Here is a 288,358-nt window from a genome sequence, read left to right as displayed (position 1 = left end):
TTTCAGCAACGCTACTAGCAGGTAACTAGAGAAATGTAGATGACCCAAAGGCTGTATCAGAGAAGCTAAGTCAAGGCCACCAGTTGGCAAAGCCCCATCACATTCTAGAGCTTCCATTTACCCTGAATGCCAATGTTCTTAAATACGATCACCAGGGTTCACCAGCAACAAATATGAAAGTCGAACATCGAAACAAAAATATAAGAAGACATTTCAGAAAAAAAAAGCAAGAACACTTTAAATATTACAGTTAAAATTTCAGGACATTGGGGAAACTCATATCTATGGAGCAAGAACAGAATACTATTTTTAAAAAGGAACATGGAGAGAAGGGAAAAAATCTTATAAACTAAAAATATAACAAAAAAAAAGAATGATCTAAAAAAACTTAAACTCCTGTGCTCATTTTCTCAGACAGCAACTGGGTGATACATTCCACCAAAATGAAGACACAAGCTAAAAATGAGGAGCACTTGTCAGAAAATTCATTTTTGTCCTGATTTACATCAATCTATCTAGTATTTTATGTACTACCTTATAGGAATGCTATCATACTTTACATGCTACTTTATAATTAAGTTCTCTCACAAAACAACTTATCAATATCCTATCATGGCAATCAGTACAGATTTACACATTTTCATCTTTTAATGGCTGCACCCATGGCATTCAGAACTTCCCAGGCTGGAGACTGAATCTAAGCCATAGATGCAATCTGTGCCACAGCTGCAGCAGCAATGCCATATCCTTCAACCCACTGCATTGGGCCAAGGACTCAAACCTATATCTCCACAGCAACCCAAGCCACTGCAGTAAGATTCTTAACCCACTGCACCATGGCAGGAACTTCTCCATCATTAATTTTAAGCGCTGTTGTAGTAAGGCTTAGAAACATTATTACTTATTAATCCCAATTGTATTTACATACATGAAAAAACTACAGCATATACACTATGGAAATGGATTTAGTTGGGCCTCCTGGTGGTCTTCGATGTTTAGGTACACAGGAATCATTGCAATACCTCTGCCCCATGCCTTCTATGGTCCACACATTGGAAACCACTTTACAACAATCCCATTAGCAACAGGTAGGGATAAAAATCTCTTTGTCATATGTGTCATTTATTCACTCAACAAATACTCACTGAAGACTACTGCCTAGCCAAGCATGGTGCATCTTAACGTAACAGGACCTACAGGACAGCAAGGCACCATGAACAGCTTGAAGCGATGGAAATGGGGATGGGGATGGGAGTAGAAAAATGAAAGCTAAAATAACAGCCAAGATGTTACCCATGTCAAACTTCTGTGACTTGGGCATTTTACTAAGGGCCAACCCTGCTTAGGATTGCCACATAGCCACCCAAACAGACACTTTCTAGACTTTCTTTCTTCCTCAGAGGAGACAGGCGTATGTTTGGATCAGGCCTGGTGGGAGATGTGCTGCTGCTTGTGTTAAGGACTTGGGTCAGAATGTCTGTAGCTCCCCTGCAACAGTTTTATGGGCCCTTGGTAGGATCACCAATACCACAGAAGGAATTTTTTATGCTTCCTCACATACCACTATTTTCTTCTTCGAGAAAATTTTACAAAGTCAAGTTGGGTGGAGAAGACAATGAGGGGAGAGTGGGGTAAAAGAAACTCTCCTACTGATGACTGAGATTTTAGAAAATACTGTCAGACCTGGCCGTACTCCCCAGACAAAATGCTTTGTACACAGACTTCTCAGTGAGATAAAATAACAAGAACAAAGCCAAAGTCAGAAGCAATATGGAGCAAAGAGGGAAGCATTCCTGCCTCACTCAAAAAGATTAAGCGCTAGCAATTCTGTAAATTCATCCTGAAAATGACATCTTTACTTTGATGAGAGACAAATGTCATCTTAAGTCATAAGATGTATATATGCATATGCCCCCAAGATTAAATGGTTGAAAATTTTAAAAATCTGTAGCCCCATGCCTCCTTATTAATTATGTTGCTAAGTTTGATGACAACATGCCTTAATGTTTTCAGGTGACAAAGGGGAAATTACACTGAGGTGCATCAGGAGAAGGTGATGGGTAAAGTGTTGGGCTACCCATAAGGTATAGTATATAATACAGTATATGATATAATAATTGGAACAATGTCCTGTGAGCCATAAAAAAATCCTGCCTATCCAATTCAGTTACCAGAGAAAAATACACTGATGATTAGACTGACAGGAAGGAGGCAACATTTAACGATGCTCATTTGAACTGAGATCACTCAAGGAGTAAAAATATTTGTCCAGTGCAGTCAAAGTTCCATACCCTCATTCTCTTGGCCAATCTATCAGTCAGCCAGTTGACATATATTACACCAAGCATTTTATCTAATCCTTACAAATAAACCTATAGGCTTGGCTTAGGATCCCCATTTTAAAGATGAGGAAAGGAGTTCCCATCGAGGCTCAGCAGAAACAAACCTGACTAGTACCCATGAGGACTCGGGTTCAATCCCTGGCCTTTATCAGTGGGTTAAGGATCCCATGTTGCTGTGAGCTGTGGTGTAGGTCGTAGACGTGGCTCAGATCCTGAGTTACTGTGGCTACAGCCAGCAGCTGTAGCTCTAATTTGACACCTAGCCTGGAAACTTCCATATACTGCAAGTGTGGCCCTAAGAAAGAAAAAGAAAAAATATGGTAAAGATGAGAAAAATAAAACCAGAGAAGTTGAATGGGACAACCTCAGGAAAGAGCCCTTCCATCCTACTAGCTTTTCCTTCCCTGCCCCTTGACAATAACTGGCAAAGATTTCAAAGCTTTTCAGTCATTTTTAGGCATCAAAAGAGTTTCATCTCCAGGCATTGAGAAGTCTAACCCAGTTTAAATAAAAGCTTCCATCTTTCAACCAAGTAAGAACTTCTCCCCTCCTGCACCCACAGTTTTACAGACCATGAGTGAAGAGGGTCACTCTTAAATCCAACACCTTCCTTAACTACTCATGGTCACTTTACATCCTCCACAGTCAAGAGCAGTAGGTGAAATAGTGGTAAAGGAGTAAAAGCTTCTTTTCTTTGTTGATGCTTTTCATGCTTCTAGTTAATATGCCTAATAACCTCTATAGAGTAATCATCAAATTCTGGCTCTTCTATGGGGTTCATTGTACACTTCTCCAGATCCTCCTCAGAGACCTCCAATTATACCATTCTTCAGGGAAGGGAATGCAATTTCAGGCTGACCTCTTCAACTTCACCTTAATTTCTGCCCTCTGTACACTTCATGAAAACTCTTTCTGTTAGGGCTACCTTACTCCAGCAAATCCTCCTCCAGGACAGGGTTCTTCGAAAAGAGTTCACTCCTGGCTCTCTTGTTCATGGTCAGCTTGGCCTCCAGGAAACAGTGTGAATGTCTGTTCTGTAAACCATTAAGGTATAGGTCTCTCTCTGTCTTAGCCTAAGTTCCCAAAAATTGGGCCTAAGATGTAGGTTTGCATACAGGTGGTTTACTTGGGTTTATGATCTCAGGGAGCAAGAGAGCAGGAGAAGAGGGAAGAAGAAGGAGGCAAAGCCAATACAGGTGTATGTTTCCAAGGTGGCCATCATGAAGAACAAGGATGGGGATCCTGTCAGGATGGACTGCAGACCTTTAAGAAATGTATCTCAGAGCTGCAGGGTCACAGCCACAGAGGAGAAAGTAGGACGCATTTATCTACTGTTTCTCCTCCCCCTTTGGTCAAGTGTGGCCCCATTGGTATTAACTCCCCACAATTTCAAGCTGAGTGTAGGTGAACTCAGAGTCACTGTATCAGAGGAGCCCTAGGGCAGAAAGAAAAGGCTATGCAGGGCGGGCCTGAGGCCAGGCTCTCTCTCATTGTACTTGTACAAAACAGCAGTAATGACTGAAGTAGGAGGTGAGGGGCCAAGAGAATTTTGTTGAAGTGACACCCTAAAAGTGCCCAACAGACTTTCTCTAACACCCTCTCTCCTTTCCTGGATGTTAAAAGACAAAATTATGGCTCTTGTGCAAATATAAAATGAATATTTATCAAAGATGTCCTTTAACACGTGAAATAATGAGGTAATCAGTAAGATGTTAGAATCTGTTCAAAGGGGAATTCCAAGAGCAGATACATACTTAGGCCCTTGGGAATACCAGAATGAAAGGAGTTTGCTTAACTGATATCAAACTAGCTTCTTTGGAGAAAAGGAGGGAGGAGTCAATTGTATCTCCCTCAGACAAACTGTATCTTTATGCACAGGAATAATCTGCATTACTATCAACTGGCTATAATTTACAGACTTATGAAGTAACTCAAAGAAAACGAAAGCTGCAAGCCCCAGAAGGAGAGTGTTCTAGATAATGTCTAGCTTCTATTTAAAAAGGCTCAGTTATCTTTTTTGCCTATTTCAAAATCCTTCCCCATTTTTCTTGACAAGGCCATCACAGGATACCCTAGCCTTTATTCTCCCATTTGCTCAACAAACATTCTTCTAGGAATTCACTTGTGATCCAACCCAAAGAACTAAAAGGTGAATCTCTAAGTCAGGGGTCAGCAAACTGAGACCCACAGGCCAAGTCTGACCAATAGACTTTTAAAGATAAAGTTTTACTGGAATACAGCCACACTGACCTAATGCCTATGACTACTTTCACCTACAACAGCAGAGCTGAAGAGTTGCAATGTGGACTGGGTAGCCCACAGCCTGAAATATTTACTATTTAGCTCTTCAAAGAAAAAGTTTCCTGACCTCTGTTTTAGGTCATCAAGCAAACAACAGTATTGTGAAATGTCAATTTTCCTTTCCATCAGATGACCCCTGTCTCTAACAACAGTTTTCCAGGGCTTGAGGCCAACAAAGAAGCACAGGAGAAATATGTAGCATTTTTTTTCCTTTTTTTGCTTTTTTGGGGGGAGAGGGGGAGCACCTGCCACATATGGAAGTTCCCAGGCTAGCAACTGAATCAGATCTTCAGCTGCCAGCCTACACCACAGCCACAGCAATGAGAGATCCGAGTCGCATCTGCGACCTACATCAACAGTTCACAGCAAAGCCAGATCCTTAACCCACTGAACAAGCCAGGGATCGAACCTGAATACTCATGTATACTAGTCGGGTTCATAACCTTCTGAGCTACAATGGTAACTCCCATATCTGGTATTTTCTAATCCTGTTCATACACTTCAGAGAATCCCCCTGTTCTCTACCACACCATCTAACTTTGTCCTATGGAAACTGCAGCTGGGCAATGAGGGCCAAGAGTTCAAAGACTAGTTTTATCACTTCCTAATAAAGTCTACAAAGAAATGTTTAGACCTTGTCTTATAAAGCATGGACACCTACCGTCCACTGTCTTCAATTTACAAGCCTTAATAAAATTCCAAGAGAACAGAAAATGTCTCGTCCCATCACTATCCCAAGACAAAGCTGCTGATACACCATTAGGGCTCAAACTCAAATTCAAGTCTGATCCCACTCAGAGAATGTCCTTGCCTGACTCTCCCGATAGGCGCGCTTCTTGGGGGCTCACATCACAGGAATGCCACCTACTTGCAGAGCCATTTTGCTGTTATTTTTAAAGACACTGGATGTGGCAAGAGCACTGAGGTGAGAAAAAAATGTTTTAGGCAGAATGCTTGATACCTCCTTGCTGCTTCCCCACCATGCAGATGGGGGAGGAAACATGGGTCGGCTTCCACACCAGCCTGGCAGAGGAAACAGACATCTGTCTCAGGACTGTATTTCTTACTTTCGATAGCAGCCAGGAGTGCTTTCTGATCCAAAAGAAAAAATGTGCCTCGGCTAAGGAATAGATTAAAATTCAAGCATATTGAAACTAAACTCTGATTTAAGTTTTTCTTTTTTTCTTTCTTTCTTTCTTTTCTTTTCTTTCTTTTTTTCTTTCAAGAACTGCTTAACAACGACAATGAGAAAAGAAACTTCACATTTCTAAAGCACCAGATAGGATTTTTCTAATTAAGTCTTGGAGGTAAAGCATTCAGAAGCCAATTAGTGGAGGTAAGGGGTGAACCATCAAAATGTAGCATCTTCACAATAATTCATCTGATCCCTTCCTTTCAACACACAGGAAAACCAGCATCATGCCTCCCTTTTTCTTTGGTTATAACAGGAGACTAAGAGGCTCAAGTTTTCATCTCTGATGGCATAGACAGGGACTGTCAATCTGAGTGTCAAGGCTGTTTCTTGAGCTGAAGTTTGCAGACCATAAATTGTTTTCCTTCTTTTCTATGAAGGTCTTCTCTCTGGTTGTTTTCACTTACCAAGGTCAAGTGTCACATTTCAAGCAATTGTGAGGATGTCTTGGTCCACTCTTTCTTTAGGCATTGTGCAGTAAAACAGTTGGTGGATGCCATATATAGTTTGGTGTTCATGGCATATTGGGGAAAAGCAAAGCTTTGGGACTAATATTTGGGTTCGAATACTGGCCCTGTCCTTTTCTAGCTGTGGGATCTAGCACCAGTTGAACTTTATCTTTGAACTTTAGCTTTTTCATCTGTGAGTTAGGGATAATTATCACTTCCTAATTTTCACGGTGAAATTTAAATAAGAAAGAGTAGGAAAATCTTAGCACAGAGCCTGACACATGGTAGGTATTTCAGTAAGTGTTCACTCCCTCCCACTCTATTCTGTTATACTTAGCAATTACCATGCTTCAGATAAATTTTATGAGTTTTGATATTGCTACTATTCAAAGATGCACTCCACTGTATCATTAATTTCTCCTGTCTATTTTCTACCCTATACATATCACAAATGCACTTGTGTTTCTCCTCAGTTTAACTGGTAACTTTTTGACCAAGTAGCACAAAAGGAAACTCAAACTAGCTGCCTGCAACAAAACCAATCACTAGGGTTGGGTGTGATTTAATAATTGTCCTATAGGTCTTGGTATTAAAATATTAGAGAGCACCTCAGGAGACAGCATGATATAGCTGAAGATAATTAGGAACGACTAGCATTAGAAAATAGCAGAACCTGGATTAAGAAAAGGATGCTGAGCTTTGTAAAAGTTAAGCACTCTTTTTGTGTGTAACAGACCACCAGCTGCTTTGGTGGAAGATAGTTTTAGAACAAAGCCCTTTAAAAAAAGTAAAAAATACCCTCCAAGTCTAGAAAAGATGTTGGCTTTTTATTTTGATTTAGATGGACCTTTTTTTTTTTTTTTTTTAATGAACTGCTGTTTGTTTGTTTTTAAACAGCACCAGTAGGATGTGGTTTCATAATGACTATAAAGCTCTTCAAGAGATTGAAAGTAAAAGTTACATGACAATTTAAAATTTACTTTCCTGAATCTTTCCAAACCAAATAATTTTGCAAATTACATTAGGGGTGGTATTTGCTGGAAACCAAGAATGTCCTTCTATACAATCCAAAATAAGGCACAGTCTCTGCCCAATATAAATATCACCAAAGAGGTCTGCTTTCACATGCATGAATGGTTTTATGGTATTTTTCCTAGTTATTTCTCCGGAAAGACCCTATTAACATTACCAAATAACTTCAGTCCAAGAAAGAAGTCAATCAAGATAACCTAAAATCTGGAAACCTGGCTCACAGTTTTCCAATACAATCCGCAAAGTCTTAGAGCCAAGGAGACCAGAGTAAGATGACACTTCCTAGTTCTTCCCCTCTTGGCATCTGCCTCTAACAGGCTTTCTGCCATTAATAACTGTCATTATCGAAGATTTCCCAACTGCGTCCTACCCAGTGCAATATGTGTCAAAAAGGGAAAATTATTTCCTCATCAAGTGAGCTACCTTAATCCCAAGGATAAACAGATACATTTTCCAAGTTAAGAGGTAAGAAAAGTCTGCTGGCTCAAGGTGCTAACCAGTTACTCATTCTTTCCTAAACACTCATCGTCTTCAGAACACATACTTTATGTTAATATAAATGTATACAATAATACTTAAATTTCTATAATGATTACTGCCAGTTGAAAATAAAATTCACAAGCATAAAACCACTAAAAATGTTAAGTTATAACTGTACCCCCAGCTCTCAAACAAATGCCTGGCACACAGAGAGCACTCAATAAATGTTTGTGGAGTTCATGACTATCCACAATAAATGGCAGTTAAGCCAAAAGAGGGGAAAAGATCATCCTTGGAGAGTGTGGGCAGGGAGAAAGGAAGGGAAGATATGGAAAGAAAAAGGAATAATTAGGAAGTGAAAGAGAGTTTTGGAAGTAACCATAGGAACAATGAAAAAGTAAGAAATGGACATAGTGCTGCAATGGACATGCAGGTGCATATGTCTTTTTAAAGGAAAGTTTTGTCCGGACATATACCCAAGAGTGGGATTGCTAGGGCACATGGTAGTTCTATGTATAGTTTTCTGAGGTACCTCCACACTGTTCTCCGTAATGGCTGTACCAGCTTACATTCCCACCAACAGTGCAGGAGGGTTCCCTTTGCTCCACACCCCCTCTAGCATTTGTTATTTGTGGATTTATTAATGATGGCCATTCTGACTGGTATGAGGTGGGATCTCATGGTAGTTTTGATTTGCATTTCTCTAAGAATCAGGGAGGTTGAGCATTTTTTCATGTGTTTGTTGGCCATCTGTGTATCTTCCTTGGAGAAATGTCTATTCGGGTCTTTTGCCCATTTTTCAATTGGGTTGTTGGCTTTTTTGCTGTTGAGTTGAATAAGTTGTTTGTATGTTTTAGAGATGAAGCCCTTGTCGGTTGCATCATTTGAAACTATTTTCTCCCATTCTATAAGTTGTCTTTTTGGTTTTTTGTTTTTTTTTTTTTTTTGGTTTCCTTTTCTGTGCAAAAGCTTGTTGGTTTGACTAGGTCTCATTGCTTTATTTTTGCTTTTATTTTTGTTGCTTTGGGAGACTGACCTGAGAAAACATTTGTAAGGTTGATGTCAGAGAATGTTTTGCCTCTGAACAAAATAATGCCGTTTGCAGCAACATGGATGGAACTAGAGACTCTCATACTGAATGAAGTAAGTCAGACAGAGAGAGACACATACCATATGATATCATTTATATCTAGAATCTAATATATGGCACAAATGAACCTTTCCACATAAAAGAAAATCATGGACTTGGAAAATAGACTTGTGGTTGCTGAGGGGGAGGGAGTGGGATGGACTGTGAGTTCGGGGTTAATAGATGCAGACTATTGCCTTTGGAACGCATGAGCAATGAGATCCAACTGTGTAGCACTGGGAACTATGTCTAGTCAATTATGACGGAACATGATAATGTGAGAAAAAAGAATGTATACATGTATGTGTAACTGGGTCACCATGCTGTACAGTAAAAATAATAATAATAATGTATTGGGGACATAAAAAAAAACTCATCTCCATTAAAAAAAAAAAAGTAGACATAGCCAAAGAGGCCACCAAAAAACTGAGTAGGAGGAGCCAGAGAGATAGAGAAAAACCTCAGAAAACAAGAGGTTATGGAGAAGTAAACATCAGCCTATTTTAGAATAGGTACAACATTTCCCCCTTTTTCACCAAGTCTTCTTCCTTCTGAACAGTCTTCTTAATAAACAAATGGATCCATTTTCAACATTCTGATCCTTTGTATTAACACATTTCACATATCCATAATTGAACTCCAATGGTGAAAGAACAAACAGATTAAAAGTAAGTGCAATAGAAACATGTTCTCTCATATTAAAAAAGAAAGCTGGGAGTTCCCATCGTGGCACAGCAGAAATGAATCCGACCAGGAACCATGAGTTGTGGGTTCAATCCACGGCCTCACTCAGTGGGTTAAGGATCCAGCGTTGCTGTGAGCTGTGGTGTAGGTCACAGATGCGGCTTGGATCTGGTGTTGCTGTGGCTCTGGCATAGGAGGGCAGCTACAGCTCTGGTTAGACACCTAGCCTTAGAACCTCCATATGCCATGGGTGCAGCTCTAAAAAAAAAAAAAAAAGAAAGAAAGCTAATAGATTGTAAATGATCAGACAGATGGATGACAGATAGGTAAGGATAAATATAGATAGTCGACAGAAAGAAAAAAGATACATAAATGACTTAGTTCATCCTTAACAGTGTAGATTTCATTTTGACAGGAAGTAGCCTGAATACAGCAAGAGTGGTCCAGCAAACTATGCTGCCTTGCTGTTTGTGACCAGTCTTGGAAATCACCCAGCAGCTCTTTTGTATCCTCTATTGGTTGAAACAGTCACAAGTCTTCCCAGACTCACTGGAAGAAGAAGTAGATTCAACCTCTTGATAGGAAAATAGAAGGTCACACTGGAGAAGAGCATGGGGGACAAAAGATATTGTTGTGGCCTTCTTTGGAAAATACCATGTGCTGCAATGCCTTTCTGAAGCTCCAAGTAAGGTCAAAGGTCTGGAGCCATTGTCTCTACAGACCTTAACTGCCTTTCCCTGGGAATGCTCCTTACTCCCAGCCTAAGAATTCTTCTGTTGCCCCAGACTTCCTTGCCCAGGTGGAGTTTCTGTACTCAGTCATAACCATCAACTTAATTCCTCAATCTTTCAGTCTCTTGACCACCAGAGTCCGCATAGGGGTGGGGACTTTTTTCAGATATAGGTCTTATGGAAGAGAAATACTGTCATGAACCAAAATACCTCCTAAATACAAGAGCTTAAACTCCTCCCCACTCCCACCCTTGAAAGAATTAGGCTCTCCTCTCCTTAGTGCCTCATTCAATAGCTCTTATGAGTATCCTTACAAAGTCTTAGTGCACGGGTTTCATGCCTGACTAACTTCCAGCTCCACCTCCCATCTAGTCCTTGCAAATAGGGATGGTCTCATCAACCTATGTATCCTCTAACCCTAAATAATCACTTCTGTCTGGAAAATCATAATGCTATAATGTAAAACATCAGGACTTAGAGAAAGAAAATATGAATTCCCATCTAGGTTCGTCAATGTACCATTAGGGTGACATTGGCCCATTCACTCAACCTCTCTGAGCCCCAGTTTCTCCATTATTAACAGGGGATTATGACAATGTGACCTGCCTAGTCACATAATGGTTCAGCACCCACTGAGATAATAAACTATAAAATTACAAGGCATTATTTTCTAATATTAGTTTCTAAATGAATAGAGAGCTCTACCCCTTATTGCCAAAGCTTATAAAATCTCAGTACTTTGCACTCAATATTCTCTCTGCTCCATCAAGCATACAAGACTTGATATGCTGTTGACTTTAAATTTTTAAACAATTCTAAGCTACACAGGAACTCTTAAAAATGCATTTTAATGAACCAAGCAAGAGTTTAAAACATATATAAAGTGGCTGCTCCACAGAGAATTTCAATTCAAAGCAGAAAAAAATCCTAAGTAGATAGAGAAAGGATTCCTAAGGATCATGGAAGAAATAAAACGCACAGTGGAACTCTATGAAATTACTAAAAATATATCAAGCTCCTTCCCAAGATTTCACTTGGCATTTTGGATTTAGCAATTACCTTCTTAAAAGGACTTGTCAAGAAAACATATCCTCAGCCCTCATTTAGTGTATACTACATTTTTTCAGAGAAATAAAAGTTTACCTTCCAGTCAATGAATATTTGCTACTTCAAAAGCAAAAAAATTCAATCCTCCTTCTTCTTTCAATCCTCCAATCTTATTATTTTCACAAAACCAGAAGTTAAATATCAAAAAAATGGTGACATTACTGATTTGACAAAAGCAGGAACCAAATTCTGAATGTTGCACACTAACATAGAATTAGTAATGATAGCTCTCTGGGAGAATTTGCAACTCAAAAATGTATGAGAATATATGATGAATCAAATACAATTTTTGTATTCATTATCTCTAATGCATAGAAGTATTGGTTATAAATGTAACAATATAACTGAGAAAAATAGAGATTAACAAATATGTTAGACTGTTGATGCTGAAGATGATGCAAGACATTGGAAATAAACTGGAGGCAAAGATGGATAACTTACAGGAAACACTGACCAAAGAGATACAAGATACAAAACTTAAACAAGAAGAGATGCAAAATACAATAACTGAAATCAAAAGTTCACTAGAAGCAGCTAACAGCAGAATACAGGAGACAGGAGAACAAATAAGCGAGGTGGAGGACAGATTAGTAGAAATTACGGATGTGGAACAGAAAAGAGAAAAAAGATTGAAAACAAATGAAGAGATTCTCAGAGAACTCCGGGACAATGTTAAACGCACCAATATCCATATTATAGGGGTGCCAGAAGGAGAAGAGAGAGAGAAGGGGACAGAAAACATATTCCAAGAGATAATAGCCAAAAACTTCCCGAACATGGGAAAGGAACCACTCACTCAAATCCAGGAAACACAACGAGTACCAGATAAAATAAACCCAAGGAGGAACACCCCAAGACACATATTAATCAAACTGACCAAAATTAGAGACAAAGAGAAAATCTTGAAAGCAGCTAGGGAAAAGAAACAAATAACATACAAGGGAACCCCAATAAGGTTATTGGCAGATTTTTCAGCAGAAACTCTGCAGGCCAGAAGGGAGTGGCATGATGTGCTTAATGTGATGAAAGGAAAAAACCTCCAACCAAGATTACATTACCCAGCAAGGCTTTCATTCGTATTTGAAAGTGAAATCAAAACCTTCATAAGCAAAAGCTGAGAGAATTCAGCAACACTAAATCAGCCTTACAACAAATACTAAAGGAACTTCTCTAGGCAGAAAAGAAAAGGCTGCAACAGGAAACAAAAATACCACAAATGACAAGGCTCACCAGTAAAAGTATACATACAGTAAAGATACAAAATCATCCATGCACAATTATACCACCAAAATCACAAAACATGAGAAGAGGAGGGTACAAATACAGGACACTGAAGATGAACTTGCAATTAAGAGAACAACAACTTAAAACAATCTCATATAGACTCTTATATCAAAACTTCAGAATAACTACAAACCAAAAATCTACAATTGATACACAAACAAAGAAAAATCAACTCAAATACAACACCAAAGATAGTCATCAAACCAGAAGAGGAGAGAACAAGAGAATAAGGGAAGAAAAAAGAGCAACAAAAACAAATCCAAAGCAATTAGTAAAATGGCAATAAGAACATACACATCCATAATTACCTTAAATGTTAATGGACTAAATGCCCCAACCAAAAGACATAGACTGGATGAATGGATTCAAAAACAAGATCCACATATATGCTGTCTTCAAGAGACCCACTTCACTTCTAGGGACACATGCAAATTGAAAGTGAGAGGATGGAAGAAAATATTCCATGCAAACAGGGATCAAGAGAAAGCTGGAGTAGCAATACTCAAAGCGGACAAAATAGACTTCAAAATGAAGAATAGTTTAAGGGACAAAGAAGGTCATTAATAATGATCAAAGGATCAATCCAAGAAGAAGATATAACAATTTTAAATATCTGCACACCCAACATAGGTTCACCACAATGTATAAGGCAACTGCTAACAGCCTTAAAAGGACAAATTGACAATAACACAATAAGAGTGGAGGACTTTGACATCCCACTTACGGCAATGGACAGATCATCCACACAGAAAAACCATAAGGAAACACAGGCCCTGAATGAAGCATTAAACCAGATGGACTTCATAGATATCTATAGCACATTTCATCCAAAAGCAACAGAATACACATTCTTCTCAAGTGCACATGGAACACTCTCTAAGATTTATCACATCTTGCTACAAATCCAACCTTGGTAACTTTAAGAAAATTGAAATCATATCAAGCATCTTTTCCAAACAAAATGCTATATGACTGGAAATCAACAAAAAGAAAAAAACTGCAAAAAACGCAAACACGTGGAGACTCAACAACATGCTACTAAACAACCAATGGATCACTGAAGAAATCAAAGAGGAAATTGAAAAATACCTAGAAGGAAATGACAACAAAGATACCACACTCCAAAACCTATGGGATGCAGCAAAAGCCGTTCTAAGAGGAAAGATTATAGCAATACAAGCCCACTTCAGGAAACAAGAAAAAGCTCAAATCAACAAGCTAACATTACATCTAAAGCAGCTTGAGAGAGAACAGACTAGACCTAAAGTTAGTAGAAGGAAAGAAATCATAAAGATCAGAGTAGCAATCAATGAAATAGAAACAAAGAAAACCATAGAAAAGATCAATGAAATGAAAAGCTGGTTCTTTGAAAAGATCACCAAAATTGATAAACCCTTAGCCAGACTTATCAAGAAAAAAAGAGAGAGCAGTCAAATCAATAAAATTAGAAATGAAAAAGGACAAGTAACAACGGACACCACAGAACTACAAAGGATCATAAGAGACTACTATATGCAACTATATGCCAATAAAACAAGAAGACCTAGAAGAAATGGACAAATTCCTAGAAAAGTACAATCTTCCAAAACTAAACCAAGATGAAATAGAAAAGATGAATGGACCAGTCACAAGAACTGAAATTGAAACTGTGATTAAAAAACTTCCAACAGGAGTTCCTGTTGTGGTGCAGTGGTTAACGAATCCAACTAAGAACCATGAGGTTGCAGGTTCGATCTCAGGCCTTGCTCGGTGGGTTAAGGATCTGGTGTTGCCATGAGCTGTGGTTAGGTTCCAGACGTGGCTCAGATTCTGCATTGCTGTGGTTCTGGAGTAGGCTGTTGGCTACAGCTCCATTTAGACCCCTAGCCTGGGAACCTCCATATGCCACAAGAGTAGCCCAAGAAATAGCAAAAAGCCAAAAAGCCAAAAAAAACAAAAAAAAATCTTCCAACAAAGGTCCAGGAACAGATGGCTTCACAGATAAATTCTATCAAACATTTAGAGAAGAGCTAACACCTACCCTTATGGAACTATTCCAAAAAATTTCAGAGGAAAGGATACTCCCAAACTCATTCTATGAGGCTACCATCACCCTGATACCAAAACCGGACAAAGATACCACAAAAAAAGAAAATCACAGGCCAATTTTACTGATGAACATTGATGTAATAATCCTCAACAAAATACTAGCAAACCACACCCAACAATACACTGAAAGGATTGCACATCATGATCAAGTGGGATTTATCCCAGGAATGCAAGGGTTCATCAATATCCGCAAATCCATCAGTGTGGATCCATCACGTTAACAAACTGAAGAATAAAAACCATATGATCCTCTCAATAGACACAGAAAAAGCCTTTGACAAAATCCAACACACATTTCTGACCAAAACCCTTCAGAAAGTGGGCATAGAGGGAACCTACCTCAACATGATAAAGGCCATATATGACAAACTCACAGCGAACATCATTCTCAATGGTGAAAAGCTGAAAGAATTCCCACTGAGATCAGGAACAAGACAAGGATGTCCACTCTCGCCACTACTCTTCAACACAGTTCTGGAAGTCCTAGCCATGGCAATCAGAGAATTAAAGAAATAAAAGGAATCCAAATTGGAAAGGAAGAAGTAAAACTATCACTATTTGCAGATGACATGATACTATGCCTAGAGAATCCTAAAGACTCTACCAGAAAACTGTTAGAGCTCATCCATGAATTTGGCCAAGTCACAGGATACAAAATTAATACACAGAAATAGATGGCATTTCTATACACTAACAATGAAAGATCAGAAAGAGAAATTAGGGAAGTGATACCGTTTACCATCACATCCAAAAGAATAAAATACCTAGCAGTAAACCTACCTAAAGAGACAAAAGACCTGTACTCTGAAAACTATAAGACACTGATGAAACAAATCAAAGATGACACAAATAGATGTAAAGATATACCATGCTCGTGGATTGGAAGAGTCAATATTATAAAAATGACTATACTACCTAAGGCAATCTATAGATTCAATGCAATCCCTATCAAATTACCAAGGACATTTTTCACAGAACTTCAACAAAATATTTTAAAGTTTGTTTGGAAGCACAAAAGACCCAGAATAGCCAAAGACATCCTGAAAAAGAAAAATGGAGCTGGAGGAATGAGACTCCCGGACTTCAGACTATACTACAAAGCAACAATCATCAAAACCGTATAGTACTGGCACAAAGTCAGCTATATAGATCAGTGGAACAGGATAGAAAGCCCATAGAACCCACACACCTACAGCCAACTAATATATGACAAAGGAAGCAAGAATATACAATGGAGAAAGGACAGTTTGTTCAATAAGTGGTGCTGGGAAAACTGGACAGCCACATGGAAAAGAATGAAATTAGAACACTCCCTAATACCACACACAAAAGTAAACTCCAAATGGATTAAATACCTAGATATAAGACCAGATACCATAAAATTTAGAGGAAAACATAGGCCAAACACTCTCTGACATAAATGACAGCAATATCTTCTCATACCCACCTCTTGGCGTATTGACTATAAAAACAAAAATAAAGAAATGGGACCTAATCAAACTTAAAAGTTTCTGCACAGCAAAGGAAACCTTAAACAAAATGAAAAGACAACCCACAGAATGGGAGAAAATCTTTGCAAGTGAAGCCACTGACAAGGGATTCATCTCCAAAATTTATAAACACCTTCTGCAGCTCCATACCAAAAAAAAAAACAAACAACCCCATCAAAAAATGGGCAGAAGATCTAAACAGACAATTCTCCAAAGAAGACATACAGATGGCCAAAAAGCACATGAAAAGATGTTCAGCATCACTCATGATTAGAGAAATGCAAATCAAAACCACGATGAGGTACCACCTTACACCAGCCAGAATGGCCATCATCCAAATGTCTACAAACAATAAGTGCTAGAGAGGGTGTGGAGAAAAGGGAATCCTATTACACTGTTGGTGGGATTGTAAATTGGTGCAACCACTGTGGAAAACAAGATGGAGATTCCTCAGAAAACTAAACATAGAACTACTATTTGATCCAGCAATCCCATTCCTGGGCATCTATCCAGAGAAAACCATGACTCACAAAGACACATGTACTCCGATGATCATTGCAGCACTATTTACAATAGCCAAGACATGGAAACAACTAAATGTCCATCAACACAGGACTGGATCAAGATGTGGTACATATACACAATGGAATATTACTTAGCCATTAAAAGGAATGAAATACCAGTATTTTTAGCAACATGGGTGGACCTAGAAATTATCATGCTAAGTGAAGTCAGGCATACAATGAGACACCAACATCAAATGCTTTCACTGACATGTGGAATCTGAAAAAAGGAGAGACTGAACTTCTTTGCAGAACATATGCTGACCCACAGACACTGAAAAACTTAGGGGAGTTCCCATCGTGGTGCAGTGGTTAACGAATCCGACTAGGAACCATGAGGTTGCGGGTTCGATCCCTGCCCTTGCTCAGAGGGTTAACGATCCGGCGTTGCCGTGAGCTGTGGTGTAGGTTGCAGACGCGGCTCGGATCCCACGTTGCTGTGGCTCTGGTGTAGGCCGGTGGCTACAGCTCTGATTAGACCCCTAGCCTGGGAACCTCCATATGCCGCAGGAGCGGCCCAAGAAATAGCAAAAAAAAAAAAGAAAAAGGAAAACTTAGGGTGTCCAAAGGAGACATTTTGTGGGGTGGGGGGATGTGCTTGGGTTGTATGATGGAAATCCTGTGAAAATGGATTTTTATGATCATTATACAACTACAGATGTGATAAACTCATTTGAATAATGAAAAAAATAATTTAAAAAATAAATAAATAAAAAATAAAATAAAATAAAAATAAAAATACAAAACCAATATGTATGTGCGGTTAGTTTTCATACAGGAAGGTTTTCAACTGGTCTTAATTCTATCAAGGGGCATTGTCCTGTGCTCTATGGCTGGGTCAGCCTGCATCCTCAGGGCTCTGTGGACAAAGGATCAGAGAAGTGATGTGAAATGTGTCAGACAGAAACTCAGCTTGTCTTGTCTTGGTTTCTGCCCAATAGGGTAACACAGAAGGTGAGAAGACCTGGGAGGAAGGAGTTGGAAGGGTGTCACAGGATGCCAACAGGCTGAAGGAGGAGTTATAAATGGCCTGCTGAAATAGAGATGAATTCGCATGTCTAGTGGAAGCTGAAAGAGGAAGAGTTCAGTAGAGCACCTCAAAGAGCCCGGAAAAGCAGCCATGGGGAAAAGGTCTGTTTTTATTTATTTATTTCTTCATTTATTTATTTTTAGCTTTTTAGGGCCACATGTGACACATGGAAGTTCCTGGGCTAGAGGTTGAATCGGAACTACAGCCGTCAGCCTACACCACATCCACAGCAATGCAGGATCTGAGCCATGTATGCAACCTATACCACAGCTCACGGCAATGCTGGATCCCTAACCCAGGGATCAAACCCACATCCTCATGGATACTAGTCAGGTTTGTTTTTGCTGAGACACAATGGGAATTTGAAAAGGTCTGTCTGAATCATCAGCAACTAACTAGGGATGACAGCTGTAGGCTCAGGGATAACAAAGCTGTCAGCCTAGAGAAAACCATAATATTCCCTCTCTCTCTTCCTATCTTTGACCTTGGCAAGGAACCAACAGGAGGGGAAAGCTGTGCAACAGGAAGGGCAGGGTGAGCAGGGAGGGGTAGAAGGGAAGGAGTAAAGACTGGAGGACCAAATCTGCAGCAGGTCAGAGCTGAAGGAAGGCAAACGACTGAACACTGTCACGTTCCAAGTTTTGATTAACATCTTTACCGTGACATTCTAATTACTGAATTGAGATTGCGTTTGCAACCTAAAGTGACCTTGGAGTATCTTTTCTATAAGACTGGAGGCGAAAATATAAGGTCTGCCAGAGCTGACATCATGGGGCAGAAGAAAAATCAATCCCACTGAATCAAGCTTAAAGGTATTGTTGGGTGAAAGACTGTAGGGCTGTGTTTGGTTTATGTCAAGAGTGAGCCACAGGGTCCTACTGTATAGCACAGGGAACTATATTCAATATCCTGTGATGAACCATAATGGAGAAGAATATGAGAAAGAATGTGTATGTATGTATTTGCTGTATAGTAGAAATTAACACAATATTATAAATCAACTATACTTCAATAAAACTAAAAAAATTTTAAGTAAATCTCATTAAACTCACCAGGTACATACTGTTGAAGCTGTATTTTCTACTCCTAATGACTGATTCACATTCTTTCCAATGTCTTTTCTACACTTAGGAATAGGTGAAATTCTTTCGCTTTCAGTCACTAGATCATGATTGTGGCCAAAAGAAACTGTAGAAGATGAGAACTGTTAGGGATCAAAGAACACTGGAGTCTAAAATATATAAGGTGGACCTGAAGGCCTAAGGGACATTTCATGCCTCCTTCCAAGTTTTTACTGACCATGTTGACTGAATGAGATGTGGCCACCCCAGCCACCCACTTCCAAAGCCCTCTCTTCTCTGTATCTTCCCTACCCAGATGCTCCAACTGAGTTGCCAAGAGTTGAGGATATATCACTTGCCCAGGCCTTCATATTTCATCTGCATGTATTTTTATTTTTTTGCTTTTTAGGGCCTCACCCACAGCGTAAGGAAGTTCCCAGGCTAGGGGTCGAATTAGAGCTGCAGCTGCCAATGTACACCACAGCCACAGCAACCCAGGATCTGAGCCGTGGCTGCGACCTACACCGCAGCTCATGGCAACACCAAATCCCCAACCCACTGAGCAAGGCCAGGAATTGAACCCACATCCTCATGGATACTAGTCGGGTTTGTTTCTGCTGCACCACCACAGGAATTCCTCCATGTATTTTCATAAAATTTACCTATCATAAGAATCCTGATAAATAGCCAAAAGCCAGGATGTCTAGAGAAACCAGAGATGGAAATTGGTATCAAGATTTATAGACTGTCTAATACTTCATTAGCTGGGGGCCATTTCAGGTATAAAACATCCCCTAGGTTTTAAAACAAATGTCCTCCCCCTCCCCCTACTCCCCCATATTAAAACATTAGAGTAGAAGCAGAGGAACAATCTCTGTATTCACCTAATATTTTTCAACTATTGAGCCCTGAACTTAAAATATAGAAAAAGGGTCATATATTATGTGAAAACAGCAATGGCAACCTTTGCCTTGGCACTGGGGAGGCTCCTCCTTGACCAGCTGATATTAAAGGTAACTTGTTGGTTACATTATCGCATCATCCTCTCAGGCCACACCAATCCAATCCCAGTGGCCAGATCAGAGCTTCCCTGGCAGGGAGGAGTTGGCCTCTGTACTTCAGACTAAGTATAACAGAGAGGAGAGGGGAGGAGGGCGGAGCGGAGCATTCCTGATGGATGCCTGAGAGGTCCTCCCCTCTGCTGACAAACCAAGTTCACCAAAAACCAAAGGAGATGTTAATGAGAGTATTAGAGCATGCCAAGAAAAAGAAAAAGAAAAAAAGGCTATATAGTTAATCTCTGAAAAAGTAGGAAGGACTAAGAGACCATCTGGGGGAAAAAATGAGAAGGACTGGTTGCCTGGAGAGGAAATGGATCAGGACTGGCTTGGGATAGAAACATTAAGACCTGCAAATGTCTCTCTTCCCTGGGAAGGCTCACCTGATGCTGCTTCCATCCACCACACAAATCTTCGGGTTTTTTAGAAACAGTTAAGGGTCACAGTTCAGCCTGGACCATGAAAGATTTTTAAACTACTGCAACTCAACAAGAAGTTATTAAGCATCCACTTTGTACATGGCATTGTGCAAGGCAATATGGAGGCAGCTGCGATAAAGAAAACATGAAACCTACCCTCAGAAAGCTTTTGGTTAGGGTAAGACAAGAACAGAAATAATAAACATAAATATAAGGTAGTCTTTGGTGCATGCTATAACACAGAAAGCACAAGGGAGAAAGCAATTAAAACCAGCTCAAGATAGGAGGAAACAGAATGTTGGGGAAGCCTTATAGACAAAGCCGCCTCTGGGATGCACAATGAAGGGTATAAAGGATTTCAAGAGGTTGGGGAGTGAGGGAAGCAGAATGCAAGAGCCAGTCAGACTGCCATAGGATATCTAAAATATCAGCACTTTCAACCTGCATTGGACTAACCCATCCTAAGAGGCCAAATAGACAGAATTCCTGAAGATCATGGCACTGGGGTAGAATTGGAAACACACAATGTATTGTCACTAGGGGCCTGGGGTAAGAACAGAGCAGAGCATCAGGCCCCACTCCTTCTCCAACCTTAACAAGGTTGGTTGTCATGGATGCCTAAACATTTCTTTGGCTCACATCCTTTCACTTACTCCCATTTCCGAATATTGTCTGTCAGCAATTTCCCAATAAGCTCAGTTTATCATTCCACTGCAGTATCCTTGGTATTCTGGTAATACAGTCCCAGTTCAACCAGAGCTTGGTTCTGGGACTCTGATTTCAGTAACATTTGCAATCAAATCTCACACCAGATTCTAGGGAGTTTCAAGGGCAGGAATGGATCTCAAATGCTGTGTGAGAGCTATTACCATCCTGCTCAAATTATTCATTGCCAATGGAATAATTGGATACTTAATTTCATTCTTAATCTCTCTTTATTTGTTTTAAGGTAACCATGAGTGAAGATATGATATGCAATTTGGAATTTGCTGCACAGATGTATTCAAAATGCATGGGCTACTGAAACCCCTTTTAAAAGTGATCTGAGAAGGGATGCAGGCTGATTCCTTTGCTTTGGAAGGAAATGAAGTGTTTCATAGAACCATAGGCCTAAGGTCAGAGACTGATAAAAGATCTGAAAACTACAGGTGTCCTCTATAAACACGGTCACCCAGGCCACCTGTTCCGTGGCATGGAGGGTCTATTATCAGTGATGCCTCCCTGCAGGGGTCTCCTTGGCCCTGTCAGGTTCATCGCCATTGTCCGAAATAAGCACGTTAATCGTTTAGTGAGTACATAGTTCAGACCCAATAATTTGAGGAAAATTCTCTGGAAATCGCCACCTTCAAGTCAACAACTGCAACATTTAAACGATTCCTAGTAATATAAGGACATGAAGACAGCTCCGCCTCCCTTTGCCTCAGTTTATTCCCTTCTGCAGCTGGGAGAAAAATGGTACCCACCTCAGAGCAGTGCTGTGAGGAGGTAATGAGTTAAGACCAGCAGAGCGCTTAGAAAACAATACATAGCACATAATAAGGACTCAGAAGCGTGCACACAGGATGAATGAATAAAAGGTCAGCCATCAATCTCTCTGCAGCAGCCTTAGATGCAGAATTAATACCCAGTGCACTGCAGGATGCCTGGCCTGAACACCACCTGGTGGTGAGGGCGGAGCAGAATCTGATTCCCCCCTCATTGCTGCTAACCAGAATCACACGCGAGAGAAATTGGAAGCCCTTCTAAAGAGAAAAGAAAGGCCTTCAGTAACAGCTTCAATCTCACCTCTTACCCAAAGCCACCTCTCTGAGCCGTTGCAGTCTCAACGACAGTTGAGAAGCAGTTACGAAGCTTATCAAAGGATCACTGCCCTGTCAATCTAGTCCTCGGCTTACCCGCATTTTAGGTGTGCGCATGCTCCGTGGCCTCCAAACGCAATCACGGGAGAGACACCGGAAGTGCCGAGAAGCCTTGCGAGGATTCACTCACGCTTTCCCTCATCGCTCCAGGACAGAATTAAATGTGTTGGATTTTGTTATACCCTTTCTGCTTGAAGGGACCACACATCACAAGCCTGCTCCAGGAGGGCAAACCTGATATTCAGCATGTTCTGCCTGGGGATAGGATACTTTGATTTCTTCAGGACTTCTTCCCAGAATCTGGAGATGAAGATGTGACCACTGGACTCCGCGGTGGACGCTACACAGGAAAGGAGAAGAGGACCAAGCTCTGGGAGCTTCCACCACGCAGCCAACTCCCCCAGCTCTTCTGGCAGTTAACGCATTTGAACTTCATGACAGCCAATCATTAGAGAAACTCTAGAGTCTGATGCTAACTTCTATTTCTGCATTCTTAAGTTTGGCTTTTAGCTATTATGCAGAACACGCGTGGTAAATCGTTTTAAAAACTATACAGAGACTAAGTCTGAGGGGGAGGCACCTGGGAAAGGGGTTTGTGTTGGTGCCTGCTGACTCATGGTGGGGGAGGCATGTGTTTGTCCATTTTACAGACGAAGGAACTGAATCTCAGAGAGGCTAAATGACATCAGTAGATCACCCAGACACTACGCTTGCAAGCCAGGGGGATTAAAAATGCTATCTGACTTTTAAGTTAAAAGCTCTCCCCACTCCACTCCACTGACTTCCACCCCAAGGGCATCTGTGGTTCATGCAGGAACTAAACAAAAGCAAGAACAGAAAGTGATTACTGGAGCTCCAATGCAGGGGTTGGTCAAACAGAAGAACGAAGGCCGGAAGCACCTGGCCTGTGGTTAGGTGGTGTTCTGCTGCTCATTTCTGAAGCAGAGAGAAGAATTGCTTGAATTTTTCTTGTGTCTTTTTTGCCCAGTGTGAAGATTGATGGAGGCAGGAGATAGGCTAGCTACACAGTGGCAAGAGGAAAAAGCAAAGCAAGACTTCAGAAGTGAACCTGGGGGTGTTCTCTGTGCTTCTTCCTTCCAATTGGAGGACACTGTAGTTCAGCAACAAACAGGGGGAACTCGGAAACCAGGCAAGCAAAAACCCCAATGCAGAGTCCACAAGAGTCCTGGAGAAGTCTCACACGACTCTGGCCAGCTCAGAGATGGGAGTGTAAACCCCCAAATCAGGCAGCCTTGGATGAGAAGCCCTGGCAAGGGAGCCTCTTGCTTCCCAGAGGCAGAGAGTGAGGAGAATGAGCTGGAAAACAGATAATCTGAGCAGAAAAGAGCTTACAGTTATGAGTTGTTTGTATACTCATATATCACCTTCATCTATGTATGATTTTCCTCTGCTAATTGAATTTCTTTCTGTAAACTTGCTTTTTTTTTTTTTTTTTGGCTGTATCTGGGGCCAGGGATCAAACATGTGCTATAGCAGTGACCTGAGCTATAGCAGTGACAACACCAGATCCTTAACCTACTAAGGCATCAGGGAAGTCCTATAAACTTGGATTTAGAGTGATGATAAAAAAAAAAATTTCTAATCCCTGCCTATCTGGAAATGGAAGAAAAGATAATACACCTGAACTTGAGGCTGGATAGTGGTTCTCAATGGTTCACTTGCCCTGGCATGATCCAGTAGAGATGGTACTCAATACTCTTTGCAAATGTTGGGGTTTTTTGCCTAGCGTGGGGTCCTGGACATGTGCCAAGGCCTTTCTCCCCATGAAGTGGCAGCCTGAGCTGCAGAGGAGACTAAGGCTGCAAAGCTGATGAGTTATTTGACTGCTCACAAAAAGTAGAATGCTACATAGATTCATGGAATAGACTCAAAAAGTTATGAAATGTGCCACATTCAAATTCAGAAAATTTTCTTCCTAAAGAAAAGGGAATAAGTCATTAAAGCAGTTTTTTGTTTTTTGTTTGTATTGTTTTGTTTTAAAAGAACTCATAACAAAAAGCCCAGATGAGAGGCTGGTTTCTTCTTGTAGATGCTTTTTTTATTTCTCTGTGTTATTAGGGGTTAAAGCTGTTAGGTATGAAATCTGGCCTACTTCACAAGCTGGAGGTCTTGCCTTAAGGGATCATAATTATTTTATTTTAGTTCCAACCTTCTGTGGTATCATAGCTACAGTGTAAAAAGGGAAAATGTCTAGACTTGAGATTTTTTTTGATGACATTAAAAATATACAAGGTATAACCTATAAAGTACACAAGGTATGAACTCTAAAATGTGAGGGGAAAAAGACATGTCAAAACTATGGTAAAATGTAGGGGGGGAAAAAACGAGAAAGTCTTGATCTTGTGCAGACTGGAATACCATTTTCATTCCTTTACCATTTCCTCAGAAAGTGTTTTGTTTTGTTTTGTTTTGTTTACTGTTCTTTCAGGTTATTCATACAGTCTGTTAATGTCAAAGCAGTTAATGTCAAAGCAGGGAAAAACAATGTTATATTGATAAAATTTCATCTATTCAGACCTATGATGAGTCTTTGAGCCCATGGGTCCCACTTTATGTAACAGATATATTAGGTGAAAATTTGAAGAAATTTGGGCACAATATTATAAATGGGTAAGGAAATATCACTATTTAAAGTATTTAGTTATTCAATGAATGATTAGGTGTTTATAAATTATTTTTTAAAGAGATCTTTTTTTTTTTTAAGGTCCGTACCCGCAACATATGCAAATTCCCAGGCTAGGGGTCAAGTCAGAGCTATAGCTTCAGCAACACCCAGATCTGAGCCACGTCTACAACCTACACTACAGCTCATGGCAACGTTGGATCCCTGACCCACTGAGCAAGGCCAGGTATCAAACCCACATCCTCATGGATATTAGTTGGGTTCTTAACCCACTGAGCCACAACAGGAATTCCTAAAGAGATCAATCTTATTGTAGAGGTGTTATCACTTTAGATATATATGAATTTTCACACGCTGAGATTTCCTACAGTGGGCAGGACTGTGTTTTTCATCTTATTACTTCTGACTGGGTTTTTTTTTAAGAGCCTCATACAATTTTCACTGCTAGTATAAAACATAAGTACATAAGGCCTGACCCTATAAGAGAGAAGAGGGTAAACCGAGGGCAAACCAGAGAATAGTAGGGTTAACTCACCCCTGATTTAAATTTTAGCCTAATAGAATGAAGTCAGTGTAGCTGCTGAGTCAGAAGAGAGAGGGACCACTCGCTCCCCTTTGGGAGGAAAGGCTGAAGTTCCTTAATGTCACACAGAGACACCAAGATCCACCTGCAGACCAGCCTATGCATTATTTAGAATATAGGTTCAGTTGTGAATAACAAGGATACAAAATAACAGAAGTTGCAAGAAAACAGTATACTTCTCACACATAAAAGACACATTAAGACTATATGGAGGCTCTTCATTTATCTGGGAATCAGGATGCTTCTAAACTTTCTCTGCTCCATCACTGGAAAGTAGTTGCCATCCTCATTGTCCAGCATAGAAGACCAGCAATCATTCCACTTTCCCAAGAGTGTTAAAAAAGAAAAACTGTGGGAGTTCCCACTGTGCCACATTGGGCTAAGGATCCAACTGCAGCAGCTCGGGTCACTGTAAAGGCATGCATGGGTCAATCCCTGGCCCCTTGCAGTGTGTTAAAAGACCCAGCATTGCCTCAACTGTGGCTTGGATTCAGTCCTTGGCCATGGAATTTCCATATACTGTGAGTGTGGATAATTTTAAAAAAACAGGAGGGGAGGGAGGAAGAGGTAGATTGTGGAAGGAACTTCAAGTTGTTTTCTAATTATCTAGTCTCCCTTGCCAAGTAATGGAAGCCACTTGGGCACCTGGAATAAAAATTCCTTTCCCAGTCACCATTGCAGCTAGAACCTCTCATAATTGGAAGTGAGAGAAGAGAAATATGTGGCTTTCTGGCTATGTCATTAAAGGCAGGGGTGATATACCACCTCTTACTCTCTTTCCTTCATCTTGGGCAGCAAAGTCAAAGGCCACTGGGACACATAATGGAGCCATTACACCAGCCTTGCACTGTCTATTAAGACTTTTCTACATGATCTTTCCAGCCCAGGTCATTTAGGTCTGTTAAATTCTGCTAAAACTAAGGTCTTCCTAAGACACCAACTTAAGGTAAATTTCATGAAGTGAAAAAGGTCCCTATTTTCATTTATTAGGGTCCAAGAGTTAGCCCCAAAGTCTCACCTTTGCCCTTTCATTTGCACATTGAATAAGCCTATATGGAGTATCTGCAGTGTTCCAGATGGTGTTCCAGGCCTTTGAGGCAATGCAACATGAATGTGCCTTGATTCTTCCCTCAAGGAGCTTACTATCAAATAGAGGAAGGAATTAAGGGCACAAATATGACTGTATACTCGTCGTATGACAGGCACTGCTGTAGCTGTTTTCACCTCTTTTATCATTTGCATCTCACAAAATTTCTATGGAATCCTCATTTTATGGATGTAGTCATCACAGCTCTGAAGGGTGATAGAGTTTACTCAGGGAAATACCTATAAAAAGTAATGGAATCAACATTTAAGTTTCAATTTCTGACTCATAAGCCAACCAGTGACCAAGCTGCTTCTTGGACATGCATTCAAAAAGCAAGGCTACAAGGCTCCATGTGACAAGACTAAGGACTTCAAATGCTTCAGCTGATGTGGCACTAACTCTTCTTGAGAGGTCACCCAGCCATTTTAGTTTTCTCAATGTCATTATGAGTCCTGGACCAAGAACAAGTTCATTCTTCCCCCTCTATAAGGAAGAGTAAACCAACCTAAGGTCACCAAACCTAGATCATAGGCACAAAAATGTCACTTTCTAGGTCCCATCACTATGACTACAATCTGCATTTTATCTTCTTTTCTCATTGACTTTCCCTGCCACCCCTCAAAAAAATTCACTGGAAAATTCCCTTCTTGACCATCATTTTTGTCGGCTCATCCACTTTGGACTCCAGCCCTTTTCCCTCTGGACATTTCTCTCTATATATTCCACATATATAAAATAGCTTTGGAGCCTGTATCCTTCTTCATCCAATGGGCTTATTATTCCCCATTGACCCTAAAGCATATAAATCATCCTGTACAGACATTTATAGAATTGTTGTATCATCTCTTCAATCATATCACACCTTCTGCTAAAAGTAGCCAGCTCTTACATCATTTTCAGAGGTAATTCAATGTTCAAAATCCCAAACAACCAGAAAGTCTAAGTGGGATGAAATTTTTTAAATCAGTTGAAGCCTATATATGTCCCCAAATTATAATGCCAGCTAGGTATGATCACCCAACACATGGGCAAATCCTGGCTTACCTAACCATTTTAAGGGCAGTAAGAACAAATGACAAGCCTTTCTTATATACCAGGGGCACTTGTACCAGATAATTATCTAAACTCAGCCCAGCAGAGTTCTTTGCCAGCAGTAGCTATGAAAAAAGGGGCTGTGATCCCTTCTATTATTTATGGTAAAATAATCCAACTGATGAAACTAACAGCCCCCAGATGTCACTGCCTTCACAAAACAAAGACATTTCTTGCTTAGGTCATCTTCTAATTAGGTTTTCAGTGGTCAGCCTTCATGAGGTGATTTGGGCATACAGGCTCCTATCACCTGGTTGGCTTCTCAGAGTGGATCCCCTGCATTTGTTCCAAAGCAAGGGAAGTGGGAATGTTTGGACATTGTGCTGCTATTTTATGGTCAGTTATCTTTATCACATCATGTCCCCTTGTTCCAAAGCAAGGGAAGTGGCAATGTTTGGACATTGTGCTGCTATTTTATGGTCAGTTATCTTTATCACATCATGTCCCCTTGTTCCAATTTCCAGAACCCAGACCCTATAACCCAAACCTAACTGCAAGGAAGGTTGGGAAATGTAGTTTTCCAGTGTGTTCTGAACAAGAATGGGACTGGAAAACAAAGGACCAGCCTCTGCCCCACCCCTGGGAACAAGACTTTGAAGACTGGATGTACCACCCAGGTCGGATGGTTGGCACATATTTTCTTACTCCCCTGATTGCCTGGATGCAAATATGCTCAACACATATGAGGCCCCGGCACTCTGACATAAAGAGAGGGGCATATCTTGGCCATGAATTTGCAACTGCTGGTTGCTGTGTTTTCAAATAAACTTGGGTTTCTATTGTTATCCCTACCAGCCATCCCTTATCCACCCCACTGTTGGTGGGAATGTAAATTGGTGCAATCACTATGGAAAAGAATACACAGGTTCCTCAGAAAACTAAAAATAGAATTACTATATGATCTAGAAATCCTACTCCCAGGAATATATGGGGACAACTGTAATTCAAAAAGATACATGCACCCCTACGTTCACTAAAGCTCTATTCAGAATATCCAAGACATGGAAACAACCTAAACATCCATCAACATATGAATGGCTTAAGAGGTTGTGGTACATATATACAGTGGAATACTACTCAGCTGTAAAAAAAAAAAAAAAAAAAAGAACAAAATATTGCCATTCACAGCCACATAGACACAACTAGAGATTATTATGCTAAGTGAAGTATGTCAGAAAGAGAAAGACAGGAGTTCCCGTCGTGGCGCAGTGGTTAACGAATCCGACTAGGAACCATGAGGTTGCAGGTTCGGTCCCTGCCCTTGCTCAGTGGGTTAACGATCCGGCGTTGCCGTGAGCTGTGGTGTAGGTCGCAGACGAGTCTCGGATCCCACATTGTGGTGGCTCTGGCGTAGGCCGGTGGCTACAGCTCCGATTCAACCCCTAGCCTGGGAACCTCCATATGCCGCGGGGAGCGGCCCAAGAAATAGCAACAAACAAACAACAACAACAACAACAAAAAGACAAAAGACAAAAAAAAAGAAAAAAAGAAAAAAGAAAAAGACAGATACCACATAATATCACATATGTAGAATCAAAAATATGGTACAAAGGAACCTATCTATGAAACAGACTCATAGACAGAAAGAACAGACTTGTGGTTGCCACTGGGGAAGGTGGGGGACAGAGAGGAATGGACTGAGAGTTTGGGGTTAGTAGATGCAAATATTATATAGAAGAATGGATAGACAACAAGGTCCTACTGTATGTAGCACAGGTAATTATATCCAAACTCCCGGGATAGACCATGATGGAAAAGAACATTAAAAAAAATGTGTATATAGACACACACACATGTATAACTGAGTCCCTTTGCTGTGTGGCAGAAATTGGCACAACACTGTAAACAGACTATAATTTAAAAAAAATTTTTTTTGGAGTTCCCGTCGTGGCTCAGTGGTTAACGAATCCAACTAGGAACCATGAGGTTGCGGGTTCAGTCCCTGGCCTTGCTCAGTGGATTAAGGATCCAGCATTGCCGTTAGCTGTGGTGTAGGTTGCAGACGCGGCTCGGATCCCGTATTGTGGTGGCTGTGGCATATGCAGGGGGCTACGGTTCCAATTTGACCTGTGCCCTGGGAACTTCCATATGCCGTGGGAGTAGCCCTCAAAAGGCAAAAAGACCAAAAAAAAAAAAAAAAAAAAAAAAGAGGAGTTCCCGTTGTGGCGCAGTGGTTAACGAATCCGACTAGGAACCATGAGGTTGCGGGTTCGGTCCCTGCCCTTGCTCAGTGGGTTAACGATCCGGCGTTGCCGTGAGCTGTGGTGTAGGTTACAGATGCGGCTCAGATCCCGAGTTGCTGTGGCTCTGGCGTAGGCCGGTGGCTACAGCTCCGATTCGACCCCTAGCCTGGGAACCTCCATATGCCTCGGGTGCGGCCCAAGAAATAGCAACAACAACAAAAGACAAAAAAAAAAAGCTTTTTTTTTTTTAAAGAAAGAAACCATTCACAGTTATTTGCTGTAGGCTTTTTGTTTTTGTCTTTTTGCCATTTCTTGGGCTGCTGTCACGGCATATGTAGGTTCCCAGGCTAGGGGTCGAATCGGAGCTGTAGTCTCCGGCCTACACCAGAGCCACAGCAATGCCAGAGCCACCACAATGTGGGATCCGAGATGCGTCTGTGACCTACACCACAGCTCACGGCAACGCCGGATCCTTAACCCACTAAGCAAGGCCAGGGACTGAACCCGCAACCTCATGGTTCCTAGTCAGATTCGTTAACCACTGCGCCATGATGGGAACTTCGCTGTAGGTATTCTTAACAACTGGATAAATTTCACAAACCAGACCCCTTCGTAAAGAAGAGGTCAAATAATTGAAAAAGGCACAATTATTCATTTTGGATGTTAGAAAATACCAAAGGGCTTATGCTACTGTTTGTGTTGTAGGTTAAACAACTGTTTCATAAATGGCTCTTTTTAGGAGGTTAATGGTATTATCTAAAGCCATGGGAAAAGCAAATACATTTCAGGGAATTTATAAACATTTATTTTATCTTACCAGATAAAGAGATTTCATATAAAACCTAATGCACCCACTTGGCTATACACAATTTATAGCAGATGAAGAGTTTGAAACACTTTCATGTAAACAATCATAGATTTTTTTTTTTCAAAGGTTGCTAAAAGGCTGTTTGACACTCTTTGTAAGTGGGGAGCATCTCAGAGTAAGAGCTGGTTCTGGATAACATCAGAATTCATTTCCTACTAACACAGCAGCTCCATTAAGCAGGGTTTTCATCTCTGAAGCCTTTACTTTTATGTTATGTTTACATCATTGACACCTTCTCTTAGTGAATCCCTAATATAAACAAAGACTGTAATAAGCCCTAATGTATTTTAACAAAATTTTAAGAGATGTGGCTATGGGATGAGGATAACCAAACGTAGGAGAGATTAAAGCAAAATTTTTATAACACCTCCATGTCATGTGACAATGACAACTCTATAATCAAGTCCAGGAGAGAAACATTTTACCTGTGTTTATTCATCAATTAGAATTTGATAAACTCCAAATGTCTTCTGACCAGCCAAATTCTCTAACACAGCCTTTCAACAGAAAATTAGAAATTCAGCCCTGTTTGGAAGAGAGACAGGAAAATAAATTTACTTTGCTCCGTAACATTAACAAACTCATTGAAACTGTGAGTCTCATGAACCACAACAGTAAATGCTACAAGAAAAGCAAATCTATGTAATTTACCATCTTTATGCAATAAGCATAAGAAGGTGATCCATCCATAACCAAAACATTGCCTGATCTTGTTCAGATGAAATGGGTTACTTGGAAGCGTGTTTAGTAACTGTATGACCAACCCAGATAGAAGGGGTGGTTTCTGATTAACTTTCATCTCCATGTTTTTATTCTCTGTGTGGCTTCCTGGTGTTCCATCACAGAGATGCATGAATTCCAGGGAGCAATAGTGATCCTTCTGGACTGAGGAAGGCTGATGTACTCGAGAGCTATGGCTTAGATAAGTGCTACTCAAAGTGTGGTCCATAGACTGGTGCCTCCCATGAACTCATCATTATCAATCTCCAGTAAAAATGATTGACAAGTTGAAAATAAGTGTTTACTACTTGTACAGCAAAGGACATTGCTGGAACAACCCAGGGGATGATTACTGAATTTGCCTCACAACACGTTTTACAAAAGAATAGGTTAGTGACTAAAAACAACATTTTACCATAGATGATTTGAGAAGCACTGGCCTATGGGTGTGGTTAAAATGCAGATTTTTTTTTTAATTATTAAAGTACAATTGATTGACAATGTTCCTTCAGTTCCTACTGTACAGCAAAGTGACCCAGCCACCCATACACACCCATTCTTTTTTTTTTTTTTTCCTTCTGGACCACCAATTCTGGAGATTCTCATTGAGTAGATCTGAAGTGAGATCTGTGAATCTGCATTTCTAGCATGCTTCCAGGTGATGCTGATACTACTGATCAGGACCACACTTTAAGTAGCAACTGTCTTGATCCATCAAAATGCAAAATATTCCCCACTATTTGTTGCTCATGATTAACAAACCTGGATATTTTAGTTTTGTAGCCCCAGAAGGTACCATCTTTAGATGTTTATATTTAGCATCTTTCATGCTTTTCAGAGAATGCCAGAGTTACCATTTGCCATCCTCAGAGTGTTCAAACTCTTCAAAACCTTCCCATGTTATCACCTTCTAACCCTCAAGGACTGGCACAATTGTGACATTCTCCTGAATTTTTAGAGCTTCCTCTTTTACTGTTTGAAAGCTTTGCCAATGTGTTAACAGTCTACACATTCTGGGTTTCATAACCATAGCAGGCAATGCCTTCTGGAAATAGATGTGGATTATAACCAAATTTTAAGGCACACTCATAAAAGAGGGGAAAGGCTTGATCTCTGGTACTGAAAACCAACAGTGCTTACCATCTAAGCTGCTCAAGTAAGTTTCTAACAACTCACCTGAATTTTTTTATTGCAGTTTCTAGAACACCAGCCAATCCAAGTTCTCTTCAAAATGAACAAAGCCTAGCACTTAGGAAATTAACTGCTTCTGAATGCAGTAGTCACCTTCTCTCCTATGAATATTTTGGAAGAACCCAGCAATTCCTGGGCCTCTTCAAGACTTCCATCAGCATCACTGCCATAGAAATGCAGAAGCTTTCTACAAGGCAATTCCATTGCTAAGTCAATTATCACAGGATGTGGCAGGCTTTTAGAGAGATTAAACTGCCCTTTCTACTGAAAGAAAATGATGAATTCTCAAATGGGACCCCTCTAATAACCCATTTGCTCAGCTACAGTGTACTCCTGTTGGCCAATTATCTAGTTTGATCCACATTGTTTGAATAAATGCCTTAGAATTCTGGGAAAGGATGCACAATTCAAAAAGCTGCTTGGGCATGGAAAAGGGGCCAGTGTCCTTAGAGGGAAATGTTCTCAAGAGTCTGAGAGAGTGAAACCAAATCTCTAAATCAAAGCTATTTAAAGAAAGTTCTGAGTGACTAAGTTTTAAATTCTGAGTGTATCTCAATGGCAGTGGCTCCTTTACTTGGTTTAGCTGCAACTAAATATCAGTGTATGCACTACTGTGCCTTAGTTTCCTCGTCTGTAAAATGGGGATAATAATATTACCCACCAGTTCCCTGGTGATCTAGTGGTTAAGACTCCACACTTTCCTTGAGTTCAGTTCCTGGTCTGGGAACTGAGATCCCACATCAAGCCTCTGTGCACTGAGGCCAGAATAAATGAATAAATAAATAGTATCTACCTCATAAAGTTGTGGTAAGGATTAAATATCCTTGAATTTATAAACATCAAGACTATAAAATAGTCCCTGGGACAGAGTAAGTGCTACATAAAATTTCCCAGGATCTCATAGTTACAAATCATCTTAATAAGCTGGTGCACACCCACCACACCCCACACCCACTCCTGGTAAATTTTATCTTTAGCCTAAATATGAAATTATACTTGCTAGGGTACACTGTTGAGAGTATAGGCCAACCCTGTCCAACAGAAATACAATATGAGTCACACATGTAATATTAAACATTCTTAGAGTAAAAAGGAGTGAAACTAATTTTAATATTGAAAAACATAGCTCATTATATTCAAAATATTATCATTTCAACATTTCATCAATATAAAAAGTATGAATGAGATATTTCACATTCTTTTTCCCAATGTCTTCAAAATAGGTTTATTTTTACACTTATAGCACATTCCAATTTGAATGCTAGATTTTCACTGGGAGTATTTAGTAGGTATTGAGAATTCATAAAATTCACTTTTGAAGAAGTGCTTTCAAACATACTTGAAACTTTTCCAATAATTGAAGTGAGTTTTCTCATAACTGAATTTAATATTATTCAGTTTAAAATTAAATTCAGTTAAATTATAAATTCAGTTCCTCCATCACACTAGCCACATTCCAGGTGCTCCAGAGTCAGGTGTGGCCAGTGGGTGCCATATTGGATAGCACAGGTGCAGACTTTGAAGACAGGCCTGGCACTTAATTACATGGCCCCAGGCAAGTTATATGACCTTTCTTATCCCCAGTTTCCTGACTTACAGTTTACAAATTTACAAAAGGAGAAAATATAGTATCTACCATAAATTATTCTCTTTGGTATTTGAGGTAATATATCAAAAATGCACAGCAGAGTGACTAACAGATTGTAGTAGGTCTTCAATGAATAGTGACGGTTTTTTCCTGAGTATTTAATTAAGAAACAATTGAAACATCAAAAAAAGCTTAAAAAATTATACAGTGAATCTCCATATACTCATTAACTAGATTCTACAATGGTTAACATTCAGTTCTATTTGCCTAACTGCATTTCTCTATGTATATCCACTCCTGAGTCACCTTACTTTCTCATGTATTTCAAATAAATTGCAAATATCAGTACAATTCACCCCTAAAACTCCAGCATGCATATCATTAACTAAAGTTTATTTTTCCTTTTCTTCCTTCCTTCCCTTTTTTCTTTCTTTTTTCCTTTATCTCATTATTTATTTCTAGATTATATATATATTTTGAAGTGTACAAATATTAAATGAACCATTGGATGAATATTGACAATGTATATATCTGTGTAAGCCAAATCTCTAGCAGAACATGTCCATTACCCCAGAAAGTTTCCTCACATCCCTTCCTCATTAATCCCAGACTTCACCACCCTTCTCCCTTCCACAGGCAATCATCATTCTAGTTATCTGCTATAGATTAGTTTTGTCTAATTTAGAATTTCAAATAAATGGAATCATATAATATATAGTCTTTCACTTGGCATAATGTTTCTGAGATTCATATATGTTGTTGCATGTCTATTCCTTTTTCTTTTTTTGTCTTTTTAGGGGCCGCAGCCACGGCATATGGAAGTTCCCAGGCTAGGGGTTGAATTGGAGCTGTAGCCACCAGCCTAGGCCACAGCCACAGCAGCGCCAGATCCAAGCTGCATCTGCAGCCTACACCACAGCTCACAACATTGCCAGATCCTTAACCCACTGAGCGAGGCCAGGGATTGAACCTGTTACCCCATGGTTTCTAGTTGGATTTGTTTCCACTCTGCCACAACAGGAACTCCATGGCTATTTCTTTTTCTTATTGAGTTGTAATTACGGCTATTTTTAATCAAGAGAACTCCTGACATGCTCCCCTCTACCCTTTGAAAATAGCCTATTCCATTCTTTCACAACTCAAAAAATTCTGCATCCTGTCCATCTATCATAAATCTTACTAAAGCTTCCAGCTTCTGATTTTGTTCAACTGTTTAGAATTAATGAAGTAGTTTTTCATGTGAAATTCTTTAAATACAGTTAAGAAGTTCTGAGCCTTCTCCATAGAAGGCTTCCTGAATCTTTCAACTCTTCATACAATCATGTTTTGTTTTTTTCAACTTCCTAATCACTCTCTGTGTTCATATATATTTGTTTTATTGTTTATGACTATCTCCCCCATTAAACTACAAATTCCATAGGGCAAAATCATGCATATTTTATTCACCAGTACCTAGCACAATGCCTGGCAATTAGAAAGCTCTCAACCAATATTTGTTGACTAAATAAGTGAATAAAAGCAGTAAAAAAGAAACTCACCTTTAAGCATGTTTAGTTTTGTTTATATTTTAGTATGTATAGGACAGCAGGCGGATGTTGGGAAAGGGCAAGTTTGGGAACTTGAAGAAAACACTAAATTCCAAGAGAGGAGTTCCTGTCATGGCCCAGCAGTAATTAACTCGACTAGCATCTATGACGTTGCGGGTTCCATCGCTGGCCTTGTTCAGTGGGTTAAGGATCCGGCATTGCTCTGAGCTGTGGTGTAGGCCAGCAGCTATAGCTCTGATTCAACCTCTAGCTTGGGAACTTCCATATGCTACAGGTGTGACACCCCCCCAAAAAAATTTTTTTAAATAAATAAATTCCAAGAGACACACCTCGGGGGACGCACCAGCCAAATGCACTGACTACATTCCTGGGTCAGAAGTACAACCTCGAGTCCCTTTCTCCATCGCTTTTCCAGTAAGCTGAATGGATAGCCTAGACCAAAATCTGAAATTTCCATTAAAAACTAAACTCAATTCTAATTAGCCAGGCCCCTGCTTTTGTTTTCCAGTCCTCCTTAGATCTCCAAAATTAAGCAGACACTGCCCTGTTCTCATGCCTCAAGTCCAAATCTGTGAGAAAAAAATTGTAAAACATTGATTGCTTTTGTCCTCCCTATAGTTTTCTTTCCCCTCTCCCAAGCAGAGAGCCTGGTCTTTGTGTCCAGTTCCTTGAGTTTGCAATTCATAAAAGCAGAAATTGCCTTTAGATAATTTGATGCACAGGCTTATTTTCCAGAAGCATAGGTTTCCTGAAGGAATCATCCTGTGGAAAGGAAGGGAGGAGGAATCTTAAGGTATTGAAGGAAGCAAAGATATTTGCCCTAGTCTGGAAAGGGCTTGGGGTTTGCAGACCTCTCAAAAAGTGTGATGCACACCCAGCTCTCCTGCACCTTGGCAAGAATATTTTAATTTCAACATATAGGTTGTCATATCATGATTTTCTCCATCTCTTGAAAGAACATCTAGAGCTATGTAATAATATAAAGAAAAGCACTTTTCACATTACAGCTAGATCCACATCTATACAGATTAGTAATAATTTGGATTATTTAATTTTAGAAAATGTGCCTCAGACTCTGTGTGCCAGTGCTCTGAACACTGAGCTAATTTGTAAATACCTCTGGAAGCACAAAGAAAAATAAGAAAGTGGATGCTCAGCACTACTGGGAAATGATATTTGATTGCACAAGACTCCATTGCATTTATGCGATCAGAGAAAAATTATTTGACAAGTTAATTAATTTGTCTTTTCTCTTACCTAAGCACTTCTGCTGCTCACATCTTCTCCCACACTCCAAAGTAGTGTCTGTCTCTGATGGAAGGAGCAGTTGTACAGCCTGTAAGTCTTCGTGGCATTTGGATGGCATCACATTTTTTAATTTTAAGAACAGAAGACAAGGATAGAGAAGCAATTTCCTGGAGCTTGAACTGTGTGAGTTCTGAGGGTAAGTGTTTAGGGTTACACTGTCTCCACACTGACCACTGGACCCCAAGTGACAGAGATGCTCACATGTTCTTAAAGGAGCTCATTTATGTCATTGTGGTAAGTAGGGCTCTCTCAAGTGGGAGGGCAGGGAAGGACCCCTTTTGTCTGGTGTAAGCTCAGTACTGAGAAGGAGAAGGGGGAATGAAGAGAGGGAAACAGAAGAGAGGGAAAAAAGGAATATAGATGCAAAAGAATTACATCACAATTCCTTCTGTTTTAACCTTCTTAGAATCTCTCTATTGATGGAGTTTGGGGGATGCAGATGTGGGAAGGTAGAGACACAAACATCATATTTGGCATTACTGATTCCCAGATTCAAGATTTCAAGGAATGGTAGCAATTTAGGGGATGATGGGCAATTGTAGGAATCCATAAGGAACTTACCATTTGTTTAGGGGGAAGGGTAAAATACGCCATTGAAAATAAACATTGACCAGCTGCAATTTCCATCAATTGATGAAAAGGACATTTCTAATATACATATACACAATTATGAAGAACATAAAGATGATTTCTTTAAGCCGAGTAGCTTTAAAAAACTTCTTTGTTGTATTTATGGATTAATTGGTTTGTTTACTAACTTGTTGCCAAGATCTAGTGAAATCTCCATCAGAAAAATGACCTTGTTCTTGGACCGGATTTCAGGATCCAGTGCCTGGGTGTGTTCAACCAGGCTGAGCCAGTGGAACTCGTACACGGTCCCTGCTGAAAGACACTGCAGAGCTCTGATGCTGCAGGACACAGTTTTGGGGGGCTGTGCCCCTGTATGTGGAAGTTCCCAGGCCAGGGATCAAACCTGGGCCAGAGCAGTAACCAGAACCACAGCAGTGAGCATGCACGATCTTTAACCCACTGAGCCACAAGGGAACTTCAGGATACCCTTTGTGTGTGTGTGTGTGTGTGTGAACAGGTTGGTGAGGAATTTATTACCAAGCTGATAGAAATCTAGAAATCAATGCATTAGCTTCAAAACATCCACATGATTACATCAACTAATCAAGATGGTTTGGGCTTATTTAGACATTAAGCATCAGAAAATAGTAGTATATCCATCTATGTTGAACCAGGGACTAGGGAAGGAAAGAGAAAGAAACACAGCATTGCTCTGAGAAATATGGCCAGGTGAACAGCACAAACATTTGTGCTCCAAGGACCCAGATGACAGCTGGATGACAACAGTCCCAGAGGAATGAATAAGGACTTTTTGCTCAGCCTAAAAATTAAAAGGCTCACAGAGTGTTGACAAATGGCTTATAATCCCCTCTATAAAGCAGGCCTGGTGTGGAACTATTTGGCCTCTCAACAGAGCTGTCAGAGAGTGGCTGGCTGCTAAGTTCCCTCTGCTCCTCTGAAGAGGTGCAAAGACCTAGATCATACCCCAGGTTACATGGCAAAGGCTCGTTGGTCTCCCGGGATAATCAGGCTCTCTGTGCAGCCCACAGATGTGCTCTCTTCAGGGGAAGCAGCTGATCATGGGCTGTCAAGGTCAAATTGGGTAGACTGATCACACCACTTACTGGTTTTAGACACAATCTTTTCACTTCCCTGAACCTCCATTTTCACACATTTCAGTTGAGCTGATGCCACTTACATAATTGTGTTACTATGGGAATTAAATAAAATGTTATAAATGTAGTAACCTACTCAGCAGGTCCTGCTCTTTTCTTTTCTAATGATGCTATGTTCCTACCTGAACGTGAACGTCCCATAATTGTCTCAAAATTTCCATAGGTCCATCATCTTATACAATGACAACTGCTAGCAAAAAAATAAGAAAGAGGAAGTATGTGCCTGTCATCATGGAGGATGAGTTGTCACCAAAAGGCTATGGGCATCTCTGAAGCTCTGTGACACTCTAGCCAGCCCCAGAATCCTAAACCAAACTCCAGGATTACTGCTGCAGGAAACATCCCAATGTACCAAGGAAAACATTCAGAGAATGGCTATTTGTTGGGTCCCTTTTTTCCTTCTATCACTACTTGCCAGCTCATGACAGCTGAGCTGTCCTGTCATATACACACTAGCTGCCTTCACACACGTGCAAAAAATCAAACGGAAGCTCCCACTCTATGGCATGAACCAGATTCCTTCTATTTATAAGCTGCAGCCCAACAGACAGGCTTCATTCTGTAACTTGCAGTTCTCAGCAAGCTGCACAAGAATAGAGATGTGTTCATACTTTCCAGTCACCCAGATTGCCACTTCAAAAAGAAAGTGATAGACAAATATGGTGCAACTCGTTTATAACATTTTCCCATGTTTAACTTCCAAATTTGAGAGTCTTAAGCACAGTTGCCAAAAGCAATTTTTTTTCTAAATGCAATATTTTTTCCCTTGGTCTCTTAAATGGTAACTGATTTTTTTCCCCCTACTGTTTCTTCTCAGAGGCCAAGAGTTTTTCACTCCCGGTCTGCAATACCCTGACTGGGCTATCACCCAAATGGCTTTCACACTTAAAGTGAGAAAGAATTAAGTGCTTCTGCGGTTGAAAAATGGTTCTGTCTGCCTTGGAGTCACAAAGCTCTTTACTGAACTATTGCTTGGAGACTCCAGAGCTAAGTGTACCAATGAGCCTATGATGGTGCCAAGAAAGTAACTCCAGAATAGAGAAAATCCCATCATTTCTCTATCCGGAGTACAACCAGATATATTCACTTAGTTTTTACCCCCTAGTGTTTTGGGGGAGGGAATTTTCACAGCTGTTCTATGGTTTTCCTATAAGTGAGTTCAAAAGTTGTCATCTTTGTATCATGTCTACACAGTCATAGTCTAAGCTGGTTGCTGACCACATTTTCATAAGCTAGTTAGATTTCATCTGTGTTTCTAATATGATATTGAACTTACTGAAAGGAAAAAGCAGGTACACCGATCTCCATTAATGATTATTCTTTTGAGAGGGCTAAATAAATCCTGTGCAGGACACTCGGTCCTGTCCAAAATGTCCATTGGGACATTTGGTCCATGCGAAAAAGGTCTTTGAAATTTGGTCCTGTCCAAAAATCTATGAGACAGTGGCCCATGATACATTAAATAATACAAACATTGGACTTTGTTAAAATTTTATTTACATTATTTTTGTGGTAATCTATGATGAATTTTGGATTTCACTTTCATTCTTGTTCTTCCTCATCATGAAGTTCAGCAAGGCTACTCTAAGTTGATAAGCAATTGCTCTTAGGTGTATATTCTCCTGATTACTGGCTTTACATTTGTTTTATCTGTTAACAATTGCAGTTATATGAATTTGATTTTGTCTATATTGTCATGAAGTTGGTGGCCGTATTTGAGTGTGACCACCAAGAACCTGGGTGATTAACTGTTCATCACCTTTTAACACTTCAGTAAATCTCCAAATTGAAGGACAATGCATTACCATCAGCTTTTGAAATGTGGTATGCCAGCTTTCCCATGCATTGTTCGTCCTGTGGTTCAGTACATATATATGAATATTCCTAGTTTCCAGTGGAAATCTTAGAGCTTCTGATCCTCTTCTGCCTCCTCTGTGCCTTCCATGAACACATTTTCTCAACATAATCCATTAGGTCATCTAAATTTTCTCCTGCATTCTCTACAATGTACTCAAAACTTTCACATACACCTTCCAAAGAAACAAATGGAAGTCCAAAAAGATGCAAAACTTACGGGTGTTACTTTCCATTTTCACAAACTCGTGTGTTAGACCCAAAGAAGATGTGTTTGGCCAGAGTGGAGGTGTAAAGTGGAACAAGCACATTTTTACTTGTGCGTTTGTTTGGAGCAGTCAAATCACATTCATATTTGCAATCTTGAAATTCATCATGCACAATGAAGGGTTACTGCCAAGATTTCTTCTCCATGTAAATGCAAGTCCTTTCTCATATATGTATATCTTTAAGTGTCTTCTTGCCTTTTCATTGCTAGTGCACAAACTAGTGATATGATATGACCCAATACTGTACTGTGTGCAATAAATAACTGAGTGGACCATGCTGATGCCGTCTTGAAGGTGCCATCACTGAGCAATGTGGAAATGACAGTTAAATATCAAACAACTTGTATAAATAAGAATTTTTTGTCATTATCAGCACTGAAATCATGCATAAGAAGTCATTAGCCGCCTCTGGTCACTTGATACTTCTCTGGAATTTCAATTCCACGCAATGAAGTTGGGTTTGGAAGTTGATGTCTACTTTTTTTTAATTTATTTGAAATATATTTGTTTACAATGTCATATTCTTTTGAAGTGTACAATGTTGAATATTTGATATTTTTATACATTATGCTCCATTTAAAATTATTAGAAAATATTGGTTATATTCCCTGTGCTGTATATTATATTCCTGTATCTTATTTATTTATTTTTTAATTTTTTTCCAGGTTTTTCTTTTTTCTATTATAGTTGATTTACAATGTTCTGTCAATTTCTGCTGTATAGCAAACTGACCCAGTCATACACATATACAGACATTCTTTTTCTCACATTATCATCCATCGTGTTCCATCGTAAGTGACTAGATATAGTTCTCTGTGCTATACAGCAGGATGATGTTTACTTTGGATTCTATTTACCTGCCTCTTTAATGAGTTTCTTTCTGGTAGCATTACTAAGACCTCTTCATCATGACAATCCTGGAGTTTTCTTCAAAGTACCTGCAATGTTGTTGCATTTGATTCTTCTTCTGAGTGTTGTTTTAACCTGCTTGGGGTTTTCCTTACTTTTCCTTCAACACCAATATGGTGCATTTTTCTGTTCCTTCTTGAATGACTATAATGTTATGGTGTTTTCCAAATCCTGACTAGTTGTACAATTCTTCTCTCTTCACAGCACCAGTACCTTTTACTCCTACCTCTGTTAAAGGAATAGAAATGGTAACAAAACTCATTATTATGTAGCATTGGCTTTTCTCTCTGTAAGTACATTTTTTCTGCTATATTTCACTGAGAAGTTTTAGATAAAGATGACATAATGCCAAGCAACAAAAGAAAGGTGTTTTTTTCTTCTTTTGTAGCTGTCTGACTAGTGGTCACTTGCTTACTGGTAGGAGAAAACTTACCGATATCTAACGGATTCGACACACCTGGTTTGGCCAGGCAGGATGGGCCAGTAGGCAGGTACCAGCTGTGGGATACGGGGTCCACACTGCTGGGAAAATAAGTGTGGGAGTCACTCCCACTTCTTGTGATCTACCACAAATGTGCCTGTACTATTGTACAGTGACTCAAGGAAAACACCACCTATTAACCCTGAGCAGTGGGATCATTGTAGGGGGTGAATTAGATACCCAGCATGCCCTCATGGTGGCTCTCACACCCAAGAGCTATGTGGTAGAAGGGATACACCACCCTCCTTCCAAGCAAACTGGCTGCCCTGCAAAGGGTTTACACTAACACGATCTCTGCCAGTTGTACAAAGTGGCGTGGCCAAGCCCCTCCTTACAAACCTTGCTCTTACTGAACAATCCAGCCACATCTAGCCAAATGTCCAGCAACACATTAAGGTACCATTCATGGTGAGATCCATCCTTGACTTGCTGTCCCCTGAGCTTTTATCTAATTTAGTTAGGACTCTTCCTCAATTTACATAATTAACATAAATCCAAATCTGGAAGTTTTGTACCCTGACTGGTCTTCCTAACCCCATGTGCCATTACCAGCTACCTAACAGAAGCAAGAAGGGTTATTACTGGCAATACAGCCACAAACAATTATTGGACCAATGGCATGTGATGATAATTTTAATGTATTATTCCTATAAGCCAAAGTATAAATAAATCTTGTGGAGTATTTGAACCCAGTGACATTTCCCAAGCATTGATGTTTTGACAGGACAAAATATTAAGAGCCATTTGGCATAAGCTAAATACACCCACGGAGGAGACTTTTTTTTTTTGCTTTTTTATGGCCACACTCACGGCATGTGGAGGTTCCCAGGCTAGGGGTCGAATTGGAGCTACAGCTGCTGGCCTACAGCACAGCCACAGCAACTCGGATCCGAGCCGCATCTGTGAACTACACCACAGCTCACAGCAACCCCAGGATCCTTAACCCACTAAACGAGGCCAGGGGTCAAACCCACAACCTCAGGGTTCCGAGCTGGGTATGTTTCCACTGCACCACGTTGGGAACTCCTGGACACTTTTGATTGGACCAAATTTCAAGGACCTTTTGTCTCAGTGGACATTTTGGACAGAATCAAATGTCTGCTAATTTACAAGTCTCTTTATATCTCAGAAGTATCTATTATCCTATAATCTGTTTATATCTTTTACAAAGCAAGCTGCCAAAAGGAAGAAATATTTGAATCAATTTCCTTAAACATCTCTGTTTTGCTAAGCATCACTTACTGTTATGCCCTCATAATGATAATCTTATAAATTCTAAGTTTTGTTTAAGGCCAACCTTAGAGCTATGGATGGGGCCCAGTAAATCTTTTAAGAGTTTGCTGATTTATAGGAAATTCCAGATTTCAGTTTTTGTATTTTTTTTTGAAAAAAAAAGAAAACTGTAAATATTCAAGACACCATTTCCTTTAAGCGTGTCCCCTTACATTTCTTTTAAGCAAGCCTAATGATGTTATGCAAAAGCAATTTTAAAAATTTGACAGGGATTCATGGGGCCACTAAAGAGTCAAAAAGTAGAGTTAACGTCTATATTTGAAACTGAGAAAAGGACAGCCCTGAAAATCATAGAGTAGTCAATTTAGTTTTCATACCTGGAAAATAAGAGAACAAATCATCAAAAAATCAATTTGCAAACACCCATATGATCAGAGAATACTAGGTAATAATCAACATTGCTTTGTGAAGAACAGTCTTGTCAGAACCATCTAATTTCCTTCTAAAATAGAGTGACAGGCCTGGTACATCAGAAGGATGAAATAGATTTTACAGAGCTTGAATTTTACAAAGCTCTTGATTCTGTCTTCCACGCTGTGCTCTTCAGCAGATGACTTCAAACCAGCAGAGATGTACTGCACTGGGTTACTGAGAAGCACAGCCCTCTGTGGTTCAGTTGGTAGGTGGGGGGTTGGGCAGGAGGAATTGGGTGTGATGTTTTGTACAAGAGTACGTTGCTCCTGGACTCTTCATCATGCACATCATTCCCAAACTCAGTCCAAGCACATGATCAATCAACACTTGTCCAATGAATGAATTGTGGGTAGGGTAGTAGCCACTGGGTGAATCACATGACTCTAAGAGGGGTGGGAGGTCAGAGACCAGACATTGGAGAAGGGTATTTGTTCCCTGTGAAGAGCCAACTCTCTAGGGACACCTGGGACAATTGAGGTACAGAATTTACGTGGTGTGGGACAGATTTCATTACAAATTTGATAAGTTTGATAAACAGGCAGAAATGACAGTATGCATTTTATTTTGGAGAAAAATCGAACTTCACAAACTCAAGCCTTCTAAAATGCAAAAGGAATGGTATATTAAATGCTGCTAAGTGCAAGACATGCCATATTCTTAAACCATCCTGGAGTTCCCATCATGGCTCAGCAGAAACAAATATGACTACCATCCATGAGGACAAAAGTTCAATCCTTGGCCTTGCTCAATGGGTTAAGGATCCAGAGTTGCCATGAGCTGTGGTGTAGGTCACAGACGGCTTCGATTTGGTGTTGCTGTGGCTATGGCATAAGCCAGCGCCTATAGCTCCCATTTGTCCCCTAGCCTGGGAACCTCCATATGCTGCAGGTCTAGCCCTAAAAGACAACAACAACAACAACAAAATTCCTGAGGTGAAAATTTTGAGAAAGATTAGATGATATAAGGAGCCAGCACCTAGGAGTCAGGGTTTACAAACAGGCTTGAGTACTCCCTAGTTATACAACTTTGGGTACGTCATTTAAATTTGCTCAGTCTTCCATGTCCTTGTATGTAAAACCAGCCTCCTTCATCTTATAGGGTTGAAATTGGAAATGAGATTTCAGAGGGAGTTCCCATTGTGGTGCACCAGAAACAAATCCGACTAGTATCCATAAGGATGCAGATTTGATTCCTGGCCTCGCTCAGAGGGTTATGGATCCAGCACTGCCATGAGCTGTGGTGTAGGTCGCAGATGTGGCTCAGATCTGGTGTTGCTGTAGCTGTGGCACAGGCTGGTGGCTGCAGTTCCAATTAGACCCCTAGCCTGGCAACTTCCATGTGCCTCAGGTGTCACCCTATAAAAGCAAAAAAAAAAAAAAGAAATGAGATTTCATATATGATATAGGAATATAGGTTGTATATTCACATATACAATGTATTCAGGTATTTAGGTATATAAGTACCTTCCCCAGAGTTAGGCATACTATAAGCATTTAATGAATATAAGTTCCTTACTTTCATTTACATGCAGGAAAGTCCACCATAAGAAAGTGTCTTATCCTAGATCCAGTGACATACCTACCAAATTCCTATCTTCTGCCATCAATCCAAAGTCACCAACAGCTGTCTGATATTTACTCCACATTCCTCATCCCCTGCCCTCGATTTCCATATTTCACATACCACATTCCATCTAGTGTTTGGCTTATCACACTGGAAAAAAATTCCAGTAGATATCCCTGGGGTTGCCTGCCCAATCACTATACCCCTCCCCCTTCTCTTAGAAGACCACACAGCTATGACAGAAATCACCATATTTTCTCATATCCTTGCCATCTTAGCCACAAACAATCCATCTGCACTTGGCACCTAAGTCAAATTGAGGCTAATCACTACCACTCCATGAGTGAGCTTCTGATCTGGACTGAGCCTTCAGAGTCTTTCTGTAGAATGGTTCTGAACTAGAACTCATGGAGTCTAAGATTAGTCACCCTGTCCTTTGCTAAGAATGTCCACTGGACCCACAGAGATGGTTCCCACAGGGAGGAAAAGCTAGTCTGTCCTACACATAGAAGAATTCCTGGAGAGCAGCTGATAAGAGTGATGAGACAAGACCTGGAAACATTCAAACCCTGATTCCAATTGGTCCTGGGGCCCAGGTACATCTCTGCCCTTCCGTAGCTCTGCTCTTCAAACCTTCAGATTCCCTAACCTATAAACTGTTTTTACTCATGCCTTTCCAGGTTGAGTTTCTGTCATTTGTAACCAAATTTCAAATAAAGATTGCAACCAAAATCCCTTGAAAAATATTTGATTATAGCCTCAGGGTAAAATCAAAGAAATTTTATTTTTTAGTCAAAGCTAACAAACATTATTAAAATGATTGAAGCCCATTTCCAAAAAGTCTTTCAGAAAAGTTTTATTAATTTCAACTCTCATCTGCAGTATATGAGAATGTCTGTTACCTGCCTCTAACACTGAATTCAGGAAAAAGTTTGTTTTTTGGGTTTGATAGTTGAAAAAAGGTATCTTAATTTTTTCTTTATTAATAATTTGGAGGGAGATCAAGCGAAATGTGATGCAAAGAGAACTGAATAGTGGAAAGGAATTAATGTAGGAGGAAAAACATCAGTAAGATTCAAGCTGTGGAGGGCCAATATATTTATTGCATGTAACACATTAACTTAAAACTTAGTGGTTTAAAGCAGCGAAATTGTATTATCCCACAGTTTCTGTGGGTCACAAATCTGAGCAGCTGAGCCGTAAGATGACTGCTCAGGATCTCTCATGAATCTACAAACGAGGTGTGACCTGGGCTGAGTCATCTAAGGTGTGACTGGGGTTGGAGGACCTGCTTCCAAGCTCACTCACATGGGAGTTCCCCAAAGACCTGAGATGCTCCTCACATGGGCCTGTCCATGAGGTGCTCACAATGACAGCTGGCAGAGCAATGGTCCAAGAAGGAAAGAGAGAGCAAAACAGGAGCCAGTGTCTTTCATAACCTAACATGACATCACTGCTTCACATTCTGTCAATCACACAGATGGATTCTGGTGCAATGGCAGAAAGGGGGGGCTATACACAGATGCGAGTACCAGGAGGTGGGGAATCACTGGTGGCCTTCTCAGGGCCTGGCAACTACTGCTTGGGTTCAATGTATTTTAGCTCCCTTTCCTTTCAGATCTAACCCATCTTAATTCTGAAGACTCTGTCCAAGCCTCTCTTCCCCTCATACTACACACTGTCTTTACACTATCTACTCCGTTCTCATGGATTCTGCTACAGTATGGATATGGAGGACTATCTCCTCAGCCTAGAAATTTCTCTCTTGATTCTGGATTTTATCTTCACTTTCCCTGCAAGATCGCTTCATGTGTGTGTCCAGTACTAAATGCCACTCTGCACTGCTCCCTTCAAACTCCTCCTTCTCGTACCACCATCTACCTAGTTGTCCACATCAGGGATCTGGGTCTCACACTTGACCCCTCCCTCTGTTCACCCCTTCCACATCCCTGGGGGCTACTGTGTCAGCTGGTCCTCTCCCTCTTACCTCCACTGTTTGGTCACAAAACATACCAAACCTGGCTTCCCAGGGTGGGGAGATGGAGGGAGGGTGTAAGCTGGCCCATGCAGATTTTCTCTCCTGAGACTGAACTCTGAGTGAGTATATCTGAGAGAAGAGAGATGAATAGAAGCAACACAATTTATGGTCACTCTCTAGAAAAAAATGGCCCCTTGGACTTTTGAAGACTGAAGAGGTGAATTCTGTTGTGACCTATCCTGAGAGCCTTCCAAGAAATTCCTTTGCTACTTGAGCTAGTCAAGGACACTTTCTGTTGTTTGCTAATAGAACAGAAGAACAAATGCAAAACAACCTTAATTCAGTGTGCACTAAATCTCCCAGTCCTGGCCAATTCTATTCCCATAGTCACTGTCTTGATGTCTCACCTGACTTGGTCCTATAGTTTCCTAAGTATTCCCTGCCTAAAGTCCATTTTCCTGTTCTTTTCTTTACATGTGATCCCCTCAAAATAAATACCCAACATTGTCAGTCCTCTGCTCTAAATCCTTTACAGGTCATCACTGCTCTTAGTAAAAGTCGTAAATCCTTACATGGCTCACAAAGGTCTTAGGGTCTAACTGCCTTTAGCTATTAAGCACCACGGCTTGCACAGTAACTACCAGCCACACTAAAGGGCTCCCAATATTTCCGTGGAAGTCTCCATGTTCTGTCACCTCTGGGCGTTTGCACTTGTTCCCTCTGCACTGAGTTTTCTCCCATATCCACAAACTCCTTACTTGACCAATCCTTAGGTATTCTTCAGGTTTTAGCTTAGATGTCATGTCTTCTACAAGACTCCCCTGACCCTTTAAATCTGGGTTATGTTTCCGTCCACGTGGTCTTATAGTGTCCTAAACTCCCCTGGCATCCAACTGTGCTGTTATCACTTAATAACTGACATGAAGCCCTCTTTTATCCTAAACTCTGTGAGGTCAGGAATCATCTCAGTTCTGTGCATTTCTGTACCCTCAGAGTCTAGCCCAGTTCCTTGAAACACAGAGTAGCTATGTAATAAACATTTGTGGAATAAATAAATGGACATTTAACTCTTCTCGAATTTTTTTCTCAATCATCTATCAACCTAATCATAAAAACCTAATAATTTCCCAAGTCCCTATGTGCCATAGGATTTTTATACATCAGCTTCAGCAAACTTTATGTTTTAAAGAATTTAATTTGAGCCACATGTATAATGCAAACAACAACAGCAAAAACACCAAACATCTCTCTTATAGAGTAGCAAAGAAATCAAACTTTTTAATTAGGATTCAATATTGGTAGCCATACACATCTCACAGGGTGTGCATTTGCTTGGACCTTAAGATTTGGTTTTATGAGTTCCTGTCGTGGCTCAGCAGAAATGAACCTAACTAGCATCCATGAGGATACAGGTTTGATCCCTGGCCTAGCTCAGTGGGTTAAGGATCCAGTGTTGCCATAAGCCATGGTGTAGGTCACAGACATGGCTTGGACCTGGTGTTGCTGTGGCATAGGCCGGCAGCTGCAGCTCGGGATTCTAACCCTAGCCTGGGAAACTCCACATGCCACAGGTGAGGTCCTAAAAACAAAAACAAACAAACAAATAAAACTTGGTCTTAGAAAACATTGGAATAGGAAATTTTCTTTTAAAAAAGTTTCTTCTATCTTCATTGTAAAAAGTTGTACAAAATTTTCTTTTTCAACACAGTTGCTAACCTACTGGATTATTGGCACATTTTACATGGCAACTTCTATACACATAAGTTAGTCCTGTAATAGTCCAGAGAGAAAATATCCACTGGAAATGCTGTCTTATCTAACTGTGTGAGAGGAGTTGGGTTAATCAGGGGAAGAACTAATATTTACTACTGCCTGCTGTGCCAGTCACTGGCATCGTGTACAATCCTTATCTTCAAAGACAGGGTGACGTGAGCAACGAGTCAGTGTTCAATTCTGGACATAGTGATAGCTCCCTGGACTTTTGGAGATTTCAGGAAAGATTTGTCAGGGACCACAGATGAACAGGATTATAATTTTGCAACACCCCTAAAAGATGACCCTTAAAACACTCACAGCTGCCCAATTTTCCTCAGGGAACCAATTATGCAGTGTTTAAATAGCTATGCATGCCTGCCCTGGCTCTGGTAACCCTTGTTTTTTCACAAGAAAGCAATTCAGACAGTAACTCAACTGGTCCAAGTTCTGTGATGAGATCTTAATTAAAACTCTATAGAAAGTCATCTCTTGGAAATCCCTTTTTGGCGATGGAGACAAGCAACCTTTTTAATACAGGTGTGTGCTATTAAGCGCTCAGGGTACAGAATCAAACTGTCCCGGAACTAGAGCATTAGATAAAAATGGCATTGTGGACAAAGATTAGTGGCTCCTGGGATTTCAAGCAACCTCTGTCCTTCGCCTTGCAGCTCAATCTATCCTGTGAGCTGGGCCTTCTGCTATCACGGTGCAATTTTAACATGACTGTAAACAATTTTGTTTTAACCACCATGGTTGGGCTTTTATGAGCCCATGAATCAAAACACAGAGTAGTAATCAAAGAAAATCTTCCCATGTGACCCATCTTTCAAACAAGACTATTGCACATGCTACAAAGTGGTTTTCAAACAAAGCAAAACAAGACAAAAACAAGGCCAAAACAAAACACACCATTTTATCAAGAGTAATATGAAAAAAAAAAAAAAAAGCGCTAAGCATGTTTGAAGTTTGGAAAACAGAACATGTATTAGAACATTTCCAATCAGAAAATTATTAGAAAGATATTTTTGATGCTACATGTTCTTTTGCTGATGTTTTTGTTACCATTTTGTTATTGCTTTTAACAATGCTGCTTGTCTAAAGAGCAGACTTAATATTCATATAGAAAATAGCATCAAACCAAGAAGCAAGAGGATCAAATCAAGAGCTGAACACACTGTGGCAAAACCCCGGCTCTATTTTTTCCTCTTTTTTTTTTTTTTCTATTTAAAGAAAAAGTATGGAATTTTGCTTGGGCATAATGAGAGCATTTTTCAATAACTGGGTAGAAGAAGAGACGCAGAAGATATGGAAGGGGTGTATCGGAGTGAGATGGAGCCATATAAAAGAGGGAGCCACAGGAAACCTGGCAGCCTCGTGTCAGTCACTGACATGCAGACAGTAGGAAAAGGTGATGGACATTGGCTTTGGTATCACACAGAGCAAGCTCCTACCACTCAAGTCACTTGACCTCTGTGGATCCCACTTCTAATCTCTAAAATGGGGACAACAGGAATACAGGTCCACAAATCACTTATTTCCAGTTCAAAGAATATGAGATATTTTTTTGTGATGCATTTGGGGCTAAACTGTCCTGAACTGAAATAGAGAAGCATGTTCACTTAGCATGAACATTTGTATTTTGCCCCAGATATATTTACGTACTTGATTATGGAGTGCAATTGGATGGGATGTAATAAAAAAAATATATATGAAAAATTGAAGAGGACACAAGTAAATATAAACCTATGCCACATTCATAGAATAGAATATTGTCCCCCCCCAAAAAAAAATCCATACTACCCAGTATCTATCGATTTAATGCAATCCCTATCAAAACTCCCATTGCATTTTTCATAGAAATAGAAAAAACAATGTTAAAATTTGTATCGAACCACAGAATACCCTAAAATAATAGCTAAAGCAATCATGAGAAAGAATAACAAAGCTGGAGGTATCACATACCCTGATTTCAAACTATACTACAAAGCTATAGTAATCAAAACAGTATGATACTGGCATAAAAACAGACATAAGCCAATGGAACAGAAGTGAGAACCCAGAAATAAATCCATGCCTATAAAGACAACTAAAATTTGTCAAAGGACCTAAGAATACACAATAGGGAAAGACAGTCTACTCCATAAGCGGTGCCAATACTTAATCACATGCAAAATAATGAACCTGGACCCCTATCTTACAGCACTCACAAAAACGAACTCAAAATGGATTAAAGACTTAAATGAAGACCTGAAACCATAAATTTCCTAAAAGGAAACAAAGGGACAAGTTCCTTCACATTGGTCTTGGCAATGACTTTTTGGACGTGATACCAAAAGCAGAAGCAACAAAATTAAAGATACACAAGTAGAATTACATCAAACTAAAAGGAAAAATCAACACAATGAAGAGGCAACCTACAGAATGGGAGAAAATATTTTCAAATACCATATCAGACAAGGGATTAATATCCAAAATATTCAATAAACTTGTAAAACAATAGCAAAAAAGATTTTGATTTAAAAGTGAGTAGAGGACTTAAATATTTTTCCAAAACACACATACAGACAGCCTAGATGCTCAACATCATTGGATGTTAGGGTAATGCAAACCAAAACCACAATGAGATAGATATCACCTCATACCTGTTAGAATGGACATGATCAAAAAGACAAGAGAAAGATGTAGGTGAGGATGTGGAGAAAAAGAAAAACTGTGCACCGTTGGTGGGAATGTAAATTAGTGCAGCTACTATGGAAAACAGTATGGAGATTCTTCAAAAGAATTAAAGATAGAATTACCATATGATAGATCCAATAATCCTACTTCTGGGTATATATCCAAAGGTAATGAAATCACTGTCTCAATATCTGTACTCCAATATACACTATAGCATTATTCACAATAGCCAAGACACAGAAAGATCCTAAATGTCCCCCCCCCCCATGGACATTATCCAGCTATGGAAAAAAAAGGAAATCTTGCTACATATGGCAACATGGATGGACTCCCAGGGCATGATGCTAACTGAAATAAGTTAGACAAAGATAAATTCCATATGATCTCACGTATATGTGGAATCTAAAAAAGGCCAAACTCATAGAAACAGCATAGAATGGTGGTTACCAGGGGCTTGGGGGTAAGGAAAGGGGAGTTGGAGGGAAATAGGGGAGATATTGGTGAAAGGAAACAAACTTCTAGTTATGAGATGACCAACTTCTGGGGATCTAAATATTCAGCATGGTGATTCTAGGTAACAATACTGTATCATGTACTTAAATGTTACTATGAGAGTAAATCTTAAATGTTCTCAACACACACACACACAGTCATTCCGTGAGGCCGGGGACATGTTTACTAATCTTACTGCTGTAATCACTTCACAATATTATATGTGTTAAATATAATCACATTGTACACCTTCAACTTACACCATGTTACATGTCAGTTACATCTCAATAAAGCTGAGGGAAAAAAGTGATAAACCCTTATAAGCTTGAGCAACACCAACTTGCCCTCTTTCTTCTTCTTTTGTCTTTTTAGGGCTGCATCCGTGGCATATGGAGGTTCCCAGGTTAGGCGTAGAATCAGAGCTGTAGCTGCCAGCCTACGTCAGAGCCACAGCAACACCGGTTCTGAGCCGTATCTGCAACCTACACAACTCATGGCAACACCAGATCCTTAACCCACTGAGCAAGGCCAGGAATCAAACCTGCATCCTCAGGAATGCTAGTCAGTCATTTCCGCAGAGCCACAACAGGAACTCCCCCAACTTGCCCTCTTATTTACCCCTGCAGGTCTGAGGTCAGGTTCCAAGTTTACACACATTCTATAAATCTGCACTCGTAATATGAAAAAGACACCATAATGCTGTTTGTGTTAACTCTCCCAAAGCAAATTTCTGGCAAGAGAAATATATGCAAACACAAATACTGCGGGGTGGAAATGCTGTCAGAAGCCTGAAGGTGTTCAACTGAAGTCCATTTGGTACTCCTGGCTCCATGCTGCACACAAAGGAGGATGTCTGCAAAGCCAGTATGGGCCCTGGGCAACTACCTCGGACCAAGCTGCTTGATGCGGATGCAAGCCTGCCCTTCAGGGACTGGAGCCAAATTCACTTTCAGGCAGCTTGAGAACCACCAAAATCCTCATTAAGGGTACTTAGTGACTGTCAACTCAGGAAAAACTATCTGTGAATCAAGGCCTTTGTCCTCAGAGTAAACTTCATAACCACCACCCTGGGCCCAGGAGGCTGTTCTTGTTCACATGGAAACTTTGAGGCTTGAAGATGCACATGCAGTAGGGTTGACTGGTCACCAATGTAGAAACCCTAACTCTGAATTCCCCAACTCAGACAAAAGCACATTTCATTAACATGGACTGTCTACTTAGAAGAAAAATTAAAGGGGCTATGGTAATGGGCAGGAGATTGAAGAACAAAGCTTAACAGGTGATTTCTTCCATTAATCCAAAAACTCTTGTTTTCATTCACCTGGGAAAGACGACCAGATATGGGGGTGGTGCTGTCTCAGCAGTACCAGGCTTCTGAGGTGGATGCTAAGACTTGACCCAAGAGACACTGAGGTGAAAAGTATTTAGGCTAAACTCTTTGGGGCAAAGAGACATCTGACTGAAGTTCTTCAAATAATGGTGAGTTGTCCTAAGGAAGACTGCTCTAGAGGCTTGATGCTTGGCTGTGTAGGGTCTCACTCCATCTCTCCTGGTGGTTCCTGATGGTGTCGCTTCCTGTCCATGTGCTGCTGGTCCACAAGGAGGAAGGGTGCACAATTTTCCTTGACATAATTCCCACTACTAACTCATTCTCTTGCTACTTTCCGGCCTCCTAGGAGAAAAAAAAATCATTCTTTTGGCCACACGAAATGGCTGGGGTACCACCGATGATAGCTTTTCTTAGGCAGGCTGTGGAGGCATCTAGTAAAGAAATGACAACTACCTCCTAGGTCTGGGCAGAAATGCTGGGCCACTAGAAACTATGTGGGCATTAGTTTCGACTCCAACCAAACAGAGTCCAAAAATTGACTGAATTCTCAAAACCCAAAGACCGCACGCAAACTTCTTAGAGTGTATCTGCTGCACTCAAGTCAAAGAAAGCATGATTTTATTTCTATTTATTTATTTATTTTTTTAAAGAAAGCATGACTTAAGTCTTCTGCCAAAACAACAGAAAATGTGTTAGTTCTGAACATTCTCATCAAACTACAATGTCAAGTTAATGGGGAGGCTCCTTGCCTGAGGCAGTGAGAGGCCAGGGTCAGGCGTGGGTAAGTTTACCAGCCTGTGGTGGGTCTTGGACTTGTGTGCAGTGAGTACTCACACTGCAGCAACTCAGAAGACACTTCGTGATTAATTTAAGGAGTTTTCAAGAATTGCCGTGAGGCAAGTCTCCAAGCCAGTTAATGTGTGTGAAACTGAGGGGGTGAAGAGCAGCAAGGTGTAAGCCACTGCAACCCTCCCTTCCCACTTGCCTTCCAGTCTGCCACCATGGGCAGCTGCCACAGAATTCCACCTGCGAAGTCTAGAGCTTTGGGGTTCAGCCTGATTTGTCTTCCCAGGGAGATGGGAGTTTGGAGAAAATTACTTTTCTCCTCTGATACACTGTTGCCCTTCAGTATAAATTCAGTATTATGGCATCCAGCCTGTCTAGGTCTGCTGTGTGACCAGACACAATGACTTTTGTGAAAACTCTGTGCTCATGGTTTTCCTCTGGACTAGAGGCAGCCCTGTGAGGAATTCTCCTTCCCTGTAGGCCAAATACCTAAGATCCCAGCTGAGATCTTCCTTCCCTGCAGAGGGGTAAACTAGAGCTCAGCATCCCTGCTAATTCCGTATTTGAGACCCCCGAAAATTCTGTCACTTACTGCCAAAAACTCAAATAAGACTAAACTGTTAACAGCAGCTTATAATGAAAGTTAGTACCTACCATGAGGACAGCATTGGTGTTAAAATGTTCTGACCCAGGTTTTCTGATGTGCCAGGGTGGTCAAAAATAAGCTATTTCTGTTGTCAGTTCTGAACAGAACTTTAAACTCAAAGGCAAATAAATGCCATCAGCTGAAAAAGAACAGAGATGGTTGTGAGCCACTGTTTCTGCCGATGATGTCCCAGTGGGAAACCCAAGGGTGGCAGGACTCAAGAGTTCATTGCTGAAGGCCAATCTCCAGGTTGCCCAGGAGCTGGGCAGCTACAGAAATGTACATCCAAGAAAGTCCAAAGCATTTCTTTTGGTACTGACATCTTTATGACTTTGTAATTGCTTACTTAATGTTAGGCAAAGAATTCCAGTATAAATCCCCTTACAACTGACCCAAGTATCAGTTGACAGATCCTTGGAGTTGTATGAGGCCAGCGCAAGAATGTCCAACTAAGGGTAAAAAACCTGTGGCCCTGCGGACAGCTGAGGGTATCGCTGATGGGCCAGCAGCTCAAAGTCTCACTTGTGTCTGTGCCTCTGTCCACAACACTGCCTTCTGACTGTAGGACTTCGATTTCTCCTGCTCTTGGCTGTAGGGTCCCAGGATTTTGTGGCTATGTAAAATGGCTCGAAGCTGAGTTTCTGGATATCCCATGGCTGGGGAGTTAAGAACGTGCAGCTGTTCCAGGGCTGAGGTGAGTTTCAACACACACCATTCCAGGATAAGACTGATCCTTTACAGCTCATGGACCAAGATGCCTGTAAAGAGTGGCTCTCAAGTGAGGCATCTATCTGCAAACACTCAAAGGTACGTCTGTCATTTTACATTTGACCTGCCAGTTTTGCATGGTTTTCAATCTAGGTTTCTTCCTATTTCTTCTAGTTCTATGCAAGTCCATCTTCCAGTTACACCACTCTGTTCTTTCAATGGAATTAACTTTTCTCTGGTTCAAAGAGATTCTATCTCTGACATTCTTCAGACTGTGTAAAACCATACTTGGAATAAAAACTATGGTAAACCAAGTTATAATTAAAACATCAACTACATCAAAACTATTGTGCATATCCATCCAGGCCTGAGATTTACGAGACATAAATGTCAATTCTGATAAAAACTCAGCAATGAAGGGAAAAGGTGCCCATTTATTTGAAAAAGCTAGGTTTATGTATGCATTGATCTCAATTTTTAATCCAGTACCATGCCCAGTGGTTTCAGCTCTCTAAAAGAGAGAGCTGAAGGGTATCATGAACTTGACCCATTAGGCACCAGATAATTCCAACTCCTTGAGGCAGGCACTTTCTTCTTTTATAAGTGTCAACACAGTATGTGAGTGTCAGTCTCTGCACCAAAATGACTTTTCTTTTACTTCAAATCTTAATTACTTTTAAAGAAACTATAATAAGGATAAACAGAAATCAATTAAGCCAAGAATACTTTAAAATAGTTATCTGATGTAGCAGCACTCACAGCACTCACAGTTGAAGTGCTGCTTTCAAGCCCATCAATGAACACCGCAGAACTCTTGGTACCTAAAGTCAACACCTCTTACAGCTGATCAGAGAGACTGCAGACCACTGTGGAGCTCCCAACCCCTAGCCTTCTTTCTACCCAGTGGATCCCTAAAATGTCAGGTACTGGAGTCCCAAAAGTTTAGACTTCTTTAAGCGCCTTCTTATGCTGAATCTTCACACACCAAGCAGGTAGCAGCCTGAGGGACCTCACGTCTTCAAAAACCTCAGGGTATCACACTGGAAGTGTTTCACAAACCCTAAAGGCTGGCAATGGTGCATGTGGGCTAACTCTAAAGCAGTGGTGGTCCCACAGAAGTCGGTGATGATAGAAATGTTCCATAAATGTAGTCCAGCACAGTAGCTGTTAGTCACGTGTGGCTAACTGAACATCTGGAATGTAGTTAGTATGACTGAGAAGCTGAATTTTTGAATTTAATCAAGTTAAATACCCACAAATGGCTAGTGGTCTCCATATGGAACAGAACAGTTCTACAGCATCAAGGCTTTGAGTAACATGACATTCTGGTAGACCGTATTTTTACAAACTAAAGAGGCACTTCATGAATACTCAGTAGCAACCTGCCATGGCTAACCTCTACCCACTCTCCCTTCTAGCTCTTCAAGTGAAAATAAAAACAGAACTAAAATAGCAAGAATTAAAAAGGTCCACATGACTTTTAACACCAATCTCTCTTGAATAAAACTAGTAATTTTTAATATATGAGTGGCAGAGTCAAAGATTAAAAAAATCAACTAAAGCCAGTAAAACCAAGAATTAGAAATAAGCATACTAGAAGTTATTTATGTTTAATGCTTAAAAGTCTGAATGCACAAACAATCTACCATTATAGAAGGACTTGTGGTCAATACAATGCATTAGAACTATGTACAATGCACAGTTTAGTATCAAAATCTTTCTACACTGTAGAGTTTTACGAAACTGTTAATGACATCAAACACTAAGCACTTAAGACACCATCTTTTTTTTTTTTTTTCTGCTACCACGTTAGGAACGTCAATGGACAGTCCATTTCAACTTGCAGCATCCATCCATTTCTAGTAAGAAATTAAGTAATTTTCTACTTATACAATAAAGTTTATCTACACAGTTCTCTTGATTTTGATCCATAGCAGCAAAGGCACTGTACATCAGCAGATCCACAGACTTAAAAGATTTTTAAAGCATTCAAACAAACAAACAAAAAATCATTAAAAAAAGGAGTCACACATCATAGTTTAACAGCAACAACAACAACAGAAAAGGTAACACAATGTTTCTGGCACAATGGCACAGCCTGTGTCCATTTCAGGAACATCCAACTAAGACACGGAAAGAACCAGAGGTAAAGAAAGCAAGTCCTCATCACAGGTGAGAGTCCATTCTTTCTGATTTTCAGAGAGAGGCCCTTGCAAATCCTCCTCTGCTGTCCTTGTCTTGTCAAAGACTTGACTTGCACAGTGGGACGAAGCCTCCCCTGAATCTGTACGGCTCCCAAAGAACATGCCAAAAAATAGCCCATAATTTCTTATCATGACCAAACTGCCCAAAGGTATGCATCTCCCTTTGCAAAGAAATGCAGGAAAAATATTCAGAAGGGATTAAACTCTCTCTTTGAGGCCAAATTTAATTTGTTCATCTCTCTATAATACAATAAAAAGGGATTAAAAACATATTACAAAGACACTTGTCAACAAGTCAAAAAAAAGAAAAAAGGAAAAAGTCCAATTACTTTTATCGAATATAATCTAAAGCTATAGATATATTGGTTTAAAGTTGTCCAAATAGACTCAAATGAATATGACGTGGTCTGTCACGTCCTAATTGTTCAAATTCCCGAACATCTTTAAAATAAGTAGAAAACAAAAACAAAAAAATCTAACGACACAGCAACATATTGCTTCCATATGTAATTATACATTTCACATCTCTATACAGTCATTAGTCTACATTTAGTGACATTTTTAATCAGTTATTTTAAACCTTCCTTTCCCCTCCTTTGCCAAAAAAAGGGGGGGCGGGGTATCAAATACAACGCATCTTCATTATCAATGCAGGAGCAGACAGCTTTATTTAGTCAGTCATTGTTAGAAAGCCTTCTTTAAACAAAATAAATATATTACAGATATAATACATAATTAAAGATTCCTTTCACTGTTAAGTATGGTTATTCCATGTTCTTCCAAGTAGATAGCTGAAGATTTGGTATCACAGGTTCTTAATGAGTATTCACAATTCAATAGCAGGGAGGAAGTGGGGGGAGGAGGGGGCTGAACTCCACAACTGCAGTGAGTATTGGATATCCTTGGTTTTAGATGCGGGGGAACAGAAGGATGATAGAACAAAGTGCTACAAGGAGAAGGAGTCCAGTTCGCATGAAGATTTGTCCTTAATAAATAACTTCATAAACCGTGGCCTTCTTATCTCCAGAGCCAGTGACAATGTATTTGTCATCCACAGAAATGTCACAGCTGAGCACCGATGAGGATTCTTTGGACTGGGAAAGAAACACACAAACACATTAAAGACTGGAAGAGAAACTCATGATTACCGAGAGGCAGAACTGGAGGACTCAGAGCAAAAAGAATATAACATGTTCCGCCGAACAAAGTAGGAACCCAAGCCAGGAAACGCAGTTCCTTAAGTCCCCTTTAAGGCACTCCCTTAAAACAACTGAGCCAGGAACACACCACCCTGCTGGTCCAGGAGGCTCCCACACAGGGGACATCGATGCCAGGCAGGTCCATGGTATGACAAAGGAAGGCTGGACTTCAAATCCTCGTCTCCAGCTAAGAGTAGTGTTCTTAGGACGAAAACCTGAGATAAGCCTCACTCAGATGGCCTGCATTTAGATGGAGCTGCAGAACACTGGATGTGTTAAACTTTCTGAGCCTTAGCATCCTTAAAAAAGGTCATTAGGTAAAGATAGCTCACCCAACTCCCACCTCAGAGAGCAGTCTGAGTCCAGACGAGGTAATAATGGGAAGCAGCATTGAAAATACTACATTGTTAAGAGATAGGGAAGGGAAACACATGCCTAACATAAAGCCTAGTTTTCCCTTGTGTAAAAATAGAATATAAATGTGCAAGCGGGGAGGAGTTCAATAGTTAGAAAGAAAAGTGCACCATTCTGAGAGCTCCAAATACCATGTTCAGCTACACCAACTTCAAAGCATTCATGGTTAACTTTTACTTAAACTGTGCTCAACAAACAAACAAACAAACAAACAAACAAACCCCACAGGATTTTAACCAAGACTTTGAACAGTTAACAAAAAAATAAATGTTTGACATGCAGATGCTAATCTACTACCACTGTTTCTCAAACTTTTTGATTGCAAACTATAATAAATATCTTTCCCTTAACAACTTAGAAGACAGGCGTAATATTTATACTTGCTACAAAGGATACACTCTAATATTTTATCTCCTTTTTTTTAAAGGTGCTGGTTGGGACCATCTAGAAGATTGTGATCCCCAATACAAAAACCACTATATTACATTATAAATGTCACGACGACAAGACTGCTATTTTTGTACAGCCCTTTCATTCAATATATGCAAATTTTAAAATTCAACTAAATTAACCTACTCTACGATGACTTAAAACCACATAGTCAAGAAAACTGCAAATGTGTTATGTTACTCTTAAAAAAAAACCCCACCACCTAGAAAATCACATCCTAAATCCAGGTTTAAAAAGGAAATCATCTTGGAGTTTCCGTCGTGGCACAGTGGTTAACGAATCCAACTAGGAACAATGAGGTTGTGGGTTCGATCCCTGTCCTTGCTCAGTGGGTTAACGATCTGGTGTTGCCGTGAGCTGTGGTGTAAGTCGCAGATGTGGCTCAGATCCTGCGTTGCTGTGGCTCTGGTGTGGGCCGGTGGCTACAGCTCCAATTCGACCCCTAGCCTGGGAACCTCCATATGCTGCAGGAGCGGCCCAAGAAATGGCAAAAAGCCCAAAAAAAAAAAAAAAAAAAAGGAAATCATTTTTAACTTGCCTATGAAATTCTCACAATAAGTGAGAGGACAGAGATGTGTGTGTGTGTATGTATGTGTGCAAACATGCTTACCAAGCTCAGAATTTGGTTCTCCCACAAATAATTTCACAGGCTGCACAGATTACCACTGAGTTAATAAGAATACAATTCTATAAAACTAATCGAGATGTATTAGACTTTTTAAAAGCATGCTTTTTGAGGAAAAATATCAGAAATAATAACACTAATAAGTATTCAAGCAATATGCTCAAATTTTAAACAGCCATAACGCAAAAAAATAAAAAATATAAATATAAATAAACACCCCAGAAAACACGAAACTGCTGTTCTAAATGTAAAAAGGAATTAGGGCATGAAGGGCTGGTTAATGCCATGGGCATCTTGGCTCCGAGCTTGGAGAGCTCTGGACACAATTCCCAGCTCCACAGCTTGCAGCTGGGATCCAAGCCTCCCACATCCTAGGATCATCCATGAAGTATTACCCTGCAAGAACATAGAGAGTCATGCACTGAGCACACAGTGAGAGTTACCTGGAATATACTGGCCCCGTAAGGTGTTCTCCAGGCATTCAGAAGGTTGTCCTTTCCCGTGCTTACAAACCATTTGCCTAGGAAGGTTTTGAAAACGGAGGTGTTTGTTACTTTCTCAGAGCCCTGGGGGATTTGCTTTATAGAACACCAAACCATACACAGAAAACTCATCTAATTTGCAACAAATAAGACTTTCTTTTCACTGGAATAACTCTCTCAGACTTAATGAGTCATTTATACTTAGGACAAGGATAAAGTACATAAATGCCAGAGAATTACATGGCATTGAGGAAGTAGGCATGTGTGAAGAAGTAAAATAAGTTTGAAGGGGGACACGTCAGTGAACTGAAGCACTTGACATGAAAGAAGTAAGCACAAAAGTGAATGACACATGGACATGACAGGCCTACTTACCACAATGGGCAAACTTGAGGGACAACACACAGCTCTCATGGAGATGAAGCTGGTACTTGTCGGGCTTGGTGACGTGCAGCACTTCCACATTGCTGTTCTCCATGCCCACCGCCAGCCACTCTCCGGTTGGGCAGTAGCCCAGAGAAAAGATCTAGAATTAAAACAGGTGATGATGATGGGTGGCTACAGAGGGCACACTTCCTTTAACCAGCAGGTACTGCTTCCTCTGGCGACACTACTCAAATTACAAAGGAAATCAAGATAATGTGAATTATACCAGAGGAAATTAAAGTCAAGTGGGCAATTCCAACTAATCAGATCTCTACAACCTAACTTACTAATCAATTGTGTGAAATTCAAAGAGCTACAGAGTAACAGTCATTGAAATAAAAACCAGCTAAAAGCCTATAGTAAGACTTTAAAAAAAAAAAATCCTTCAATACAATATATACTGCAGTATTTTGACAGAAAAAAAAAAAAGTTTAGTTATCACTTTTTTGGGGGGCTGCGCCAGCAGCATGCAGAAGATCCCTGGCTAGGGATCAAACTTGCACTATAGAAGGGACAACGCTGGATCCTTAACCCACTGAGCCACCAGGGGACTCCAAAATGTTTAGTTATCTAATAGAGTCAAAAGTGACTCTATAACATGGTAAACAAGTTGTGGCTCAAGTTTCTCATGTATCTCACAAAACCATGTCTTCTAAAAGGTCACGTATATGAGCCCGCACCTGGGAAGTGAAGTCATGCTGCTGCAGCTGCCGCCCTTCACGCAGGTCCCAGGACCGGACTGTGTTGTCCAACCCGCCTGTCCAGAGCTTGGTGCCATCATTAGAAATGTCAATACAGCTGGCCCCGTCCGTGTGGCCCTGGAATTGCCTGCAGATGTCAACATGGAGAAAAGTCCTTGAAAAGTTAGTTTTGAACTGAGTTTAGAATTTCGTGGCCATCAATTTACTGCAGGCTTTACTGGCAGATTTCGTTTTGGCTTATTATGTTTTCTATTGTTCAAAGTAATAACGCAGCATATATGTAGAGAGTTTAAAGTTTAATTCAGACGCTGAATCTCCTGCACATTTTATTTTTGAACACTTAGGAAGTACACTTCAAAATACTCTCACACTAAACCACGAATGACATAACTGATGGAAAAACAAATCTGTTTGAAACAAAACACATCTACATGAAAATGAACTACTCAAAGATATAATCTGAGACCTATTCAATCACTGTGCTATGAGGGAAGGAAAGAATTTCAGAGGCTGTAAGGAGTATTTTCCTGTCTGAAAGTTCCAGGGGGTGGGAGTTGGCAGAACAAACTCACACAGCAAGCAACAGTGCAAGTGTAGGTGGCTATGCGAGATGAAAGGCCAGGCTCTCAAATAAGGCAAGTGGATAAAACCTCCAAGTGACTCAGCTGCCCCAGGAGCAGTTAAAATGTACAAAAAGACACATGGGGTGGGGTGGGGATTAGAAGCAGTTCCTCACAAGAATCTTACCCACAAGGGGATAAAAAAAAAAAGGGGGATGACATTTTTTTCATTTTTTTTTTTTTGGAATCATTTCTAGAGCTCTGTCCTGCAAACTTTATTACAGACAGACAGCAGAGGTCTTTTTCCTTCCACCCTCCTCTGGGCTCGAGCACAACCTCCTCACACCCTTCAGCAGCTCACTCTCTCACTTCCTGCTCTGTGCTGGCATCTGCAGACGATGCATTTCACTGCTCTTCCTATAGATGCCAATCCTATGCAATCTCGTTTTTAAACAGACACAGTTATGCCCCTCAGTTCTGAAAGTGGGACTATAGATTATCTGGACCATTTCAGGGTGAGACGCACCCAACACAATGCCTAGGCCCAGGGGAGAAATTCAATGATTATCTGTCGAAGGAAAGAACGTGTCAGATATACACACAACACCAGGGATAGCGCCAGGAACCACAAACCTCAATGAGCGTCTATCTATAATGACGGTTTGTTGGCACACATGGCAAACACAGATGTCCAATGAGCTCGTGAGGTCATGAGCACCTTATTATGTACATTAATTATGTAAAACTGATCTCATATTTAAAAAACCTGTATCAGTGGTGTTTAGTATAATTTTAAAAAGAAAGAAAGCAACCCCTTTTGTGATAAAGTTCAAATGGTGCAGAAAACAAGACTATACAGCATCTTTAAATGGCACTATTGTTAACAATTTTAAGAAAGATAATTATGTTTCATCTTTTTAAAAAGACACACAGAGGTCTTTGGCAAAGCGCAATAAAATTGGCTGCCCTGGTGAGGGAGCCAGCTGACCCACCTCACCAGTGTCTGGTTGTGGAGGTCCCACACGGCGATGTTGCCGTCGCTGCAGCAGGAGAAGCAGACCTTGGAGTCAGGGCTGATGGCCAGGGCATAGCAGGCAGGGGCTGAAGACGTCAGCTCTGCCTTGATGCGCGGGGTGGGAGCCGCCAGGTCCCAAATGGACAGAGTACTGGCTTCCCCTCCCACTATTAGGGTGCGCCCATCAGGGAGCAATCGGCAGGAACGGATGTAGTTATCCCTGTTCTGCAGAGACAAAAACCATCAAGAGGTTACTCATGAGGAAAGGAAAACAGCATTAACATGAGAGCAGAAATCCATAAAAGTATTGTGTTCCCTCCTGGTTTTAATGAGCCATTTTCACTTATGACAATGATAAAGTGGATTAATGCTAGTAAATTACATGAAATTAAGGAAGTACTTAAACTTGATCTACAAAATTTAGTACTGAGATATTTAATCTTAATTAGCATGAAAATGCAAAGATCTAGACCCACTCCCACCACCACAAAGTCAGCCAGCTGCCTGAGTCATTTGCACACAGATCTAGCTGTCCTCAATCCAGGAGCAGCCACGCCTGGGAACCTAGACCTGGCTGGTGAAAGGTGCTGCTTCTGCTGCCAACAAAGTGCTAGGCAGTTAACGGCCTTGCAGTCCCTTCCTTTCACTTGGCCCTACTTTACCTGGCTGAAGGACATCGTGGGCTTGATTAAGCAGCGGCAACTGGAGGTAAGGCCTGATCCTGATGAGGGAGTGTTAAATGACAGGAAAAAAAAACCATTTCCTCCCAGCTCATGAGGTTATGGGAATCCTGTGTAATTGCGTTAAATTGACCTAGCACTGTGCTACTGCAAAAAATTCTACACTCCTCCAGGGAAGCAAATCAAACTGAAATTTTCTAACCCAAGGATGAATACCCATGAAATAGCTAAGGGGGGTATCCAGAGTCTATCCCATCAAGTATATTACTCTTGTCTTAAAAGGTGACATATTATGATACTTAGATGCAGTCCCCCAGAAACCTTGATGGGCTCTTACTTCTCATAAGCTCCTTTATCGATAGGAAAACAAGTGGTCGGCTTCTTCCTGTGCACTGGGCGGGGCCAAAGCCAACTGTACTGGAGTAAGAACCACACATTAAGAGCAGGATCAATCTACCTTAAGTAACTGAAAGAAGACACACCTTGTCGGCACTCTAAATCTCCAAGTCAAAGACCACAAACCACCGAAGACAACTACCCACTTGGGATCAATTCTGTATACTGCTGGTACAGCCAAGGTCCTATCTTCTGAATGAAGGTTTAGCCGTGTTCATCCATGTTCACTCACCAGACAGTCGAGCTGAGAGACGGGGCTCTTGTTGCCAGGGTGGCTGATGTCCCAGACCTTGACGCAGCCCTTCCCCCCCGTGTACACGTGCCTTGTGGGGTTGCTGATGGTCACTGCACACACCACCTCCCCGTGGTTCAAGGTGTTGATCTGGCGAGCGTGGCGGGGGATGCCAGGGCCGATGAGGGCATCTGGGGGGAAGGGCACAGGCTGCATCTGACCGTCTGCAGTAACATGGAAGGAGTACGCTCTAAGGCAGTGGAGAGGAGAAAAGACAGGAAAAGGAGAATGCAAAAAAAAATGTTACTTCACTGATCGCTGTAATGAGATGAGAAATAAAACATTTTCGATGATACTTATTTGCCAACAACTCAAATTTACTGAATATGGTACAAAGAACTCTCAGAGTCACAGAGCTAAATCTATGATCAAATATGAGGTCAACTCTTCACTAGCTGCTGTGTGACATCTGTAATTACATAGCTTCTCTGAACTTTAGTTCTTATCTTTAAAATGGAGAGAATGCTACCTACACTTCTGAGAGAATTAAGTAAGGGAGCCAACACCCAGAATAGTAACTACTTCTCCAGGGCACTCTACAAGTTTGCACTGCCTTCTACTTCAGGTGATTCAGAAGCCTGTGGTGAGATTTTTTTACCTACGGATCACTCTATTCCAATGAGGAGCTTACTAATGGAGATTAGTAAGCTAAAACTAAGAAGTTTGAAGGAGTTAAGAGTCTCCAGTCTAGATGGTGAAATGGCTTATGAGCCACCAAAAAGAACAGAAAAAATTTTTGGAAAAGTCCCATCAGACTTGACAATAATAAATTCTGGTAAATTCCCAAAGGAATTAGAATCTAAAAAAGCAACCTGTGTTACTGCCCTAGAGGCCCAGCTCTAAGTACCTATCATCAACTCTATCTCCAGTTGATTTCCAGGGGAAACCCTCCAGTTATGAAAGCATTTGGTTCTAATGCAACTTAAGTTTCAGCATATCCCTCAACAAACACCTTTATTCTTTTTTTTTTAATTTGGAATGATATTTTTTTTTATAATTTTATTTTCCCACTGTACAGCCAAGGGGTCAGGTTATCCTTACATGTATACATGACAATTACATTTTTTTCCCCCACCCTTTCTTCTGTTGCAACATGAGTATCTAGACAAAGTTCTCAATGCTATTCAGCAGGATCTCCTTGTAAATCTATTCTAAGTTGTGTCTGATAAGCCCAAGCTCCCGATCCCTCCCACTCCCTCCCATCAGGCAGCCACAAGTCTCTTCTCCAAGTCCATGATTTTCTTTTCTAAGGAGATGTTCATTTGTGCTGGATATTAGATTCCAGTTATAAGTGATATCATATGGTATTTGTCTTTGTCTTTCTGGCTCATTTCGCTCAGGATGAGATTCTCTAGTTCCATCCATGTTGCTGCAAATGGCATTATGTCATTCTTTTTTATGGCGGAGTAGTATTCCATTGTGTATATAGACCACATCTTCTGAATCCAATCCTCTGTCGATGGACATTTGGGTTGTTTCCATGTCCTGGCTATTGTGAATAGTGCTGCAATGAACATGCGGGTGCACGTGTCTCTTTTAAGGAGAGTTTTGTCCGGATAGATGCCCAAGAGTGGGATTGCGGGGTCATATGGAAGTTCTATGTATAGATTTCTAAGGTATCTCCCAACTGTTGTCCATAGTGGCTGTACCAGTTTACATTCCCACCAACAGTGCGGGAGGGTTCCCTTTCTTCCACACCCCCTCCAGCACTTGTTATTTGTGGATTTATTAATGATGGCCATTCTGACTGGTGCGAGGTGATATCTCATGGTAGTTTTGATTTGCATTTCTCTTATAATCAGTGATGTTGAGCATTTTTTCATGTGTTTGTTGGCCATCTGTATATCTTCTTTGGAGAAATGTCTATTCGGGTCTTTTGCCCATTTTTCCATGGATTGATTGGTTTTTTTGCTGTTGGGTTGTATAAGTTGTTTATATATTCTAGAGATTAAGCCCTTGTCAGTTGCATCATTTGAAACTGTTTTCTCCCATTCTGTAAGTTGTCTTTTTGTTTTCTTTTGGGTTTCCTTTGCTGTGCAAAAGCTTTTCAGTTTGATGAGGTCCCATGGGTTTATTGTTGCTCTAATTTCTATTGCTTTGGGAGACTGACCTGAGAAAATATTCATGAGGTTGATGTCAGAGAGTGTTTTGCCTATGTTTTCTTCTAGGAGTTTGATGGTGTCCTGTCGTATATTTAAGTCTTTCAGCCATTTGGAGTTTATTTTTGTGCATGGTGTGAGGATGTGTTCTAACTTCATTGCTTTGCATGCAGCTGTCCAGGTTTCCCAGCAATGCTTGCTGAATAGACTTTCTTTTTCCCATTTTATGTTCTTGCCTCCCTTGTCAAAGATTAATTGACCATAGGTGTCAGGGTATATTTCCGGATTCTCTATTCTGTTCCATTGGTCTGTCTGTTTTGATACCAGTACCACACTGTTTTGATGACTGTGGCTTTGTAGTATTTCTTGAAGTCTGGGAGAGTTATGCCTCCTGCTTGGTTTTTGTTTCTCAGGATTGCTTTGGCGATTCTGGGTCTTTTGTGGTTCCATAGAAATGTTTGGATTGTTTGTTCTAGTTCTGTGAAAAATATCATGGGTAATTTGATAGGGATTGCATTGAATCTGTAGATTGCTTCGGGTAGTATGGCCATTTTTACAATATTGATTTTTCCAATCCAGGAACATGGAATATCTTTCCATTTCTTTACATCTTCTTTGATTTCTTTGATTAAAGTTTTATAGTTCTCGGCATATAGGTCCTTTACCTCCTTGGTCAGATGTATTCCGAGGTATTTGATTTTGTGAGGTGCAATTTTAAAAGGTATCGTATTTTTGTATTCCTTTTCTAATATTTCATTGCTGGTATACAGAAATGCAACTGACTTCTGAATGTTAATCTTATATCCTGCTACTTTGCTGAATTTATTAATCAGTTCAAGTAGTTTTGGGGTTGAGTCCTTCGGGTTTTCTATGTGTAGTATCATGTCATCTGTATACAGTGACAGTTTTATCTCTTCTCTTCCTATATGGATGCCTTTTATTTCTTTTGTTTGTCTAATTGCTGTGGCTAGGGCTTCCAAAACTCTGTTGAAGAGCAGTGGTGAGAGTGGGCATCCCTGTCTTGTTCCAGATTGGAGTGAGAAGGCTTTCAGTTTTTCCCCATTGAGAAACACCTTTATTATTAAGGCACTGAGGTTGGAGAATGGATAAGTAGAGGCTGTAATGTACATTTTGGGCTCCACGAGGCAAGAGATGTTCATGGTGGGCAGGAGGAAGCAGGGCTGGTCTTGAGAACATCACAGGCCTCTTTGGAAATGATGTGATGTCATTTTCTTTGGCACAGAGCTTTAGGATATGCTGTTTACGGGAAAGAGTTTATGAGACGTACCAAGGGAAAGCATCTGTGGGTATACAAAGGACAGGAGCTTGGAACTATGGGGGAAGTTTTAGAATCAAAACAATTTATGCTTCCTTATTAGTGCAAAAATCTACAGCCTAGCCACATTCATCAAAATTCAGGCCTTTACTGAAGAAACATTAGCAAACAATATCCTAACTGTCCCTAGAAACGATGAAGCATGCACTGTGGCTGGGGAAGACGTGGGGACCAGATGGCGGAAGGCTTTCTCTTCTCTGCAGACTACATAGAGAACTGAGTTGTAGGAGGAAAGTAGTATGTCAGACTGCTGAACGGAGGGTTGCAGGAAGCTAGAAAGACAATGGTTGGTCAAATCAATAGAACATGAGACATGATGGATGTGTGGCCTGAAAGAGAGAGAGAAGCTGAGAAGGATCTCAGACTGGAACCCAGGTGACTAGGAAGGCCACAATACCTTAGTGAAGGTGACAGGGAAGCAAAACCAAAGGCGACACACATGGGGAGGTAAATGATGTAGTTTTGTTCAACTTGAGGGCAGGTGAGAGCTTAACCAGAAGTGATTCAGAAGAGAGCTCAGGTTAGAAAGATCAATGTGTGTTCATCTGCAAAAAAGTGATAGCTGAAACCTAAAGGAAGAAAAAGAATAATCCTGGGGATTATGCAATGAGTTGATCAGATGCAGAATTTAAGAAAATGCTTCCATTTAGGGAAACCTCCAGCAAGAGCAGTCAGAGACAGATAATCGGGAGAGATATTAATGTGGAAATGAAGGGAAGATGGTCTATCACATATTTCTTGGGTATTCTAGTATGCGAAGGAGTTGAGAATACAAACAGAAAGGACTGGAGATACAACAGAGAGAAAAAAATCCACATACCACCTGTTCTCCTTAAGTTACAGTCTGGGAATGGGTGAAAGTAGCAGGTGGGCTGAGGGGCTGATTCATGAGTGAGACAGTCACACATATAAAGATAAAATGTCAGATGGTCAATGCTATGAACAATGGACATGCCACATACTGTGGGAATCTGCAGAGTAAGAAAGACAGGGAAAATGGCAGTGGGGCTGCAATGTAAAGAATAGGTATTAATTACCTTGGCAAAGAAAGGAAGACAGTATGAGGAGCACAATATGGCAAACTGAAGGCCAGAGGAAGATAGAATGCTTACTGTTTATTTAGTCAGAAAATATTTATTAAATGTCCAATATGTGCCAGGTACTTGAAGGTACTCGGTAATCAGAGGTGAGTTAAGGTTAAGACAGACCAAGTCTCTATCCTCCAGAGTCTACAGCCTAGAAGGGAAAGGGGTGTAACATAAGAGATTTTAAGCAACCTCGGACAGTAGTAAATGCTATCTCTTCCTTCCCTACCCCCCACATGGTTTCAGATAAGAGACTAAAGGTGCACTGCAGGTCTGAGATAGCATACAAGCTGAGCTCTGAAGGCAGGACCCAGTCTCGCAAGTAGAGAGGGGAATGTGCCAGCAAATGCAAAGTCCTTGAAGGAGAAGCAAGCAAGTGGACCAGAGAGCACACAGTGGAGAGTGACAGGCTGAAGAGAGCAGTAGGTAGGGGCCATGTTAAAAAGGGCCTTGGAGTTTCTGGTGGCCTAGTGGTTAAGAATTCAGCATTGTCACTGCTGTGGTTTGATCCCTGGCTTAGGAATTTGTTTGCCATGGGTGAGCCCAAAAAAAGAGGAGGGGGCCTCATAGGCTGTGATGAGGACTGTGGGCTCTTATTCCAAGCAGAATGGGGTATCACTGGAGAATTTCATGCAGAGCAGTGAGTGATATGATTCTGTTAATGTTTTCAAAGGATCGTTCTGGTGACTGGAAGAAGGATGGATAGTAGGTGGCAGAATGGAAGAAGGAAAATTAGTCAAGGGGCTAGTATAGCAATCTAGGGGAGACTCTGGCAGCCAGGGCTTGAGACATAGTAAAAAGCTGGGAACGGATTCGTAGTTCTAAAGATTTCTCTGTCTGGGTAGAGGAAGAGAAAACGCTATTGGGTGGCATGTGTGGATCCTGGAGGTCACACAGTAAGGGGTAATAACAAGGTCTTCTCTGGGCTCTACAAGTTGGTAACTGAAGACGAGATGGCAGAAGTTCACTAGAGATGATGTGGTCCAAGCCCTGAGGGTGAGGTTACTGGGGGGGCTGGTCTTGTGAACACCAGTGACCCCCAGAATGATAGTAGGCTCTGAGTGGAGGAAGATCCTAAACCAAGTGTCAAGTCCCTAAATAACTGAGGAATCTCCTAACGAAGTAGAGGAGAGGATAGAGATACATGGCACAAACCTTTTCAGGGGCTGGGTTTTCACAAGAAGGTAGGATGAGTTCAGTTCGGGAAGAGACTGGAACAGAACAGGAGGTGGGGAGGATGTCAACCATAGTCTTTTTATCAGTTCTGCTACTGGCTCTGAGAACTGATGATGCGAAATAAATAAAAAGGTCAAAGGGCACCCTTTGAAGGGCTGCGGGTGAAGGGGTCCCCTGGGGTGTCAGTTTAGGCAGGGTGGAAGGGGCAGCAATGCTCGCAGAGAAAGGCTGAGATCCTGAGGGATGACTACGGTGACAAAGGCTAATTGATTTAGCAATTAAGAGGTCATGCAGACTAAATCTTCAAGAGAGAAAAAGGAAGATTATTCCAAGTTTAGAGATGGTATTATACATACTTAATGATAATCTCCTTGAAAAGACATCCTTTTCTCTCTCCTCTAGAATAACTAAATGGTTTTTAAAGAGCCTTGAGAATTTAAATAGTTAAGAAACAAGGCATACAATTTTTTTTGAGGTTTTCAATATGACATTCTTCAACTCAACTACAACCACTCTTCTAGCACCCACTATGTTCCTCGAACTCCCTTATTAAGAATCTCAAGAGCCTACTTGCATTAAGGGTATAATGTAGCACTTTGTTTACTATTAATATACATGAAACACTTAAAACTGGGGAAAAATAAAGCTCTAGTACATACTTATTATCAGATTTCAACAAACTCCTCGATGCAAAGCTAGCAAAGAGTACTGGAATGTGTAATGAAAGCCAACCTCTCTAGAAATTAGAGAAGCCCGGGCATAAAAACCTATTCTTTTTCTATCTAATTAAATGCATCAATACTCTTTATCCACCTATATATAGGTGTCATGCTGAGATACAAAAATCAGGTAAGACACTGGTTATACCCAAAAGTGTCTTATAACCTAGGAAGCATGTCTAGAAGTATGTAGGACAACAAAACAAAACTAGTGCAAGACAGGAAGCATGAAGTTCTGTGGTGGTTCGAAAAGCAAAAATAAAGCTTAGGTTTATGAGAGACATGGTACTGGAAATGGGTTTTAGAGAATGGAAGGATTTCACCAAAGAAGGCTCTATACGTGTATGCACACGTGCACGTGCAAAGGGAGAGAGAGAGAGGTTGGTTAAGAAGGCCAGCCTGAGAATTTCACAAACAAAATTTACTGAATACTGAAGTAGGATATTATTGGGGCAAAGCCATTCATAGAATAAATTTGGTAGCAAGGAGTACAAGGGATAGGAGGAATAAGAGACAATTATTCCAATAATCTAGATGAGAGGTAACAGGGGACCTGAACTAGGCAAGGAGAAGGATGACACACTAGAAGTAACAGTGGATATAAAATTCTGATGGATTTAACTAATGAGATGTGAGGAAGGAGCCAATAATTACTGTGTTTCTGAGCTCAAGGAACAAAGAACAGAGTACTTGCAGTTACTGAAAAATGGGCAAATGGGGAGGAGGATCTAGTCTGAGGAATAATTTTGTGAATATTATACATTTGTAGTGGAATATATACTCAAAATGCTGACAAACAGCTAAATTTGTAGTGGAATATATACTCAAAATGCTGACAAACAGCTAAAAAATACAGAGTAGGTAGGTATGGGGAGCCAGAGAAATATGTAATCTGAACTCTTCTCTCTCTCTCTCTCACACACACACACACACACACACACACACACACACAAACACACACAGCTGGTGAAGTTACTAGGAGCTAAGAGTAGTCTCCAAATGAGATGGTGAAGAGAAGGGATGTTTGGACCTTCTGACAGAGGTATACTTCAAATGTTTCAGACTCTGCAAATCACTCCTTAAAATATGTGTATTGGGGAGTTCCCGTTGTGGTGCAGCAGAAACGAATCTGACCAGGAACCACAAGGTTGTGGGTGTGATCCTTGGCCTCGCTCAGTGGGTTAACGATATGTATTTGTGTATGCAGTGGGAGTTCCCGTCGTGGCTCAGTGGTAACAAACCACCTGACTAGTATCCATGAGGAGACCAGTTCAATCCCTGCCCTCACTCAGTGGATTAAGGATCCGGTGTTGCCGTGAGCTATGGTGTAGGTCGCAGATGAGGCTCAGATCCTCAGTTGCCATGGCTGTGGTGTAGGCTGGTAGCTGTAGCTCGGATTTGACCCCTAGCCTGGGAACTGCCGTATGCCATGGGTGTGGCTCTAAAAAGACAAAAAGAAAAAAAAATATGTATAGTGAAATTGTTATTTTATTTGGATCACCATCTTCTGATGAAATATTTCAGAAGGTTCATGGTCTTCCCCCCCCTCCTTGCCTCTTTCCAAGAAGCCCAGTTCTGTAATGTCACACTCATCATTTTCACGCTTCACAACACCTTCCCCAAGTTTTCGGCTGGAACTAGACCTTGAATTCACAATTAAAGGTCTGGCTGTTATACTTCATGAAGAAGGATAGAAGACTGGGTTCTAGTAGCATATGAACCCACTAGCAGTTTAGCCAGCCCACAAATACTTGAGGGTTTGTTGCATGTCAGGAATTGTTCCTATTTTGAAAAATCTTGCTTTATAAAAGCAAATAAATACAACAGAGAAGAATTTCTGAATTGTGAGCAGCCTACAACCTGTAAGCCTGAGATCTTTTGTCACAGCTGAATTCACATGCCATGTCCCATAATATAATTAGTGCAATGCATTTAATCATATAGTTTTACAATATTTATAGAAGTTTCATTTAAGTAGCAGGTGAGGGAAGAAGTCCACTTTTGGTTTATGTTGAAATTAAACTATATTGTCATTCCAGTTACTTACTGAATGAAAACTTTGCTAATTCACCAGAATAAACAGGAGGATCCAGTGTGAATTATCGAATAAATGCTTTTTTACTCATTAGTTTGGAACATGCATTTAATTATAATTTTTGACAATATCTAGCACTTATTCTGTAAAAATAATTAGGACAGAGATGCATGACTGTTTTGAGTCTTTCTAAAGAAAGGCAGTTACTTTGTGTGTGTGGTGTGGGAGGCCTTTAGGTGATTTATTATGTTTTTATGTTCTAGTACCAAAAATAGTTTTTCTGTTGAAAAAATACGCACAAGACAAAATTTCACTACTCTGTATCCTGTGATCTGGAGAGATATACAACTGTTACAATCATTTCTTTTGTAAAAATCTATTAATAAGAAGTATTTCTCTCTGTACATAAATGTGTGTGGACTTATATGTCTTTGTGCCCTGTTAAAAGACACACCAATGACAGGAACAAGGAGTCTAATATACTAAATGTAATCTTCTTGGACCATCTCCGTCCCCCATTATGTTCTACTGCATAAGCAACTGAAAAACTGGTAATAGTCTGGGCAAAGCTCAAGGGGAAATGCTGCAGCAGTTGACTGGATAGGTGCCATATACCAAACATGGTACTAAACACCCAAATGCTCAACACATTATCTCATCCCCAGGCCCTCCTTGTCAGGGAGGTGGCAGCCCTGTTATCTTTTTTTTGTTTTTTGGTTTTGTTTTTTTTTTTTTTTTGTCTTTTTGCTATTTCTTGGGCCGCTTCTGCGGCATATGGAGATTCCCAGGCTAGGGGTCCAATCAGAGCTGTAGCCGCCAGCCTACGCCAGAGCCACAGCAACGCGGGACCCGAGCCGCGTCTGCAACCTACACCACAGCTCACGGCAACGCCGGATCGTTAACCCACTGAGCAAGGGCAGGGACCGAACCCGCAACCTCATGGTTCCTAGTCGGATTCGTTAACCACTGCGCCACGATGGGAACTCCTGTTTTTTGCTTTTTTTAATACGACATCTTTGGCATGTGAATGAGAAGAGGACACAGTTGTCTATTCAAAAGAGACCTAAGTATACATGTAGGCAGCCACAAGAAGGCAAAGGAAATAAATACCCCCTTTTCCCTGGAAACCTGAGGCGTGCCAGTTTTATTCCAAGTTGCTACTTTCCTAAGAGGGGCACTAGTAAGCCCCCTGGAGAGGGAATCAACTTGGATTAGGCCTGAAGTGGTTTTTTTTTTTTTTTTTGGTTTTAAGGGCAGAACCCGAGGCACATGAGGCATATGGAAGTTCCCAGGCTAGGGGCTGAATAAGAGCTACAGCTGCTGGCCTACACCATCCCACAGTGACTCGGGACCCAAGTCACATCTGCAACCCACACCATAGCTCACGACAACACTGGATCCCCAACCCACTGAGCAAGGCCAGGGATCAAACCCACATCCTCATGGTCACTAGTTGGATTCGTCTCCACTGTACCAAAACAGGAATTCCCAGCCCTGTTTTTTTTTTTTTTTTTTGTCTTTTTTGCTATTTCTTGGGCCACTCCCACGGCATATAGAGGTTCCCAGGCTAGGGGTCCAATCGGAGCTGGAGCCACCAGCCTACGCCAGAGCCACAGCAACGTGATATCCGAGCTGTGTCTGCAACCTACACCACAGCTCACGGCAACGTCGGATCCTTAACCCACCGAGCAAGGCCAGGGACCGAACCCGCAACCTCATGGTTCCTAGTCGGATTCGTCAACCACTGCGCCACGACGGGAACTCCTCCCAGCCCTGTTTTAGAGATGAGCCAACCAAAGCTCACAAAGTTAAGAAACTGCATTGAGTCATGTCTTTCCTAGTATCAGTTGAGAGTCAGGATTCAAACATGGACTGTCACACTCCAGAACTCATACACACCATGCTCTTTGGAATTCCTCATGTCATTTGCCAATTGCGTTAGCTGTGATTTCATCACTCCAGGAACAAAAATTCTCAACCACCCTCCAACCCATCAACCCTCCCCAAAGGATCTCAACAATTTTATATTGCTACATGTCAGGACTGGGGGAAGGGAGGGAGCCCAGCTCAAGGGTCTCAAGGCTCAGAACCACCTCCTGAATCAGACCAGCTGTGACTCTTCAACTGGCCCAACTTCCCAACGCAAGACTGTTGTTGCTTCTTTAGATACACCTAACACACTTTTACCTTGTGTGGCCTCTGGGCAGCAGCAGAGACAAGAAGCATGGCCTTATCTGGAAGTGTTACACTAAAGCTCTGAGTGCAGCGTCCAGTTATATAGGTGGTCACTATAGGGTACCTATAATTGGGACAATACCGCTTCCCTCAGGTAACCTCTCCATCCCCACAGGTTCATATGGAACTTATAGATATTCAGTTATTTGATTAACCCTATGACCGTGTGTTATTTAGTCACTTCTTGAAATAGACCAAACTTTCACCTTCAAATACATCATGGCTCTTGGTCAACAAGACTTGTCAAGTCAGTCAACAACTATTTGCAGAACACACACAAGTACACAGAATTTTATGGTAATTTATATTTATACCTTCAACTCTCAAGGAACTCCAAGTCTAATTTGCCTTGTCTTCCTTATTAATCAGTCAAATATTTACTGAGCAACTTGGCTATGGAGGCAGCACTGTTTCATGCAACAGGGAAGTTGAGGATAGAGTCTGTAGAGAAGTTACAGAAGGAAGAACCAAGAATAATGATGCACTGGGTGGAAAGTGATGGAAGGGTCAAGGTCAGGCATGATTAACACTGTGGGGCCAGCAATATGGGGAAAAAAGAAGACACACAGGAAACAACACGTTGACAACTGAGTGTAAAGCAGTGAATAAATAAAGAGTGGTCAGAGAAAGGTGTGAATAGCATATATCTATCTTTAGTCATTCATTCATTCGCCCACTGCACAAACATAAATTGTGAGCACCGATTGGGAAGATGAAGCCAAAGAGGGAAGAGAATTGTGCATAGGAAGTAATAAAAAGGTATACCGGATTGAAATGAAAGATGTGGAATGACATGGTGAGAGATTACAACACACAAGAGGCTGGAACAACTGATATGAGTATTTTGCCTTTATAGCTCGAGGGAACTATGAATACAGAGGCTCCAAATACTCAGCTCACAGGATAAGAACAACTAAGCAAGCCATCTATTCCAGAAACACATTCAAGTGTAAGACCACACACTTCTTTCTTTTCAGCCTTTGAAGTTTGGCATGTCTTTTCCTAACATGCTCAAATTTTGAGCATCCAGGTTTGAACATAAGAAGACATTTTTTTTTCAAGGCAACAAAAGAACTGCCTTGAAATCAGTAAGAAAGAAGACCTGACTGCTGGAATGCCTTGGCAATTTGAATTTCCATATTAGAAGCTGGAGATTTTAAATTGAAAATACAAAACCTCACCTCATTACCTCTTTCCTTATGCTAAGAGAAAATAAAAAATACTTTGCAAAATAAACAAATAAAGACATCCGCAAGCCACAGGCACTTGCCAACACTATCCAGTAGCACTCAGAGTCTAGAGGGCCTCTGTGGGCCCAGATGCAGAGTAAGTGTGAGGCACACCGGAAGGTACTCACGGTTTTCCTCCTGGAATGCCTGTCAGGTTTGGAGGTATCGCTGGCACACGCATGTGATGGTGTGGATCAAATCCAACCTAAAGGTTTTCCCAAGCAAAACAGTAAAATCAACAGTCACATTAACTCATTTCATCCTACTCAAAATCTTTTCAAATCCTAGTAGAATAGATGCAATTAGAGAAATATATATTTATTTACTGATGGAATGATAGGATATTTATGATTTTTTAAAAAATATATTTTATTGGAGTTCCTGCTGTGGTGCAACAGGATCAGCGGCATCTCTGCAGCACCAGGACGGAGGTTCAATCTCTGGCCTGGCACAGTCGATTACAAGATCCAGTGTTGCTACAGCTGTACCTGCAGCTGCAGCATAGGTCACAACTACAGCTCAGATCTGATCCCTGGCCCAGGAACTCCATATGCTGCAAGGAAGCCAAAAGCAGAAAGAAAAACATTTATTGAAGTACAGCTGATTCACAATGTTGTGTTAGGATGTTTATGATTTAATGGTGACATACTTGGGGTGGAACACACATGAAAAAAATGGTATTATTATTGAAGCTCATGATGGAAGGGAAGGGTTCACTACATTATTTCTCTACTTTTGTCGATTTAACACATTATTTATTTATTTAGCTTTTTTTTAGGGCCACACCTGCGGCATATGAAAGTTCCTAGGCTAAAGGTCAAGTTACAGCTGCAGCTGCTGGCCACAGCCACAGGGATGCAGGATCCGAGCCACATCTGCAACCTAAACCACAGCTCATGACAACAGTGGATCCTTAAACCACTGAGCAAGTCCAGGGATCGAATACACATCCTCATGGATACTAGTCAGGTTCATTACCACTGAGCCACAATGGAAATTCCCCATACTTTTTAGAAAAGAATATGAAATAAAAAAGAAATCCCCTCACCTTACAAAAGAAAATGAGTCTCACAACATAATTACACATAATTTAATTTACAAATATGTGCAGGTTCCTTTATAAGTACCTCAAATTATATAAGCTACCATAAAAAATATGGATAGCAATTCTCTGAGTTCTGAAACACTTTTATTCTGTAAAAGCTCACCAACGTACCACGGGGGATCGGCCATAGGCAGCAGCTGCAGCTGCAGCGGCAGCAGCTGCGCTCATTTGCGGGGAGATGTTGTGTAGCCCTGCGTAGGCAGCTCCAGGGCTGGTCAGCTCCCCATTCATCCCAGCGTGGGGCACAATTCCAAAAGGGGTTGGATATGGACAAGGTACTGCCATGGGGGTCCTTAGGCTTGAGGCTACAAACCAAAGCAGAAGGGAGGAGAGAAACCAAGGACACAGGAAACAAAGATCAAGTATAATGAAATCAGAAGTAAGACATTCTTACATACGTTTTTAAAAAAATAGGACCCATAATTCAAATAAGCATTATTTCATTTACTAAAAATTTTTTATTGACGTATAGCTGTTTTATAATGCTGTGGTAATTTCTGTTGCCTCAGTTACATATATAGATATAGATATATACACATACATTCCTTTTCATATTCATTTCCATTATTGCAGGATACTGAACATAGTTCCCTGTGTTACACAGTAGGTCCTTGCGGTTTACCCACCCTATATGTAGTAGTTTTGCATCTGCTAATCCCAAACTTCCAACCTCCCGCCTGCCCCTCTTGGCACCAAAGTCTCTTCTCTCTATTTGTTTGTCTGCTTTTGTTTCATTGACATGTTCACTTGCGTTGTTTTTAAATTCCACATATAAGTGGTATCACATGATATCAAATGAGATGTATTTATATTTTTATTTATTTTTGCTTTTTAAGGCCGCACCCGCAGCATATGGAAGTTCTCAGGCTAGGGGCTGAATTACCTATACCACAGCTCATGGCAACACCTGATCCTTAACCCACTGCCAGGGATTGGACCCACACCCTTATAGATACTAGCTGGGTTCATTTCCAATGAGACACACAATGGGAACTCCGAATAAGCATATTTTAATATTCTCGAAAGTCATTCAAGCCTATACCAAGGTTCATACATTCTCCTATTTTACTGAACACCGACTATATTTGCCAGACATGGTAAGTGCCAGGTGCTTGACCCCAATTAAATAACAGCCACCCAATGCTGGTCATTAGTACTCTTGATGCATCACACTCTTTAAATTACTTTAGTTTCTTTAAAAACAAGAAGCATAAATATGTAGAGAAACTTGTTTCTTACTAACCCAAGGGGTCGACTCCTGGTGGTTTTCCGGGAACAGGCCTCAATCCGGGAGTGGAATTACTGCCTGGGGTGGGTGCATCGGTTCGTGGAGTAGGGGTATTGGACTTTGACACAGGAGTAGTAGACTTTTCATTCTAACAAGAGATGTAATGGAAATACACTGGTAATTAGAACACAATTTTAACAATTATGTTAAACATTTAAAAAGGTTAAAAAAAAGGAAAGGAAAAAAAGGAATGAAAAAGATTCTTCAGCATGGGCCTTTATTTTCATCAGTTAACAAGAGCTACTAACAAAGAAACAAAAAGTTTCCCTGAGACCACAAAACCAATGTTTAGGAGGTCATAAATCGAAGCTGAATGTGGGGTAGAGCAGACCATTTCCAGGAAACTGGTCTGAGTCAGGCAGAGGGTGACAAATCATGATGTCCTGATATGATTGGCCACTTGCTAGTTGCTTTAAGACTGAGTGGTTTGAGTTGGGTTCCTGATGGATTGTTCTTGACACAAAAGGCTCCCTGATTATTAACAGGTCCCATTAAAAAATATTCAAGCCTGAATCATCAGAGATCAGCACAGAAGAACTGCCATTACAAGAGGGCCGGAAGGCCAAGAGAAAACAGAAAAAAACTTAATATAGCCCTATGTCAGACATCCTTTAAATCTCCAGACAATCTGAGGAATTTTCTTTCCTTCAGTTGTGAATTCAAAAGGTTATCTGAAAACTGAATTTGCCTTTTTTTTCTTTTAATGCTATGTTACAAGGAAATAACTGGTGAGGAAAAAGGAAGACACACCACATAAAAATGCAATTAACTACACAGCCGCAGAAGAAGAGAGTATGAGGAGATTATCTTGACTTGCAAGCAGTTTCATTTTTGCATTTGTGATTTGTGGTGTGAGACAAGGTAGACTTTTACAAATGACAGATTACTTTTTAGATAGGAAAGGAAAATTATTGCAGTCATATATATAGCTTGGTAATTCAAACAAAGCTAGCAACAAAATCACATCCAAGCCCCAAACTAAATTTACCATAAACCACAGGTGACAAAACCATCTCTGTAGCCCCAGTGTGCATTTCTTCATCTTCACTGAGACATGTTTCATTCAATTTCCCCATGTCCCTCCTCTATCATTGCAAAAAAGACTAACAAAACAAACATCCATCACCAACAAGTCTGTGCACCCATTCTGTCCTAGAAGTACTTTTGTCAATTAAACTTTAATAACATATGCATGTATTTGGAAAGAAAAGTCCTATGGAAAAATGTGGAAAGGAAATTTTAAGAATAATTAAACCTAACCACCTGGAAATAACGCTAAGAAAGATGGTAGTAAGCTGCTTACAAGGCTGAGCTCTTTTGATTTGGAGGAAGGAGTACTACTGGAGGATGCGATCGAGGCCGGGCTGACTGGAGCATCCTTCTTGAGCAAGCGCGTCTTGTCTAGGCCATTCTCTCTCGGGGAATGTGCTGGGCTCCCTCGAGGGGACGACGGATCCTACAAGAGAACGACAAGGGCGTTAAAAGCAGCATGGTGCATCCACAATATCTGAGTACTTGGTGTGGACGTTTCTAGCCAAAAGTCTTCAATAGCTTAAGAGCGAAAAATGTTCTGGATTGATTAGATCTTAAGACTCATCAAACTCCTGAAGAAAATATTCAGTACTGAAGTCCATGAAAAAACCCATATTTGTAGTATTTATTCAAAACAGAAACAAAAATCAAAACTCTACAAATCTGCAGGTCACTTGTCAATGGGACCTGCAGGCTGACCACAGACATCTGGTGTGCATTCATGGTGGTAACAAAACACACGTGCACTTCAAAGAAAATAATAGCAATAAAAAAAGGATCAGAAAAACATAAATTTTTCAGGTAAGTAAAATGTGGGTGTCTTTAGAAATTAAGGCAACACCAGAGATACTAATTGTTGGGACACTGGTCATTGTGGTAACTGAGTAAGAGCAGGAAGTTAAATGAGCCACAAACATACCTCATTGGAAACGTCAACCACCAAGTTGTCATCACTCTTCTCACCATCGCTGTCCTGCATTGACAATTGAGAAGCATTATCTCTTCCCCCAGCGCAAAAAAAAAAAAAAAAAAAAAAAAAAAAGGAAAAAAAGCAGCCAGATTTACCCTAGATAAGTCCAGACTAATCCTCACGTTATAAAAATGAGCTGCACTATAGAGTGCTAAATGCTCTACAACGTTCTTTAACCCTCACAATGATGTTATGAGGCAGGTAACTGCGATTCCATCTTACAGTTTCAAAAACTGCAGCTCATGGCTTGTTACTCCACTGTGACAAGTGCAAAATGGCACGCCCACACTACATAATCCAGCCTACAGATGGGGGGACTTGTTTGGTCAGTGTTTTTAAAAAAATGGGTAAGTAGCCACAATTTTTAAATTGGGAGGTTTCACATGAAAATTCAAATTCTCAGGTTTTTTTCTTTTTGTTTTTTCCTTTTCTTTTTTGAGACCTTGCAGGGTACCACCATAGGAAGAGGAGCAGGGTCAGCTTGCCTTCATTATCGGTGAGGCCCATCCAGCTTTCTCCCTTCACTGTGTGACCTGAAGAACCAGTCGCTGAAGGAAAGTGAGCTTCAAACCACGCTAGGGCCACATTTGGATGTCTAAATTATATTCCACAAAACTTGCTATATTCCTCAGCACACGAGGTCATCTACACATACTAACAGGTTTTCTATGAGTTTCACATTTTCCCTTAATCCTAGGCTGGTCACAGAAGCAAATACATCTATAAAAATACTATGAAACACCCAAGTCTTCCATAAGGTGCCAGACAAAAAAGTACCGTTTTCTGGCTCACATACACTCACTAGTAAGAAAGTGAAAAGGCTGCTGATTAAAAAGCCAGGTAAACTGCCTCCTCCCCAGCAAAGGTGAGTAAACCTACATAACGAGCTGCGATTTCCTTTTCTTCAGTTTTCTGCTTTTTGCTATCAGAGGAGTAGTCGGTGGAGTTTCTGTGCTTCTCAGCACCTCGGAAACTGGCCGATGGGGATACTGAAGAGCTCTGCAATTAGAAAGGGAAGTGGGATTGAGAGATGATAGGCCATTTAACAATGTCATTTTTTAAATCTTGAAACTTTATTTCCTTTTTGTTGTTTAGTACACACTCACAAAGCTATGAAGAGGACAGAGAAAGAAGGAGGTAAAAGGAAGGAGAGAACAGAGCTACTGAGAGAAAAGCAAGGAGAAAAAAGAAAGGGTGGGGAGAAAAGACTAAGAAGTAAAGACGGATCAGAGGGAGCAGAGGAACAAAAAGGGAGGCAAGGAAGAGGTTAAATGCAAAAGGCAGAGAAGGTCTGGTCTTAAGAAGAAGTTTATATTTTACCAAGAAAGGAAGCAGCTATCAGAGAAAGAGGAGGAAGAAAAGGCAGGCTCCCTCTCACCGCCAAATTTGCTGGCTGCTGGGAAGCCAGTACTTTAAGCCTCTACAGGGAAACTGAACAAATCAGAGTCCAGCTTGAGAGATAATTACTAATTCTTCAATGAAAATAAGAGGAGAGGTATTCTTTGGGGACTTCAGCACATAAATACGGTGATCGTGACACAAAGGTCATATTTACAGAATTCTGCTTGGTTGCGCAGCTAAGGGCTTGAGAGATAGAGAGTAGCAGGTAATACAACAGTAACAACAAAACCGTACTTCCAAAAATAAGCTTTATTCTCTTTCTGATTCCTGGAGTTTCCATGACCCTGTTCTTTTTTAATCTCTGGAAAGCCAGGTACCCCATTACGACAGGGGAATGGCGAAAGATGGTCCTTCCCTCTTGGGATCACAGGGGAAAGGTAATCTTATAGGCTCAGGCCACTTCTGTCATCTGTCTGCTCTTCCAAAGAGCTCTCAACTGGAGGAGTACCACACACAGAAAACCAACACCAGTGACAGAAACTGAAGCACAAAGAATGAGCCTGCCATCAAGACCAGGTGGTTACTGCACACTTTTACATGATAGGACAGCTTAAAACCATGGATGGGAGTTCCTGTCATGGCGCAGTGGTTAACAAATCCAACTAGGAACCATGAGGTTGCGGGTTCGGTCCCTGCCCTTGCTCAGTGGGTTAACGATCCGGCGTTGCCGTGAGCTGTGGTGTAGGTTGCAGACGTGGCTCGGATCCAGCGTTGCTGTGGTTCTGGCGTAGGCCGGTGGCTGCAGCTCTGATTCAACCCCTAGCCTGAGAACCTCCATATGCCGCGGGAGTGGCCCAAGAAATAGCAAAAAAAGACAAAAACAAAACAAAACAAAAAACAAAAACAAAACCATGGATTAAGAAGTAAACAAAGTACTAATGAAAACTGGAACTAACTTTAAGAAGTGGCTAGTGACTCAGTCCCAAAATGACCAAAGATAAGCTCTAAATAAAGGTGAGGTGCAAGAGAGGGAGCAGGGCTGATCTGCTGAGGGTGAACTGCAAAGGCCTGAGGAGCCAAGTTCCTCAGGAGAGCACCAGTGCAGGACTCCTAAGCCCTAAATTAACCCAGTCGGGAAAGGGCTGGTCTTGGAAGGCAGAGGAAAGAAAACTTGAAAAAAAAGTTCTAGGAAGAACAAAGAATCACCACTCAAATCTTTGCCTGACATCTAAATCAATTTAGAAGACGGTTCAGTAAAGCTCTTCCTCATTTATAACTTTATTCATCTCATATAAAATTTACTCCTTGTACTTTTTTCTTTATCTTAGTCTGTGAGCAACAATTAACATTCTTAAAGATGCACAATATTTACAAGAGCCTTCTAATTATGGGAGACAGTGTGATATCCAGAACTTTTGGCTCTATATTCTGTTTTACTTCCACTGAACCATAATGTCACATTCTCTTTTGTGACTAAACTTTTGTTAGAGGAAAACCAATAGGCTTTTTTCACCCCTGGGTCAGCACAGCTACCAAAAGATCACCCCCTAGTGGTCAGCAGTGGTGATGGCAACTCCACCACTAGCTCCAAAGGCTGGTAGGGGTGCAGGGTAGGAGTTAGTAGGAGGAAGAAAATGAGAAGGACCAGTGAGTGGGTTCCCATTGCTGGGGGCTCGAGAGCTCTAGACCCTTCCTTCCTACATCACTCCCTCTCAAGGTTTCATATGATTATTCTAAATGTATGCACCAAACCCTGTTAACTATCCCTACTCAAACCTTCACTCCTATGCTTGGTGGCAGAAGAGGTGGCAGGTATTACTCATCAAGGCTAAAGACTGAAGCAAAGCATTAGAACCCAAATGATTTTTAAACATGGATTGATTGCTTCTTGGCTTTCAAAGTCCACTGAGTTCCAATCTTTATGCCATAAAACTTCATTCAATGTTTCTGCTTTGCTTTCCTACCATGACCAAATGCAATTAGGTCGTTATGACCATTATTCCATTGACACCATGCACACAAACATCATGGGTGAACTACCACATTTAATGCCAAAACCCTGTATCTAGCTTCTCCCCTCTCCAGGCTATCCCTCCACATTTCTGGGATTCATTTCCCAAACAGGGGTTCTCACTTTTCCTTAAACTTCAGACAAGAGCTGTTTTCCAAAGTGCTTCATTCCCTGCCCCAATCCAGGGCCTGGCCTCAGCTCAGAGCTTTGAGCTTGTTGATTCCCAGTTTTCAATGCACTGGGAGCCTTCCTTCCTGGCTTTCGAGAATTTCTTTTCCTCATTATCTTATTTTTCTCATCATTCTTAAGAGCCACCTCTAGTGTCACTATTCAAAGCTCCCTCGGACAGTGTCAGGCAGAATTAATCATTTCTCTTTGTTTTGATGAGAGAAGCACTCTCAATTTATAGGTATTTGTTTAAAGGGACACTTCCCCCTCCAGGCTGTGAGTTACTGGGGGCAGGGGCACCCAGCACAGTGGGTGGCATAGAACTGTCCAGAAATTGTTATGAACATAGTGACTGAACAATCCCTCTGCACTCCCCAATCTTAATCCAAAATTCATGTGACACGTTCTTTTTCAGAGGGCTCTTGGCCCAAGAGATCCACAGGAAACCCTTCATTGGAGTAAGATCTGAGGTATGGTTCCCCTTGGATCTGGCAATATGGCAGCTCTGCCCCTTCTTGACCTGACTGCTCTCTTTCTTCTACATGCCTCCATCCTAACTTGATACTTTATAAAAAGAAGAAAAACTGAGGGTACATGTGTATGATTAACTGAGTCTTTTGATTCTGATACTCTAAACTGAACATTATTTCCACTCTGTCAAAAAGGAAAAACTGATTTTTAAATGACAACAAAATACTTGCTTAAAAATACTAAATGGTAACGCTGATTTATTGGCACACATGTACAAATAGGTTTTTTTGTTTGTTTGTTTTTTAACTGGCTGTTTCAGGCACTGGGGATATTATTTTAGTTATAAATTTTACTGTAGAACAGAGTTACATGTTGGAATTTCATGATAGAATGATTGGGTAGTTAATTATCACTAGCATTTAAAGGTTAAGCTGCACAATAGGCACTGGAGCAATCAGCAATGTTCTAATGACATAACTGCTCTAGAATCAAATTGGACTTGGCATGGACTCTCATCATGAATCTTACAAGTCCACCATTCTGCCAATGGAAGGCCATTTGGATCTTTGCTAGACATGTGAACAGGAGGAATTAAAGAAATACTGATAAAGACATGCTTTTTCAAGAAGAGCTAATTTTTATTCCCTTACTGCTATTTTATTTTATTATTATTTTCTTTTTTGGCTGCACCCACAGCATATGGAAGTTCCCAGACCAGGAAGTGAATCCAAGCCACAGTTGGGACCTATGCTGCAGCTGCAGCAATGCCAAATCCTTAACCCACTGCATCACAGTGGGAACACCCTCCTATCTTAGCTAAGTTAGATATTTTCCTAACTTATTACATAAGAAACTTACTGGAACTACATTATCACTCCTCATAAGTCCACAAACTTGGAAACACTAGCATACATCTTTATCGCTACAGTTTGATCACACAAATATACCAGCAAACTTATCGTTGCAGAGTCACAATCACAAAGCAGTGGCTGGGAGTTCCCACTGTGGCTCAGCGGAAATGAATCTGACTAGCATCCATCAGGATACAGGTTTGATCCCTGGCCTCACTTAGTGGCTTAAGGATCTGGCATTGCTGTGAGCTGTGGTGTAGGTCCCAGATGTAGCTTGGATCCTGGGTTGCTGTGGCGCAGGCCAGCAACTACAGTTCTGATTCGACTCCTAGCCTGGGAACCTCCATCTGCTGTGAGTGCGGCCGTAAAAAGACAAAACAAACAACAACAAAAACCCCCACAAAGCAGTGGCTGGTCTGGAGAAGGCAGTATAACCTTAAATGCGAATGGCTGTTAAAAATCTCTCAAAAATAAATAACCTAGAATTAAAAAAACAAAAAGTTCTGTATTTTTAGAAAGTGAACACATGTTGGGATTTTGGGGAAAAAAAAAAAAAAGCTAGATGTCTAATGAAAGAAAAAGAGGAAAACAGAGAAAAATTATTACTCTTATTATATGGAAATCCTAAGTGCTTTGGTAATAAAACGTAAACTTTGAAGTCAAGTTATTCCTAATATTAATAATCATGTTATCTCAAAATGAGAAAAATTCTAGATCCTAGTTTGAAATCTAACCTGGACTTTACTAAGGTTATTAATTAAGTCAGTTGCAAAACTGCCTCTCTAATTGTAGTTCATTCAGTACAGGAATTAGTTTGGGTAAGGAATGTTCAGGAGGAGTTTGTTTATGGTGGTGGGGGTGAGGAGGACAAAGAAGACAGGCTTAAAGCCCCGTAAAACCTTCTACTGATGCCATAACCAAAGCCCTCCAGCAATCTAAAGGGATGGCCCCACCCCTTCACTGAGACTTCTCTGCCACCTCAGGATCAAAGATGACCATGTATGAGAAAGAGTTCTATAAAGTACTCCCCCACCCCCAAAGAGGTAGTGTTGTTATAATTAGCTAATTATAATAAAAGGTAGCACAGATTTTACTAGCAGGCAAGAGCATCTCTCTGGAGTCACTGCTAGGATTAAAAGTCTTCTACTTAATAGCCCTGTAGCCTTGGGGATGTTGCTCAGTCTCAGTTTGTAGTATGTTGTCAACAGCACCCCACCCATGCCCTCAATTGAGCTGCTCTGAGGGCCAGGGAAAGAACCACATAAAGTATAACGCACAGTCCCAGGCAAACCACTGAGCACCCTAGCAACAGCAGGTAAGCACTGTGACTGTAGGCTGAAGGCCATTTACTATGAGCAAGTGTGGATGTTCTGTTTTAACTTCACATAAGAACTATTCTAGGCATTAGGGTAGCACTGCCCCTCAGTGTAGATATGCAAATGATCCATAAAGATGGGGTTCAAACAAGCTGCCATTAACTAAAACACATCTTCTTTCAACAATTAGAATAAGGTTTTGGTTCAATGTTGCAGGGCAGAACTGTAAACACTACCTCTACACTGGACTTTCTCATCTGATTTCAAGTGCACATCAAGCTAATTCTGCTTTCCACTGGCATAGGTACAGTGCTCAGATGTCCCTGCTCACTTACAAATTCCAACCAGAAAGAATATGCTAAAGAGCAAATGGACAACCATGATCAAGAACTCTAAAACTCATTCGTTATGGTTTGTTTGCTCATTAGCTATGGCCTTCAGACACCCCATCTACTTGGCATCAAAGGGTAAGTCTGTTTTCAAACAGATAAAGAGGATAATGACAGGGCAGAGGGCACCATGAAAATCAGGCCAGGGTGCCTGAAGTCCTGGAGTGTCCCCACTTTACACCTGTTGTCCAGGTCTCTTTACTCTCAAAACTAGCCCAGTTTATAACAGAAATCTATTGCTACTCTTAACGGTAGTTCTTTCAGTACAGGGATTAATGTGGGTGAGGGACTATTCAGGGGGAGTTTGTTTAGGGGTAGGAAGATGGAAAGGCAGGCCCAATAGCCCTGTAGACTCTTTATTGATGTTATAACCGAAGTCCTCAATCATCATTTCCTCTGCAAAAGACTGACGTCTAGAAGTGAACTGAGTATCGGCGACTTTCTTGAATACAGAAAGGCCAAGGTACTGCTACAGATCAGCAGGAGCTCAGCCCACTCCTTCCAAGCAGAAGGGCCTTTAGGAAGAGCCACCCAGACTCAATTACAGTCACTAGTTCCCAGAGTACTTTACAGTTACAAAACACTTTCAACAAGTTATGAAGGAAAGGTAACCCTGAGCAAACTTCTGTACCAAACTAACAGCACCATATTCTGGAGAACTTTTGATTGAGATTTTCTGTACCGTATTACACAAGATGTTTATATTCCTATTCACAGAGCTCTTTTTAACAAAACATTTTAACATTTATTATCTCATCTTATAAGGAAATAACCAGGAAAGATAGAGAAATAATCCTCAATTGGGAAAAATTAAGTATAAAAACTTTGAAATGAAAATTATTTGGTCAAAATGCACATGTCTTACATACTGGCTCATAACACATGCAAATGTATGTAAATTAGCTTAAAATTTATAGCATGCTGGTGGTGAAAAGCCTGAATATTGTAGGGCTCTGAGCCAGTCACTGGTTGTCAGTTTACTGCTCATTACAGTAAGTCTTTTTTTTTTTTTTAAATATAACCTGCTTGATTAAGGAAGTCATCAAAAACACAATATGTACATAACCCTCACAGAACTTGCTTTTTCCAAATTTACATAAATCAAAATTCACCTTCAAAAACGACTGGGACTGTCTGAAGACCTGCCCTTGTTAAAACAAGATTTAATATAATCTCCATATAAAGTAATGAGTTTCTTAATAGATGTTTCACCTTCCATAACATTTTGTGAACAACATGTTCTTTAAAATGGTCTATTGTCTTTGTCTTTCTGCTTCTCTCCTGGTAAGAAAAACTCTGTTCAAGATAAATCTCTTTGGCAGGTAATCAAAATTCTATCAAACCCAAGGAATGATTAAGAAAAGAGGCAGTATCCACAGTGGTCCTGCTATGGGTACTCGAGTCAAACAGCTGTGGGTTCCAGACCAGACTGCTGTGTGACCTTAGACAAGTCAATGAACTTCTCCAAGCTTCCATGTCTCCAGTAAACAAGGTAAGAGAGTGCTTCCTTAGAAGGTAGCTATGAGGATTAGAGGACAATGCAGGTCGTGAAGGAGTCTGTAGCATCATGAAGAGCTAGATATCTCTTTGGCTACTGTGGAAACCACCACATAATCTTAGACTCTTTCAAAAAGTATCTCCTGAATACCCACAGAGTATGAAATACCCCTTGCCCTCCAGTAAATATTCAGAATACACCAAAGCCCTACATACTATTTTCCTTCATGCAGCAGAACACACAGCATTGCAATACTTAGTCATTCAAAGCATGTTTTGTTTCCGAGGCTTCAGCGTTATGCATTACTTGGTCAGGATAAAATGCCATAATAATTTATAAGGTATCAATAAAATTGATTTTAGATTAGAACATTATCTTAATGTCCTCTTGGGGTTTCTTGACTGTTATTTCCTTTTCCTGGAATAAAGCTATTGGCTCCACCCCAGAAATTTAATTAAATACAGCTACTTTAGCTGGCATGCTAAGCTGCTAGAACAGGATGCTTTGATACCAAAGATATAGGTTTGATTTGTACACAGTCACCTTGGTTTCCCTCTCTTGACAACCACTGTCTTGTGTGGTCCAAACTGTGGGCCACATATGGAAGCAACTGGGGTCATGGGGATAAGTACATCCCATCACCACAGATGGAGAACTCAAAGTACAGGCTGAATTAATCAAGTAATCTCACTCCTGATTATTAGAGATGGCATAGTAATAACAGTCACCCAGAAAATGTAATAAAAATTGCCAAGAGCACACAAACACTGCACAGAAGTCACTTTTACATCTTTTAAATTGTCTAGTCAACCCAAAGCCATTTGGTGCCCTTTAATCCAATGAACCTCCTTAAAGTTTGCAAAACCTAACATTCATGTGCATTTGTCCTCCACCAAGAATTCCTTCCCCTCATTTATAGATTCTTTAACTCTTATATGCAGACATTATGTAAATTACACACATGCATTTGCCACCTTCTTCTGAGATTACATAGTACCTATAAAATATATCATCAATCATCTATTCCCCTAACATTTTATAGTCAATGCTACTAAGTCTTACTAACAAATATGATGTACCTGAGTCTGATTGCCCTAAAAACAAATGGGAGGCGGGGTGGCTCGCAAATTTTCCTTCCTATGTTTTCTGGAAAGGTGAATTGGCTTTAGACTCATTCTTGTACTATGCTCTGTTCTTTAATCAAAATATCAACACACTTCTAACAGATGCTTAGAAAGAAGCTGAAGTAGGGTAGAGAAAAAAGTGACTCAACTCTAAGACTTGGCAAGCTGTATCTTAATGGACCAGAATGCTCATTTTAGTAACTATTAAAATTTATTGGAAAAGAAAATCTTTTCATGTTGCTATTTTTTTCCAGTAAACCATCTTAATCTATTTGAAAGGCTAAACTTTTTTTTTTCTTCCAAAGAATGTTAACCCCACAGAGCCTAGTATATATTCAAATGTATTACATATGCAAAAACACCTTCTACAACACCAAAGGGTAACTCAGAGAAGGAAACGACAGTGCATCAATTTAAAGATAGACTCCCTAACAGTTTTAAGGCTGCTAATCGGAAACTCAAAACTTTAGGTCTTCTTTGTATCACCTCAAAAGGGCAAAAGTGTTTTCAGTGATCACTCAGCTAATCTGGTCTTAACATCCTTCATTAAATATAAAAGTGAGTCATATTTTAGGATGGAACTGAAAAACAAAAATATTATCAACATTATTAATGAAACATTTTACTTTAAGTACTAAAAAGGTCTTTAAAATCTGGTGTGTACTTTACACTTATAGCACATCTCAATTTGGGCTGGCCACACTTCTGGTGTTCAATAACCACATGTGGCTTTTGGCTACCATATTAGATGACACAGGTCTAAAACTCCTTGAAGTCACAATGGGAATCAGCACCAATTAATGTAAGCATTTAGCAGTTTATAGAAGTCCAAGCCTGATCTGACTGCTGTCTATCTTCTCCAATCCAGCTGAAAGTCTCATTCTCAGAGCACTGGATACTCCATACTCCCTTAGTGTAGGCTTCTGCCAAGAACTCCCTTCCCTAGCCTCTGAGCCACCTTCTCAGAAAGGTCTTGGTGATGTTATCCAATGAGATGCCTCCTGGAAATATCTAAATCTCATTCACTTCCTTCCTAGCATTTGTATCATGGACATTATTTTGATTATTTGCTTTTCTCTTCTACTTGACTAGAAGTTCCAAAAAGACAGGGATCATGCCTGGTTTGCCACCTCAATTAAGGCTGATAACACAAGAATACCAAACTCTGCTCATGTGTCAATATGCCCTACTTGTTCTCATATTATTTTCATTATCTTGAGAGTAGAGATTATACATTCCTAAAGGGCATACATATACTCTTGAGTTTTATTTCTTTGTATTTTCAGCACTCAATATAATAACTGACACAGTCAGAAGAAGAGCCTGGGAGGGGTGGGTAAGGGTGAATGTAAGTGCATGCAGTAGGCACATCCAAAGGAGGGAGGCAGCTTTCAAAAGTGCTAACTTGGAAAATGATGTAGTGATAAGACAAATAAATTTTAGGACTATGCTGAAAAGACAGTAAGAGGAAGGAGAGCAAAAAAAAAGCTGAAACAAAAGTCACAATAGTGCCAGGCAGAGGTATGTTCCAAGATGATGTCTTTTCCTTGTTTTGTTTCCCGACCCATCAAGGGTACAGGCTCCCTCTCTCAAAGTCAGCACCAACTTTGACCTTGGGTGAGCACTCAAGAAATATCTGTTGTTACATAAATGTATCAAGCCCACCTATTTTTCTTATTCTAAAAGAGATAAATCTTCAGCCTAAGGGAGACATTTTTCAACTGGTTCCCCTCTTCCTCCTCTCTCATCATGTACTCATCAGCTGTCTGCAGCCAGGGAGAAACAAATCTTACTCAAGTCTGACCACCGAAAAGGCAGGATCTAAATGAACCCTGCCTGACAGACTCAATACATGAAGAATGCAGGCATCAGCAGTTCTTTCTGTGGCCACTCAAAAAAACAGTGATCCCCAGGGATCTCCTTGAAATGCTCATCTCCCAAGGAGGTTGTGGTAAAGCAAAAAAAATTCTCAGTACTCCCATAAGTCACCACACACAGGTGATGAAAGAAAAAACCAAATATAGGGCAGACAGATATAATATTTTTTTAAAAAGAGCTTTACATGCGTTGATTTTTAAGTCATAGATGACTATAGAGTTTTATGTAAATGTTTAGTACGTAAAGCAACATAAAGCATTAACATTAATCAGGTTAAGAAACTGACTTTAGCATACTGAGGAATGAAAACAGATGTGACACAGATACTTAGACAATTTCAAATTGGTTCAAATAATTGATTTCAAGCAGCGGCTTACATTTGACAACTAGATCTAAAGATGCAAGGGTTGACCGTTTATGTAAAACATTGGAAGTTCGGGTTGATTCACCAAGCTTGTGCCAAGATCACGCAGGGCTAACCAGGAAGCAGCACTCCACTCAAGGAAGCCAAGATGTTAAGGGAATCATGTCTAAGCCCACCTCCAGCCCTCTCAAAGGATCAGAGGTCAGAGAGCTAAATTACAAGGGAACTATAGAAAAGGTCTCCGAGCTCTGTCTCTTGCCACCTCTGACAACTATGAGTGCTGCTCTGCTGCTCCTGCTGATCTTGCCCCCCTCCTGTTCCTACCTCTCCCCACCCCCAGCCCCACCCGGCCAGCAGAATCTCTGTCATACTGTCTTCCCTGTAGCACCACAGGCTAAGGAGGTTGTTGACCCTTATTCTAACATGTCCTTTTAGGTTAATTACTTTTGTATACTCGATGTACCCGATGACATTTAATCACTACAGCGCTACTTGGGTAAACAGAACGGAAAGGAGTCAACTGCAATTTGGCATTGAGCTAAATGGTACGGTAATAGCAGCACACTCAAGATGGGAGGGAAAATACTCTCTCACGCCACCCTGAGAAATGAGGGGAATCCCAGTCGATCGATCACTATTGTATTAAAAAGGAAGAACCCTAGGCTCAGTTTTGCTGTTTAATACTGAACATGACCTGAAGGAACCTTGCACTTTGTAACAGAAGGACAGTCCAGAAAAGTTTTTGCTCAACGAATGAATGAAGATAAAAATAACTCCAAGTGTAGCTGAGTGTGGTGTGCCTCCTCTCTGTCTGCCTCTCTTCACATGTGCTCACACAAGCACACAAAGCCCATCCCAGGATAGCCCTCTGCTAACAGCCAGCACTCCATCATCTTGCTGGTCTTTTGGTTTGTATGCATTCAGGGCACAGGAATCTATATACACAAGATTGCACAAGCCAGTATGTACAAGAAAGCATCCTGGAGCAGGGAAAGCAACCAAAGGTCACAGCTCAGGCCGCTGAGCCACTCAGAAAGTTTGCTAAAACACACGGCTATGGACTTCCTTCCACTGGGAATGTAGAGTGGGGCAGAAAGGCCATCAGCAGCCTTGACAGAGCCTGCCTGACCACTGGGGGCTGAGGGTGCCTCTACAGAAGTGCTTTCAATATCACCTAGTGGATGGAAAAAGGAGGCTTTACTCCTCTACTGGAAGAGTAACAAAAGACTTCTCAAGCAGAGCCTGGAGTTGTGACACCGTCCCAATCGTACAACTTTAGCTGAATGGCTACTCTGTGTTCACTGTTCTAGATGCCAGGCCACAAAGGGAATAAGGTACAGTTTTGCACTGCAGTGGAGTCTGGAGTGAAGCAGGTGGAATGGAATAATCACAGACTGTAGAGTGAGAGTGCTCTGGTTTCAAGTCTCAGTTCCACACACAAGAGTTGTGTGATTCCAGTGCTTTAACCCTGCCAGGCCTCAATTTTCATACCTGTAAAATGGAGATAAGGGTATCTGTTCCACAGGATTGTAATGAAGATTGCATGAGCTAACTAGAAGTGGCAAATCAACTGCCCTTTCTCTCATGTTTATTTCTGGAATCTGCTCTAGAGGGCAAAGACCAAGCGTCTGTCAGCAACCCGATCTGGGCAAGTCTCCTCTTGCCTTCCTTTGCAAGAGGCTCATAGGTAGCTTCTCAGGTCTCAGATCCTGGGGAAAAGCCACCCTACCTGTCCAGACTCAAATATTTCAGACAGCATATTCTATAGGCTGGGTACCTACCTGCCCTTGTGACTTGGTGTCTTATTTTTCCTTATATGTAGAATTCACATCAAACATACCTTCTAAGAGCATGACCTTGATTTACAGTAACAAGAGTGAAGACTACACCTGCAACTCCAGCTTCACTGGAACCTCACAAATGACTCTAAAGTGAGTGAGGTGTCAGGACTAATGGGGTGTGGGAACATAGCATGTATCCCCCTTGTTAATAAGAGAATACCATCATCTACTGACCTGAGTACCAACTAGGTGCCAGGTGCTCTGCTGGGCCCTAAGACAGTGACTTGGAATACAACAGAAAGGATGGAAAAGGACCTATCCTCAGAGAGCCCTCTTTCTAAGTAAGAAGACATAAAGCGAATTAAGTTATTATTAAGACATAAATAAGAAATCAATAATGTAAGTGTAAATGGCAATGTGCTACAAAGGAGCTAAACCAGATGTTATGACTGAGGTTAATGATGGGTGATCAGGGACAGCCTCTTCAAAGTGACAGCATTCCAGCTGACATGGGGAGCAAAAGGTGGAGCCGACCATGTGAAGAGCCAGGAGAAGACTGTTGCAGACAACCAAGGGAAGAAAACATGCACAGGCCTGCAGAGAGGGAAAGCTTACAGTGATGCTGGAGGGACAGAAGGGTTGGGTGCCTGCCGTGAAGAGAGCACATGAAGGGACAATACTAGGAGAGAGAGGGGCCGGGCTGTGCAGGGCCCAGTAGGCCCTGGTGAAGTCTGCATTTCATCCTAAGTGTCACTGAAGGGAAGTAATGTGATGGCACACACATTCTAAAGAGATCTCTGAAAAGTTATGTTAGAGAAGGGCCAGAGTCAGAGGTAAGGCTTTTAGAAGCACTTACCAGCAGAAAAGGTTACATTGCCTACTTCCACCGTTGGTAATTAAAAAAGACAACAATACGAAGTGTACAATATAAACCTAACACAAATGCTTAATTTAAAATAGCAAAATTCTAAGTTGGATCATTAAAGCTGAGCTCTCATCATTTTTGGTATCCCTGCTTTACTAGCACTGTTAGCATGGACTTAAGTGGGTCTACCAGGTAACAGAGCTCTGAAGGTTAAATAAACAGTGGTCCAGGGGGAGATGCTAGTGGCTCAGACTGGAGAGGATGCTGGAAAAGGTAAAAAGGGGATGGATTTGGGAGAGGTGTAGAGGTCTAACCCAATGTCTTACCAACTTATTAACATATATGTATGTATGTGGGGGGGGCACACCTAAGTATATGTGCATGCAGGTACAGGTATGTGTGTGTATATATAAAATTAAATATATATATATATATACACACACACACACACACATACATATATATAATTAAAATGGAATTAAGTTTGTCAGCATACTGATGTCATCTTTAGGCATCTGCAATCTGATCTAGGTTTCTAAGAGAAGAAAGGCATGAGTCTTAGGTATTTGAGGAGACCACTCCTAATCTTCAGGGCTCATGGGACTGCATGGTGCATGTAAGCAGCACCCTCCAGGCTTATCACAGAATGGGGGTGGGGTGTGTGTGTATGTGTTGGAAACCACTCATCTCAGCATCCCAAATTAAATCCCTACAAGGCAGTAGACCAGATATTTAAGATCCATGCTAAAAAAATAAATGCTGATTCTTACTCAAAGAAACCTGGAAGGAAGGAAGGTAAGATCCACTTCTGTGATCAAAAGAAAACCGGATTCTAAGAGTACCGTGACTGTTTCAGAAAGGGTGAGATTTAGCTGCCCAGAATTAATTCAGGAGAGGTAAGCGAGGCACTGCTTGGGAAGGAGGAGATAGCACTGAGGACTTTTCAGGCGTAAGAGGAGGCCAGGCTAGGTCTGGGAGAAAATGGAGAATAAGGCATGGGGCAGCAAAGAACCTCCCCCCTACTGCCAAGGTGTCCTTTCTCTGGGATGATGTTAAGAGCCAGGATGAGACAAGCAGCAGGTAACAACCACATCAAGGGCTGAGCAGTGGTTCTCAACTCTGGCTGCAAGCCCAAGTGTCAGAATCCCCTGTGGAGCTTTAAAAAAGCCCCACCTGGGCTCCGCCCCAGCAAGGAAGTGGGATGCCATCAGAGCAGAGGTGGGCCTAGGCAATTTTATTTATTTATTTTTTTTTGTCTTTTTGCTATTTCTTGTGCCGCTCCTGTGGCACACGGAGGTTCCCAGGCTAGGGGTTGAATCGGAGCTGTAGCCACCAGCCTGCGCCAGAGCCACAGCAACGCTGAATCCAAGCCGCGTCTGCAACCTACACCACAGCTCACGGCAATGCCGGATCGTTAACCCACTAAGCAAGGGCAGGGACCGAACCCGCAACCTCATGGTTCCTAGTCAGATTCGTTAACCACTGCACCACGACAGGAACTCCTAGGCAATTTTAAAAGCCCCCAGGTAATTCTAAAGTTGAGACCCATGGTATATGCAGTTAACCAAGGAACCTGTGACTCCTGTCGATTAGAGCTCCTAATCAACTAGAACTGCCTACCTATTACTGCCAAGTCACCTCCAGCCCTTTCAGAGAGCACAATTAAATACTTAGAAGCAGTGACAGCAGCCCAGACTTTATCTCCTTGTGGCTCTTCTCCCCAGGAAGAACCACATTTAACTGGTAACACAAACAAACAAAAAAACCCCATGTGTTTCAAAATCATAGTTTGGAGTTGGGAGACAGAAAAACCATGCCCACATCACTAGATGCAGCTAGATGCTCTCTGAGCGCCTGAATGTGGTGTTCCCATGCACAGCTCTACAATGCTGACAAAGTGATGTATTTTGAGTGCCATAATTAAAACAATAATCTCAATAAAGTGGGCATTATGAGATAATTGGCCATCCTCAGGTATTAAGCAAACTGTGGTAAAAGCCAAGGATACTCATCACCAAGGTCAATTACAATAGTGGCTTATCTGAATTACATTATTGCGATTGTAAACCCTGCTTGACTTAAACACACACCACACACACAGACACACAGACACACAGACACACACACACACACAATAAAAATTGATATAGCATACACCACAGGGAAATGACCTGAGAAGTTCTTATTGGTTCTTGTTGCTTGACTACTGCAATGTCGCTTGCTCATTTGAGAATTCACATAATTAACTAACTTTGCAGTATCTCCCCTTACCCCTTCCCCCTTTCCTTTAAAACAGGTAAGTTTCCTCAGCTTTGCATTTTGAGCTTATTAAGGAAACACACCTATCAGGTATTTGAAAAGTGGCTCAGAAGGGCAACATACGGTAACATATAGAAAAATGGAGTGGCTCTAGATTATAATAAAATTAGAGGGAACAAGAGAAAACCAAGTACCCATCACTCTGAGTTGTGTTTTTCCCCATCAGCAGAGTACAGAAGTCTTCACTGCCTTCTGCAGAAACTGAGTCTCTCAATTAGTCAGTTTATAGCTTGTGGGAAGATAATCCCCCCGACACATACCACTGTCAGCTTGTCTAGATTAACACTTGGGCTCAAGTAACCAGTAACCAATGGTCAATCAGAAAAAAGTCAGGAAAAGCTTTGAAGAGCGGAGGAGGGGAAAACAGAATTTCTGACCTTCCTTCAGCTAATTGGAATGTGTTTGGCAATCAAAGAGTATAAAACTTCTTTTTTAAGCTGTGATTAAACATCAAGACTTTGATGTTTTATAAAGCATTCTTCCCACTAATTAACTTCATTAGTGCAGTTAATTACTGGGGAAGAATACCATATAAAACATCAAAGTCTTGATGTTTAGTGTCACCATCAGTTCAGCTAAACAGTAATAAAGAAATCATTTCTTAAAACATATTTATGCATGCTCAGCACTTCTATTTACAAGCTCAAATTGTATGATAGGAACATTTTTCAAAATATCCAAAGAAGCTATCCACAAAGCAATCCAACTGCAGTGACAGCAACAACATACCATTTAATGTAGTGTAATTAAGTGGCCAAGAACACCACATAAAGCAAAAGAATTGAGATATTTAATCATAGTTATGAGAATGGTTATAAATCTACCATTACTGTGAGAGGAAGGAATGGGGGAAACCCAAGGCAAATAGCCACAAAAAGAACTATGTAACCTGAAGGTTAATGCTAATTATGCATTAGATAGTAGGTTCAGCTTTAGTCTGAGGGAAAAAAAAAAAAAAATCAAAGGGCCAAGCTATAAACAAGAACTGCAGACATCAGGCCCTTTCAAGCACTACTGGACAGTACTGAGTGTACTATGCCCTTTCCATCAGAACACAGGGTGCAGGGATGGGAAGAATACTGGGAGGGGAAGACTAATGGTGGGCCTTTTCTATGTGGGCTCACAGCTACGAAGAGGCTCTCCTCAACAAGGCAGGAATGTTCTCATTTTTAGGTAGCAGGGACCAGGGAAGTTCTGTTACTCAAACATGGTTCACTGTCCTTTTGAAAGAAAGCCCATGAGAAATGCAGCATCTCAGGCTCCCCAATACCTCCTGAATTAGAATCTGCACTGTAACCAACATCTGTGCTTTCGATGCTCATTAAAAGTTCTGAGAAGCACTTACTTCAGCCTTCTCACTTTTTGCTGAACTCAGGCAAGGTAACACAGGGCAGATACTAGAAGACAGTCCTCTGATTTTAATAAGAGGCACAGGAAATGATGCCTGCTATGGTAAAAAGAAACCAAACATGGATATACACAGCAACAATGCCTCATCAATAAGAGAGGATATAAAGGGGTCAAGGGAATGACAAAGGGGCTTGCTTCATTAGGTCTGACAGATCTGGCTGGCTTCAAACCTATTTGACTTAGAATAAGAACCCCCATCAAACATGTATGAAGTGAAAACTTATAAATTCGGTAAACAGGAAAGATGAAAAGGACATTAAAATGTGTAAGGACAGACAAAACCAATCCCAAACCCAGAGAAGGAAAAGCTCAGAGGTCTCCACTTAATTCTTTGAAGGGAGATGGAAACAAGGGAAACTGCGGCATTCGTGTGGCCACCATGTGTGACTGGAGAGGATGTGGCCTGCAAAGCTCTAGGGACTGTGAACTGTGCTCCTGCATAATCATGAGTGGCCAGACCATCCCCAGCCTCTGAGGATGTGAGAAGCATGGGCAGGCTTGCTGCATCACATAAGGTTGGGTCCAAAGGTAAATGAGGATTACAGAGGATGAAAAAATGGGAACAAGAATGTAGGGTACATAAAAGCCACCAAAGCAATCTCATCAGAACTGTTAACTGTATAATGAATGCATCTCTCCCACAATGAAATGTGAGCTCTAGAAGGGCAGACGTTTTTCTTTTTCACCACTACATCCCCAGAGCCTAGGTACAGTGCCTGTATTTGGCTAGCCACTGAACAGCACATTTTAAAAACATTTAACAGACAACAGTTTTGTGGCTAACTATATGTAGACTGTCACTGTGTTTAGCATCATACTCCAACTACTAACTACAATGATGATGAAACAAAACTGACCAATAAACTTAACTCTGGGGAGCTGTATTAGTTTCCTAGAACTGTCAAACACATTCCCACAAACCAGGTGGCTTAAATAACAGGAACTTGTTCTCTCACAAGTCTAGAGGCTGAAGTCTGAGATCAAGGTGTCAGCAGGGACACACTCCCTTTGAAGGGGGTTGTGGCAATCCTTGGTATTGCTTGGTTTGGGCGGCACAGCTCCAATCTCTGCTTCTGCCTGTTATGTGGCCTTTCTCCTTCCGTTTATATAGTTACCTGCCCCCACCCCAGTAATGATGGCAATGTCAGTGAAGTGTCTCAGGAACTATTTCTTCTAGATGATTTTCCCACCATATTCATGTGGGAAGAAGAGGTGCTGGCCTTTTAAATTTTTTTACTTTTAATGGCCACACCCATGGCAATATGGAAGTTCCCAGGCCAGTGACTGAATCTGAGCCACAGCTGTGACCTACACAGCAGCTGCAGCAATGACAGATCCTTTAACCCACTGACAGAGATGCTGCAGTGGGATTCTTAACCCAATACGCCACAGTGGAAACTGAGCACTGGCTTTTTTAAAGGTAGGATCTCCATACAAAAGATCCCCTACTCTCTCTCATTTCTTTCTGAGTCTTGCCTCATCTCCACCTTTGGAAGTACTAAGGAATTCAAGCTGCAGCACTTCTCCAAAGGAATGACATTTATAATGGAAAATGATGAACTTGACCCTCCAAAAGTTTCTCTGACTCAGGACCCTGAATGAGTGAGGGCAGCAACAGACAAGATGTCAAAGACCCACAAAACCACACCTTATGCAATGGATGGCCCCTTCAAACAGAGGCTACTGAGTTGAAGATTTACTAAGAATATATGTGCTTTTTCTTTAAAAAAAAAAGTTTTTTTAAATACTAATGATATGCCTAAATGATATCATAATTGTTCGGAAGTACATATCTGAAATCAATAGTCTCCATCATGAAGTTAATTTTGACTTGAAAATACTTTTGGGGTAAGTAAGAAGCAAACTCAAGACATTTTTAATTCAAGGCAAAGTAGCTAAAAAAACAGAAATCAAACTCTTACAACCTAATACTCTGCCAAGTAGTTAAGCGTGATAACTGACATTGACATATGACCTTCTGTTCAATTCAAATGAGTTATCTTTAGATATTTTGTGACAACTCTTCTTATGATTTAAGTACCTCATAACACAATCCATCTTTCATTCTGCTGTTGTTTAGGAAAGGCTTGAATAATCCCCCTACAATAGTGCTCTGGCAAACACTCTTAAAATATGTAACTCACCAGGTTCAACTCTGCTGGTACAATCACTTTCAAAGAAGATAGTTATAATACATTATCATTACAGCTATACAATCCAAGTTGAATTTTCCTTGGCTGAATTCCTAACATTTTAATGCTGAAATTGATCTGTTTTAAAAACATCATGTGAAGGGTTTTTAAATACCATACATGCCCAAGCTCTTTATTTTAAATGCTTTAGAAATGAGCTTGCATAAACAGAAAAAAAAAATCTGCTCTCTAATCTAGCATTAAGCATATTTTAAAGAACAACAGGCATGTTTCCAAACAAAGTACTGTAGTATACAAATTACCCAGCAGGGATGAGGATAACAATGCTTCTTATGTGGGTTTAGAAGCTAGAGAAGGCTGACATTTCATCAAAGTTGTCTTGGAAACAATATTCTTTGTATTATTTAAAACACAAGAGGGGCATATTTGGGTGTGGGCTATTTCTTGCAAAACAGACAGATTGTGAGGCTGCTATGGTAGAGTGATGAAGAATGGGAGTGTGTAAGCACTGCAATTATGCAAGGTGTTCTAAAGAACATGGGATCATTGCGATTCACATGCCAGATTACAACCTGGTTCTCACCTGGGCTGATTTCCCTTTACCTCTAAGACCACTGTGTAGACTGATTACAATAGCGGCCATAATTTTCACACATCCCTGTATTCATATGTGCTGATACCCTAATATTCCAATGCTAGACTCGGACATGTGCCTTTCTTTGGCCAATGGTATAGTTGCAAACTCGATGCCAAGAGAGGCTCTCTCCTGGACTGTGCTGCTGCCAAAGGACAAAGAACAAGATAGCCTGTAGGAAGGCGAGGTACAAGAGATAAGTAGAGGAGAGTCAAATTATCTGAGCTGAAGACATTCTAAACCAGGCAGCTGAGCAAATTCAGCCAAGATCAGCCCAGCATAGCCCACGCAGAAGAACTCCCCCTGCTCCTCCTGCCCCTAGCCAGCATATAGACTAATAAGTTATAACAAATTGTTTTCACTTTATAATAAAACACTAAGTTTTGGAAGGTTTATTATGTAGCAACTGCTAACTGACAGCATCATTTAAATGAGAATATGTACTATAGGAATAAATGCCTCTTTCCCCTACCCCCCCCAACCCCTCTTAAACCACTCATACTAGGGATAAATGAAAATAATGCAAATTAAAAAGAAAAATCATTCCTTTATGGTTCTCAGACTTATGACTTCTAATGAAATGAATTGACATGTATAAATGGTAAACTATCATATATTCATTACCGTTTCACCAGCATCCATTAATATTTGAAAAGCACTCTGGAGTTCCTGTCCTGGCTCAGCAGAAACAAATCTGACTAGCATCCATGAGGATGCAGGTTCGATCCCTGGCCTTGCTCGGTGGGTTAAGGATCTGGCCCTTGCCATGAGCTGTGGTATAAGCCAGCAGCTACAGCTCCCATTTGACCCCTAGCCTGGGGAGCAGCCATAAAAAGACCCTCCCCCCTCCGAAAAAAAAGAGAGAGAGAGATACAGAGAGAAAGCACTCTATAATTTTTAAGTCACTTCTACTTATATTACATTTGCTCTTCCCAAAACTTTGTCAGGATCCCACAGTGTTAGTGATGAGCAAAGAGAACTCTTAGGAGATAAGTGACTTCTTAAGGTCACACACCTACAGAGAAATAAAGCTGGTATTAGAATGCAGGGCTTTGACCCCAGACCTCAAATGCTTTTCATAATAACCTGACCCAAAATAAGGAGACTATGACAAGGTCAGTGAGATTCCTTATACTTTATCAATTCATGGAGTAACAAGCACGATATAAAAAAAAAAACCTGTATACTGATGTAACTGAAATAATTTAGAAAAAAATAGAATGGCTCACAGTCTGAATCCTAAATCACACTGATTTTCCAAGATTATATAACTTAGATGTGGTTATTTAAAAAATATCAAAATCTTTGAAAAGAAATGAATTATTATTATAATTATTATTCAAATTATGTACACAATTTTGTCAATCAAAGGAATTTTGAAGGTAAAGGGACCAGAGAAATGACATCTTCATAAAAATCAGGACAGGCACCGTGGAAGCTCTATAACTGATTCTCTCCACATGTGAGTATTAGAACAACTCTCGATTTCATGTTTATGCTCAGCTTAATTCTACATCTCTTCATTTAAATTTCCTCCTGAGATTTTTAAAAGGGGGTAAAAACCATCTTTAAGGGTTATCATTTCATGAAAAAAAGTATCATGGAAGCCCTAGAAGAATGACCATGGAGTCAGTATATTCCTGAAGGGAGAACAGAGACAGATGGAAATAATTCTTTCTAAGGACAAGGAGAGGTAGATTGGGAATAAATTAATGGGTCCATATTAAAGGCTAGCCAACTTTTTCTTTAAAGGGCTTGAAAACAATCAATACAGGCTGTGTGGGCCATATAAGGGGCCTACTACATACTCATTATTTGTTTACAACCATTCAGAATGTAAATGCCAGTCTCAGCTCATAGGATACACACACACACACACACAGAAATGGATTTGGCCTGTAGGCCAAAGCTTGCCCAACCCCTCAGGTCTGGTCTCTCCAACAGCAAGAAGATATGGTATATTCCCATACTTTTTATAATCTAAAGAAGAGCACCACAACAATCAGATCAAGTTTCTGGCATTCTGTCCTCAGGGTGCTTGCAACAGGAGCCAAGAGAAGAGAGGTGCGGGTCTACATGGTGTGATCTGCAACTCCACCTGAGGGGCATTTCACCACTCTCTCAGATGCTTTAGCATTTTGATTTTCACGATTTTAAATTCAAGGAGAAGGTCATAAGTTATCTTCTAACTTCAGTTGTCAGTCAGTTCAGTTTCGTGACTTGTGCCTAGGATCCTGGAGAAGAAATTGTTTGCTGACTGGTTTGGAGGATAAGGGACTAAAGGATGCCTGAATGTCTTCCCTCCCTGCCTCGATTTATTCAAGAGTGTAACAAATGCCTACTGTAACAGAGGCACTTGACAGGAATACCAAAATGTTCAAAGCTGAAAAGGACAAGGTCTTTGCCCTCAAAGCGTTTTGTCCATGAAAAAGTTAGAGATAAGATAAAAGTACAGAAGTTCCAAGGCTGTGCTTAGAGAGGGCATGACAGGAAATTCTTTGTGGCTAGAGGTGCTTTGGAATTTAGTATTTTAGGAATTTAAGAAAGGCAGTAAGATATATTTACTGCAGCAGGCTCTGAGATAACACTCCATAATCAAGTATTAATATTCTTAGAGTAAATTCAGTTGTTACTGGATGAGATAACAAAAAAATCTGCCCCCAAACAAACAAACAAAAAAATCCCACCACCACCCCACTTGATTTTCACAGATTTTTAGATTTCAGAGTGGTAGATAGGAAATGTGGGCCTGCTTAACCTTGTAAGAGTCTGAAAAATCATTTTATCTTTCTCTTTTAAAGTAAAATTTTAACTTAAGAAAGCACAGAATATGGTAATTCCAGATTCAAACTAAGCACTTCTGTTGCACCTGGGTGACCTTCTTTATGGCAGCAGATCTTTACAACAAGAAGTTACCTGAGATGCATGTGAGGTGACTTCAAGCTAACTAAGATTTGACTCTCAATAACACTGTCTTATGCCACCCAAAAGTCATTTAAAACCAAATTTAAAAGATACATAAAATAATCCCTAGTAAGTAGTTAATGAAACCTTGGAAAGGATGTATGTAGCATGGCTTTCTTAATAAATTTCCCATCGACTCACTAACTACCCATGGTTATGTGGTTAGAAAAGGCAGCATGCTTTTAGAAGGGCCATCTTAATATGGACATTACATCTCCAATTCCCAAAAGAACAGGCTCCAACGCCCAATAACATGAAAGCTGGAGATTACCTGACCTTCTCAGTATGTACGTCCTTTCACTCTGAGGAAAGAGTCTGCCCAACTGACCTTTGCTTCTGCTACAGCGCCCTGTACAAAGCAAGCACTTTATCTAACAAATACCTAAATATCTAATATATAAAAGCTATTTTAGTCTGTATATCTAAAACATGAAAAACAAAATATAGTGCTTATCCAATTGGCAGGTAGAGAGTTCCTTTCACCACAGTGGATGAAGTATACTCAAAGATTCTAACTCATCAATACATAATTTTCCCCAGATTAAATGTGAATTCTTAGATGCATACACAAGCTTGCACAGCTCCTGGTCCAACTACTTTGATGTTAATACTCAGAAAAAGAGCAGGTGAGGGACTTGTCTGAGGTCCTATAGATAGTAAGAAGAAAAGCTAGGATTAAATCAAAGTCTGCATGTGCTTTCCAATTCAAGTTAGTAATGAAATTCTGCTGATACCTAAGTATGTTTGCCTGAGACAATGTATACAGATTAAAGCCCACACATTATTTCTGGCCTTACTGCCATTAGGCTCACAGAGTCAGTATTATGAGGAAACAAAGGTCCCAATTATCAAAGAGGAAGGTTAATACACATAACTAGATGAAGCTCATAGTCCCTGGACCTAAGCATCCTGGATCCCTGGAAGGCTGTGCACAATTTCTCTCCTACCTCATATTTCTCATGTATTTCAGAACACAGTTCACACATTTCCTACTAATTTCTATAACGGACACAGAGACTGTATACAGTATAAATCAGTTCTCCTAACACTGCATCACTCACTACTTGCTTTGCAAACAAGTTACTGATTTGATACTCACCTTATTCACAAATAGGAATTCAAAAGAGAAGTTTTACTAAGAGCACCTGGCTCAGTTAATCTTTCAGTAATCTTCCTTCTATAATTTCTAAGTTTGCTAAATGCAGAGAACCTCCTACACTGCCCACTTCTGATTCAACAGGCAAAAGAGCACCCACAATTGCACTATATTTATACAAGTATGAAATTAATGACAAGCCCACAAAGCTCAGAAGAATGATAATTGCAAGGATGCCACATCTGTAAACTTCCGTGATAGTACAGGCTCAGTGTAAATTTGTTTCCAGAAAAGAAAATGAAAAGTTAAGTCTATCACTAGTTATATTGAAATTCAAAATACAGAAGTGTCTTACAAAAAGCCCAATGAAGATATAATTACGTAACAGGTTATCAGGACCTGTGTTTATCAACTTTAAAAGTTCCTACCATGTCATCTTGTCCCTTGATGTTATCATAGTCCAGGACCTACAGATAACTAAAATGAAGAAAAAAGGAAAGGGCATCCTAAAATGAGACAAGGCATCGAAAGCACATGGATCCAATGCTGGCCCACAACATGTGTCCAGACGCTCTAGTGGTCTAGCTATTACTATTATTTCTGCTGTGGATATTTTTCAAAAGGACAGAAAACTCATAAAGATGCCAGAGATTTAATTCTAGGTACTTCAACTGTTGCATGCATATAGTGTTTCGGATTAGCCAGAATATCATTTTGAATATGTGCTAGTAGGATTTCCTGAGAATTGACTAGAAACCAAGCACTTGCAAGGTACTTTATATACATTGTCTCATTTAATCTTGTAATAAGTCAATGAAATGGCTAACATTATTATTACTATAATTGGAAGAAACTGAGTAACTTGATAAACCATCTATCTCCAGTCTAGGAAAGAATGATTTGAACCTAGATCTATACGATTCTAAATCCACTCTCCTTGCATTATATCACTGTTTGATACATAGCTAAAACCATCATAATGTCACATGGATTCGGGATGGGAAATGCATCTTCAAACAGAGGAAATAAATTAAAATATTGAAAAAGTCTTTGATGCACATGTCTGAGGCAGCTCCCATGTTTCATTTAGAATACCTGAACACATAGGAGAGTAACCAACTAACACACTGGTGCTTTTGCAAACTAAAGTACTGCCATTAAATATTAAACAAACAAAATGCTTTACAGAGTACATTCACCATCAATTCCAGGTTCAGAAGAACCCAAGCAGTTATGTGATCTGATGAGAATCCTAAGGCTGAGAAAGAAGAGAGGGCATGTCCAAGGTCAGATAATACTGGCAGATCCCCTGAATCTAGTGCTCTTTCTACTATATCCCTAATTGGCTCCCCCCCCCCAACTTTCTATATATTTTATTTCAAAAAACAATAATAAAAAAAAACACTCAATGAGTTCGACTAGTGAACCGAAATAGTTTCAGTGGTAATAGCTTATTTACTTTATCTATTGTGTCCTTTGCTAGAAAGGCCTTGGGGAGCAAAAACAGTTAAAAAAAAAATCCCATTAATTAGAGTATCTAAAACAAACAGCAGTGGCAATTAACAGACTATCAAATACGACAACAGAATAAAATGAGCATAAAATAGTGTTCCCTTCCTGCCACACTATCAGGGCAATCTAGCTTTAAGTATCTTGCATGATGCCTGTGATCCAATCAGATCAAAGTGGCTGGTATAGGATTCTAAAATACCACCCCTCTCACCTCACTTTAGCTCTGTAATGTAAAGCTGAGAATTGTGTTTGTAAGAGAGGCAAATGGCTAAGCAGGGTGGCACTGACATTGCTTAGTGAAAATGATTAAAGCCCCCAGTCAAAAATAGCTGCTAATGACTACAGACTCTGAATTTACAGGATAGACTGATACCATGCTTTATTTTCATTTTAAATAAAAGTGGTTTGTTAAATGTATAATGAAGTAAGACACAGGAATTATGTCTCTCTTCTTTGGAGGCACATTTACAAATCAGCACGAAAATGCTTCTGTAAAGTCATGGGCCTCAATCAGGTATTTTAAAAGATAAATCACTGTCATACACAGCCCTCAACTTACTTTTCAAGTTATCTTCAACAAAAGGATATAACACTGGAATCGAACATTCATTCCTCTGTGATTCCCACCCAACTATGCTGTTTTTTTTTCTAAAGGTACCAAATTGTCCTTTTTGGAGGGGAGGGGGTAGCAACAGAAGGTGGGGATGGAGGGACTGAAGAGGAAAACTCAGAACAGTTCAAAGGGGATCTAAGTTATTAAACACAAGAGATCCCTCCTCATAAAGCTCCATAAGTCAGCTGACAGGAACAACAGCCAATACATTGAAAGCATGAGTATTTGTTTGATCATCAATTAAGGAAGATGGGCAAGCACAGATATAAAAATTGTAAAATATTATAGACACTGAAGTTACAGAAACTATCATCACTAAATGCAGTTTGGTGACCACAAACAAACGCTACCCTTAGTCCCTTAGTTCTCCATGAAATAAAAATGATGCTCAAACCATAAAACCCAAATTAGGGAATTCTGTTACTACAAGAGTATGCCTATTAACCTCTAACAAGTGGATAAGGCTGCAAGTTAAATTCTTTGTCAGATATTCATCTGCATAAATTTTAATTAATCAGATAACAGATTCTGAGCTGTAAGAGAAAGAGGATACATCTGCTGGATATGAGAAATTTAACACAAAAACACACACAGGACTGTGTGATGACATTCGAAAATGCTGTGAAATAAAAAATGGCCTCAAATTATCATTTTGAAAGTCCACGAAATATGAAGTATTAAATACACATACACCTCCTCCCCCTGTGAAGAGCTTACATCCTAGAGATAAGTGACAGGGAAGTCACACAAAAGAACATATTACAACAGCAATATTACAGATACACAAAATCAGCTTCTATATACTTTGGACTACTATGGATTTGACAGACAAGAAAGGTAAGAAGTGCATATACGATTGATGAATTGCCTTCTAAGTGGCAGGCACTTAGCTGGGTCTCCTCATACATGTCTCTAATTCTCACACATAAAACCCTATACCAAGTAAGGTCCAACCAGATGAAGTTTAAACTGACCCTAGTGTAGAGACGAAGGAAATGGGCTCTGGCTACTAACTTGGTTCTCATCAGTTCATGTGATAGATTATCTTCTGGGGGATCTGGGCAAGTCACTTAGCCAACTGTGTCCCAACTTTCCCCAATCTAACTTGGAGATAGTTACTAGTGAATTAGTAAGCCCCACCTTAGTGGGCGTTTTTTTTTTTTTTGTCTTTTTGCTATTTCTTGGGCCTCTCCCGTGGCATATGGAGGTTCCCAAGCTAGGGGTCCAATCGGAGCCATAGCTGCCGGCCTATGCCAGAGCCACAGCAACGCAGAATCCAAGCCGCGTCTGCAACCTACACCTCAGCTCATGGCAACGCCAGATCCTTAACCCACTCAGCAAGGCCAGGGATCGAACCTGCAACCTCATGGTTCCTAGTCAGATTCGTTAACCACTGAGCCACGACATGAACTCCTAATGGGCAGTTTTGACTCAACGGAAGGATGGCTGTAAGAACCTGGCCAACAGAGTATATACACCCTCCGTACTGATTATTTTTACTATTATTGTCCAAGGTCACAAAGCAAGCAGAGGCAGAGCTATCTTTAGAACCCATGACAGTGACTACAAAGTGCATGCTTCTCCCTGTACACTACTAAGCTGCCTTCATCGATTTCATCAACATCCAGAAAAACAACAATCCACCTGTCAATTCACTTCTTATCAGGAAAGGGAAGCTTGAGGTATGTGTCATACAAGAGGACTGGAGAAGGTAAAGGGTATTGAGCCTAGGGACAGCCAGAGACAGGAGCCACCAATAAGAACTGCCCAGTGTACAAAGGAGGGCATACACAGCCAGGATGGGAACCAACTGCCAACCAGGGCTCAGAGGCAAACACTACCACATGTGACAATGGCCAATCGCTACAGCTGTATTTTGAGCCTGTGGTTTTGGTGGCCACAATGAGTAAAATGCAAATTACACTATAATTTTAATTTTTTTAGAGGAAAGTTACACATGAAAAACTTTCTAGACATAAAAATAAGATAAACTCAAATATGCAAAAAGTAGGGAACTGGAAACAGTTCATTTGGAGTGGACTCCTCCCACAAAAGGAAATACTTCAATATGGACCCCCACAGAAAATAATCTGAAAAGGAAACACTTTGCAAATCGTATAATATATTCCTAAGATAAACAGTTCTGAAATCACTGCCAATCCATGTATATGGATTCCAGAAGGTAAGTAAATTGTGAAGGAAAAACCTCCAAGACTAACCCACATTATTTTGCCTTAATGCAATTGGGTTACATTCAATATTGTTTTAAGTAAGTGGATTTCTGGTTGGAGTCTAGAAATTGTGTGGTTATGGGGATATTTTTGTTGTAATGGTATTTGTTATAATCAGATTTGATTTGTACATCTCCTAAAACAAATGTTGTGACAACCATAAAAAAATTTCAGGATCTTAGGCCAAACAAAGCCAGCTCTTTAAAAATCTCATTCCTTGTAGGATGCAAAGACTGTACAATTTTCTCTGATATTTATTCTGAATATCAGTGATGTATCCTCTATGTTTCTGAAAGCCAAAGGCACATAATTTATAGCAGGGTTTCTGAAACTGTGCCCTTTTCACTGGTTGCTGGCATTTAAGCATGTTTTCACACATCTTGCAATGTTCTAAGACTACTCAAATTGATTGGAATTACATTTTTAAAACATTTTTAATTGAGTCCCTGGGCTGAGAGTGTTCTACACCCCACCTGCCCTCACTTGCACTTGTTTCTGTAGGAGAACTCTAATTGTGGCTATAGAAACTTCCTACTTAATCAGGATTTTCTGAGTTAGAGCAACATGTATTTCCTTTCCTTATCTTTTAAATAAAATAAACCTCTACAAAGAAACATAGTTGGTGTTTAGTTTTGATAACCAGAGAAATGTGAGATTCCAAATGTGAGCTAACATGCTCTCAAGTAGCATCTCAGGTAGGAGAAAGGAAAAAGACACAGAAACTTAAGAATTCTCAAGCATAGCTGACCCTACAAAAGCTTCTTGAGCCTTCAGTGGAGATGTCACTTTTCTAAAAACAAAGGTTTGGTTGGAAGTTCCCATGTGGTGTGGGTATGATGGGTTAAGGATCCAGTGTTGCTGCAGCTGTGGTGCAGGTTGCAACTGTGGTATGGGTTCGATTCCTGGCCAGGAAACTTACACATGCTATGATTGTGGCCAAAAAAACCCCAAACAAAAATCCACAACAATGGTTTGTCTCACTGGCTAAAATGCATGGGCTGTCCCAAACATGGCTCAGTGGTTCTCAGGTCCTCTCTCTCACAGAAACAGATCATCCAGGATGATGGTTCTAAATATCCAGATGAGGTAATTCTCTAGAAAACAGTCATTTGAAAAATATCTTCAAAGCCTTTACCAGGTAGGCCATGGCCCCTGTGGGGAGCTGAAATCCTATTTGCTCAGATGCCCCCACTGCTCGCCCCCAGTGGGAAGCCTGGCTTTTCCAGCACTCTCCCCAGGAGGGCAAGCACTACCCTACACACAGTGTACTATCTTGCTTTCCAGAACGCTGGCCCTTTTGCCCTTTTGTCCTTCCTATTAAGAAAACATGGGGAGTTCCCCGGTGGTCCAGTGGTTAGGACTCACCACTTTCACCACTGCTGCCCGGGGTTCAATCCCTGGCTTGGGAACTGAGATCCCACATTAAGCCACTGCACGCCACATACAAAAACAAACAAACAAACAAACTGAAAAGAAGAAAATATGGATTGTCTGAACCCTGTTGGTACTCACTGAGTAATCTCAATTTACAGTCTGGGCACTCACCCCACAATGGGAGGGGCCCCTCAGTTTTCTAAGCTCTTTAAGTCAGCTTTGTGGCAGAGCACTTCTCACTGAAGGGACACACACCAGAAAATAAGCAAAAGAAGTCAAATATTTTCCCACATGCTAAAAGTATGAAATCTTTCAGACTGACAATTTTTTAGAGAAACTGAGGCTAATCTCACTTCTGGAAACACAGCAAAAGGGTAGCAACATTCACCTCCTTGAAAGCACTCTCTATGGGGTGGGGCACAGTCCTCCACCTGCCCTGCTGGAGGCAGACTTGCAGCCCCAAACAGCCAACCTTACTGACCAGGTTAGGGAGACAAGTGGTAAAATAATGACAAACATCAGTAGGGTAGAGCCCTCTCCCAACACAATTAGAGGGATGTTGGGATTGTGAGGGTTTACAGCCCTGAAGGGAGATGTGCATTTTACAGATAATCTGACAAGAGAATAAAAGAGACTCTGCAAAAGGCAAGATAAACCTCAGGCCCAGTCCTCAGGCCACTCCTGCAGGACTTGTCAGGCTAGTCAGGCTAGTTAGCAGCTTCTACAAAAAGAAGCACACAGCATCAGCAAAACATGGGAATGTCTTCTAAAACCAAGGTATGTCTGACTCACAAGGTTCTCCCTGTTTGGTTTCCAATTTTTACTATCATGAGAGGCAAGTGGTTTCTGCTGTAAAATGTATAAAAGTTAAGCTCTCAGCTGAGGTACATGGACATAAAATTCACTTTGGATTTAAATGTTTGCTCATGGAGTTCCCTGGTGGCCTAGCAGGTTAAGGATCTGGTGATGTCATTGCTGTGGCTTGGGTTTGATCTCTGGCAACTTCCACATGCTGTGTGCATGGACAAAAAAAAAGGGTGAGCTAAAGTTAATTATCAACTATCTTGTAGCATGTACAAGATCCATTTTGCAGATTTTTTTGCAGCAAGATTTTAATCCCAGAAATAATTTCCCCCACAGGTTGGCACAATTCTAGTTTGCTGCTTTCTGCTGTCAGTTTGGTGTTTGCTTGTGGAATGTAAGTTAACTTAAATATTTAACCCCAAAAGAATAAATGGGATCAAGTTACTTTAAAAGTATCCACATTGTATACTGGGGGGGGGGGGGGGGGGAATCACTAACCACCTACTGAGTGTCAGGCACCTCTATCATTTCTCTAGATAGGAAGTAGGGAAGCAGCTTGCCCAGTCACAAAGCTGGTGAATGGCAAAGGGCAGGGTTTGAAACCAGGCTACCTGACTCCAGAGTTCACATTTCTAGCCAGCATCCCTGCACCGTCTTTCACCTGTAGGCTGGCTAGAGTTCACAGCGCGTCATGTGCACAGATTTGGACAGGTCGTAACACCCATCAGCTTCCCTACACTGAGAAATGTGGTTCAAACCAGAGTGTACAAAGAGCTGCCTTGACTCACCCTTTACAAGGATGTTATTTTAGTTTCAAGAGAAGAGCAAACATGAATACTGCTCCAGTAGTGAGTGGAAAGGAGGAGGAAGAAAAACCAAGGCAGATCTGTCTATAAAACAGGTCTCTTCCAAAATATGCTTATCTTTGTGGCCCCGGCCACAGCCTGAGGGTACAGTGGGTTGATCTACTGGTGAGTAGGTACAGTGGGTTGATCTCAGGTGAGTTCTTAAGAGAGCTTTCTCTAAAGCCTACCCACCTCCACCGACCATCTGTGCCCTGAAAACACACTCAGCAGCCTTTCAGTCAATACTCAATGAGAACGTTCACTGTGAGGCATTTTAAGGGGAGAAATACACATATGATCCTCACTGAGAAGGCTACATTGTGGTTTGTGATAGGGAAAATACATGCACAAATGAAGCCCGAGGAAGACCAAATGCAAAACGAAATCATCGAGCATAAGGACAGCAGATTCTCCAACACTCAATCATTTTCAGTCACACTATGTTGTCCAGTAACCTGCATTGATAATTCCTCATGAATAAAATGCCAGCATTATCATCTGCAGTTATGTTGTTGACATGCTTTTGCTATTTCACTAAAAATACCATTAATTTTCTGGCTTCACAACAGCTGAGCTTACTCCCCATTTGAATATACAAAAGAGTATTTTGTTTAAACCAAATTAAAAGCGTTCCAGTAAATGACTTCCATTTTGCTAGCTATACTACTTTAGCATATACTGTTTTTCTTAATCCTTCCTACCTCAACGTCATGCCTGTCATCTCACGAATCCAAAATACTTCCATTATTAAAAAAAAATTTTAAGGTGGGGAGGAGGAATCCAGAAACTATTTCCGTTATAGCATTCCTGGACAGCAAACACAGCCAGAGGGCACAAGTACTATGTGGCTTTTTTTTTTTTTAAAGGTTATAAGACATGGTGGTCTCCTTGATTCTCTTACCTCTGTCAGTGAGCCAAGGTAGATAAACAGCAAACTATTTTCCAGTTAGGTAAATGAGAACAGCTACACACACACACACACACACACACACACACACTCACTCACTTTCTCTCTCTCTCTCCACCTTCCATTTCCCATCTAGATAAGTTCTGACATCCCCCATTTAAGTCAGAATGAAAACCACTACTCCTGCCAAGCCCTCCTGGCATCTCACCACTTTATTTGTTCCCATTTGTATCTAATGCTTTTGTCAACAGTTCAACAAAAGTCAAAGCAAACAACCCACTGCAAACACTGGGGGTAATAGCAACAAGCATGAATCCTTCACAATTACCCAGCCCAGCTGCTCCAAGCTGGTCCATCCCCGGCTGCTTTCATTTACAACAATGTCAACAAAAGGCTGAAACCCAATAACAAGATGGGTCAATACGGCCACTGTATACCCTCTGGAGGAGGAAAGGCTGTGCTCCTCCTTTGCTGCTTCCGCAAACATGTAGAATAATTCAGTCAAATGGACAAGTGCTTGTCTAATCATTTGTTATGTGAATTATTCAACGACTTTCCACTACTAAACTACTAAACAGGGCTCTTCAAATATCTGTGGCACTTCCAGCTGTCCGACTGCAGAAGCACATGAAAAGAACAAAAGCAGATGGAAAGAGAAATCATGACCGAGTTAGTTCCAAGTGATAATCTTTAGTCTAAGAAAGCAAAAGTCTTTACAACTAATCCTTTTAGGGTTAACCTTGCTGGGCGCTGTCACTACAGGCCCATGCTTCACTGTAGCCCAGACTAGGGGTGGGGCTGAGCCGAAAGCCACTCAGCCATTCAGGGCAACCCATGACCACGGTGATCCACTACCTTTTTACCTTACTCAGCAGTACAAGTTTCCCCCTGCCTTTCACAAACACTGCAAACAGGCACAATATGCATTTATGATTATCAATGGAGTGTTTTAGAAGCATAGTTAGATGTATTAGATACATATTAATTACCTACAAAGCATAGTTTAAAAGCACCCATTCCTAAAGATTGTATTTTACAATGTCAATTCCCTGACCTAAATTGATGTTTATTTAACAAAAAATTATTTTGAGATATAAGAGTTCCAAATCCCCACCTCCCTTTCTTTCCCCTTAAATCTATGGCTTGTGGAAACCACATACAAACCAAACAGCTTGATAAGAGGGGCCTGACATGGGGTGTGTGGGCCCTCATTCAGCAGAGCCCTGCCCTCAGGACCAGGAGGACACATCTTGGTCCTGAGGGCCATACACATTCTTGCCTACCATGCCGAAATGATGTGCTGAGTACCAGCGCCCATACACATCCCTGCCTACCAGGCCGAAATGATGCGCTGAGTACCAGGACTCTGAAATTTCCTACCTGGAGGCCCACCTTCAGAGTCTACTTGGTCTTTTTCTGGGAGCCTCCTCGAGACAGAGGACACTGTTGGTGTGGGCATACCTAGACCAGAGGGAGCCACTGGGGTAAAATGAAGCTTGGTTATGAGAGCTGGGGCATTTACAAGAAAATATGAGAAGGCCCATGTGGTCCAGCAATGAACTCCTAAGGAGCCTGAGAGTTTTAAATTCAAACTTGGCCTTTCAGATAATCATGAAGGTGTAATCTTGAAAATACTTAGACATAGGTATGAGAGTCTCCATTTGTAATCTTTATCAGGACCCACAAAGGCTAGGGGTTGGCCCATTAAGGAAGGTAGCATGTCCAGTTTTGGGAACCCCACCTTTTGAGACCACTCCTACCACCAAATGTTCTACTGCAATGCCATATATAAGAAAATCATGTGGAGTTCCCGTCATGGCTCAGTGGTTAACAAATCCGACTAGCACCCATGATGACGCAGGTAGGATCCCTGGCCTCACTCAGTGGGTTAAGGATCCGGCATTGTGGGGAGCTGTGGTGTAGGTCATAGACGCAGCTCGGATCGGGTGTTGCTGTGGCTGTGGTATACGCTGGCAGCTACAGCTCCAATTTGACCCGTAGTCCAGGGAACCTCCATATGCTGCAAGTGTGGCCCTAAAAAGAAACACACACAAACACAAGAAAATGTGTCTTAAATACTGTTTGTTTTTATAGATCCACATATCTATAACAGTAATGAAAGTATTGATTTTATTTCTATAAGTACTTTAAAAACACAGTAAGAGTTAAAAAGTTAAAAATAAAATTTGAGGATTATTCCTGTTTGCTAGGCCAGTACGTATAGTAAGGATAAAACACCTGAATGCTGGAAACCTTTTCCATTCTTTATTATTTGTGTTCCCTTTCCTTTTCCAGCTTTCAAATATCTGGATTACAAAATTACTGCTTTTAACACACTCTGTCAAACACAGATGAAGTCAACAGCAGAGATTCAAACTCATTTCCTCTCCTCACTGTAGCCAGCTTACTCACTGCCATTTACTACTGTGGAATTTTTACTTCTTACCACATGTGTCTAAGATTTCTTAGTTTTGGGGCATAAACGGTGCTTTCAAAAAACAAATACCTGTCCAGGCCACGAAAAATACAATTTGAAAATTCCACTTCCCACTGAAGGTCCTTAATAGTAATACCTCTAACTACTGTATTTTTGAGACTGCCTTCAAGTAACAACTACAAACTTGGTAATAACTTTTAAAAAAGACTCTTGAAAGAAGAAAATTCCATCTGAATGGGAAAGAGGCTATTTTACTGGGCAGTGACAGCAAACTTTTTTTTTTTTTCAATCAGAGAAACTACCTGAAAAGCAAGTGAGTGGGTTCAAACACCCAGAAGTCTGATGATAGTATTTTAGCTCTGTGATCCAATTGTTTCACTGATTCCTGCAAAACAGTACCAGAATGAGCCTAAAAGGCACCATCAGGATTGGGAGACTACAGAATGTTGCCACTGGCATTGCTCTCAGTGTTTGCTAAAGGTTCCATGTTTGCATGTATTTGCACATCAGCACTGGCAGCTTCCTAGGAAGACTGCCTTCAGAAGCTAGTCCTCCAAACAACATAAACTAGTTCTGCACATTTTAAGAGAATTCAGGACTAACTGGAAGCTCAGAGAAATGAAAGGGAACAACCCATTAATGTATTTTATTCTACTCAGAAAACAGCATATCTCAGTTCCATACTTTATAGGAAAATGATTTGAGGGAAGGGATTGTATCTAATCTTTTCTATGCACCCCCAAAGACACAGAGTAAGGCCTATTTGCCTTCTGGCTGTCAAATCAATACCTACTGACTCGCTTTAGTTTATTTAGACTGTATTGTTCAATTTTCAACTTCATCTATTAATACCAACGGGTTACGAATTCGGAACCATTAAAACAATAATTTTTGGTTAGCTGTCTAAAAGAAAATCAGGAAAATCACTCAGCTACAGAGGTACAAATGTGCCTTTTTAATATCCAAAGGAAAACATACAAATTGACAAGTAGTCCTTCCTATTTAAATGTCCCTCAGTATTAATGAAAATCAATTAAACCTAATGGACTAGCAAGAAGCACAGACTTTTGTCTTAATACATGTATTGAAATTTCTCAGCCTACCTGTTAAACCTAACAAACTATATCCAGCATGAGATATCTCCTATACAATATTCTTTTCTTCCCAGAAAACAGGGCTGACTCGTAAGGGAGAATGGAGTCCAAGAAAAAAAGGGCAGAAGGAGATTAAAAAAAAAAAAAAAAAAAAAGGAAGAAAAGAGAATACAATTGAAACTGACAAGGGTGAGCAAAATGGTTTACAAGGGAACATCTGGCACTCACAAGAGGAGGAATGGAACACACAAAGTGAGTGGAGAGGTGCTACAGGCTGAGGGAGGGGTGCTGTTTGAAAATTTCCTGGAGCTCAGGACAAGATTTGAAGACAATCCCGTTAGGAGTTGGGGGGTAACTATCTAACCAAAATATTGTTCATGTATGCTCTTTGATTTAGTCACAGTTTGCTCTCTTCTCCCAAGGGCAAAACTGTCACTAGCTCAATTTGAAATTCTCTAAATAAGGTCAGACTAGGTTACTACCAGCTTTTATTATCAAAACAAATTCCAGCCTAAGCATCTAATTCAGAAGGCTCATTCTGACTAGTCCAATATGGTTTGGTCATAATCCCCGGAGCAGGGACTGGGGGCAAGGGTGTGGAATAACCCAGAGACCTTTCAAGTCCTGATAACTGTGGTATAAACACAAGCGATTATTTCAATTTTCTCAAAAGATGATTTTTTTCAGGGCAGCCCAGTAAGCCCAGTAATGCCCAGTTTTACTAGAAAATTTTTTATTCATTTCCCCATGCACCAGAAAGTAAGCTAGTAACGCCCCACTGAGAGTGCTGTCAGGCCAAATCCCTGCACTGCTGAACGCGCCACCGGGATAAATCCCCCCTCACTTGCCATTCCACCATCCACTTGAGGGCAAGGCCCTGGGGACCGCTCCAGTTTACCCCTCCACACACAGTGTCACAGGCACAAGCCAGAGTGGCCCAATCAGTGCCAAGAAAAGAACAAACTAAAAAAGATTAATTCACAGATGTTCATGCATTTCACATACACTGTGCCCCATGGTCCGTTGCTAGGGCAACAGGAGACCACCAGTGTGCGCTTTATTGGCTTTATGAAGTGCATCTCTGGGACTATAGTCCGAGAAATGCTGCATTATAATAGTGTGGCTTCTCTGAAGCCTTGTTTTCAGTGTTTATCCACATTTAACCTTCTGAGTATTATAAAAGGCATTGTTATGCATAACCTTCAAAGCCCTCTACCACCACCATCAAACTGCCTCAACTGTCTATCTAGAAACATTAAATTGTATCTCCTGGGGATCCATTTTGCGAAGATCCACATTAAACTGCTCAACCAATTCCACCAGGGGAAAAAAAAAAAAAAAAACAGTAAGAAAAATTAAAGATCACTGTATTAGTGCAGCTGACTATATCAACCATTTCTGAACATTAGTGATAAACCAAAATACACACATGCCCCTTATTTTCTCTGCATCGGGAGGAGCCCTGCTTTTGAATAAATATCAGGAGTCGGTTTTAACCGGACAGAACAGCAGAACCAGAGAGCTTTATCAGGCCAACGTCCCTCTCTATCCAACAGAACTTTTTGTGATGATGGCAATGCTCCATGCCTGCACTGGTATGGCAGTTGCTACAGCCACATGTGCCTACTGATCACCTGAAGTGTGGCTTGTGCCATAGAGAAAAGCTAGATTTTTTAGTTTATTTCATTTTAACAAATATACAGCTTCATGAGGCTAGTGGCTATCATAGGGACAGCGCAGGTTTACTGGCTTTCCAGACAACTATATAGGTTTTGAAAAGTTCATAAAAACATTGTCTCTTCATGCTTTTAGTTTCTACTTAATTTATAAAACTCTTAACTCCAAGTAAATGTACACTCGAGCAGTATTCAGGACTGTGGCTGTCTCTAACTGTGTGGTTCCAAACAGCCCCTGGTACTCAGCCTAATCAGCCTGGTTCTTTGTCCAACTGGCCCCTGGATGAAGAGTGACTTCCCTCCTCCCCCACCCAGGGTGGGAGGTTAAAATCACAAATGTCACAACTCTCAGAGCAGTAGCACAGATCAAGTGTTAATCTAAAGGGAAGGGGTGGGTGAAGAGGAGAATACAGGCTGGCGGGGGCGAGGGAGGATCTGGAATGAAGAGGAGAAAAATAAAGCCAGTGAATAGATCAATAGAAGCAACAGCTTACATTTAGATTCACAGGAGAAAGAACACACGGAGACAATCATTTCCTGGGAAAAGCTCAGGCCTAATGAGAATTTACTCTGCTCCTTTATGTGACAACCAGCCCTTTTGTGGCACGGGCTTCCTGACTGACAGGAACCCGGGGGCCCCTTAATAGGATTTCCATATTATTTCCAACACCTGCCCAGAAGTTATTTGTTTACATTGAAGGAGGCAAGATTCTCAAATCAGACATCTGCTTCTAGTTCAGGCATATCTTAGGAAACCATCTAGAAAGCAGCTTTGTTACCATGGTGACATTTTTATTTTCCTCCTTTAGTTGGCTCAAAACATTAGCATTTCCAATTTTATATTGTTGTTCAAAAGGCCAAATGTCGCTCAAGAAAACAAAAGTTTATAAAAAAGATAAATGAACAGAATACTCAAAAATTTTCTACAATAATTAAAATGACTGTAAGAAAGAATAAATAAAAACGAAGTGCTATTATGTTGCCTATTGGCTTTTCTCATTGGGTGGCATCATAACTTGTTTATCTCCCCTTCCTCCCTTCCCCTTAAATATGAACACTCAGCAACCTGAAAAGTATTAATTCAGAAAAGAAAGATCTAAAAATCCTTAGGGTATGATACAATTAAATATGAGCCCATTTCTATGAAAAATAATCTTCCATGCTTAGAAAAAGAATTTCTGGAATTCCCATCATGGCTCAGGGGAAATGAATCCCACTAGTATCCATAAAGATGTGGGTTCAAGCCCTGGCCTCACTCAGTGGGTTAAGGATCCGGTGTCGTCTGTGAGCATGTCTCGGATCCAGTGTTGCTGTGGCTGTGGCATAGGCCGGCAGCTGTAGCTTTGATTCAACCCCTAGCCTATGAATTTTCATATGCCCTAAAAAGGAAAAAAAAAAAAAGAATTTCTAAGGTAACCTAGTACCTTAGAAAGTTCACTTACAAGAAGAATGCATAAGCCATTTTAACTTCCACCTCACTGCCTCCAACTCAGTTCAAGGAGAGGGTGCTAAGAGACAGGAAAGTATAAGTCTTTCGTGAGCATTAGTGGTTGAAAGGGGGATGGAGTAATAAACCAGGTAAGGGAAGAAAGGCTGACTGTGCATGAGTGGATTTCATGCATGTGTATATATATATGCTGTTTTCCTGTTTCTAGTGAAGCAAAACCAGAGGCACCACTGAACCTGGGGTGGAGGAGGAAGGGACTTAGGCACCAATTACAACCATCACACATAAACACGAATTAAAGTGACAATACTAGTGCTTGATGCTTCCTAAAAAATGCTTCTTTAAAGTAGTACAATTTATCACATACAGAAATATTTGGATTAGTTCTGAATAATGGATCTAATAAAGTTAAGTATTATTTTGTTCACTTTTTAGATTCAAGGTAAAACAACTAAGTGTTCAACTTTAAGATTTAGTTTTGAATTGCCAGATCTCAGCAACATTATTTAGTCTTACAGTATTATTTTCTTAGTTTCATTCATCTACCAAGTTTATTTAAAAGAATCCCAAACTCTTATGAGAGGTACTACTTAGCCCTCAGCAAACTTCCTTTCCAGTCCTCTTTCATGAAGCCAGAATTCTGTTCAACCCTGTCCCAAGGCAGCTGTCATGGTAATTATTAGATATGACTTCTCTTCATGTCTGAAATTACAACTCTTGGTAGTGGTAGGCCCCCAGGTGTAGTCTTTAACCCAGAAGATATTTGAATTACTTCAAACCACCATAAAACTAAATATGCAATTGGATAGGGGTAAGCGTTGCAGCAGAAATGATTCAAGAAATGGAGAAGTGAGGATATTGAGCGCTCCCCTGTGTAATTTTATGATTTTTCCGGAGTGGGTTACGGTTAAGTATCACTATATAAGAATATAAAAAAGATGGTGAAAAATTATTTCATGTAATTCTTTTGGAAGAATGATCTACATCTTGAGAAACAAATTTTTTTGAAATTCAAATGCCAATTAAAACAAATCTTAAGCCCTTTAAAATTTAAGAAAAAAGTTAACTTTAGATGTGATATTTCTGCAAGAGATGAAATGCATTCTAATTAAAATTAGAGACATTAAACATCAGGATGGAAATGTTTTTCTAGTAATGAAGAGGGCTGGTTTATGGAGGAAAAGAATTAAACCACCCTTGCCAAAAATCAGCTGGGGAAGGACAACCCCACAACCCGTCTGCCTTTGTTAATTAATATTTGTTCTGCCTCAGCAATTGGTGAAGAATGGCACAGAGAACACAGCTCCCCCAGTCTCATCACTAATCCATTCATGCTCACCACCTGAGGACCAGTTGTGCCCTAAAGATATTTATTCATTTGTTAGGCAAACAAACAATTACAACATATTTTCTGGAATTAGGGCACCTGTTACATTTCACACAGTTTAACATGCCTAGAGGCAGATATCAATTAATACTGAACAAGTTACTTCATCATAAACCCACAGAACAAAAGTCCTGATTATTCTGTGATAAGGTAACACTAAATAGGAAAATACACGGTAGAAAAAAATACCTCTACAAAGAACTTTAAAAAGAGTAATAATGAAACACTCATTTTTAAATTACCATCTTATTTTTGAAAATTCAAAGTTTTAAATTAAATCCTTGAAAGGTGTATTTTAAAATACTAAACTACTCCCCTACTACTCAACACCCAAAAATATAATTACCACTGTGTTTATTTGGCCAATGGTATGGCCAACGTTATTGCCAAAACATACTCTATAGTATAAGATTTGTATTGTTAAATTCATTTCTAGGATAGGACTGAATAACATCTACATTCCAAATGCTTGGGGAAAAAAAAAAACCATCTAGAGTAATAGCTGTGAGAGCCAGGGAAGTGACTTGCCCAGGGACACAGAGCTTACCCAGAGAGGGAGAGAGGATTTCTGGTAAAATTAGGATTTCTCTAATTACAACTCCCTTGATTTGTCCTCCTACATACAGTTTCACAAAGAAGATAAAGATTCTTGCCCTCAAGGAGCTAGAAATTTAGTGGGAGAGACCTATGTTCTGTTGGAGCACAGGGCATCTAGGATACTACACATAAGAAAATAAATGTACTTAATATATTTTTAAAATCTTACTAGACTTTGATAACTCTATAGAAAAAGAATGGATATGAGTTTGTGTCTAACTGAATCACTTTGTTGTATAGCAGAAACATCACATTGTAAACCAACTAGACTTTAATAAAACCTTAAAAGAAAAAAAAATTCTACCTGAAAAGGTATTTTTAAAAGCCTTTCTTAAACAATATTTATATTATTATTATTTACATTTGGAAAGTCAAGTTGGATTTCAAATACATCACAGTCTGTGTTTGAAAGTTAAAGGATACAAACTGAATTCTATTTACTGATAATCAGTGTACATTTCTAGAAATTTTACTTCCCTGATTACTCGTAAACCTCATTAAACTGTTGATATCATCAACTTGTACATGCAAACCTAGATGTCATTCCTCTACCCATTCTTTCATAAAAAGACTTTTCCTAACATGATTCAGGAGAAAGTCTTGACATCACAAGGAAGCACACAGAGACATCTAATATATGTGCCATTTTTTAGGAAGGCTGGCCCAGGTTTATCAACCAATCAGTGGCATAGGAAAAATTTTAAAAGGAGGGAAACTGTTCGATTAATAGAGACCCTAAGAGAGATCACAACAAAATGGAATGGCTCCTACTTGGACTCCATTTCAAGCAAACCAATTGTTTGAAATAATCAAAGAAGGTTGCTTATAGGCTGGTTATCAGAAGCCATCAAATAACTTTTTTACAAAGTAATTAAAGGCATTATAGTTACCAAAAAAAAAAAAAATCCACTCTTTGGGAAAATGTATTTATTTCATGCACTGAAGTACATAAGGGTAAAAAAGCATGCTATCTACTTTGGCTTGAAAATATTTTAGCAAAGAAACAAAAGAACAGATTAAAATGTGGCTAAAAGTTGATAACTCTTATACCTTGATGTTAAGTATGAAAGATTTTTGCACAATTATTTCTACTGTATGTTTCAAGTTTTTAATAACAAAGAATGAGACAGAGTTGCCCCAGAAGCTTTCTTTTTGAGGATGGCAATGGCTATGGTGACCTCTAAACTTTTCCTCATATATGAAACAAATAAATAAATAAACCTGTCCTCACCACCTACCTTCACAAGTGACATCTAAACCACGAGCTATACATGTTCATCAGTGGGGCTGACTGGGTAACTAGGGCTTTACCTGATTTTTCGATAGGTTACAGTGGAGAAACTGGAGTGTCCAAGTCACAACCCTTAATTACATACTTTCTTTTCTCAGATTACTGATGCCTAAGGGAAAAACAGGAGATAATACAAGCCCCTTCACAGCTTAGTTTGTTGTTGATGTTTGGGGTTTGTTGGAGGGTTTTTTTTTGTTTTTTTTTGGTTTGTTTTTTTATTATACCCTCTTTATAGTATTTTATGGACTTCAACTTAAGGCTTTTTGTCTTTTTATAACGTGTCCTTCTAAAGTCTACAGGCCATTAATCCTACCAAGCTTTCTCACAAAGCATAAGATTACAAGCATTCCTTTCTTTCACAGGTGTATGGGGAAAAGGGAGTGAGTGTTAAAATCCAAACCGCCTGGGCAGAATAGTTATTCCCTCTCCTACTGGCCCATCCTTCCTCCCCAAGTGGTTTCTTCTCTGCTTTCTCCATGCCAAGGGGTGAAACATATTAAAGGCTCATCTCTTCTCAGACTGATAATGCTTTGCAATAGGAAAAAGAGGCAGAGGGGAACAAAAACCAAGTCACAAATGTCACACAAATCCTGGAACAGAACCTTAACCATTAAGTTTTTTTTTTTTTTTCTTTTTACCATACCTGCACAATATAGAGGTTCCCAGGCTAGGGGTCGAACTGGAGCTGCATCTACAGGCCTACACCACGGACACCAGATCCCAGCCGCATCTAGGACAAATGCCCCAGCTTGTGGGGACACCAGGTCCTTAATCCAATGAGAGTGAGGCCAGAGATCAAACCTGCACCCTCATGGATACTAGTTGGGTTCTTAACTCCACTGAGCCACAAGGGGAACTCCTTGACCACTAAGTCTCGATATACCAAGTGATGTGGCAAACAGAAGTAATAATTTCGTTAACTCAAGCTAAAAGCCCACTTTCACCTATAACACCCAACTAATGAGGCAAAAGTGCTTTCTTGGCCTGAATCATACACTTTGATTTGAACATAAAAACAGCCTTAGTCTAATTCTCCATTGATAAACCTTTTCTGCCAAAGAGAGTAAGTGTAGAGACAAGAAGAAAAATAATGTATGATGTTTTAGTCATCTACATAAAATAAACTCCAAAATATAGCTAGGGCAGAATAAAAAGGCACTGCCTTAGATAGAACTAATAAACAGATCACCATAATATCCCTTTAACAAAAACAAAGAATCCATATAGAAAGGGAGGGGGAGATATAGCATATATATACCCATAGAAAAGCACTGAGTTTGAAAAATAGTTATATGTACATTTTAAAAAACTGTACCATCCATACTTATACTAGCAAAAATTACAAAAACTATAAAGTTCAATATTGGCGGATTATAGGGAAACAAACTCAAAGATTGCATTTGGCATTTTAAAATGCTGCAGTGTTTCTGGAGGTTATTTTGGCAATGTACAAATCACAAAAAATTAACATCCTCTTTGATGATGCATACGGCACTTTGGGGAAGACAATGCAATGAAATAATAAAAATAAAATCACCACCACTTAAAAGGAAAAAAAATGTACTTATGCTATATTTTACAAATAACAAATGGCAAATCCTTAAGTGCCTGACTTGAGATTACTGCATTCAGGATTAAAAAAAGAATAAGCAATAAACATAAAAAGGACTTGGGAAGTAAAAAGGTATGCATGATAATACCAACTTGGGAGAGCTCACAGAGTTAATGAATCATTGCAGATAGCGAATTTTCAAGTTGGTCTTGATTTTAGCCCTGTTTTTTGCTGGAAGGTGAAGACATATGGGGTGTAATAAGATTAATTTCTCATTCTCAGATTCTTACCAGGTTTTAGGCAACTTGGCCTTCACAGCTCTGAATCATTAACCTCATGTCAAGCAATCAGAGGGAAACAGAGTGATGTAAGGAGCTAATGACTCCTGTTGAACTGGGACCTCCACCAACTAAGAAGCTACTGGCAGCATGTGGGAATGTCTGCTTGGTCCTCTCTCTGGAGCCAACCAACTTCTACCCCTCAGCCCATAACAAGGATGGGCAGTGGAAGGCTTCATCACTTTGGAAAATATTTCCTTGGAAAACTCCAGAAGTTATTGAGAAAGTCTCCATTCAGGAAGGAGAAGTAGGAACCTATTTTGGGCTTTCCACTCTATCACTAAGGATGGGGGTAGACTATCGTCAGTTTAACATTTTCAGCCCCCAAATAAAAGGCTTACTATTGGCACATGGATGGCCAAGTGACAAGCAGGTGATTTGGCTCCTTACTTCAACAGCCCCCCCTAGAACACACATACCATTCTGGTTTCTCATCACCAAATAAATTGATTCTTGGACTCCTACAGTGCTTCCTACTTTAGGTCCATATTTACATTCTCTGTCTTTGTTGAAAACTCAGATACAGTTCTGCAAATAACAGCCTTAGGAATAAACTTGGCTACTTAGGCTATAGAAAACAAGATCAATAAAGCCAATAGCATGTGGTTTAGTGGCTAGAGAAACTTCCAAGAAGAGAAAGGCCCACTTTAACAAGGGAATTTCTTTCATTTTTACTTGACACCTAAGGGTAAAACACCTTAATTACCTGGATCTTTACAGTAAGTTTAAATTTATATTTTATGAGCTATTCTGAAATGTGCCCTGTTCAATAATCTGTAACATCAAGAAAACATTTTAAAGTGTCTCTTACAATTAAAGCCATCCACAACCTTGTATAAATCAAAATTTTGCTACCATATCAAAATGTTACACTGGGACTGTATAACATTGCCCACATCCTCATTACATGCAACACTAATTACTACCAGCAGATTCAGAATTTTCTGCACATTAGAGGCTTTTAGAGGAGCTATAAAAAATTTCAGGCACCATTAATTTAAATTTGTATTGAAATTTCCTTTTGACAGATGGCCAAAAATTACTTATTATTTAGAGTACCAGAGCTGCCTGTTTGCACATTAGAAGAGGAAAGGGAAAAATTAAAAGCAAGAAGGAAATTTATGTCACGTTCATTACCTGTTAAATGTTAAGGAGCATTATCTTGCATGAATAAATTATTTCATACAAGCCTGACTCCAGCTGCAGGCAACTGGCATGCTCTGGCTGACAAAAACCATCCAGTCACACAGCAGACAATCATAAAAAGTCCCTCTTAACCAGGAACCACTTACAGGAGGATGAGGACGATCGATGAAACAAGCAACTAACTGTTTCTCTGAGCATCAGAGAACACATTTACAAAATTAGCCAACTATTTCACCTCGCAAAGCCACAGGACAGCCCTAGACCTGACACAACACGACTTCAAATTCAAGAACTCACAAAAATAGCAATTTATAGCCACCATTCCATAATAAATCAAGGCAAAATCATCCGCCTCTATTACCTTTTGTTTCTCCCCTGGCTTCCAAGCTATATAGATACTCACTCCCAGGCTCATCCTGAATGATTATAGATGATTTCAAAATATACCCTCCTCTGGCATGAGGGACTATAAAATGTAACTGACACAAAAGTGTGCACTGGAGTATAAATATTTTCACAGCCTTCTGGGAGTGGGGCATGGCGGAGGCTTTTGTTTAGTTCACTGGCCTGCCTGAAGCTATGTATTCATCATATGAAGGCAGGGAATGTTTATGTTATTGGTCTGAGAATAACTAGACAGGCTTTCCAAGGGCTGCTCTCCTCATCAATGCATTTCCTTACTACTGCCTAAGTACATATGTGTGGAGTACTTCCTAGACTCCGATTAAGAACGCTTTTTTAATTTAGGTATTGAAGTTCATATTATACAACAAAGTACACAACTCTAAATGCTTAATTAAATAATTCAATGTGTGCAGTTCCGACCGTAAATGTTGACATTTCTATGGGTGTGCAGATACCCTTTCAAATTACAAAGATTCTTGAAGAGCAAAATAGATGGATTTTATTTTCTATTATTTATTGAATTCTGGTGGGCGGGGGGGGTCTATTTCCCTTTTACTATAAAAGGATAAGGAATAAAGAGGCATTCAAAGTGAGAGCACAGGTGGTTTTCAGGGGAAGATTTTAGTCTCCACATACACAATTTCATTAAAAACTACAGGAGATGTAACTGCGATGCTCCAAAACATATCGTTGTAAAATACAAGAAAAGCAACTGACAGCATCTATGCTTTGGCCAATGCTTGGGAAATGCCCTTGCTTTCTAATCTATACAAAATACAATGGCATGCGTAAGACAATTATCCAACAATACAGTGGTATATTTCCATCATGCCTGGCTCAAAAGTTATCAAGCAATTTCATATTTTACTCATTTTCTGCCATGGTAGCCTGTTTTTCTTGTTTGTCTACTATATAAATTCAGGCACCCTTAAGAACACCCCATTATGGTATTACAAAAGCATATCCAAAGTATTAGGCCCTAAATAATTTTTCCTCTTCTGCAACTTCTCTATAAAGAGATGGAGAAGGCAGATAAGACAGATATAGAACCTAAGGAGAATAACTTGCTGTACCAGAAACCAAGATGTCACTAAAAAACCCCACAAACTTTCTGGTGAAGACAAATACTCTTAAATGTTTTGATAGTTTTCTAGGATGGAACTGCTTTCCAAAATGTATTTCCTTACAAACCAATATTTCCCATTATTTTTCATCTTATAGCCAAAGCTTGACAGAAGAAAAGCAGTTATTCTTTTTCACATGACAAAGACAGAATAAAATGAGCGATGCAAGTCAGATCTTATAATTCAACCTTGGTCTATAAATCTGATTCCGATAGAGAAATAAATGGGACTAATATTTTCAAAAATCTCACATAACTGAAAGCAATCCCAAAATGCAATTAACCATTCTTTGGTAAAACCCACCAAATCATCCTGTAAATCTCTAAGAATCCATTACTAGATATACTCAAATCATTTAGAGCCCACTTTTAAGCCACTCCTTCATCTATAATCTTGAGTCTTACCTTGATGGAATCTCTGTCTATAGGCAAAAGAGCAGCAACATGGGCAGAGCAAGTGGGGAGAGAAAGGGGAAAAAAGAAAGGTACCAGTAAGTTTACACAGAATATGTTTATCAAATTTGATCTCTGCTAAATAATAAATAGCACAGATGTCAACTTTGCTATGAAGTTAATTATTAATACTACTTGACCAGATCCACAAAGAGCCAATCTACCTTTGACACAATTTCAAAAACCAAAGCTGGATATTCATGTTATTTATATTCCTTATTGACTTTTCCACTTACACAAGTGTTTATACACATGCCTCAGCTCTGTACCATAGCACTGAGATATCTGATGACAAATATTACGGTGTTTCTAAACATCGGAGATGGAAAATTTATGTTTATGCAATAAAAATCATTTACCCAAGACTATATTTCATGGTAATGACACTGAAACAAGAGTATATATGAGGTTTTAATTTTAACCACACCCTTCTGACCCATGAACCACCCATGTACTAAGTAAACTGCCACAAAGGAATGCTGGGAGAGACTTTCATTTGCTTTTCTGACATTAACCAATAAAAATTACTAATAAACACCATACAAACATATAGTCACATCAAAATGTCTGCATCATCATTTACTTTAGTGGCAGGGAGACATCAACCTTTAAGGAGCGCAATTGACCTTTAAATCGATTATTTACATAAACAGTTGTGCTGTTCTTTTAGTCAGAAATGAGTTAATTTCATGCTTCTAAACAGAAGGTGATAGAAGTAGTTAAACCAACAGATTTCATTAATTTGAGTTGCACTTTTTCAATTACTAAGACTACTGAAATTGTTCTCTTACCTGCAAGAATTTCACTGCACTATATAGGCTGATCTGATTTATAAATAATAATTGAGTCTGTCAAATTATTAAGTGAGCCTTTATCAGCAAGTCTTTCCCCAAAATAGATTTGGTCAAAATTAGCTATTAATGCCAGTGACTATTCCAAACACAGACGACTGTGGCACTTCATTACTGATTTAGACTTGGGAACACAGGAAGGAGCAAGGGATCAGAGGCAATAACCAAGAAATGGGGACCCCGACCCCTCCCCATCCCCCTTTGGAGAGTGCATTAACTCTTGTCAACCAGTAGGGTATCATTCAGCAAAAGACTGCTCCAAAAATTAATTCACTTTCCAGCGGAAATCCTTTGTTTAGTCACTGGTAAAATGAAATCCCGACACAGAATAAACAATGACATCCAGACCTACCCTCAGCAGCAGTCAGGTAATATCAGACTGACATCCTGAGAAAATCACTCACCTCTTTGGTGATCGTTGTCGTGGTGCTTCTTCTCATCTTTAATTGGAAGGTGGGACTGGCCTCCCAGAGCACTGGAGAGGGCCAGAAGGCCGGCACTGCTACCAATGGGCGGAATGGCAGGGGGCTGAAGCCCTGAAGGATGTGGAGTCAGAGGCACTGGCAGGCCATGTCCATGTGACAAATGCTGGGCCTGGAGTTGTTGCTGCTGTGAGAAATGGGACAAAGATATTGAACTTGTTCCCTATATCCGAGAGGCCCCCAGCCCCCATTAGCAGAAGGCAAGAAAAGAGGTGCAAACAGACAGTGGAAAGCCCAACACCTATGAAGGAAAGATTTTTTTTTTTTTAAGGAGAGGGAGATGAATAATAGAAAAATACTATCTTTTTTTACTTGGATCTAGTGGTTCTGCAATGCATTGTAAATAACCTAATTTTTAAATAGTGAAATTATCTGTTACTTTTATAGTGGAAATTAGACTTTTTTTTAACAAAGTATCTGTATCTTGGTCTCCAAAACATAAGGCCTCACTATCGTACATCTCTAATCAAAACATATACATGACTGTTAAAGCAGTTATGCTGAACAAAAAAAAAAAGCCTGAAAATTGAGAAAATTAGTGTTAAACAGTTCTCCCAGAACCACTGCACAGCATGCGGGGAGAGTTAATTTGAAAGAGAAAACCTGAATTAACAACCCAGAAAAGGAAACTGGTTGCAGCCACCGTTTTAAGCCCTTTAAGTGTCCTCAGCGGTACTTGAGCAAATTACTAAAGAAAATCTAATGTAGCAAGGCTTGGGTCCTCCTGTAGGCTTGCTCAATAATGCTGAAATAATTGGGCACTCTGTGCACGTTTAGTGATGCTCGAATGAAAAGCTAGCGGCCTGCCCTTGTACTCTTCTCTAGCGGCCGCCTCTGTGTTGTGACAGGTTTATCTGAGTGGGACTGTGATGCATGCACCAGTAACTGTGCTGACAAGAGTTTAAAGTCATTTTTACCAGCACACTGGCAACACATGGAGAAAGCCCTCGAGAGGCTGGAAGGGGAGTGCTTGACCTCAGCCAAGGCTGCAGCAAGCTGGGCTACAGAAACTGCGGCGAGCAGGCCTTGCTGCCTCTTCCTAGTGGGATGGGGAGATGGGAGGTGATGGGAGGAAGCTAAGTTAAACATGCCCCTCAATAGGAATCCCGTCAACAGAGACCCTACACGAACAATGTTCTATGAGAACACATGTTTGGAAATTCTCAGACTAACTTCTATAGTGGTTACATTTTAATTAACAACCTTTAAAATCACTTTTCAGGCCTATTCTATGGTAGCTAAACATACTTTTATAATTTTCTTTCAAGCTGCACAAAAGCGCTTTCTCAAAAATGTACAGGGTAGCATATTCTACTCCCCTTCGCTGGAAAGAAGGACCTGGAAATGACTTTTTTTTCTATTTTTAAAGAAAATAATTCAGAGAGTAAAGTAAGGTTTTTCCTCCTCCCTAAATTACTTTATTTCCTTCTTCTTCCCCTCTTTTATAGTCCTGTGTCTGACTATAAAAGTCAAACTGTAGCACTACTTAGTTCTTTTCTCCAATTGTTCTACACCTACTTTCTGGTTACAGGCACTTAAAATACAGTAAAGAAATGAAGTACTAACACTTTAAAGTCACGTTTACATACATAAAATGGCAAATTGGGACAGTGATGCAGACACCCCATCAACCCATGCCCACCCTTAAGTCCTGGCAATGTACCTAACTGGAGAGTTCAAGATAATGCCTTTCTTCATTTGAGGGGCCAAAATCATGCTCATAATTTTTTATGTACTGCTATTCAGTTGCGACCAAAAAAATACGAGCATAAAATATTTTCTAAGTGTGTAGAAAATACGTCTATAAAGAAGCAAGTTGTAGGTAAATATATGGCAAATTTATTTAGAAACCTTGTCCAACTGAAAGAGCCAGAAAACTGCTCCAATGTTCTTTCTCCTCTAAATCCCCTAATACTTCATGTGCAGGGATTGGGCACGTAGCCGCTTTCTACCTCAGATCAGAGGTTCAGTCGGCAAGCATTTATTAAGAGCCTGTAAATGTCCCTCTTATCTATCACCCTTCTTCGACTCTAAGCTCTGTGAGAGCCTGCATCTGACACACCTGAGCTAACTGCAGGCACTGAGACATAAATATATCTGAGCAACTGAAAAATGTGTGTCTGTTTCATTAGCCAGTAAACAACAACAAAAGCAACAACAAACCCTCAACCAAAAGCACTGTCTTCAGTGGCCCAGATTATTTCACTTTTATTTTTCTCTTAGGGGACCAAAAATAAGCACTAACAACCTCATTTTCCCATTCAACCAGGAACCTTCCAAAGGCAGAAAACATACCCCTGGGTCTGTAGCACATGACCTTCACAGGAAAGACTTCCTGGGTTCCTCACTTGTGCTCCATTCTACTTCAGAACAGCTCTAACACGACATCATTCTCTTCTTCACTGAGCTCATCTTAGAGAGAGGAGGATCCCTGCTCCCTTCCAAGGCCCAGGACCAACCCTCCTTCACCTGCACAAGCTGCATCATCTTTCCTTCCCTTCTCCCTTCCTTGCTCCATCCATTCTCCATCTTCTCCAACTCTCTCCCCCGCCTTCAGTGTTCCCTCATGGATTTTGTTCTTCTGCTTGCAAGCCTAATTCCTGTGCCTCTAGCATTTTGTTTAAGATGAACTGCCTATCTAACATTGAAAGAACTTGAGGTAGCACTTTTTCAGGGTGGGGGGTACCCACTACATTTTAATCACTTTTTTGTGTCCTCCACTGTTCCTAACACAATGCCTTACACATACCTGGCACTTGATAAATGTTTGTTACATTTAATTAAAATAACCTTCTTTTGACCTCTTCAGTGACTAGACTGTATAACAAACACACATACACATATCCTTGTCTACGCACAGCCAAACTTCTTTAAAAACTAGTGTAAATCTGCGGTCTCCACCTCATTCTCATACACACAAACCCCTAATCCTCAACCCCCTATAATCTGGATTCCAGGCCCACCATTCTCCCAAAACTGATAACCATTCAGGTAGCAATTATTTCAAGATTCCACAGTCCTTTTCTATCTGTGGCCAGAGCTAGCATATCCTCATGAAACTCTCATTTACCTGCTTCAGGGGACTACAGTGATGGCCATGGGCTCTCTTTAGTTACCTCTCTGAAAGCTGCTGTTAGATTTTCCTCTTGGCTTTTCCTTTCCTGCTCACTATAGAGGAAGAGTCCTAAACCTTTGGCTCCTTTCTGGTGCTATAGTACCCCTGGTCTAACTTCTACTTGGAGGTCCAGTAACACATGATAATGAAAATGTTGAGCACAGACCCCCTAACTAACTTTGGCTGGCTCAAGTATCAGTCATACTGATTTGTTTTTCTTCTGTGCTCCTATATCCATCATCATCTAAACCTGTCGATTCTCAATTTCTCGTATTTCTACTGCCTCGTCAGCCCATATTTGATCATCCTAAGATTGCATTATATCTCTTCAACTCCAGTGAACCCACCCTGCATCATCACAGTATTTTTTTCTCAACTCATGGCCTCTGCTGTTTCTTGAAACAACTTTCCCATTACTTATCTAAGTTGACTCACCCATCTTGCTCAGTTCATGCTTCACCTGTTCTGCAAAGGCTTCTCTAAACATGTCATGTGTCTACCATCTCACAGGATTCCCTATGTCATTCATTGGCAGAGGCTGCCTCATAAAGGTACTGTTACTCATCTTTTTATGGATAAGGCGACCCTGACTTGCCAACAAGACTGTGACACTCCAGTGACAAGAGACCAGCTGCAGGACTCTGTGTACCCCACCACTACTTAGTCATGTGGCCATACTATTTAAAGCTTTTGGTAAATTAAATTTCTACTAAATATAAAGAGAATTCTTATATATCCTTTACCCAACTTCCAGTAATGTTGAAACACACCTTAGAGAACCCAGAGAATTTATTAAAACTCAAAAAAAACAACAAAAAATCTTACATAGCCATAGAAAACCAACATACTTTATTTGGATTTTTCCAGTTTTTCCATTAATGTTACTTTTCTGTTCCAGGATGCCACACAGCACTGAGAGGTTTTCTTTTTTCCCTTGTTATTATACCAAACTTATAAAGCCCTTGCAAAGATCTTATGAATGACAACATCCAAACTACAACTGCATTGTTGAATAGAGTATGCCTTAAACTTAGGAAAGAGAGGGAAAAAAAAAAAAAACGAGAGAGGGCTACCATAAACCCATTCTACAAGTCATCAGTTATACATATAAAATATCAAACAAAAAGCACACTCAGGGCATCCTGTAGAAAGGAGCAATTTTTACCAAGTATTTAAGATATATAACTCTTAAGATAAAAATGAGGTAAGTTACCAAAGTGTTAAGCAAGTTTCCAAAAGGTAGATGATAAAAATATAAGAGAGAGATACTCAAATACTTTGGTAGGTTTTTTGTTTTTGTTTTGGCTGACCCATGACATATGGAGTTCCCTGGCAAGGCTGGATCCTTTTAATTCACTGTGCTGAGCTAGGGATAGAACCTGTGTCCTGGCCACTACAGACACACCCTGACCCTGTTGTGCCACAACAGGAACTCCTTTGGTAGGTTTTAAAATACTTACATCAGGGAATTCCCGTCGTGGCTCAGTGGTTAATGTCCAACAATGAATCATGAGGTTGCAGGTTTGATCCCTGGCCTCGCTCAGTGGGTTAGGATCTGGTGTTGCCGTGACCTTCAGTGTAGGTCAGACGCGCTCAAAATCCTGTGTTGCTGTGGCTCTGGCATAGGCTAGAAGCTACAGCTCCGATTTGACCCCTAGCCTGGGAACCTCCGTATGCCGCGAGTGTGGCCCTAGAAAAGAAAGAAAAAAAAAATTTACATCAATAAAATAAACCACTTCCATATTCAGTGGTCATTTTTAAGTTTCTTTGTAAGTTTCCTCCTTAGAAACTATCCTAGCAAGAGACAGGTAAAATTGATAACAATTCTTGATTAGTCAATAAAACGAATGTATTAGAGACCATCTTCTTTAAATAAAAACAATTAAGTCACCAACAGCTAAACTGAACTTTACCCTTTCCTCCATTAAAAAAGGCTGTAATTTATCATATTTCAAATAACATTCAAGAAATCAAAATAAGGGGAGTTCCCATCGTGGCTCAGTGGTTAATGAACCCAACTAGGAACCATGAGGTTTCGGGTTCGATCCCCGGCCTTGCTCAGTTGGTAAAGGATCTGGCGTTGCTGTGAGCTGTGGTGTAGGTTGCAAACGCAGCTCGGATCCCGCGTTGTTGTGGCTCTGGCGTAGGCCAGTGTGTGGCTCTGATTAAACCCCTAGTAGCCTAGGAACCTCCATATGTCACAGGTGCAGCCCTAGAAAAAGACAAAAAGACGGGAAAAAAAAAAGAATTCAAAGTAAGATAGAATCTCTAGCTAGTCTTCTCATCAGTAGAGGAAAACTCAGAGCAGATTCCCTGGAAAAGGAGGAAGATTTCTCTGAATTATTACTCAAAGAGCTCTAAGTAGCATAACCTAACTGTATAACTTCCCAATACAGCAAAAGCTTGCTGATATTTCCCAAAAGCATTAATACTGTCCTCTGATCTCCGCCCCATCTGTGTTAATTACAGAGCAACTCTGACCTGCAAAGGTTTACTACTTTATCCTAAGATACATAAAACCTCTTGCTTTTTAAAGACAGAAAGAAGGAAAGGAAACTGATCTTAAGAGTATATCAGTTCAAGGAATTCCTGTCATGGCTCAGCAGTTAACAAACCTGACTGGCATCCATGAGGATGCAGGTTTGATCCCTGGCCTCACTCAGTGGGTTAAGGATCTGGCGTTGTCATGGGCTATGGTGTAGGCTGCAGACACAGCTTGGATCGCATGTTGCTATGGCTATGGTGTAGGCCAGCAGCTACAGCTCTGATCTGACCCCTAGCCCGGGAATCTCCACATGCCGCAGGTGCGGTCTTAAAAAAAAAAAAAAAAAAAAAGAGTATACCAGTTCAACATTGATTGTTACTAAAACAATTTAAGATCTATCACCGTTCTAATCGCAAATTAGCAGGTTAAAAAATATCTACCTTACAAGAAAAATAAAAAACAAGCCAAAAAATGAAAGAGGGCATAGACTGGTAGTACCAATTAAATATTAGAATAAAACATACTCTATGTAACTGAAAAAGAACTTATTGAGAAATATATAATATCTTGGAAAAATTCTTCTGACTGGGCTTCCTAGGCCACTACTATCTTTTGTGCCTTATTAAAAAAAGACGAGGAGTTCCCGTCATGGCGCAGTGGTTAACGAATCCGACTAGGAACCATGAGGTTGCGGGTTCAGTCCCTGCCCTTGCTCAGTGGGTTAATGATCCGGCGTTGCCCTGAGCTGTGGTGTAGGTTGCAGACGCGGCTCGGATCCTGCATTGCTGTGGCTCTGGCGCAGACTGGTGGCTACGGCTCCGATTAGACCCCTAGCCTGGGAATCTCCATATCCCTCGGAAGCGGCCCAAGAAATAGCAAAAAATAAATAAAAAATAAATAAGTAAATAAATAAATAAAGACTTGGTTTAAAAAAAAAAAAAGACGAAAGAAAAGGCAAAACACTCTCTTATCTCAAACCACAACACAAAATAAAAATCTTCCCAGCTCCTTTGATAGGCCATTCAAGAGAATAAACATTAAAATGGAGTGAACTTTAAACTTAGGCGAGTAAGAACTCCATTAAGATAATTAATTTAATGTTGAAAAATAGTAATTAATTCTGAAAATATATAGCAATGAGGTAGGAGATAAAGCCTCAATTCTGTTAACTGCTTTTTATTGGAGTTTCTATAATAATTATCTCCTCACAGCTTCAAGTTTAGAACAAAGGGCAGAAAAGGACCACTAGCAAATCAAGTTCACAGCAAATAGCTTCTGAAGTATCTATCAGCAAGAAGGCAATGCCAGATCTGAGCCATGTCTTTGACTTACACACACCACAGCCCATGGCAACACTGGATGTTATTAACCCACCGAGGGAGACCTGTGATCAAACCCGTATCCTCATGGATACTAGTCAGATTCGTTTCTGTTGAACCACAACTGGAACTTCCAAAAAGAAAAATTCTTTTAAATCAAATGTGCCCAACTGCTTGACCACCAGGGCCCGACTGACCCATGACCAAGCAGGAGCACAGTGAGCACAGAGGCACATTCCCACACAACTCCCTAGCAATTCTGGATAACCCCAACTGGAAACTAAACAGAGGTTTTCTTGTCCACCACCTTTCATCTCTACTATGCTATCAACAGAAAAATCCTCCAAAGAAAGCTTCTTTCTTAGAAGCAATGAGCACACTTAGTGCCCTATCTTCGTTTCTTTAAAAAAAAAAAAAAAAAAAAAAAAGGAAACCAATGCAAGGTGAAGTTGCTACACCTCGTTCTAGAAAGCAAGACACCTATCCAGATTAATGGGGTGTGACAAATAGGACAAAAGGCCAACCTGAAGGGGTCCTCACCAGCAAAACTTGAAACTATTCAAGCATCATAAAGAATAATAACTATAACAGATTACAACACATTTTAAAAAAACAGTTGCCAGGAGTGGAGTCCATGGTACCCCAAGAAAACAGGTGGAGCTGTGGGACCTGCTATGAGGTCAAGGACTAGAGAATGGCTCTCAGGACTACACCTACTCTTCCAACCAGCTGGCCTTGATCCAACCGGAGTCATTATTCAAGGAGAAAAGTAAGGGAGGGACTAGCAAATTCAGGAGCGGGGCAAGGAGGCAACAAACTCTGAAATAAAGCGGCAACATAGAAAGAGCCTGGGATGGGACTAGCATCTACATTGGACTGTGAATATGCCCATTAGGAGCAACCCTGTCTATGGGGGATGAGCTAAGCCTGAAAAAGAAGATCCTGGATGATATTTGGGGATGCATCATAATGAAGTGACATCAGAGCCACCTGCACTTGTGAGCAAGAGCAAGTTACTTTATGATTTCAGACCTCAGTTTCTTAATGTAAAAGTAAGAACAGTTATAAAGGCTGTTGGGAAAATTCTGAGACTGTGAATATAAAACCCTTAGCATAGCGCTTGGCAAATAATAAACACTCAATAAATGGTTATTATTTGAAAAAGCCATCCATAAGTCTATATTCTCTCCCTCTCTCTCTCGTTCTCGCTCTCACATGAAAGGAGGGGAAGGAGGAAGGGGGTTAGGCAGGAAAAGCTCTTCTTTAGAGAAAAGTATTGATTTAAAACAAAACAAAACAAAAAATTGAAAACTTAATTGCTCCAAATACATTAATAGCATCAGTCGATATTAAAACCACTGGGTAAATTGTTGGGGAATGGGTCACTCACAGTGTCAAAGTATCACCCCACAGATTACTAGCTTCATCCATAGTGTGATAAACTGGGAAATAGACAGGTAGTGTTTTTACTAAAATACTTAACCTGAATCTAAACATGAGAAAACAATCAGACAAGTCCAGCTTGCAGGACATTCTACAAGATTGGCTTGGAATCTTCAAAATGCCAAAGTCATAAAGTGAAATCACCTGGGGACTGTTTCTTGGGGCTGTGAGAGAAGACTGGAAAGAGCACAATTAAGCCACTTTTGAATGTGAGTACTAGGACTGGGGACAACTGCTATGAAGAAAGACAAGCTATTAAGGACATTTTGTGGACAAATGGAGAAATACGAAAATGAACTATACACTGGATACACAGATGTGTTAACTGTATTGTGCTTATGTTGGAAAATTGTCTATAGAAGATGCACACTGAAGTATTAAGAAGTGAAATATTAACACGTCTGCCTCTTACAGTCAATCAATCTGGCATACACCAAGTATATGTCTGTCTGTATACACAAAGCAAAAGTGACAAAATATTAACTGGGGAGTCTAGGTGATGAGTACACAGTGTTTGTTATTCTTTCCACTTTCCTGAGGTTGTAGAGGTGGGGAAAATAGGATGTGCCATTCCAGCCAAAAGATAAGAGATAAGGGGTTCTTGCTTTGGACAAATATCTCTAGCAAAAGCTAAAAGTTAAGTGAATAAATGGAAAGGAGCAAGAATAAAAAAGAACAAAGGGAAGAACTTTCAACCTAAACTTAACTGTAATTCACTGCTGACGACTTAAAACATGAGATTTATTACAGAGGCAAGACTGGTATTTGTAACAACCCAAGAAAGATAATCACTACAAGAATATGTTTCTCATGCTAAAACCAGAGATCTCTGTGGTCCTCAAAATCTCTAGACTGGTCTTTAAAGGGAATACAGATAACAAGCAAATAAGCAAATCCCATGAGTCTTGTGCCAAGGATTCAAATGTTTTAACTTGCAGTTTAATTCACAAAGTAACAACAGCAAGAAAAGCAAAGGAAGAAAATCCCCCATACCCGAGTTATTAACTTTCCCATCGGAAACCCTATTAGAATTTTTTCTGAAGTGGTCCACAGTTTACTAGGAAAAATATTTCTAAGCAAATTAATAATTGAAATGCAATTTCCTGGAGGCTTGCTTTTAAAAATTTTATGAAGTGGTTTTAACACATGATCTTACTGAAACCAATTCTTCTATATTTTGTTGTATTCATTACAGTTACCAAGCTAAGGGATCCTGCTCAGAAAAGCTTTCTTTAGTTACTTCAGAGTTTTTTTTTTTTTTTAAAGTAAAGCTACATTTACTTTAGGTACTTCAGTAACCTTGCAGTTGACTTTAGATCTTCAGAAGTAGAATGAATCTCAGATGACCTCTAGATGTGGCTTTCCAACATTCTGACCACAACTCATATATGTGCTGCACATGTGTGTGCATGTTGTATATCTGCATAGAATCCACATGTAAATAAAACAAAAAATTAACAAATATTATGTGCAGCACACTTATGTTTTCTATCCTTTTATAAATAAAAAATGTTGACTACTGATTTCACTGCACGGTCATTAGTCTCATAAACTGAAATAGGAGAAACAGTGAATCAGGCTGTGATGTTGTGATTTATAAGAAATATACCTTTGGTCTTAGTTCGCAGATCAGGACAGAGCTCCAAAAACTCTCAGAATGTCCCAAGTGAGGAGAGCAATAAAAGGTGTCTTTTGTTATGTTAATGTGACTTTCAGAGGACACTTAAGGATGGGGGCTGGTTGCCAAGAGGACCAACCATGTGATCATTAGGCTGGAACTTGCAGTGCTCCCCACCCCCCTACAGAGAGGGAGGGTAGAGAGGACAGAGAGCTGAGTTCTATCACCAATGGCCACTGATTTAGTCAATCATGCATATGTAATGAAGCCTCGAGAACAACCCAAAGGACAAGGTTTGGAAAGCTTCCATTCTAGTGAACACGGAGATTTGGGGAGAGTAGAGCACTTGGAGAGGGCATGGAGCTCTGGGCTCTTTCCTCATAATTTGCCCAATGCACCCCTCCCATGTGACTGTTCCTGAGTTACATCCTTTTATTTAAAAATGGGTAAATAGTAAGTTAAATGTTTCTGAGTTCTGTGAATTACTCTAGCAAATTAATCAAACTCGAGGAGGTTGTTAAAAACACAGGAGATAACCTGAATTTGGAACTGTTGTCTGAGGTGGAGGGAGGACTGGCATTCTCATGGGGCTGAGCCCTTAACTTGTGGGATCTTATGCTACTTCCAATTGAATTGTAGGACACACACAGCTGGTGTCAGAACTGCTTGTCCATCTGGCAAAACCACACCACATTAGAATTGGGTACAGAATTTTCCCTAAGGCCCAAGGTAAAAGTCAATGGGAAATTGTATCCGTGTCAAGAACGAAATACAAATCCTCACCATCTAGTCATGTGAAGTACCTGCTGCCTCATTAGGACAGGATCTTTCTTATTCACTGGGGGGGCGAGGGGAGTGTAACATAACTGTAAATAATCCTTCATTCATTACAATCAAGAAACAGCCTCTCTGAGGAAGACCTGAAGGATGAGAAAGAGAGTGCCTTGCAAAAAGCTGGGAGAAGAGAATTGGAGATGAGAAAAAAGTAGCTGCAAAGGCCCAGAACTGGGAAGGAACTTGCAGAGACCAAAGAAGAAAAGGACATCTGGTGGCAACCCAGTAAGCAAAGAGGGAGTGGGGTTGGTTGTAACATTATGGGAATCAGATCATGGATAGAAAGGACTTTACACTTTCACTTAAGAATAATGAGAGCTTTAGGCAGTGGTGAGTTTTGTTACGTTGAACTTTTAGTTTGTCCATAACTGGTATAAGATAGATAATTATTTGTTGAGTACATGTGTTAACAAATATCTTCTCTCAGTTTCTTGACTAATCTTTTCATTTTAAAATATCTTTTAATGAACAGGTGTTTTTAATTTTAAGTGAGCAATATTATCAATCTTTATTATTATTATTATTTTTATGGTTGGAGCTTTCTATGACCTATTAAGAAATCCTTCTCTATCCTAAGATAAAAAGTCGTCTTAGTTATTTTTCTTTTCGAAAAATTTAAAGTTCTGTCTTTTTATACTTTTCAGATTGACTTCTGCATATGATAGGAAGATCCAATTTCATTTTTTCCCACAAAAATAACCAACTATCCCCCTAGTGTCTATCTTTTCTCCCCAATGATTTGCCTACCTCTCTGACATGAGTGAAATGATCTGAGTACTTTTCCCTATTTCATCAGCCTATATAAAGACATTATAATATTTTAAACAACAGTATTACAGTTTAAACATTTTGGAAGTTCATAATGGTATGTGGAGACTGGATCTGAGAGCAGCCAGGATGAAAGGAGAAACCAGGCATGAGGTAATAAAGGGATTCAAAACAAAAAATGATGACTTTGATTAGGGTTCCGGCAGTACAAGATGCAAAGAATAGAAGATCTATTTCAGAGGAATTCCCTGATAGCCTAGCGGTTTAAGAAAGTATTGTCACTGTTATGGTGCAGGTTTTGACCCCTGGCCCAGGAACTTCCGCACTGCCATAGGCGTGGCCAGAAAAAAAAAAAAAAAAAGAAAATAGCTATTTTGCAGATAGCACTGAAAGTTATGGACCAAGGAGATGAAAATAACTGGAGAATTCCTGGCCAAGTTGGGTCCCAAGCAACTGGGTAGATAGTTGTACTATTTACTCAGATGGGTCAGAAGAGAGGAGAGATGCACCTATAAATACAATCCTGTTTTATAATTTTTAATACTTTGATAAAGTGGTTTTGGGTCCACAATTAAAACTTTCTTAGATTATAGAAAAGTTACATGTATAATGAAGACAAGCAGAATAGAAAGAAACTGAAAGTCACACATAATCCTACCAGCTGAAGAAAACTACTAGCATAATGCTGATGAGTCTCTCCAGCATTCTTTCAATGCACATATAAGCATTTTAAAACACAGATAAACCATGCTGTCTTGTTGTTTAAAATGCTTCCTTTCCTATTCAGTGTATATGAAAGAGTATTTTCCATACCCTTAAATAATGCTTTGACAACATTACTTGTAATGGCGGAACAATACATGCCACTGTATAGATACAAAAGTTCACCTAAGTGGCCCCTCAATTGGTTGAAGATTAGGCTGTTTCCAATTTTGAGATATGTATAGAGTCACAGTGGTTTAACAATTTATCAGTTAAGACAGTTCCTCCGCAAGTTATAGAATACCCAAATAAAAGTGGGCTAAATGATAGGAGTTTTTATTTCTCATATAGAAGGTCCAGGGTTGGTTGGATGACTTACTATCAAGTCTCTAGGTCAACATCTCTGATTCTCCTAGCCTCTCTCACATCCCATTTCCCCCAGGATGGCTGCCACAGTGCTAAACATTAACTCATCCTCACATAACCGTGGTCAAGCACAGAAAGAGGGCAATTCTCTCTTTATGAGTCTTTCTGTTAAAGAGAAAAAGACATCCTATATCTTACTGCACTGAACAGGGTCACATACCCACAACTCTTACATGAGGAAGGCTGGATACAGCACCTGGATGTTTTAGCTTACATAGTAAGAGGTCAGTTCAGCCGCAAGAAACATCTAACAAAACCTGCCTTAGTATCTATCTTTGCTCATAGGCCATTTGAGGTTATGAGCTGAAAGAAGCCCCAAAACAACCTCTGCGTTTTCAATCCAGGTAGACAGCAGCTTAAATTGTTCTCCTGCCCTCAACAGTTTCTTTTCCCATTTATTAACTTGCACAGAGCTGTGTCTGTAAGATTGCTTTAGGGTCAACTCAGAAACATCTGGGGAAATAAAAAATACACATGATTGCCACTCTGCTCTGGGATCACAGTGGCACTACCCTTGTTACTCACAGAAGACAACCTGGGCACCAAGATAAACTCTCCCCCTTTATCTGAATCTACCAAGGGAAAAAAATGCATGAGAATCCCAAAGAGCAGAATAGCCATGGAGTTGCCTTAAAAAGGATTCAAGAATGTTCCATTAAGATTGACCTAAAGGAGTTCTTGTTGTGGCGCAGTGGAAACCAATCTGACTAGTATCCGTGAGGCCAGGGTTCAATCCCTGGCCTCGCTCAGTGAGTCAGGGATCCAGCATTGCCATGAGCTGTGGTGTAGGTCACAGACGTGGCTCGTATCCCACACTGCTCTGGCTGTGCTGCAGGCTGGAAGCTGTAGCTCTGATTCAACCTCTAGCCTGGGAACTTCCATATGCCTAGGGTAGAGTCCTAAAAAGAAAAAACAAGTAACTAAATAAATAAAACTTTGATTTTAAAAGGTTTGGGGGGGGGGCTTAGCTCCAGCTCTTGCTTATTTGGTCAACATCATTGTTTACATTTGCAATACTACTGTATCCGATGAAAGAGCATTATTCACAAGCAGGATGGATAAGATTTCCTCAAGATGGAAAAATGAGACAAAGAGTACAGTTTATCATTAGGGAACAGAGATAATTTCAAAAACAGGACTCGCCAAAATATACTGGGAATCCCCATGTGTTTGAATTTAGGTCTCTCCTTAGTGGTCACAAGCCCTGTATTGCCCCCTACCAGTTATCCTCCTCCCTTACCCACTACTGCCAACAATTAGCTTACCCTGACGGTTCTGCTTTGAACAGGTAATTGCTACCCCATTCGGTGTTCCCACGTTCCCCTTGGTTCACAACTTCATTTAAACACGATTTATCCATCTATAGTCTACCTCCCTCTTCAATGATCCCACGAGCACTGACGAGGCAGGGACCAGTTCTTGGTCATGACCGTGCTCCAGAACTTTAAAAGGTGCATGTAGGAACAGGAGCCTAATAAAGCATTCTAAAAGATGTACTTGCCTATATTTTCTGATACAACTATGTGAAGGTAGCTGCTAGCTCTAGTTAATACCTCTTAATATAAAAGATGTCCCATTATCAATGATTATAAAGCTCAAATATTTAATGTGGTTGACTTATTTTCTACGATACATATAACATTATCAGCAAAATGCAGGGTTTTTTGTTTTTTACCAGTCAGTAATTCAGGAAACTCCCACAACCCTGGTCAATACTTAGAAACAAATTCTTTGTAAACTCCTGACTTACAGGTGTCTGAACAATTATGCAGCAATGTCTCCTTATAATGCCACAGACAAGTGCCTTCTATCTACGTGCTATGTATACTTTACAGAGTTCCGTCCTCGTACAGCCCAAGCTCAAACATTTTTTATGTCATGGGACTTTTGTGAATCTAAGACCAAAATTTTTTCTCTGGACAATGTACATCCTCCACACCCCAGACCCTCAACACACAATTTTGTCATTTCAGGAAGCTAATAATGCCTGATACCCAAGCATGAAATCCAAGAAGATCCAAGGACTTAGGTTAAAAATAGCTGTCTTAGTAGTGGTGTTTATAACAACTTTTGATTTTTATGTATGAGAGTACATTACAACAGACTGGAAGAAACATACTATGAGTCAGGAGTACCCAGCTGATATGTGGAACTAATACACACTTAAGCTTGGGCTAACCAATTAGCATGTGCATCAGGCTCACCCAATTTCACTTTCCTCACTGAGCCCCAGACCTAAACCCTGTACCATATTATAAATGGATCTCTGGATAAAGAGACTACTGATTCCAGCATAAAGGAAAGAATAGAGTTGCGGGAACAAATCAGGGACGAATGTAACATAATGGTTAAATGTGTGAGCTCTGAAGTTGGTCTAAGTTTGGTTCCCAGTTCTGACACTTCCTCCCTTGTGGCCTTCAGAAATATATTTAACCCTTCAGCGCCTTGGTTTCATTGTTTTTAAAGTTGGGGGACTAATACTCCCTTCCACATGGGGTTGATGGAAAAATTACATAAGATAATGTCTGCAAATGTGAAGCACAGTACTGACACAAAGCAAATACACAATAAACATTTGCTATTTTAAATTACTCATTTAGGGAAAAGAATATAAGGGTAAGGATTTTTTTTTTGTCTTTTGTCTTTTTTGTTGTTGTTGTTGCTATTTCTTGGGCCGCTCCTGTGGCATATGGAGGTTCCCAGGCCAGGGGTTGAATCGGAGCTGTAGCCACTGGCCTACACCAGAGCCACAGCAACGCGGGATCCGAGCCGCATCTGCAACCTACACCACAGCTCACGGCAACGCCGGATCGTCAACCCACTGAGCAAGGGCAGGGACTGAACCCGCAACCTCATGGTTCCTAGTCGGGTTTGTTAACCACTGCACCACAACGGGAACTCCAGGGTAAGGATATTAATCTAGAGAAACAACTGTGACACAAAGGCCCCCAAATTTTAAAATAAAAATTTCATAGTCATCAAAACAAACAGGCAAACCAACTATACAATGTTAGAAAACTGGTTAATACTTTAGTGACTATTAGCTCCAGCCTTGCATTCTACAGATGAAAAAAACTTTTAAATGAAATTCTTAAGATCATACCACAAGTGACACCCAAGGACTGTGTATTTTCTACCAGTCCACACTTTCGTCCTCCTAATCGTGGCTCAAAATTGGGGGGAGGAGGGGAGGGCAAAAAAAATCAAAATGCAAAAATAGGTCAAAACAGAATTATTTGTTCACTTAACAAATATTTATTGAGCATTTACTTATTAAATATAATAATGCTACTTCATATTTATTGAACAATTGCTAAGTATTTATTATACAAATATTTATTGAAAATGATGAGCTACATATTGTTCTGGGCACCATGGCTATAAAAGGGAACAAGATTCCACCTGCTAGTGAAAAGAAATTAATACACACATAAACAAATAAATGGTAAATGCTTTGAGGAAAATAAACAGCCTACTGTACAAGGAATGAACTGGGTGAAAGAGCTACTAAAGTCGGCCAGCCAGGGAAATCCTTTCTCAGGAGATAACATCTGGGCTGACATTTTACAGAGGAGCATGAGGAAGACCATGCTCCTCTGTAAAATGTCATGTTAAGACATGGAGGACTGGGGTTCTAAAAGGCAAAAGAGGTGGTGCACAAGACCTAAGTCAAGCAGATATTCCCAGGGTATCCAGGGACAGAAAAAAGAGACCAATGTGGCTAAAAGACACATTAAGAGAGTGAGTAGTATGTGAAACTGGAGAAGTGGGTTAAGGGTCAGCTCACACAGAGACCTGGAGGCCATGTAAGAAATTGAGACTTCATTCTAAGCAAAATGTGAGTCATTAGAGACAGGCTTTAAGCAGGGAAGCAATAAGATTCAACTTATACTTTAGAAAAAGATTGCTTGAGCTGCTGTGCACAGGATGAAGAATAGCAAGACATATGCACAAACAAGAAGCCCCATCAAAAGAGGCTGCAGAAGGAGTACCCAGGACCAGGGGGAGCTGGCAGAAGCAGTCACCCTTGAGAGAACAGTCCAGAAGTGGAAGACACACCATTTTTGAAATGACAGAGTTGGTCCATTGAATTTAGATTCTTCCCCTTCATCCATCAGCCAGTCTCTCAGATACTGACAGTTACGGACCTAAATTCTGAGGGGTACTGGAAAGAAGGCAACTAAGAACAGAAAAAAAATTACCACAAAAGGGAAAGGGAATGAATATCAACAATAAATAATAAGCATTTTGTCATTGGCAAAAACCAAAAAACAGGACATCCAGTTTAATGGGACAAGAAAATGGACCCAACACAATATGCTCAATAGATTTTTGACAATGATGCAATGGCAATTCAATGCAAAAAGAGAGAGTCTTTTCAACAAATGGTGCTGAAACAACTGAATTGTATATCCATCTGTGGAGGGGTAGGGGAAGAGAAATGGAAAGAAAGAAAAAGAAAAGGAAGTTCCCATTGTGGCTCAGCAGGTGAAGAACTCAACTAGCAATATGAGGATGCAGGTTCAATTCCGGGCCTCGCTCGGTGAGTTAAGGAGCCAGCATTGCTGCAAGCTGAAGCCTAGGTCACAGATGGGGCTCAGATTTGGCGTTGCTGTGGCTGTGGTGTAGGCCGGCAGCTGCAGCTCTGCTTCAACCCCTAGCCTGGGAACTTCTATATGCCACAGGTGTGGCTTTAAAAGAAAAGAATAAAAACAAAAAGAACAGGAACTCAACCCAAATCCCCATATCTCACACCATAAATAAAAATTAGCTGGATTATGGGTCATCTTAAGGCAAAACTTAAAAAAAAACAAAAAAAACTAAGAAAATATTTATCTTAGGTAAGGCAAAGATTACTGAGAGAGAATGCGAAAAGTTAAGACTAATAAAAAAAATTCATAAATTAGACTTTATCAATGTTAAAAACTTCAGATCTTCAAAAGACACTATCCAAAAAAATTAAAGGATAACTACAGATTGCAAGATAATATTTGCAAAATACATATAAAGTACTTAGATCTAGAATTTAAAAAAAAAAACCTCTAAGCAATTAAAAAAATGACTGACTCAAGAAAAACAGGTAAAGATTTGAGCAGATACTTATCAAAAAATATCTACAGGAGTTCCCGTTGCGGCGCAGTGGTTAACGAATCCGACTAGGAACCATGAGGTTGCGGGTTCGGTCCCTGCCCTTGCTCAGTGGGTTAATGATCTGGCGTTGCCGTGAGCTGTGGTGTAGGTTGCAGACGCGGCTCGGATCCCGCGTTGCTGTGGCTCTGGCGTAGGCCAGTGGCTACAGCTCCGATTCAACCCCTGGCCTGGGAACCTCCATATGCCGCAGGAGCGGCCCAAGAAATAGCAACAACAACAACGACAAAAAAAAAAAAAAATCTACAGATGGCAAATAAGCAGCACATAAAGACACTCAACATCATTACCTATTATGGAAATACATTAAAAACAAGTACCATTATACACTTATCAGAAATGTCTTAAAAAACCTCCCTAAACCTACAATTTCAAGTGCTAGTGAGGATGTGAAGAAAAGCTTCTCTCATACATACTAGTGAGACTGAAAAAATGGTATGATCATTTTAGAAAACAGTCTGTCAGTTTCTTTAAACATACACTAATCATATAACTGAACAATCCCACTTCTAGAGGAGAACTTACAAAATTTACAAAAATCTGTTACTATTTATTTGGGCTTTTATTTGCAAATCCTTCACAGGATGAATGGCTAAACAAATTGGTATACCCATACAATGGAGTATCATTCTGCCATACAATGGAGTATCATTCGCCATACAAAGGAACTAACTGTTGATACAGGCAACTCATCTGAAATGTGTTATGCGAAGTGAAGATGAAAGCTCAAAAGGCTACACAGTGCATAATTCCATTTATAGGACATTCTCAAAAAGACTTTGTGAGGAAAAAAACCACCATGGGCAGGTGTCAAAGTCTTGGGTAGGGAAAAGGACTAACTACAAAGAATGAAGGGATTTGGGGAGACAGGGCAAGGCATGGGAGAAATATTTTGTATATTGATAGTGGTAGTAGGGACATGACTGTATTAGGTTGCCAAAACTCATAGAACTATAAGCTAGAAATGGTAAAATATGTAAACTATACTTTGATAAATCTTCAAAATTATATAGAATATTAATGACTATGCATAGTTATATTCCTAATTCCAAATATTAAAAAATCATAAATGCATGTAGCCTCTTTCTTATTGTGTTTTTTATTACCTGCTTCTCTTTATTCTGCTATCCTTAGTCACTAAAGTTTTACTAAAATTAAAATGTGTTGAGGAGGAATTCCCATCGTGGCTCAGTGGTAACGAACCCGACTAATATCCATGGGGATTCAAGAGTTCGATCTCTAGCCCTGCTGAGTGGGTTAAGAATCCCGTGTTGCTGTGGCCGTGGTGTAGGCCAGCAGCTGCAGCTCCAATTGGACCCCTAGCCTGGGAACTTCCATATGTCTCTGATGTGGCCCTAAAAAGACACACACACACACACAAATAATGTTTGATGAAAGTTGATTTATGTGTAGGTAGTAAAATATAAAATCAGAAAGCTTACAAACACAAAACCTTAGTGAGATGTTTTTTTAAGCCACGCCCTTGGCATGCAGAAGTCCCCAGGCCAGGAACTGAACCTATGCCACTGTAGTGACAATGCTGAATCCTTAACCATTAGGCCTCCAAGGAACTCCTTTAGTAAGATGATTTAAATGAAATTTGAGCATCATTTCAGTGTACATTTCAGAAATTATTTTAAATATTCAAAGTGAAAATGAAATGTACCCCTTTAATACTAATACGATTTGGTGAAGGAATGAGTAAGTAGATGTAACCATTACTCTTACTATTCTATAAAAGATTCTAACCTTTTCACCAAAGTCCTTAGAAGAGAAGATCACAAATGCATTTTTTAGGCAGAGTGATTTCCTAGGGAGCTTTGAGGCAACACACACCAATAGTCCTTAAAACAGACTAAGTCATCAATCCTTTAGTTCACCTGCTAGGGGTGAACCTGCCTCCTCTCTCTCAGCTTTGATTGATACAAGCAGGCTGGGTCCACAAGCGAAAAAAGGTCAGGCTAAATAGGAGCTGGTGATGCTGCTTGTAGAAACACTACTGGGAAGAAGTCAATAAGAGAACTAGAAAAGGGGAAGCAAAATGGTGGCAAAAAAACCACATTAACCAATTAAAAAAAAAAAAAAAAAGGATAACAAACACGCAAGCTTGCAAGCTGCCTTGAGTGAAACGTGCTTTTCTGTTTAACAGTCCCATCCGGTCCTCTAGACCCCCTACACAGGCTCAGCGGGCTGTGCTCTGGTGTGAATGAAATGCAGATGCACAGCTCCAGGCACTCCACTTTCTTCTTAGCCCAAGTGTTTCAAGCTAAATCAGAAGCACCCACCCAGACACATTCTGCAGCTTTTGTAACACTGTGTATTTAACTCTACCTAGAGCTAGAAATGCATTTACTAGGGGAAAAATGGAGAGAAGGGCTCCTCCCTTAATAGGAGCAAAACAGTAGCATTTCAGGCTAGCAACAATTAAAAAAGAAACAGAACAGACTAGCTTCTAGAAATGTCTTTTCAGAAGCTTTATAACAGAAATTAACAGACTGCACACCATAAACACAAATTAGAAATCCTGTTCTATATCTAGGTTTTTCAGGTTGTTCTGAAATAGAGACAGAGTTTAAAAATTACTTAAATATATGAGAGTCTTTGTCATGAAAAGGGAAATTATGGCCTCTTAGAGCCTCATCAAATTATGGCACAAAGATTAGATTATGACTACATCACTCAATAACATAGTCCCCCGATCCACAGTAAATGAACCAGTTTATAAAAACAAACCAAAAGAAAGGTGAGGGTCAGACATACCAATATAAGATAGAGGAATGTGTAGAATGGCGTTAAAAACTGCTCTCTCTGGCTTAGATGTAATCACACGTTTATCATATTTCGTGATAGCAGGTTAGCAAAGCCCTACAGTTGCAGAAACCAGCCTCCACCCACCCCCACCCCTTATCCCATCCAGCTGTGTACATCAGTAGACAGCATATTTTATAAAGCCTTTAAGCTCCAGGCACACTACTGAGTAAAGACAGTAACAAAGCTGGAATCTCTGATAATACACAAATCTATTTTTCAGCTTGTTTTTAAGTTTATTCCGTATTATATACATTTAGAAAATACCAACAGTAACTGGTTGGGAGAAAAACAAGAAAAGGAAGCTCACCTTTAAGTTCCCTGAAAAGAATTGATTTAAAAAAGAATATAAAAGCTGAGATGTGAAAGAAAATGTTATTTTGCATAGAACTCACATCAGCAAACAAACTATAATTCTAGCACGCGAGTTCAACTGCCCACCTACATCAGAAAGTCCCTTTAAAGAGCCTGAGGCCTATAAGGTCAAATACTGAGTGTCTTAGATCCTCCAGGAAAAGCTGAGACAGGGCTTGGCTGCATCACTTAGCGAAATGATTCCAGAGCAGGAGTGGGGCTGAGAGAAAGGGGATCAGGAAAGCAGGGATGTTCCAAAGAAGGCAGTTTGATCACTACCTCGGTCAAGTGAACTCCATCCTGCTAGCACCCTTTGAGAATGAAGTAAGGTATGAAAGTACCTCAAAACTGCCCACTAAGGGAGTCAGTAGAAAGGACGCATTCCACTATTTACCTGGGAGTCCAGGATCATGCCATGGTGGGGAGAAACTCCCTCGTCCTTCCATGCTTCACATGCCTAAATTAAGAGTGGAATCCCCAGAAAAAGCACTGGGGAAATGAAAGGGGAGGGGAGGCTTGAGGGGAGGTGCAGGCAAGCCAGGGAAAACATTTAAGGGCAATGGCTACAGAAAGGCAGATAAGGAGGCTAGGAGGTGGGTCCAGGAAGGACACTGTGCATTGCGGGGATATATGCCCAAAGGGGGTTAATAGCCCAACTACAGCAACATTAACAATACCTCTAGAAAGTGCTTTATTAGCAAACACAGAAGAGATAAAAGTATGGCTCTCGGATATTTCATACATTTTTGCTTTTGTCAAAAAACGAAGTTGTATTTTAAATTTTATTTCAAACTGTGTTATTGGAGGCTGTGATGTAAGGGAGGGGAAAACACATATTTACACACGTTTAAACACACACACACACACACACACAATTTACATCTTTCAGTTTTTTGCCTAAGGCCTAATTAGTTTAAAAAGACAAGGAGAATATCACAATTGCCTATCTAAATGCCTCTGAAATTTAAAATGGCTGTTTTGAAATCTATAACGGAAAAAGAGGGACATACTATTTTAAAAACTGTCATACTACAGAAGCCTTTGCCAAAATGCGAATCTGAAGTGCATGTGTGTGTGTGTGTGTGTGTGTGTGTGTGTGTACAAGTATACACACACACACACATATATATATAATTTAAGGGCCAATCATATGACAAGGACAATAAAACAAAATGCTTAAAGGGAGGGAAAAAAAACCCAAGGGTATTGTCTTTCTTTTTTTTTAAACTAACTCAAACACACAGGATGGTAAAGGCATAGTCATTTAAATCATTTCCTTAGTAATACAAGTAATATTTAAATAGATTTAATAGTGCTGCTCCAAACCAATGAATTATGGGTTTAAAACCTATTAAAATGTAATGTTTTTTTCCTGAGCTGAGAGGAGAGAGATTTAAATCCACTGAATTTTAATATTTCAGCTTGAGCTGCAGGAGGTAGAGAAAGTCCAAATGAACTATTCCATCAGCACCATTCAAGCATGAACATTTTAATCAGTTTTACTTCCTTGGAGTTCTCTAACACAGTTTACGCTGTCATTCTGAAAGCACTTAACACAGAGAGTGTGAAAAACCACCAAGGCTTGTTATTGCCTTCACAATTGATGGCAAATAATTTTGCAGACTTCCTATCATTAAAATGTCACTGCTAAAAATTGAGGTTCAGCATTTCTTGTGCTAAACTGCATTTTCCTACAACACCATGGCATACCTGTTCTTAAGGATTTTTTTAAGGGGGTGTTTCTGTTTTTTTTTTTTGTTTTTTTTTTAAAGCATATTTTCTATCGTTTCTTTCCTCAAAGGGTTAGGTTAAAAAAAGAGGGAAAGGGACTCCAAAGAGACTGCATTTTCTATTTTTACAAGCCAAACATCCCCCCCCCCCAATGTTCATACTAACAAAACTTTTTTCTTAATGATAAATATTTTTTGGTAAAATTCTTAGGAGGTTCCAACTTAGCCTCCTTTATTAAGCATAACCATATTCACACAGCATGTGCTGATTATATAGTATAATAGATTTAAAAAGCATTTTAAGATAGTCAGATGACTCAACTTAATATTACAAGAAATGAAAACATCATTTCTAATTAGATCACATTACTGATTTAAAACTACAATTTGTCTGTTGTTCCAACAGTGTGATCTTAGAGATTCTAATTTAAAAACACAGTGGCTAGCAGGACACATGACAAGATCTAACTAGATGCATAACATTCCCACAGCCATTTGGGGAACTCCAGGAAAGGTGCAAGAACAGAAATGTGAAATATGGAACAATTCAAAACAGAACACAAAATGTTAACTATAGAAAACAACAAAGGTATTTTCTTATTTTTTTTCCCTTATAAGTAAAAGATAAATGATATTTAACTTATTTCAATCTATCAACAGTTTTAAACTGAACATGACCTGTGAAAGAAATCATTATAACTGTGTTTCATTCCATTAAACACAACTAGCTTATTGTCAAGAGAACAAGCCGCCTCTCCAGGTTTCAGGCTCACTTGAGCTTTCTGCATTTAAACTGCATGGATCACTGGTTTGGCTCATTTACCAATGAAGGTAGAATAATATTGCAGAGTTAAAAAGGTGCTTCATCAGATTTCATTAAATTTGGGAACATTTGCGCTTGTGTGGATGGTATGCATACATATAAAACAGATACATATGCAGTGATAAAGAAATGGGGGTCTGCAGAGGCTTAGATGGGTCTTTGCCTCTCAGGAGGAAATTTATTTTCCCTTGGTGCAGAAAAATCACTGCCGACTACCTAAAACTCAAGTCACAAAAATTTTAAATTGACCCATCACTTTTGGTAGCGGGTCAAAATATTACCAGCTTACAACACAAAGGAGACACAAAACAGCAAGTGCATTTATAATTCCACAGCATTACAACTCTGAAAACTACTGGACTCTGAAAACCAGGGCTGAAACAGACAAAGACTGGACAGTCACAACAGAAATGTATCAAGTGAGTTGGTTTTAATGGGGCTCTTTCCTTCTTATATGCTTTGCGGCTACCTAAAACTGCCAGGTTTGTTTTTCTATTACTGCAATCTGTTTTTCAGAAGAGTCAGATTATGTGATTTTGATTCCACTTTTGGCTCAGATACAAATAATCTGGAATTCCCACCAGATCCACCAACTACAGCACGCGGTGCTTTGATAACATGCAGCTCTACTGAGTTAGTTCTTCAAATAAGTTTTTAGGTCACCAAATTAGCTTTCTTTTAATAATTAAACCCATATACACAGTACGTCTGTCAATTACCCAGCTACAGTCTAATAAATCAGCCTCTCCCTAAGAAAAGACAATCTGCCATCACATTCAAAACAAAGTATGTAAAATGAAGGAGATATAAAAGAGTATTAAAAATACACCTGATGTGATGAAAGGAAGGGAACTTGTTCTGATTTTATATCTTCGCTCATATCTTCAAGCAACATCCAACACAAAACAATGTGGTTTCGATTTCGATTAATCTTGCCACTGTACAGACATAACTAATAAGACTCCAAAAAGAAACATAAAAGCATTCTGTTTTCCTAGAAAAGGCTGCCAACCAGACATAAGGTAGGATGGCTACCTGTATTTTAGCAGTTCATGCGGCAATAAACACCAAGCCAGAAAGGACCCAGTGAGCTCTCAAGGGGTCCTCACCCATGCATTCTCTCCCACAACAGACAGTAAATCATGGGTGAAAAACAAAGGTCCTATCCCCAGTGACCTTGAGAGATTTGGTAACCAAAATATATCCCAACAGCAACACAACGCTTGCTTCAAGCAAACACAGCTGGTATATGCATACACACTAACTTTAAAATTCAAGCTCTCTCAATATTTTAACAAATGTATTACACTGCTGTTCTCTGGAATTTTTGGAAATAAAAACTAATTATGAAATGAATTCATCTCTCATCTCTCCCTGACCCCTGGAACACAGAAAATGTACAGCAAATGAATCTCTACATGGCTTGTTCTGATTCAGCCTCTTCTTTCCAAGAGACACTTCTGAGGAAATAAAGGTTACTCTTTTCCATTTTATTATGTCTTCTAATTTACTATCGGTATTTTCTTGTGGTCAGAGGGACACAAAATAGAGCTCAAAATAGCCCATTAAAAAACAAGCTACAATCAGACTATTGCTCCACCACCTTCAGCAGTCATCTCAGAGTTCTGATTTCCTTGTTAAAAGACAGAGGCATAATTGAAGCAATATCTTCACTTCAGATTGATTATCAGGCGACCCTTATCCGCATCTTCACTCAGCAATTTGAATTTTAATGAAAGTAAATGGAATAATTAGCATTTCAAAGTGTGTTTGATACACTGAGGGGAAAAAAGAGGAAAGACTTTTGTGTATAATCTATACACAAAAGAAAGTATTTGGGAGGGGGCAGAGAGAGGAAAGTACAGTTGTAGTGTCTTCATTAGAATCTAAGGAACTGCTTGTACCAGCTGCACAAAAGAGATGTGAATACTGTGCTCTTTTCAGCTAATATTTCTTGCCTTTATTATTGCTAAGTTTTAGCACCTTATTTCACTACTTGTTACCTTAAGCTGGGAGAACAAAAATATAAGTGGAGTTGGAATGATTGCTCAGACCCAAGAATTCCAGCAAGGTTTCTATGCAACATTAATGGTACTACAAAGGAGTTTCTAACTGGGCCACTGATTTTGCAAAAAGGTGTAGTTCATCTATTATTTCTACTACAAATGGACACTAGTTCTTAAGAACCACTCATCAAAGGGGATGAAGAATAAGTAGCAGGGAGATGCAAAAATGTACATTTCACTAAAAATGATATTAAGATATTCGATATTTGGGGAAAGATAAAAGAAATCAGGTCATTTTAACAGCAGGGCAATCTGGGTATTTTTTCTGGCTTAGGCTAGCAGCAGAGGCTGATTGGAAAGGAAAGAAATATTATGAAAAAGAACTACCCAGTCTCCTTAGAGGGAGAATTCTCAGGAAGACTTCAACCTGAATTAGTGAGACTGTGTCCAGTTTCTAAGGTAGCCATCGAACTTCATGTGAGATTGAAGGCAAAGTGCTTCATTTCACTCTGTGGTAATCTAGTGCCTTTTGCCCCTGTGACTGAACAAAATTTTAAAGGAGAGCAACAGAGAGCTGATGACAAACACTAAGATGATCAGAGCTAAAATGGAAAGGCCACGTACCCCAATGATGGCGTTCAGTTCTGCCATGGTCACCTGCTTGGCCCGTTCCACAGCCTGCACCACTTGTTGCTGGTGCTATAAATGAAGATCAGAAACAGAATACAATTATTTGTTTTCTAGTCAGTCAAGAACAGCTTTTCCTAACATGTCCTCTACCTTTACTTACATGCAAAACATGATTCAGGGGTCTCCATATGGCAAATTAAAGCCCTGGGTGGTGGGTAACTAAATGCCTGGGGTACCTCTGTGCCTAGAGTGCTGAGCAGTAACTGGACATCCAACTGCAGGAATCATCCCTACGCCCCCCTGAAGGATGCTCCCTTACAACTGGTAGAAGCAGCTTCAACTTTACTTTCAAGTTTGTGGTGCACTTTAATACATCTTCCACTGATACTAACGAAACAACACAATCCATCCCACCTGCTTTCTCTGCATCCCTGCCACCTATATAAAACATGTTTTGAAAATATTTCCTACTAGTACTTATTTTTAAATTTTTTACCATGTATTTGTTAGAGAAGACACTAGAAGGACATAAAGAATTTAATATTTATGTTTCCTCTGTAAATGCTAAAAAAAAAAAAAGCGCTCATATTTTCATTCCTGTCATGAAGTGCTGCATATTTAAAAGATATTAAAAATGTACAACTCCTGCCAGCAGTACAGTCAAGGGACTTCAGGTATTTCTTTTAAATGCAATAGGAGAACTTAAACCTACGAGTTTAAATTACTTTTCTTTTGAAAACTAAGGGTGGATAGTATAGGAAAAAAATCCTTCTGATCACGATTCAGCTCTAAAGAGACTGAGCAAGATCTGATATCAATAATTTTTGCAGTATTAGAAAAATTAAATAGCACAGAAGTCTCTACATGGAGGCATTCACATCTGGACACACACAAGGGCTTACACAAGTACTCCCAAAATGTAAATATTATTCCCAACTAAATACACTTGAACACTCTAGTACATACACACTCAAATCTGGTCTAAAATAGGTATCTTCTGGACTCTTTTCAATTGGTTTAGTAAATGAAGAGCCAAAGAGACTGTGCTGTGGAACAAGTACTCCTCTGTGTGGCTGGGAAGTCTTATTTTGGTTGATTCCAAGTGAGAAAGTTACTAACATTATGTACTGATCTGAAGTGAGTATGAACTCATCTATCATAATGCTTAATACATAGAGAGAGCTACACCAGCAGTTATACATGAAATTCCACCTGACCTACCTGGTACTACATTCCAAAACCCCCAAATACACAGTTACTGGGATTAACTAGAGTGACCACTATTTCTACTTCCCAGTGGTACAGGAGCAGTAGGGAAGGTGATCTGGGAAGGGAAACTGCTCTTTTTCATTTTTTTTGGTGTTTTCAGGGCCACACCTGTGGCATATGGAGGTTCCCAGGCTAGGGGTCGAATTGGAGCTGTAGCCGCTGGCCTATGCCACAGCCACAGCCACGCGGGATCTGAGCCGCATCTGTGACCTACACCACAGCTCACGACAATGCTGGATCCTTAATCCACTGAGCAAGGCCAGGGATTGAACCTACAACCTCATGGTTCTTAGTCAGATTTGTTTCTGCTGCACCACGACGGGAACACTGGAAACTGCTCTTAATTAGTTTATCTACATGGATGTGTCCCCTGATTTCCTAATAGATATTATATTTTATGCCTATGAATAATGCAAAGAAAACTGTCAAATAATCTGCATTTTACTGTCAAATCACTGCATTTTACACTTTTAATGGACTCTAAGCATTAAACTACATATCGTGATTTTTTTTTTTTAATTTTAAGAGCATTTCAAAACAAGGGCTTAAAAGGCAATCCCAAAATCTTTAGGTATCTCCATTTGCCCTCACTAATAAAATGTTTGTTGAAGTGAAATAATTCATTTTCATCTTTCTCTGAAGTGAACATCCTAAAGGCTCATGAACACACTAAAAGGAATAGAGATGCAGTCAATAAAATGGCCAAATAACAGTAGTTCTCCCTTGAGGCCAGCCTGACCATCCATGTTTACCGAACACCTACCAAGTGCCAAGCACAGAGCCTAAGTTTAGATTTAGGACAAATCTGGTTGTCAGGGTAGTGAAAACTGGAAAACAGAGAAAAAGACAACATACAGGACAACCCCAGGAATTATCTAATACTCAAAGTGAGTTTACAGACAAAAATTTTTATGGACTTTCCCACCTTTTACTTTGCAACACTCAACAATGGCTGCTCAAAACTTCCAAAAACTGAAAACCAAAGGAACACATGTACACATATCCAACATGCATCTCTCTCATTTCATTCAAGCATTCATTCAACTAAAGTTTTTAAAAGCTCCTACTCTTGTGTCATTTCTATATATTGCTGAAATACCTCCACATCACTGAAATATCATCTCCTTTACATTAAGTATTCAAAGGACAGAGACAGAGATGCAGAAAATACATCTAGTTAGGGCCTTTCTACCATGAAGATCACTCAACTCCTGCTTCATAAACTGGATTCCAACTGCCAAGATGAGCAAATATGCCTTAGGCAGTAGGGATATCTTTCTGACTTGGCATTAAAATCAAGTACATATATTTAAAAAAACAGAAACACACCAGTGAACCGTAACACTGACATTATATGCTTTTATAGAAACTCTTGCTAAAAAGCTAAAATGACAATGGAAGTCATGATTCAGCTCTTTCTTTTCACTCATGGCAATGGCCATGGGCTAATACCACATCTGAACTTTACCTGTAGTTTAGAATTTTACTTCTCTTTTTCTGCTTACAACTGTGAATCATACAGTGCTTAAGGGTTTTTTTGAACAGAAGCTCCCTAAGGCAAAGAATGCCTCCTTCCCTACATGCTCTCAAAGCACCAGAAACACTCTGACATTGCTCACTCAGCCACACAGTAGCACGAGGAATGGCAAATGATCACTGAAGAAAAAAGTGAACACTGGAGGAAGAAGCCCAAAGTACTCTCATAATCAGACCCAAAGAGGCACCTTTTTTTCACTTTTGAATTTTAACATATAAGCTTTCTGACTCAGAAAATACGGCAAGTTTTTCACGACTTCTTAGAACTGTGATGGCTTTCCCATTATGTCTGCCATCTCCTCCCCTTCTCTCTCCCTTCCCCATTTGCTCCTCTCCTCCCACTCCACCCACATCTCATTTCCTCTCCCACTTCCTGCTGATCCCCTCTGTGGCCTCGCCACAAGTGGTGACAGCCACTCCAGCCCCAGTAAATCTGTAGGAGGAAGAGTTCAGTGGCCTCTCTCATTGCTCAAGCTGCTCACTCAGATATGAGCTCCCAGTCTGAACTCTCTACTAGCACCATCAAATAAAGTGCCACCAGGAATGTATTAACAAGCCCAAAGGTCTCTGAGAGAGAAGCCTCTAACTGGGATTTGGAAAAGAAAAGAAAAAAAAGCTCAAGTATTTATTCTTCAAAAATACTGTGATTTGTAATTTTTTTTTGTCTTTTTGCCATTTCTTTGGGCTGCTCCCGTGGCATATGGAGGTTCCCAGGCTAAGGGTCCAATCCGAGCTGTAGCCACCAGCCTACACCAGAGCCACAGCAACGCCGGATCTGAGCCGCATCTGCGACCTACACCACAGCTCACGGCAACGCCAGATCCTTAACCCCTGAGCATGGCCAGGGATCGACCCCGCAACCTCATAGTTCCTAGTCAGATTCGTTAACCACTGAGCCACGACAGGAACTCATCACTATCCCTCTTATTGATAGGGGTAATATAGGGTAGTAAGGACAGATATGTAAAATGAACTAGGATTCTTATCCTGACACATGGAGATACAAAAGTGAGCAAGAGATAAATGCCTCCCACTTCCACACACAGGCACACAATTCACATAGAGCATCTTACAACACAGGAATGCAGGATTGAAAGAGCTAGGGAAGGCAATTAGGCAGGAATGGTCAGCATACTTCCTGGGGCATCAGGAAAGACTTTGCTTTCTTATTCACTCATTCAATTATTTATCAAGCACCTACTGTGTGCTAAGCACTGTGGTAGGAACTGAGATAAAAGAACAAGACACTGAATTAATAACAATCAAGAGGCTTTATAATTACAATTGGAGGGTAATTTTCATGAAGAAAATGACAGGATGCCACACAAATCACTCAGAGAAATACCTCATCAAAACTTATAACTGGAGGAACATCCCATAAGGAAGTGGATCCGACAACTGAGACCAGAAATATTTGAGGAGTTCTCCAAGTGGAAAGCAAGGAGAAAAGAACTGGAGGCATAAGGAACAGTTTGGATAAGGCCTCTGAATGATAAAGAAGCTTGTCTATCAAGGAAGAAAAAGTATGTGTGACTGGAGGAGAGTAGGAGAGTAGGGTGGGGACAAAGTTAGAGAGACCAAAGCAGGATTTTGAGGACCTTCTTGGGTACGGCGGCAAGGCACACATGGAAAATTCTTTAAAGTGGAAGAAGCATTCGCAAAAAGAACAACGAAAGCAAGCATTTGAAATCATCTGAGTATGGTGTAGGCATACTCTATAGAACCACGTTCTAGAGGGAAGTGAAATCTGTCAGGAGAAGGCCAAACGGTGAAAAGTTTTGCATGACATGCAAAGAAGCTGAACTTGACTCTGGCAGGAATTTTATTTTTATTAAAATTTGCTAAGCTGCTGAGTGCTATCAGTTCTGCATTTACTAAGATGGAGCTGGGAAGAGTAAAGAAGAAGCTGGATGGCCAGGAGGTGAGCCAGACTGGAGGGAAAACAGAGGGCCAATGAAAGATTTTAAGGCCTGAAATCACGAACTCATGGACAAACTTTTTCCATTTTAGGATGTGGACTCAACTTCTTCCTACCCAACTCTGTCTCCAAATTCTCTTCCATAGCAGTCAACTTCAAGTATTTTAAAATGGTACAATGTATGTTTTCAATTTTCTCTATTCCAGGTTAAATATCCCCAGGCCACTGGCTCTAAGCCACTCATACTTCTGGCTACTCCTCTTGTTGTCCTCACTGTGATGAGACACAATTTGATTCTGAGAAGATCAAAGCCAAGTCAAAGTGTCACCCCATGTCCATTAGGTAGGCTAAAAAACCTGCTATGCCTTTTTTCAGCAATTCCACCAAGTTAACACAAATAAGCTTTAAATTTAACCAAAACTCCCTGGTCAGACTTTCCCAAGGAATGTTAATCCCACAAAAAATTAAGTATTACTCATATAAAATAAAATATAAAAGCTCAAAAGGTTTAATCTGGCTAACACCTGGCTAACTGATGGTCTCCTCAGAACTTCCAATCTCAAAAGAAGGTGACTATGTGTAAGCAAAACTTTCCAAACAACTTTGGCTATGGGCTTGGGGTTAGGCTCTCAGGAGACACCTTGGGAAATACCCAAGTCTTTCTCATACTGACCATTTGGCCTTGTCTTCTCTGTTCTCACATTCTTCACTGATAGGTCCAATGAGCTCTACAAGTCCAGAGCTTTCCAACAGAACTTTCTGCAATGTTGGAAATGTCCTAGATCTGTGCTCTAATGACTAACTGCATATTGGTGGATGCACCCAAAATGTGATTAATGGGACTGAGAAACTGAATTTTTTAACCATATTTAACTTAATAATTAAACTTAACTTAAATCTAGATAGCCACATATGTCTATAACTGCTATACTGAACAATGCAACTCTACCTTAAGGTACTTTAAAGCTTAGTTCCGGTAATAATTATCCAATATTACCTAAAAGTCAAAGAAATGAGTCAGTCTCTCAAATATACACTAATTTTTTTTTTTTTTCAGACACACAGAGATAAGTCCTGGCATTGCTACCTCAGGAAGGAGGATCACATTGAAACCTGCAGAAAAAAAGTCCTCCTTCCTGAGAACCATCTTTCATTTCCTGAAGGGGAACAGGACACAATGCTACCATAAGGATCTAACCAAATATCCAAATGTCAACCAAACCATGCAGTCATGCAGAACAAGGCAATTAGTCAACCATGGAACATGGGTCAGGGTTAGGCTCTGTGATGCCTCATGCAGTATTGTTAAAAAAAATAATAATAATTAATTAATTTTTTTGGCTGCAGTTGTAGCACATGGAATTTCCCCAAGCCAGGGATTGAACCAGCACCCAAGTTGCAATCTGCACCACAGCTATGACAATTCTAGATCCACAACCTGCAGCGCCACGGGGGAACTTCCAAAAATTATGTATTTTAAATGAAAAGCTGTCTGATGTAAAAATTAGAAAACTGGTCCAAATCCTCTATAACCCCAATCGGGTGTTTAGTCATTTTAGGACATTCCCTAGATAAACGGCACTGTCATAACACATTACCAGCACTGATAAAATGGCCTTGACTAGGAAGCAGACCTGTCCTGTAAAGGCTGCTGGCACTTAATAAATGATCTCAGAAGATGGTCTTGCGGGTGTCCCTGCATACTTATCAGGGGATCTCTGGTGATTTCAGCTGAGCTCTCCTATAACAAACCATGTTATCACAAGCCATTGATTCTTTACAAAGTTAACAAGCAATAAGACAGTTAACCTGGTGCCATTATGAGGCGAGAACACTGCCACCAGCGCATGTAACCACAGTATTTTGTTCATTTCCTCCCTAAGGCACAATATGAAAGTGACTGATTATATTTTTCAACTTCTATTTTACAATTATTTTATACATGCAAAATGTGACTCAGAATAATTCAGGACTATATTAATCCAGGTGCCAAATAAATAGTACTTGAGATACAACCATATCTCATAACTCAGTGAAAGGGTTTGTTTTCCATTAAATTAAAAGCACTAAATTTATGGAAAGTCCAAAATAGAAATTCATGTTATCACTTGATTTGACTGGCTATTTTTGTCTACTGGAATTTAAACAAATGCATATTATTACTACTATGTAACTGTGCATTATTTTCCACTATTTAAATATAATGTAGAACACCCGAATAAATCTACAGAATTCTGGGGACAGCACAACTACTTGATACTACTCATTACAGAAGCTAACAAGGCAATAAAAACACAGTTTTGAGTTAAAATTAAATTTGCACCGAAAAGCGTTTAGGTTGGAATGTTCCCTTTTCTCTAGGTAAATACTAAAGTAAAAGTAGAAAGAGGCTTAAAAGGCTTTAAAAATTCTAGAATGATCAGAGTTTCTGTTAAACATGGGCAAAAGAATGATTCAAATTCTTTGTTCCATTTCTTTATATCCAGATACAAGGAAGAAAAAAGAGCTGCTCACTCCAATCTGGGCTCCTCCACAGCTTCTAGGCAGCCTGCTTTTGCTCACAGAACAGAGCAAACAAGAAAACTTAACGGTAGGATTGCAGAGAACTAGGGGAGGAAGGCAATATCCATCCTCCTCTTCATTAAATAACTAGAAACAAGTTGTTAACAATCTGCTGATAAGATTAAAGATGGATAATGGCATTTCTCCAAATTTATAGACGACCATGGTTTAATAAATAAGAATTAGGAAGCCCTTTGTCTTAAGGAACCACTTTCTGTTCCCTCTTCAGTACGGTATATGCATTTCAGGTTACTGCAGGCTATGGTTTGGAAATGGTTTGAGGCTCAAAACATTAATAACTGATAAAGTTTAGATTTCCCTCTGTGGTTCAATGGTAACAAACCTGACTAGTATCCATGAGGATGTGGGTTCGATCCCTGGCCCCACTTGCTGCACTAAGGATCTGGCATTGCTGTGGCTGTGGTGTAGACCAGCCCCTGCAGCTCTAATTTGATCACTAGCCTAGGAACTTCCATATGGCACAGGTGCGTCTCTTAAAAAAAAAAAAAAAAAAAGATGGATCAAGTTTGATCACATTTGATGCTGCAAAACAATCAAGCTGCTAAGCTACTTTTTCTGAGATGTCTTAAAATTCCAGAAAACTGGGAATGATTTAGCCAACATATCTTCCACGATTTGTCAAAAATCTTGATCTCTTTTTCTCCAGTTAAAGGACAATATATATGCACAAGAGAGTATGTCTGATATAGATAAGGGGAAAACAACTTTATTCACAAATGTTCCACTTATGAGAATAGATTTCTTTAACAATAACTGTTCCAGCTTCAAGCAGCATTTTCCTTCCAACGAGTTTATTACAGGCCTATGTGTGATCTGCTATATCCCATCTGCCAATTGAGAGGTGTCTTCAAAAATCTTTGTTTTTCAAAATAGAGGCATAAACATAAGCTGTGTATCTAGACCTAGCTGGCCCACAGCGCCCATCATGGTCCATGTGGGTTCCTCCCTGTGCATGTATGAATGGTAATACTTGATGGGTGACATTTTCCTTACAGTGCAGACCTTCTATGAGGAAACTTCTATAACAAGCACTATGCATTGTTTTATATTTTATGTGATAAAATATGACCTGAGCTGATTATACAGTCAGAGCTAGTTTGTCATGTAAAGAAACACCAGTAGTTCAATATTACCTCCCTTCAAATCAACACTGGCATTAATTTTTTTTTTTTTTTAATGGGGGAGAGTCACACCCACAGCATGCTGCAAGTTCCTGGGCCAGGGATTGAACCTGTGCCACAGTGACAAGGCCAGATCCTTAACCCACTAGGCCACCTGGGGACTCCAACACTGGCAATAGTGGTCACTATTTTTATTTTATGCACAGAATGTGCCTAGAAGCAATAGCTAGTTGTCCCTTGCTATTCTCTTTCTCTTACATTAGCATCAGGTATTAGTTATAGGTAGGTGTGAGGCAGACTGGGACCTGGGATCCTTTGCTGCAATGTTTACACCTGGACAAACAACTCCTCCAGCAAAAACAAACAAAAAAAAAACAAAGAAACCAAATGGGGCTAAAAATAACTGCATGAATGCTCATAAGTTATCTACAACAAGATACAAAAAGACCAAAAACCCAACTGCCACTTCTGAAAAGCTGGGAGCAGAAGCAGGATACCATGTATAAAACCAGGGTGCATGTGTCCCCTGCAGAGAACACCACCATCTAAACTACCCCTCTTGCCCAAGGGCTGGACCCGCCTCTACTCTCATCGCATATAAGGAACCAGCCCCCACCCCCCATACTCCACCAGTGAGGAGCAAGCAGGGGAACCTGGTACTTGTTTTCACTCCCTCCTGCTGCCCCAATAATTTCCTGTCTGGCTTTTTAGCAATTTCTATTGATTAAGGAAGGCCAAGAACCCTGGTTGGTAACAGGCATTTCCACATCTCCCTTACCGCTAGCTAAGGGCAGGTAACAAGATTATCGGCCACTGCAAAGAAAGCAAAACTGTGAGTATCAATCACATCATGCCCTTAAAATTTAGAAAAAGTCCATGTCCTCTCTCATCATTCCTTCTAGCTGAGGCAGGATCTGGTAGTACTAGGGAGATGAACAGCAATATAGAAGGAATTTGAGTTTACAGCATCATGGAGTCACCAAATTAGCTACAGCTGCTTCTACGTAAACTGTCATGTAAGAGAAAAACAAGCTTTTATCTTGCCTAAAACACTACTCCTTTGATCTTGGTTAAAGCAGTCTAACACCCAGCTAGGTCCTTTACGTTATCACAGATCTTTATATACAACCCTACAGAGCAGGTGTCCCATTTTCCGGATGAGGAAACTACAGCCCAGAAGAGTAAAGAATTGTGCTCAACATGATAAAAGAAGCAAACAGCTGAGCCAGGATCTGGCCCCAAGTCCACCTGACCTCAGGCTCTTATCAAACTGCCTATGCATAACACAACTCTTGCACAGAACTCTGCTCCTTGTTAGGGGAGCAACAAGTTTTTGAAAAATACATATGGTACTCTGGGGAAAAAAAAGACTTTCAACTATCATGTAATACATTATCACCTACTGACCTATATAGCCTGTTAGGGGTTTGAAATTCTCAAAGGTTTTAGGAACACCCTGTTGTTCATCAAGAAACATACCCTGACCAACCCGAAAATAAACTAGCATAATCCAGGGGGAAAAATGAGTCCAAAAAGTACAACTGTACTCCAAACCAAGTCCTCAGCTAGTGCCCAATACTTATTTCATGCTTAATCTAATAAAACGATGCTTACTCGCCCTCCAAAAAACTAAAATCTTCCCTTTGTTCTGACAGATCACCTGTGTGGAGCTAAATGCCCACTGCTGGAAACAACCCCTGGAGCTTTGGGCCTAGCTCATTTCATAGGAAGACCGCCAGCCAACCCATTTGGAAATATTAACTTCACCTCTTCCCAGTTTTTACCAAGTCCTTCCTCTCCAAATGTCTTGGGACCCAAAAACCCATTTCCCAGGAAAGGTATAAAAACAAACATACAAATAAGCATATACCTGGCATTTACTATCCCAAATAAGGCTTTACTTTTTTAAAACATAATATACACTATAAAGATGGGGTACTTACCACTCATAGGGATATTAAGGCTCAGAGAGATCAAATTTCTCAATATAAAGCCAGTAACAGGCAGAATTAGTTTGATTCCAAATTAGCAGAAACACTGTGCCTTGCTGCCAGGGTGTGGAGCGTAGTTTTCAATCTACATTTAGAATCTCCTTAAATGTATGTTCCTTGCAAAGGGGGGAGGGGGGAGCACTGGAGACAAGTCAGTACTTACTGGCCTTCTTCAATTTTGCTCAAGGTCTATATAAGGTCTATGTCTATGGGTCTGCAAGCTATATCCTAAAATCACTGATGAAAAAAGTGAGCCCACCCACAGACTACTTGTAAAAAACAGAACTAACCTCAGCTAGGCCACCAGGTATTTTGAAGATAGCCAGTCCCCAAGTGGATTGAAAAATTTGTCTTTCTGGATAGTTCTGTGGGTAAAACACAGCCCTTATCTAAAAATCATTACATCTTCTGAGGTAAGCTCTACAGGTTGAACACCTGGAAGAGTTGTCATCTTTTAGATCTATGCCTGCTGGCTGGAGAGAGTCAGCTGTTTATTGGGAAGCTCATTTTTGGAGCTAGGAGAGTCACCTTTGGGGCTACCTAATGTGCCTCACTGAGATTTTTTAGCTAATTCACAGCTCTGGGTTGTTTTAATTTCTACTTTCTTCCTCTACAAGGACATTAGAGAGGGTTCACATTCTTATGAAAGGCAATGCCTGAAAGAGGAGGGCCAGGTCTAGGTTCTCTCAAAAGGGAACTTAGAGATTCTTGGCTGCTATTGCTGCAATGAGTGCAAATGCTGGCCAACATCAGGAGCTGCTTATTACTATGTGCTAGGCTGCGCATGTACAGTGCCAAGTAAGCCTCACAGCCATCATAGGTGTTCTATGCTACTATTAACTTCACCCTACAGATGAGGAAACTAAGACTTTAAGAGGCAAATCACTTGCTAAAGATCACCCAGCTCAATTAAATTATGGTAAGCCATGCAATTTTTAACAAGGAGGCCAGGGCTTGACCCAGATATGACTGTCATCATTGTCATTAGCCTTGGCCATCTCTTGCTCATGGAACTGCCAATAGGAAGCTGATTATAATTCCTTCTCAGCAAAAGAGACCCCAAGTGAGATAGAGAAGAACTTTCCAATTGCTACTTTGAGATCTGCCTTTTAAAGAAGAAATCGGAGAGCAGCAGAATAAGATCAGTCTTACCCATTCCTAAAAGCCAAAGGAAGGTGGGGAAAAAAAGAGCTTCAGATAGGAGGAGGACTCATACCAAAAATTTCTCTAAATCCTGATTTTAAAGATCCTGTGAAATTTTACAAACTATAAGTGATGGTTACTCACTTAATGAAAAGAGTTGGCAGTATCTCTGTTTAAAGCCTGGGACTTTGGAAGTAGCTGTGCGTACAACAAGCACATCAGTAAAAGAGACACTGGCTGTAATTTTTTTTAAGTGTTTCAGTGAAATCTAATGGGAAAATACTTTTCTCTGATTGTTACGTACATAGACACACTTCAAGTTCTTGAGCTACAATTATAAACTTATTTCAAAAGAAAAGGTCTTGCAGTTAAAACTAAATTTACCTAAGAGTTGTCATTCTGTACACTACTTTTTTTTTAATTTTAGCATATGTGATACACTAGTCACAAGCAATATAAAGCAGGTACTTTATTTATTCATTTATTTATTTTTGGTCTTTTTGCCATTTCTTGGGCCACTCCGGCTGCATATGGAGGCTCCCAGGCTAGAGGTTGAATTGGAGCTGTAGCCACCGGCCTATGCCAGAGCCACAGCAACGCGGGATCCGAGCCGCGTCTGTGACCTACACCACAGCTCACGGCAACGCCAGATCCTTAACCCACTAAGCAAGGGCAGGGACTGAACCCGCAACCTCATAGTTCCTAGTCAGATTCATTAACCACTGTGCCACAACGTGAACTCCTAAAGCAGGTACTTTAATCAGCACATGGGAGCTAAATTAAAAAGACTTATCTAGATGTATGTAAATAAATTTACCTCTTGTTCTTGCCAAACTCCAAAAAACCGCCTCCAACCACTGTCCTGTGGCTTATGCATTCATCCTTGAAATATCCTTTTTCCTAAATATGATCGTTTAATTTTTAAATAAAAATATTTTAAAATAAATTCTAATGCTGCAGCTGCAGTTTTTGGCAGTAAGACTGTCACACAGAGAGACGGCGTTAAAAAATCAGATCAAGAGCTTTAGTCCCAGCACCAAGTGACACTCGCAGCCATGCAAGAGTGATTTTCCATGCCTCTGAAGAGACAGGAAATAGAATTCATCTTCCTCTAATAACCTGCCTCCTCCCTCCAGATTATAGTCCATCTGGCCTCAGGGTAGAGGCGAGGAGGGTGATGCTCACAGAATGCCCAGAAGAGGAAACAAGGTGAGCAGCAGAGAGGCCCAGAATGGACAGGAACAAACATGTCTGTGGCCTACACATTGAAAGACATACACACACCTTCGGAAACTTAAAAAAATAGAGCCAATTAAATTCAAAGCAAGCAGAAGAAGAGATAAACATAGAATCAGGATTTAGAAAACCAAGACATAAGCTATTCATTACACATGTCAAAGGCTTTCTCAACCAAGAAATGTCAAAAGTATTAGGGAAATAAATAATAAGTAGTGAGATTATGATGCCTATCCTCCCAGTTTAAAGAAGAAAACAAGTTGCCAGTATCTCCCCACGGCTTTCCTCTACAGGGTATGACTTCCTTAGCCAATTAATTCCAGTCCAATCTTGTTCAGCACACCACCATTACACATTCTGTTCCTACTAGACAATACAACTCATGTGGGAAAACGACTTACTGGCAAATCAGCTAGCTCCACCAACACCCCTAAGACCTCCTCCTAAATCTGAACATAACCCCACTGATCTGGTACAAATGTCAAGGGAATAAGCTGTACCAGTGATTCTACATGGGGTCTATGTCTGCAGAAGCCTCAAGTCTAATTCCACTCCAGGGAAAATTCCAGCTTTTCCATCTGTCTCGGAGTATGACACCTCAGCCTGCACAGTCATGACTAGGAGTTCCCACTGTGGCACAGCATGTTAAGGACTTGGCATTGTCTCTGGAGTGCTGCAGATTCCATTCCAGGCCCTTTGCAGTGGGTCAAAGATCTGGCAATGCCGCAGCTGTACTGTAGTTCACAGGTGCGGCTTACAATTCAATCCCTAGCCAGGAACTTCCATATGCCATGGGTGCAGCCAAAAAAGAAACGAAAAAAAAATTCTTCTCGTTCTCCATTTACATAAAGCAGAGATGCTAAAATTAAGAATAAACACACAATGGTCTGAATCAGACAAAGGGCCACCATATTTCCTAAAGAAATGCAAACAGGGCCCTTGCCTCTCCTTCACCACTCCATGTAATCTAGTCAATAAGCAATCCTGAGTAGAAACAGGAAAATGGGGATATAGTGGGTGTGGTTTTTGGTCACTGGCTAAAGGAGACAAAAGACAATATATCCTTTGTTGTTTATGATCCAGAAGAGCATCTGAATGCAGGATGTTAACTTGTTAGGTCCTCGATTTGTGAATCTGAGCACCCCCAAAGGATATATTCCATGTGAAAGGTACCCATGGTTACTGAGATCTTATCTTACCCGGTTCAGACCAAGTAAAAAGTCAGATAGGGATCCACATTCAAAAACACACATGTACACTCCAATACTGGCTGCACGCCAATGCTCACTGCATGCCTACTGGCAGGCAGGCAGGCAGGTGAACTGCTCTCCTGAAAATCAGTGACACAACTGAAGGGTAGGAGGAAAGTGCCTTGGTGCCTTCCAGCTCAAAACACCAAACACTGTGGTCACAAAACATTTACTAATTTCTCCCTTCTCATAGCTGATCTTACCTGAGGCAAATGAAGGATTCAGTAATCCTGAAGCAAAAGTTCTCTCCAGCTGGTACACCTAAATTTTCTAACTACCAAAAGCAAGCAAGCAAACAGAAGGGGGTTAAAAAAAAAAAAAAAAAAAAGGCCACCAGGAAGCCACCACTTACTAGAAATGCACCATCTCATTCCACTATCTGAGCATTTGCAGACAGCATGCAAGCTTCCATTGGTGGGAGCAGAAGAAAGCCAGTGAGCTGCACCCCTGGGCTTGGATGCGTGAAGGCCATGACACTCAGGGCAGAGTCCACTGAGTTCATCTTGGGTGTCTTTTCCCAAATGCACCCACAATATAAAGACCTCATCAAGTAATAAGAAGTAACTTTTTAAAAGCTACTAGCCAAAAGTTCCATTAGTTTGTTTCCTATGTAAAGCCCTTCTATTCGATATAGCTTCTGCCAACTCTTAATGCCCAATGACAAAAGTGTAGAACAACCTCTTGTCTTCTGTGTGATTTTTCAATCTCCCCTAGTAGCTGCCAATATGATAAAGTCATTAATTCTTAACAACATACATCGTCCAATGACAGCGAAATATTTTAACAACTGAATTTTGCTTAGCACATTAGAAAATACGCCATTATATAAACATAATTCTGTTCCACTGAACGTTAATAAGGTGTAAAGGTGGAATGCGAATATTGTATTTCGGAAACGTGCAATACAAACACCAAGAGACATAAGGCCAAAGAGTCAGTTTTGTCTGCAAAACCACTAAAATGGTACCTTCGAGCCCACTGCTTGAAACCAACTGTCTTACCTCTTGAGACAGGAAAGGAATGACTTGTGCACAGATAGCATTCAGCCTCTTGACAATCTCTGCCTGCAAAAAAAAAAAAAAAAGAAAAAAAAGAAAGCAATAAAGAGAATAGTCAGCCGGTTACAAATTCCCAAAATATTAACAGGATGATATCAAAACACACTTTATATTCAGGCTAGTGTATTTCCGAAGGAAAAGAAAAACTCATCAGCAAGCCCATTAAAAGGAGGCAGCGACAACAGTGCCACATTAATAGCACAATTTATTAACCAGCATTCATCTTAAAAAGTTAACCTTCAAGCACAGGACAACATAAAAAGGAATTTAATTTTCATGACTGGAAAACAGTTTTCAAAAGTCTTCAACAGGACCTTTGTTCATTCCAATACGGTTTTTTATAAAACCTTGTGTTTTCTGTGTTGGATGGTAAAGACACATTCTTCCCTACACTCCAAAACTACTCCCAATTAATCTCTCTGGAGTTGTACATTTGTGGCCTTTACTTTAAACAAAGGCACTAGGATTTCATAATCAAGTCCCCAACCTCCCCAAAGAATAGCATCCAACCAATCCAAATGAGCTGATTAATTCGGATCCTTAGTGATAAAGTGTTAGAGAATGGCATGTTTTCTTCAACCTCCATATGTATATGGAGACTAATCTCGGGAATATTAATTACCATTGTACTATAGATATGCAGAAGTCAAAGTAATGTCAAATTAATAGTTTATTCTCTATTAATTTTGTAAGTATTCACATCTTATAATACCAATAGGATGCTACAGTAAGTTTTTAAAAAAAGAAAAAAAAAAATTCCACCATGTTTTCTTTAAAAAGCTACCAGGAGCTCCACCAAGCTTCACCTTAGTTTATATTATCAAATGGCTCCTTAGATACTTTGGTATGTAAACGTAGGTTGTTTTTTTATACACAAACATACAAAATAACTTTTTTTCCAGTTTTACTGAGACATAATTGACATATAGCACTCTGTAAGGTTAAGGTGTATGGCTTCATGATTTGACTTACAGATATTGTGAAATGATTACCACAGTAAGTTTAGTAAATATCCATCAACGTAGCTTAATTTTTAATGATGGAGTGGGGGAAAGGAGAGGCCAGAAGCGATGAGACAGAAAACGTAAAGCAATTACTATTCCTGAGACATTCTTAACGTAAATTCCATCAAGGGTCAGTTCCTCATTTTATAAGAGGACGAAAAATGCTCCTTTTCTTGCTAAGTCATTACCAGAATGACAGTGACACTCTACTTGTGCAATCTAGGTTTCCTTCTTTCATCAGCAACCCTTTTGACTTTGTGGCTCTGCAATCTTTTAAATGCCAGCATCTTAAAAACTTTGCCAGCCAAGAGAAAACACAAATTCACCATGAAGTTTCAAACCTAAGCTTTCCACTCCAGGCTGCATTCCTAACAGGATGGACAAAAACCCAGTACCAATAAGCAGCAATGAATAAGGACCCAACTGTGCTGACCTGATTTAATTTACTGCCCTGGCCCTGTGGAGCATTTAGCTATCCTTTAAGAATGCTTAAACCACCATGAAAAGCTGCAATGGGAATCACCAAACCACTCTCCACCTGGACGAACATACCACAGTGGTTATAGGGTGAAATTCCAGTGCTAGCTGAGAAAATAGAGTAGCATTCACCACACTGAAAGCACTAGTCTCAGAGGCATTTGGTTGTTAAAGCTTTTTGTAGGGAGAGGTGGAGGGGGAGAGAATAAAAGATAATGAGATACTCTGGGGCAGACCAAACTGATGATTCTAATGCTTAGAACCATCTGCCAAGCATATTTTCCTCATTATGTTGTTTACATAAATAATATAGTCCCTTGCAAGGAGGGTTGAAAACTGTGTGGGCACATAAGAAAACTCAGTTCTTTAGTTTGCCTACATAATCTAGGCAGTAAAAACTACTCTAAGGAAACTCACTCATCTGACAAAATAAAGACCAAGAGGTATTTATTTGGCTCCTTTAATCTGGGACCTAGGCTATGTGAGGTCAGAGCAACTATGAAAAAAACTTTCTTAAAAATCAATGTAGAAAAGTAAAAAAGTCATTTTATTGATTCATGTATGTTAATACACATACATACATAACAGGAAAAGGGGTTGGTGGAAATACTCCAAACTTTTTCTTTAAAGGTCTCCTTTTGTTTAAAAGACTTCTTAATTTCTTTAAGTTGTCATGCCAATGGATTTTTCCTGGTCAGGCTAATTGGCAGCAGCGGGGTGGGATGTGTGTGTGTGTGATTTCATAAAATTAAGCAGGTCATTCCTCACTTTGAAAGCTCAAGTTGCCTCGGAAACACTGCTGCTTCCATGGTCATCTAATTTTGCCTCTTTTGTCCCAGAGGACCCAGCTTTAGGGAGGCATCATTTATTTACAGGCCTTTCCACTGGGCTTCAGCGATCAGCCAATAATACTGTGGACACACACTTCTAATGGCCTATGTTTTGAAACTGAGTCTAATCTAATGGCGTGGGGCCCAAACTCCTTTTCCAGCACAGCCATTAAAGGATGTAGGTTATTGCTGTTGTCACCATTGATATTTGTCATTGTAATGTAATTAGGGCCCTAAAATGATGCATTACAGCCCTTGGCACAGCTTCTATTAAAATCTTTTCTTCTGCTCACTGAACTGCGACCTGCTTTCTGATGAATAACAGACAGACGGCTTTAGGGTAAGGAGCAGATTCATCAAAGAAGTATTTTTCAGCTTTGGGGAAAGAGAGGAGGAAAAAAGGCAACCTAGGAGGGAAAGCACCAGGGGAGGAAAAGCCACAATACACATTTGAATTTCATCTGACCACTTGAAATTCTGATTGCGTCTGATGAATCTTGCTTAGACAATATATTCCCAGTCTCAGAATCACACGGTTAATCAGGGCTCTAATCTGCTATCCATCAGCCTATGCCAGCGAGGTAGCTTCCAATCAAATTTATAGGTGATGTGGCTCATGCATCCCTGAGCAAGTACATTCACAGAGAGCCCATTTAAACAGGCAGAGATTCTGAAATACTGCTGTTAGGGTTACTGGATGTTATCACAGTATTTGACGCTTTACGGAACTGCTAACTACTGTCTTTAGATGCCCATGATATTCCAAAACAGCATTAATGGCCTCCACAGAAGAACAACTGCTCATGCTAAAATATAACAAAATGATTGTTTTGGCAGCCATGGTTTGTAAAATACATTAACAATTTTTACACTTCTATTATGTCTTCCTCTACCCATCAAGATATACATTTAAAAAAAACCTTAAGTTCCACACATAGTATTTTCCTATCCTCAATTCACTACTGTCTATTTCCTCCTCCTATAATTTTCCACCTTTATGCCATCCTCCAATAAAAAGAACCAATAAAAACAATGACCATTCCACTTAAAACAAAACCCAATATGGGCAAAATATTTTATAAAAAGTCAAATTAACCAAAAAGACATTCTCTGCAAACATCCTGGTTATGCACTGGACACTTGGCACATGAACATGACAGACTAAACCCCAACATGGTGATGGCCAGTGGATTCACAGCATGTCCAGTTAGTAACGAAAGAGCTAAATACTGAAAAGAACCTTTTATCCCTTTTCTCTTCACACTCCAACTCAAGAATCAATGCAAAATTTATTAACTACCTCACATCATGGAAAGCAATGTCATGCACTGAAAAGAATGCCACAATTCAACCCCTTAATGAAAAAGTAACAATATCAAATTTTTTCTTTATCACTTACAAAAAATTACATTAGTCATTTAAGTAAGACAAAAAGCTAGTTAAGCCTGAACTTGAATTGAATTAGATCCCCTCAAATAGTCCTAATGTAATAAAAAAAATCTAATTTTTATTTTGATTATTTCCGCCTATATGATTTCCTTAAAAAATGAAATTTTACTTTAATGACATAATAAACAAGAGAAAGTACAGATTACTTTATCAAAGATATGTATCAAAAGAAATTGTTGCTTTAAAAAATACTTGAGTTTTTGTTCTCTCAAGATAGCAATAACACTACTATATAGTATTGTTGAAAGAGAATAACAAACATTACTAGGAAGCCATTTCAGCAGCCAAGAGAGTGGGGGGAAGGGCAAAAAAATGTTTCAGGAAACATTCTTGAGGAGTAACATTTCATGATTAATTGGTTTTTATAGTTTTTAAAGATGAATCTATTTAGTTTATCAAGTGTTTATCAAAAACATACACCCATTATAAACAAACACCAAAAAGTAAAGGAAAAATTCCCACATCGATCTGAAATTTTCAGGATAAATACAAATCTATCTTGCAACCCTTTCCTTCAACCTTCTTTTACTACTACCAAATCAAGACTGTAACTTTTTATTTCAATCTGAAAATAAATTATCTTGATTTCTTACTGATTTGTTCCAAATGATCTGAGAAACAGTACAACTTCTGGAACTGATCCTGCCTGTCCATAGGTTAAAAAGTCAGAAGACTAATGAGAAATTCCTCCCAACTTAATAAAAATCCAGACTAAATATGGGAAAAAAAAATTCATGTAGTACTGTTTCTCTAAACTGACAACTCAGTTTTTATCTTGTCATCAAAATTCATCTTTACAAAAGAGGTAAGAAATGTAATAGATAAAATTAACTTATGTATTTAAAAAGCCAGACTGGAATAAGGATTAGAGATTTAGATCAAAAGTACTGTCAGCATTGCTAGCAAGCTGGTAAACCAGATGCCTAAGTTATTTTAATTCAGGTGATTATTTTGCACAAAATACTTTATATTGCTTAATAAAGCAATAAAATAAAGCAGTAACATTGTAAGAATCAATTTAATAGAACATCTACCAGCTCCCTAAAGGACTGATTCAAACTACTACGACTTTTTTGCAAAGTATTAAGACAATTTTTAACAGCTGTCATCATCCCACTTCCTCTAACAAGAAAGAGGTACTGTTTAGGAGTATTTAATTAGTATTACGTTGAACAATATGAAAGTGCCAATATTTCAACGTTTTTTTCCCCACCCCTTCTCCCCCAGGTAGTTTAAAGCAATGAGCAAGAATTCTACTGATTGTAATACCTCAAGCAATGTCAATCCGCTTTGTGTTTTGAACTCGTATTTATGCTACTTTACTGTGTGCCAAGTGTGCTTTTAAAGTACCTAGCAGGCAGTTAATCGCATACACCAAAGTATCCCATTTGTTTGTCCTCACAAGATATACAGGTGCTACTTGTTTGTGGTGCTAAGGCAGGAACATGCATGCAGGATGATGTCTTTCCCAAAGAATATCACAGAACACCTACATTCCATGAAAGTATTGCAATCTGTCCCCAAAGGTAAAGCTTGTATTTTACTGGAGCACTTTTGCAACGGTTGGGAAAAAGTGCCCTTTCCTCTCACTTCTTGAGCTTTCCAGAAGAGCTTTAAGGGAATTCCCAGACATTTGCCTAACATTCTACCTACACCTTGTGAGCTCTGGCTGTTGTATTTAAATACTGCTCAAAATGATAAGAGTGATATATTATCATGGTTCAGAATGACAATCACTTTGCCAGACAAATGTCCAATTAATCCCACAAGGTCAAATCATTTCAGTACTCAAAGCTAAAAAGCACTGCAACCAAGGTAAGGTTGTACTCAGCTCTACCAGAGAGGTGAGGCAAAGAAAATGGAAGAAAAAAGATGGGAGGGAAGAATGGGAAGTCAGGAGTAGGGTTAGTTTAACACAAATGTCCTCAGAATTAGGTAAAGCTGGTCAGAGACCCAGATGACTGGGTACCAAGACACTCAAGTTTTGCACATGCTCATTTCCTCAGCACTCCGGGGCCAGTGTTTCATGGCAAGCTCTGCCTGCTCTTTTCTGATTTCTGATTCTCTCTCCCTATCTCTAAACTTGATCTCTCTTCTTTTACGCACTACTATTTCCCACTGACATAAATGTACAGATGCCTTGAATGATGATTTACAATTAAGCATTTTCAGAGTTCCCATTGTGGCACAGTAGAAACGAATCCGACTAGGAACCATGAGGTTGAGGGTTCGATCCCTGGCCTTGCTCTGTGGGTTAAGGATCCAGCATGGCATGAGCTGTGGTGTAGGTTGCAGACGCCGCTTGGATCTGGCATTGCTGTGGCTCTGGGGTAGGCCAGTAGCTACAGCTCTGATTAGACCTCTAGCCTGGGAACCTCCATATGCCGAGGGTGCGGCCCTAAAAAGGACAAAAGACAAACAATTAAGCATTTTCATATTTAGCAACAATGGAAGGGATAAACATGTGCTCATAGTAGGTGAAGATCATTCACCTTGATTTTCCCTAGCATGACCTTTATGATTTAACTGTATGTGAGAAATCTGAAGACAAGAGGAATTTGAATATTGGAATAAAACCCAAAAGAAAAATAAAGATACTAATGGGTCTCACCAAGTTCTCATCAAGGATACCTATCTCCAGGAAAGCAACAAGCCACCTTTGATACACTTAAAGCCATGCTCTACTTTTTAGTCTATCCTCTTAGGTTGGCTAAAGGCTCCCTGTCTGTTTCCTTCTTGTTTAACTCCCTTTCTTAACAAATCTTCATCTGGATCCGCATTGCTCAGCACTTCCTTTTCTCTTATCCTTTCAATTCTAGAGTGATCTCTACTGATTTCCTCTTCCTCTTCCTAATTATATAAAATTTCAACTCTTTGAAGCCATCACTGCCAAGATACCCTCCATTCCCTTCAAATGTTTTCTCTGTTAAATAGAGTCAGCTCTTTTCAAAACCAAAGTTTTGGTCTTGTGCTGTTTGCACTCATATTGCTCTGCCAAATACTTCTACTACTGTCCAGGTCCAGGCACAGCAAGCAAGTACAGCCCCAGGGCCTACCAGAAGGCTAATCCTGGCATCAAAAAAAAAAAAAAAAAAAAAATGGGGGCAAACAAAGTCTAGCAAGGATAAGGGAGAGTCCCTCTACCTAGAACCACCTTCTCCAGATCTTCTCACAGCTCACTCCCCTACTCATCATTTCAGTCTCAGTCCACAGGACAACTCCTCAGATGACACATCCTTAGGTATTTTCATTCACCATCCTCTCTGACTCCTCCTTGTCACTCTCTGGCCCATTACACTCTTCTTCACAGCATTCATAATCATCTGAAATTATCTCACATGTTTTGGTTTACATGTACTAGAGTAGTTTCTCAAACTTTAGTGTGCCTACTAATCACCTGGGAATCTGCTTAAAATCCAGCCTAGCGGGGGGTGGGTCTGAGTGTCTACACTACCAACAAACTCCAAAGTGACAATGGCACTTGGGGTCTGCAGAGTACGCCAAGTAGCAAGGTTCCAGAGAATGGGAGGCTCAATGAGGACAGGGATATATTTATCCATACATCAGTCCTGCTACATAGAAGACAAACAAAAATATTTGTTAAATGATGAGAAGAAACTGAAGTCCAGGTTAGCCAACTGGAATCTCCTGAAGTTTTTTTGCTAAAATTACGTTTGGGAATATTTAAAACACTTCCACCATAAAGGAATTACCTAACTAGAATACTTGCTTATATTGACTTTGTTTGCTTACCTTCCCAACACACATCTTTTCTGGCATTTAAGATGCCACACCACTCAAGGAAGAATAAGTAATCACAACAGGCCACAAAAGGAAATGCAAATTCACTCGGGACAATTCCTGACTGATAAGTAAATGATTAAAGCTTCCATTCTGAAACGCTGACAGGAAGTGTGTTGAATATTACAAAGGAGATGCCACTCAATCTGCTACCCGAGAAGACCAGATAGCAATCACTGGGCCCAATGGTATTGGGGTATTTGCTAGAGAGCACACTGAGAGGGCACCCTGTACGCTGAGTCATGATAAATCTCCACAATAGTTATCTCCAGAGTGAACTAGTGAGGATTCTAACAGCCCAAGGGTAGGCCCTGGCAGTGCACCTAGCGCCCCTCACAGGTCTCATAGTATGAGCAGTTCCTGACAATTACAGGTACAGTGGTCACAGGGTACAGATACATGCTACCTCAAGTACAAACCAGCTCCTGCTTATCAACCCCCTCCAAACTCAGGACACTCAGAGCCAGGCTTAGGGAGTAAGGGACCCAACCTTGGCCAGAGGACCTGTAAAGAGAATATGCCATTCAAATCCCTTCCAAACTAGGCCCAGGAAATGAGGCGGCATCACATTTACTAGACCCCATGTACAGATTTAGATACACAAATCCACACCCCGGACAAACCTGTGTGAATATGCTCACTGTAAGAGGGTTCTAATAATTACCAAGTCTTTACTTAGTATATACTGATTCTTTGCCTGTTTCTGGGAGTTTCTCTGTTATTAGTGCTGTGTATTCCACACAGAAGTTCACTATCACTCACTGATTCCTCACCCAAACTCTTCTGATGATCCACTGGGCATGACCCTGTATACTGGGAGAAGCAGTCTCTATGACAGGCTGGTTAAGAAATATAAAAAGTCCCATACCACAGACTAAGAGTGCTATATAATCAGAAAAATAATAGCATTTTTCCTATCATCAGGCTCCCATCTACCTCTACTTGTTTCCTTCTTTAATACTTTAATTTTTCTCAACTGCCTAGTAAAAGCACAGAACACTACTCTTATCCATTTGTGCACCTATACTCCTGGTTACTTGTTTTTAAAACGTTATGTCAAGCTGCTTTTATTGTGCAAGCAGTTTAAAAAATTTAAACATGTTAACCATAGAAAAAGCTAAAACTATGAATATATTACTGCCTTCTGGCCAGTCAACAAATATTTATCAGGCACCTACTATCTGTCAGGCCTATTTGAGGTGCTGACACAGGGATGTTGACAGGGGTGAGCAAGTCATGTAAGTCCCTGCTGCCATGGAGCTCACACTGTAGGGGCAGAAACAGAAGAAAACGTTCAACTATATGAAGAGGAATTTCAGATACTGAGAGGGCTGTGAAGAAGATATAATGTGGGGGCGGGGGTTGAAGAGAAAATCCTGGGGCAGGGGGGGCAGATCTGATAAGGACGAGACAATCAGGAAAGACAAGGAAGTGATTTTTTTTTTCTTTTTTCTTTTCTTTCCTTTTTTTTTTTGTTTAGGGCATATGGAGGTTCCCAGGCTAGGGGTCTAATCGGAGCTACAGCTGCTGGCCTACACCACAGCCACAGCCACGCAGGATCTGAGCTGCATCTGTGACCTACACCACAGCTCACGGCAGCACCAGATCCTTAACCCACTGAGGGAGGCCAGAGATCGTACTCACAACCTCATGGTTTCTAGTCAGATTCATTTCCACTGCACCACAATGGGAACTCCAAGGGAGAAATTTAAGAGCTGAAATGTGGCTGAAAGAAACATGGCCCAAAGCAAGATCCATACCAAGTTTTGCAGATGTTATTAACAGGTATTCTATACATAAAGAGCTCCCTGATCAGATGGTCTGAGAGCTAAAACAAAGTTAAACAAGTTTCTTTCCTGTTGCCATCCCAGAGCCTCTCAATTGATAATAAGTCTTTGAAAAAGTGTATGTAAAAATGCAGTACTAGTCAAACAAATTTCTTGGATTATGGAACCTTTTCTCCTCAAAGCTCTTGAAGGAGATCATATGTCACAGAAAACGCTGAGCCGGTCACCGGTTTCTAGCCTTGGCCTTACACTAACATCAGTAGTGGATCTTTCACAAACACCAACGCCCAGGCCTCACCCCAGGCCGATGAACTCACACTCTCAAGAGGGTAGAACCCACATGTCTATATTTTATTTTAAAGCTCCCCAGGTGATTCTAATGTACAGGCAGGATTGAAAACCATTAAGCTGGAGTACAGGGCACATGCAATAAAAAAGAGAGTGGAAAATCAGGACAGAAAGGGTTCACTGGGGTCAGACTGTGGAAGGTCTTGAATGCCACACTAAAGAGCTTGAACTTTATGTGGAAGGCGGCAAGGACCTATCAAGGACAATTCCTAGGAAAGCTATGATAAATACCAGACAGGAGGTCAAGACACTCTAGGGCATTTCTGCTCTCCACCCCCTTTTGGCCACTGATTATATTTGAGTGGCTGCGGAAGGACTGAAGAGATTTATAACCACAAAACATACCACAAGAGGAAAGATGGAGGATGAAAGATAATTTCAGAATAGGAAGAATATGAATTCCCAAAGCACCACAAACCTAAGAGTCAACAAGACGTTTTCAGATATTGGCTCATTCATTCACTCCTACTCCAAGCTAGGAGCTATGATATGCCAGAGGTGAATGCCAAATTGATCTGGACCCTCTGAAGTTTTTATAATCTAGTACAGCTTAAGACTAAATAGAAATAAACAATAATGGACAGCATGTGGTACCTAGGTGGTAAACTGAGAAGCTCGAGCAAAATGAGGGTGAGGACAGAAGAAATTCCTTGCTGAAGTCATTACAGAGGCGCGAAGAGCAAGCAACACGTGTGCCATGTTAATTCCAGTTTTCAGTATGTGTCTCTGTAGTGCCAGGGACCACGTTACACTCTAAAAGTAGGGGAACAGGACAGGATTTCTAGAGCCCATAATCTAACAAATGAGACAGGCACTGGAAAAAAACAAAATGCAGGGTATTTTTAAATGCTTTACAGAAGACAGTTTCCCTGAGTATGTGAGTCTGCCAGACAAAGGAGAGAGGGGCAGGGGAAAGGGCAAGAATATTCCAAAAAAGGATGAGCCTGCTGCCACAGTGTGAGACATTCAGATTCTACAAACAGGACAAGTGAAAGAGGGCAAGATAAGGCTGAATAAGCAGATTCATAAGAACCTAGTGTACTGGGATTATCTCTACACAGGTTAGACCAGTTAGGCGACAACAGATTACTCATGGTGAGAGTCATCTTAAATACAGAGGCTGAAGGTACTATTCATAATCACGATCAGCATCACCTCCACATTCCAACATTCATGGATGGTTTACTCTGTGCCGGTTATTTCACTTAAGTGTAGAACAATTTTAAGAGGATGACTTCTGTCCCCATTTTACAGATAAAGGCACAGAAGAGTAAACGGGGGAAGTAATTCTCCATGATCAGATAGCTGGAGCAAAGTAGACAAATGCAGAAGTAGCTGAGAATAGATTCCAAGAGACCAGATGAGTGACTGGGTGTGGCTGATGAGTGAGAGGGAAAGGCAATCATCACCTGTCTCCAGGTTTCTGGCTTGAGAAATTGGGTAGATGGTACTGGCATTTCCTGAGATAAATATCACTGAACCACAGGCAGGCTTATGGGGGTGATGTCATTTAGGGGCATGTCTAGTTTAAGTACCTGTGAGACATTTAAGAGAAACTACGACTTGGTTACATGCAATGGTCTCAGAGGAGAGACTGAGGCTACAGCAAAAAAGCGGGGGTTCATTGCTTAGCATAGAGATGGCTGGGTATCCTGGAGTGGAGAAGTGCACCCAATGTAGACAGATGACAGGAGTGTACCCTGAGCTCCTGCAAGCTCAGATAAGGAAGCACAGAAGGCCATCAGCAGGAGGCCAGCACAGCTGTCCGAGCAGGACACCAAGGGTCTGATGGGGAGTGACAGGGAGGACAAGGAAAGGAGACAGGCTGCACGGGAAGCATCAGCAGCATGCTTTGATTTCACTAGATTTGGGCAATGAGAGGAAGTAAGGAATCCACGATTCCAACATGTAAAGCCCAGATATGGTGCTACCATTCATTAAGACAGGGAAGTCACAAGGCTGCTTTCAAGGTTTATTTAGGGGGACAGTTATGGAGGGGCAAGGGAACAATCCCAACTCAAGTGGCCAGACACTCTGGAAAGCACATGATATTGTGAATGATAACTATGGAGTCTCAAATCCCAGGCTGACTCTAATTACTAATTTAGCTGAACCACGACTTTAAGCAAACCCTAAGTGATTTGGGACTCCATTTCTACAACCATGAAATGGGAAGAATAATGCTGCCCTATATCTCATTGGCAGAAATATTTATGAGAGGAGACTTATTAATATAATCCCTTAAGGTAAGTCAAACTGTTTGTTCTAAGACAACTGAGATTAGATAGTGCTACAAATTGAGTAGCTGTATTGTTAGGTATTGATTGAAGCTTAGGGCTCTTCCTGTCTCTCAATTAAGAAGACATCCCTCACTAATTTGTACTACATGGGGGAAGGGCTGCAGATCTAAAGGGGCGTGCAGAGACAGACTCAGTGGCACAGTAATAATAAAGGATGACAGTGCCTCCCAACTGATGGGAAAGAGGAGTGAGGTCAAAAGCCCGGCCCCAGAAAATTTGCTGTTTCTCCACTTTTTTTGCACTGTGACCCAGAAAAGACATTCTCAGTATTTCTGTTTCGCTACTGGCAAAGGATCTCTCTTCCTCTTTACTTGGTAAACAGATACTTGCCCTGGATGCAGTAAATTTTATACATAGTATTATAGAGTAAATTATAGGAGACTGGGGAGAGAGGAGAAGAGGTGGAGGGGGAAGTCAGGGCTCAACTTCAAAGCTTCTTACAATTTAAAATATAGGTAACATTTAAGGGAGACTTATAGAATATTAGGGAGATAGTGAAAATGACAAACAAAACTTCTCTGTAAAGCAAATTAGTAAATTAAGAAGAATTCACAAGTACTCAGAAGAATGTGAATGAGTTCTGCATTAACCAAAATACAACATGCAGCACCTCTTACAGCTTCCTACTTTTGACTCTGTCAAATGCCTCGATTTAATATTTTATACGTGTTCATAGCACCCTGAACTTGATCTTACCTTTCACCTAAATTGGCTTTGAATTTATTTTGTGGGTTACATTTTATACTTTATGAACTTCAATTCATCTATTCCTAACTTATAAAACAAACCCAATAAACCCTCAGCTTAAATATTGTAAATTAATACTCAATTTCTGTGCTACTGAAAGTAGTCCCCTAAGTGATATCCTTCAGAAAGGAGATAATGGGCTTGTGCCACAATTAAGTCAACTACTGTTTAGCTCAGCTAGATGGGTTTTGTTGTTCTTCTTCAGTGTTGTTTTTTCAACAACAGACATTCCTGATGAAGGGAGTAGTGCACAGATTGATAGTATGGTACAAGCTCTTTACTGTATGACCATTAGTAGCAAATAGTTCATGGACCTGCACCAGTTCATGGACCACACTGAGTAGTACTGCTCTAAAGCAACACTCCTACAACACAAAACTATTAACTTCTTTCTGACTGGAACTTTAGAATAAGTGATTTTTTCCTTCAAGGCAACAAAATTCTCCAACACTTCTGTAATAAATGGAGCATTCTCTGATTCCCAGCCTCTTCTGCATAGATAGGCTAAGTGATACAGTTATATTTTTTTAAGGGTAGGTGATAGCCTAGAAATCAGTTCTGCAGACACCTGGCCACAGGGTCTTCCCATGAGACCATGCTGCCTGCTAATCTGAAACTGTGCTACAAGAAACTAAACAAAAATTAACTACTACAGTCATGTATTCTTATTTCTTTTTTCCCTTTTTACAGCTGAACCTGTGGCCTATGAAAGTTCCCAGGCTAGGGGTCAAATGGGAGCTGCAGCTGCCAGCCTATACCACAGCCACAGCAACTCAGGATCCGAGCCCCGTCTGCAACCTACACCACAGCCCATGGCAACATCGGATCCTTAAACCACTGAGCGAAGCCAGGGATCAAACCCCCATCCTCACAGACACTATGTCAGGTTCTTATCTCACTGAGCTACAAGAGGCACTATGTATTATTTCTAAATGACAGGGTTAAAGGAGAGCATGACATGTTACAGCTTAAGGATGTCTGTGCTTCTTTCACAACAAAATACACTTCAAAACTGGAGTTTTGCTTGCTTTAACTTAGGTTTAATTTTCTGCAAAGAACATGCTAACATGAGAAACCAAATTACAACAAAATATACTTCTTTGTGATTCTTTTTGCCCAGGAATTGCTCAGGAATTTAGAGATCAGTATAAGCAGGGCAGCCACTGAAGGATAAGAAAGGAGACAATTTGAAAACGTAAGTACGTATTAGGGTCTCAGTGGGCAGAGGAGGAAGAGATGAAAGCACCCCTTGTCTCTAGCAATGAAACAACCCCCAGATGTCAGCTGGAGATCGGACAGGCTACCTAAGCAAAGTACCATTAAAATTACTTCAATCTGCTGAAATATTCCAGAGATACATGTATGGAGGTTAAGCAAGGAGCAGTTTTGCAGAGACACCACACCACCTATCAATTTTAACATCCTAAGTCGGGAGTCTCATTCAAGCAGCATATGGATTCCCATGTACTACAAAAACTACACCATGTAAACAAAAAGATAACAGACTTGGAAGAAATTTTGGGGATTCTAGAGATTCTCTGGCTTCTTGCTACTCAAAATGTAGTCAGTGGACCAGTGACATGACCATCACAAGGGCATTAAAAATGTGGACAATCAGGCACCAACCACTCCAGACCTGCAGAAATAACTTCATTTTACATGCTCCCCAGTGATTCTAGAGGCAAATTAAATTTGAGATGTTCTGCTTGAGTTGACTGGTTTTCTCAACCCTGCTGCTGAACATCAGAATCACCCCTGGAGTGTTTAATAAAACAGTGATGTCCAGGTCCCAGGTTATGGAGCCCAGGAAGCTACATCTAACACAACATACTCACCCAGTCCTCTCCCCTTATTTTATGGATATGGATGCAGAAGGGAGACTGATGTACCAAGATCACAGGAAGTCAGTGGCTGAATTAAGAGTAGATCCTAAGAAATATTTAGGATTGTGTTGCCCATAAAAAAACAAGTCGAACCAACTGTAAAGTTCAATGAATCAAACTAATGTTAAAGACCTAATGCTTCATTTGAGTATATACTTTTTTGTACTTCTATACTTTTAAAAGAAATACAAACAAACTTATGTTTATTTTATGTTTCATCCCCTTGAACCTTGGCCAGTATTTTTTGATGGTGGGAGTGGTAGGGGAACATAATTATCCATCAACCACAGCACAATTGGTGGAGACACAGTGAGGTCTCAATCTTTGGGTTCTGCCTAGGTCAGAGTGGTAGGACCATGGAGTGATTCTTTTTCTTTCTTCTGCTTTATAAAATCTCTTTAATGTGAATGTATTACTTTTTTAGCAAAAAATAAATAAATAAATAAAAATAAAACAAAAAAAAACCCCAAAACACAATGCACTTTAAAACTACCTTTTAAAGATCTCAATTTAACTTACATTGAAAATTCAAAAAACAAGGACAATGGATTATTCTGATCATCAGTTTTAGGAGTTCTCTTGTGGCACAGAGGGCACTGCAGGGCACTGTAGGGGGGCTTTGGTTACTCCTCTGGCATGGGTTCAGTCCCTGGCCTGGAAACTTCCACATGCCAAGGGTACAGCCAAAAAAATTTAGAAACTTTCCAAAAATACAGAAGTGATACTTGGTATACCTAAAACAAGAAACTTCTGCCACAACTGCTGACCCTTTTGGTGGTTAATGATTATGTCATTACATTTAAATCATCCACAATTAGCACTAGATACATAGAGGAGTGGTGGGAGGTGCCAGTGGAGTGAAGGAAATTAAAAACTGCGGTCAGACTTGAAAAAAATACCCTACAAAGCAACGCATGTTTCTGACAGTTGAAACAGACTACATGACAGACAGTGAAACCACATTTCCGCATGTTTTTTTTTTTTTGGAATGGATCTGTGGCTTTATGCCACCAAGCAATATTTTGGTTTACCAAAATGTACTCTATGGCCTTTTTAATTTCATGTTTATTTAACTTTCCTTACTATCACTGCTGTTCTCAACTACAGCAGCTTAAGACAAGTGTCTTAAAGGGAAAAAAAAAGTTTAAAATACAGGATATGCCTTACATTAAAAAAAAGAAAATTAACCACACACACCATTCACATTGGTTAAAGCACCCATTGTGATTTTAGTATTTAGCTCACATGTAATGAACAATAGGAATAAATATTTGTATTGAAATATAGTGGTTTCTCAAGACAATTACAGACTCAGCCTCATGTTTACATCGAATTTCTCAATACAGAAAGAATAAAGAACCACTAACCTAGCCACAGTTGTTGGCCAAATGATAGAAAAATTAAAAAGCAACAGAAGAAAAGAATGACTAGAGCAAAGAGTTTCCCATAGCTGATGAATAATTTAGAGGATTCTGTACCTATTTTTACTGTTAAAGAAAAACTTTAAAAAGAAAAAAGCCAAAATCAGATAATTTGCAAACTCCCACTATTATATCTATATAAAGGTAATGGCAGTATCAAGCAAAATGATGAAGAGAACTCTCCCTCATACACTGACACAAAGGTCAAACATCTTCCTTGAAATGCCAAGTTCCTAAAGCCACTGTCCACAAAGGGGTGCCTGGCAAAGTCCATTGTGGTCTGAGTATAGAATTAAGGCACAAATACAAGTTTTGCTGAAAAAGAATCCTTGAGGTTCTTGGCAGGAGTATAGATTTGGCAGGAGATGAAGGAAAGGTGCTAATATGAAGGCTGAAGAAAAGCAACAAACTCAGTCCTTTGCTTCTCTTCCTTCCATCACTCCCTCCTCCCCAGACATAATCTAGATCAAGTTCCCCCTCCAAGTTCTCTTTTTCTATTAATGGTATCTTGATTCTGCCAGTCTGCAGAGGTCTATGTCTTAGGCCTTTCTCTGTTCATTTCCACACCCCCTCATGAGCTGCTGGGTCACCTGGATTCCTACTTTCCAGGACATGTAACTTCTTTAACCCTACCTCTCTCCTTCATGTCCCTTTTCACTCCTATCACTTCAACCAACATTTGTTGAACTGCTGCTGCCAAGCCCCATGCTAGCTGCTAAGAATAAAACAAATTAGCACAACAGAAATTATCTCTGCCCTACTATCTTTCCTATGATTTCCGTCAATAGTCCATGTAATAGAACTAGTATTTAAGGCCTTCTACAATAAATGCATCCCAATCCACCTTCTCAACCATTCTCTCCTCTATCAACAAACTATACCTGAATATGCACAGCACTTTCATGTCTCTGTGCCTTCCACTTGGAATCCTCCCCATTCCTTTCTTCCTTCCTAAGAGACCTCCTCTGAGGTCCCACTGAAAAGTCCCGACACCCTCTGTAACAGCATTCTTAATTACTTTCAAGCCAGAAAGACTTCCTCCTCTTCTGCCTATGTCACAATTATGCCATCACCACAAACTGCCATGTACTGTTCACAGTAATGGTCCAAATGCCATTAAAAAATCAGAATCTCAGGAAAGCAAGTATTCTAACCCTCAAAGCACCCTGAGCTAAACATGAGGTCAGTTAGCATTTGTTGCAGGAGTGATTATAAGCCACCACAGCCTTTGCCTTCCATCAGAGGTATCCACACCACTGACTCTTAACTGTGCAGTTCTCAATGAAGGAAGAATAAACATCTTCATGAGGATTTGGTTCTTTTTCAGGTTTAAGTGTTTAGGTTATAATCTTTGTAAGCCTAGTTCTGAATATTTGAGAAGCTAAAAATTTCTATTTAGAAGGTTAGTTTTACGCACTGAGTTGCAAACAAACAAAAGTGGCAAAGGCATGCCCCAAAACTGTGAAATCAAGTATCAAAGAAAAAGTGGAATTTATCAGTCTAACCTGGGATACTGGCACGAATACAATCTCACAATGCAAATTCAACAAAAATCTTTCAAAATTTTTTCCCATATACCTCCTTAACAGATAAACATCCTAAGATTTCTTGATGAGATTGTAAGACCCTGTCAACTCTGCTTAGATCTGGTTAAAGGAGTTCCTAACCATAAACCTCCTTTCTAGGCCAGCCATACCAAGCATCGTTTGTAAATGATATGCCATTTAAAAAGGTTTTGTACATAAATGTACTATGTCTGACCTGGTTTTTCCTATATCTGAAATCTAAGGAAAAAAAAAAAAAGCTTAAAAGGAAGTAGAGCTATCTGTCATCTCCACATTCCTGGAGCCTAAGAGAAAGCTTAAGGATACTCTTGAATTTTGTAGGACATAATTTCTCCATTAAAAAGCCCCAACAAGCACTTTGTATTCCCCAATTTGGCCAAAAAATGTTTAAGCAAGTAACTGTGGAATTGCTACCATGTCTTTTATTGGCCATTTTAGGTGAACTATAGTATTTTTTGAGGTTAACCAGAGTAGACCTACTTAGAGATAATAAGCCAAAAAGGTGTATGTCCTCCCCAAAATCAAAAGTCTTTAAAATAGTCCCCCCACAATCACAGCATGGAACAACAGAATATGCAAGTAAAAAAAAGTAAGCCCAGGTAAAACTTAAGTTCAATGATCAGTGCCCACCTTCAAAAATGTGATAAACACATTTTAGAGACTCACAGGCTGCTTAGAAAACTCAAGATTCCATTTTGTTTATCATGATTTGATCAGGACTAGACAAAGTCAAGTGCAATGCACTCTGACTTAACCAAGAAGCTAAGTGAAAGAGCAGAGAGACTATTTTGTAGCAAGATCTGCCCTGATTCCTTAGCTGGGGCAGATCAGGCCAAGGTGTTATGGTGAATTCTCAGGTGGCCCAGTCTATTCCACTTGGTAATAACCCAACAGCTATTCCAGAAAATGGCTGAAACACTGGAACTGCTCAGCATGGACAAAGGAAGGCTAATGCAGGACAACACTTTCAAAAACCTGTTACCTAGAAAGTAACTAAGGACTGTGACTAAATCTGAGACCCTCAATAGGCAGCCAAGACAACTGGACCTCACTTAAAGCAAGAAACTTCCAATGAAAAAAAATTTTTACAGAAGACCATGGAACATCCCCATTCTGAACCCCAAATAAGAACCCACTACCACCAACTTATTTTGTTCATCGTGATGAGAAAGGGAGGAGAAAACCTGAAAACACAAGTATAGTTTGAGAGGTTCTCTTAAAACGCTTAGCAGACCAAGCTAATTCTTGGCCTCTACCCATTAGATGCCAGTGACACTTCTGAGTTGTGACAACCAGAAATATCTGGAGACACTGCCAAATGTCCTTGGGGAAAAGGAACTGCCCTGGTTTGACACCACTGCTCTAGAAAAGTAGTTTCTAAATGCCCTTCTTTTGGGTCTTGGTTTCCTCACTGGATCAATGAGTGCTATGAACTCTCGTACCACAGAACATGGCACCTAATTTTGCATATAAGTTCAAGGACTTTGTGGATACTTTAAAACCCAGCCACGGACCTCCTTCTCATTCTCACCTCAGGAAGGCACTCAATGAATTTTCAGTCCTCTGGATACTCCCATGTGGTTGTAAAAGGTACTGTGCCTGTTTTAGAAATTTTCTGATCAGAAGTACAAAAATATCTATAGAACTGTGGTCATCAGCCATCAGCTGGCAGTGCAATCTAGAACAAAGATGAACAACTGGTTCGCTAAGCCAGTACGCTGGTTTACCAAAGAATTACACTATTTTTCCCCAACTTGGAATAACTAACCAATTCATGGCCATGTGCACGGCCCTGTAGTGCTGGCTGAAAAACTACCTATGAACCCATATTTCCACTCAACGGTTACAAGAGCAAAAAGTCCCAAAGCAAATATAAAGGCATTGTTCTGCAAATCAAAAACTGAATCTGAAGAACAAAGCTATTTCCACCTGGTTTAAAAAAAAAAAAAAAAAAAAAAGTCCTTCCACTTGTGGCTGGTGAAGCAGAGCCAGAGCAGGGGACAGACAGCGAGGCAGAGGAAGCCGCTTCAGTTAAGAAGGCTGCCCTCTCCTCACCACTTTTCAACAATGACTAGGGGGCAAAGAACTTCCTGATCTGGGAATACAAAAAGCATTTTTCTGATACAAATATATATCCCACAGTAGACTTGCTATTATATGTAACATTAAAGTTCACTTTGTAAGAACACCAGGGACTAACTAGGTACACTTAAAAACCAAAACAAAACAAGCTTACCATATTAAAATGGTCCCCTGGGAGGCAGGTATTGCCAGGGGTTCAGAACTTGGGTTCTGAAGCTGACTGATTCTGCAGCTTTACTCGCTGTAAAGCCCTCTGCAAATTTCTTAGCTTCCCTTTACCTCATTTTCCCTGACAAATAATGAGGACAGCCAGATGCCTTCCTTAAGGGTTATGAATTAAATTAAAACATCTTAAGAACTTAGTGTATCACTTAGCTTGCAATACTTGCTCAATAAATGTTAACTGGCATTATCATTAATATCTGCCAAAGATATATATACATGGGAGTTCCCGTGGCTCAGTGGCTAACGAATCCGACTAGGAACCATGAGGTTGTGGGTCTGGTCCCTGGCCTTGCTCAGTGGGTTAAGGATCCGGGGGTTGCCCAGAGCTGTGGTATAGGTCACAGATGCGGCCGGGATCTTGAGTTGCTGTGGCTCTGGTGTAGGCTGGCAGCAACAGCTCTGATTAGACCCCTAGCCTGGGAACCTCCATATGCTGCAGGAGCGGCCCAAGAAATGGCAAAAAGACAAAAGAAAAACAAACAAACAAAAGATATATATACATGGAAAATCTGTAACTACATGGAGTACTGAGAGCTCTTACCCTAGAGAAGGAAATGTAAGATGTAGCAGGCCAGCCAGCCACATCTATGAAATAAGCAACAGAGCACATGGTCTTAGGTTGTAAAACATTGGCAATACTAAGGGGATTTTGTTTGTTCCTAGGGTTTTGTTTTTGGTTTTTTTTGTTTTTTTTTTTTTAGCTATCTACAATAGCCTAACACTCTCAAAGAAAGGTTCTTTCAGTCCTTGGCCTGGGAACTTTAACATGACACAAGTATGGGCGCCCCCCCCAAAAAAAGCTCTTTAAAAAATTAGTATTTCACCACATAGAAAACTGATTCAAAACCTTAGCTTTGGAGTTCCCATCGTGGCTCAGTGGTTAATGAATCTGACTAGGAACCACGAGGTTGCGGGTTCGATCCCTGGCCTTGCTCAGTGGGTTAAGGACCGGCACTGCCGTGAGCTGTGGTGTAGGTCTCGGACGTGGCTCAGATTCCGAGTTGCTATGGCTCTGGCATACTGGCGTAGGCCGGTGGCAGCAGCTCGGATTCGACCCCTAGCCTGGGAACCTCCATGTGCCTCGGGAGCGGCCCAAGAAATGGCAAAAAGACAACCCCCCCCCCCAAAAAAAAACCATAGCTTAATTGACGGCATGCCTCTAGTGTCAAGCAATGAAATTAGGGACAGACCTTCTGCTACCACTGGTCATTTTAAAATCATAATGAGAGCTGAAAGATACCTTTAGAAATGACTCATCATCTGGAAATAAATCCAATCCTAAATTTCAGAACTGCCCAACTGCCAGCTCAAGGACCTGTAGTAGAACTGTGATGAGAACTCCTAACTTGTCTATTGAGGTCTTTCGTTGCTCTTCATAAAATAAGTCCTGCCCAAAAGCTTAAAGACAAAGCTTAGGTATTAGTGGCTGACATTCTACTGTAGGAAGAAGTGCAGTGCAATGAAAAATTACACCATCTCTTCTGTTGCTCCAGCGTTCCTTCACTCATTCCGCTGCTAAATTCAAAAGATTGTTTTAGGTGTGTCAGAGATATAGCAGTAACAAAACACATTCTTCCTTTTAGGAGCTTTTAATTTAGCAATGAAACCTGATCTTTACCATGTCTGTGATTCATCAAAGGCCAAGATTATACATTATATACATTTCCCCCTTCTTTTATTAACCCACGGTTAACTACTGATAAACTAAGCTGAAAAGTCCAAACCTTGCCTAAGTAAAAGACAATGCAAGAAATCCAAGAACTTAAGATTTCAAGTTCACTTGTAAGCCAGTTTATAGATCTGCTTTACCATGAATGTCATCAGGTAAACCATCTGCACTGGATTCTAGAAGAGTAACTAATCCCAGGAACCAATTACACAACAAGTAATAAACTACCATATATTATTCCCCCTTAGCGCTTCTGGGAGAAAAGTCACTGGATCATATTGTAATTTGTGTGATTTCCGAAGTTGTATGATTACATTTTCATATTTTACATGCCAAAGGAAAGCATTAAAACTGATCACTCTAAAAAAGCACTGAAATTATATTCTACATATTATGTATTAAATGTACATGTATAAAATACCTTTAATTTTTATATTACATGTTTTATAATAACTATTCTAGTTGTGCATCAACATTACTCTGGCCTCAACAGATGGTCTTAAGAGCACCAGTGAATTCTAATCTATCTACTAATTAACTGGGACTTTGTCATGTAATATTGGAGTCTCATTTTACTCATCTGTAAGATGGGGAAAATGCTTTAGCAACACTACTGGATTCCAAATAAAATCATGGATGAGAAAGTCCTTGTAAAATATGAAGTACTATATAAATATCCATTTCTATTCCTAGCTTCATTAGGTTACCTTCCTTTCTTTAAAAAAAAAAAAAAAAACACCTCTGAAAATAGTTGTTAAAAGGGACTTTCTGAGACTAAAACAAAAATCTCAATTTCTATTCACATTAGGTCACAGAAAATACATTTACGGTCATTTTTGGACCAAAGGAACTAAAAGAGATCTCGCTTCATTTACACTCTAATTTTATGTTTCATTTTTTGGCTGTCCCACAGCATATGGAGTTCCCAAGCCAGAGATCCGATCCAAGCCAAGGTTGCAATCTATGCTTCAGCTGCAGCAATGCCGGATCCTTAACCCACTGTGCCAGGCCAGGGATCAAACCTATGTTCTAGTGCTCCAGAGACAATGCTGATCTCACCTTGCCACAGCAGAAATGCCACACTCTAATTTTTAGCTGATAAAAGCACAGTCCTGAGAAGTTAAGGTACTCAGCAATATCACACAGCTGGTGAAGGGCAGAAAGAGAATCTCAATCTGCTATCTCAGTCAAGTACTGCTACAAGGGGAAACAGCAGAGTATTACAAACACACAGTATTTGGAATGTTTGGAGATTTGATAGAAAGATCTACCATATTCGCAATCTGAAACTGAGTCAAACCCAGGATCTATTTTACTAGCTGATCTATTTTACTGGCTAATCTATTTTACTATTTTACTTTGAGATCTATCTCGAGAAGTTATTTAATTTCTATGTATTTCAGCTTCCTCACATACAAAATGGGAAAAAAAATGTAGTCATAATCTCAGAAGTTTGTTGTGAGAATAAGTAAAATATTACCTGTTCACTAAGCTCTCTAAAATCACTGTTATGATTACTACTCTTGTAACATCTCCACCAATAAAAAAAACTAAGATATCTTCAAAGTTCCTTGTCCCTTGAAGAAAACCAGAAGCTTGCATTTTTACTGATATGGATAGAAGTTAGCTAAACATACCACAGAATGGCTAAGATCAATATCTCCCCACACTCACTCAAACCACATGTACGCAGACCTATTAATAGTAAACGAATTCTTCAGATACATACTTACTAGTGATAGAGTGATGTTCAAACTGAATTTTAAGTTCAGTTAGGAAAGATTCCTGTTTTCATCTTTAAGAAGACAAATTTCACATGCTAAAATACATATATTCTGCCTAAACCAGCCTAACTCGCTCCTGAAAAGCAAACCAAGCTCAGTTGCTTTTACTTCCCCTTTTCACCTGTCATTTTCTCACAAATTTAACAAGTAGGTACCACAGGCTTAACTAGGCTTGGAAGCTCTGCATTTGCTACCCTACAACCTAAATATGCCTTCAACACAAGTATTCTTAGCTAGCTCCACCTAGATACAGGTATTCCCCTCATTCACCAAGTATCTCATGAGTACCTATTGTGTGACGGGCACAGTTTCCAGCACCAGGGACACAGCAGAGAACAATAAACAGCTCTGTTCCCACAGAGCCTACTTCTAGTGGGAGAAAGGAGACGTATACCTAGCATTTGCACAGCATATTTTAGGAATGTGAAAATGGCCAATTTCCTCAAGCACTCTGCTAAAAGTGGATATAGGCTTTGCATTTTAATTTGTGATCCCGGGCTTCCCCTGAGGCAGAGCCTGGACACTGGAAGGACAGAGGTCCGGGAGTAGAGGGAGGCTCTGTGCTTGCATACAAACACAAGATCAAATCTCTAGTTAGAGATGACACTCCAACACGTCTTGGACAGCCAGTAGCATCCCTATTTTCTCATGTTGCACATGGCCAAGAACATCACAGAAACAAGTACACTATTTGCTCTTCGGAAGCAGCATGGTCAGTGAAGGGAGCCCTGGAAGGGAAGGAAAGAAACCTACTACCATTTCCTTTCCTGCCAGCCACTCTCACTGTGCCACCTCGGGCGTCCGCTGACCCCCATGAACCCTGGTCTCCCTGCCCACATGCTGATCTGCCTGTACCATGACACTGGACTAGCCTTTTAAGCCCTTAAGCCTCTGTGTCATCTGTTCAAGGAGGCCAGTGGAATGACACTGCTTGGCAAACTGTCGGGTACTCCACTGACAGAAGCTATTTAAATAAATACATGGATCCAAGCTTGCTACTTGCTTTACAGGAACATCAGGAAGATTAAGGAGAACATATAAAACGCCTTAAGCTTTTTGCAAAGAAAGGGTGTGACAGAGTACTAGAGCTCATGCTTTGTACAATTATTATTCTTTCCACTTATGTTTCCTTGCATTTTCAAGTTCTTTAACCAAAATAATCTGCAGACCTTTAGAAGGAGAATACATTATTTAGAGACCAAGAACAGAATCCTAATTGGAATGATAACAATAAGGGAAATAAACTTGTGAGTAAATCAGTCAATATCTATCTTCCTCCCTCAACCTTTCCTGCCTGCACTACTGCTGCTGCTCCTGCTGTTGCTGCTGGGAGCCCTGGGTGGCCTCAGAGGCCGAGGCACAGCAGGCCAGCCACACTGGAGATGGAGCCCTCAGTCTGCACCAGGACAGCAGCTAGCTTTTCCCCTGTCTCTTTTTTGAAAAATTTATTTATTACAGTGTAGTTGATTTACAGTGTTGTGTTAGGTTCTGGTGTACAGCAGCAGCCATCCTTTCTTTCCATCCAACACAGAGGCTCCCTTCACAATACACACCCACCATGAAGTATTTGTGGACAAAATCCGCAAAAAAATGATGACGAAGTGAACTACACGTCAAACACCAGAGGCCCTGAGGGACATTTGGGAGTATTCTTCCTCTGTTTCTTTAACAATCCAGCTAAGAAAACCCACACCTTCCCTTCATCCCCCTGACTCTGAGGAAAGTTGGGCTTGGTGGTAGAGAAACGGCAAAAGCTTGGCTTAAACCCTGGGTCAAGTCTGATGACAACACAAAGTTGTACAGACTTGTGTTGATGAATGCCAGCTAAATCCCTTTTTACAGACAGAAAGCAAGGACCACTGACAGCAGTTACTAAGGCAGAGTCAAAAAGACTAATTTTTGTTTCTAACTAAAAGTTCTGAGTTCCTTCCCCCTTGGGGTACAGCAATAACTTCGTGAACTCTGTTTGCAGTGAACTGACTCTGACCAAGTCCAAAGCCTCACAAACTGTCCTTATCAGTGTAAATACTCAGTTGTCCACAACTTGCTGCCTCCTGTTTGTCTCCAACAGCCCTGTTCACAAAACTGACAACTTAGCCACAGGACCACTGGATCTGCCACCATTGCTAGAGTACTGGAGTTTTTTAAGAGATATGGGGAGGGATCAAGGGAAAATACCTTTGAAAAATCACATCCCTGTCACTAGCTCAGAAGCCAAATATATTACTGTTGTCCTGGAGTGATAAACCATTCTAACCAGCCAGGTCAAATAAACATGTTCTCACTAAAAACAAACACAACTTCTAAATACACATTTTAAACATTTAGTTCCCAACTGACTTTACCTAATCTACAGCATAAAAGAAAAAAAAAGTAAAATTCTAGGAAGGAATGAAAACTGTGTGGACAACAGGCCAGCTCTTGCACTATCTCTGCTTCACGGAGGCTACAACAGCACCTAAAAAGATGCACTTTATTTGTCAGTCCATTAGTTTGACCTGACTCAAAGTAGTATTATTTAGTATACAAAGAACTCTCCCCAGCAAAACAAAAAATAAAAATAAGCAATATCCAGTAGGGATTAAGGGGCAGTGAGAAAGGAAATCTCCTTTTGTTTGAATGCTGCAAAGAAAGTCTTTTAACAGCACAAGCAAAACATTTGTCTTCATTTAAAAGTTTGAGTTGTGCGCGATTTCCTGCATCTAAGAACCTCTCTCTGAACTACAAAGAGCCCACAAAACATCACATTTTCCCCTCCCAGCTTCCCCCTTCAAAAACCCACAAGATGGTAATTAACAAACAGCCTGTTGTCTTTAGGCATAGTTTTAGAAGCCACAAGGAAAAGATAAAAGTTAAATGGAAAAGCAAGTTTGTAAACAAATAAGAAATAGGTTACCCAGGGAAGCAAGCTCATCTTGATAAACAAGCAGCTCTCCTCGCCCTGTGGGAGACTCCGATTGAAAGGGACCCTTGCCCTCTCACCCTTGAAAGCAGTCTGGATGGAGAGAGTCCCGGGCCTGACTCCAGGCAGAGCTGCAGAGACTGCCCCGACACTCCAGGAGTCTGGGTATATGCCTAAAGTTCAGTGCCTCAAGGACAAACCCAAGGACTATCCCAGTCTCCCTGGGGGCTCTCATTCCAGAAATGAGCTGGGGCCTCAACCTCCAAGCCAGAGTGGACTCATTTCCCAGGTAACACCCTCCCAGGTAAATTCATCTGGTCCCAAAACCACTACCTAATAACTATATCACCTTGTGCAGATTTGATCCTGTTTAATCATCGTTGATGGGACATAACCCCTTTCTTAGGATCTTTGTGAGAATTAGAGAATTTTGGCAATGCGCCCAGATCAGTGGTAAGCAAAGCCAGATAAATAATAAACATTCATATCCCTTGAAAGGAAATTCCAATTCCACTCAACAATCACTGCTTCAGGTAAAATCATCTTTATATACTCTGTAAGATCTCAGAAAGAAAATTAAGAACCCAATATGCAAAAAGAGAAAAAGGGGAAACCCGCGCTATCCAGAAAATATTTCTAATTATGCACACACTCTGACAGGTTCAATTTCCTCCTCCAGATCTGCTTCTCCTGAAGGTCCTGTGACATGTAAAACTACAACTCCATGGGTCCTGCCCAAGGCACTGCCCACTTGGTACCAACTGTCCTAATGCTGGATCCCCTCAATTCTGGAAAAAAGTTTAATTAAAATCTACATATATCTAGACTTACAAACTAGGAATGAAATTGGTCCCCATCCCCAAATGTCCAAATCAGAGAAACAGGGGAAAAAACTACCAATAACCTCCATTTAATTAATTTTAATTACAGAATATTATTGAAGGATAAGTAATCTTAATGTGGAAAAGGTAGTTTTAAATCTTAATGAAAAACAAAAACATTAAGACTCCCTCCCCCCGCCCTGAACTGTATCTGGAGTTTTTCTGCACAATAATTAACATTTCACTTGTAATCCTTCTTTGAGAATTTCCCATCCAGCAGTGTCCACCACTGTTCAGCCCCTCTAGATTATTATTTCCTAATGTCAATACATCAAAAGAAAGTTCTGTCAGCACAATTTTCACTGCTTTATTAGTTACATTCAACTAAAACATCCCACCTTTGAGAATTCACTTTCATTATTATACAAGACTCCAATCACATCCATTTCTGAAAAAAAGTCACTGCATAAGAATACAACACATTTTTACCCACATTCTCAAATACCTACTCCTACATCCACTCCTGCAAATCCAGGCATATGCAATCTAAGAGATGTACAAGAAATTAGTAATGCTCAAAAAAAAAAAGTTTTCTTATGGGAAATCTGGTCTAAACAGAACTTTAAACAAACTGACTTCCATTGCAAGCACTGTCCCCAAATTTATGGCACACTAGAATCAAGTACACTCAAGGCTGGAATGCCATGCCCATCATATATTACTTCAACCTCAATAAATCTCTCTTTACTCTCCAAATCCTCAGCTGCTTTCTAAAATAGTTCACGAAAAAGCACCAACCTAATTAACAACAGCTTCCTCTGTAACTGTGGCCTTGATTTCACTTATTTACACATTAACTGCAGCCTCCTTTTGGCCAATCCAGTCTATTCTCTGTACCATGCCGAGCCTTTCATCTGCCCTGGACAGCATTTTCTCCAGCAGATGAAGTAGATGCCGATTGATTTGCTGTCGAGCATGGTAAATTAATAGCAACAAATTGCTGAGGGCCCGTCTCGCTGCTCCACCATGCTTCGGCAGTTTTGCTTTATTTGCTCCATGATGGGCAGCAGTCGGCCTCTTCAAGTCAATTTCTTCTTAACAACCTGCAATACTTTTCAATGGTGAAAATAGAGCTGTTCCTTGTAAGTCAGAAATCAATATCCTATTGCCCTTAGAAAATGCTAAACAAGCAGTATTGGCAATCCACTTGGTACTAGAGGGTATCAGATATAATGCAAATCCATACTGCTTCCCTCCTTGTAGTTATTACAGTTTGCTAAAAGGTTCCTAATGTCATTTATCATCATTTACCATCGACCAGAGAGGCTATGATTATGATATCCTATCAGCTGGCAAGGCCCTTTCATTTCTATTCAATTAATATTTTAGCAGCACTCAAATGGTTGTGGCCCAAGTCTCATAATAAAATTTACATGGCTTCTAGTGAAACAGGAGTTTTCTTGCTCTGATTTGAAACAAATAATAATTGTATATATGCACATATACATGCATACTATACACAAATATATTTATACATAAACACAGACATGTATAAATAAATGTGTAGTATTCACTTGTTATAGCCTTTAAGTGTTGCAGATTTCTAAAATTCAAATAGTAAGCTAAAATTAGAATATGCAAAGAGATTTTCAGATTCAGAATATTAACTACGAGAAAAATCACAGGATGTTCTCAAAATGTACTATGTTCATATCCATTTACAATTCCTATAGGTTGAATTTTCATACCTATTGTTCCTAGTCTGCATCCAATATTCACTTTTTAAAGTGGTAACTGCCCCTGTCAGATTAAATCAGGGCGGTCTTCTTTAATTACAGCATTACAGGTGAAGGATGGGAACAAGCAGTATTTAGTGATGTTATCAACTGCATGTATCACCCTGTTCTGCCCACGGTCACTGACCCATTTAGAAGCCACACTATATTTGTAAAGAATAATCAGCCACCCCCAAAAAAAACCACCTGTCCTATCCAAAAACAAAAAAAACAAACAAAAAAACTCAACTTAGAGAAATACTTAGGAATAAAGGCCAATGTTCTTTCATTAAAAAAAATTCCATTATGAAGACATCACAATAAAACAAGTGCCATTTCTAACCATGTCCCATTTGTCATCTTCACTTTCAGGCTAGAACTTAAGGCAGTGGCAAAGCATTAATTCACATTACAGCCTAGAACACTCCACTCTATCCTTTCTGGGTTTTTTTCCCAGCTTCATCTCTCAGCTCTATTGATCCTACTAAATAAAGATTACCAGAAATTAGACTCATATTTTATGCTCTAATTCCATGTCATGTCACTGAGTTCCCCTTTAAAAAAAAAAAAATCAACTAATTCTACCAGACTAATGCTATTTACTCAGTTACCAAAATTTAAATTAATTATGTTCTCAAACATAATTGTTAAAAATTGGCAACATTATGCAGGCTTAATTAAGATTAAATCCAATTTACTAAATGTACTTTAATTGGTACTAATTACATTAGCTTTCATTTCAGAATGACAAATTCCCCATAGGTTTCACTTTATAGTCCTCTATCAGAACCAACACAGGGTGACTGACAATGAGCATCATATAGAAAGAGGAAGGACCACAATACTGGACCCCCCACCCTGCTTGTCACTGCTCTGTGCTTTTATCCTTTTATCAATTTGCTAAGTCACAGAGTTATGACTCCATCATAGCCATCATTTTCTGTTCCAATGAAAAATTTCTCTAAAAATAAATACTCTGGCTGGCAGCAGCCAAGAACAGGAGCATTAACCAAAAAATACACAAAGGTTTCAAATATCAGGGCCACCAATTACTAGGGTACTTCCAAGGACTCTGGGGACTCCTACTCTTGAACCCTTCAGAGACACAAATCTAATAAGTGAATAAGCCTAACCCGATCTTGAGAACGAGGCCCAATTATGCCGCCGGGCAACTTCCCTGCATTATTGCTGCTTTCCATTACGGGGGTATCCAGCTATTGCATCTGGAAGAGAGGCCAAGAGGAACCAAGGCTGTCTGCCTAGGAAAACAAATAAAGACAGATATGCCTCTGTGCTTAAGGGGCAAAGAAAGAAAATATAATAAGTAGGTGGTTTGCAGGGCTGTCTGTATTTCATAATGTGATAAACTGCCCTCAGGATTCTTGATATGATTGAATTTAAAAGCAAGAGAAAAAAAGGAAAATGTATTCCATTCTCAATTTTAAATGGATGGCATTTGAGGCTAGCTGGACAAGAAGATGATGACAGAATTACAAAGTAAAAATGTGTAAAATTAAGGGATCTCACATACGGCCCCCTGTCCCCCAAAAATACATATAGCCAAATACAACCTCTGTGCCTCTCAAAACTATAAACAGTGTAAAGAGATCTGGAAACCAAGAGGTTATGGCAAATAAAATACAGGAGGAGAAAAAAAGGGACATTAATCATCTGGTCCAATCTTTAAAAAGACACTAATTAGTCTTGGGTGGTGGGTGAGGACAAAGAAAAAAAAAGACATGTCCAAGATCCAGAAGTAAACTGACCTGTAATGAGGATAATTAACAAACTATCTCATGTAATTTATTCCTATAAGGTAGAGCTAAAAGTAGCCCATCTATAAACTTGATTTTGTTTAACCTGGTGATGTTTACATTGCTAATCTAAACAGAAATGGCCAAGATGCCAAAAAAAGAATTTTCTATAATGTTAATACTGACATAACCAAATAGTATATAAGGTTAAAAAAAAAAAAAAAAAGGTGTCTGAAATAAAAAGTCCTCAATGTAAGGACATGGGTTTTTTTCCCCATGTTTTTGTTTTCATTCGATCTGATTGTTTTCATTGCCTAGTAGTCATCTTCTAAAGACCAGAGTACATTCCCAGTATGCGATAATTAACTATATCCAAAAAGGAACCCATAAGTAGTAAAAGCCTAATAATCTGTGATCATGTCATCGTTTTTAACTTAGAAGGTAATGACATTCACCATGAGTATAAATAAGAGATGAAAAGCACAAGGTTTTCCCTGTCTTTTCCCAGCAAGTAAACACTTACACACCTATACCGAAACGGTTGATGAAACAAACCTGAAGCACTTTCACTAGGATATCACTAAAAATAAATGCCTCCCAGAGGAATTATTATTGCCAAACAGTACGCACACACACACGTGTGAATATATATATGTCATTTTTCTTTCTAGGAAACTTAAACCAAACCATTTTATGCAGTCTTCTGCAAAAAAAAAAAGTCTGTTTCAGTCATACCTTTCGCAGCTTTCTGACTAATCATTGTTTTTTTCTTTTTCTTTTTTTTTTTGCTGAACTAATTGCTAGATGCCAAGACCCAGTGTTGAACCTTATCACATCCTCCTATCAGGCTCATTTACTCAGTACAAATTTTGGAAGCAACAGTTACAGTTCCTGGTAAGATCCAACTAAGTAGCCTCAGGGGACCAGTACAAGGAATTTACATCAATTTCTTTTGTAGCTCCACAGATTTCATTTCGGTCCTCCAGGCTCACCCTCTATGCACTCTTTCACACCAAGCCAAGGAAAGCTCCACACAATTTACAATTTTACTTTGTAATATTTCCCAAGAAAAGCTTTCATAAAACAAGTCAGCAATGCCCAAAATACATAAATTACAGGTAGCCACAAGAATGTGCAGAATAAAATTGCAAAACATACAATTTTCTTTCTAAAGTGCACAGTATTACTGACTATCATTTAAAATGCTTATCAAGAAATAATAGCTTACCTGCTTGTGCATTTCTATATTCAACCCATAGGACATCTCGTAATACTGTCAAAGAAGGAAAAGCAATTAATTTTGTGCCTTTCATCAAACAATCTCCCTAGTTTGTTCAAAACGTCCCCAAGCAAACATAAACGCCTCATCTAAACCAAGATATACATACTACCTATGCTGTTGATTTAGGAAGAACACTCTACTGCTATCTTTAGCCTAATAAACTATAAGCCACCTTAAGACACAGAATCTAAGAGAATCACTCACAAAACTAAGAAAATCAAGTTCAAAGATAGCATTCTTAACATCTCCAGTTGTCTTTATACATCACAAGCAGAAGACTCACAAGGGTCTGATGAAAATTTGGTACCCTACGGGCTCTAATTCCTAGGCACAGCTGGCAAGTTAATAACAAAAACAACATGTCTCATACAAGTGCTGATGTTCTGAAAGCACTGTTCAAAAAGGTGATGCTACTTCAGAGTTCCGTTTCTCATTTTTAGCGCACTAGTCATGTTCATACATTCAAAGGAAAAAGGCTTGGTAGGAAATGAATAAGTTACTCTGGAGTCTTTATGAACAAGCATAAAAATACACTTGGTAATACTTCTGAAAAATCAGATCTCATTGTTTTACACATGTAGTATAACTGGCATGACAAAAATTCTGGCAGAACAAAACAGTTATACAGGGGACTACAATACTCTTCAAACCAATGTAACACTACAGAAACTGAAAACACAAAACGCACATAAATACACACACACACACCACGAACAAAGAGCAGGGGAAAACTGGACAAGATGTCTAGTGTCTTAACCATCATTCTTTAAGAAAAATATAACACATTAAAATTTTAACAGTTTACAGAAAAACTCTGGTTAAAATTTTTTAGAGCAAGAGCAATAAAACAACAAAGAAAACCACTAACAGAGACATTTTGTTTGTGACTCTAAATGAAACATAAATGAGGTTTTTACTTTTTTCAATCTGTAGAAACTGAGGACAGAAAATTACACCCCATGCAGCTAAACTTTTTGAAAATTCAAATCAAAGCTGGTTGTCAGAGGCAAGTTCTAACATCCTGGAATTACAGGTTGCTAATGGTCATATTCCCACGACTTCCAGTATCCCAGCACTTTGACTGTGATCTATCCTGCAGCCTCCAGCAATCTGAACACATTCTTGCTTTCGGCATCCCAAACTAATAGGCACTTTGAATCTGTGACACAGTTTTCTTACCATCACATAATGCCGCTGCATCTCTGTCTTCTCACTGGCAAGTTTTTCACATTCCAGCTTCAGGCTGTTCAAGAAAAAAGGAAATCTAAGTACATTGCAGAACCTGACTTACATCCCTCAAATGTAAATACACATTCCCTTTTCCAAATCACCACCTACAAAACATCAAATCAACTGTCTTAAATACCACCCTCATTACTGAAATAGGCAGAAAGAGAAAAGGGTGATTGGAACCAGCCTGGACTTGCCCTTTCAACAAGGATCAAATGTGATGGTTTTGTTTGCTTAAAAGAAAAAAAAAAAATGACCAATTTAATGCGAATTGCATCCAGAATATTCACTAACTTAATAAAACAAAGAGGAAATAATTATCAATAATGTCTACATCTCCAAACACAAAGTCCCCTGAAATGTCACAAGGGAGTTTTTTCTTTAATGTTCCACAAAGAGATTAAAATGAAAACATGAATCAAGCAAGCTTTATGAATGATGTCTTATTTTTTTCCCTCCAAAACACAGAGACAAGTTGAATACCACCACCCAGGGGCAAGGCATGGATCAGGTTCAGTGGCTTGTTTTGGTTCTGGCATTTAGGAAGTAAAAACCACACGTCATCAAAAATCCAGCGAAAGAAAAATATTTCAAAGGCATTCTAAGTCTAATGATTGTCTTTTTAAGACAATAAACATCTTTTCAGTATAAAAGTAATGAAATCACCTGCTTGGCGACTTCCCACGGCTCTGTGCCCCTGGTAATTCAGTGGAATGGCAGAATAAGAAGGAATCAAAAGCAGAGTAATAAAGAACCAAGGAAGTCAAAAGGCCCCAGAATCTTCCAACCTTCCACTCTCCTTGCCCCAATAAATCAATATCGAAAGTTTGGCCTCAGCGTTTTCCAAGTCTCCCCAGTTTCGATTAGTTCGGCCTTTTAAGGTTTTGGTTTTTTAATTTATGGGAGAAGGAGGAAATGCTTAATTTCTTTACACCTGCCAAAGGAAAAGAGGCCTGGACTTGCCCTTTCTGCCCACAAGGAAAAATGACAATACCTCTGCGGTGGCCAAAAAAAGGGGGGGTTGTACGGGGGTGGGGAGACAAGAGCTAAGCAAACAGAAGAATCAGCTAAAGTCAATATCGTTACCTGTGGTATTGAGCCTGTAAAAACTGAAACTCTTCCTTAATCCGATCACAGGACTCGGAAATGGTAAATTTAAAGGGCTGAGCAGGCTGGTGCGGTGCCTAAAGAACAACAATAAAATATTTAATTAGCCCACAGTAGAGGCAAGGCAGGGAGATGCAGAAAACACAGCACGCTGCGCTGGCGGGGGGTTGGGGGTGTCATCGCGCTGGCAGGCAAAGAGCGATTAAAACTCTCCTCCTGCCCCCTCCCCTGGCCGCAAAGCCCAGTGGAGGCTGCAAGCGGGCTGGCCAAGGGCCCACGCGTCCTCTCGCCCGCTCGGGCCCCCCAAGGGTTCGAGACCCCCGCTCTCCTCCTTCGCCGGCCGTGAGCAACCACCGGGAGCGCCGCGCCCACTGCCTCCCCACCCGGAATCGAAACGGGCCAGTCGGGGGGACGCGCGCCATGGCGTCGAGCCGCGGTCAGGTCGGGGGAGGGGGTACGCAGCCGCCACCCTCCCCGGCCGACTGGTTCGCTCTTCCCCTGGGCGTGCGGCGCGAGTGGAAGGCGTCCCGCACTCCCGAGCCGCTGCCGGACCCGCCGCGCCGCCGCTGAGGGCGCCCTCCCCGCCCCGGCGCGGAGTCGCGCCTCCTCCATCGCTAGCCACCCCTCCTAGAGGAGTCGCGGCGCGGGGACGACAAACGGCTCCGCGCGCCTTCCAGGGGCTTCAAAGACAACAATAAGAAAATGGCTACAACTCTGTTGCCTCTCCGCACCCTGGCTCCGAAAGTACCACTGAGCCCGGGGGGAGAGGTGGTGGGGGCGGGCGACTCCCCGGGCAGGGAGCCGGGTTCGGGCCGCCCTCCACGCCCCTCTGGTCACAGACACAACTCGGCACTCAGGTGGCGACGCGGGGAATCCCCCGGCGCTCGGCGAGCCCGCGCCCCTGACGCCCGCACTCACCGGGTGTCTGGTCTGTGGGTACATCTTGCTCAGGTCGCGAATCATCCAAACCGATTTAGTTGGCTACGCTGGGCAGAAGCGCGCGGCTCATTGGCTTTAAAGGCCCAGAGGAGGAGGCGGCGGAGGCGGCCGGCCGGGTCCGAGGGGCGGCTCGGGCTGTCCTGGCCCCCGCCGGGTCTCGCGTGACGCGGGCGGCAGGAACGCGCGGCAGCGGCGGGCTGGGTGCAGACAGCCGGGCCCCTCTGCATTCCCCGCGGGCGTCACTGGCCCGCCGCGGGCATTGTCCGGCGCGCGTCTCCCGCGGCAACGCTCCGACGTTCGCTCCGCCGAGGCGCGCCCGCCGAAGCTGGCGCCGCGGCCGCGCCGCTCACCCAGCCGGGAAAGTGCGAGCTCCGCGTCCCAGCGCTTGCCGGCAGCGCCGCCCGCTCGCTCACTGGCTCGCTCGGCGTCCCACTCCAAACTTTTTTTTATTTGTCTTTTAATTGGTTGTTATTCCTCCGAATGAATGATCTCTCTCTTCTTTCCTAAAAGCAAACACAAACTCCTTTGGTTCGGAAGAGATCTCGGCAGTGCTTTTTGGTTTCTCTGGAGATTTTTTTTCACCTCACAGCAACGATCTTTTAAAAGGCACCTTTTAGCTTCTTTTACCACATCTCATTTCCTTGTTTTTCTTCCTTCCTGTTTTCTTGTCTTTTTAAACCCCAAATTGGAGGGGATTATAAAAATAAAAGAGAGTGAAACGCTTGCGGCTTTAAAAAAAAAAAAAATCTCTCTCCTTTCAAACTCTGCGAACACCACCTCAAAATAATATACAAGTGTGTGAGAGGGGGAAGAAAGCAGCCAACAGCCCAAACACCCGCTCAGAACAGCTCTAACAACACGTTCGGTGTAGGTGACTTCTTTGACCAAATTTAGCAGCGGCTAATCATTAACATTCTGATACATATTCACAACCGTCCGTGGAGGGCCCGCGAAGCATCCCGGGAGATGTAGTCCGCCTCCAGCGACCGCAGCTGAGGATTCCGCCAGATTGACTACAATCACCGGCCCGCCACGCGACCACTCTGGGGTGCTCTCCAAGAGCCCCTCCCACCCCCTGCGCAGTAGGCGTCTCCAGCAACCAATCAGAGATGGCTGAACATTAATCGCTGTTCTGTGTTACTGCCCATCATTTCACTGTTGACAAATGGCAAGCTAGGGGGGAGGAGCCGGCGGGGTTGGAACCCACGTGGGGGCCGGGCGTCGTCCGCGGCTCGGACCAATGAATGGAACGTTATGGGGTTAGCAGAGGCGGGGCGGAGATGGCCCGCCCAAGGCGGAGCTTCGCCTTGGATGACGTTCCTTAGCGCGAGCGTTCGAACCGAGGAAACATTTGTTCGGCTGTCAATCAAAGTAACGTGGGCCTGGGAGAAGCGGTGGCTGCTGCTGCTGCTGTTGCTTCTGCCCTGGCTGTATCTTCAGAACTGGGTGTTGGTGGCGATGGTGGCGGCAAAATAAAGAGGGTGGAGGGGGCGGTGAGACTGGAGGCTAGTCAGAAGATCTTCCGAATTCGGGTTCTCGCACCCGCCCCGCTCCAATCTAAACACCCTCGGCCCCTTGCTCCCGGCCGCGCCAGGAATGCGGACTAATTAGGGTCCAATGTCTCCTTAAAGAGACAAGCTCGGCCTTGTGTAATGCTCCGAAACCCCTGTTGAGACAAGAGAGGGAAGATCACGCCGATCCCACTTCGTTCAGTTCACATCAATTTTACGCGCCGCTGGAGCCGGCATAATTTTCCGTGTGAACGCTGATTCAGGCCCCTGTTCTTGTTTAGAGCTGGAGACTAAGCTGCAAGATGCTGACTGGGACGAGGGACGGGGACGCGGGGCGGGGCAGGAGGCGGGGGGTTGGGGAGGGCGTCTCTCGGAGTCCCTAGTGGGCTACGATTGCAGTTTAATCCGGTAGGGGGGCCTCCTCCCCCAAGCAACTCTTCAAGGAAGCTTTCCTGGATGTTTCGACTAGGGGTCACGAGGGCGTAACTGTGGAGTTTCGGGGTGGGGCTGGAGGCCCCAGGGGCAGGGGTCGTCAATTCCCAGAAAAACTTTTTCGAGGGGGCTACCCGCAGTCCACAGACTGTCAGTTGGTCCACACGAAAGTAGCTTCATCTAGGTGCTGAAAAGAAAACGGCCCAGCGCGCCCAGAGATGCTCCCTCCTCTGGGTCAGTAGGATGAAGATTACCCCTCATTTTCCCGCTTTCTGGAGGAACAAGTTGAGTTTGTTGCCGTTGAAACGGGCAGGAAACCACGCAGGCCACGAGAGATGGCGGATCGGCCACAGCTGGGACCAAGGCTAGAAAGGTGGGGGCAGTCGGAGGAGCAGAGGTTGGGGGAGGGGCATCCCTATGGTAGGCGCTAAGGAGGTAGACGTGGACTTGGTGGCAAGAAGAGGCAGGCAAAGTTCCCAACCCCTAGTCCTCATCTAACTGGGAGCAGCTCTCCGATTTAAGAGGAAGCTGCGCGGCCCGAAACCTTTCCTAGCTAGCCTCTATCCTTTGGGGGCCGGTAGGATTGCAGATAAAGTCAACTGGGGGCTTGGCTGACTTAAGGATCTGAGTTTTGGACGTGTGTTTGAGTGTCCGTTGCCTACTCTAACTTGAGAGGTTGACTGAGATGGCTCAGCATTTGGGAATACTATTCTTAATATTATCCCTTGCCTCCGTTGACGACTGTAACAATCATTTACTGTGGAACCTAGCCCATTCCATGGTCCTCTCTCTGGGCTGGGCACTTTGTAAGGCTGGCACAGAAGAAGGCTATGGTGGTCTTCCCCTTTCTCTAATTTTTTTTTTAACTGAAACCCCTAAGCTAGGGTTCCTAGAATGTTTCAAGTCAGCAAATATCTTCCCCTCCATCCCGAAAATGGGAGAAAGGGGGACTCCATGGACAGTTTGCTGAACCTCTTCTGTCCAATATCCAGAAACACATGTGACCAGTCCAAAATGAGATGTGCTGTAAGTACACATAAACACCAACTTTGAAGAATGAGTACAAAAAAAGAAAGGTGTAATAGATTAATAACTCATCATGAGTACACCTTAAAATTCTAATATTCTAATATTCTGTTAAACAAAGTCACTAAAATTAGTCTTGACTGTTTCTTTTTACTTTTTTAAACCAGATACTAGAAAAATTTGTTACATATTTCTGTTGGACTGCACTATTTTTGAAACATTCCCAAGAACTAAAAATTAGAAGACTTGGGTGATACAATTTCTGCCCTAGGACAGTGAATCCTCTAAGAAGATCGGCAACAACCGTGTTTTATTCTAGAGTTGGCTATTTGCTCCTGCTGGAGCTTTTCAGTGGTTTGTTAAATTACCCATAGTGCCTCTGGAGGAAGTTCTGTGTTATCTGTTCTAGCCAGAATGTTAGCAAGTTCCATGAGAACAGGGACCTGGTTGTGTTCACAGCCTCACTCCAATGCCTAGAATGATGTCTGATACATACTTGGTGCTCAGTAAATATTTGTTGATGACATTAATAAGTGAAAGCCATGTTGTGTCAATATAGAAGACATCTGCATCATTTGAGCCATATTTATGGAAATTCTGTGTGATTATTTCCCAGGACAGGGAATGAGAATTCTAATTCCCTGAAGAGCCAATGAAAGGCTCAGTGAACAAAGAGGAAACTATGCTCTGTTAGGAAATATCAAATACTTATAGTAGGGACCTTTCTCCTAATCTCTCTTGAATTTTTGTGTCAACAGAAAAGTGGCTAGAGAAATCAGGATGTGTCTTTATTTTTCATTGAGCAGAGTTTAAAAATACAGCACTTGGATATGTTTCACAGTTTGACCATGTGGCAGATCTACATAATTCACAGGGATGTTTCAGAAAGATGCCAAGTGAAGCAGCCCATAGCCCAGCCTGGGCTCCGACATAGAAAGTGTCTTCTCTGCTCTCTGCTTGTTCTTCTCTCATTGCACTTCTCCCAAAATGTTGAGCCAAGCTGTGAAGTCCCCTGATGGCTTGCCTTATCCCTACCTCACAGCTGGGAGGAAGGACTCAGGTTGGGAGCTCAGCCTAGAGCTTTCAATCTTAAAGTGATATGCAAAGCAATCATATTGTTTTCACTTAGGTTATATGCTACAACTAACTGATTCTTCCATCAAATATTTATTGAACACTAAATAGGTGCCAGTATAAGGGAATTCAGCTGTAAATGTGGCTATTTTTGACTTATTGCCTCTGAACTCCAAATGTATCCATCCTCTTTGTCTGCCTGTGAAAGTGGATCTGGGCCCTTTATACAGTTTTGTTTGTTTTGCCCCAGATACCAAAGTTTTGTCAACAGAGGGCACTGGAGATACATTACAGGGGATATTTTTTCTGATTCTGCTGTGTAAATTTGCTCTGGGGGTTCCTACAACACAGGTGGCAATCAGTAGCACCCAGCAGCTTTTTCCAGGATCCTCCTTACTGGTTTTAGAATGCTCCTAAAGAGGCATTTTCCTGAACAGCTTTACCTGGCATCTTGGAGGATGGATTCCTAGTAAGGTCTGGAATGTGGATTTCTAGTCAGATCCAGAGGCAGATTTCCATCACAGTCCACCTGCTCCAGCTGTGCACTCCAAAACAAGGTGTTGATTTCAGCCACATGGTGGGTGTGGGTATTGGGGAGGCTCTTTCTTGAGTTCTCTCTCTCAGCCCTAGTGGTAATGGCTACTCCTTATATCTGCTAGTTTATATTCTTTAGAGTTCTCTTTATCTCTACTTCACCAGTCCCTCTTTATTCCCTTTTCCTGTCATAGTTAATAATCCTTTATATCGAACTTTCCTTGTTCAAATTACTGTGTGCTTTCCCCTCTAATTGGACTTAGATAGATATAGTAAACAGCATAAGCAAAAATCTCTTCCCTGTTGGAGTTTACATTCTGATCCTGGGAGGTAGAGAAACAGTTGAACAAGTAGCAGTATAATGTGAAGGTGGTGGTATGTGATATGAAGAGAAATAAAGCAGGATGGGGGAGATAGGAGTGACTAGAGTGGTTTAACTAGTTGAGGTGGGAGGTTGTGGAAGGTTTCTTGGGGAGGAGGTAACCCAGGTCGCAGAGGCAGAGAGTATGGGCCTTTCTCATTCTGAAAGAACTCCTGGTTGAAGATAGGAGCTTACCTTGGCACTAACGGGGTGCCTTGGGACAAATGGCTGAGTGTCGGGGGATGATAAGTAGCATCCTCTCTTTACTAGTCATACCTTATGTCAGCAATAGTCATGTGTGTCTGAGAGAGATCCTGAACTTCTAGCTAGATTGATCAATGGTCTGAATATTTTAAGAGAGCAGTGAATTTCTTTATACTCCACACTGATAAGGCAAATCATAATTAAGAAATACATTACTGGGGAGTTTCTTTTGTGGCTCACAAGGTTAGGAACCTGACAGTATCTGTGAGGATGTAGGTTCAATCCCTGGCCTTTCTCAGTGGGTTAAGGATCCAGCATTGCCTCAAGCTTCAGTGCAGGTTGCAGATGAGGCCTGGATCTTGTGTTGCCTTGGCTGTGGCATAGGCTGGCAGCTGCAGCTCTGATTCAACTCATAGCTTGGAAACTTCCATATGCTGTGGTTGCAGCCATGAAAAGAAAAAAATACACTGTTAAAAATGACCCTTTTTCCTTGAGAAAAATTCATGTTATCTTTACTTTTCTCGACCCTAGGAGAGACCTTTAAGATATTGTTCTGCTTCATTCCCCTGCCTTTAAGCAAATAAGGTATTAATATCCCCACTTTAAAGACTAATCAACTGAGGCTCAGAAAGAAGGTGCTTGCTCAAGGTTGTACAGCTTGTAGATACTGAAACAGAGATCAGAACTTCTCTCTCCTACCTCCTAATTTCATATCTGTATAAAACTTGAGTTCCACAAGTGGGTATTCAATTAAAGTATGCAATTTAAGCACTCCCCAACCCAGCTGCATAGTTTACTCCTTTTCCAGCAGCCGTTTTATTGCTAAAATAAGGGTGGAGTGTGAATTAGGGAGATGATGGTGTTGCAGCTGCCAGAGGGCAAAAGCTGAACCTGAAGATTCCCAAGGCTGCAGGAAGCCAACCTGACTCCCTTCTGCCCATCAGCCCCCAACCTCAGAGTCTCTGAAGGCTTGATAAGCACAGTCCAAGAGAGATGAACAGTGCTTAAGCTCAAGTCCTTTTACTTTTCACAACAGCAGGGCTCACACCTATTCAGCTGCTCTTACCATACCTTCAAACAGGCTCCCACTTGTGCTAACTATCCTAACAGCCTGCAGGGGAGATATTACAGGAGAAAAACTGTGGATTTACTTGCTGAAATGGGTGGCATGGGAATGGAGTAGGTACAAGAAAGTATAACTAAATACCACACTGCTTTGTACGAGAAAATAATTCATGAAAGTCCAGTATAATTTTCACTGAGCTGTGAAAATTCACAATCAACCATGATCTGGTTCACTTTGCTGACCCTTTTTAACCTTTCTGATTTCATCCATGTGGTATCTCATCCATAAGGGAACTCTGATTTCTAAGCCCGCCCATGCTAAATGCAAACATTTGCAACTTGAAAAATATTTTATGATGTGGGATTTGTATGGGTTATATAGAATGGATTTGGATTCCAATCATCTGCTAAGCTTGATCACTTTTTCTTTCCTTCTTCCAAAGAAATGAATTTCTGGAATGAATAGTATTTTGGGGAAGTGGAAGCAGACACATTTTGTTGAAACTTGATCAGTTGTCTTATAAAGTGAGCAAAACTGAAAGGATCTCTAATCTTAATGAGAGGATGTGGGCTCCCACTGCCATAATTCAATTCAGGATTTGTCCTCAATATTAGCCTGGAACAATTCTAGTACATCACATGACTTCCTTCATAGAAATCCTTGTAAAATAGTTCAAAGGGGGCATCATTCACAGTGTATTACCTAGACCAGTGCACTACTATTTTAAAAAAGACTACGATATTCTGGAAATTTTTCATTCATGGAGACACCCCCACTGTCACTGTTTGGTTTTATTCTGAACAAGACTTGAATGATTTTAGCATAGATTTGTATTAAATATGTCTGTGAGAGAGAGACCATCTGATACCTTAGCTTTCTAAGGACTACAAGGGTTTATATAGCACTGCCACATATTATGACATTTGGTAGTATGTAATGTAGTGAGAGATAGGATGGATGGGTATTAAAATCCCATTTTATAGACGAGGAAACATGTTCAGAGAAACCAATGGCCTCCTGAAGATTATACTGCTAGCAGACAAGCAAGCGAGGAATCAAACCTGAGCTTTCAAATTCCACTTCTTTCTACTCCTCTAGAGCTATGACCTGAACTACTCAGTCGTAGACACTAACTAGCCACAGTTGGGTCAAGCCACATCCCTTCCTCACTTCATTTCATTTCACAGCCAAGTTACCAACAGCATAATTGGCACACCCTTCCCCAAGACTATGCAGTGTTTTTGTAGCTTAGGGTTGATTTCTGAATCTAATCTAATCGAATGCTCCCTCATTCTCCATTCTCAGTTTGTAATCCAAACTGGGGCACTTTTTATAATTTATCCAGAGAGAATTTAAAGAGAAATTAGGGGAGTTCCTGTCGTGGCTCAGAGGAAACAAATCTGACTAGTATCCGTGAGGGCGCAGGTTTGATCTCTGGCCTTGCTCAGTGGATTAAGGATCTGGCTTTGCTGTGAGCTGTGGTGTAGGCCGGCAGCTGCATCTCTGATTCAGCCCCTAGCCTAGGAACCTCCATATGTGGCAGGTGTGACCCTAAAAAGACAAAAAAATAAAATAAAGAGAAATTAGGGATTTTAAAAGGGAAGTCATACTGGAAATAATTTAATCATATTTAGGAATGATGTTCATCAAGGATTTAAATAGCAACTTAGACTGATTTTCCTTTACAGTCTTAAGAAATGTGGTGCTTATGTCTTCTTGAAAGGAAACAGTTTGTTTTTAAGTCCTTAGAGGATTTCATATCCTCTGAAAATGTTAAGATAAATAATTAATCATGTAGAAAATGACTTATTATGATGGTAATTGTCTTGTATATTTTAATAAGACATTGAAAATGTAAAATAAAGAACTGTCAAATATTTATGGCAAAATTGTATTTATAAACATTTTTATAACATTTAGACTGCTATGCAGCAATCAATGTTCTCTAAAAATGTGCTCCAAAAACAGTAAACATGTGAATCATGATGTAAAAATTAGTCAGATTCAGAAATCTACTCTAAGATATAAAACAGTAGATAGTAAAAACTGTTCTGGCAGAAAGTATTCTAACTGTACATTTTCTATCCATTTGAAGGCAGAATGTTTTTAATAGCCTAGAACAAACAACCATATTCGACACTTAGCTTCTGAAAATTTGCTTCTTGTTGAATGAAGTATGTTAGTCACATACATGTTTGAATTATTTATGCAATGCTTAGGAAAATTTATAATCAAAGTTGCATCAAAGTAAGTTTAATTAAATTTTTATTATCTGTAAAGCTACTGCATGCACAACTAGAACTTTACTAATTATTAAAACCAAATATATACAAACTCATAACTTAGGAAAGAGGAATTGCCAAATAAAGTACTAACTAGTCAATTCAACTGGAAATTTAAATAGTGATAAAAAGGGATGTGTAGTTTTGTTTTTACCGTTTTGAGCATTAAGACTTAGGATGTTGGAAAGCCTCTAATTTCTGTTATGCTAACTTTGCCTCATGGAATTCTGTTACCCCCTGGGAAGGACCTGTATTTATTTCACAGCCAGGTTACATGTAATCAACCCCATCGGTAGCTAATTTTTTTTTTTTTTTTTTGGCAGCACCCATGGCATGTGAAAGTTCCCAAACCAGGGATCAAACCTGCTTCATAGCAGTGACCCTAGCCGCAGTAATGACACCGCCAGATCCTTAACCAACTGTGCCACAAGAGAACTCCTAGCTCACAATTACTGAGTGAACCAGACACCGTCATATAAATGACCTACTACAATGCCTTAATTTCCATCTCATCTTGAATTTAAAGGTGAGCACATGGACTATTGGACAGGTTCCCTAACATGCATAGATGCACCCAACCTGCAAATTACAGAGTAAGATTCCAAACCAGGACTTTTTCTCTAGATGGGTTTTTGTTTTTGTATTCTGTTATTTCCAAACTATCCTTTTCTAGGTCAGAAAGGAGTATGACATTTGGATACATAATTTTGATATAAAGTATCTTTTGCTTTCTTCATTGTATTTTCAGGGAATAAGCTGTGGTTGTAATACATTTTATAAATCTCTCTATGCTGTGGGCTCTTCTTTAGGAGAATTTTGATATGAACCAGTGAATCAGCAAATGGCTGCTTAATTTATATTTCCTCCATTGAACAAGATTAAATCCTAATTCATTCAAAATGTTTTCATGTTCTGATGAATAATCAAATGACCCAGTCTCTAAGCCCATCTTTTTATTTTTTATCTTTTATTTTTTAATTCTCACTAGAGGAAATAATCATTAAATTAATGTTTAAAATATAGAACTAGGAATAACTACCAGAGCCTATTGTCAACATATTAGCCTGGGAGTTTAGAAATATTTAAGTTTCAGGCATGGTAACATGCAAAAAATCTAATCATAAAGGAAGGTATCATGAATAGTGGATACACACACTCCCACAAACACATACATGCACCATGAATATCAACAGTTGATTTCATAGATAATTTCCTGTGCACTGATGACTGCCCCAAAATCTTTCTTTAGTTGTGGAGGAAAATTGGTAATACCTAATAATATAGTTTAATTAGCTATATTTTGTATATTTAGACCGAATAAAGAATGTTCTAACATACTTGTTTTGATTAGATGAAAAATATGTGAAGCAAGAACAAGGCACTATATTATTTGAGAAAATCGGTGACACATTTTAGGTTGAGGGTTTCATGAAGTTTCTTTTTTCTAAGCTTCACTTGAGATAGTAGTCTAATGTAAAAAATATATATATAGTCATATATCATATTCTCAACTGTTTTTTTCTAACAAACTTAGATCTATGAGAGCTTTGAATGTCAGAAAAATCAAAATTTCATATCAAAATTAAGACAGACATAAGCCAAATTCAAGTGTTTGTCTTCTGAAGCACTGCTGAAGACATTGTCCGGCTTGTACCACGGAAGGCTGAAAGCAAAACACGGGTGGGTCTATCAAACAATCCCTGACTCTGTTTATAACAACTGAAGCTCTGCCTTTCATATCAGAACCCAATCAGAATGGGGAGGGGGAGGAAGAGATAAGCTCATCAGTAAAATAGTAGCCTTTAACAACAACCAGTCACTTCCTACAATCAAAACCATGCTAGCATGTGGCTTGTTCAAATAAAAATTACTGGACTGGAGCCAAACAAGGAAAAAGTAATTGATAATGCAGTTTTTCAGAAACCATCCATCCATCAAATGTGTCAGTCCTTCATAATACTTTATTTCCCTCTGAACAAAGATCTTTAAAATTCATTGTGTATACTTAAAAACAAAGTGTCCTTGTGCTGGTTTATAAAGATTCTCTTTTAGTTTGGGTTTGTTTTGTTATTTGATTACATTCCCTCCCATCCTGCATTTTTTTTTTTTCCAGATAGTTGCTGGAAATTTCTGCCATTCTTAAACAAAGCGTCTTTGTGCTGTATCAGCTTGCATTTTCCTTGGATTGTATTTGGATGATGCCTTTTCACTGACTTCAGCATTGGCGTATTGTAGCCACAGCATTAGACTGTAACAAACAGATTCACTGGCCCTTTTTGGGTATTGCATCCTATTAACCTGCTGGTGGGAAACGCTACTCAGAGTAAGGGCACAGGAGTTACTGCAAAGAGAAGAAAAAAAAAACAAACAAAAAAAACTGATGAGGAAATACTGGATCATACTTAGAGCTGGGAAAAGGCATTAACAGTTAGTTACTATTAAAAAAAAAATTCCACCTGCAGTAACCCCTCCAATAATGCAAATATCTTTTAACTAAAAACCTTTTGTTCATTTTAGAATCTAAAAGATCACTTTGCAAAACTGACCATAGCTTAGCTCACCATCGGTATCCAAAAGAAAATTCTGTAATGTGAATTTCAGCAACATTTACTCACTTCCACTTTTGATGATTCACATTAAAGTGATTTCATGCTACACACACACACACACACACACACACACACACACACACACGCAATTTTGCCCCAAATATGGTAAAAATCACATTTCAAAACGCATAGGTAAAGAAATAGGATAGTTTCTTTTAAATCATATTTTCAACGACAGTTATGTGGTTACAACACTGCAACTGAAAAAGGAGAAATAATTTGTGAAGTTTTGGAGAAGAAAATTATGAAGGAAAAACGTCCATGTGAGCTGTAAGTTTTTCTTCTTTCAGCTACCTGTTTACAAGTAAGTGCAATCATATTATGATCTCTTCAGTATTCCTCTAGCGCTATCAACTCTTGACCTTCCCATTACTTTACATTTATATTTAGCTCTTATGGGCAGGACACTCTAGCCAGGAGAAAGGGCTTTGAGATGGTTGCTCCTTGTACAACCAGCTAAGGCTAGGCCAGAGAAACCACTCCTATTACCTCACCAGCCATCTCAATAAAATTTACTATTAGAGAATGCCTGGAGGGGGAGCTCCCGTCATGGCTCAGTGGTTAACAAATCTGACTAGGAACTATGAGGTTGCAGGTTCGATCCCTGGCCTCATCAGTGGGTTAAGGATCCGGTGTTGCTGTGAGCTGTGGTGTAGGTCACAGACGCGGCTCGGATCCTGTGTTGCTGTGGCTCTGGCACAGGCTGGCAGCTACAGCTCCGATTAGACCGCTATTATGGGAACCTTCATATGCTGTGGAAGCGGCCCTAGAAAAGTCAAAAAAAAAAAAAAAAGAATACCTGGAAGAAAAAGCTTCAGTAGCACCCCCAAACTCCTCCATTACAGTACATCCTGACCCTGGAATTTCTCTTTTGGTCTGCTCCAGAAGAAAAGTAAAAATAAAATAAAATAAAATAAAAATCATATTTATACAAGATAATAAAAACAATTTTCATGTGTAACCTCTTTTCCATCTATGAGATACTAGTACTAGAATACCAAAAAGAAGCAAATATTCACTCCTCATCCAAAGATTGCAACCCTAAGAAATACAAAATCTACAGGGCTCCAGGGTTTTTTTTAGTGGGGAAAATATTATCAATTTGCAAATGGCAAAGAGGTCAACTACTAAGTCAACATCACAGTGGGTCCCTTGAAAAAATGAAGAGCTAATTTAGTTTTTTGATGGGAACTTGCCAAGAAAGTCAATGTTCCAAATTCTGCCTTCAGAGGTACTCACAATTGGGGCTGTAGGAACAAATAAAATATCTTCATTGTTTTTCTGCTAGAATTTACTGCACATTCAGTTTTGTTCATGGCTTCATGCTAGGCCTTGAGGAGAGATAAAAATGAAACAGGTTAATTTTTTAGTAATATTTTGATGTGCTTGATTTTGTTTGTTCTGTATTTTCTTATACCGAGCTTCTCCCCATTCTGCCAGGGGCATCCAAAAGCATGCCTTCTAGAAGTTTAGGATTTTTTAAGAAATGATTCAAAAAGAAAAAAAAAAATAATGTATATACATGTATGTGTAACTGGGTGACCATGGTATACAATAGAAAAATGACAGAACACTGTAAATCAGCTATAATGGAAAAAAATAAAAATCATTTTACAAAAAACAGAAAGAAAAAAAAGCTAATATTCAATTTCTGATATCCAAAGAAAAAAGGATTTTTTTTTGGCTACACCTGTGGCGTGCAGAAGTTCCTGGGCCAGAAATCAAACACGTGCCACAGAAGTACCCAGAGCCACAGCAGTGACAATGCCAGATCCTTAACCTGCTGAGCCACCAGGGAACTCCCTCCAAAAAAGGATTTTTGTCACAAGTCAATGTGTTTTTTTTTTTTTTGCTTTATTAGCCCCACTCAAGGCGTATGGAAATTCTGAACTGCAACTGCCACCTATGCCACAGTTGCAGCAACGCAGGATCCTTAACATACTGCCCCAGGTCCTAAATCAGACCTTCACTGCCACAAAGACAATACTGGATCCTTAACCCGCTGCACCACAGGGGCATTTTCACAAGTCAATGTATTCTTGAAAGCCACACTTTTTCAGAATAGAAAGGACTTTCCAAATTCATCGTTTATCATTTCATCAAGAGCTAGGCATGGCTGAATAGACGAGTTTCTTCCACAATGAGAGGAAGCTAGGTGGTGAAGCTCCTGCCCTGGGGTAGCAGGAGGATGCAATGACAAGAAACAAGAGGCTAGAGCTGGAGTTCCCGTCACAGAGCAGTGGTTAACGAATCCGACTAGGAACCAATCCCTGCCCTTGCTCGGTGGGTTAACAATCCGGTGTTGCCGTGAGCTGTGGTGTAGGTTGCAGACGCGGATCGGATCCAGCGTTGCTGTGGCTCTGGCGTAGGCCAGTGGCTGCAGCTCCGATTCAACCCCTAGCCTGGGAACCTCCATATGCCGCGAGAGCGGCCCAAGAAATGGCAAAAAGACAAAAAGACAAAAAAAAAAAAAAGAAGCTAGAGCTTATTCCTCTGGGTGTGGAGGAACTGTGGAGAGAAGGAGGTAAGAGCAAAATCTCAGTCAAGGTTAGGCCCATGTCTCTATCTTTTTGGGGCCTATGTTCTTCGGACAGGAATATGTTACACATATAAAATACTCATTTCTTATACACATATTTTCAGAATGCATCAGGATGTGTTCATGGATCTTCCTAGGCACTTAATTTCTTTTTGAAAAAGCATACAGAAGAGTGGTATATCTTAAAATCAGTTGCATCTTAGATTCAGTAAAATGTGCTATGTTGAGGAAGGGGCTTTTGTCCTTTTTTCTACTTGGGGCTCTGCGAGGACAGAGCCCACTCTCAACACCAAGAATGGCCATATCGAAGTAAATTCACAGATGCCCCTAAATGAGGTAGAAGGCAAACCCTCTGAACTGCTGTCTGCTTCTCCGTGGCATGAATGAGACCCAGAAGAACCAAGGACGGGCTGGCAGGAATTTTCTAGAAGGAAGGTAGTCACTGTGCTAGGAGCAGCAACTGAAGACGGCCAGGAAGACTGGCTGGCCCAGGTTCCATGGGCATCCTCAGCATCAGCAAGGGCAGTGTGGGACTAAGTCAACTCCAGATCAAGATGGAAGAGAAAACCAACCAGCAGTCACACTAGCCCCAGACTCCAGGATCACTTCCCAGAAGAACCTCCTAGAAGGAAAGCCACTAACCCCCTGTAGTCATCAGTTCCTGGGCAGCCCAGGCCAGTTTCTCTCCAGCAGACCTCACGGGGATCCAGGGTAGACTGCTGACCTGAAGATTCTGTCGCCCTACTATCACCACAAAGCCACAAAGCCCCATCTCTTCTCATGTCCTACTTAGATAGGGAAAACACAGAGAGAAAAAGCAGAAATATGAAAGAGGGGGCATTTCCTACAAAACTGAATGAGCATTTAGGTAGGGAAAGTGTGAAAATTACTAAGGAGGATGAAATAGCCTGGGTTGTTAAAATAAATTTTTTTTTTCTTTTTCCCTTGCTATCCAGTTAAACATTTATAAAAAGGATCACTTAATAGAAAAATGAAGGAAACTGTGCTTTCTATCAACATTTGAGTTGTAGTCTAAGTGAATATGTGACTCTAGGACCCTAGAATGATAAAGGAACTACCCTCAAGAAGTTTAGAATCTTCAGAGTGATAACATGAAAACCTACATAAATATAACATAAAGTACCGATTAACATAAGATTCTATGAGAGATAAACCATCTTTCAATGATGTGTACATTAGCAAATTGTGATTCTATGACTTATGCTGTTATACAAATGATGCTTTAATTGAACCAAAGTATATTGTCATTATTAGCATTGTTTCTACATCCAGTATTCCTTGAATCTGGTTAAGAAAGCAGCAGATCCTATGGGTGGATTACAAACCTTCAATAACTGTCAAATACACGTGAAAACAGAGATCTCAGCATTGGAATAAATTACTGTCTGCTTGTTGAGGGGCACTTTCAAGAAAGCATACAAAATAGTACAAGAAAAATGGTGTGCAGATGTTAGGGTCATACAGGCAGGTGGTTTTGAGGGCATGACAAAAAAGACAAGCCCAGAATGACTTTATCAAGGGACATAAGCAGAACTGGGAGGGGGGCGGGGGCGGTAGAGACGGTACCATGGTTCTTTTTTTTTTTTTTTTTAAGGCTTTTTAGTGCCTCACCCAAGGCATATGGAAGTCTCCAGGCTAGGGTCAAATCGGAGCTGCGGCTGTCGATCTATGCCACAGCCACAGCAACAGCAGATCTGAGCAGTGTCTGTGACCTACACCACAGCTCACGCCTGATCCTTAACTCACTGAATGAGGCCAGGGATCAAACCTGCGTCCTCATGAATACTAGCTGGATTCATTACTGCTGAGCTATGGTGGGACCTTCCATGGTACCTTTTTGGATGTGTCAGTTCAGTGATCTTCCGCTGACATCTTAAGTCCCCACCTGTTCTCCCTCATAGCTGTGCTTCAAGGAGAAGAAGGCAGGGGCTCCCTCCCTTGATCTGGAGTTCTGTTATCAGGATCTCTCCATCCTCAAGAGTCTCATTGCTCATTGGGAAATGCTTCCCTGGGTGCTGAATATAATTTGCTGTGTTCTTCCTTCAGCCCCAAACTTGGGATTCTTATAGCCCTCCTGCCACCCCAAGATATAAGAGGTGTTGGGTGAACAGGATAGACACCAAGTGAGGGACTGTTCTATGAGGAGACAGAGTGCACTGAACATCCCTATTAATGCAAATGAGTCCCCTCTTTGAAAAGCTGGGCTTATTGACTAAAGACTATTATCACAGTGAGACCAAATGAGAGGAAGCAGTTAAACATGTTCCCCCCCTTTTGTGTTTATAGCTGCCCAGAAATGAACATCAATATTTAAATGTCTGAATTATCTTAGGCTTGTAAAAAACCAATTAGCCGCTCCCTGGGCCCAGTGTTTGGGGCCTCTGTGGGGCATAATATGAGACTGTTTAGTTCTTGCGGTCAGAGGCAGGGAACTCGGGGAGAGGTCAGAGTGGCAAGGGTCATCTTGGGGTTAGTGGGGTCTCCTGAGACCATCTATCCTGAAAGGGCAGGAGTCTGTGGCAGCCCTTTAAGGCCAAAAGAAAGGATTCAGCAGGACTGCTGGCAACACAAAGGACACTTGGCCAGAATAGTTGTACCACAGAAAACACATTACAGACTGGAGCCTGCACATTCTGAGCAGTTCAAGGCCATCTCTGCTGACAGGTAGAAATCTCTAGGCTTATACGATTGTGGTCTGCCCTTGCAATTCTAGTTTCTCTGAAGAAATAGGTCCTCTTCTCCATCCAGAGCTTATATGTCTGTATCTGAGAGTTGGGTCCCATCTTCAGACCTAGCACATTCTCTGCAGGGACATCTTTCTTGGCCTGGAACAGAGAATGAACCACAGAGAAGAGGGCTCATGTTCATTAGGAAGGTTTCCTGTTTTCTTAGTGGCCCAGATTCCCATGGTGTCTAACTCACAGAGGGCCAGGATTATTATCCCTTTGGTATTTAATTTTTTTTTTTTTTCTGGCAGCCATCATTACCTGCTTTCCCAGTATCTAGTCCCCTGTTTTTCCTTTCTGACAGAAACCCTTATCTGTCTGTGGCAACAAAGGCCCCAGCCCCAGGTGGGATACCTGCTTTCCAATTTCCATGGCATCTGAGGGCGCTGATGGAGGAGTAAGCAGTAGAGCTCAGGATGACAGTTTGGGGAAAGATTTGCCTTCCTCGTCAAAGAGGACAGACGCAGCAGGCATAGATCTTCCAGCTTTAATCTCAGACATACTGTCTAGAGCTGCGTGGGGATCAGCATGTGGCTGATTAGAGTACAGAGGTCAGAGGTCAGTTGTATCCCATACCTTCATTTATTTCCCTTATTTACTGAGAACTTGCTGCATTTCAGGCTTAATGAACAAGACACTGACACATGTCTGAGGTCTACATAGTGCTCCTCTCATGCCCTGCATCACCCATGGCTCCTTTTGCAAGAGAAATGGCTGCAATGCATACATGAACATGTAAAATAAAAGGGGGAGGAAATTTGCAGAAGATACTAGATATGGAGAGTTGAACTGGGAGATTGGAAAATGTGACTTGGAAAATGGACAGAAGACAAGGACGGAGGCTGGGCATCATAAGCCATAGCTATGGTCACCCCCAAGAATTGCCAAGTCAGAATAAGGCCATAGCCTCCATCACAACCCCCCTAAGGCTGTGACCACATCTATGGCTACTGCTGACTTCTGCCCATATTCTAGAGCCAGAATCTTGGGAGCAGGCCTCACGTTTGGTTGAGCTTCCTCATATGCTTACACGTTGGCATTTTCAGAAATAAGTGGTGCCTCTACTCTTGCCCAACTTGCCCAACTTTGTGTGGATGGGAAATACTAGAATCACCCTCCTGCCAAGGCTACATTCACAGCGCCTGAGAACAACCCCTAAAAGAGATTGGAACACTCTGGGAGGAAGGATCAATGTTAGGTAGCCAAAATTTAGAAGTACATGATGGTAAAGCAGCTATTTACATAGAGTATCAGTTTTCAAGGTAGAAAACAGTAAAAATTACTTTCATACAGTATTTTAAGGTATTCAAAGTACATATCTTCATTTATTTCCCTTATTTACTGAGAACTTGCTGCATTTCAGGCTTATCACAACACTGAGATGCAGGCAGAATAGGTGTTACATCCGAACCTCAAAAAGATGAGATTATTTTAATAGAATGTAAGGTATTCAGTTATTACCTGACTTTTTATTTAAAAAGAGAGATGTGTAACCTTAAGTGTGTGACAGTTGCAATTGGGGATGACATTAGCATATTTGGAGAGCAAGTAAAATCTTCTATAGACGATACTGATTTATATATACAAATGAGCTAGTTTTCCAAAAAGTGAAGGCATTCTAGTTGGAAGTTAAGGTGATTATTTCCCACATTAGATTCTTCTCTAATTTTACCTCAAATGCTCATCAAATTCTCAAGTCCATATCTTGTAAAGACAAAGCCACACAGCAGAACTGATCTTGCACTTAACTGGTATAGAAAAAGAATGTCAAAACAAGACGTATATCTTGTTACTCGCCTATCTCTTGACCTTCCCAGACATGACTAAGCAATCATGGCATGCTTTCCCAGAGTCCAGACATGGCCTCAGAATCCCTCTCCACAAGCAGCCCCTACCAATCAATCAGAGTTGGCAACCCTAGAGGAGGAGTGTTCAATGTGGAGTTGTAGTTGTCAAGGATTTCTTTTGTTTGCCCAGAATGTTGAAGTTCTGGAAAGATCTCCCTTCTTCCTCTGGAAAAGTCTTCCAAGCATGTGGTCTAAATCCTGGCTGTTAAGCAGATTTGAAGCTATCAGTTAAATTGTAGCTGTGGTCTCTTGGAATTCAAACTCCATCTCCATTAAGACTAAGTTTTGGAAGATGTGGTAGAAAATGTCATGAGAGTAAAGTGTAGGGGGATGCCTCTTAGGGTGCTCAGGATGGAACTGCAAGAGAAAGACATGCTTTGCCCATGGTTGCCCAAGGCAGACCAACAGGAGAAAGAAATTGAATGCATTAAGCCAATTCCTTTCGGTCCTTCCACCATGGTCCCATTCTGCTGAAAGGCTGGAATCCAGGCTGTGGCAAACTGAAAAACTCTATTTCCCAGTCCAAACTAAAGTGCCATACTGTGGGAAACCCAAGGGCATCAGGAAGTCTGATCTCTCAGACCCCTTCCAAGCATTGGCTGGGTTAGAAGAGAGGTTAGTTTTGTCTCACTTCTCCATTCACCCTTCCAAGCAGAAGACAGGCAGAGATCCAAGTCTTTAAACGAAGGCCTAGGAAGATACAGGCTGGGAGAAAAAAGTGAACATGATGTTCAGTTCAAATATCAAGCTGGACCACATTCCTGGCACTGAAGACTAGGCAGTTATAATGCTGCCAGAGAAATATCAAATCTAGTCACAGGAGCCAAGATCATTTAAGCCCTGAGGAAATCCTTAGGCCTCTGTGTCTGCACCCATTGTAGGTGAGCTAGATGGGTGAAGTGTTCAAACTTCCCAAAGCCTCTCTCCCTTCTCTTGAGGTTGCTCCTGATGGAAATGGAGGAGGAAAAAATCACCCACCTGGCAGAATGTGAGCCACCAGTTGGCCAATTAAAGAGCTTAAGACACTTCCAGGGAAATGATTCAATACATAGATGCCAATGAGACCTACTAAAGTCATCATTTATCTTATTATCCCTGACCAGCAGGACTTTTGTGTGTGTGTGTGTGTGTGTGTGTGTGTGTGTGTGTGTGTGGATGGAGGATATTGGACTCACCATCCTGCCAAGACCACATGCATACAATGTCTGGGTGCAAATTTCAAAGGAAATCAAACATTCTGGGCAAGGATCAATAGGAAGGCTGAATGCTAGGTAGCATTTGCTCCTACACGTGTCTTCTCTATCCCCCATTTCTAAGTGGTGAGTTTTGATTGACACAATCCTAATTTCCTCACATGTTAAATGTTAATGTCTTTCTTAAAGTCTCATCTGTACCTAACGGGCAGGAACAGACATCAGTCTGTGACACTGGACATTCAGCTATTTGCACTGAGGTGAGTTGGATAATATCTGTGTTTATATGTGGGATTACTGCATTTGTAAACTGGTGGCTATATTGGTTATCTAGTTCCACAAAAATTCTGTTGACATGCAACCACAAAATCCAGTGCCTTAAAACAACATCCACTTATTTAGCTCCTGAGTTTGTGGGTTGGTTGGGCAGTTCTTCACTCTTGGCTAGACTCAACTGATCTTGGCTGAGTTTACTCATGTGTCGGCGACTCAGCTGGTGGGTTAATGGGGTGAGGGTGGGAAGTGGTGGTGCGGCTGTCTGGTCTAAAATGGCCTCACCTAGAATGAGCTGGCTCTGCCGCCAGACACTTTCATCTTCCATCACACTAGCCTGGGCTTGTTTTAATGTTGGTGGCAGGGTTATAACAGAAGAACAGAAGCACACAGGGTCTTTTCAAGTACAGACTCAGAGCTAGCCCATGGTCACTTCTGTTCTATTTGATTGACCAGAGTTAAGTCAAGCCCAAATTCAAAGGTCAGGGGAAGAGACCATACATCTTAATGCACATCATTGCAAATCACATTGCAGAGGGCATGGGTAGAGGACAGAGAGGGGAATTGGAGCCATTTTTGCCATCAGTCAACCATAGGGGCCTTGGGGAAATTATTTAAATAGGAAGAAGAAGGTACATGAGAGAACTAGGTGGCTAGGAGATGGACAGTGCTAGAGATTTATCTCTAAGATCTGCCCAGCATCCCTCTGTCCTTTTACAAGAAGACCTCACTTCCTGTCTTCTAAGAAATGTTTATTTTAAACACTGACCTTACTTAAATGAGGTCTAAGGAGTTCCCATCATGGCTCAGTGGTTAACGAACCCAACTAGCATCCATGAGGAGCCAGGTTCGATCCCTGGCCTCACTTAGCGGGTTAAGGATCCAGCATTGCCATGACCTGTGGCATATGTCACAGATGTGGCTCGGATTCTGCGTTGCTGTGGCTATGGCGTAGGCCGGCGGCTGCATCTATGATTCAACCCCTAGCCTGGGAACCTCCATATGCCTCAGGTGTGGCCCTAAAAAGACAAAAAGGAAAAAAAAAAGAGAGAGAGAGTCTGACATCTTCCTACTGATTCTGCTCCCTTAGCCATGGTGATCAGAGATCGGTACCTGACCCTTGGGTTAACCAGAGAATCCCATATCTTGCCTTATTGCTTGGTCTAATTTTGGACAAGGCTGGATTCAGGCTACTCAAAATGCTTCCACAGGTGGGACAGCTGAGAGATTATGAATCCAGGAGTTGACATCAGCCATGGCAGCATTGACAAAGCAAGTCTACAACAATGAAATTGATGTTCAAGAAGAAGCAGGTAGGAAATGAGAATAGAGTTGGTGGGGGTGGGGCTGGGAATCCCAGTTCCTGGAGTAATTATCCTAGAACACTGTTATACTCATCCTTCCTATGAGTTGGTTTTAAAAGGCAACTCATTCTCTCCTTTTAGAAAAAATAACTCAAGTTAGATCTGGGCCATTGCAACGAAAGTAGTCTACTTACAGGTATAATTTGGGACAGTCTTCCTGCCTCTAAACATCCTCTCATCCTCTCACAACTAAGAACTAGGCAGATAGAGTTGCCACGTTCTCTGTTACCAATTATTATTATTATTATTATTATTATTATTATTATTATTTTAGTTTAGAAAGTTGCATGAATTGGAATGACCATGGACTTTGTCACCTCCATATATGGCCTGGAAAGCCTTCCCACTCCTGACCTTGCAAATATGTTTTTACCTTTCAATACTCAGCCCAATGTCACCCACATTTTGAAGCTTCTTTTCCTGTTCTTTTTGTGCATGTTCTAAATTAGGGGGATTTTCCCCTTCATGAACCAAAATACTTTAGATCTATGTCTAGGATACTACACAAGCATCATATATTATGCTTGAAAATCTTATGCACCTCCTTAATTAAATTATGATTCCTACCTTTAGGTTAAACATTAAAAAAAGTCTTATTTACATTTGGATTCTTGGATTCATAGTATTGCACTGCTTTTAATAAAAATGCAAGTCTTCTAAAAGTTAGTCTATGAAAATGTTAAGCCATTAATATCTTAGCTTGCATTTGCTGATAAACATTATTTAAGAACATACTCATTCAACCATCAGTTCTAAATCTTGGCTGCACATTAGAATCACCTAGGGAGCTTTTTAAATATATTGATGCTTTAGCCTCACCTCGGACCAATTAAATCAGAATTTCTGGGAGAGGGGCCCAGGCATCAATATTTTTAATAGATTTCCAAGTGGTTCTAATATGCAGCCAGGATTAAGAACTCCTGCCCTAGATGAAGGAGGTTTCTATCTCTTACAGAGAGCTAGAGCCAAAGGAAAGATTCCATCTAGTTGGAAGGAAGCCTTCATGAAAGCAACGACTTCTGAATTAAATTTTAATGGGTGGGTGGAATTTCAGTAGGGAAACATAAGGGAAGAAAATGGAACGTGTAAAGATGGGGAACACCAGCTATGTACAGGAAATGATATATCCTGCTTATGTGCAATACAGGGGTATAATGAGAGTAGAATTTACTGAGTATTTCTCTGTGTGAAGCATGATATACACCTTTCTCAATGAATCCTCACAGTTACCTTCTGAAGGAAGAACTATTTTATGGATGAGAAGGCTGAGCCATGGACAATTTAAACACTTGCTTAAGATTGTCCCACTAGCTGGGGGTAGATCTTGGACTTAAGCCCAGATCTGGGTTGCTCTCCAAGCCAATACACACGACTCCACCTTGGGGGCTAGAAGTCTGGCTGCACCTGTTCATGGCCACCTTGTTTCCCAGCCTGTTTTCTCCAGCTGAAGACACTAAAAGGCTCATATGTTGGGTTCTGGACCGTCTGACTTCTTGAGTGACTATTACTGGATTAGTGCATCTGGAGTGGCCTGTGTTCCCCTTCCAGGTGAGGCTCAACATGGTTGCTGTCCAGAGTGAGCTCTGGTGGTCCCACCACATGGCTAGCTGCCTGTCTGCCACCAGGCAGAACAGATGGAAGCTCACTTAGCCTTGAGCTGCAGTATCACTGCTCCTCCTTTTGGTGACCGAGATTTCCCAGAACAATGTCTCTGAAATATTTGTTTGCTGTCTCCAATTATCCATATTTATTTTACTCCTGATTTTAAAAATGACCACAGGGCACTGTTCCCAGACACCAAAACGGTCCTCGTCCAAGCTGGCTATGGCCCTGACCACTTCCCATCAAGTCCTGTTTGTTCTTCCTCCCAACTGGTGCTTAGCATGGTGGTAAGCCACATGCCTGAGCCAGCCAAGGTAAGGCCAAGACCCGATCACAACATCAGGCTAAGCACTGAAGACCTACTGTTAAACATTCTTTAATAGGTGAGTGCTAGATCAAATGGGGATTTTTCTAGAAGAACTAGAGGAAGGTAAGACTAAATATAGATAGGAGATAAATTATTTGGAATCTTCTGTTGCATGTGACAGAAATCTCAATCCAAATTAGCTTAAGCAAAAGGAGAATAAATTAACTAATATCACATAGGTCTAATACTCATAGCTTCAGGAATGTTTTGATCCAGGGACTCAAACAACATTATCAGGTATCGGATTCTCCATTTTTTTTTTTCCTGCATGGGCTTCATTCCTGAACTCCATACAGGGGCCCTATAGCTCCAGGATGATATCATTGTTAATGCTAGTCATCCTAGCAGAGAAAACTTCTGGATGGCAGGGGTGGGGGATGGACCCTCTCAAGATTCTGAATGAACTGTGATTGAATCAAGTTGTGTTTATGTTCATCTCTTTAAACAAATCCATGTGCCCAGAAGGATGGAGTTTTGATGCTGGGGCAGGCCCAGTTTATGAGCCCACTTTTGAACACATGGCTATGGAAGTTCAGTGCTTTGGTAGCCTAAATGATTCATCTCAAACTACATGATCTGAAATTGAGTATAGAGTAGATTCCCAAAGGAGAAGAGAGAAAAGCACTGAGATAAAAACGACAAATGACCACTATGGGAAACTGTCTCAAAAGTGTAGGTCTGGCCCAGATAAAGCCTCTTGTAGCATGGGGCAAAAACAAGGGATATAACAGAATCATCTCTGGCAGCCTATGATTCACACATCTGCACCAGCACAGACTGGCACACAGCCACAAGGCAAATCAGATCAGTTTGGAGCCAATGAATTCTTTCTCATCTCTTCTGCTAAATATGGCATAAGCTCTGGGGCAGGCCAAGCTTTAGGAAATTTACAGCAACTTCTCAGCCTTTCTTGCTAATGGATATCATGGACAATTGAATCCCACTGTTAACCTCAATATGTCATTGTACATAAATATTTTAATTTCATCACCAACCTTTTTGGCAAAGCTGTTAACAAGTCATTACATTGGCTTACTGAAGGGTTCCATTTTTATAACTTTTCCTAGGCTATCATTTGATAAATAGAGAAATGGGCCAAGTAGCCCAGAGTTGGAGAAGTATCAAGCCTCAATAATATTTAATTATCTATTTATCCTTGATATTTCAAAGTAGAATGAGAACTATTTATTTCTTTATAATGTTTTAATGTTTTGAAGCATTGAAGTCTATGAAACAGTATGGATAACCCTTGGCTCTCCGTATTTGGTTTGGTTGATCAGTATGTTTTACAAAAGCAGCTTAACATGTCAGTAAAGCTGGTTCACACTGACAGATGCAAAGTGGCCATATGCACGTTGCACAATTCCATCACATTTCTCAGAATTCCTTTGAACAAAGCTGACATGGGATAAGTTTAAGGCCTACAGTAAAATCATTCTATTAGAGCTTTGTAGGGCTTTAATATAGATTAAAAAAAAAAGATTGAACTTAGTTACCAAGTGATCACAGAAATCATTTAGGAATGCGGAGGACAAATATTGCAGTTTAGATGGAAAGACACAGAACAGAGAACATTCATGAATGGCAGGTGCCTGCAAGTAGACTGAAATCAGTTTTGAACCTTCCTTATCTGACATTTCCCCTTAGTTCACCCTGACTCTGATGTCTTTTCTCTTGTTCTTCCTCCATCTTTGGCAGTCTTGCGTTTTATTTGATTAGCTTTCAAGCAAAAGTTTTAAAGAACATCAATCATCTTTTTTGATATATAAAAAAAGTGCAATGCTGTGAAAGAGAAAGAGGCAATACTGTGTTTAAAATTTTAGACCCTGTAGTCTGACAACCTTCCAAACCCTTGTCATTTATTTCTGGGCATGTGATCTGAGGAAGCTAATGAACTTCCTTTGGTCTCAATTATTCATCTATGCAATGTTAAAATAGAGGCCATAATAGTACCTACCCTGTAGGGGATTTAGCACAAAGTAAGCATTCAATAGGTGGATAACTATCATCATTATCATCATCATCACCATCATCATCATCATTAATTTACACTCCTAGCAAAAATATTTTAAGTATCTTTTGGGGGGAACTTTGGAAGTCAAGAGAGTCTTAATGAGGAAATAAGAGTGATTTGTTAATTTTATATAATATGTTTTGTGTGTGTGCATATACACATATAATCTGCTATAGGGAAGTGATCAGGGGAGGTTTTTAAACAAAGGTATGAGTGAGTGTCTTCTTATTTTAAGATCCATTAGCTCTTGCTATTAATGCAAAGGAGAGTGTAGGATGTCTTAGAACATTTTATTTCAGTCAAGCAAACACAGCATGGGCACTCTTGCACATAAGGAGAAGTAAACATTTTATGCAATGCTCCAGATCTTCAGAAATGCCTTTAGCCATATTTTTCTTCATAAGCATTAGCCTGAAGCACTTAGCACGAGCCCTCACATGAACCCCTCTGTCAATGTACAGATCCTGTTCCTGCCCTGCCCTGTATGGCACCTTATTCTACTTCTCTGCCACTTATCCCTCCAGATCCACACTCCACCCTTCTTGCTCTGGGCTGGGGAAGCTAACTGACATCAATCGGCTCCCTTGTCCTTTGGTATTGGTTGGGATCTATGATTAGGACATGTTGCAGGAGATGAAAGGGCAGGGGGACTGGGATGTTGGAGTATCAATTCCTTGGGATCCCCCTGCCAGAATTAAGATTGTGCTTTAGCTGCCTCCCTCCTTCAGTGGCCCTTTCCATTCTGCCATCCAACCTGACCCCAGTAACTACTCCATCCTTGGTCCTTCAGGCCCAATGATAACAACAGTCCCCTGCCTGCTACCCCTCAAAAGGAACTGCCCTAAACCTTGTTGGTTTCCCCAAACTGCACCTATGTAATTAGTCTATTAAACTCCTCAAATATTCACTTTGGTTGTGTCATCTGTTATCTTTTCTCTGCTTCTTCTTTTCTTTTCTTTTCTTTTCTTTTCTTTTTTTTTCGGTTTTGGTTTTGGTTTTGGCTATACTTGACATTGTACCTGCACCACAGCAGAGACAATGCTGAATTCTTAACCTGCTGAGCCACCAGGGAACTACAGTGCCATCTATTTTCTAAGTTACTTTTTTTTTTTTTTTACTATTCCCTATGTATAGCTTCATCTTATATACTACACTGACAGAAAATTGTGATCAGTCAATATTTCTCCCACTCCCGGTTTAAAAAAAAGTAACAAAACAAGTACAGTGTTTTCCTAAGTCCCACTGATATAACTGGTACTGTAGCTATAGATCCATCAGCAAGAACTGTTTTAATCAACTTATTTTAAATAACATAATATCTACTAAGTGTAGAAATCCAATATTAACAAAGAGCAAAATGAAAGAACAATTCACTTGTGATTTTATCACCCCATATACTAAATTGCTTTCATTTTCTCATTGTCTACTTATAGGAAAAATGTACTTTCATTGTTTCATGTTATGTTATATCATGAATTTTCCAGAGTCTTACAATTTTAAATGTTTTTTTTTTAATTATTTTTTCCACTGAGAGCATGCAGTGTACCTTCTTTGACATTTTTCTTCTCACTATCATGAAGGTTGCAAATTATTTTTACTTAGAGATTGGGATGAAATTTTATTATAGAGCCAAATATGTTACTTTGGAAACAGGTTCAAAGAATTCATTATTGGACTCAGATCTCATAATTGGAAGCAAATTCACACATATCAAATTCCTTAATTAGCACATGCCAAACTTTCTCTCTATTTCATTGTTGGAAGTAACTTTACTGATGTAAGTTTTTATGCTGCTGTAAGCTCAGCTCCTTATAACCTGTCTACCTGATCTCACATGTCTCGTCTTTATATTTTGTTTAAAAAATTCTGCTCTAGTGCTGTTAGAGCAGAGTAGAGGACATGACTCTTGAAACACAGATCAACAACATTCAAATATAAGTTAGGAAAAAAGAAAAGAAAGAAATTTTTTTTCTTTCTGGTGAGAAACTTTTAGTCATCTTTAATCCAGAGCATATAGGTTAAAACCTGGTCAGATTAATACCCATTCCCAGGTTAAATCACAAACTATTTTTTAACATCTTTATTGGTGATCCCAAGTCTGTGTTCAAACTTATGTGGGAGTTCCGGTCACGGCTCAGCTGTAATGAGCCTGTGTCCTTATGGGTACTAGTTAAGGATCTGGCGTCGCTGTAGCTGTGGTGTAGGCCAGCAGCTAAAGCTCCAATTCGACACCTAACCTGGGAACTTCCATATGCTGTGGATATGGCCCTAAAAAGACAAAAACAAAAAAACCCCAAAAAGCAAACTTCTAAATTGGGACTAGGCCACATGATGATGCAGAACCCCACACTGATACATACGTTTTTCTAGTAAGTAAACATATCCCTAAAATCATCAAGAATTGTGAGAAATTCTGAAGTCACCACCAGTTGTCTCATATGAAACCACAAATGCAGACCATTTTTCTTTAAATATATAGTAGAAATTTATTTGTAGTAACATGGCATTATCTGCCAATTTGCTAATGTCATAAAACAATCATAAGCAGGACTATTATTTTTTAGATCCTGTATTGCTAGATCCTCGCTATTCAAAGAATGGTCTGTGGATCAGTGACACTGAGATCTCCTGGGAACTTATTAGATATCTAGAATATCAGGTCCTACACAGACCTCTTGAATCAGAATCTACATCTTAACAAGATTCCCAGGTGTACATTAAAGTTTAAGAAGCATGGAGAGTACTCACATTTGTCTAACACATGCAAAAAAGTGTTTCTTACTTATTTTCAGACTTTTGAATCAAAGATGTATAAAGGATTTTATAAATGATCTAGCCCAGCCTTGCCCTCTGTGCATTCCCTGGAACACTCATTTTATAGAATGTCAATAGAGGTAATACTGAAAATTTTAGGAAATACTGCTGATTAAATAATACAAACAATTTTCTTTACTACAGGATTTCTCAGAGTCTATAATAAACTTACATGCATTGTGACTCTTCAGGGAAGGAGGGGGAATAAACTGTGATTGCATTGCAAACATATTTGAATACAGTACATTATTTTCATTGAGATATCTGATAGGACTAGTGAATATTTAAAGACATTTTGAAAATATTTACCTAATTTAATCCCATAGATAACAGATTCATATCTTTTATTTTCTTCATCTTATTTGACTAAAGATAAAGTAATTTACTCTAATTTCTCAGTCCTTTTTCAACAGGAAAATGACTGTGCTGTATGGTTAAGACTATAAAAACAGGTCCCAAATACAACACCTTGCTCACATGAGAGTCCAGGATTTTTCTAAGGCGGATGGATATCAAGAACTGTGAAATGTTGGAGATCTTACCCTAGTCACAAGCTCAAGACTTAGCCTACTGCAATTTCCTGAAAGCTGGCAGAAGATAAGAAACTTCTGGGTCAGAGACAAATGACTTGATTACTCAATGCCACAGAAAGCAGTGTGAGCTTTGTGTTTGTGTCTTTTTCCCATGGTCCCCAAGTCACACAGGGGCAATGTGAAATGTCCCATGTGAACACTACACACAGAGTGGGTCTGAGAATGTGCATCTTTCATAGAGAATTTCAAGCAAAGATGTCCTGTGCCCCAGAGGGAGCTATTATCTTGATTGTAGTGGACAATAAAGAAACTTGTGCTTTGCTTCTAAGTCTGTCTCCTGAGGCTGTTTATTATATTAATATCTTGGAACAGACAGCCTGAAACAAAGGTGGCCAATGCCTTTGCTCTTAGGACATGCATAAGCATGAGAGATTCATGGAGAATTGTCTTCCAACATCTCAGGGTGAGAGAGTGAGCAGGTGTTCTACTTCACAAAGTTATTCAGAGAGCAGACTAATGGTGGCTCTGCTATGTTCAACGTGTGGTTTCCAAGGCCACTCCATGTAGTGGGAGTGTCACCAATCCAGACAGCAGGAAGGGCAAAGGGTGTGGAGGAGCATGCCTGGAAGGTTTTCAAAGTCATGCTTCCCAACCTTTCATCCCTAGAACGTGGACACATGGCCACACAACACTGCAGAGGAGCATAGGAAATGCAGTCTAACTTTGTTCCCAGGAAGAAGGGGAGAATGGGTTTGGGGGACACCCAGAAGTCCCTACCACATTGCCAATTTTGATAGTGATTTAGGTAGGTTACTATGTTTTCAATTCAAGAAAAAAAATGAATAAACCTACACATAAATGATGGGCCTTTATATTTCACTGTCATTGCAGTTTTAGATTTGGAAGAACCCTCAGAATCATTAGTTCCAGTCTGTCCACTCCCCTTCATTTTAGGGGTGACGAAAGTGAAATAAGAGAAGGGAAATGACTTAGCTATGTGGCTTACTAAACATGGTTAGTTAGTTAAGTTGACATTTCCAGACTTCTGTGCCACTGCACTTTGACCTGTGCCAAACTTGCTAGCTCATAGGACCTTTTTCTATTTTAAAATATCACTCCCTAATACCTGTTTTTAATATTTGGGATTTTTTTGGGGAATGATTTTCTTTTCTTTTTTCTTTTTTTTTTTTTTTGCTTTTTTAGGGCCGCACCTGCAGCATATGGAAGTCAAATCAGAGATGCAGCTGCTGGCCTAAGCTGCAGTCATAGCAGCATAAGATTCAAGCCACAGATGTGGCATACACCACAGCTCATGCAATGCCAGAACCTTAACCCACTGACTGAGGCCAGAGATTCAAGCTGTACCCTCATGGATACTGGTTAGATTTGTAGCACACTGAGCCACAATGGGAGCTCCCACGATTATTGGGATTTCTTAAATCTCTGAGTGTCTACAGGATATGTTCATTCATTTATCCCATTAAGAAACATTCATTGAGTCCTACAATGGCAAACACTGCTCAAGTTACTGAGAATACCACTGCCAGTGGACAAGGCAAGGTCTTGCCATAGACCTAATATGGAGGTGATATTCCATGATATTTAGAATATGATTGACACTTCAGCTTGAGAGATACTATGGCTGGTTTATAATATAAGCCATCATCTATGGATTCCAAGCAATGTTCACTTGTTATTGGCAGCTTAAATGAGATTGCACAGAATTTACATGTTACTCCATAATTAGTTTAAATAAGATTCCATTTGTATTTATATAACAACTAACCTTTTAAAATAAGCCTATGCATTACTTCTATAACAGTTGCCTTTGGGTTAATGGTTTTTCTAATGTGAAAGAAAGAGCTTTATTTCATGTCTCAAAACCGATTGGAACATTTTTAAGCAGAAATTTCATTCACATATTTTGATTTATCAAAGCATTTTATGTTTACTTAAAAATTTTCTTTCTGCTCCCTAGAGAAGTCCATAATGTACTCAGTACAAATTGAACATCAGAAATATAATGTAGTCAAATGACAGAATAAAATCCAGGAGAAACTGCTGAAGCTTTGCTCTTTAAAAGAAAAATCTACGTTCCTATATTACACTGTGTGTATGTATTATGGAAATCTCTGAAAGATACCCAGCACCCCATGCACAAAAGTATTGTTTATGAACAAATTTATATAATGTAGTTTATTGAAAAAGTGTTCAATTTAAAGTAATAGTGCATGAAATAAGCATAATGTGGCATGTTGCAAAGAGGTCTAGATTGCAAGCCTTAAGAATCGGATCTAATAGTGAAGGAATTTAAAATAAACTACACAATACAAATATTTGTGTGGCATCTTATGGTTGACAAAGCTTTTGTTTTTTTAAATTTAACAATGGGTAATATTTATTGAGCACTTACCATGTGCCAGGTGTGGTTACATCATTCATTTAATTCTCTCAACACTCCTATACGTTTAAGTGTTAACTCCCTCTTCAATACCCCACTCTCCAACCTCATTCTAAGGTCAAGTTGATCTGATCAACCCACTGCCTAAACACCTCTCATTCCAGGTGGATGAGCCTCTGCTTCCTCCTGGAGACAGGGTTCTCTCCTTCCAGGATTCAGATTTGGTAGGTGGTGCTGATTAGGTGGTGGAATGAAGGAGGTAACATGAACACACAATCACATTACTTTTCAGTGTCTATATCTCACCAGGGTCAATGGAAGAAGGAAAGAGTTCCATCACTTCTCCCAAAGTTCTCAGGCATTCATACTTAGATTTACATACTCTACAGACCTCATAAAACCCCCTCCTCATACTGTTGCTCCTTTTGATTTTACCCATGTGCTGGTCCAAAGGTGGTCTCTACCCACACCCAGACTGGGTGGTCCCCAGTGCTCCCTACTTCTTGGTGTCCGACTTAAAATTTGCACATTTGCCACCTCTGATAAACATGTCATAATAAAACAGGGAATGAGTTTCAGTTCTTGGTCCAATTATTTGAAACCACTGCATGTCTTCCTTGGAAGTACTCCAATTCTATTTTGTTTAGATTTTTTTGTTTACTTCCAAGTGTGTGTGCGCAAACTGTCTATGCTTTCTTGGTCCAAACTGGATGAAGATTGAGGTATATTCTTCCCACTGTATCTTCACATTGTTTCTTTTTTTCCCCCATCCTGGTAATGTTTTTTAATGCCAGTCTGATTATCTTCACTTATATCTGCTTATTTCTCAATTACCATTGGATGACTTTTTATATTAAATATCCTTTCCCTTTGGTAAATACTATGATATTACACTAATTCTAAGAAGTATTTTTTTCATACTTTAACATGGCTGAAATCAGCATGAATCTTATGGTGGTTGCCATCTTACAATTAATTATAGTACTTTTAAAATTTCTTGACGGAACATAAAATGGTGGTTCATTTTAAACAATTGAAGCCTTTTTAGATTTGATAAGCTAATATAGTCATAACAAGTTAAGAGGCTTCAGTTTGTACAATGAGGTACCATTTCATTCTGGTCAGAATGGCCATCATTAAAAAAAAATCTACAAATAACAAATGCTGGAAAAAGTATGGAGAAAAGGGAACCCTCTTTTCTACACTGTTGGTAGGATTATGCCTTGTGCAGCTGCTATGGAAAATAGTACGGATGTTCCTCAAAAAATTAAAACTAGAGTCACCATATGATTCAGTGATCCCACTCCAGGGCATATATCCAGACAAAATTATAATTCAAAAGGATATATGCACTCCTATGTTCATAGCAGCACTATTAACAATAGCCAAGACATGGAAACAACTAAATGTTCATCAACAGATGAATGGATAAAAAAGATATAGCATACATATATACAATGGAATATTAATCAGCCATAAAAAAGAATGAAATAATGCCGTTTGCAGCAACATGGATGGATTTAGAGATTATCATACTAAGTGAAGTAAGTCAGATCAAGAAAGACAAATACCACACAAAATCACTTATATGTGAAATCTAAAATATGACACAAAATACGAAACAGAAACAGACTCACAGATGTAGAGAACAGACTTATGGTTGCCAAGAGGGACAGGGTGGGGGAGGGATGAAGTGGGAGTTTGGGATTAGCATATGCAAGCTATTATATATAGAATGGATAAACATCAAGGTCCTTATGTATAGCACAGGGAACTATATTCAATATTCTGTGATAAACTGTAATGGAGAAGAACAGAAAAAGGAATACTTATGGATGTATAACTGAATCACTTTGCTGTGGTGGAGGCAGGGCAGGGGGTGCTTTCCCAGCCCTGCTTTGTATTCTGCACTATGGTAGAAGAAATTGAGGTTCATAGAGGCAAGCTACTTGCTCAAGGGCAAGTCACAGATTTGAATCCAGGGCCCTTTTTCTTTACATGGTAACACACTAATTTGTTCTATGACCTTGAATGTCACTTCTCTAGACCTCAGGCACACCATCTTAAATTCAAGAATTTAGCTTAGAAAAACCTCTAAGGTCTTGGCTACATTTAACATTTGATTTGAAATAGAGCCTATTCTATTTTTTTAATGTTTTCTATTTAAAAAAATATTGTTCTAGTGCAGGTGATATGAGCATGTGGCATAAAATTTTGAAACTAGCAAAGGAAATATAAGGAAAAGTTGTTTTTCCATCTCTTGCCCTAGCCACTCAGTTCTATGCCATAGAGGTAAACTCTGCTCCACTTTCTTATGTACATTCCAGTAAACCTACACATATGAAGCAAATCACATTTTCAAATTATCAACCATGAGTTTACATTGGTATCTCCAGTTCCAATTCCACAAAAGAGGACTCATTCCAGTTTTCTCCTTTTCAAATTTGTAGCTCGCATCCACAACATTATCCTCAATGTATTTCCTTAATAAGCAACCTCTTGGGGCATCTTCTCTCTTCTTTAAGGATGTCCTTGTCATCCTACTTGCCTCTGACACACTCTGCTAACCTGCTGTCCCTATTGTCCCCTCCCCAACGTGGTTGCCTTTCTCTTCTAGTCTGGGCTCTGACATCCCACACTAGTATGGTTGGCAGATAAAATACAGGACATCCAGTTAAATTTAAATTTCAGGTAAACAATAATTTTTTTCGGTATAAATATGTCTCAAATATTGCATGAGATATACTTCTATTAAAAAGATAATTCACAGAATTCCCATTGTGGCTCAGTGGGTTAAGAACCCAACATAGTGTCCATGAGGATGTGGGCTGGATACCTGGCTTCACTCAGTAGGTTAAAGATTTGGTATTGGCACAAGCTGCAGAATCAGTCGCAGATGCATCTCAGATCCAGTATTGCCTTGGCTGTGGCGTAGGTCGGCAGCTGCAGCTTTAATTCCATCCCTGGCCCTGGAACTTCCATACGCTGCAAGTGTCGCCCCCACCAAAACCAAAACCAAAACAAAACACAAAAAGAACCACCCAGCCCAAAAAAACCCCAAATTTCACGGTTTAACTGAAATTTAAATTTAACTGGGCTTCCTGCTTTTTAATTTGCTTAATTTGGCAACTTCACATGCTGGGTCCCCCATTAGGACCCACAGTGGAAGTTTCTTCACCTCAGAGTTTTAATATCCCCGAGCTGAGCTGTCGTCCTCCCCGACTGTGTCTGCCTGGCTCAACCCCACCTAATAACTTTGGGGCTAAACTATTGGGAAAGGACTAGAAGGGATGGAAAGGGAGAAGGGGAAAGAGGGAAAAGAAAAGGTGACAAGGGAGAGGAAGCAGAATATATTAGATTTTTAAAATGTATATTTATTTATTTTATTTTATCTTATTTTTGTGTCTTTTTACCATTTCTTGGGCCCCTCCCGTGGCATATGGAGTTTCCCAGGTTAGGGGTCTAATCGGAGCTGTAGCTGCCAGCCTACGCCAGAGCCACAGCAATGCAAGATCCGAGCCGCATCTGCAACCTACACCACAGCTCACGGCAACGCTGGATCCTTAATCCACTGAACAAGGGCAGGGATCGAACCCGCAACCTCATGGTTCCTAGTCAGATTAGTTAACCACTGCACCACGACGGGAACTCCTAAAATGTATATTTATGAAAATAAATGTTTCACTTTTCTAAACTATATTTAGTCTGATAATTAAAACAAACCAACAAAATACATGGACGAAAATGCCACCTAGAATCAAGGAATACTAAACTACGTCAAAAAGAACTCTGAAACATATAACTGAATCACTTTGCTGTACATCTGGAACTAACACGATCTTGCAAACCAACTATACTTCAATTTTTTTAAAAAAGAACTGTACTAAGGAGGTAAGTTTGGAAGTTCAGGAGGGTTATCAAGTCCTGCTTTAGGCAAAATTTGTTGTTGGTTCTTACTATCTCTCCACTTAGGAAAAAAAAATCTTATGTAGAGAAAAAAGTTTCAGGGCAAGAAGCCTTCTTTATTATTACAATAAGGGAAATATATGCATTGCAAATAACATGGAAAGAAAGAATTTATACAATTTCTCAAATAAATCCTGCCTACTTTACAGGTTGAATATTACACTGAAAAAGCAACAACAATGAAATATTGGGTTAAAGTGTTTTCTTTGGCCAAAACCAGTGATCCTGGCTTTTCACATACTTATTACCTATAAAGCATATAATTAATTCCAAATCATTGGGACAACCAAAGTGAATGTTTTTCTGGCTTTTTTTCCCCCTAGTCCAAAGTGGACAACCCGCAAGTGAGGATGCTCAGAAAAATGATCCAAAGTCAGAAACAGGGTTTGGCAGGACATCCATACTCTTTTAAAATATTTAAAAAAGAGTAAAGGGGAAAGGTCTGCAGAGAGCATCAGTGGGCAATTCCACATAAAAGCACCTGGTTGTGGCTGTGCTTAGGGGAAATAGCACAAGCCTGGGAGAGGTGCAAACTTACTGGAAAAGGCATTAAGGGCAAGATGCTTGTGGGCAGATCCCAGACTCGAGGACTTCTGTTGCATGGGAACCAGTTGGGTGTCTTTTTTTGGTTTTTACTTTGGCCATAGACACAGCATGTGGACATTCCTGGACCAGGGATCAAACCGTGCCACAGTAGTGACCAGATGTGCTTCAGTGACAACCCCGGATTCTTAATCCACCTTGCTATAGGGGAACTCTGGGTGTCCATTCTGTACCTCTGTCACAGGAAGTGTTCTGTAAACAACTGCAGTGCAGGGTCTGGATACCACCTTTGGGCCAGAGTGAGGAAACACTTCTTGTGGAGTTGAAATGGTTTTTGGAGAAAAAGAAATGCACAGAAGTACAGTATGTTCTTTGAAGCTTCACCAGCTGTAGGCAAGTGGGTTACTGATGGAAAGGAAATAGCTGGGAGCCCCGTCATCCATAAGGTCTCAAGATGGCTGTGGAGGAAGGGAACGTGAAGCAGGAAAACCTGTTTTAAGCCAAACACAACCTGGCTCCAAAGTTTTGTCTTCTATTTATTAGTTGACCTGGGGCAGGGAACAGTTTACTTAGTCCTCCAATAACTGTTTCTTCTTCTCTTGAAACACCACCATCATGCAGGTTATTGGGGGAATCAAAAGAAATAAAACAGGACAGTGGTTTTTAAAGTGTGGTCCCTTGAGACTAGCAGCATTAGCTTCCCATGGGGAATCTTGTTGGCATTGCAAATTATTGGCCCTATCCCGGACCTACAGAATCTGAACTGCTAATTCTATGATCTAAGGAGCCCTGCAGGTGATTACGTGCCTGCTAAAATTTGAGAATAACTGAAAACTCCTATTTGCACGGAGTTCATGTGCCAAAGTGGTAACTAGCTTTGTAAGCATGCTCCTTCTTTATTTACCCTCTTCCCCTGTTTCTCTAACTCTCTGTCTACTTTTTCATTATTAGAATGTATTAGTGTTGCCTGTCTTCTCTTTTGTGAGGAGAACAGAGAGCAGAGCTTAGGGAGAAGCTAGGGCCACCACAGTCAGACTTACACCTCAGGGAGCCTGACACCCACCCCCTGATGCTCTGTATATCTCCAGGACTCCTATCAAATGCCATCCCATGGTGCCCATACACTAACTAACCAACCTCTGTGAAAGGAGACAGAGATGGCAGCTTGCAGGGAGAGTAGTTCTCATGTTCCAGTCATGTTCCTCCAATCTATCCTCCTCACAGCAGCCAGGTCATCTTCCTGAATTAAAAATATCACATCCTGCCACTGTTCTATTAAAACTCTTTGTAGTTGTCTCCATAAGATGTTGTCCTTAAGACTGGGTCAAACTCCTTAGCATAACACGTAAGGCAATTCCCAGTCTGACCCCAAGGGACATCTTCATCCTCATGCATCTCTAACTTCCTATGTGCCCCTATACACTTCTGCTCGCTATCCCTCCCTCCCCCTCCCTTCACTCCCAATATATATATGCTGGACTTGGCCAGTGGGAAAGCCAGTGGCCAGATGACACTTCCTGGCAGATGTCACCCTCGAGCTGATCATGGAGGACACAGTAGAGGAGCAGCCAAGTGAAATAGAATGGGGAATTACAACATGGAATTACGGTGATCATTTCTGAAGTTTAAGTTACTAGAGGAAGTTGGAAAAGAGTGAGGCTGGAAAAGTGGGCTCAGGGCAGTTTTTAATTATGTGCTGATTAAGGTGACCAACAAAAATCAAATTGCACAATAACATGCAAATTTCAACATGGTAGAAGATAGGCTACTAGTTAGGTTAGAGTGTTTTTGTTTATGTCTAAACAAAAGTAGGCATTATTATCTTCATTACATAGCTGAAGAAACTAAGATGCCCAGAAGGTAAATCACTAACCCATGAGATGCTCACACTATAAAATAGTAAGAAGATGCTTTCAACCCATTGCCATATTTCCAACCACTATACCCTTCTGTACCCAGGGCTTTTGCTGGTCCTTTAAAAACCAGAGATGGATTTCACATTTGGACTAAAGCTCTAGATCCAACTCAAAACCTTTTCACTGAGGTCCTCAATTTAGAGGAATTACTTTCTTACCTTAAGAGATTTATTTCCTTGTAATTGGAGGCTTAATTGTCTGTTATTATTTATTCCTTAACAATGCTGGCTAGGAATAGTCTTAGACTTGCACGATTATTTATTTTGTGAATATCCTTGATAAATTCTTGACAGGGAGCCTCCTCTGTCTGCACAGCTGGTATCAATATCCATAAAAGGCCATTTATGCAATTTGTCAGCTCTGTAAGTGTCAATTTCCTAGAGTGGTGTCTTTAGTGGCCTCCACTTATGTTTGAAACATTTTTATGAATGTATTTACTTCTGAATTATTTTCTGAAAATATGTGGAGAAAACAACCTTGAAAATAATATTTTGTTCTTGAAGAGATAGGCTGTTGTTCTTCATTTTTCAGGAGCTGGCTGACAAAACTTAAATCCAAGGAAGCACACTGAAACTTTGAAGTGTAGGAAAAAAAAAAAGAGAAATCAGTGTCAAACTGCTAAGTGGACTTATTTGAAATGAATGGAACAATGACAATGTTAATTAATATAATATTAATAGCAACAGGAAGGCTAAGTAATTTTAGTAGAGTATCTAAAACTTTTAAATAAGTTCCTTTCCAGAGATGGGACTAAAATAGTGGAATAGAAGGACTGGAGCTCAATTTCTCTCCTAAAAACAACAAAATTTACAATTAAATGCTGAACAATCTTCAACCAAATGGACCGGAAACTTTCAAAAAGATATCCTACTCCAGAAAATAAAGAGGAGGCCACATCAAGAGGTAGGAGGAATGATTACACAATATAAGCAACCCCATATCTCCTGAGTGGGAAGCCCCATAGACTGGAAAGTAACTGGTTCACAGAGACTCACCTACAGGAGTGAGAGTTCTGAGCCCCACATCAAACTCCCACATGTGGGGATCTGGCACTGGGAGAAAGAACCCCTGGAGCATCTGGCATTGAAGGCCAGTGGGGCTTGTGTGTAGGAGCTCCACAGGACTAGGGGAAATGGAGACCCCATTCTTAAAAGGCGCACACAGACTTTCACTCATAGGGTTCCAGGGCAAAGCAAAGTCTCCATAGGAATCTGGGTCAAACTTGACTGCAGTCTTGGAGGACATCCTGGGAAAACAGGGTGAATGTGGCTTATTGTGGGGGAAGGACATTGGAAGCAAAGCTCTCTGGAATATTCAGTAGGTGGCCATTTTGGGAAAATATGGCCCCACTCATCAGTGCTGAGAAGCCCCAGGGCAAACAACAATCCAGGTGGGATCATGACCCCGCCCATCAGTAAGAAGGCTGCCTAAAGACCACCCAGGCACACAGCCACCTCTAATCTCATCCAGAGACAAAGCCCCACCCACCAGAGCGATAGGAATCAGCTCCACCTACTGGTGGGCAGGCATCAGCCCCTCCCATCAGGAAGCCTACATTAAGCCCCTATACCAACTTCAGCCACAAGGGGGGCAGTCATCAGAAATAAGAGAGGCTACAACTCTATTATCTGTAAAAAGTCACCACACCAAAAACCTATAAAAATGAAAAGACAGAGAACTATAACTCAGATGAGGGAGAAAAAAAAAAAACAAACCCCAGAAAATCCCTAAGTGATCAGGAGATTCTCAGCCTCCAGGAAAAAGACTTTAGACTATTGATGCTGAAGATGATGCAAGACATTGGAAATAAACTGGAGGCAAAGATGGATAACTTACAGGAAACACTGAGCAAAGAGATGCAAGATATAAAACTTAAATAAGAAGAAATGCAAAATACAATAACTGAAATAAAAAATTCACTAGAAGCAGCTAACAGCAGAATACAGGAGGCAGAAGAATGAATAAGCGAGGAGGAGGACAGATTAGTAGAAATTATGGATGCAGAACAGAAAAGAGAAAAAAGATTGAAAACAAATGAAGAGAGTCTCAGAGAATTCTGGGACATTAAATGCATCAACATCCATGTTATAGGGGTGCCAGAAGGAGAAGAGAGAGGGAAGGTGACAGAAAAAATATTCCAAGAGATAATAGCCGAAAACTTCCCTAACATGGAAAGGAAACACTCATTCAAATCCAGGAAGCGCAGTGAGTACCATATAAAATAAACTCAAGGAGGAATACACCGAGACACATATTAATCAAACTGACCAAAATTAAAGACAGGGAAAATCTTGAAAGCAGCTAGGGAAAAGAAACAAATAACATACAAGGGAACCCCAATAAGGTTATTGGCAGATTTTTCAGCAGAAACTCTTAAGGCCAGAAGGGAGTGGCATGATATACTTAATGTGATGAAAGGAAATACCTCCAACCAAGATTACTTTACCTTGGCTCTCATTCAGATTTGAAGGAGAAATCAAAAGCTTCACAGATAAGCAAAAGCTAAGAGAATTCAACAACACTAAACCAGCTTTACAACAAATTCTAAAGGACCTTCTCTAGGCAGAAAAGAAAAGGCCGCAACAGGAAACAAAAATACCACAAATGACAAGGCTCACCAGTAAAAGTATATATGCACTAAAGATATGAAATCATCCATTCACAATTATGCCATCAAAATCAGAAATCACGAGCAGAGGTGGGTACAAATGCAGGACACTGGAGATGCACTTGCAATTAAGGGACCAACAACTTAAGACAATCTCATATATATACAGACTCATATCAAGACTTCAGAATAACTGCAACCAAAAATCAACAATTGATACATGAACAAATAAGAAAAAAACAACTCAAATACAGCACTAAAGGTAGTCATCAAACCAGAATAGGAGAGAACAAGAGAATAAGGGAAGAAAAAAGAGCAACAAAAACAAATCCAAAGCAATTAATAAAATGGCAATAATAACATACATATCAATAATTACCTTAAATGTTAATGGACTAAACACCCCAAACTTTCCATGTTGGCAAAATTATCTACACACCTTGAGGGCAAAAAAGTTTATATGCTTTTTTCATCCATTTAAAAATGATCAATATGAAGGCATAACTTAAATTGGAAAAAAATTAATTAACTAAATTTAATTAACTAAATTTGCCTACTAAATTTCTCAAACTTAAGAGATAAGCCATAATCCTTTTGAAGGTAAAAGATTATGATTATTTCTAAAATTAATACAGAACTTACTCTACAATAGTGAACCAAAAAATATTTGTTGAATCAATGAATGAAAATATTACTAAGCCAAATCAGTCAGTCTAAAAATACTTCTGGTTAATATTTTGTCATTTTGCATTGTGTACTATATATCTTGGAACCTGGCTTCCATTTTAAAAGTTAAAATACTACTTCTAGATATTTATTTTATAAAATAGCACATGTGAAAAATAGTATTAATACAGAAATAGTCATTGCAGCATAGAGTGTAATAGCTTCAGAGTGAATCAATCTAAATGTCTGTTAACAGAAACTAGTCACATCCTGTGATGGAATACTATGCAGCAATTATAAAGAACTAGCATCTCCATGACTAAGTGAAAAGAACAGAAGAGTATTTTCATTTTGAAAAAGCTTGCATGGAATAATACAAAATTCTTATTTTTCCTGAACATTTTGAGAATAAGTTCAGTGTGTATTTCCTACCAAAAAAGGGCATTCCCCTGCATACCATTAATACAGACATCAAAATCAGGAAATTAACATTATTATGTTCCTGGCATCTAATCTCCAGACTCCTCCCCAATTTTCTAAATTGTCTTAATAATATTTTACAGAAAAAGGAGTCAGTCCAGAATCATGCATTGCATTTAGCTGTCACTGAGCTTTAGTGAGTTCTGTGCTCACTCTGGAATAATTTCTCTCTCCTTTTTTTCCCTTTTTTGGCTGCCCCACAACATATGGAGTTCCCTAAATCTGACCTACCTTGTAAATGCGGCAATGCCGGATCCTTAATCCACTGTGCAGGGCTGGTGATCAAACCCACATCTCCACTGCCTGAGCCATAGCAGTTGGATTCTTAACCCACTGTGCCACAGTGGGAACTCCCTGGAACAGTTCCACTTTGTCTTTTCCTTACTTTTATGACTTTGACTCTTTTGATGATTACAAGTCCGTAAATTTGTAGAATATCCTTTAATTGAGCTTGCCTCATGTTTCCTCATGATTAGATATAGGTTATACATATTTGGCAAGTTATTCTTCTCATTGCATCCTATCTGGTGGCACATGGTTTCAAAGTATCTCATTACTGGTGATAGTAACATTGATCCCTTGATAAAGTTGATGTCTGGCAGTTTTCTCCATTGTAAAGTTAATCATTTTCCCTTTGTAGTTAGCACATAGTAAGAAGGATAGAGCTAGGATATGTATATATTTATTTACATCTATATACATAGAGCTTAACAGAGCTCAGGTTTTAGTATTCTGATGTAATCTCAACCTAGCCAGATACAGAGAATCTGTTCTCCTTTCCTCTCCTTTCAGACAGTAAAATAAATTACATTTTCCCAATTCCTTAATTTTCTTGTTCTCATGCAATTTTCCTCAATTTTTAAATCCATGTCCACGAAAGAATATATTGAAGCAAGGACACCTAATGAAACAATGAGCAGGTTGTGATTTCTCCAAAAAAGAGAGACAGATGGTCAGAAAACACATGAAAAAATGCTCAACATCACTAATTATTTAAGAAATGCAAATCAAAACTGCAATGAGGTATCACCTCATAACAGTCAGAATGGCCATCATCAAAAAATCTACAAACAATAAATACTGAAGAAGATGTAAGGAAAAGGAAATCCTCCTACATTGTTTGTGGGAATGCAAATTGGTACAACCATGGTGAACAGTGTAGATGTTCCTTAAACAAAACAGCTAGGAGTTCCTGTTGTGGCTCAGTGGTAACTAACCTGACCAATATCCATGAGGATGCATGTTCAACCTCTGGCCCCGCTAAGTTGGGTTAAGGATCTGGCGTTGCCATGAGCTGTGGTGTAGGTTGCAGACATGGCTCAGTTCCTGAGTTGCTGTAGCTGTGACTGGCATAGACTGGCAGCTGCAGCTCCGATTTGACCCCTAGCCTGGGAACTTCTATATGCCATGGGTGTGGCCCCCCCCAAAAAAAACCCCTACCTCCCAAAAAATATAAAACTACCGTATGATATAGCAATCCCACTCCTGGGCATATATCTGGAGAAAATCCTACTTCAAAAAGATACATGCACTCCAGTGTACTTTTTTCTTTCTTTCTTTGAGCCGAACTCACCATACATGGAATTTTCTAGGCTAGGGTTTGAACTGGAGCTGCAGCTGCTGGCCTACACCACAGCAATGCCAGATCTGAGCCACATCTATGACCTACACCATGGGTCATGGTAACAGTTGATCCTTAACCCACTGAACAGGGTCAGGGATTGAACCCACATTCTCATGGATACTAGCTGGGTTTGTTACTGCTGAGCCACAACAGGAACTCCTGCCCCAAAGTTCATTGCAGCACTGTTTATAACAGCTAAGACATGGAAACAACCTAAACATCCATCATAAGATGACTGGATTAAGAAGATGTGGTACAGGAGTTCCCATCATGGCTCAGTGGTTAATGAACCTGACTAGTATCCATGAGGATGCAGGTTTGATCCCCAGCCTTGCTCAGTGGGTTAAGGATCCAGCTTTGCCAAGAGCTGTGGTGTAGTTTGCAGACACGGTTCAGATCCTGCATTGCTGTGGCTGTGGTGTAGAAATGGTACATGTGGTACATGTATATAGTAGAATATTACTTCGCCATAAAAAAGAAATAAAGCTATTTGTAGCAACATGGAGGGACTTAAGAGATTATCATACTGGTGTAAGTCAGATTGAGAGACAAATACCACGTATCACTTATATGTGCAATCTAATAAAAAATAATGATACAAATGAACTTATTTACAAAACATAAACAGATTCACAGATTTTGACATAAAATGTACAGTTACCAAAGGGGAAACACTCTAAGGAGGAATAAATTAGGATTTTGGGATTAACAGAGGCATATTTCTTTATATAAAATAGGTAAATAACAAGGACCTGCTCTATAGCACAGGGAACTCTACTCGTTATTCTGGAATAATCTATATGGGAAAAGAATCTGAAAAAGAATGAATGTATATACTTGTAATACTGTTTCACCTTGCTGAATCTAACACATTGTAAATCATCTATATTCCAATATAATTAAAAAAAATCAAAAAATTTTAAAGAGGGGCTGCTGTGAGAAGATACAATATGCCTTAAACAGCTAATAGAGCCCTTATGCCTCTCAAAGTATAAAATATACAAGTAGTGACTACTAGTGATAGAAGTTGGCTGTTACCCACCTAATAATCATCCTTAACCCTTTTACTTCTTGCTAAAAGGACCCTGTTTTGTTTAGGTAAAGGGCAAAGAGCCCTGGATCTCTGGGAGGGTAAGATCCTGCCTTCAGCCCCTAGATTTATATGGGCCAAGGTGCTGTTATTCCTACTGGCCTGTGATTGTCCTAGGATTGAGCATGTGACTCGGTTCTGGCCACTCAGTTCTGGGATATAATGGGAGAAATGGTAGAGAAACCCCCCTTCCTGAATGAGAATGCAAAGCTGCTTGAGAAAGAGGCCTTTTAATCCCCCTCCCCCCAATGTAGACAATACCTAAAGTTGCAATAGCTTTCTGCAATCACAAAGCAGAAGGAAGAGGATAAAATCCAACTTTCAAGAATGGTAGAATGAAAAAACAAGATCCAGGTCCCTGATTTGTTTCTGAGCTACTGACTCAATGCCAGCAACTACCTACCTTGGGAGTTCTTATTATGACAGAAGAATAAAATGTCTATTTGTTCAAGACTCTCTAAGTCAGGTTTCTGTATCTGCAGTCAAACTTGCAGCCTTTTATAACTGATTAAAGAACACTTCCATAGTCCCAGTCACTACTAAGAAAATATCACTGCTATTATTATGTCATCCACTGCAAGATAGGAGCTGGAAAAGTTAGCAGAACAGGTAAGGGATCTCTCCCTCTTTATTTTTTTTTTTAAAGTCGATTTACAATGCTGTGTTAATTTCTGCTGTAAGGCAAAGTGATTTATTTATACACATCTATACATTCTTTTTTTTTTTTTGTCTTTTTGCCTTTTCTTGGGCTGCTCCCGCAGCTTGTGGAGCTTCCCAGGCTAGGGGTCGAATCAGAGCTGTAGCCACTGGCCTATGCCACAGCCACAGCAACGCGGGGATCCGAGCCACGTCTGCAACCTACACCACAGCTCTTGGCAACGCTGGATCCTTGACCCACTGAGTGAGGCCAGGGATCGAACCTGCAACCTCATGGTTCCTAGTTGGATTCGTTAACCACTGCGCCATGACAGGAACTCCAACATTCTTATTTTTATTCTTTTCCATTATGGTTTATCAGGATATTTAATATAGTTACCTGTGCTATAAGATAGGATCTTGTTTAGATAAGGGATCTCTTTAAAGAGGCAACTAAGTGAAGGAAAGTACAGAAAGTGTCCATATGTTGCTTCTGTGTTTAAAAGAGATTGAATAATGTATTCATAATTTCCTGTACTTACATACAGAAAACCTAAAGGATACACACACACACACACACACACTCACGCCACCACTGCATAACTAAGGTGCAAAGCTGGGAGAAATAGGGTGAACTGGGAATGGTGTGGGAATAAGGAATACAAACTAAACAAGAAACAGAAGAATAAACTTGTTGTGGAAAATTTGAAAACTGTGTTTAGAGAAAAATATTTTTTGATGAAACTATATTTTGGTTCTCTTTATGCCATTTAATGGCTGAGTGATTTTGGGCAAAACAAATGTTCAGCGTCTGGTTTTCTTACCTGTGGGATGAGCAATCAACAGTTTTCAAATTAAACCATTTCATTTCTAAAACTTTGCAATTTTATAATGTATCATTCAATTATACCATAATAATATAATATACAAATATATAATATACAAAGTTAAATTATTAAATTTTAATAATTTTAATGATTTTAATGATTCCAGTTCATTTATTCCAACTGGAAATTCTCATCTGGACAACTTTACAATTGGTTATTGGCAGTACATTTGGAGACAGCCCAGGAATGGGTCAGATTAAACAATTCTGACTTGTTCCCTTTACTAAACATAAGAACTATTCATACTATTTCATACTGTAACTTTCCTCTTGTCTATCATTTCTATTCTCTTATTCCACTCTTTTTCTGTTCTCTGTAGTAGCTGCACCTTCTAATATCCCAAATAATTAACTTATTAATTATATACTGATTATATATTTATAATATATTATATATATTATATATATAATTATATTATATATATTATATATATTATAGAATATATATAATATATTATATATATTATATATATTATAGAATATAATATATTATATATATTATATATAATTATATTTATAATATAATATATAATATATTTATAATTATATATTTCTCCCCACACCATAAACTTTGTTTACAGTGTGATTCCACTACTTGATACAGAGTAAACCCTCAATAAATATTTGCAGAATGAGGGAATAAATAAAGTCATGGGAGTATACCAGATCCATTTAAATGTCTAAACAAAATTTTTTTTGTCTTTTGTCTTTTTGTTGTTGTTGTTGTTGTTGTTGCTATTTCTTGGGCCGCTCCCGCGGCATATGGAGGTTCCCAGGCTAGGGGTTGAATCGGAGCTGTAGCCACCGTCCTACACCAGAGCCACAGCAACGCGGGATCCGAGCCGCGTCTGCAACCTACACCACAGCTCACGGCAATGCCGGATCGTTAACCCACTGAGCAAGGGCAGGGATCGAACCCGCAACCTCATGGTTCCTAGTCGGATTCGTTAACCACTGCACCACGACGGGAACTCCTGTCTAAACAAATTTTTACCTATGTTTGGGAAAATCAGCATGAAGGATAGCAAATCATCAGTTCTTACATTTGGATGGTTGGATGGTTTGTCAGGAAAATATACAGATTCATATTTTGTTTGTTTGTTCCTGGCTCATCTTTATACCAGAAAGTTATGAAGTAAAAACGGGGATCTTAAGAACTCAGTAAGTAGTAGAAGGCAAATCTAATGGAGTTAGTCTGCTTAATATGAATGCGAACTCAAATGTCCTTGGGTGCTAAGGGCATGTGAATCTGAGAACGAGTCCCTTTACTCCTAAGACTCAGAACTCAAGAACTACTGCTACTCAAAGGGAGGAACTCAGGCCTTCCACTTTCTTTGGTATCAGTTCAGGGTCCAAGAAAGTTTTCCTCTTGGGAAAGGCAGCCTGCCTGCTCCTCGGCTGCCCTTGCATGCCTGTTTCACTTGGTGGCTAAGTGGTGGGCTGCTCTGAGGCCATCGGGCTGCTGATGTCACCTTAAGCTGTCCCAATAGTGGTACCGACCCATCCTCTACCATGAATACAACTGCAGTCACTGCTCTCCCCACTGTCCTCTGTGAGTGCCTGCCCCTCTAAGCACCCCCCCCCCCCGCCCCCACCTTTGGTTTCACAGGATATGGGAGATGGCCAGCAGAAGTGCTTGAACTCTCAGTTGCATTTCTTTCTTCTTTCGGTTTTGCAATTTAGCTTTCATCTTCCCAGGGCAGAGACATTGCCCTGACTCTAAGTTAGGGAGGATTCTAGTACTGTGCCCTTTATGTCTTGAAGTACTGCTCCCTTTCCTGTCAAGCAGTTACTGAGGTTGCCCTTGTTTGTGAATCTCCACCTCTCTCTCTTTCTCTTTCACACCCACACATATACACACTCATACACTCAGGCTTCTTGGTTGCTACCTACTATCTCGCTTCCACAGTCTGCTTTCCTCAGAAGTGTCAGACATGTTCACATATGTGAACTACAATGATGGACAGGCTTAAAATTCTTTCCCATTCAACCTCTGGGTTCTATGAAAATTCAGAAAATCTAGCAAGTGTGTGTTGGTAGAGGGGCCAGAACTCCTAATTCAAGATGTTAAGGTGAAAAAGACCCTACTGGGTTTGGAGTCTTGTTCCACATTTTATTGGTTCTGTGACCTCTGGCAACTTACCAATCTTCATGATCTCAGTTTCTTTATTTGTAAAGTGGATGTAGTGATAAAACCTAACCTCTTAGGGGTGGGCTAAATATGTCAAGGCCTGTTAAGACATTTAAAGGAGGACCTAAGTAAGTTCTCAAATGTTAACATCATCTTCATTTTATCTCCATCCTCTTTCACCAACATCAGTACCACCACCACGACCACTGTCATCATCATCTTGAATCTAGCTGTGACCTATGTAACAATATATTTCTACCCGAACTCAAGATACATGCATCCATATGTTCACTGCAGCACTATTCACAATAGCCAAGACATGGAAACAACCTAAATGTCCATCAACAGATGAATGGATTAGAAGATGTAGTACACATATACACAATTGGATACTACTCAGCCATAAAAAAGAACAAGAACAAAATAATGCCATTTGCATTACTAGAGACTCTCATACTAAGTGAAGTAAGTCAGAAAGACAAATCCCATATGATATCACTTAGATCTGGAATCTAACGTATGGCACCAATGAACCTTTCCACAGAAAAGAAACTCATGGACTTGGAGAATAGACTTGTGGTTGCCAAAGAGGATGGGGAGGGAGTGGGATGGACAGGGAGTTTGGGGTTAATAGATGCAAACTATTGCATTTGGAGTAGGTAAGCAATGAGATCCTGCTGTATAGCACAGGGAACTATATCTAGTCACTTGTGATGGAACAAGATGGAGGATAACATGAGAAAAAGAATATGTGTGTGTGTATATATACATATATATGTGTGTGTGTATATATGTGTGTGTGTGTGTATATATATATATATACATATGACTGGGTCACTTTGCTATACAGTAGAAATTGAAAGAACACTGTAAACTAGCTATAATGGAAAAAACAAAACATTAAAAAATTTAAAAAAAGATTTCTACTCAAACTCAGCAAGTACACTCACTATACATCTCTTTTAAGGGAGAAGATTTTAACTTCCTAAAACACAGTTTCTAATTTAACTGATTGAGAATATGGAAACTTAGAAGAATGTGACACAGAGAAAGTGTGGCTTATTATTATTATTTTGGCCTCGCCCATGGTATGTGGAAGTTCCTAGGCCAGGGAACAAAACTACACCACAACAGCAACTTAAGCCACTGTAGTGAAAATGCTGGATCCTTAACCGGCTGAGCCACAAGAGAACTCCTAGAAAATCTAAACTTTAATCATAACATACAATATCTAGAATTAGAGAAAAGCAGAGAAAAAACATTAAATTGGCTGTATTAAAAAAATCCTATCTTGTAAAGGAACAGAGGGTGTAGATATTCAATATCTACTCAGTATCTTTTCTGCCTACCATCTCCAAAATCTAAGGGAGAAAAGAGAATTTTTAAGCACAACACCACAAATTAAAGTAATAGTATTGTTTAGGAATTGTCTAGGAATTTATAAATCTCTCTGTTTTCCTGCAGGGGAGAGAAATGATATGTGGTCGTGTTGAGAACATTTATAAAACTTTAGAAAGATATTTGGAAGGTGGCCTCCCTGAGAAATACTAGAAAGGGTTGCAATCTGCAAAAATGAATCTTTGAGAAACTAGAAATCAATAAACTGAAATAGAGAAAAGTGAACATAAATTTGGAATCCAAATTTTGATATCCATCTCCTGGGAGACAGAATTAGGTGAGATAGTTTAATACTACCCTGAATCATTTTGTAGACTCTCTGGACTATTGCTTCTGGGTGCTAGTCTGCATTTATTTCCATTAGCAGTACAAGTGGTAATTGACTTATATTTCTAACAATTTCATGATCTAATTTATCATGTATGATTGACAGATGGATGTATTTGGGGCAAAATCTATGATTTCATTTTTTTAAAAATGATTTTAATTTTTTTCATTATAGTTGGTTTACAGTGTTCTGTCAATTTTCTACCGTACAGCAAAGTGACCCAGCCACACATACCAATATATACATTCTTTTTTTCACATTATCCTCCATCGTGCTCCATCACATGTATTGTTGTAAATTATCATGAACACTGAGCAATGTGTAGAAGCGCTTTCAGATATATTACCTGATGCAAATCTGAGGGGACTATTTACTACAAGAAAAGTTAGAACCTAGCAAAGGGTAAGTCCACACAGAAAGATTCTCAAAATGATGTGTTAATTTCTGCTTGAAAATCTGGTGCAAATATATTTCTTAAGAGATAGCACATTAAACAACGTTATAAGAATAGCCTCCCAAATCTTCCAATTATGCATATTGCTATTTCTTTCTTATTTTCTCTTTCGTGGGGTACTTTCTTTTGTTGTTAACTTTTTTTAGTTTAGTTTCAGATACAATTTAAAATATCGATGATTTTTTTTTTTTTGGAATGATGGAGGACTGAAGTTAGTTTTTGGTTTTTTTTTTAAAATGAATGTTGAACAAATGTTTCCTCCATAACTGATCCATTATGGCTGGCCATTTTATGACTTTAAGATTTGCCAATGAAAGTGAAAATCAGACTCAAATACAATGAAGAGACTGTGCCATGGAGTCCACGGCGCAGGTGGAGGTGTGGAGTGATTGCGTATTTCATGGAGTCAAGCTTGATCATTTTGGACAGTGACTGAGCAGTCCTAGTGCAGAGTGTTTGGGTGGGAGAGACCTGTAGGCCATATTTCAAGGAAAAGACTCCAGAAATTTAAATTGAGGAGTGGTTCTATTTTTATTTCACTTAAGCATGCCTGGTTTCCTCTCTCTTGTGCTATGAACAAAGGCTGCTAATTTTCCCAATTAAAATAGAAAATGCTCAGGGTGGCTTTATGAGGCCCCAAATAATTGGATGTGTATTCTCCTCCTGGTGGAGTCCTGCCCACATTTACTCAAATACCTAGAATGTTTTGTCCACGACCTACTATACACCGGACTTTAAGGTACACAGGAGATGTTTGACTGAATTTTGAGGCAGATGCTATCATTTTGTGTCCAAAGTTGGAGAGCAAGCAGGAATCATTCTGGATATGTCATTTCCTGTATCTGCACTTCATCTATTGATTGTATTTCTTTTGCTGATATTCATTCTACCAGCTAAACCAGCAGTTCCCAAACATTTTGGTCTGAGTACCATTTTATACTCTTAAAAATGTTTGAGAACTTGTTCATGTGGTTTCATCTATTGATATTTACCATATTAGAAATTAAGATTGGAAAATTTTTTTTGGCTATGCCTGTGACATGTGAAAGTTCCTGGGCCAAGTATCAAACCCACACAACAGCAGTGACCTGAGCCACAGCAGTGACAATGCTGGATTCTTAGCCTGCTAAGCTACTGGGGAACTCCAAGATTGGTAAATTTTTAAAATAGTTTTCAAATTATTATGAAATAGCATTGATAAATTCATTACATGATAACATAAATAACACATTATAATCAACATATCTATATTGCCTCAAACAAAAATATTTTGTAAGAAAAATGGCATTGTTATACATTTTTTGCAAATCTCTTTTAATACGTGGTTTAATGAAAGATTCCTCATTCAATCTATTGTGACATCACATGTCATAAAACTTCTAGAAATCTTCACATACCATCATGAAATAATGACAGTAAAAGAGGCAAGATCAATTTAGAATTATGCTCTTTCAGTAGCATAACTTTGACATCTTGGCTCCTCCGAAAGGGAGGAGTCTATGGGGTCCTGGGCAATTCTTTGAGAACTGCTAAGATAAACAAACCTGAATAAAATGATGATTGGCTTAAATACCTTGCCTTGTTGAAAACCCTATAAACGGAAGAGTCTTGACTGGTTCCACCTTCTTTAGAAATTAGTTTAATGGTCACCACTTAAGAGAGGGTTTCTCTGGCAATTCTCTCTGAGGTAAGCATTCCTCACTTTCAGTGTTCTGGAGTTTAGTACCCAGTCTTTCTGTTGTTGTTTTTTGTTGAACTGATTTTAATTTGTAATCAAATTGTAATTTGACTTTTTGACTTGGCTGTCTCCCTCACAAGACTATAAACTTTTTGAGTTTTCCTGTCTTGTCTGCTATTCTATCCCTTAAGTGTAGTGCTGTGCCTAGTGCAGCGTTGATATCCAATAATTATTTGCTGACTTAATTAATGAATAAAATAGTGGTTTGTTTTGTTTTTATCACTTTCCTTTTGGCCTTCAGTCCTTATACTGAGATGATCAGTGGACACAGAAGAGTTGTGGTAAGCACATTTTAATTAATTCATTCAAATAAACAATGTTTCTTGAGTGCCTCTCATGCGCTGGTCAAGTTCACAGGATAAAAAGGTGAGTAGGTACCCATCCCCATTCATAGCCCTGTATAATGAGGAATACCAAAAGAGGAATCTTTAGCTGAATCCTGAACAGAAAATGTAGTTGCCATGAGGAGAGAAGCAAGTCAGTCTCCAAGATGAGTGAAAGCCTGATACACTGTAAGAACTGCAAGGAAGTCAGTTTGAATGAGTCATTTAGATTGCAAGAAGATTGCAGGGGAGAATAAGGAGAAAAATGAGATGTGAGGTGAGAGGCATGTAGATCCCAGGATCCCAGAGACCTTGGGTACAATATTAAGGAGTCTGGGCTCTAACTTAAAGGCTGACCTTTATGTGGATGCATCAAACCCATCAACAACAGAAAGTTTGTAGGCTCACAGACATGTCCACCAAGCACAGAGCCAGGGACTCCACGTTGCCTTTTGCTATGTAGAGCCACAGCCCAGGACGGTTCATTGAACTCTCAGCCATATTCACTCATATTTATCTAAGCCTTTGATTTTATGAGACAGCACTGATACCAGTCTTCTAATTGAAAGAAGTTATTCTGCTAAACAAAACATTAGTAGGAAGTCATGTGGTACTACTAATTCTAAAGTAGATACTAATTATTTTGCCAGTGCATATTTCTTATTGACAAAGAAACAGAAATTCTTTTTTTTTTTTTTTTTTTTTCTATTTCTTGGGCCGCTCCTGCGGCATAGGGAGGTTCCCAGGCTAGGGGTCTAATCGGAGCTGTAGCCACTGGCCTACGCCAGAGCCACAGCAACGCAGGATCCAAGCTGCGTCTGCAACCTACACCACAGCTCATGGCAACGCCGGATCGTTAACCCACTGAGCAAGGGCAGGGACTGAACCCGCAACCTCACGGTTCCTAGTCGAATTCGTTAACCACTGCGCCACAACGGGAACTCCAGAAACAGAAATTCTAAAGAGAATGTTCATAAATGAAATCTGGAAACATATAAAAGAAAGCAAGTTTGCAAAGAATTTATTTATTTTTATTTTTAATTTAAATTTTTTTTTATGGCTGTGGCTGTGGCATATGGAAGTTCCCAGGCTAGGGGTCGAATTGGAGCTGCACCTGCTGGCTTACACTACAGCAACAGTAAGGTAGGATCTGAAGGGTGTCTGCAACCTACACCATAGCTCACAGCAACGCCAGATCCTTAACCCACTGAGTGAGGCCAGGGCTTGAATGCACATCCTCATGGATACTAGTTGGGTTTGTTACTACTGAGCTACAACAGGAACTCCACAGCAAAGGATTTATAACATTTCTGCACAGATAATTTTTAAAAATTACTGAGACAAAGTTTAAAATACCTAAATAAATGAAGGGGCAACCATTTTTAAGGAGGAAAAGGCTCATTATCATTAAAATGTGAATTCTCCCTAAAGTTAAAAATCTCAGATACTTTTTTGTGGAAATTGACAACTTGATTCTAAAATTTATATGGAAGTACAAATGACCAAGATTAGCAAAGGTACTCTTGAAGAACAGGTCCTATATAGGCATTTATTAAGACCACATTAACTAAAATAGTATTGATGCAGAGATGGACAAGAATAGAGTCCAGAAACAAACCATATAAATAAGCCACTTCAATGAAGTGTAAAACAAGATTCATTTATTTTTAAAGCTGCAGGATACAAAAGTAATACACAGAAACCTGTTGTATTTCTACACAATGAATTATCAGAATACACATTCTACTAACAATGAATTATCAGAAGGCTAAATAAGGGAAACAACAACATTTACCATTGCATAAAAACCAATAAAATCCCTAGAAATAACCTACCTAAGGAGGTAAAAGAGCTGTATTTGTAAAATTTTAAGACACTAATGAAAGAACTCAAAGATGACACAAATGGTTATGAAAACATACCATGTTCATGGATTGGAAAAATTAATATAGTTAAAATGACCAGTGGAATGCTATTCAGCCATAAAAAGAATGAAATTTTGCCATTTGCAACAGCATGTTTCAACTTGGAGGGTATTATGGTAAGTGAAATAAGTCTGACAGAGAAAGACAAATATTGTATGATAACATTTATATATGGAATCTAAAAAATAAAACAAACCAGTGAATATAACAAAAAGGAGAGACTCAGATACAGAGAACAAACTAGTGGTTACGAGTGGGGAGAGGAAAGCAGAGAGGGGCAAGATAGGGATAGGGGATTACAAGGTACAAACTAGTATGTATAAAATAAAAATAAATAAGCCACAATGATTATATTGTACAACATAGGGAATATAACCAATAATTTCTAATAACTATAAATGGAATATAACCTTTAAAAATTGTGAATCCCTGGGCTGTACACCTGTAACTTATATAATACTTAGTACATAATATACTTATATACTATAGTATAGTATATAATATATAATATAGTACATCAACTATATCTCAATTTAAAAGTGTAAAAAATTTAGGAGTTGCCATCGTGGTGCAGTGGAAAGGAATCCGACTAGGAACCATGAGGTTGTGGGTTTGATCCCTGGCCTTGCTTGGTGGATTAAGGATCTGGGGTTGCCATGAGCTGTGGTGTAGGTGGCAGACGTGGCTCGGGTCTGGTGTCACAGTGGCTGTGGCGTAGGCCTGCAGCTGTAGCTCTGATTTGACCCCTAGCCTGGGAACTTCTATATGTGGCCCTAAAAAGACAAAAAGACCAAAAAAAACCCCCCAAAAAACAAAAAAACAAAAAACAGTGCTAAATCAGTTTGATATCCCTATTAAAATAATAAATGAATCTTAATCTCTAGGTTACACCATCCACAAAAATCAATTCCAGAAGCCTCATAGAACCAAATAGACAAATTAAAACAATATAGCTTCTTAGAGAATGTGGAAGGATTTTTTAAAAGCTTGAGTTACAGGCAGTTTTCTTAAATAGAATGAAAATAACACTAAAAGATATTCAACATCCTTAGGTATTTAGGAAATGCAAATAGAGCCACACTGAAATATCATGACATATCCATAAGAATGACTAAACTAAACCCAAACCAAAAAATGCCAGAATATATCAAATGTTTTATTTTTTATTTTTAATTTTTTTTAATTTTTTTTTTTTTTGTCTTTTTAGGGCCGAACCCTCAGATATGGAGGTTCCCAGGCTAGGGGTCGAATCAGAGCTGTAGCCACTGGCCTACACCACACCCACAGCAATGCCAGAACTGAGCTGCATCTTTGACCTACACCACAGCTCATGGCAACGCTGGATCCTTAACCCACTGAGTGAGGCCAGGGATCGAACTTGCATCCTCAGGGATGCTAGTCAGATTCGTTTCTGCTGAGCCACGATGGGAACTCCTCAAATGTTTTATGTATGTAGAATAGTTGGAACTCTCATATCTTGGGAACCTCTATGGCAATGCTTTCTAAAAATTAATAATTTGCTTGTCCTGTTACTTGATAATTTTCCTCTTAAATGTATACAATAGGAATGTTATACATGTATACCAAAACATGTACAAGAGTGCTCATAACAGCCCCAAATTGGGAAAAAATCCAAATGTCTGTTAAAAATGAATGGATAAATTTTGATGGATTAATACAGTGGAATACTATGCAGCAATGAAAATGAAATGGATTACAGCTACCTGCAACAGTAGGGATGAATCTCACAGATAAAGCCCTGAATGGAAGCAGACACAGAATAATCTACACATTTATGAGAAGTAAAATACAGGCAAACTGATCTTTAGTAATCAATTCCAGAGTTCCTCTTCTGGGGATGGGGTAAGTAATGATTGGAAGTGGTTATGTGGGAGGTTTTGGTTTGCTGGTAATAATTTACATCTGTGCTATGTGATGGTTATTTTTTTTGTAATATTCATTAAAATTTATATTTTATATTTATATACTTTATGATATAAATAAAAAGAGTAAAACAAAAGATTCTGTATTTTCTAACTAGAATGAAGGTACATATTTAGGAATCCCTTCTACACTACAGATCTGCTTTATTATACTTTGCTCAGAAATACTTTTATAAAAGATGTATATACCTAATAATGTAATTAATACCTTACTTTCTTATGACAGGGCCTCTGGTGCAAAAGAGAGCATTGGCTGCCAAGCCCATTGACAAAGACCAGTAACAAATTCAAGACACTGCTCAGTTTGAATGGAGTTGGTCAGTCGGTTGGTTGATTCTCTTGATTCTCTAAATCTGCTGCTGCTTTGTATTCACTTTGACTCAGAAGAGCTAATAAGTTTATTTGTAAATATGCCAAAGTTTGGGCAATAGGACAAATAAGACCACCAAGCAGGATTTTCAAATGTGAGGGTGATGGTGGCTCCAGTTGCCCTCGAAAAGAGCCAGGCTTGCAGATGGGGAAACAGGGTAAAAAGATCAACCCACAACCAGGTTGGACAGAGGCCCTGGGCCAGATAAACATCCCTGCAGACAGAGAGACAGGCTGCAGTGGTGTGGCTAGTACCCAGAAGAAACAATGTTCAAAGGCATGTGATGACTTCAGGGAAGCTGAAGTGAACGGATAAACCATTCATTCATTCAACAAATATTTATTGAGTGTCTGCTCTTGAACAAAGACTATTTTAGGTCCTATTAATATCTGAACAAATGCCATGTTGGGACCACATCCTCGCAGTGGCTATGCCATAATGAACATGGATGGTATGGATTCACTTAGCCTTCCCATTTCCAGGAATGCATTTCCTGTGCTAATGAGGATATATCTACACTTACCTTAAAAAATAAGTAGAGTCCTTAATTGTAAACACCATCTCTTGCTGACTTGTACAGAAAGCAAGGGAGGTGAAGGAGTAACGGAGTCTTGACTGATGCATCCACACTTTATCTGGTCCTTCTATAAGCAACATTTGTAAAAAATTTGGACAATAACTAGTGGCCATGAGTTATAGTAAAATACATCATCTTACACATGACCTATACCAATGTCAACTGAATGCAGGATTTGCTTATAAAGCACAGAATGAATTATTCAACAATTCTGTATTAAATTGCCAGTTTTTGGGATCTAGTTTGTATATCTGAGGGTTTTGTATTTTAAGTGGTAAATTTAAAAATTTGTGCTTATCTTGAAATTGTGTCATTCTGATGTGCTGTCTTTAGCAAAGCATGTATTTTTATGTGTGGAAGTTATATTTTTGAATGACAGAATGACTCTTAAACGTGAGCATGCACACACACACATTATAACCATCGCAGTGGCAATTATGTGCACACTGCATATTCTTTTTTTTTTTTTTTTTTTTTTTTAATGGCCTCACCTGTGGCATATGTAATTTCCCAGGCTGGGGTCAAGTGGATTGAATCGGAGCTGCAGCTGCTGGCCTAGCCATAGCCACAGCAACACCCGATTGGAGGTGCATCTGCTCCACATCTTGCGGCAATGCAAGGATCCTTAACCCACTGAGCGAGGTCAGAGATTGAACCTGTATCCTAATGGAGACTGGGTCAGGTTCTTAACCTGCTGAGCCACAATGGGACCTCCTCATACTATGTATTCTCAAGTACTTTCATTGTGCCTAAAGATCCAGAAATTTTGCAGGTAGGCTATGGTAGGTTTTTTTTTTTTCCCATTACAAATAAAATCAATGTATATGCAAGAGATATGTAGAGGGGACTGCTAACCCAAAGAATCAGAAACTAGCAATGTCAAGGGACCACAGGCTGGGCTTGCAGACATGCATGGACTCAGCTGCATGGTCTCTACCAATTTATCCAACCTTGCTTGATTAGGCTCAGAAAGAAGCCTCAGCTTCCTTTTACAATGGGGATTGTAAAAGTATCTGGCTTTGTGGCGTTATAGTGAAACTTAAATGAGATAAAATATACAGAATCCTTGTCTTACAAAATGAAATTTTTAAAAAAGGACTTTTAATTTTTAGGAGAAACTTCTATGCCAACCATTTATTTTAATACTGCTGATTTTAAGTATTTCTCCTTAGCAAAGTTCTGGTTATGATAAAACACTTCAAATACATTGCAGGTATTTTTACATTTTCCCCCTGAGGATGGAAATTCCTGCTGCCACATCCCACTTCTAGCCTGTATCATCTTGGATGTATATTTGAGGTTTAAATGAAAAGAGCAGTTACTTTGTGCCATAGTATAATGTATTTCATCATAGAGTGAACTGACAAAATATATGGAAGTGGGTAGAGGCATTGTGAACTGCAGTTAATCCAAATACATGCCCTATTGATGTCTTTGATACTCAAGCCTAGAACTTCTTAGGAACCAATTTTCTAATTTTTTTTTTTTTTTTTGCTTTTTTAGGGCCACACCCATGGCATATGGAAGTTCCCAGGGTTGAATCAGAGCTGTAGCTGCCGACTCACACCACAGCTCACTGGCAACTCTGGATCCTTAACCCACTGAGTGAGGCCAGGGATCGAATCTGCGTCCTCATGGATACTAGTCGGGTTCATTACCAATGAGCCATGATGGGAACTCCATTGTGGAGTTGTGACGGGAACTCCATTGTGATCATCCATTTTCTAAGTATTTTTTTAAATTAACAATTTATTTCTGATTCAGGGTTTATAGTTGAGAATACTTGTTAAATTTAATCAGATCCCTTTTTTTTCTGGGATTGAATTGTGCAGCTCCAATAGTCTATCTGAGCCCATGCTTATAATATATTTCTTATGTATCACTTGAATTATTGTACCGAAGATGAATCTTTGGATCCTAAATGAAGAGTCGAAGTTTATTTTTAAAAAGAATTCTCCTAAATTTTTGTAAATACTTCTTTCTATATACTTTCTCTGCAATCCTTGCAACTAATTCCTCTTTTACTGTTGCAGGAATTGCAGGAATTCAGACAAACCTTTCTTTTTCTTTTCCAAAGTAAAGATTTTTTTTTTTTGTCTTTTTAGGGCCTCACCTGTGGCATATAGAGGTTCCCAGTCTAGGAGTCAAATTGGAGCTATAGCTGCCGGCCTACACAACAGCCACAGCAATGCTGGATCTGAGCCATGTCTTTGACCTACACCACAGCTCATGGCAATGCCAGATCACTAACCCACTGAGTGAGGCCAGAGATTGAACCTGAGTCCTCATGGATACTAGTCAGGTTCATTAACCACTGAGCCATGAATGGGAACTCCAAGACTGTTCTTCATTAAAGAGTTCTTAGAGCTCCTTGGTCATTAGTTGAAATCTGGAAACATTACAGAATCTTTCATCCAATCAATAAAAAGCGGGGAGAGGGCAATTTGACAATTTGTTTCTGGCTTTTCTGAGACTACTTCTATGCCAACGAATATATTATCCTTAGAAACAGCCTTAGTCAGTTTATGATGCTATAACAAAAATACCATAGCCTGCAAGGCTTAAATGACAAACATTTATTTCTCCCAATTCTGAAGGCTGGGAAGTCCAAGATCAAGGTGAAGTGTGAGGACAACTTCCTGGCTTGTAGATAACCACCTTCCTGCTATATCCTCATGACGTGAGAAGAAGATGATGGGAAAGTGGAAGGACGGGGGTGGGGGTTGGAGGAATAAAGGGGAGGCGGGGAGGAATAGGACGTGTCTTTTTCTAAGAGCACTAATGTCATTATGAGAGTTCCACCTTGTGACCTAATTATCTCTCCAAGAACCCATCTCCAAATATATTACGTTGGGGACTTAAGCTTCACATTTGAATTTGGCGGGACACAAACATGCTGTCTGTAAAAGGAACATTACCATTCTGCTTGTTTTCCTCAAGTTTCCACTTCCCTCAGTAAGAAAAAAACAAACAAGATTTTAAGCCACTCCGCCCCTGATACCACCCATTGCATGACAGAAAGTGATAATACAATTATTAGCAACAGCTGCTTTCTCTGCAGTTTGTAGGCAAGCAGGGAAAGCAGGAGACACAGAAATAAATCATGTTTGAAGTAAAACTGACTTCCATCTAGCCAAGGTTTGTCCAGTTTCACATATTCTTTCTCTTGTTCTTATTCACCCAGAGTAATCTTTGCAGTCTGAAGATACCATTTGAAATGCTCTTTGAGTGACATCAACTCCAGGATCCAAAGCAGCTTTGATGTTTGTCAGGAAAATGTTGGCATGTTGGAGTTCTAGTACACCATGGTTGCCATAGAACATGAGCAACTTCACTCCCAGTAACCTTTGCAAAAGCTCAGGGAGAACTTAAATATAAAAAGAAGTACCTTTGATAACAAAAAAGAATGAGTATCTATCTTAAAGGCTCATCTGGAAGATTTTTCAATCCTTCTTCCTCAAGAAATATGTAGGCATCAAATTCAGTTGTTATTTCATATAGAACATTTATATGTCAATTGCAAGAAAAATGTAAGAGGGGGTAGATGACTTTAATACCTTATTGAACAATGTGACAAGAATTTTTAAATGTACAAACTAACCACAGGATGACCTTTCAAAACTGAAATAAATGCATAGGTGTATGGATGACATTTTCTCATTCAGTTACTTATTTTGAAATCTAAATTAAAGTGCACACTGAGCCAAATTAAATATCTCCTCCCCAGAGTGAATATCCCAATCATTTATAACTAAGCAACTTAAACATCCAGCAATCAACAAACATTAACATGTAAATACTTTGTTTTAATAAGCCATAAACATTAATAAGCACATGGCTGAAATTACGCCTGCTGAAATCATTCATCTGCAACCTGAAATATCAAATAAGGGCTGGAGAGAAATAAAACTGTTAAATTTGATTCTGAAAACATTCCTGTGAGTTTGCATAAATCCTCTTTATTTTCTAGTGGATTTTTTTTTTCAAGAATTTTTTTTCCTCCCCCTGCTAGGAGACTTATGAAACTGAAATGTCAAGTGAGGGTTGCTTTATATCATGTTCTGTCAATCAAAGGAAGGGAAGCTTTATGCATCTGTTGCTAGTATATTGGCACTTTTTGAAGAGTGTTTCGGTGGGAGCGAGAATAAATAAAGATCCTTCAGGCACTTTCTCATTTATGGATGAGGAATCAAAGCAGTCTGAAACTTCATTTTCAGCCTGATACCCTGAAGATTGTTGGCTGATAATTCTGGATGGAACAGCTTATCTTGGAGGATTAGGGAGAACATGGCCTTGCTATTACTTCTGGCTTCAGCCTATTCAGCTGGGTAGACTTTGTCACACAATATCTGGGCCTTTACATATGTCACTAATCTTATCTATATCTTTTCAGCTCCTTCTGTTGGAACTGCGGTTTCCCGTGCCTAAACCTCCCATTTCTTCATTACACCATCTGTATAGGCATTAGCCCTCACTAACAGCCTTTCCTACACCATGTCATTCAGTAATGGCAAGGTTTGTAGACGTGCTGCTTTCATGAGCAGTTCGGGGTAGGATTTTATCCCAAATCTTGAGACTCTCAGCATCCGTTGTATTAAAAACTCCCAGTAGTCTCCAAACAAATTCATTTTTCCCCTTTGCCCAATCCTCTTAACTAAATGAAATAATCTCCACAATACATTATCTTTGCAATCATTAAAGATAACAGGGATGACTCCTGGTGGGCCTAAGTGTCTGGGCCAGGATGTCACTTCTTTCTCCCAGGTATGAGATAGTCATTCGTCCATGAAACAAATATTTAAATCCCTAGTGTATGCAGGACATCAAGAGGCCACAAACATGATTTCAAAATTGACTACATCCTCGAGATGTCTAGAATCAAGTGGGGAAAATATGAACTCACAAAAACAGCTAAGAAACAAGGTAAAAATCATGCATACCCAGGAAAGGAACAGAAAGTGCTCAGATAGTTCCTAAGGTGCAGGTAAGTGAGAGATGAAGACCGGGTAAATGAGGTGGCATTAAAAACCACAAAGGTTGGAACTCTTGTGATGGGGTTTGGGAATTCTTCCAGGGTCAGCTCAGTTACTTTTAGAATAAATCAAAATTGGAACTAAGGGCAGAAGAGATCTGTATCAAAGGTTGCTCCTTGCTCATCCATTCTCCACTTTGCTCCCAAATTAACTTCACCCTTAGCAAGGCACACTTCTCCCCCAAATACAGATCACAGTTTTCAGTCTCCTTTGCAACTGTGTGAGGCTATATGCCTGAGTGCTGATCAATAAAATGCAAGTGGAGGAATTGTCTTTAAAGGCAGAGGGTGAGCTCTTCTGGCTCTTGGAATGTAGATATGAGGGCTGGATCTCCAGCAACCATTTGGAATATAAGGACAAAGTCCATACCCTAGGTATGATAGAATGAGAAGTTGCAAGAAGCCTGGGAAACTCCACACCAATCCTGCCCTGCTAATCTCCAACTTGCTTTTAGGCAACACAGAAATAAACTTACATCTTGTTTTAGGGATAACTTTTTTTTTTTGTCTTGGTTAATTCTAGTAGCCAAGCTAATTCTAACCAAGAGAGTCTATACACACTGCTAAAATCCTTAAGAACATCTATTATTATGATATCTGTTGAAATTTCTAGTTTCCCTATATGACATTATAATGATATGATATATCAGCTACAAAATATATATTGGGCTCCTACATTGTGCAGGGTACTTTCCTAGGTAAAAAGAGCAAAAAATGAGGAGGCCTGTTCCTGGCTTCATTGAAACTTATATTCTACTTGTGGGGAGGGTGTTAAAACACGCTTGCTAAAAGGTAGATACTCAAATACAGTTATTAAGCATGAGTAACAGGAGTTTTGTCATGGCTCTGTGGTTAATGAATCCGACTAGGAACCATGAGGTTGTGGGTTTGATCCCTGGCCCTGCTCAGTGGGTTAAGGATTCGGCATTGCTGTGAGCTGTGGTGTAGGTTGCAGACGCAGCTCAGATCCCGCGTTGCTGTGGCACTGGTGTAGGCCAATGGCTACAGCTCTAATTAGACCCCTAGCCTGGGAACCTCCATATGCCACGGGAGTGGCCATAGAAAAATCAAAAAAAGACAAAAAAACAAAAAACAAAAACAGGCGGACCAAAGGAGGACTACAACACATAACATCATAGGAGTTGAGTGAGACAGCAAATACTTAAAGCTGGGGTAGGAAGGACTGCCAGAAAAACATCAGATTCTTAGTTAAAATTGAATTTCAGATCAAAAGAATGAATACTTTTTAGTATATATGTATTTCAAATATCACATGGGTACACGTTTAAAAAATTATTGTTTATTTGAAATTCAAAGTCTCAGTTCAAACTAAAATTCTGAATTTCAGTTGTCCAAAATAGTGCATGGGATATATTTATAATAATAATTATTATTTTTTTCTGAAATTCAGACTTCACCAGGAAGCCTTCATTTTTATTTGCCTAATCTGGCAACCCTTAGCAACTAGCTTTGGTGACATCTTCACAGAAGAGGAGGGAACTGAGCTAAAGGGAGGGTTCATGCTTTTCAAAGCACAGTATACTGCCATGGGCTGCAGCCCAGGCCAGGGCATCCAAAAACATGCCCCTACTTCCCTTCAGGGTCAATTTTACTCAGAGAAAAAAATATGTAAAATAATATTATTACCATCAGCGTGGAATGTAAAATTGGCATGAATTTTAATGTAAGCAGGGCTTTTCAACCTTGGCACAATTATTTTTGGCTAGATAATTCTTTGTTGTGTGGGACTGTCTTGTACATTGCAGGGTGTTTAGCAGCAACCCTCACCTCTACCCAATAGATATATACCTTTCCCAGTTGTAACAACAAAAATGTCTCCACACATTGCCAAGTGTCCTGAGGGGTTGGGGACAAAATCACACTGGGATGAAAACCATTAATATATGGCATGACACTTCCAAAAATTTTGGGGGTTGTAATGGGTGATTTGGAGCTTTATCCCCAGAGTGTCCACCATATGTGTTCATTCTCTTCATCACTGAGGTTCTTTTGTGGACAACTTTGAGATACATCCAAATGGTAAGAGAGATAAATATCTAAGTGCCAATTTAAGCCTGCATGTTACTTTTCTAATTTTTTTCTTCAATTTTCCAGATCATAAACTCCTTCAGACAAACACAATTCAGCTCCCAAAGTGCAGAATACCTACCACATGACAGTCCCTCAATGTGAGCTAAATCGTGGAATAAAAGTTTTTGACTTCTGTTGAAAGTCTCAGTAATCAATGAACGGGGTGGGGTGAGGGGGTGGGAGGATGGTTTTTTGAATGACCTTCGGTGTATGCTAGGTGAGGACCACACAGGCAATGTTAGCAACAGGCAGGATGAATTTCAGCAGCGGGTCTTTAACAACAACCTTGTAAAATAGATTCCCCAGATTCTCTGACACTTGCAGTTTGGAGTCATTAACCATTGTCTGCACTCCTTACTTCCACAAGAAAATTTCTAGCCTCTCCCTACTTAGTCAGGGGCAGTACTCCTGCTAAGCCATGAGCCATTGTGGTTGTACCAGACTTCAATTGCCATTGCCTAAAGCCTCTATTTGCAATTTGCTGCCCACTCAGTTCTCCTGGCAACACACATACCTAAAATGAAAATAAGCCTCTGGGCCAGTATAGCATACTGATAAGAAAAGTCAAGTTTTCAGCTCTGGGACTGCGCAACCAATTCCTCCATGGTGACAGGAGAATCCAAGAGAAGGATGATGTTCCCCAAAGTATGAAGGTTCAAAGGGAAGCAACTTGAATGATGAAAAAAGATAAGACTCGTGGAGTTCCCGTCGTGGCGCAGTGGTTAACGAATCCGACTAGGAACCATGAGGTTGCGGGTTCAGTCCCTGCCCTTGCTCAGTGGGTTAAGGATCCGGCGTTGCCGTGAGCTGTGGTGTAGGTTGCAGATGCGGCTTGGATCCCGAGTTGCTGTGGCTCTGGCGTGGGCGGGTGGCTACAGCTCCGATTCGACCCCTAGCCTGGGAACCTCCATATGCCGCGGGAGCGGCCCAAGAAATGGCAAAAAGACAAAAAATAAAAAAAAATAAATAAAAAAAGATAAGACTCGTGTGTGTGTGTGTGTGTGTGTATGTGTATGTGTAGGACTATTCTCACACCCACTGAAGGAATGGTGCAGTCACTAGATATTTTTTCCCTTAGACCTGGTTTATTTAAGAGCTATTCCCATAACGATTATGGGCATAGAAAATGGATTTTGCTGGCGTGAGATGTTGTGCCTGAAAATAGTTCCGTCTGCTCAAATGGTTCTCTTACTCTTCCCTCTTCTTTCTCAAGTCCATTCCTTATGTGTGGATTCCTGCTTCCCATCCTGGCTTTCAGCCCATATTTTGGCCATCATGTCTCTTTTTCATACTGCAGACTGAATGAATGTTCTGGCTGGCCTGGGCCACCGCTGTCTCATGCCTCTTGGTCTTTGCTCTTTCAAGTCCTTCAGCAACTGTGTCTTGAAGGGAAGGGCCTCCTTAGATATGAGGAGGATCAAGCAATACCTTCTAAGAACCATGGAGGCTGGGGCAGACAGACACCTGGCTCTCTTTATGTCCTATGCTCATGATTTTTCTAAATGGAGCTTCTCTGGCCACCAGTACAGTTCAGTTGGAGTTGCCACCTCAGACCAAACTCCTCTGTCATCTCTGTTTGAGGCAATGGGAAATGGGAAGTGTGGGAGAAGTAACCAAGGGTGCGCGAGGTGGGTGGGTTGGGGGACTTGGCCCTGAAGCACAGAAAGTGCAGTAACTCCAGCTGTTAAGTTAGCAGACCTCAGAAATCTGTTTGTGAACAAGCATACATGTCTCTTGGTATGAACTGTGCTGTGTGAGTACATGTGTAGTTGGGTGTGATGGGGATCACACTATACGAAATGTTAGCAAAGGCAGTAAACACTGATGTGGTTACAGATAATGGTAAATGATAAAGGAAAGGCAAATTGTGAAACCTTAGGTTTGCTAACCAAGGTTAGTAATAATTATAGCCATGTATCTGAACTGCTTGCTTACTTTGTCTTTTTACCCATGTAATGTGACAAATAATAACCACATTATTGATGGTGTAGTAGGTTAACTTTGTTGTACATTTTATTTGATGACAACACTAAACTTACACAATACATGATCTCAAAACCTAGGGACAAAAGGAATTTGTTTTAAGGTTCCTTAATTTTGCTAGTGACGAAGCTTTGCATACCTTATTTACTGGGGTGCTGCCATCTGCTTGGAGAACATGGCCACCAATTTACTATAACACTATAACATTATAATGTACCTCCCATAAAATGAGGGAACAGAAGATGAAAAACCCAATTTTCTGCAGTTAGAATCTTAGCCACCAACTGTTACAGGTGAAGCACCCTTACTATGAGTCCATCTTCTCATTTTTACCAAAATTTCCTTTAAATCTTTTCAGATTTCCCTTGGTCCGTTTCTCAGTGGGACATTGATAATGCTTTTGGCTAGCTCACTGTAATGCAAAAAGACTGGATCTAGTCTTCTCCAGTTTACTGAGGATCTTCTCCATTTTACTGAGGATGCACCAGGAAGTCACGGGAAAGGAGTAGATATCCCTGCCAGGGTGGTGTCAGTCTTTTCCAGAGGAAAACAGAGTTTAGGTCACACCAACTTCAAGTCAGGACCATTTCTCTTTATTATTCCATTTAGTCTTCTCTGCCCCATCCTCTCATTTATCTTCCTCCTCCTCCTTCTTCTTCCCAATTCAGACTCTCATCTTTTTTACTGGAAGATTCTTTTAGCTCTGCCTGCAAGCTCTAACCATTCAATTCAACAAGTATTCTCAAAGCCTACTGAATTACAGGCATGTGCCAAATGCCAAGAGCACCACAATGAGTGGTCTTGATCTTCCACAATCTTATGGTTGATTTATAAAATAAAGGTATTTATTAATACTTTCTATATTACGTGGTAAGAAGTAAGAAAGAATTTTGTGGGGACACAAATCTCACCCTACTTCAACTTGGCTTCTAGCTCAATCTCCTGTCAGACACCACCTCTTTAACTGAGGCACATCCTGTCAGTGGCATATTCAACACTCATCATTCCACTTTCCCCCTTCTTAATGGAATCTTAATTTTGTCTGGGCCAAGGTGATAAATGATTTGCTATGGGCTGAGTGTTTGTCCACTTTTGGACCCATATTTATATATTGAAGCTTAAATTTCCAGGGTGGTGGTAGCTGGAGGTGGAGCCTTTTGGGGTTGATGGTGTCATGACAGTGGAACACTCATGAATGATATCAGAGCTCCTATAAAAAGATACATGAGAGAGACGCTCACCATCTGCAAACCAGGAAAATTGTCCTCACCAGTCACTAGATCCACTGGCACCTTGACCTTGAACTTCCCAGATTCACCAGCTGTGAGAAATAACTTTTTGTTTTTTAATCTATGGTATTCTGTTATAGGAGCAGAAATGGACTAATTCAAATGATGATGGATGTAAGCCAGTTATGACAATTGCATTTTCCTTTGCAATTCAAAGATGCTGCCATGTGGCCCAACTTTAGTCAGGGAGAATTCTGTTGAAGGGTTTCTAGGTAAGCATTTGTTTTTTGACAAAAGAGATTGATATGGGGGGAGAGTCTGTTGGTGAATAATCTCCTCCTTCTTTCATCCTGGGATGCTATTGTGAGGATATGATGTTTGTGGAGCCATGGCAGCAATCTTGGGACTATGAAGTATGAGGCATAAATTTGGAAAGCCAACATGCTGAGAAGAGAGGAGCAAAAGGATGAAAAGAGTTTGGATGTGGTTGAAATTCTGAACAAGCCCTGGTATTTCTACATTCAGATTTCTTGTTAACTATATTATAAAATTCCTTGTAGTTCAATCAGACATTAATCACGTCTTGCAGCCCAAAGCACTCCAAACAAAGGTAGTCTTGTAATCCTCTTGCTAATGAATTTTAGTGACCTGTGTGACCTATCAAAAAATTGTACAAATGAGCTAGCCACTTCATCATTTTTTGTTGCTCTGTAGCAAAGATCTGCATACTATGCTTTGTGGGTCCTCTATTTGTTGTTGGATGGACTGTGAGGTAAAATTGATTTTCAAATTTTTAGACTACTGAAATAAAAGTGAAAACAAGAATGATATTTTGTGATTAGTGAAAATTATATAAAAACCAAATGTTGATGCCCATAAGAATTTTTTTTTTTTTTGTCTTTTTAGGGCCCTACCCATGGCATATGGAAGTTCTCAGGCTAAGGGTCGAATTGGAGCTGTAGCCGCCTGCCTACACCACAGCCACAGAAATGCTGGATCCGAGCCATGTCTGTGACCTACACCAACAACTCCTGGCAATGTTGGATCCTTAACCCACTGAGCAGTGACAGAGACTGAACCTGAGTCCTCATGGATACTAGTTGGATTTGTTATTTGCTGAACCGTGATGGGACCTCCTTTTTTTTTTTCTCCTTGGCCATGGCACGTGAAAGTTCCTGGGACTAGGGACTGAATCTGAGACAAAGCTGTGACCTGCCCCTCAACTGTGGTAATGCCGGTTCCTTTACCGACTGTACAGGGCCAGGAGCAAAGCGGCGCCTCTGCAGTGACTCAGGCCACTAAGTCAGATTCTTAACCCACTGTGCCAGGGCAGGAATCACAAGTAAAGTTTTATGGGAATTTAGTCATGCTTATTCATTTACATGTTGGCCATAGCTGCTTTCAAATAGAGGTGAGTACTTGAGACAAAACAGATGTTCCCCAAAGCTAAAATATGTAGTCTCTGGCCTTTTACAGAAAAAATTTCAGACCTCTGCTCTACTACATAATGCACTCATGTCAGTGTGATCTGACTGTATATTAGGTATGTTGCTCTTGCCTCCCTCCATGACCTTGACCTTGGGGCTTTCTCAGTTAGAACTGTCCTTCTCTAATCTTTCTGAATATATTGCTATATTGAGTTGACAAAACACTTTCAAAAATATTATTTTACTTGTTTCTCACAAAAAAATTCTTTGAGAAGATAAAGGAGAGATTGTTATTCTGAAGAGGAAACCGATGACAGGGTGCAGTCCAGTAGAAAGGATTTTGGAGCGAGACTGATCTAAGTTGAAGGTTCACAACTCCACTCAGTAGCTTTGTGACTTTGGGTAAATCAATTTTTCTGTGCTACAGATTTTCAACTATCAAATGTAGATAAAATACTTCATGCACTTGATGTTAAATCAGTATGTGGCTGGCACAGGTTCCCAGAACAAGGAAGAGCTATGGCCTAGACATCAGAATCCAGTTGATAATCTCAAACTAGGTACACGTTCACAGTTGGTTGTGAGAAACAACATTAGGAAGATAAAATACCCATTCAAAGATGAAGAGGAAAATATCTCAGAATTTCCTTTGCTTAGATGGGAATTGATAAAGAGTTAGGAAGCTACTTGCTTGCCTAGAGAAATAGCATCTTAAGAGAAAGAAAGGGACGGAAGTGTTCCCTTTCAACTAGTGTGTACATGTCTCACATAAATTAATCAGTTGTCCTTAGTGGGTTTCAAAATGGTGTGCATGCAAGACCCTCCGAGGCTGCAACATTCCCTCTCATGTGGTATTCTAATTAAAAACACAGCAAAATAAAAGATCTAACTCTTTTGCTGAACTCCTGGGCCCTGAAACTTCTTTTTTCTTGCCTAAACTACCTCTCTGTCAGCCTCTGGCTCTCTCCTAATTCCCACAGCATCTTTTGAAATTGCATATTTCAATCACCTATATACGCTAACCGAAGCTGAGTAATGAGTGTCTGGAAGGTTTGCACAAGGTTATTAAAAGTTTCTTAATCTGCCACCAACTTCTCTTTTAATATTGTTTGTAGATTTCCTAAAGCACAGGAATAAATTCCCTTGACCCTCTTACTCATTAACTTGGAGACTATGGCAGAAAATCAAAGGTACAAGCCTGTTAGGGTATTTGGTCCCTTTTAATAACCTCATGACTGTAGCACTGAAAAGATAAGGCTATCATGGCTGTTGATCAAAAAGACAAGAAAAGGCAACTGCGGCAACAGACACATCGTTATGCAAATAGTGGTTTTAAAACCATTGTCTCTCAATTCATTTCCTGATTTTTTTTTTTTTAAATTAGGGGGCATTTTAATCATAAAAATAAGAGAAAATGGCAATCTTAGAATGTCTTCATAGTAAGGACTTGGAGTTGACAATCTAATGAAGTGGGGGTAACGGGGGTAGAGTCATTTTAAAGCTGTATGTACTCAAACAACTCATACAGTTGTTTCTATTACATGAAGAAAATAGGAAGAGGTGAATTTTATGGTGAAAGAATAGGGCACATTTCTAAATTTTCCACTTGTCAGCTCTGTGTAATTGGACAGGTCATTTTATTTATTTGGTGTCTTTTCTCACTTATAAACTGAAAATGACTCCAAAATTTAAAATGGTCACCATCTTTCCTTGAATACATACCATGTACTTTAAATAATTTAATCTTTTCAATGTGATTTTGTGTTACTATCCCTGTTTTACTGGTGAGAAAAAGGAAACTCAGACTTTAGCTATTACGTTTTATAGTCAGTAAATGCAGGCGTAAAGACCAAAACTCCTATGGTCTGGCAACAGGGCTGCCAGGTGGGTCTGGTGTAGAAAAAAATGTGCTTTTCCAAATCAAGGCCATAGACCCTTTTTCAGAGGCACAATCCAGAGGGTTTTGCCTAGAATGTTCAAAGAGAAGATGGTTAAAAACTACGTTCTAAACACATTCATGTTTTGGGGAATGAGAGACGGGAGGTCTGTGTGTTCTTTTAAATATGTAAGTAATAGAGAATAAATAGAACATGTCCTTTTGGTTTGTTTAGTTTTCAAATCTTTCCAGTGCAATTTGCAGTAAAAACTGCTTTCATTTTTAAGTGATCAAAGCAGTGCATGATCCAGTCAGGTCAACAACTGCAACAAGCCAGAACAATGCAAACATGCCTAAGCTCCCTGTTTACTAAAGATGTCCACAGAAGATAATGATGTGCACGTCCCAGGATATTTAAAGAAAAATAAATATATACTGAGGAAGCCAGTTCCAAGATAACTCTGAGGCAGGCAAATTTCTGAAATGAGCAATTGTCATTTATTGCCCTCCTGGTTTTTAATTATAATTGAGAGGAGGAGTTGAAATTTATTCTTTATTTTTTCCTTCCCGCCTCTGGAATTTCTTTTCTTTTTCCCCAAAGGGCAGTTTACTGCTGAGGAACCCAATTTTCTTTGAGTCATAGAGGCCTTTCAAGGCCCTTGGAGGGAGCTTCTGCATATCAACAAAAGGCTCTGGTTTCTCATGTGTCTCCTGGGGTGTCAGCAGGGCCACAGGACTCAGCCAAAGGTTAAGCAGGCCACCAAGAGCTCAGCTCTGAGCATTTGATTTCTTAGTCACACCATATCCAGTGGTTGCCACCCTGGAACAAGGATAATGACTGCAGTGTGTTTGCTTGCCAGCTACAAACAATGCTGCCCTGTGGAGAATAGAAGTAAAAATTAACTTTGGGGGGACTGTATTATTCAGAATTTTTAATCCCACTATTTCAAGCAGTTGCATTTTCATACTTTCACATGTCATTTTCCAAAACATTTTAATTCATAGGGAGCTTATAATCATGGAAAGTTTAGACCTAAAAAAGGCATGAGTGATTGCTTAGAGTCAATGGATGTAAAAGGTCGGTATAATGCCTCAAGCATAGTAGACCCTCAATCAACAGTCACCATTATCAGTCCACTCTACAACAGCATCTTCTGTTTGCAGGGGAGGAAACTGAGACAAAGATAAGTGGTTGACCAAGGTTATAGACCTACCATGGAAGACACATTTGGAGTCTGTATTTTTGATGTAGGCATCACATCATCTACACTATTTTTCACCTGTAAATTTTTTTTTTTGCGGGGGGGACCACATATGCAGCATATGGAAGTTCCCAGGCTAGGGGTCCAATTGGAGCTACAGGTGCTGGCCTACACCACAGCCACAGCAACACCAGATCTGAGCACAGCTCACGGTAACACTGGATCCCTAACCCACTGAGCGAGGTCAGAGATCAAACCCACATTCTCATGGATACTAGTCGGGTTCGTTTCCACTGTGCCACAATGGGAACTCCTGTAGTTTTTTATTTTAAAATTATTTTCTGTAGATGCCATAAAGGAATCGCTTTATGAATGAATTTCCTGAGAAAAATGAGCAAGAGGGCCTATCAATTATTCCCATCCTTGACATTTGTGAAACCTTGACACAAAGATACCCACCAGTAGGTACTCTTGATGAACAGGAGAAAAGAGTGGTTAGGGCCACAAGGTCTAGAATCTGATCTGATTCTCAATACTGCCACTTTCTGTAAGCTGTGTAAAGCAGAGGTAAATGTTGAATCTCTTTGTCTCTGATTCCTTTTCTGTAAAGTAGGAAAATTTGGACTACATTGCAGGATTGGTGGATGCATTAAATGAGATAATATTAACATAGTACCTGAAAGTAGCTAAGTTAATCAAGGGTAAGTACTATTAATATTGTTTTTATTGTAGAATAATACTTGGTTGAGGTGAGATTTTCCCAGGGTTTTGTTAGGTAAGTGCCAAAACCCATTCTTTGTAGGGTGTTTCACTTATAACCTGATTCATGGCATCAGTTTATCTATGGCTGTCAGGGTACTCAGTGACCAGTAGGAAATCTTTTCAAATGTGACTGAAGCAGTTGAACAAATGAAATCCAGAGGGGAACCATGAGTTCCTGTTGTGGCTCAGCAGCTTAAGAACCCAACTAGTATCCATTAGGATGTGGATTTGATGCCTGGCCTTGCTCAGTGGGTTAAGGATCAGCATTTCTGCAAGCTGCGACTTATGTCACAGACGTGGCTTGGTTCTGGCATTGCCATGGCTGTGGCATAGGCTGGCAGCTGCAGCTCCTATTCAACACCTATCCCGGCAGGAACTTCCATATGCCGCAGGTGTTGCCCTCAAAAAAGGAAAAATTAGAGGGGAAACAAGGTTATAATTTGAGAGGAAAATGGTCGATATGGAAGTATCCAGAATTAGGAAGAATTATTTTATTTAGGAACAGATTGAGATGATGAGTCCAAAGTTGATATTTCTATTACTTGAGATTTTCTCTATTATAAATATTTTTGGGGGTGATATGTTGGAATTTATTATCTCATGTAAATGAGGAATCCAAGATTTAGGCAGGACTAGATCTCAGTAATCAAATGATACCATTAGGTCCTGGACTCTTACTCTCTATCTCTCTGTTTACTGTAAGGTTTCTATTTCATGCAACCTGTTAATTGCAGCTCAGCCTAACCTACTCATAGCCCCCAAGTCCATCAGAAATAAAACATGTCTCTCTCCTATTTGTTTCAGCAAAATCTTGGCACTGGTTTGACTCCATCTAGGGCCGGTGCTCATTGCTGATTCATTCACTGAGGCCCAGGGGACTTGAGATTGTCATGGGTCAAGCCTGTGTTTCATGCCTGTCCCTGGAGCCAGGTAAGGTTCTTGGCTTACATGGACCAAGAGTGTAGGAAAAATTGTTCCCCAAGGAAAATGTAGATTTTGTTCTGAAAAGATGTATTCTGAACAGACAAAAATTATACATGTCTACTCTAGCAGAAGTTGGAGACAGATATATTAGTGTACCTATTCCAAATGGGTCCATTCTATGTAATTTGTTTCCATTCATAATCATTTTTTCATCTTTAAGTAAACAAGCTCTTCAATTTCCCTGCCTCTCAGGATCTTACTCTTCTCAACTGTTAGGACTTTAGCATTCACTGCTTAGCCATCACCATTTCAGAGAGAGAGAGAGAGAGAGAGAGAGAGAGAGAGAGAGAGATTGATTCAGGACTCAAGTAGAGAGAGATTAAAATGTATCTTTTTTTTGATGCTCATCATCACTAATAGAGAAATGAAAATCAAAACTGTAATGATGGGGGAGTTCCTGTTGTGGCTCAGAGGTAATGAACCCAACCAGTATCCATGAAGATGTGGGTTCAATCCCTGGCCTTGCTCAGTGGGTTAAGGATCCAGCATTGCTGTGAGCTGTGGTGTAGGTCACAGAGAAGGCTCAGATCTGGGGTTACATGGCTGTGGTGTAGGCTTGCAACTGTAGCTCTGATTTGACCCCAAGCCTGGGAACTTCCATATGCCACAGGTGCAGCCCTAAAAAAGCAAGCAAGCAAACAAACAAACAAACAAACAAAAACAAAACAAAAACCACCTCACAACAGTCAGAATGGCTATCGCTCAAAAGTTTACAAATAAAAACGCTGAAGAGGGTGGGGAGAAAAGGAAACCATCCTACACTGTTGGTGGGAATGTATGTTGGTGCAGCCACTATGAAAAATTGTATGGAGGTTCCTCAAAAACTAAAAACAAAGTTGCCTTATGGCTATCCCACTCCTGGGCATATGTCCAGACAAAACTATAATTCAAAAAGATATATATACCCCTATGTTCACAGCAGCTGTAAATAGCTCAAAATAGTCACAGCAGCACTATTTACATTAGCCAAGACATGGAAATAACCTAAATATCCATCAACAGATGAATGGATAAAGAAGATGTGGTACGTATATACAATGGAATATTACTCAGCCATAAAAAGAATAAAATAATGCCACTTGAAACAACGTGGATGGACCCAGAGACTATCATACTAAGCAAAGTAAATCAGAAAGAGAAAGACAACTACAAAATGATATCACTTATAAGTGGAATCTAAAATGTGAAACAAATGAACTTATCTACAAAACAGTAACAGACTCACAGATATAGAGAACAGACTTGTGGTTGCCAAGGGAGAAGTGGGGTGGGAGAGGGAAGGATTGGTAGTTTTGGATTAGCAGATGTCAACTACTATATATAGAGTAGATAAACAACAAATACTGACTGTATAGCACAGGAAACTATATTCAATATCCTATGATAAACTATAAAGGAAAAGAATATGAAAAAGAATACATATGTTGTGTATAACTGAATCATTTTGCTATATAGCAGAAGTTAACACTGTAAATCAATTATACCAATAAAAAAAAAAGTCTCCCTTGTTTTTTAACTAATAAAGTTTAGGGCGTGTGGGTATATGAGCTTGCTATCACTTCTCTGAATTGATATATAGACCAAAACTGCAGATCTGTCCTGTGGGTGGCAGGTCTTGTCCCACTAAACCTACCCCATGAAATAGTGCAGATAGATGGAAATGTGTCTTCTCTGTGTATGAAGGCAAATGACAAGGAGAAAAAGAAAGGGCAAAGGTAAGTTTTAAGAATCCTCAACTACTTCTTAGCTTGACATTATTCTAATTATCTCTAGATCAAGAGTTCTCATACTTGACGTGATTGACATTTTGGTTCAGATAATTCTGTATTATAAGAGGCAGTCCTAGGAGCATCCTTGGCTTTTATCTGCTAGATGCTGGTTACATCCTTCCTTCCTCCAGTAGTGACATGTCTCCAAATGTTGCCAAGACAAATCACCCCTGGTTGAGAATCACCACCCTAGAGTAAAAAGGAGAGGCAAAAAATATGTTATTCCATTAAGGCTCCTAAATGAAAGGAAACATCAGGGGTGGGAATACTTATAATAATTGCCATGAAATGAGTGAAACAAAATGAAATAAACAAACTCACTTTGTTTCTTTGTGGAAAAGTTATCTTCCCCCCAAACCAACCATTAGTGCTGGTATGGAAGTGAAAAAGTGTAAGAAGGCATTTAGCAAATATTTATTTATTTATTTATTTATTTATTTATTTATTTATTTATTTATTTATTTATTTATTTTTAGGGCTGCACCATGGCATATGGAAGTTCTGAGGCTAGGGGTTGAATTGGAGCTTCAGCTACTGCTGGCCTACATCACAGCCACAGCAACACCAGATCTAAGTCATGTCTGCGACCTACACCACAACTCATGGCAACATTGGATCCCTAACCCACTGAGTGAGGCCAGGGGTCAAACCCACATCCTCATGGATACTAGTCAGTTTCTTAACCTGCTGAGGCACACCAGGAACTCCAGCAAATATTTATTAAGCACACTTGCTATTGTGCACTTGCTACATGCCTGATACTCTAAAAAAAAAAAAAAAAGAAATGAGAAAAATAGGAAGAGAGAAAAAGAAAGAAACAGAAGAAATAATGGGTTCTTGGACAAAACCCAGGAATTTTAGGAAAATAAATAAGTGCAGTATTGGGAGTTCCCACTGTGGCACAGGTTAAGGATCTGACATTGCTGCAGCTATGGCTTAGGTCACAGCTGTGGCTCTGATTCAATCTCTGGCCCAGGAAGTTCCATATGCCATGGGTGCAGCTCAAAAAATAGTGTAATATTTATTTGTCACTGACTTCAGTAAATGAGATAGACAAGAACATCAACTCTATATGGAAAACAGGAATGTGCCAGACACTGTCAAGATTACTAGGATCTAAATTTCAGAATTTGAGACACAGGTTAATTTGATATGAAGATACATTCAAGATATGTTGACTCTCAACAGAAAAGCCTGTACTAATATTACTGCAAAATTCACAAATTTAGGGATTCCAAAGGTCTCAGTCTGTATCCCTCATGAATGTCAAGTGTCTAATTATATATAATTAACACTGTATTTTCATTAATTTATTATTTAGGTCTGAAACACTGCTGTTATTTCTCATTCACCTTTATTCATGTTGCTTTTTAATCAGATTTCAAAGCATTTCACTGGATCATATCTGATTAAAACCTAATAAAACTAGCATTGGGAAAAAGTCTAGGATAAAAGAGATACCACATAATCCCAGTTGTCAACAATGCACTTTTTAAAGTCAGAAAATTACTCTGAGGTCTGCTCCTCCTAGCAACTTCTGAAGAATCTGGAAACCCAAGCATGAGGAAAGTTCTTTTTGTTCTTTTAGGGAAAACATTCGTGTTATTTGTAGGTATGCTACCTAGAGGAAAAGGAATGCCTAGGGCTTGCATTACTTTACTCTTTAATCTACAAACTCCTCAAACACTCCATTCTCCAGACTTCCTCACTGTTTGGGATGGGTACTGCAGAGTGGGTGAAAATAATAATTATACCTCATATTTTCATGCAATATTAACTTTTCAAAGTGCTTTTGTACCTATTTGAGCTTCCAGACACCCAGGAAAGGGTATTATTAACTTCATTTTGATAAGAAGAAACTGAAACTTAGAGAGGTTGAAAGTTTCCTGCAGAGGCCCTACAGCCAGCATATGGTTTGTAGCTCTCAAGGCCTACTGCTCACACCACTCTTTCAATAATTATTCTCAAGTGTTTCAACAACTTCCTGTCAGTTATATTAAGTTCTATGTCAAACTGGATTATCCATGCTTTACAGCATTGGCTAAGTGTTCCATGCAGAGTCCTCTGGTGAGGGGGTCATGGGTGAAATTGGGGCTATTTCAAGAGAGGTGGCCAGAAGGTAGCATTTTGTGAGTATTTGGGTGTACGGTCCTGCATTTAGTCATTTCTTCACTTAGTAAATACACACTGAGCATATGCCCCATGTCAGCAATGTTCTAGGGAACTCAAAAATACAACACAATCTTCAGCCTTTTTATAAACAGCAGAAGGGAATCTCTGCCTCCAATCTGAGTGCAACAGTCAGAAGTGTGTAGCTCACTTTGCAGCTCATAAAATCTATGTCTCACAGGGCGTATCCATCAGGAGGCTAACAGTATGTGTGCTGAGTATACTGTGGAAATATATTGCTGATTGTGTATTGGCTGGTTTTCTCAGCCATGCCAAATCCAAGAGCAGTAGTGGTCATCCAGAGAATTATAACTAACTCTGTGGATTGATGTTATATTTGCAAGAAGGATATTTAATATACTGGTGAAGCAATTGGAGAACAAATTTAGCAATATGTATCAAAGACCTTAAAAATATACAAACTTTTCCACTTTATTTTGTTTTAACTTATAGGAATTAACACTGAGGAAATAATTCTACGTTTTTTTTCTTTTTTGGTTCACTGCAGGATGCAGAAGATTCTGAGCCAGGGATTGAAGCAGCACCACAGCAGTGACCTGAGCCACAGCAGTAACAATACCAAATACTTAACCGGGAAATAAATCTTTTTTTCCTTTTCTATTTAGGGCCACAACTGTGGCATATGGCAGTTCCCAGGCCAGGGGTTGAATCAGAACTGCAGCTGCCGGCCTACACCACAGCCACAGCAACAGGGGATCTGAGGTGCATCCTTGACCTACTCAGGAGCTTTTAGCACTGCCAGATCCCCCCCTCCCCCCTTTTTTTTGTCTTTTTGCCTTTTCAGGGGCCGCTCCTGCCTCATATGGAGGTTCCCAGGCTAGGGGTCTAATCAGAGCTATAGCTGCCGGTCTATGCCAGAGCCACAGCAACGTGGGATCTGAGCCGTGTCTGTGATCCACACCACAGCTCACAGCAGCGCCGGATCCTTAACCCACTGAGCACGGCCAGGGATCGAACCCGCAACCTCATGGTTCCTAGTCGGATTCGTTAATCTCTGCGCCAAGACGGGAACTGCAAGCACTGCCAGATCCTTAACCCACTGAGTGAGGCCAGGGATTGAATCCACATTCTCACAGATTTGTGTGTTCTTAGCCTATTGTGTTCTTAACCTATTGAGCCACATGGGAATTCTCTCTCAGGAAATAATTCTAAATATGAAAAAAATCTGTTCGTATATGATGTTAAATTCTTTACTATGTATTACAGTGAAACATTTCTTACAATCCAGCAATCTAAAAATAAGGAAATGATTTGGAGTTCCCTGGTGGGCTAGCCATTAAGGATTTGGCATTGTCACTGCTGTGGTTCAGGTTTGATCCCTGGCTGGAGAACTTCTGCATGCTGCGGGTGCGGCCAAAAAAGAAAAAAAAAAAAAAAAGGAAATGGTTAAATTGCTCTTTTCCAAAGTATGATCTGGGGAACACCAACATTGTATAATGTTCCACAATGAAAATAGTTCCACATTTAATTAAGTTTGAGAAATGAACACTCTCCTCTCTTCTCCTGGAGCTTCACAGAACATAATAGTGTAGGGGAGACATTATGAAGTAACATCTTTGACTTTTTCCAACAAGGAGAATTCTAACTGATTTAGTTTCCAACTCCAGTTTTTGAAAAAACATATATTAATAGTCTATGGACCTAATGCTGGGGGTCATATAAATTATAATACACTGATAAATAATATGCAGGCATTACATTTTATTTTTAGGAGTTCCCATCATGGCGCAGTGGAAATGAATCTGACTAGGAACCATGAGGTTGTGAGTTCGATCCCTGGCCTTGCTCAGTGGGTTAAGGATCCGGTATTGCCATGAGCTGTGGTGTAGGTCACAGACATGGCTTGGATCCCATGTTGCTGTGGCTCTGGTGTAGGCCGGCAGCAACAGCTCCAATTAGACCCCTAGCCTGGGAACTTCCATATGCCATGGATGCAGCCCTAAAAACACAAAAAAAGACCAAAAAATTTTTTTAAATCATATAGTGACATGAGATGAAAATATAATTTTACGGAAAAAAAAGATAAGATAAAAAATTTGTATATATGAGAAATCTGTGTATAAATATACATTTATATAAAGTGAAAGATTATATTGGAAAGATGCAAAGTAAAAAGACAAGAACAAAAACAGCAAAAGGCCTATGCTAACATTTTTATGGTGGACATGAGGTTATATTTTGGCTACTTTTTTGTCCTCATTTTCACTACTTTGCAAACTTTTCTACTGGTCGAATTTTTTTTACGATAAAAATTTCTTTTAGACTCAAGAATAAAGGAAAAATGCAGCTACAGTATATACTGTGGTCAAGCCCAAAAAGACAATTTTGTGAAGTTTATTTTTCAATATGTGTGGATAATAAAAAAATCAGCAGACTAAAACTTAAATGCCCATATAGGTATGAAACACAATTTTGCTTATTCCTGGTTGAAGATCTTTCTGATTTCAAAGATGAAATTTAGTATTATGTATAAATAAAGCATAGTTGACCAACTCTAAGTGGAGCTGAAGAGTGTTTCATTCACTCCCACCAAAGGGGCTAGGTCCTTAAGTGTTTATTTGCTCTTTTCTCCCTGTCCCTCCCCCTCTTCTTTATCTATCTCTCCTCCACTTCTTTCAGAATCCACAAGCATTTGTTACCAAACTCCCACACCATGTCATTCCCATTAGGATCCACTTGACTGTACTTATCCAGTTCCTTGGAAATGTACAGTCTTTGTTTTAACTTTGCACATGCCTGGTACTTATAATAGAAAGAGACAGGAACCAAGATGTTTGCTTTTTCTAGTGAGAGAAAATAAAACAAGAAGACAATCCAAAGGAAGCCATAGTGAGATCACCAGTAGATAAACATTTCACAAGAGAAATGATAACCACTATTATGAGAAGCAAATGCAGCTTTTTTTTTTTTCTTGGCCAGAGAACTTTAAAACAGTCTCTGAAAACATCCCGTTATCCCTCAGCTAGCAGACACACATCTTCCAATATTTGACAAATACCATCTTGAATCTTTCTTAGTGCAGGTGGTTCTAACTATGTCATGCTGTTACTCTCTTCTCAGTTAAAGTCGCATTTCTTTTTCAAATTCCTTCTGCACAGCAGAAGAAAACCTTAGCAGATGGATTAGGGGAAAGGAAATGGTACATAATGAATCACATTTGAAACCCCAGCATGGAGATCAATATATAAATATATATATAGTCCTCCTCTCTGTGTTCAGTGAATTTGAGTGTTTTAGAGACTCAGGAGGCCAGAATCCTGCTATGTGCTGAGAAAGCTTCTCACTGCAGCTGTGCCTTTCTCCTTCAGACAGACTTCTTTATCTTCCCTGCCACTGTGCAAGAAATGTAAGCCTTCTGAGCACTTGCAGATATCGAGGCCGAAATTCTTGTCTCTGGAATGTTAGGGAAATAGTCCAATGAGCATTTGCTATGACTGAATGTTTGTGTTCCCCCTTTTCCTTTGAATTCATATATTAAAACCTGATCCCCAATGTGATGGTATTGGGAGTTGGAGGAATTGGGGGGTGATTAGGTTATGAGGACAGAGCCATCATAGGTGGAATTAGTGCCCTTATAAAAAGTGACTCCCAGAAACTCCTCACCCTTCCTACCATGTGAGGACACAAAAAAAGATGGCCATTAACAAACAAGGAAGTAGATCTTGGAATGTTGTTTATAAGTCACTTTGGTATTTTGTCATAGCACCCAAGTCACATATGGTATTTGGCTAAAGAATCCTGAACAGACTAAGAGAATATTATTACCCCCATTTCAGCAAGGGTATGACAGTGGGCGACTTACAGTGATATTACCAAAGTTGCAGAACATACTAGTAGTCTAAAGCTGAACTCCAGAATAGAAATTGCTTATTCAATCAAATTGAATTACATTGAAGTACATTGTTCAGGGAGTTTCCATTGTGGCTCAATGGGTTAAGAACCCGACTAGTCTTCATGAGGAT

At 40.1% G+C, this 288,358-nt stretch overlaps 1 protein-coding gene and 1 non-coding gene across 8 annotated transcripts; both read right to left on the bottom strand.

The window, feature by feature from the left end:
* Positions 1–57,603: 57,603 nt before the first annotated feature.
* On the bottom strand, positions 57,604–208,345 carry TLE4 (TLE family member 4, transcriptional corepressor). Of its 7 annotated transcripts, none has more exons than XM_047767814.1 (20): positions 207,436–208,345; positions 206,497–206,594; positions 205,360–205,423; positions 204,127–204,171; positions 172,218–172,280; positions 157,164–157,238; positions 130,883–131,087; positions 129,580–129,596; positions 82,642–82,761; positions 81,712–81,765; positions 81,064–81,216; positions 79,716–79,848; positions 78,584–78,777; positions 77,496–77,572; positions 65,394–65,643; positions 64,063–64,310; positions 62,490–62,637; positions 61,759–61,909; positions 61,345–61,421; positions 57,604–59,307 (listed from the first exon to the last, which is right to left on the bottom strand). In XM_047767814.1, the coding sequence occupies exons 1-20, from the start codon at positions 207,478–207,480 to the stop codon at positions 59,200–59,202; spliced, it is 2,325 nt and encodes a 774-aa protein (XP_047623770.1). In that variant the 5' UTR covers positions 207,481–208,345; the 3' UTR covers positions 57,604–59,199. The 7 variants fall into 7 exon arrangements, with proteins under 7 accessions (XP_047623770.1, XP_047623771.1, XP_047623772.1 ...); XM_047767815.1 differs by having other exon boundaries at positions 130,883–131,084; positions 207,436–208,333; XM_047767816.1 differs by lacking the exon at positions 207,436–208,345 and adding an exon at positions 206,901–207,180.
* Positions 74,975–75,115, bottom strand: LOC125121747 (small nucleolar RNA SNORA67). The gene has a single exon (XR_007133611.1). It is a non-coding gene; the product is annotated as a small nucleolar RNA SNORA67 (small nucleolar RNA).
* Positions 208,346–288,358: the final 80,013 nt, after the last annotated feature.

Source organism: Phacochoerus africanus, chromosome 2 (genome assembly GCF_016906955.1).
Source record: "Phacochoerus africanus isolate WHEZ1 chromosome 2, ROS_Pafr_v1, whole genome shotgun sequence".
Classification (NCBI taxonomy): domain Eukaryota; kingdom Metazoa; phylum Chordata; class Mammalia; order Artiodactyla; family Suidae; genus Phacochoerus; species Phacochoerus africanus.
Note: the sequence above shows the minus strand (reverse complement) of the source record. Positions and strands in the feature narration are given on the sequence as shown.

What these genes read in the sequence shown, in the direction of transcription:
- TLE4 (XM_047767814.1), bottom strand. Translation starts at nt 207,480, where the DNA reads ATGATTCGCGACCTGAGCAAGATGTACCCACAGACCAGACACCCG. An exon ending in CACAACCAGACACTGGTGAG is followed by an intron (nt 62,638 to 64,062) that starts GTGGGTCAGCTG and finishes TGACATCTGCAG; the next exon opens with GCAATTCCAGGGCCACACGG. An exon ending in AGCATGACTTCACTTCCCAG is followed by an intron (nt 61,910 to 62,489) that starts GTGCGGGCTCAT and finishes TTTTAATTCTAG; the next exon opens with ATCTTTTCTCTGGGCTACTG.